The sequence below is a fragment of the Hyperolius riggenbachi genome, chromosome 4 (genome assembly GCF_040937935.1).
Source record: "Hyperolius riggenbachi isolate aHypRig1 chromosome 4, aHypRig1.pri, whole genome shotgun sequence".
NCBI lineage: Eukaryota > Metazoa > Chordata > Amphibia > Anura > Hyperoliidae > Hyperolius > Hyperolius riggenbachi.
This window is the reverse complement of record NC_090649.1, coordinates 73,337,035-73,577,080: the sequence shown is the minus strand read 5'-3', so window position 1 is coordinate 73,577,080 and position 240,046 is coordinate 73,337,035. Positions and strand designations below refer to the sequence as shown.

The 240,046-nt window shown below is 45.9% G+C and overlaps 1 protein-coding gene across 1 annotated transcript; it reads left to right on the top strand.

Annotated features, from left to right (window-relative positions):
- The first annotated feature begins 32,992 nt into the window (after nt 1–32,992).
- PUM2 (pumilio RNA binding family member 2) lies at nt 32,993–167,042 on the top strand. The gene is made up of 22 exons (XM_068280205.1): nt 32,993–33,124; nt 79,385–79,694; nt 88,020–88,088; nt 91,685–91,787; nt 102,930–103,117; nt 105,159–105,331; nt 108,020–108,290; nt 110,647–110,761; nt 114,730–114,855; nt 116,269–116,420; nt 117,982–118,111; nt 118,186–118,317; nt 120,738–121,022; nt 125,203–125,439; nt 129,535–129,802; nt 131,939–132,068; nt 137,957–138,085; nt 139,369–139,506; nt 140,342–140,467; nt 158,086–158,207; nt 159,153–159,345; nt 161,753–167,042. Exons 2-22 carry the CDS (start codon nt 79,398–79,400, stop codon nt 161,882–161,884), a joined length of 3,516 nt encoding a protein of 1,171 aa, XP_068136306.1. The 5' UTR covers nt 32,993–33,124; nt 79,385–79,397; the 3' UTR covers nt 161,885–167,042.
- The last annotated feature ends 73,004 nt before the right edge of the window (nt 167,043–240,046 follow it).

Below are 240,046 nucleotides of genomic sequence, written 5' to 3'. Positions count from 1 at the left end.
TGTGTTTACATGTATTTAAAATTTTTGCGACAGAGGTCCTTTAAACAATGCTGATTGCCTGGCTGGCCTGCTGATCCTCTGCCTCTAATACTTTTAGCCATAGACCCTGAACAAGCATGGAGAAAAGGTGCTTCTGACTGAAATCTGACTAGATTAGCTACATGCTTGTTTCAGGTGTGTGATGAAGACACTACTGCAGCCCAAGAAATCAGCTGGACTGCCAGGTAACAGGTATTGTTTAACCACTTTCCCTGTCTGCGGCAGTATATCTACGCCCCGCAGGACTTCAGTTCTCGCACAGGGGTGTAGATAGTCATATTCTAGTTATAATGCACGTGCCCGTGACCTGCCCCCACAGCAGAGTAGTGGGCAAATAGTAAAATTACACCTACATTCATAAAATTAAAGCGGAATATAACCCTGCATTTCAACTTTGCTCTAAAACATTATTTACAGCATATTATATGCAACCAGCATTTTTTTTTTACTAGACCAGCATTGGAAGGGTTACACACAGAGCTTTAAAGTTCCTGGAGAGAACTGCTCCCTGAAGCCGAAATTTAGATAGATACATTTAAGCAAAACAAAATGTAACAGCTGTGGAATGTGACTCACTCTCTCTGACTGTGCAGGAGCTGGAGGACAACCAAAGAGTGTGTAACATTCAATACTTGTTACATTTTGTTTTGCTTAAATGTATCTATCTAAACTTCGGATGCGTATGCATTTCTCTCCAGGAACTTTAAAGCACTGTGTAACCCTTCCAATGCTGATCTAGTGAAAAAAAAATTCCGGTTGCATATAATATGCTGTAAATAATGTTTTAAAGCAAAGTTGAAATGCAGGGTTATATTCCGCTTTAAGTAATAACAGATACAATCCCTCATTAATTAACCCCTTACCCCCTCCCCCCCAACAAACACACACCACACACACACGCACGCACGCACGCACGCACGCACGCACGCATGCACGCACACACGCACACACACACACAGATACCAAAATAAAATACTTGTATATACTGTATATATATATATATATATATATATATATATATATATATATATATTTACATAAATATTGCACAGCAAATGTGTGTTTGTGTCTGTCCTGGCAATATGAAAGGAAGGGAGGGGTTCTTTATATTTGTCATCATGCAGCTGAAAAAAGGCTGCTATTTATTATTATAATTTAGAAAATAAATTTTATTTCTGAAATCTTGTATTTTTAATTTGGGTCCACTTTAAAGGGAACCTTAACTGCCGCGGAAAAATAAATTCACTTACCTGGGGGCTTTCCCAAGCCTCCTGCAGCCGTCCTGTGCCCGCGCCGGTCCTTCGGTGCCCTCCGGTCTCCCTCCGCCGCTTAGTTTCGTTTTCGGACGACTGCCAGTCGTCCTCGGGCCTCTTCCGCATTCCTCGTCGTAAACTGCAGTAAAGCGCGTCCGCATGACGCCAAACGTGTCATGTGCATGACGCCAAACGCGTCATGCGGACGCGCTTTACTGCAGTTTACGACGAGGAATGCGGAAGAGGCCCGAGGACGACTGGCAGTCGTCCGAAAACGAAACTAAGCGGCGGAGGGAGACCGGAGGGCACCGAAGGACCGGCGCGGGCACAGGACGGCTGCAGGAGGCTTGGGAAAGCCCCCAGGTAAGTGAACTAATTTTTCCACGGCAGTTAAGGTTCCCTTTAAGGACCAAGGTAATTGAACTCTATGCCCTGTTTTGGTGGTTACCTGGCTGGCAGGGTGCAGATTTCAATCACCGTCGTTGCGCGCATCCGTCGCTCCCACCGATCTCGTCACTGAATCCCCGCCATGTCCCGTCGCATCTCACTTGCTCTGCCTGTCTCTATGACGGCAGCCACAGTACCCATACTACGCTGATTGTTAGAATATCATTGCTATGCATTTGGGATTCACTGGAACAAATGTGGTTTAGTAAATCCAATCGGTGGTCCCACTGCTGCAAACCAAAAAGCTTATGTGTAAACACCTCATCTGCATTCTAATTCTAGATTAGTGATTCAGAAGTTTCCAGATTTTCATTAACTAGTACTTGACTGAGGGGTTTTTCCCCTCTAGAGCAATTTTCACATTTTAGCACTTCTCCCTGTCAATTGCCAATAACTTTTTCACTACTTATCGCAACAAAATGATCTACAGTGTATCTTGTTTTTTTTCCCACCAATTAGGGTTTCTTTGTGTGGCACATTTTGCTAAGAATTCTTTTATTCTAAATGCATTTTAATGGGAATAATAAGAAAAAAATGGAAACAAAAATTATTTCTCAGTTTTCAGCCATTATAGTTTTAAAGTGGTCTGAAGCTCTGACATAACATTCAATAAAAATGTATTTTCCTACTTTTTATTACTCATACAGTTATCATATTTGCTTTTGTGCACAATATTGTCTGCTTACAAATTGCGAGTTTGCGAAGTGTAGTTTTCCTTACCCTGAAAGCTGGCATTGCATTTTATTCTTTTTCTTTTATAACTGCTTTTTATTATATATTAAAATCTTCTAATTAGCTATTCTGAACACTGTGTGTGCCTGAAGCAGAGACAGTTTCTCAGAGAGTGTTTGTTTACATTCCAGTGTTGATACATTTGTATTTAACAAGTAAAAAATATATACTGTTATCTGCAGTTTGGATGCGGATTTGAAGCCGATTAACAGGAGAATTTTTTTTCTGGTATATTTTTTTCTGGTATATATAATATATAATTTTCACTCAAGGTGCAGTTATAGCACTGCACTAGCACAACCACTATTTCCCTAACTTTTTAGCAATCCTTACTATGATTTGATATGAACCAGGCGAGGGTTATAATTGATAGCAGACCTTTTTTTTTTTTTTTTTTTAAATAAATTCCCCTGCAAGTCTGCTGGATTCTTCAGTGTTAGAAAATCACAACCTGTGTGTCATTGACCTCAATTCACTAAACTTATCTCCTGTCTTTAATAACTCTTCTAGAGTTGTTACCATGGTGATAAGGCATGTAGTATTCAGGTAACATTTTACCTCAGGCAAGCCTAAAGTTAACTCTTCTGTCTTTAAATTAACTCTCCAATCCTTAAAATAACTCCAGAGCTAAAGACAGGCTGTTAATTAACTGCGTGTGAAAATAACTACAGAGGAGGTAACTTAACTACAGAGGAGGTAAATTAACTACAGGAGAGGTAACTTAAGGAATGAAGAGGTAAGATAACTCTCTCACGTGTGGAGGTAAATTTTCTCTTGCCTTATTATCTCCAGCATGATCTTAGTGAATTGAGGCCGTTCGGCTAACATCCTCATAGTTCTGCAAAATCATTATGTAATGTCCCCACCTAGTGGTGGAAACTAGCTTAACAATAAAACCTTTTTAGGGTTAGTGTGGACACCAAGAGCGCTTCTGAGCTTGCGCTTCGAAAAGCGCTTGGCTAATGTAATTCATTGGGATTGATCACACCAGAGCAATGTGATTTTTTTCGCAAACGCGGGTCCTGCAGCATTTTGGAGCGATTACGCCTCAATGTTAAGTATAGGAAAAGTGGAAAAATGCTCTAAAAACGCTAGAAGGCCCCATTCACACTACAGCGTTTTGCTGGCGATTTTGGCAAAACGCTCAAGCGCTAGTGCTTTTCAAAGCGCTAGTGCTTTAATACCCTATGGGCCCATTGTTACTTGGGCGATTTGCATTAATTGCCGGTGATTAAAGCGGAACTGTAAATTCGCTGAAACCAAACAATTTCCTGCCCGAGGCTCCATTCTCCAGTGCGAGCTACTTTCGTCACCGCCGACTTTCAATGCGCCGATTTCTTCGCGTTCCCGCCCGCTATAGCTGCTAGGCTGCTGGAGGCTTGAGGAAGCCCCAGGTAAGTGAAACTGTTTGGTTTCAGCGAATCTACAGTTCTGCGTTAACGAAAATTGCCAAACACAAACGCCTGCACCATTTTCAGGCGATTTTCTGGTGATCGCGTCAGTGCTATAGAAGCGCTAAACTCGATCAGGGGAAAATCGCTGCAATGTCCAGTGATTTTTCCACGTGAAATCGTGGATAAATCACTCCCGCAAAACGTTTTGCGCTTTTAAGTGTGAATAGGGCCGAACAGAGCAATTTTCCTAGCGTTTTGTTTTTTTAAAAGCTGATCTCTTCCTGGTCAAAGTGTAGAAGAAGGATACAATCACTACACAAAAATGCTCCAAAAAACGCTAGGCATAAAGAGAAAATCAATTGGTTCATGCCTGAAATCACTAGAAAACCGCTTAGCATTTGCAATTACGCTAGCGATTTTTGGTGTGTACTAGCCCTTACATGTGCTTCAGAATCAACTTTATTCACCAAATACGATAATTATCCTAGTCAGAATGATTTAAGGTATACATGGCATTGGATAAAGTGCAGATAACAGACAGTGAGAAGCAAACATTAAAGGCACACATAGGCCTGGTGCACACCAAAAACCGCTAGCAGATCCGCAAAATGCTAGCAGATTTTGAAACGCTTTTTCTTCTTTTTCTGTAGCGTTTCAGCTAGCGTTTTGCGGTTTTGTGTAGCGGTTTTGGTGTAGTAGATTTCCTGTATTGTTACAGTAAAGCTGTTACTGAACAGCTACTGTAACAAAAAACGCCTGGCAAACCGCTCTGAAGTGCCGTTTTTCAGAGCGGTTTGCGTTTTTCCTATACTTAACATTGAGGCAGAAACGCATCCGCAATCCAAAATCTGCTGCAGCCCGGGAGTATGCGTTTCTGCAAAACGCCTCCCGCTCTGGTGTGCACCAGCCCATTGAAATACATTACCCTAGCGGATCCGCACCCGCAGGAGGATCGCAAACCGCAGCGGAAACGCTCTGGTGTGCACTAGGCCATAGAGATTAGAGCACAGGTTCAGTGGTTCAGAGATTCTTTCATTTTCATGGATTTTTTTTCCTCACAAAAGTCCAGTTAAATCCCTTGTATCTGTCCGTGGAAAGTTAGTGTTTCTTGGTCTCTGGGCTCCCAAAAGGGCATTTAGTTTACAAGCTAATAAGTTTGGTGCGAGTGGTATTAAAATCTATCAGTAATTTTATTTTACCAATATTATTCTATTAAAAACATTATGCTTGCGTCAAACTCCTTTCCTAATCCCTCCTCTCACACTAACACTAATCTCCCACCACCTACACCTAACACTAACCCTTCTACTATCCCTACACCTAACACTAACCTCCCCCCACCTACACCTAACGCTAACACTCCTACTACCACTACACCTAACACTTGCCTCCCACCACCTACACCTAACCCTTCTACTACAACTACATCTGACACTAACCCTCCTACTACCACTACATATAACACTAATCCTCCTCCTACTCCTATTACTGACCCTCCTACTACTGCTATACCTAACACTAACTCTCCTACTACCACTATACCTAATACTAACCCTCCTATCACAACCCATAGCACTAACCCTCCTACTACCTCTAAACCTAATACCTAACACTAACCCTTCTACTATCCCTACACCTAACACTAACCCTCCTACTACCACTACCACTACACCTAACACTAACCCTCAACTACTGCTACATCAAACACTAACCGTCCTACTACCCCTACACCTGATGCAGGGCATACACGGCACATTTATGCACCGGTATCGAACCAGCGGCTCGATGCCGGCGCGTCACCACTCGACCGCGTGTGCGCGCGGATCGGTCCCCGCGGGCTTCCCTTATCAGCCGCTCGATTCCCCGCTATTGTCCGCCCGCGGGGAAATCTATCCGGCAGGTCATCGGACCTGTCGGATATTATCAATCGAGCCATCAGCGGTTCGATTGATAAGCCTGCGGCCGAGCTGTGTATGCCTAGCATAACACTAACCCTCCTACTACCACACTAAACCTTACACTAACCCTGCTTCTGCTGCTACATCTACTATCACTGTGCGCCTATCACTAACCTCACTCCCACTACACAACACTAACTTCACTATCACTAAATCTAACACTACACTACATCTAACACTAACTCACTGCCACTACACCTAACACTAACGTTTTTCCACTACACCTAACAATGACTATAAATCATGTGTAAAAATTGTAATAATAATATTGGTTGTATATTTTAGATATTGGTCTGATTATATCTTTTGTGGTGAAGCCTGCCACCTAGTGGCTAAATATCTGTATACGCCTATACGCTTATACTGCCTGATTTATTACAGGGTACCCAGTAACCCATACAGGTCAAACTCTGGCCCATGGACCAAATTTGGCTAGCAGGCCATCAAATTTGAGAGGTTTCCCCAGTTTGCATTTTGTTTGGCACACTGTAGACCGCCAGGGAAGCTATATAGGGGGTGAAGTCCTAGATCAACAGGGAAGCCATATGGGGGAGGTAGGGGGAAAGCACTAGACAGCAGTGAACTGTATAGTATAGCAGAGGGAGGGGGATCAATAAAGACCAGGGAACTGTTTAGAAGTGTAGGGGGGGGGGGGGCACTAGACACCAGGAAACTATTTAGGGGTAGAAGGGGAACCTTTAGATACCAGGGGGAACCAGGGAACTGTATAGGGGAGGGAGGACCACTAACCAACAGGGAACTGTATGGGGAGGGAGGACCACTAGATGCCAGGGAACTGTATAGGGGAGGGAGGACCACTAGATGCCAGGGAACTGTATAGGGGAGGGAGGACCACTAGATGCCAGGGAACTGTATAGGGGAGGGAGGACCACTAGACGCCAGGGAACTGTATAGGGGAGGGAGGATCACTAGATGCCAGGGAACTGTATAGGGGAGGGAGGACCACTAGATGCCAGGGAACTGTATAGGGGAGGGAGGACCACTAGACGCCAGGGAACTGTATAGGGGAGGGAGGACCACTAGACGCCAGGGAACTGTATAGGGGAGGGAGGACCACTAGATGCCAGGGAACTGTATAGGGGAGGGAGGATCACTAGATGCCAGGGAACTGTATAGGGGAGGGAGGACCACTAGATGCCAGGGAACTGTATAGGGGAGGGAGGACCACTAGATGCCAGGGAACTGTATAGGGGAGGGAGGACCACTAGATGCCAGGGAACTGTATAGGGGAGGGAGCACCACTAGATGCCAGGGAACTGTATAGGGGAGGGAGGACCACTAGATGCCAGGGAACTGTATAGGGGAGGGAGGACCACTAGATGCCAGGGAACTGTATAGGGGAGGGAGGACCACTAACCAACAGGGAACTGTATAGGGGAGGGAGGACCACTAACCAACAGGGAACTGTATAGGGGAGGGAGCACCACTAGATGCCAGGGAACTGTATAGGGGAGGGAGGACCACTAGATGCCAGGGAACTGTATAGGGGAGGGAGGACCACTAACCAACAGGGAACTGTATAGGGGAGGGAGGACCACTAGATGCCAGGGAACTGTATAGGGGAGGGAGGACCACTAGATGCCAGGGAACTGTATAGGGGAGGAAGGACCACTAGATGCCAGGGAACTGTATAGGGGAGGGAGGACCACTAGATGCCAGGGAACTGTATAGGGGAGGGAGGACCACTAGATGCCAGGGAACTGTATAGGGGAGGGAGGACCACTAGATGCCAGGGAACTGTATAGGGGAGGGAGCACCACTAGATGCCAGGGAACTGTATAGGGGAGGGAGGACCACTAGATGCCAGGGAACTGTATAGGGGAGGGAGGACCACTAGATGCCAGGGAACTGTATAGGGGAGGGAGGACCACTAACCAACAGGGAACTGTATAGGGGAGGGAGGACCACTAACCAACAGGGAACTGTATAGGGGAGGGAGCACCACTAGATGCCAGGGAACTGTATAGGGGAGGGAGGACCACTAGATGCCAGGGAACTGTATAGGGGAGGGAGGACCACTAACCAACAGGGAACTGTATAGGGGAGGGAGGACCACTAGATGCCAGGGAACTGTATAGGGGAGGGAGGACCACTAGATGCCAGGGAACTGTAGAGGGGAGGGAGGACCACTAGATGCCAGGGAACTGTATAGGGGAGGGAGGACCACTAGATGCCAGGGAACTGTATAGGGGAGGGAGGACCACTAGATGCCAGGGAACTGTATAGGGGAGGGAGGACCACTAGATGCCAGGGAACTGTATAGGGGAGGGAGGAGGCATTAGACACCAGGGAACTGTATAGGGGAGGGAGGACCACTAGATGCCAGGGAACTGTATAGGGGAGGGAGGAGGCATTAGACACCAGGGAACTGTAGAGGGGAGGGAGACCCATTTCGGAAAACAGTATGATTTGAACTTATGGTGCATACATACATTCAGTTTTGATTTGACAATGATCGGCCAATTGTACCACTTTCATGTAGTAGGAGAGCTTACCTGTTCATAGATTTCAAAATCCGTTGCCCCAACCCTACTACAAGGATGTGTGTATACACTCTTATGCTCCCGCCGCGTCCCCGCTCGTCCGTGCGTGCACGTGGATCGATTACTGCTCGTCCCCGCCGGCGCTCCTTATCAGCTGCTCGATTCCCTCAATGGCGGGGATCGAGCGGGCGGGGGTCGAGCAGCGTGATCGGACCAGCTGAATATTATCAGCTGGCTGGATCAGCTGGTCAATACACGGTACAGAAACGTACCTTCTATCCCCAGCATTAAAATGAACCTGAGATGATACATACCTGGGGTTTCCTCCAATCCCCTTTGGCCTGATCGCTCCCTCGCTGCAGACACATGGGTTGGCTGCAAGGAGGTTGATCACGTGACCAGAACGGTTGGTGGCGGGTAGAGGAACGCCCGCTGCAAGACATCTCTGTGTATCACACGCATGCATGAAAGGCAGACTCTACAGTATAATGGGTTGCTAAAGATGTGAGCACTGCAGGAGTACATAATATGACTCGGTATGTGCAATAAGCTTAATAAGGGCCCGTTTCCACTAGTGCGAATCTGCATGCGTTTTCTACATGTAGATTTGCATAAGCAATAGAAGAGGATGGGCCTGTTTCCACTTGTCAGGTATTCTGTGCAATTTGTCATGCAGAAAAAATCTGCACGGCAGACCCATCAGAATTTGCACGCTGCACACCCACTCGCGATTTGTCGGTAATGTAATTAATAGGAAAACCGCAAACATTTTAGTCTTGCAGTTTTCCATGCGTTTTCGCGTAAAAAACCTTGTCAATGCTTACCGGCATTGACATAGTTAAAATCGCATAGCGCAAACCGTGAGCGAATCCGCGTTAAAATCTGCATACAAACGAGAACGAATCCGAAATTGCATGCGGATTTGTTGACGCGTTTTTCGCAACGAAATCGCGACGCAGTAGTGGAAACGGGCCCTTAGGCATTTTTCAGATTTATTCCTGGCTTTTTGGGATCATAAAGGAATTACCATTAACATGTTTTATGAAGACATAATGCATGTGGCATCACGTGGTCCCGCCAGCCAATCGCCGCACAGAGTGGCCGCTCCAGGAAGTAAACACTGCACGTCACTGAGTGCAGTGAATATTAATTAGCCATGTGGCTGGCCACGGAGGAGGAGGGGAGACCTCCTCCTCCAACATTACTGAGCATGTGCAAACAGTCTAATGCGGCTTAGCAGAGTATAACGCACAGCATGCAGCAGTTTATTTAAAGGGAAGGTTCAGGGAACTCTTGAAAAAAATAAAAATCCCTATCCACTTACCTGGGGCTTCCTCCAGCCCGTGGCAGGCAGGAGGTGCCCTCGCCGCCGCTCCGGAGGCTTCCGGTCGTCTTCGGTGGCCGACCCGACCTGGCCAGGCCGGCTGCCAGGTCAGGCTCTTCTGCGCTCCATGGCTGGGCTCTTCTGCGTCCCACGCGGGCGCGCTGACGTCATCGGACGTCCTCCGGGCTGTACTGCGCAGGCGCAGAACTACTGCGCCTGCGCAGTACAGCCCGGAGGACGTCCGATGACGTCAGCGCGCCGGCGTGGGACGCAAAAGAGCCCAGGCATGGAGCGCAGAAGAGCCCGACCTGGCAGCCGGCCTGGCCAGGTCGGGTCGGCCACCGAAGACGACCGGAAGCCTCCGGAGCGGCGGCGAGGGCACCTCCTGCCTGCCACGGGCTGGAGGAAGCCCCAGGTAAGTGGATAGGGATTTTTATTTTTTTCAAGAGTTCCCTGAACCTTCCCTTTAAACGTGCAGCGTTACAATGTAACGCAACGTGGGCACTGTGAACAGCCCATTGATTTTTCATTACTGTGCGGTGGGCTGCGTTACAGGCTGCACTAACGTGCGCCTTTAATGTCCCACTGTGAAAGCAGCCTAAAAAATGCAAGTGTCAAAAGTGGGTGTAGTGGATTACTCTATAAAGGACTGAGTGTTTTTGCCCTTCCCACTAAAAGGAGCTTTCTCAAATATATTTTTATACAAAATGAAAGAAGAACCCGCAGATCTTGGGGGGGGGGGGGGCTGGGGAGTGCTTAATGTTACACCCCTGATTATTGTGCAATGCTAAGGGTGGATTTGGCAGAAGCACAGGAGTGATTTATTGGCTATCATGTTCAAAATTAAATAAAAAAAAAACCTCCATAATGTTGGCTATATTAAATTTATATCCTTTCCATTATATCCTTTTTTAAATAATGCACATTACCAGGCTGTCCTGCTGATCCCCTGCCTAGTAGTGGCTGGATAGTGTACTGGTTAAGGGCTCTGCCTTTGACATGGGAGACCAGGGTTCGAATCCTGGCTAGGTCAAGTACCTATTCAGTAAAGAGTTCAAGGCAAGACTCCCTAACACCGCAGGGTGGCCTCTTGAGCGCGTCCCAGTGGCTGCAGCTCTTGAGCGCTTTGAGTCCGACAGGAGAAAAGCGATATACAAATGTTCGGATTATTATTATATAATACTTTAAGCCATGGACCCTGAACAAACATGCAGATCAGTTGTTTTTCACAAATTTGACAAAAATTTACAAGATTGTCATTTTGTCAATTCTCTGGATGTCAGTGGGCTTTGGAGTGTCACATATAGAGAAATGCAATAGTACTATCAGAATACAGTGAAATAATAATGCACAGCAGTGGTTCTGTGCCTGCAACTTCATGAGGCAACAGCAGTAGTGTGCAAACAGCTCTAGGTGTCAATGTGCTGCGGAGTGTCACACACAAAATAAAACCACATGAGACAGATGTACTAGCCCTCAAAAAGGCCTGTTTGGGGTGCTTTCACAGCAAGTGAGGAACAAGAACACTGGCCTAGCTAATGCTTTCCCTACCTATCTGCAGCAAGTCTGACCCTGCTCTCACTAATAGTCTGCAGCCAGCAGAGAATGAATCCAATATGGCCACCGCAACTGCTTTTTAACAGGGGGGGTGGGGGTCCAGGAGGGGGTGCTAGTTGATTGGCTGCTGACTGTGAGGTAAAGGGTCAAAGTTTGGCTCCATGATGATGTATAGGGGCGGGTCGAACACACCATATGTTCGCTGAGAACGCGAACAGTGGAAATTCGCCGGGAACTGTCCACTGGTAAATTGTTTGCGTCATCTCTATAAAATATCAGTAATACTTACTGATATTTTACTATTACTAAACCTAACCCTACTCTCACACAGAACCCTTCCCTGGTGGTGCCTAACCCCAAGACCCCCCTGGTGGTGCTTAACCCTAAGATCCCCCTGGTGGTGCCTAACCCCCCCCCCCCCCCCCTGCGCCAGCCCGGTGGTATCTAACCCTAAGACTCCCTTCTGCTTGTGCCTAAAGCCTAAATCCCCCTCTAAAGCGACCCCCCCCCCACACACACACACACATAAAGCTGTAATATGCAGCTATGAAGGTCAATTTTGGCACCTGATTAGCGGCAAGAGGGGGCAATTTCAAAATTTACCTTCATAGCCGCATGTAGCGGCTATTTTAAAAGCCGTAATTTGCGGCATAGAAGGTAAAATTTGGCGCCCAGAGGCTTCCACCTTGTGCCCAAATTTCCCTATCACGTTTCAAAATGCAGCTTTTATTATAGGTGCCTATGACAGTGCTGTTTTTACCGAAAGGGCTCCTGTGCCCTTTTTTCCTGCTTCGGTGACTTAGACCCCACTGACCAGAAAGATCAGCAGGACTGCCAGGCAACTGGTATTGTTTTCCAGGAAATAAATATGGCAGCCTCTATAGGTCTCGCACCTCAAGTTCCTTTTACATGTACATTTTTTCAGTGTAAACAGTGAGAACAGAAGAGAAACAGCTGACAGTGACTTCACATCCACCAACACCTCAGAAGGGAGCCCATTGTGTTCTGTTACATGCAGCAGCTGTGATTAGCATCACTGCCTCTTCCCTGTGATGTATTTTGTAACCTTTTGATTGCAGAATGATTAGGCTGTGCAATATAACAATTACCAATACACAACCCAATACTGGAAGAACCAGTTTTCCCCGTCTTTATAAGGACTGAATTGAAGGTGGCACTCCATTCATTTCCAGTAAAGGAATAATATGTTTCACCTGCTACAGTGACAAATGTGCCACCTGCAGCTCTTGATGTAACACCACTGAAAGGTGATTTCCCACAAGAGGTTCCCACCCACTTACTCCCGACCAACCAGCAGATCCAGCTGCAGCAATTATACCTCTAGCTATAATCAGCACCTTGTACAGACTGGCTGCATTCATGAGTTCCATGTACAAAGAAAAGTGTGCAATTGTTGTGCAAACACATCATGGCTTCTCATTTTGTGTAGAGCTGTCGTAATGGAAACTATTTGGGTATTTACTAGTTTTATATTCTCCCAGTTATAGTGTCATCCATTAGGGCTGGAACCCACAGGAGCGCTTTTGGCAGCGTTTTGGCAGCACTGCGATACGCTAGCAGTTTGCCAAAACGCTGGGCTAATGTTAATGGATGGGGCAACTTCCACAGGAGCGTTTGCGTTTCTCAGAAACGCAAACGCAGGACGTGCAGCATTTTGGGAGCGTTAGCGCTTCAATGTAAAGTATTGAACCGCTAGCGGAAACGCTCAGCAAAACCTAAACTGAGCGGTTTTGCTAGCGTTTTGCGGTTTAGCACACTGTAACAAAATGAAAAATAATTCACAGGACCAATCAGGATAAAAACGCAAAACGCAAAACGCTAGGCACCTGCTGGGGAAAAAAATACAATGTTGCAAAACACAACCCAAAACGTGCATGAATCCGCTTGCAAACCGCTCAGACAAAACGCTAGCGGTTGCGTTTTGCGTTTGCGGTTTTCAGTGGGTTCCAGGCCTTACAGTCCGACTGTTAGGTCTGGAACCCACTACAAATTGCAAATTGCTAGCGTTTTTTAATTAGCATTTTGTAAGCGATTTCATGAGCATTTTATGGCGATTTTGGTAGCGATTTTAAAACATGTAAGCTTTTTGTCAGCGATTGTGATAGGTGTTTGCGATTTTAATTCTGATTGGTCCTTTCAAATTATTATCATTTTTTTGCAGTTTGCAGAAATTTAAGATCACACACAATTTGCTATGTGTAGTGATTCATGAGCGATTTGCCAGCGCTACAATACTTTACATTGAAGTGCGGACGCCAAAATGCTGCATGTCCTACGATTGTAATTTTGCAAATCGCAATCGCTCCTGTGGAACTTGTTACATTTATTTACAATGGCAGAGTGTTTAGGGAAATCGCTAGCGATTTAAAGCGCTCCCTAAACGCTCAAAAAACTGATCTAGTGGGTTCCAGGCCTCATAGTGCTTTCCATTATACCTCCCTCATTATACCATCCCCACTTAAGGTGCCCATACATCACTTGACTTGGTGTCCAATTGACCATCCGATTCGATAATTGTAATCCAATCGGATGAAAATTGAGATTGGGTTCGGCTATTTCGGCTGCAGTGGAGAGCCACTTCTGCTTCCTGCACTGCCAGGCAGAAGTAAATATTCTTGGTGGCTTCTGCTCCGGGCTTCCAGGGCTGCATCGAGCTGGCGGAGGGAGATGGGCGAGGCCTCATTAGGATCCAGAGGCTTCCCCCTCCCGCGGTAAGTACCCCCCAGGAGCACTTTTTTTCCCCTTCAGGATCACTTTGGGCTCTATTCACAAAGAGCCAAATTTTCCGCAAAATTTTACCGCTATATTCCCGCCAGCGGTAAACTCCGCATTTTTTCCACATTCACTAATATTTTCCGCATGTTTTCCGCATGCGGGAAAAAAGATGCGGAAACAGCCATTATTCATGCGGGAATCATGCGGTAAAAAGGTCGCATGAAAAAGTGTTTAAAAAAAAAATTTAAAGTCCACCAAGCACAGCCCTTAAAGAGACACTGAAGCGAAAAAAAATTATGATATTATGATTTGTATGTGTAGTACAGCTAAGAAATAAAACATTAAGATCAGATACATCAGTCTAATTGTTTCCAGTACAGGAAGAGTTAAGAAACTCCAGTTGTTATCTCTATGCAAACAAGCCATTAAGCTCTCCGACTAAGTTAGTCGTGGAGAGGGCTGTTATCTGACTTTTATTATCTGTAAGCTTAACATCAGTTGTATGCAAACTATTTGAGGGGTTACTAAGAGATACTATACATGACTTCATAGTAGAAAATAATCTTATTTCTCAGCATCAACATGGGTTTACTAAAGACAGGTCCTGTTTGACTAACATGCTCAGCTTTTATGAGGTAGTGAATGCTAATATGGATATTGGGAATGCTGTAGATGTGATATACTTGGACTTTGCAAAGGCCTTCGACACTGTTCCCCACAGAAGTCTGGTGCAAAAGTTGTTGATGCAAGGACTGGGGAAGAGTTTGTGTGCATGGATAGGGAACTGGCTAATGGACAGAAAACAAAGAGTTGTGGTCAATGGATCGTACTCAAAATGGGAGACTGTTAGCAGTGGGGTCCCACAGGGGTCTGTACTGGGTCCAGTGCTCTTCAATTTATTTATTAATGACCTAGTAGATGCAGTAGTGAGCAATGTTGCTATTTTTGCAGATGATACAAAATTGTGCAGAATCATCAACTCTCAGGAAGATAGTGTCATATTGCAACAGGATCTGGATAGGATGGCTATATGGGCACATACATGGCAGATGAAATTCAATGTTGACAAATGTAAAGTCATGCATTTTGGTCGTACCAATGGTCTAGCACCATACAAAATAAATGGGATACAGTTGGGGACATCAAACTTGGAGAAGGACTTAGGAGTACTCATCGACAACAAGTTAAATAATCATACTCAATGCCAAGCCGCTGCAGCTAAAGCGAACAAAATTTTGGGATGCATTAAAAGCAAAATAAAAACTCGAGATGCTAGCATAATATTGCCCCTGTTTAACTCTCTAGTAAGGCCACATCTGGAATATGGAATTCAGTTCTGGGCACCACATTACAAAAAAGATATTGCAGTTTTAGAGCAGGTGCAGAGACGAGCTACAAAATTGATACGTGGGATGGAAGGTCTAGCTTACCAAGAAAGGTTAGATAAACTGGATAGTGTAATGGTTAAGGGCTCTGCCTCTGACACAGAAAACCTGAGTTCAAATCTCGGCTCTGCCTGTTCAGTAAGCCAGCACCTATTCAGTAAGGAGTTTCTTGGGCAAGTCTCCTTAACACTGCGACTGCCTACTGAGTGCGCTCTAGTGGCTGCCTCGCAAGCGCTTTGAGTCCGACAGGAGAAAGGCGCTATACAAATACTGCCATTATAAACTGGGTTTATTTAGTCTAGAAAGGCGCCTTAGAGGAGATCTAATTAACATGTATAAATACATCAGAGGGCAATATAATAGCTTGGCGGATGAGCTTTTTGTCCCTAGGCCTTCTCAAAGGACTAGAGGACATGATCTGCGCATGGAGGAAAAACGTTTTAGCCATTTATTTAGGAAAGGGTTATTTACAGTAAGAGTGATTAAGATGTGGAATGCATTGCCACGGGAATTACTAGGTTATGCCTAATGATGTTGATCCAGGGATTTTATCTGATTGCTATCTGGAGTCAGGAAGGAATTTTTCCCTTTTGGGGCTAATTGGACCATGCCTGGTGGGTTTTTTTTCGCCTTCCTCTGGATCAACAGGGGTATGTGGGGGACGGGCTGGAGTTGTACTTTGTACTGGTTGAACTCGATGGACGTATGTCTTTTTTCAACCAAAATAACTATGTAACTATGTAACTGTTAGTGAACAAATTACTTTTCCTCTGCTAGAGGAGAGGTCATTACTTCACAGACTGCTCTGAAAGAATCATTTTGAATGCTGAGTGTTGTGTAATCTGCACATATTATAGAATAATGCAATGTTAGAAAAAACACTATATACCTGAAAATAAAAGTATGAGAATATTTTCTTTGCTGCTAATCTTCTAGTAATTATTCATAGTACACAACCAATTCATTATATCATATTTTTTTTCGCTTCAGTGTCTCTTTAAGCCTCCAGACTTCATTAAAGTCAATGGGATGCGGAATATATCACCTACTACTTGTAGGTGATAAAAAATCGGTAATTAACGACGAAATGATGCGCCTGAACATTTTTGAGAATTGATTTTTTATTGCGGAAAATACCAACTTTTGCGGAAATTTTTCCGCATGAAACCCGCACTTTTACTGCACTTTTTCCGCATGCGGAAAAAACATGCAGAACATTTTGAGAATTTCCACTTGACGGTATTTTGGTCGCAAACTTCCCGCATGTGCTTTACCGCATGCGGGAAGTCTTTGAGAATAGAGCCCTTTAAGGAAATACTGAAAGGAAAAAAGGTCCTGATTTGGATAGTTACTTCGGGACAGTAAAAATTTGCACTGGGGCCAATGGCTCTGTACCTACCTACTCCAATGGATCTGAGTGCGGACAGCTCACAGCCCTGCACAAACATCAAACATGTGAAATACAAATTGGTCCATTGTGATTAGTGTTGGGCGAACAGTGTTCGCCACTGTTCGGGTTCTGCAGAACATCACCCTGTTCGGGTGATGTTCGAGTTCGGCCGAACACCTGACGGTGCTCGGCCAAACCGTTCGGCCATATGGCCGAACTAAGAGCGCATGGCCGAACGTTCCCCGAACGTTCGGCTAGCGCTGTGATTGGCCGAACGGGTCACGTGGTTCGGACCCGAACGCGCTCTGATTGGCCGAACTGTCACGTGGTTCGGGTAAATAAATACCCGAACCACGTCATATCTCCGCCATTTGTCTGTGGGTTTAGCTTTGGGTAGGCAGGCAGGGTAGTTCGCGCTCCAGCCACGCTAGCCAGGGTCCCCCCCAGTCATTGTGTGTCGCTGCTGGGAATAGTAGTACACCGCTCGCTCAGCATTCTGTTTACTGCCACTCTGTGTACCTCGCTCAGCCACACTATATAGCATTCTGTTTACTGCCACTCTGTGTCTGCTGGGAATAGTAGTACACCGCTTGCACAGCCACACTATATAGCATTCTGTTTACTGCCACTCTGTGTACCTCGCTCAGCCACACTATATAGCATTCTGTTTACTGCCACTCTGTGTCTGCTGGGAATAGTGGTACACCGCTCGCTCAGCCACACTATATAGCATTCTGTTCACTGTTCTGTGTCTGCTTGGAATAGTGGTACACCGCTCGTTCAGCCACACTATATAGCATTCTGTGTACTGTTCTGTGTCTGCTGGGAACAGTAGTACACCGCTCGTTCAGCCACACTATATAGCATTCTGTGTACTGTTCTGTGTCTGCTGGGAACAGTAGTACACCGCTCGCTCAGCCACACTATATAGCATTCTGTTCACTGTTCTGTGTCTGCTGGGAATAGTGGTACACCGCTCGCTCAGCCACACTATATAGCATTCTGTTCACTGTTCTGTGTCTGCTGGGAATAGTGGTACACCGCTCGCTCAGCCACACTATATAGCATTCTGTTTACTGTTCTGTGTCTGCTGGGAATAGTGGTACACCGCTCGCTCATCCACACTATATAGCATTCTGTTCACTGTTCTGTGTCTGCTGGGAATAGTGGTACACCGCTCGCTCAGCCACACTATATAGCATTCTGTTCACTGTTCTGTGTCTGCTGGGAATAGTGGTACACCGCTCGCTCAGCCACACTATATAGCATTCTGTTTACTGCCACTCTGTGTACCTCGCTCAGCCACACTATATAGCATTGCGTACTCTGCCAGTCAGTGTGTATATTGCTGGGATCAGTAATACTCCACTCACCGTCAACCACTATATGAGCTCAACATGAGTTCCCCAGAGACCTCCGCTGTGAGCAGCACTCCCAACAACAGCAACAGCCAACGCCCCACGCAAGCTATAACATCCACCCCAGCAGCCAGTGGTCAGCAGCAGCCCTCCCCGGAGGAGAACGTTGTGTCCATCAGTCCGTCGCCAGAGCGATTAATGAGGGCTGCCATTGAGGAGATGATGGGGCCTGATGTGGAGGAGGAGGTCTGGCTCAGGCCAGCATCCCAAGTTAATGTTGAGGACGATGAGGGGTCTGTGTCTGGGGATGTTGGGGTGGCAGAGGTGGTGGGTGGGTCAGACTCAGGAGAAGAGTTGTATGATGAGGATGATGATCGGGACCATCTGTATGTGCCTCAGAGTCCGACCCCGGAAAACATGTTGTATCGTGTGTTTAGGTACTAAAATCTGCGTTCCCTCCCAGTAGTGTTGGGCGAACAGTGTTTGCCACTGTTCGGGTTCTGCAGAACATCACCCTGTTCGGGGTGACTATATAGCAGACTATATAGCATTGTGTTTAATGCCACTCTGTGTACACGGCTCAGCCACACTATATAGCATTGTGTTTACTTCCACTCTGTGTCTGCTGGGAACAGTAGTACACCGCTCACCCGCCACTGTATAGCATTGTGCTCTGTGTCACTGCTGACAATAGTGGTACACCGCTCACCCACCACTGTATAGCATTTCTGTACTGCCACTGTACTGCTGCCAGTCAGCGTGTACTTTAAGGATAAGTGAAATGAGGAAGAAATCCGGTGAAAGAGGGAGGGGCAAGGGAAGAGGTGTTTCCCCTGACGGTTCACGTACAGGCCACAGGGGAGCACCCAAGAAAACCCACTCAATACTGCCCATGTTGTCCAGGACAACAACCCTCACAGATCCAAAAGAACAGGACCAGATAATTACTTGGATGACCTCTCAAGCGTCCAGCAGTGGGTTAAGCAGCACCAGCACATCACGCACGAGGTCCGAGTCCTCAGCCAGTTAAAGTCTGGGCTTTCTTTGAAGACTGCACTGAGGATGTTACCATGGCGATTTGCAAGGTGTGCAAGACCCGCCTGAGCAGGGGGAAAAGTATTAACAACCTCTCCACCACCAGCATGAGCCGCCACATTCTATCCAAACATCCCACTCTGTGGGCAAACGCGGCAGGACAGGGTACCACCAGCAACACTGCCTCCCTTGGGTTCACCAGACTCACCACCAGACCCGCCTCAGCAGCAGCAGTAGCCCAGCCATTGCGTGGTTCACAACATTCACAAACATCAGACGATGCTGACACTGTCACTTTCCGGACTAGTGCTCTTGAGGTCTCCCAGTGTTCATCAAACACAACAACCAACAGCCCTTCGGTGTGCAGCGCTACGGTTGAGTTGTCTGTTTCTGAGATGTTTGAGCACAAGAGGAAATTGCCAGCAAATGACCCCCGGGCCGTGGCAGTAACAGCCAGCCAGCATAGCCAAGCTTCTGGCCTGCGAAATGCTGCCATATCGAGTGGTGGAGACAAACAGCTTCAAGGGCATGATGTCAGTGGCCATCCCACGTTACGTGGTTCCCAGCCGCTACCACTTTGCGCGCTCTGCAGTGCCTGAGTTGCATGAGCACGTGGTCAGCTAAATAACCCGAAGCTTGAAGAATGCCGTTGCCTGCAAGGTTCACCTCACCACTGACACCTGGACGAGTGCGTTCGGCCAGGGTCGATACATCTCCCTTACCGCGCACTGGGTGAACCTTGTGGAGCCTGGCAGCGATTCCTCACCTGCTACGGCGCGGGTGTTGCCCACGCCGCAAACAGCTGGATAACAACAGCAGCACCTACCTCTCTGACTCCTTCTCCTCCAACGCATCTCAAAGCTGTACCTCATCCGGAAATGCTAACCCAGCACCAGCAGCAGTAGGATCGTGGAAGCAGTGCAGCACAGCTGTTGGCATGCGTCAGCAAGCGTTGCTGAAGCTGATCTGCCTTGGGGATAAGCAGCACACAGGGGAGGAAATTTGGAGGGGAATAAAGGAACAGACGGATTTGTGGCTGGCACCGCTGGACCTGAAACCGGGCATGAAGCTAGACACCTGGCACGAACTGGCAATGTACGCAATAGAGGTGCTGGCTTGCCCGGCAGCCAGCGTTATGTCGGAACGCTGTTTCAGTGCTGCCGGAGGCATCATCACAGATCGGCGTATCCGCCTCTCCACAGAAAATGCAGACCGTCTGACTCAAATTAAAATGAATCAATCCTGGATTGGAAACGACTACGCAACACTCCTGGACCCCAACCAAGTAACATGACCGATGAACATCTGGGATGGTTTAGCGTTTCCGGTCCCTGTTTATTGAACCTCTCATCTGTATTACATTTATGACTGCATGGCGGCAAAAAGCATTGCTGCTATATCCGCACGCTTTTTGTCCTCATGCAAGGCCTGGGTTGTTGTGTCTCACAAAGCGTGGCCTTCTCCTCCTGCGCCTCCTCCTGTTCCATCACGTGTGCTGCTGCTGCTGCTGCTGCTGGGTTAGCGTTGCCGCGTGGTCCCTGTTTATTGAACCTCTTATCTTTATTACATTTATGACTACATGGCGGTACAAAGCATGCTATCCGCACGCTTTTTGTCCTCATGCAAGGCCTGGGTTGTTGTGTCTCACAAAGCGTGGCCTTCTCCTCCTGCGCCTCCTCCTGTTCCATCACGTGTGCTGCTGCTGGGTTAGCGTTGCCGCGTGGTCCCTGTTTATTGAACCACTTATCTTTATTACATTTATGACTGCATGGTGGTACAAAGCATGCTATCCGCACGCTTCTTGTCCTCATGCAAGGCCTGGGTTGTTGTGTCTCAAAGCGTGGCCTTCTCCTCCTGCGCCACCCTCCTCCTGTTCCATCACGTGTGCTGCTGCTGGGTTAGCATTACCGGTCCCTTTTCCTGGAACCTCTTATATGTATTACATTTATGACTGCATGCCGACAAAAAGCATGTTACCTGTGCAAAGAAAACAGACATTTCCCGCATTTAAAAGACAGTTTTCCCTTTGAAACTTTAAAATCGATTTTCTCAAAAACTATAAGCTCTTTTTGCTAAATTTTTTTTTCCTCTTGTACCCACTCCCAAGGTGCACATACCCTGTAAATTTGGGGTATGTAGCATATAAGGAGGCTTTACAAAGCACAAAAGTTCGGGTCCCCATTGACTTCCATTATGTTCGGAGTTCGGGTCGAACACCCGAACATCGCGGCCATGTTCGGCCTGTTCGGCCCGAACCCGAACATCTAGATGTTCGCCCAACACTAATTGTGATTCACTCAGTCTGATGTCTGCACAGGCAGTTCTCCAGATAAAATGTTTTTCATCCAGTTGTTTGTCCTCATATAAAGTATAGATCTTTCCAATTCTCTTCTTCTCTTAACTCACTATATGATATACTGCTGGCCAAACTAAAAGAAGAACTTTAACCAAGGTTTAAAAACAAGGAACACCAAGAGCCCCAATAGTGTAATATGTACTGGTAAATGGTTACTAGATAGAGTAAATATTAATACTCACAAACCAGGGTTACCATTAGGCAACCACTGTAAAAGCAGGTGGGGAGATTTTCCTAACCCCACTCAGGAATAAGAAGTCGCTCTCTGTAGATGAGAAAAAGGGGGTTCAACCCTCCACCCAGGGTGGACTCAATATTATGCAGGAGAACAGAGGCGCCAAAAGGATAAAAGGAAGCTAAATGAGCTTAAAAACCAAATTCTTGGTAAATAGAGGAGGTAGTGGTGGACTTACCTCCTCCAAGTAGACACACAACATCTGTAGTAAAGACAGTCAATATATTTTATTTATGAACTCCAAATATGCAATGTGTTTCGCAGGTTTTATCCTGCTTCATCAGGCAATAACAACGGAGCAATAGCATATGTGGTCAGTAGAAGAGCCTTCTACCTCCTCTATTTACCAAGAATTTGTTTTTTCAAGCCCATTTAGCTTCCTTTTATCCTTTTGGCGCCTCTTTAACCAAGGTTTGTACTTCATCCAAATCAGTAGCTGATACCCCCTTTCCCACGAGAAATCTTTTCCTTTTCACAAACGGATCATCAAGGGGGTCTGTGTGGCTGATATTGTAGTGGAACTCCTCCCACAGTGTGATGTAATGACCATGGCCTTGATAGTTTGCTGTCTGTGATGCCATGACAGTTTCCTTTCTGTGAACCTTGTTGCATTGTGGGAAATAATGTCTGTTTCCAACTGCTAAGCAACCAGTATCTCTCCTGTCCATATGTATTTCTATAAAAAAAAGCCCCACTTTTTAGCTTATCGCATTGTAGGTGGGTGTGGTTATAAATAATAGCAGTTGGTGTATCAATTTTTTCCCTTGTCTGCCAGTAGTAAGGATGCTGACCTGCAGGCCTATTGTGAATCAAACAAAATGAACAAATTACATGGCGATCATCAATCATTTCTTGAGTTCTTTTCTATTTTTAACTTCTCTCTCTGCAATGTATTGATTCATTTTCCCCCCTACTTCTATTTTTCGGTTAAGTTCCTCTTTAGCATCAGACTGTTGTTACAGGGCTGCAGGAAGACTGTCAAACACAAATGCTTGTTTGGCTGACTGTGTTGTACAGGCCTTTATATCGATAGTCAGAATTGATGTGGGTGTTCTGCATGGAGAGTATGCAACCGCATGGTTCTGGAGATAATAGTAATGGTCACTTGCAAGCCACAGATGTACAAGTACTAATGCAGCCTCTCCAATCCCATATTCCATCATGGTTATTTCACACCTGAGCAGAGATATCTGAGCTTTAAAACTGAGAAGGATGAAAGTATACATATATCACGGTCGGGCCGAGGCAGAGGGACGAGAGGCTCCAGCCTCAGGGCTCGGGATGATCAATGAGATGCAAATTTTTTTGCAATTATGCACTTTTTTTATGCAAATGTATGCAGTTTGAAAACGGACCAATTAATTTAAACCCAGGTTTAAATTGATTGTTCCATTCTCAAGCTGCATATATTTGCATAAGATGTGCATCAACTCGGAAAAATTTGCATATCTGTGATCATGCCTACTCAGGGAGCAGTGTAGGAGGGGACGCACAACTCACTCAGCTATCATTTCCTTGTTGTGTTTAAAGCAGAGAGAAATAAGAAAAGGGGATGCATGACAGTGACTGCAAGCCTGATAACTAGAGATATATATATATTTATTTTCTTATTGTTTATAATATTAATTTATAGATTATATAGTCATGATTTACAGTCTGTAATTTATCAGTAGTGGTGACATCTTTAGTTCTGCCAGGTGATCTGTACGGAATGTTTGTTACTAAGGGCTTGTCTCCACTTGTGCGGCGCGCGTCTACTGGACGCGCGCCGCCACTGAGCGGGTGGGATCGCAGGCGAATCCCATCAGCCGTGCCATGCACGGCTATGGGATTCGCTGCCTCCCGAGCGAATTCTGCGGGGGGGTATCCGGCCGAATCGCTACCGCAAGTGATTCGGCCGGCGGCACCATAGTCGGAGTCCCCTATGGCAGAGTTTCCCCGCGCGATTTGCCTGCGGGGAAACTCTGCGGAATCGTGGCGGTTTCCGCATAAGTGGAAACGGGCCCTGGGAGTTCTTATCAGTGAGGGAGACACTGCTTGTCAGTTGGAAACAGCTGCTATTCCCCACAATGCAACGAGGTTCACAGACAGCAAACTGGCAGGAACATGGTCATGACATCACACAGCATCAGCCATACAGATCCCCTGATGATCTATTCAAGAAAAGGTAAAGATTTCTCATGGGAAAAGCGGTATCGGCTGCTGACTGGGATGAAGTCCAATCCTTGGTTACAGTTCCTCTGTAAAATCCACCTTTCTCTGCAGAATATCTGCCTGGGCATCTCTGGCTCAATTCTACCGTCTCCTTCCACAGAAGTAAAGGCTCCGCAGTGTACAGGTGTGAAATTCCCATCTGGGCGAGTGTTCTATTCTAAGAAATGGTTTGGTTGCCTCTTGATTATTGTCAGTGCGTTGTGTTATTATTTGAGTTGTCTGGGGGGCTGTCAAGTATTATTGAGCTTCCAAGGTGAACTCACACCCTTAAAGCGCACTGCAGCTAATTAACAAAGGAAAACATTGCTGATGCGTCATATGCTCTCTTACACTTTCTTAGGTATTAAGAGTGCTCAAATAAATGATGGTGAAGCATAACCACTAGGAGTTTGTAAGCTAAAAGCCCCCTTACTTAAAGGGACCCTGAGCAGTGGGGCAAATTTGAGTTAACAGGCAGGCACCGGCCAGCCTCTGTCTCCGCACCTCTTAAGGGGCCCATACACTTACCGACTTTCCCGCTGATACACAGCCGATTCGATCACTGTGATCGAATCGGCTGTGAAATCGTTGCGCAAACCCTGACTGAATGATCGATTTCCGTCCAAAATCGATCATTCCCGTCAATCCTGTCTATGCGGAAGATTTCACTCAATCGCCGGCGGGTCGGGAGTGCGTCGGTAGCGGCATTCGAATGCCCGACGACCGACGCAATACAGCGGCAATACATTACCTGTTCCGCCGGCGTGAGTCCCCTGGTCACCGCTGCTCCGTCTCCGTGCTGGGCTCCGAGTCCAGCAGGCTTCACTTTTTCCTGTCCCGGGAGGAAGTTTAAACAGTAGAGCGCCTTCTACTGTTTAAACTTCCCCCGGCAGGAAGTAAAGTGACGTTGGAGGAGCCCAGAGTGGAGAAGAGACAGTGGAGACCGGGGGACTCGCGCCGGCGGAAGTAATGTATACAGTAGCTGGTGGTGGTGGGGGGGGGGGGGGGGGGGCGGCGGCGGCGGCAGCTCCACAGATGGTGAATCGATTTCATGCTGAAATCGATTCACAATCTGTTTGCAGTAAAAGCAGCCATACGATCCCTCTCTGATCAGATTCGATCAGAGAGGGATCTATCTGTTGGTCGATCTGATGGCAAATCGACCAGTGTATGGCTACCTTTACTCTGTCCCTGATCTGTGTGTCCTCCCTGGCTTAACTGAAGCCTGTGTCACTTGCATTTGTTGCCGTATGGGTAACGCTCTCATACGGAAGCACATGCCGGGGACACAGGCTTCAAAAGATAACAAAACAAATGATCTGTTTGATCACTTAGGCCTCGTTCCCATTAACCTCCCTGGCGTTCTATTTCCCCAGGATTTCTGTAAAAAAAAGTGATCCAATTAATTTTCATAAACTTTTCTTTCCTGTAACTTGCCAAAATGCGTCAAGCAAGGATCTAGTATAAAGTGCAGGAGAGTATTGACGTCTATGCACATCAATACTGTTCACAGCATGTTTTATATTGACGTGCATAACCGCCAATGAGGTTAAACACGTTGCACTGCATTGTATTTCAGCAACGCATGCGGAAGGCCGACACGCACGAACATCAGAACTGCATAGACTGCACCATCTGATGTTCACACCGCATGCGTTCCGGACCAGTGCGGTGTGCGAACGCGTACTGCACGCATTTTTTACCAATACGCGCAGTGAATGGGATTAACTACGCAACGCATACAAACGCAGATGGCGTGCGATCTTACGTGTCGCGTTCCAATCGCATGGCCTTTTACGTGTTGTAATGTGAACGAGGCCTAATGTCCTTCTTTGTTCAGCTCTGGTGACCAGTAGTACATTAGGCTTTGTGAGAACCCGAGGTGAGAAACATAGAGAGGCTGCCATATTTATTTCCTTTAGGCCCCTTTACACTAGCAGGGTAAACCTGAGTTGTATTGCCCTATTTTGCTGCAAGGGGCCACAATGAGTCTATGGAGACTTTCACACTTATTGCGGTCCCTTATGGTGCGCTGGTAGTATCTGAGCCTATGCAAGGGCAGCAGGTCGTTACTACAAACACCACGCTTAATGCGCAGTACTTGGGGTAATGGAAATCTATGGGTGATGCAAGTAGTGTAAACAACTATTGGACCCAGAGCCTTTCCTCTCCTTAGGTAAATATCTGTTTTTGTTTTTTTAATCCACTTCAGACTCATTTTAAGTCATGTCGATGCCACACCCCGACAAACGTCTTATAATGCCCCCAGGCCACCCCTAGTCACGCACACCATAAAGATTTTATAAGAAAAAAATATGTTGTTTTATAATTCAAGAACGGGAGCCACCGGAGCTGCGGCGAGGTCACAGAACGGCTGCCAGGGGCTGGAGGAAGCCCCAGGTAAGTGGCTTTTTGTTTTTTTATTTGTCTGGATGTAGCCTTTAACCACTAGCTGACCGCTCCACGCCTATTGGCGTGAACGCGGCAGCTGCCCCAGGACCGCTGCACGCATTCCTATGGGGCTAGCAGGAGATTGTGCGCATCTCCGCTTGTCTCCCAGCGGCGATCGCCTCTCAGAGACTGTTGAAAAACCGCTGTCTATAAACATTGTACAGTGCTGCGGTCTACAGCAGCGCTATACTGGGGATAGCCGTGCGACACGGCTGTCCCACTGGGACACAGGAGAACAATCGCCTGTCATAGGCTGAAGCCTATGACAGCCGATCGCCATCATTGGCTGACTGGGGGGAGGAAGTTACAAAAATAAATGAGCAAATTTATTAAAAAAAATACAATAAATATTTATAAAAAATAAAAATAAACATTGGGGGAGCGATCAGACCCCACCAACAGAGAGCTCTGTTGGTGGGGAGAAAGAGGGGTGGGGGGGGGATCACTTGTGTGCTGAGTTGTGCGGACCTGCAGTGGCCTATTTGCAGAAAAATTGGCTGGTCTTAGGTGGGTTTAACACTGTGGTCCTAAAGGATAAGAATAAAGCCTAGAGTCAATTAAACAGGGGCGTCGCTAGCCCTATTTTTTTGGGGGGGGCATGTGCCCCCAATCTGTCCTGGGGTGCCACGGATCTCCGCAGGGCCGCGCCTCTGTCAGCGGCTCCCTCGGCTGCCGCCGCGTCACTCAGACCTCGATCAGGCGGCGACCTATCGTGCGGGCGCTAGGACCCAGCGCCCGCACTGACGTGACATCACTTCCGCATATAGAGCGGGTGCGTCCGGCGCCCGCTCGTACTACTGGTCGGGTCGCCGCTGATCCTGAGGTCTGCTGACTGCAAGGTAAGGGGGAAGCGGCGGCTCCCTGTCACTCACTCACTCCCTAATGGGGCTCCCTGTCACTCACTAATTACCTAATGGGGCTCCCTGTCACTCACTCACTTCCATAAGGGACTCCCTGGCACTCACTCACTACCTAAAGGGGCTCCCTGTCACTCACTCACTTCCTAAAGGGGCTCCCTGGCACTCACTCACTGCCGAAAGGGGCTCCCTGGCACTCACTCACTACCTAAAGGGGCTCCCTGGCACTCACTCACTACCTAAAAGGGCTCCCTGTCACTCACTATCGGGGTCCCTATCACTCACTACCTAACTGGAGGCGCCTGTCACTCACTAGCTAACCTGAGGGTCCCTGTCACTCACTACCTAACTTGGGGGGCTACCATATTAAGGGGGCATTCTGCCTATTTATGTGAAATGCTGTCTATTTATGTGCCTCATGACTGCTGAATTTGTCTTGTTGGGAGCCTTATGATTTGTTGGGGGCCTCAAGATTGCTGAATTTGTCTTGTTGGGGGCCTCATGATTTGTTGTTGGAGGCCTCATGATTGCTAAATTTGTCTTGTTGGGGGCCTCATGATTTGTTGGAGGCCTCATGATTGCTGAATTTGTCTTGTTGGGGGCCTCATGATTTGTATGTGCGTATACATCTTTGATCTATGCCTATACTGATTGTAAATTATCTAAATAAAGGACAGGGGTCTCCATCCAATATTTCGATGGGCAGGCCCATTATCTGTAGCTTACACCGCTGCTAAGTTCATATACATTTGGCCCCACCCATGGCCACGCCCACTCACCTCATGGCCACGCCCATTTTTTGCTCATATACCTCCCCACCTAGTGCCCACAGGTGCCCCCGATCTCCAAGGACCCTAGAAACGCCCCTGCAATTAAACACGATCAGGGCCGGATTTGTGGGAAGGCCCCAAGGCTGGTTCCTAGGGCGCCAGAATTTACCAGCAAATGTGGGGCGGCAAGTGGTGACAAGTTGACTACACTTGTCACCAGCTCCGAGAACCGCTCTGCGAAGTCCTGAGCCGTCCCTTCACTACTGCAGCTGCCAGTAGTAGGCTGCATGCAGGCTCTCTTCTGGAGACCTGGGCAGCGCCGAGCGGCTTCCTGAGGCGGGCAGCGGCTGGATCAATCAGCTCAGCCGCCGCCAACAAACCGATCCGCCCCCCTTCCTTCCCCGGAGAGCGGATGCAGAATCGCTCAGCTCTCACAAGGCTTCCAGCGCCGATGCGTCCTCTGTCCCTGCTCTGTCAGCCGCCGGTGTGCTTCACTTTCTCCTGCTGGCGTCTCCCTCACATGTGACTTGCTGGCATGTTACCAGCGAGAGTCACATGCAGGGGAGTCGCTAGCAGGAGAGAGCAATGCACGGCGGCGGCTGACAGAGGAAGCCTCAGCGCTGGAAGCCTGGTGAGAGGTGAGTGATTCTGCTTCTGAAGGGGGGTGGGCCGGGGGGGTAAATGTGAAGAGGACATCCGCGCCAGGCAGCTCCTTCCTCTGCAAGTGGTGGGTGACATGGGACAGCAACTAGCTGCCTATACTGAGGGAGGGCAAGCAGCCCAGCGATCTGACTACCTATACTTCTATACTGAGTGTGGGGGGGGGGGGGGGGAGGAGAAAGCATCTGACTTCCTATACAAAGAGATGGGGGGGGGAACTCAGCATCACCTATACTAAGGGGTAGAGGCCAAGGGGGTAAGCATCTGACTACCTATACTAATGGGGGTGACGGGACATCATCAGGCTACCTATACTATGGGGGAGGGGGCACCATCTGACTACCAAAACTAATTTGGGGGCATCAGGGAACAGCATCAGGCTACCTGTACTGGGGGAAAGGAAGGGGGTGTCAGCATCTGACTACCTACACTAAGGGGGGGGGGGGGGGGGGCACCTGTCTACCTATACTAAAAGGGTAAACAGGAACTAGCTACCTATATTGGGGTGCCAATGTCATGAACGTACTTAACCCCCATTGCTGCCCATGACCCTATTTTTTCTTGTGGCTGCACTCCTATGTACAAGTGTAACTGTACTAGGCATGCATGAGTATGGTCCTCACATTCCCATTAGCACAAAGTCACTTCTGCACAGAGGAAACAGACAAGCACGAAAGGCTTCAAGCTACTGGGCATGTGCGGACCATGCTCACGCAGACCCGGTACGGTTGTACTCAGATGGGAGTGCAGGCACAAGGAAAAAGAGGGTCCCAGACAGCTGTGTGGGTTCTGAATATGTTCAGAGGGTCTCAATGCAGTAACAGTGGGCATGGGAAGGATCTATTAAGGTAAGATTGTTTTTGTGTGTGCCAGGTTCACTTGAAGACTTTTTGATTGGTGAAAAATTGGGGAGTTGAGATGCTGTTGTGGTGGTGGTGGGGGGGCGGCTGGTGACAGTGGGCCTTGGGCGGAAGAAGGTACAAATCCGGTGTTCGGGACACTGATTCTACTTAAAAGGACTATATCACTTTAAATGTATGCCATTCTGTCGGGTATGCTAAAGTGTTGGAACACCGGCCCTGCACACGATTATCGGTAGAAAATATTTTTACAAAGATCTTTGCATCAGTCCTGTCAGAATAAGGAACAGAGGGATTGGGTTCCCAATGAGGGACTGTCCATCCAAAAGAGGGACAGCTAGAAGCTTTGCAAAAGTGTGATTCTCTATTGATCTAAATATGCAATAAGGAGCGCAGGATATAGGTTGAAAGTTTCCGTTTTTATTTTAAAAGAATTTATTATTATATATGCTCTCATAGAGCTAAGAACTAAAAAATATATATTGCATATATATCAATCAGCCATACACTCACTTAGGGCTGGTGCACACCAAAACCCGCTAGCAGATCCGCAAAATGCTAGCAGATTTTTAAACGCTTTTTTTTATTTTTCTATGGCGTTTTGCTAGCGTTTTGCGGATTGCTGCTGCGGTTTTCAGTATAGTAGATTTCATATATTGTTACAGTAAAGCTGTTACTGAACAGCTTCTGTAACAAAAACGCCTGCAAAACCGCTCTGAAGTGCCGTTTTTCAGAGCGGTTTGCGTTTTTCCTATACTTAACATTGAGGCAGAAACGCATCCGCAATCCAAAAAATGCCTCACCCAGGCATTTTTCGTTTCTGCAAAACGCCTGCCGCTCTGGTGTGCACCACCCCATTGAGATACATTGACCAAGCAGATCCGCAGCCGCAAGCGGATCTGAAAACGCCCAAAAAGCCGCTCGGTGTGCACCAGCCCATACTCACACACATGCTCACTACAAGCCTGCTGGTGACCCTTTGGGGGGAAAATTAAAAATGAAAAATATATAGATATAAAAATATATATTGTAAGAATAATAGGACTTATTTCTTCAGAAAGTGCTCAGAGGATTTCCACCTATATAGAGTCTTTTCTTCTATAGTGCCACCATTTAGATATTCAATATATGTGATAATATCACGCTGCAGTCAGAAAAAAAGATCCTCCACAAAGCAACAAACCACAACGAGGCCTCAGGTCAAGAGAGCTCTTATGTCATGCAATTTGGGGGCAATAGATCTGCTCACACGATTACTCACGTAGTCCCCAAGTTTTTGTGCATCCATACAGTCCAGACCGTCCGTAGAGGGAACTCGTGCACCGCCGTGGCGTCTCCTCACTCACTGACAGGAAGTGGAAGAAGCCGTGTGAGCAGATCTATTGCCCCCAAATTGCATGACATAAGAGCTCTCTTGACCTGAGGCCTCGTTGTGGTTTGTTGCTTTGTGGAGGATCTTTTTTTCTGACTGCAGCGTGATATTATCACATATATTGAATATCTAAATGGTGGCACTATAGAAGAAAAGACTCTATATAGGTGGAAATCCTCTGAGCACTTTCTGAAGAAATAAGTCCTATTATTCTTACAATATATATTTTTATATCTATATATTTTTTATTTTTCATTTTCCCCCCAAAGGGTCACCAGCAGGCTTGTAGTGAGCATGTGTGTGAGTGAGTGTATGGCTGATTGATATATATGCAATATATATTTTTTAGTTCTTAGCTCTATCACCTAGTGCACACCGGAGCGTTTCCGCTGCGGTTTGCGATCTGCTTGCGGGTGCGGATCCGCTAGGGTAATGTATTTCAATGGGCTGGTGCACACCAGAGCGGGAGGCGTTTTGCAGAAACGCATACTCCCGGGCTGCTGCAGATTTTGGATTGCGGATGCGTTTCTGCCTCAATGTTAAGTATAGGAAAAACGCAAACCGCTCTGAAAAACGGCACTTCAGAGCGGTTTGCGAGGCGTTTTTTGTTACAGTAGCTGTTCAGTAACAGCTTTACTGTAACAATACATGAAATCTACTACACCAAAAACTCTTCCCAAAACCGCAAAATGCTAGCTGAAACGCTACAAAAAAAGAAGAAAAAGCGTTTCAAAATCTGCTAGCATTTTGCGGATCTGCTAGCGGTTTTTGGTGTGCACCAGGCCTAGCAGATCCGCAAAATGCTAGCAGATTTTGAAACGCTTTTTCTTATTTTTCTGCAGCGTTTCAGCTAGCGTTTTGCGGTTTTGGTATAGTAGATTTCATGTATTGTTACAGTAAAGCTGTTACTGAACAGCTACTGTAATAAAAAACGCCTGGCAAACCGCTCTGAAGTGCCGTTTTTCAGAGCGGTTTGCGTTTTTCCTATACTTAACATTGAGGCAGAAAGGCATCCGCAATCCAAAATCTGCAGCAGCCCGGGAGTCTGCGTTTCTGCAAAACGCCTCCCGCTCTGGTGTGCACCAGCTCATTGAAATACATTACCCTAGCGGATCCGCACCCGCAAGCAGATCGCAAACCGCAGCGGAAACGCTCCGGTGTGCACTAGGCCTGAGGGCTGGTGCACACCAAAAACCGCAAGCAGATCCGCAAAACGCTAGCAGATTTTTAAACGCTTTTTTTTATTTTTATGAGGCGTTTTGCTAGCGTTTTGCGGATTGCTGCTGCGGTTTTCAGTATAGTAGATTTCATATATTGTTACAGTAAAGCTGTTACTGAACAGCTTCTGTAACAAAAACGCCTGCAAAACCGCTCTGAACAGGCGTTTTTCAGAGCGGTTTGCGTTTTTCCTATACTTAATATTGAGGCAGAAACGCATCCGAAATCCAAAAAATGCCTCACCCAGGCATTTTTCGTTTCTGCAAAACGCCTGCCGCTCTGGTGTGCACCACCCCATTGAGATACATTGACCAAGCAGATCCGCAGCCGCAAGCGGATCTGAAAACGCCCAAAAAGCCGCTCGGTGTGCACCAGCCCACAGAGAGCATATATAATAATAAATTATTTTAAAATAAAAACGGAAACTTTCAACCTATATCCTGCGCTCCTTATTGCATATTTAGATTAGTTTACTCTTGGTGGAGGGAGGAGTTACCCCCACAGTATAAGGTAGCAGCAGGAGAAAATCTACACTTCTCTATCCAGCTATTAGGGGATTTCTATTAGTAACTTACATATATAGCGCCCCTTAATTTGTTTATGTGATTCTCTATTGAGTTTCATTACACGTGCGGAGATGTGTGAACCCTGCCTTTAACAAGGCATTAGCGAGCACTCAGTTTTGAGCCTCACGTGCAGTCGAGCACAGCCACACATGAAGCGGCGGTAGCGCGTAGCAATGAGTGTTGAGGACAGCCCGGAAGTGGCAGCAGTGAGGCGCACAGCAGACCGGAAGTGCCAGCGGTGAGACGCACTCCCCACCGGAAGTGACCGCAGTGAGGCGCACAGAGTGAGGTGGGGCGTCAGGCAGGGCCAGCCTCTCCCGGCATGCAAAGTGCTCCGGCAGGAGGAGGGGGAGGGGCGGTTGTGGCTGGTCGGGCCGCCGTAGCTCGCCATGTTGCAGTGAGTCGGGGCCTTTAGCCTCCAGTCTCCGTCTATGCGGCCCGAGCACGACTCTGGAGCGGTCACCGATCCCGGCGGTGAGTGGGGCGGGCTGAGGGGGAGGGGGGTGCTGTGCGGGCAGAGGAGGGGGCGCCGGGCGAGAGAGGCCGCACACGGCTGTGGTGGGCAGCTGGGGTCTCCCGGCCTGCTGAGGGGGGGCTGCTGGCACAGGGCCGTCTGTTGTGTCTGCCATTGTCCTGAGCGCGGCTGCTGCACTCCACTGCTGGCGCCAACTTTGCTGTGTTTCTTTGTTCCTGATGGATTAGGCACTCCTGTGCTGTGCCCTCCTCAGCCAGGATCCCTGCCCAGTGTGCCTGCAGGAGGCTCAGCAGCGTACTGCCTAGTTCTCTCTTATAGCAAGATAAACACAAAGGTTCGGTTTATTAAACAACCAAGGTGACATGAGATGTACATGTACAGTGCCAAGCTCATAAATAGCTATCCTGTTCCTTTTCTTTCTCTGCCTGAAAGAGTTAAATATCAGGCGTACAAGTAACTGTTTCTGTCTGGGTCAGACTATAGCATCAGTGATAAGTAATCACAGCCATAAAACACCTTCCTGTCAGTAAATGGCTTTTGAAGCCCCATACACACGGCGTACATTTGAATACGGCGCTGGTAGACTTGGGTGCAGGATCCAGCTGTTGGCTGGTCTTGCTTCTGCACAAGTCCGGGGCGTTTTAATTACTATTCCCCCTCCAGGCCGACATGGATAGTGGGGGAATGAAATAATTCGGCTTCCAGCGATTGCTGGAGGCCGAATTATTGTGTTTTTTAAGCAACTTCGGCTCCGTCTTCTGACGGAGCCGACCTTCCTCACTGAGCGCCGCTATAGACTGATTCCCATTACAGTCTATGGCGGCGCTGGCTACGCCCAAAGCTAGCAGCGCTGAAAAGCACTGCTCAGTACACACGCTCAACCGCTGTCTTTTAGGCAGCACAGTTGTTGAACAACTTTTGTTGTGAAACAAGTTGAAAAAAATAAAAAAAAAAGTATTTTTGCTATTGTTCAAAAAGCTGATAAGAAGTGAATCAAACTGTTGGATTGACATCTTATCAGTCTTATGCTGGGGATACACGGTACGTTTCTGTACCGTGTATCGAGCAGCTGATCCGGCCAGCTGATAATATTCAGCTGGTCCGATCACGCTGCTCGACCCCCGCCCGCTCAATCCCCGCTGGCGGACAATGGCAAGGAATCGAGCGGCAATGGCAAAATATTTTTTTTTTATAGGTATTTCAACTTGTTTCACAACAAGTCTTTTGACAGTTGTGCTGCATAAAAGACTGCGATTGAGCATGTGTATGGGGCTTGAGAGCAGGAAAGAGATAAAAAGGGTCAATAATTCATAGATTTGAGCTCTGGCATACTTCAATGAAGGCGTCACTGAGCAGAGACAATGAAACAGTAAAGACTAGATTTAAATATAAAATAAAATTTTGAGATCTCTAAAAAAAAGTCATTTTTTTGGGGAGGATGATAGATGGAATTGTTTTTTGCATCCGTTTATTTTCAACTCGGATGTCCTTTACAGCTTACTCTGTATTTGCTAATAGGTAGGTATCACATTTATTCTTGTGTAATCTTCACTATAAAAAAAAATGTAAATAATCAGGTTTCACACAGTCTCCAATAACAGCAAAATGGCCTGACATGTTTCGCAATGAAACGCCGCTTCCTCAAGAGGTACAAACAATCGATTCTGGAATCAAGTACTCAAACATTTCTGTGATACTACAGTAGAATCTCTGTATAGTAAACAAGGGCTGTGGAGTGGGTACAAAAATCATCCAACTCCGACTCCTCCGTTTATGAAACCATGGACTCCAGTTATTTAAAATTGCCCCGACTTAAGGCCCGTACACACGCCGGACTTTAGGCAACGACGAGTCCGTCGTTGCCTCCCGCTGGGTGGGCGTGCCAGCGACAGTCCGGCGTGTGTACGCTCTGTCGTCAGACTGATACGGCTGTTTCTGAGCGATCCGCCGGGCGGATCGCTCAGAAACAGCCGTATCAGTCTGACGACAGAGCGTACACACGCCGGACTGTCGCTGGCACGCCCACCCAGCGGGAGGCAACGACGGACCCGTCGTTGCCTTAAGTCCGGCGTGTGTACGGACCTTTAGTCTAATTTTTTCCAGGTGTGGAATTGGAACTAAAATCACCCTACTCCTTTGTTTATTTAATCTACTGACTCCAGGTACCCAAAATTGCTCCGACTACTTGACTCCGATTCCACAGCCCTGTAGTAAACTCAGTCCTAAAGTCCCAGCAACTGCGTCTGTATAAAAATACAATATATGACCAATTCTGATTTAGTGACCTTCTGAAATAGTACTTTTCCCAGTCCCTTGGAGTTTAGTATAAATGGATTATGGTATATATGAGGGTGCAATCCCTGCTAAGTGCATCCTCACGTTTAGTGTAGACCAGTGGTTACCAAACTTTTTTGGGTGAAGGCACCCTTGGTGGCTTTGAAATTTTTTTCAAGGCACCCCTCGGGAAGAACAATTACCGAAATGCCATTATGACCCTTATCAGGCGACGACGCACTCCGAGTAGCTAGTGATGCTTATTAGGCACAGCAATTCCTCTCATGTTCAACTTCACCCATGGTTGCGGGGACTAAAGGTTAGCTAGCAGGTAATGCAGCTACATTGTATATCAATGTGCGGTTGCATTACTTGATGGTATTGCATAAAGGATCAGGATGCGTGCTGAGGCACCCCTGAAAGGTGCCCGAGGCGCATCGGTGCCGAGGCACCCAGTTTGAGAACCCCTGGTGTAGACCCCTGTTAGCTTTGTGCCTGTCCTGCTCCTGAAGTCCTTATAGCAGGAGGATTCCTTGCAACCCCAGGGTTACTTGAGGACGTTGCAGGGGTTTCCTGACATTTCTCCCTCCAGTGAGACTGGCCTCAGTTGGTGAGGTGAAAAAGTAGGTCTTTGTCTCCTCTACTAAAAGAAGGGTTACAATATAAGGAACATAGTAATAGAAAGACAGCTAATAGTTAATAACTAATATTAGCTAATAACAGTAATGGAAAGATAGAAATACAGCATACTAAAAGAGCCTTATTATAGGGGTGCACTATAATTGTGGGAACTATAATAAGAAGCACTAACACAGGCTATTATAGTAGAGAGAACTATAGAAGAGGAACATGGAATGGGGGCTAAAGAAGGAGGCTGTTACTGAAGTTTTAAGCCACACCTTCTATTAAAGAACATTCCACCTGCAAAACAAATCCCCACTCCAGTCCCTCCACTAATGCAGGGGCTCCCTGACATCCAAAAATTATTTGAAGGGTTCCTCTGAAGTGAATAAAAGTTAAGAAATACTGCATTATAGCAATATATCCTCCATGGCCCAGATTCCAGCCTGGTGTCAAGGCCCACAGACATGTTCCTGAAAGAGACTCTGAAGTGAGAATAATTCTCGCTTCAGAGCTCATAGTTAGCAGGGGCATTCACCCCCACACCCACCCCCGCAAGCATTGGTCGCAAACTTGGTTGTATATTATCTTTTCCTGGAGGCAGGGCTAACGGCCGCAGCCCTGCCTCCAGTCGCGTCTATCAGCGGCGCATAGCCGCCTCTCCCCCGCCCCTCTCAGTGAAGGAAGACTGAGAGGGGCGGGGGAGAGGCGGAGATATGCGCTGACAGACGCTCGTGGGGCAGGGCTGCGGCGGTTAGCCCTGCCCCAACCAGGAAGCGCTCCCCCCGCTGCACCGAGGGGTTTTGGGGGTGAAGCGACCCCCGTTAAGCCGCGGGATAGCAGCGTTTTAGCAGGGGCACACATGGCCCTGCTATCTATGAGGTCTGAAGCGAGATTTATTCTCGCTTCAGACTCTCTTGAAGTCCTTATAGCAATGTGTCCTTGGCCCAGATTGCAGCCTGCAGTGGCTCTCGGGCTGTTCCTGAAGACCATACAGTATTGTGCACTCCTAGCCCAGTCTAGTAGGGTGATATGCAGGTATGTTCTTGGAGTCCCTGTAGTAATTTGTACTTCTCAGCCCAAGTAGTCACAATGTGGGTGGCCGTCAGGCATACTGTACTTGATAATCTGCTGCCTAAGCTATCACTCAACTCTGACAAAGATCATTCTTGGCCAAATTGTTTAGGCAGAAAGTATTCTTCCCAGCATTTAGTAACTTCACCTAGTGGTCAGTTGAGTGTCACACAGTAGATTTTCTTAGCATGAGCATTTTTTTTTCATGATTGTCTCAGGTTTAAAGGAAACCCAAAGTGAAAGGAACATGGAGGCTGCCTTATTCATTTCCTTTTAACCAATACCAGTTGCCTGGCAGTCCTCCTGATCATGTGCCTGCACGGTGGGCAGCATGGTGGCGTAGTGGTTAGCTCTCTCGCCTTGCAGCGCTGGGTCCCTGGTTCATATCTCAGCCAGGGCACTATCTGCAAAGAGTTTGTATGTTCTCTCTGTGTCTGCGTGGGTTTCCTCCGGGCACTCCGGTTTCCTCCCACATTCCAAAAACATACGGATAAGTTAATTGGCTCCCCCTAAAATTGGCCCTAGACTACAGTACTTACACTACATAATATAGACATATGGCAATGGTAGGGATTAGATTGTGAGCTCCTGAGGGACAGTTAGTGACTGGATGGATGGATGGATAGAGAGATATGGATAGAGATATATAGATAGATAGATATATATTCTCTATCACACTGTACAGCGCTGCGTAATATGTCGGCGCTATATAAATACATAATAATAATATAATATTAATAATGTGCCTCTAAATCATTTAGCCACAAACCCTAAACAAGCATGAAGTAGATCAGGTCTTCTCTCAGCTGCCTCAGGTTTTGCTGAATTAGCCATATGCTTGTTCCAGGGTTTTGACTCAGAAGATTAACAGGGCTGCCAGGCTGTGCAGTTCTTGACTTAGGCCAGGAACCCCCTAAACATTGCAAAGGCACTTTGTGTAAGCAACTTGAGGTGCGGTTTGTGGTGAGTTAGGTATTGAGCCCAAACACTCACAAAATACTGCATATTCTGTGATTGCGATCAGCCCGAACCGCAATCGCTCCAGACTCAACACCATAGACTTACATTAGCAAAGCGTTTTTGAAAGTGCTGGCAATTTCCGGAGCTCAAAAAAGCGATCTAGTTGGCCCCAGGATCCCACCAATCTCCATCAACTGCAAGATGCTATCCTATCAATGTGGGCCAACGTTTCTAAAGAATGCTTTCAGCACCTTGTTGAATCAATGCCACGTAGAATCAAGGCAGTTCTGAAGGCGAAAGGGGGTCAAACACCGTATTAGTATGGTGTTCCTAATAATTCTTTAGATGAATGTGTACCGCAGCTCATGGTGGTGCTTAACCTCCCTGGCGGTACGCAGTTTATGAGGCTGCGTCCGCGAGAGTTTTTTTTTTTAAATAAAACATGTTTTAAGCTCCATATCTAGCACTAAGCTAGCTACCTGTGGCCCCCAAGTCCTCCGGCACCTATCTGCTCCCCCGATCGCCGCCAGCAACACTCACCAGTCCACGATCCCGCAAGAGCCGCAGCTTCCCAATTCGCTTCAGTCGTCGCTATGCCGACAATCGGACATGACGTCGTGCGAAGTCCTGAACCTCCCCATAGCGTAGCCTGGAGCTGATTGGAAGGCTGCGCCATCGTGGGATCCCTGGGGGGTATGTATTGCGGTGGGGATCGGGGGGGGAGAGCGGAGGCACTTGGGGGGCATAGGTAGCTAGCCAAGTGCTAGCTGAAGAATATGGAACAAATTTTATTTAAAAGAAATCCTCCCGGGCCATGTGATCACCTGTGGCGGCTTGCCCGACACTGTCTGGCATACCGCCAGGGAGGTTAAGAAATAAAGAATAGCACCATAATTGATTTTTTTTTTTTCCACCTCATCCTATTTGAAGAGATTTTACTTCCCGTCCCAGTGACTCTCCTGACCTGTTTCTTGAACAAATCTGCTCAGTAGGTACACATACAGAAATAACATTAACATTTTGCTTAAGTTACTTAAGGGCCCTTTCACACCGGAGCGGTGCGGTTCATTTTACCGCAACCCACCACCGTGCAATGAAAGTCTGTGGAGACTTGCATATTGTGACGATACGGCACGACACAACGGAAGTGATGTTATCGCCGCTTCCCTGACGGCCCGGAACTCATGTTAGTCTATGGCGACGCATGTATTTTTTTAAAAAAAAACCTATGCTGCCAGCATGCGCGGAAAAGTAGTTTAACAATACGCTTCCGCATACCCGAAGCAGGAAGTGACGACAAGCACTTCCTGCTTGGCCGCTGGCCAGGCAGGGTGGATTGTGCAATAGCACGTGTTCCTGTTTTTGGCGGTGCGTCGGGCGCGATGCATCGCAGCGCCAATGCTGGTTTATGGTCTGAAACCAGCCTCCATGTAGTTTGGAGTCCTGGGTGGCATTTGTATGGGGTTTAGCCAGGCACTCTGAATACGGTGACTGTGATTTACAGCACAAATAACTTGTTTTTTGATTGGTTTATTACATTTTTGTGGACTAAGCACTGCTATTACTGTATATGTTATTTATGACGATTATGTTTAAATTTATTAGCAGTCTGGGTCAGTGCATGTTTTTCCCCCGACTTTGATTCCAGGTACCCAAAAAATTGCTCCGACTCCACAGCCCTGGTAAAATTCCTGTGCGCTGCACACATCATAAGAACAAAGGGCCTTTCATGCATCAGGCACTTTGATTGTCCAAAGCCTCGTACACACGCCTGACCAGGGCTGTGGAGTCGGTACAAAAATCATCCGACTTCAACTCTTGGCTCCTCACTTTATAAAACCTCCAGGTACCTAAAAGTTGCTCCGACTCCTTAAGCTGGCCATACACTGGCCCGATTTGCCGCCGTTTCGACAGCTGATTCGATCACTGGGATCGAATCTGCTGCATATCGTTCCCGCAGCACGCCGAATTTCGATCCATTTCGTCCGATCGCTCCGTGCGGAAAATTACCGTCGATCGCCCGCGGGTAGGGGGTGCGTCGCTAGCGGCGTTTGCGTGCCCGACGACCGACGCAATAGAGCCCGCATACATTACCTGCTCTGCCAGCGCGACTCCAGTCCCCCGGTCACCGCTGCTCTGTCTGCGCTCTGGTCTCCAGGTCCGGCATGCCTCACTTCTTCTAGCCCGGCAGGAAGTTTAAACAGTAGAGCGCCCTCTACTGTTTAAACTTCCTGCCAGGCTAGAAGAAGTGAGGCATGCCGGACCTGGAGACCAGAGCGGAGACGGAGCAGCGGTGACCGGGGGCAGTCACGCCGGCGGAGCAGGTAATGTATGCGGGCAGGAGGGGCGGCGGCGGCAGCAGCACCACCACAACAGATTGTGAACGGTTTCAGGCTGAAATCGGTTCACAATCTGTTTGCAGTAAAGGTAGCCATACGATCCCTCTCTGATCCCCCCCATAGCAACACAGTGCATTGTATGCTACACAGCTGACACGTGTCTTTGCAACCTGCCTACACGTGTGTACGCACCTTAATACCCTAGATCTCAATCTTTTATCATCTGTGTAAAACAAGTTTGGTCCATGTAGGCCTATACTTGTAGTTTAGGGCTTCACCTAGCCAATATTTACTCGGCTAACAAGTCAATTAACATGTTCAGTTTGTTGATCAGGAATGAGTTCCTCTGCTGACCAATCAGAAATAACTGAGAAGAATTTGGTTTCTTGGCCTTCAAGTGCTGATATAGTGGTGAGTATTGGTCAGTCCTGCACATATGGATTTATAGTGTTAGTACAAATTACCAATCGGTAAAGATGTACGTTGACGGAATTTGCTGGGAAAAAGCATTATCTATTCGTGTCTGTGGCCAGTTAACGAGTCATGTTCCCCGGGGTGTTTATGGCAAGTGTTCTGTGCAAATGCCTTTGGAGGAAACCATTGTTTGTAGTGGCTGGATAGTGTAATGGTTAAGGGCTCTGCCTCTGACACAGGAGACCTGGGTTCGAATCTAGTCTCTGCCTGTTCAGTAAGCCAGCACCTATTCAGCAGAAGACCTAAAGGGCCCTTTTCCACCTGCAATCGCTAGCGTTCATGCTGAACGCTAGCGATTGCTGAATCGCAAAACCGGCGATTCCCCCGACGTTTGCGGCCGCGATTTTGCTATGCTATGCATTGCATAGCAAAATCGCGGCAATTATCGCTCCGCCGCGCGTTCGCGTTCCCGACAAAAGCGAATCGCGGTAGTGGAAATGACCTACCGCGATTCCTATGTTAAAAAGCAAACCGTAGCGATTGTAAAATCGCTAGCGGTTTGTGGTTTTGCGATTCAGCCAGCGCAAACGCGCTGGTGGAAAAGGGCCCTAAGCAAGTCTCCCTATCACTGCTACTGCCTATAGAGCGCATCCTAGTGGCTGCAGCTCTGGCGCTTTGAGTCCGCCAGGAGAAAAGCGCTATATAAGTGTTTGTCTTTGTCTTGTTTGTCTTATTGTTGGAATACCTGCTGGCAATATAAGCATATGACACAACTGGCAATTGAACAGAGCAAAGCCTTATGATGATTTGCAGCTGAGCAGTGTTTTGGAACCGCTCAAAGCCTGGTATTGTAAAATGTCTTTAGTGATCAGAATCTGTTGTGGGTATTTCATACGTGATCCAACAAACTGAGTTCATGGTTTTTAAAAATGCTCTCTTGGCGTGATTACTTTCCTCATCTCATTTATTTTATTTTAGACACACTATCTTCTGATTATTTCTAGACATAATAACCTCCTTTATTTAAGGGATATCTAAATAGAGTTCTAAAATGCAGCGCTGTGGAGTCGGAGTCGTGGAGTCGGGCAATTTTGGGTGCCTGGAGTCGGGAAAAAATGCACCGACTCCGAATTAATTTGTAACTGTAATTAAAATAGAAAATATGATAAAATGTTCTATTTCTCAGATAATAGTCATTAAAAATAATGTATATATACAGTAATAGCTGTGCTCAGTCCACAAAAATGAAATAAACCAATCAAAATTAGTTACTTGTGCTGCTTCAATAAAGCAGTCCCTGTATTTTTAAGGTCAGATATACATATCTGATTGTGACTGTATCTATGATGTGTACACAGGAATCTCTTATATATACTAAATAACCTCTATGCTGTAAGAATAAAGCCTGATGTGTAGCTGTGTCACTAATACAGATTGTCAATGAGAAGGAAATAATTCTGCATTGATGCTGATTTATGCAAATGTATGCACTCTCTTTGCTGATGAAATCAAATAATTTGATATGTTGTTAAAATTTGGTTTGGTGACTACAAATTAAAGGGTACCTGAGACGGATGAAAAGTAAAGTTTTATAAATACCTGGGGCTTCCTCCAGCCCCCTTCAGGCTAATCAGTCCCTCGCTGTCCTCCACCACCCGGATCTTCTGATATGAGTCCTGGTAATTCAGCCAGTCAGCGCTGTCCGGCCGCATGCCGCTCCCACAGCCAGGAACATTCTGCACCTGCGCAATAGTGCTGCACAGGTGTAGTATGCTCCTGGCGGCGGAGTGTGTGCATGCGCACTACGCCCGACTGGCTCAAGTACCTGGACTCATAGCAGAAGATCCAGGTGGTGGAGGAGGACAACGAGGGACTGATTATCCTGAAGGCAGCTGGAGGAAGCCCCAGGTATGTATAAAACTTTAATTTCATCTGTCTCAGGTTTACTTTGTTACACAGTAGTACTATACTCTGCATATGCACTCCCCACAGAGCTGCAGGGAATCCACTGAGAATGATGTGCACATTGAACACAGAGGTGTTGTCTGTCACCCAGAATCTCCTCATTCCACTGCAGAGTACCTGCACATCATTCTTACATGTACCCACACTTACATTGCCTAGGGCCTGATAGATGTTCTTTGTTCCGGTTTGTACCCTTTACAAGTACTCTTACCAAGGACTAGTTTTAGTCTAAAGGGAATAAATATAGTAGTCTACATATCCTTCTCACTTCAGTTGTCTTGTAAAATTCCTAAGCGTTGGCAGTTAAGAGACAGATTTCATGTTACATACTTTTAATCAACAAAATTGTAATATGCAAATTAGAGGAGTCGGTGGAATCCTAAACTGAGGAGTCGGAGTCAGTGGATTTTTGGACCGACTCCACAGCCCTGCTAAAATGTAACTTTACGTACCTGGTGCTTCTTCCAGCCCTTAGAGGGCGCGTGTCCCTCGCCACAGCTCTGGTCTTTTCCTGGGTCCCACTGGCTGCCTCTGAAATATTGCTGACCCCCGATAGGTTGGCGCCTTCTGCACTTACGGAGCGCATCACCGGAAGCAATCTGAGCCTGCACAGAAGGCGCTGACCCATCAGGGGTCGGCGATACTGCGAGGGCGGCCAGCGGGACCCGGGAGAAGACCGGAGCTGTGGTGAGGGACACAAGCGACCTCTAGGGGCTGGAATAAGATAGGGCTGTGGAGTTGGTACAAAAATCATCCGACTCCTCTGTTTATGAAACCTCCGACTCCAGGTACCCAAAATTGCTTTGACTCCGACTCTACAGCCCTGGAAGAAGCACCACGTAAGTTAAGATAGATTTTTACAACTCGCCTTCCTATCCTTTAAGCACATTCATCATATATTTTTTACAAGGTTTTCAATCCCATTGTTGTAGTAGCATCACACTCCTCACCTCTGTCTTTGGGTTGGAGGACTCGAGGTGGGGCTTCATATTAATGCTACTGTACAAATGGTTACCAGCTTTCTGCAGTCATGTGACAAGCAGTGCAGGGAGAGAAGAGATTACCATAACCAGAGGCAAGTTAGCTTACACATAATACCTTGCATGGCAGATAAAAGCAACGTTTTTTTTTTACTTTTCGGATGCTCCTAATTTTCATCTGCTCCTATAATAATCAAATGTGTTGCAGCATATGCAGATCAGGTGTTTCTGACATTATTGTGACATCTGACAAGATTAGCTACATGTTTGTCTCTGCTGTGATTCAGACACTACTGCAGCTAAATGGGTCAGCAGGGCTGCCAGGCAACTGGTACTGTTTAAAAAGAAATCAATATGGCAGCCTCCATATTCTCACTTCAGTTGTACTTTAATGCCATGCATACACGGCTCGGTTTATGCGCGGGCTCATCCCCGCTCGTCCGCGTGGATCGATTGCCGCTCGTCCCCACCGGCACTTCCTTATCACTGCTCCATTATCTGCCATTGTCCGCCGGCGGGGGTTGAGCAGCGTGCTCGGACCAGCTGAATATTATCAGCTGGCCGATACACTGTACAGAAACATACCGTGTATCCCCAGCATAAGTCTGATCCTGTGCTGCACAATGTCCATTACTGTGTATCCTCCAACAATTTCCTTCATCCTTATCAACTCTGCCTGAAATCTACTGCATGCAGATCCATTCAGGGATCATAAACCAATTAAAGAAGCCCATTTAGGTAACTATATAATAGCCCAATTATGTGGGTCAATCAATAGCTAAATGCAAAAACATCAATCCGAGTAATATGTATCTAAATATAACATTCATTTATTGAGGGACGTATCCCATTCAGGGATCAGTTGTGATGCCAAGCTTTTTGATTCCTATTCAATTGAAATTCAGTTGGATAGCGATGTACTTCTATCCTGCACCACAAACTCAATCTTCCTGGCAGGCTTCCAGGGCAAAGTATAGAGCAGCTCCTCCCATGATGCAGCCACAGACGGCACTTCCTGCTATAAAGGCTCTAGATTCTCAGCTGAGATGAACCGACTGACCATCCTGACCAAAGACGGTCTAGCACTGGCCTGGGCAGGCGGCTTGGGCCGGGCCACATTCTGCTAACATGCCTGGCCTCCTTCTCCCTTTCCCCCCTCCTTCCTTCCCTGCAGAGTCGCCAGCGGGCAATTAGCGGGGGTTAAAACTCGCCTACTCACCGCTTCCTGCTTTGCGTCTCCACGGTAACAGGCCGTCACGTGACATGTCAGCGTATCCCATGCTGGCAGCCAGCGTGTAATAAGCTGGCACATCCCGACGGCGTGTCATGTGAGGCCCTGTTGCCAAGGAGACGAGACGCAGGAAGTGGTGAGTTTTAACCCCCACTAATCACCAGCTCGTGACTCTGGAGGGAGGGGGGGGGAGAGCACTCGACCCTGCAGGGAGGGGGGAAAGAGGGGAATCTGGACACCTATCGGCGGGCCGATATACAGTGCACTACGGCGGGCCGATATACAGTGCACTACGGCGGGCCGATATACAGTGCACTACGGCGGGCCGTAGTTCGCCCAGCGCTTGTCTAGCATGTATTCAAGGTTTGAGCCTTTCTCAGTCTGTCCAAACTAGTCACAAGTTCAGCTGTGAGATCCCCCTTCTAAAGGGTAATTAAGGGTGCCCATACATGGTACAATTTTTTTCATTTTTTTTCGATTAGATAATTTAGTTCGATTATTCCGTTAGATCGAATATAAAGATTTTTCCAGCATGTCTAATCTTATTTTTCTCGAAAAAACGGGATAATCGTTCGAATTTCTTGATCGAAAAAAAAATATATTTTCAACTTTCATTCAATTCGATCATTTAGATCGAATAAACGGGATAAGCGAACGTTTTTATTGTACCATGTATGGCCACCATTAAATTGCTATAAAGTAATCACTGCTCACGTGTTTCTGTAAATTTATCTCAAAAATATCTCCATTTTCTGCCAGATAATTCCCAACACCGACAGGAAGCTCCGATTACCAGTTACGTAACCCTGGCACCAATACTCCTGAGTGCAGTCCATACATTTTCATAATTGCAGGAGTAATTGGCTTGCCAAAGCAAGAGCTCTTGTAACTCGTACTGCACTTGCACTACCCCACTAACTGGCAGCAAAATGTGACACCCCCATGCAGGCTTTAGTTAAGGTGGCCATTTACTAAAGGCAAACTCCTGTGCATTTCCTGCACACAGATTCGCATAGCAGTGTATTTCAATGAGCCTGTTTACATTGTGTGCAGAATCTGTATGCAGAACTTTGCAGAAAAAAATCAGCACAGCAGTTCAGTTTTTGCACACTGCACCATAAATCGCAGTTAATATATTTGATATTAAATTTGTGTGCGGTTTATGCCTTTTTGTGTGAAAAAGTCAGCAAGTCGGAAAGCAAATCGGACATGTTGGAAATCAAATTGACAGTAAATCAGCCAGAAATTCTCAGTGTGTACTTAGCACTAGACAGGCTAAACTCTCTAAGTACATACAGGGGGCATTTCTCTCTGTTTTCCTTCAGGTGCACTTTAAAGTCAGCTGAGGCGGCTGATAATGACCACCTCAGCCAATAATCAGGCCGTGTGCACAGTATTCCCCCGACCGCCGCCACGCAAGCAATGTGCCAGGCGGAGCAACGCGGCTGAACGATGCATGCCGCTTCCTTTGCCTGCTGCATGACTTTACGCACGCGCTGCTCTGTAGGCACTCCAGCTGACTTGGCGTCTGTACTGCCCGGCCCAGGGAAGTCGTGTTCCGATCCATCCGTCATAGTTGTGTACACACCTTTTAATAATAAAGTGGAATGGCTGTTTCATATGTGCATAAAAGGTCAACTGGCTATGGCTCAAAGTATTAGAGGCAGAGGATCAGCAGGGCTGCCAGGCAACTGGTATTGCTCAAAAGCGAAGGGCTCTTTTACATTACATAACGATTGCAGGAGCCGATTTCCTGCAAGCGTTTATGATCTGCGGCGTGTCGTCAATACGTCGAGGTGCGACGCTGATTAGCGGAGGTAGTTCTAATTCACTCTACGGAAAACCGCCAGTGCCGAACATTTAAAACTTCCCGGCTGTCGTACCGCACCGCGCTAAAACACAGCGTTTAAAATGAAAGTCTATGGACTTTCACTTTACCTTAGTTATTGCAAAGTTCAGACTTTCCGGCAAAACACCAGAAACCAGCTCTGGTGTTAAAGAGCCCTAATAAATATGGCAGCCTCTATATGTCTCTCTCATTACCATTGTCCTTTTTAAGTTAAGACTAAAGGCCCATACACACGTCAGACTTTTGCGAAAGGCGGGTCGTTTGAACGTCCCGTCGTTCAGTTATCCGCACAGCAAATCGGGCGTGTGTACAGACTGTCGTTCGGGTGATAAGACTGGTCTTGAGCGATCCGCCGAACGGCAGTCTGTACACACGCCCGATTTGGCGTGCAGACGACTGAACGACGGGACGTTCAAACGACCTGTCCGCAAAAGTCCGTGTGTATGGGCCTTAAGCTGCTGCTGAAGGAGACTGGTTTCCAGAGCTGTGTGTAACTAGGTGCAGGGAGTGTATTTGTTCTGTGCTTTTGGTGTGTTTGCTATAGATAAGTTGTGTTGGTGGTTAGCTTTTTTGGTTATTTTACATGTTTGCTGGGATTACGTGGCTCTCTCATTCTCTCAAATTTACTGCCCCTGGAAGCTCTCGAAAGGCTTTGGACGTATTCGACCAGTTGATCATATACGTGTGTGTGTGGGGGGGGAGGGGGGAGGTTGTTCGAGCCCTGGAATGAGGGGACAGGGAAAGCTCAATAGGATCCAAAGCCTTCCCTCTACTGTATATAACCTCAAAGGACTGGTTAGAGGCTGAACAAGTTGTTCAGATGGAATAAAGGTGCGTACAAACGTCCAACTTTACGCCTGATTGTTGTTTAAACTGGTCGTTGGAGTAACTTGGAGTGCAAACAAGTCGTTCAGAAGTCCTGTACACACTGTACCAACAAGTGGCTGATATGTTAATTTACATGTCGTTTAACCAACTTGATAAAGGACAATGGACTGGATAGAACAATGGCCTACATTAAACGACTGATCAAATCACTGTTTGAATGTCTATTACTTGGTCAAACGACTAGAAGTCTTTTATACACACATACAGACCTGACAGTCGTTTGAAGGACAGTTGTCCAACTAATCCGCCAAGCGCATCGGGTAAACCGGCTGTTAACAGTCGCTCGACTGCCGTACACACGTTCAAATGACAAGTTGGACGGAAAATCGGGACGTGTACATACCTTTACTGACAGGTGATCTGTAACTCTGGGTGCGTCAAGTCCTACCCCATAGAGCCCTATTAATCCATACCATGCACTGATAAAGATGTATGCATGTTGGAATAGTGTGACTCTGTAATATTGACCAGCTGACACATCCTTGCATTCCAGCGGTTCTGGAGGTGTGGCTAGCTTACAGGGACAATACAGGATGATTTGCATATTCAGCAGTGATGCATTGTGGGACACCTCAAAAAACTCACTCCAACCTAAATAATTACAAATACCTTCTGTTTTAAGAAGGCAAATGTTTTTGTTCTGCATAACATTTTAGTAAGAGGGCTTTGGTAGCTCTTAATACACTCCTAGGAGTTCTGGTTCACCATGTGCTTGCTGGGTAATTTGTAATTGTGAAGACATCAGGGATTCCATGCGACAGTCTTTTCAGATAGAACACTCGTATGTCAATATGAGGATCACAATTTCAGGATATAATGAAGGCCATTTCTAATAAGCTGTTTTCATAGAATGGCCATGTGGCAAGCAGCTCTGTCCTGCCGCTGTGACCAGCAATGAACTTGCAAAGACACATGGAATCTTTGCCCTCTGATAAGAGTGCTCTGCAGATCCGCACTCCGAGGGGCTCACCGATCAAGACAGGTGGAAGGAAAATGAGCAAATGTGGAGCAGTTGCTCGGCGCATGTATCAGTTGTCGAGTGTTACATGAATTCTGCCAGCTGCAGGCTTCATATTTTTCTTCAGCTTTTTATGCATCTGTGCTGATAAGTCATCCTTGGTGACTGGAGGACTTATAGAAGGGATAGAGGAGTTGTCCTGCTGATCTAACGGATAGGGCTGTCACTTAGGATTATTACTTAAAGCAAACCTGTGACTTAGTTAATGAAAAGAAAGATACTACAATACCTTAATCCTTGATTTCTTCTGACGCTATCCTTCCCATTTTTTGCCGCTCCTGACTGCGATCGTCGTTGTTAAAATCCAGTTTTAACATCACATCCTTCTAGCAAAGATAGCTGTGACCCCCCCCCAGAACTACTTCCAGGACCCTGCGGCATCAGCGCCCCTTTGCTCGCACACAAGCACGGCTGTACGAGGCTGGGAATGGGGTTCGTCTTTACCTACAATGGGAGTGCACTGGTGGTCCCCATGGCAGCTGAGGCCCTCCCATTCCGGTTTGGATGTCGAGAAGCGTTGAGTCAACAGGATTAACCTCCCTAATCGTATTCCTGACACAGGTTCACATGCTGCGAGCGGTAATTCCGAACCTGGGTCTGTGCAGCCGCTAGGCAGGTTGCTGTGCAGCCGCTAGGCAGGTTGCTGTGCAGCCGCTAGGCAGGTGGCTGTGCAGCCGCTAGGCAGGTGGCTGTGCAGCCGCTCGGCAGGTGGCTGTGCAGCCGCTCGGCAGGTGGCTGTGCAGCCGCTCGGCAGGTGGCTGTGCAGCCGCTCGGCAGGCGGCTGTGCAGCCGCTCGGCAGGCGGCTGTGCAGCCGCTCGGCAGGCGGCTGTGCAGCCGCTCGGCAGGCGGCTGTGCAGCCGCTCGGCAGGCGGCTGTGCAGCCGCTCGGCAGGCGGCTGTGCAGCCGCTCGGCAGGCGGCTGTGCAGCCGCTCGGCAGGCGGCTGTGCAGCCGCTCGGCAGGCGGCTGTGCAGCCGCTCGGCAGGCGGCTGTGCAGCCGCTCGGCAGGCGGCTGTGCAGCCGCTCGGCAGGCGGCTGTGCAGCCGCTCGGCAGGCGGCTGTGCAGCCGCTCGGCAGGCGGCTGTGCAGCCGCTCGGCAGGCGGCTGTGCAGCCGCTCGGCAGGCGGCTGTGCAGCCGCTCGGCAGGCGGCTGTGCAGCCGCTCGGCAGGCGGCTGTGCAGCCGCTCGGCAGGCGGCTGTGCAGCCGCTCGGCAGGCGGCTGTGCAGCCGCTCGGCAGGCGGCTGTGCAGCCGCTCGGCAGGCGGCTGTGCAGCCGCTCGGCAGGCGGCTGTGCAGCCGCCCGGCAGGCGGCTGTGCAGCCGCCCGGCAGGCGGCTGTGCAGCCGCCCGGCAGGCGGCTGTGCAGCCGCCCGGCAGGCGGCTGTGCAGCCGCCCGGCAGGCGGCTGTGCAGCCGCCCGGCAGGCGGCTGTGCAGCCGCCCGGCAGGCGGCTGTGCAGCCGCCCGGCAGGCGGCTGTGCAGCCGCCCGGCAGGCGGCTGTGCAGCCGCCCGGCAGGCGGCTGTGCAGCCGCCCGGCAGGCGGCTGTGCAGCCGCCCGGCAGGCGGCTGTGCAGCCGCCCGGCAGGCGGCTGTGCAGCCGCCCGGCAGGCGGCTGTGCAGCCGCCCGGCAGGCGGCTGTGCAGCCGCCCGGCAGGCGGCTGTGCAGCCCCCCGGCAGGCGGCTGTGCAGCCCCCCGGCAGGCGGCTGTGCAGCCCCCCGGCAGGCGGCTGTGCAGCCCCCCGGCAGGCGGCTGTGCAGCCCCCAGGCAGGTGGCTGTGCACCTACGAGCAGCAAAATCGGGGCCAACGCCATTGGCAGGCAGGAAGCTGCTAGGCACCAGCCAGAAAACAAGCCCTTAAAGGGAAGGTCCAAGCAAAAAAAAAAGTTTCGCTTACCTGGGGCTTCTACCAGCCCCATGTAGCCATCCTGTGCTCTCGTAGTCACTCACTGCTGCTCCGGTCCCCCACTGGCAGCTTTCTGACCTCGGAGGTCAGGGCCACATTGCATACATTGCATAAATTTACGCGTTGCACCACTAACGCGTAAAAATGTATGTGTTAATGTTCCTGCACTAGTGGGAATGTGTAAAAATGTACGCAATTCGGCCCTGACCTCCGAGGTCAGAAAGCTGCCAGTGGGGGACTGGAGCAGCAGTGAGTGACTACGAGGGCACAGGATGGCTGCATGGGGCTGGTAGAAGCCCCAGGTAAGTGAAACTCATTTTTTTTTTTTTTTTTGCTTGGACCTTCCCTTTAAAGTTGCTTCAGGTGCCCTTTAAAGGAAACCTGAAACCAGAGGGACACAGTCTATCTTCATTTCATCATAAACAATGCCAATTGCCTGGCTGTCATACTGAGCTTTTGGTTTTAGTTTGTTTTGAGCCACACACCTGCAACAAACATGCAGCCAGTGGAGTCATACCAAAGTCACAGCATCTGAACTGCTGTTCAAGTCACTGGGACAGCATGAAGTATTGGAGGCAGAGCATAAGCTCAGAAGTCAGACAACAGCCATTGTTTATTAGAGAATGAAGATGGCAGCTTCCTATTCTTCTCACGTCAATTATCTCTTCTCTAATTCTGAGTATGAGAAAATGCTGTATGTAAAGAACACCATGCTCCAGAGGAACCTTTTTAAATAAGATTGCAGCCTGTATACACAGCAGTTGATACTTTTTCTACATTTTTGGTGGTCAAAGTTGATTGAAAAATTGATTGGTCAAATTGAGAGGGGTGGGGGGGTATAAGATAGTTTGGCCCACTATTTCTTAGTACCCTGCTTCAGTGTAATATTTAGCTGCTCCAGAACTGTGTGTGTTCTGTTTTTCCAGTAGCTGCACGATTATTTCCATACCTCCAGTTCACATGACATGTACCGTATATACTCGCATATAAGCCGAATTTTTTAGCATAAAAAATGTGCTCAAAAGTGCCCCCCTCGGCTTATATGCGAGACACCAAAGTGTCCAGTCAAGGGCCGCCTGTTTTTGTCCCCACCCGAGTTGCTGTATGCGTTCAGACTTGCCTGCTTTTGTCCCCCCGAGTGGCCGTGTGTGCAGGCTCACCTGTTCAGGATCGGCGCCTGCAGGATCCATGGGTGATCGTCCTGGAAAGCGGGACATGAGCTCCTCCACTTGCGCATCCAGCGGGTCCCGCTTGCCCTGCACGTGAGTGGCCAGGGCGCTTGAAGAATCAGATCGAGGGAGCAGAGAGCGCAGGACGAGCACTGCCCCATTCAAATCACTGTGCGCTCGTCCATTCGTCACCGCCACACTACGTCACCGTGAGCAGTGTCCCACATATGCTTCGCCCATTGGCTGCAATTCCTCGCTCCCACACACATCATCGGGAGCTCACTGCGCAGACTCAGTACAAGAAAACCTCGTACTGCGTCTGCACAGTAAGCTCCCAGTGACGCGAGCTAGGACGCGCAGCCGCATTGCTATTCGTCTATTTAGGCGCATAGTTGGCAGGTGACCCGCGGTGAGGAACTGAATGGGCTTCCGTGACGGCGCGGGACTTGAAAGCTGCAGGGGGCCTTTAGAAACCCCAGGTAAGTGGCACTTTTTTTTTTGTTTTTTTACGGCAACAGAATTCTTTAAGCTGGCCTTGCACTGGTCGATGTTGCTAACAGATCCCTCTGATCAGATAATTATTTGAGGGGGGAGTGCTAAAAAGATGTGGGCAACAGATAGACCCCTTTGATCAGTTAATGACTTGAGGAAGTGCTGTAGAGGTGCTGGTATACCAAAGCGACGTGTACAAGATCCGTGTTCTCCCCAGAATTTTTTTCCAGCCGAGTGGCATGAAACCGTAGCCGGGTGGGGCGCAAAAGGGATAGGCAGGGTCAGTGCAACTCTGCATACAGTATAGGAGGAGAGCCAATGACCGCCAGGAGGTCACCAAAAGTAGCCGGGTGGAGCATGGAGGCCTTCATTACGCAGTGTGTGCCTTATTGTCTGAGCTGAAACTTCAGTACCCGCATCTGACAAATCTCTTTTCAGTTCCTCAGCAGTCACACGGGGACTTTTCTCCACTTTGCGCTTCAGGTAGCGCACAGCAGTCGAAGTCAGAATCTTCTTTCTGCCACGACCAGGTAGCGTTTCAACAGTGCCCTTTGCATTGAATTTGCGAATGATGCTTCCTATGGTGTCTCTTGGTATGTTTAACATCTTTGCAATCTTCTTATAGCCATTGCCCTTCCTGTGAAAATAAATCACCTCTTCTCTTGTCTTCCTGGACCATTCTCTTGACTTCACCATGTTTGTAAACACACCAGTTAGGGTACGTTTCCATTGGTGCGGTGCGATTCCAGTGCGGAAAAAGCATGTGCGATTTCGCATGCGGATGCGTTTTTCCATGCATGTTTCTATGCGATTTCGCATGCCTTTTGTGGCCAAGCGTTTTTATCCATGTCAATGCTGGTGTGCTCTTTACATTGTTTTTACACAAAAACTTATGCGAAAACACATGGCAAAAACGCATGCGTTTTTCCTATTACATTTTATGTGATTTGAATTCTGAGGGCTCTGCCGTGCAGATTTTTTCTGCACAGAAAAACGCTAAGAAATCCTGACAAGTGGAAACCGTCCCATCCACTTGTATTGGTTATGCGAACCTGCATGCAGATTCGCTCTAGTGGAAACAGGCCCTAAGGGCTGGAACCCACAAGAGCGTTTTTAGCATTTTGGCAGCGCTGCGATACGCTAGCGTTTTGCCAAAACGCTCAGCTGATGTTAATGGATGGGGCAACTTCCACAGGAGCGTTTGCGTTTCCCAGAAACGCAAACGCAGGACCTGCAGCATTTTGGGAGCGTTAGCGCTTCAATGTAAAGTATTGAAACGCTAGCAGAAACGCTCAGCAAAACCTAAACTGAGCGGTTTTGCTAGCGTTTTGCGGTTCAGCACACTAACAAAATTAAAAATAATTCACAGGACCAATCGGGATAAAAACGCAAAACGCTACACAACCGCTGAGCAAAAAAATACACTGTTGCAAAACGTGACCGAAAACGCGCATGAATCCGCTTGCAAACTGCTCAGACAAAACGCTAGCGGTTGCGTTTTGCGTTTGCGGATTTCAGTGGGTTCCAGACCTTAATGTCTAGAAGGAGCTGAGTATTAGACATTTTAAATCTGCCTAATTGGTGCTTATTATGCTTGATTGCTACTCGTTAACATCCGCAGGGGTTTTCAATCCCTGATTGAAAACGAATGAACCTCTGTTCTTAAAGTGAACCTCCAGACTAAAAATCGACTCAGCAGCACTGAAAAGGCTTCGTGTTTCTTTAACCATCTTAGCGTCCATCACCGCCGATGGCTGCCGCTCAGGCCCTGCTGGGCCGATTTTGTTCAAATAAAGAGCAGCACACGCAGCCGGCACTTTGCCAGCCGCGTGTGCTGCCCGATCGCCGCCGCTAGCGGCGAAAGAGGGTCCCCCCAGCCGCCTGAGCCCAGCGTAGCCGGAACAAAAAGTTCCGGCCAGCGCTAAGGGCTGGATCGGAGGCGGCTGACGTCAGGACGTCGGCTGACGTCCATGACGTCACTCCGCTCGTCGCTATGGCGACGATCTAAGCAAAACAAGGAAGGCCGCTCATTGCGGCCTTCCTTGTTTATTCTGGGCGCCGGAGGCGATCAGAAGAACGCCTCCGGAGCGCCCTCTAGTGGGCTTTCATGCAGCCAACTTTCAGTTGGCTGCATGAAATAGTTTTTTTTTAATTTAAAAAAAACCCTCCCGCAGCCGCCCTGGCGATCTTAATAGAACGCCAGGGTGGTTAAAGGAGAACTGTAGTGAGAGGTATATGGAGACTGCCATATTTATTTCCTTATAACCTCCCTGGCGGTAAGCCCGTGCTGAGCACGGGCTATGCCGCCGGGAGGCACCGCTCAGGCCCCGCTGGGCCGATTTGCATAATTTTTTTTTTTTGCTGCACGCAGCTAGCACTTTGCTAGCTGCGTGCAGTGTCCGATCGCCGCCGATCCGCCGCTATACGCGTCGCCGCAGCTGCCCCCCCTCCCAGACCCCGTGCACTGCCTGGCCAATCAGTGCCAGGCAGCGCCGTGGGGTGGATCGGAGTCCCCTTTGACGTCACGACGTCCCGCCCCGTCGCCATGGCGACGGGGGAAGCCCTCCAAGAGATCCCGTTCTTTGAACGGGATCTCTTGATCGCCGGCGGCGATCGGAGGGGCTGGGGGGATGCCGCCGAGCAGCGGCTATCATGTAGCGAGACCTCGTCTCTGATATCTGATAAGCACTCACAAATCGCCCCAGTGTGACTGTACCCTGAGGGATGCTCTGTTTTGGCATCGATATCCAGTCGATCACCTGGCTGATATCAATGGTGCAACATGGCCACCCGATCGTTTCAACTGATTTCCCATCAAAATCAGTCGAAAGGATCATTTGGGTATGCTGGAAATTCACCCGCTCCGCCAAAAATTTGCCTTCGGGGATTACCGTGTTAGTATGCGGTAATCCCCATCTGCCAGCCAAACAGGAAGTGATGCTTGCGCTCGCTTCCTGTTTTTGGAATGCGGAAGCGCACTGTAAACTGCCGACGCCATTATTTTTACAAATCCATCAGTCGCCATAGGCTTACATGACTTAGGACCTGCAGCAGAACGCCGCAAGCCGCCACAGAAGCCGCACAGTACCGTAAGTATTTGCTAGCGCTAAATGAGGCACTTCCAGGCAGTATGTTTTATCCCATAGACTTGCATTGCCCTGTGGTAGCAGTGCGGTAAAGCAGTCAGCTGACACAGCTAAGGCATCAAGTTACAATTTGTGATTAGTTACAAATGAGGCGGAATAAAACGGGCTAAACTCTCTAAAAACATACGGGGTGCATTTCTCTGTTTTCCTTCTGTCCTGTGCAAGACTTCAGGTCCACTTTAACACTTAGATGTTCAATTTTATTTATTTTTGTGTGTGCAGTTTTCTTTAGCATTCTGTAGACCCAAAATAGCTAACAGGGAACTGAGGTGGGGATTGTTTTTGATTTTACAGAACAGCAGACCGCTTTCTGTTCCTTGTTGCTTCCCTAGCTTGTGAAGTATTTCTGCAGTAAATAGCTTACATTTTTTGGTGGTTCACTTCTTGTCAGAGTAAATAAACCCCAGACTGGTTCCGGAATTCGTCTCAACTTTGATCTTGTTATGCAGTTTTTCATAGGAATGTCGTAATATCGCAATGATGGCAGGATAAGGGTCTTCGGTTGTTGCGTAACGTCACAGGCTTTCTCAGCAGGATGCATTGCTAGTCACTCCCCTCTTCAAGGGTAAACCTTTCAAAATGGATTACTCAGCAGTGTGTGGTCTCAGGCCTTGAAAGTTTGGAAAGGGATTATTTGGGCACATTTTACAATCCATTCGTACATAAAATGAAAAACAAAAAACCAGAATTTGAAGTGTAGCCTTGGCTGTAGCAGGATATCAGCCCATTGGCTGTACGTCTCATTTGCAGTAAGTGCTCTACCCCCCCCCCCCAGAAGTTTGTGTAGATGCCATTCAGTCGTTAGTTCTACACTTTGTTTAGCTGACTGTTAAATGATCATTTTAAAGGATACCCCAGCTGGAATGTATATTAGAAACGGGAGCAGGCCTGTATCGGAGGTAGTCCTAACCCCCACGCTCACCTCCATCTCCCTCTTTAGTGCCCCAATACTTCTGGGAAGCTCATTCCAGGTGGCTGTAGTCAGGTGGTTGTGCGCAGGCGCGTGGCTAGGAATGGTCTGCGACGACTTCAACGTGCGCATGTGCAGACTGCTACTGGACGCATGTGCCTGCGCACTACCGCCTAACTTCGGCAACCTGGAATGAGCTACCGGAAGTATTGGGGCACTAAAGACAGGGACAGAGGAGAACGGGGGGAGTGATCGATCTGAGCACTGCCTCTGATACATGCCTGCTCCTCCCATTTCTATCGTGCATTCCAGCTCTGGTATCCTTTAACCACTCGAGGACCACAGGCTCACACCCCCTAGTGACAGGCCATTTTTTACAATTCAGCACTCTGCAGCTTTAACAGCTTATTGCTTGGCCATACAACTTAGCAGCCAAATGAATCTTACCTCCTTTTCTGCCCACCAACAGAGCTTTCTGTTGGTAGGATCTAATTTCTGCTGCATTTTTTTTTTTTAATGTTTAAGTAAAATTATCTGGCGACAGAGAGACAGAGCTGTCCTCTTAACAGCTCTGCACTAGATCACAGTACAACGTAAATAGCGGCTTTTTTTTCCCCTAACAGCCTGCCAGCCACGATCGCGGCCTTGCAGGCTGATCATCTTGGCAGAGATTGATTGCGCGAATGGTCCCTGCTAACCTCCGCCCCTAGGACTTGATGCCAATCAACGTTAGGTGGTCCTGGGGGAGCTACTCTGCGGCCACCAATTGGCATGAGGTCAGTTTGCAGAGCAGTTATGGCTAGCTCACACTCGAAGCAAAAATCACATTTTTTGCAGCACAAATTTTCAGATTTTTACTGTTATTTGCGATTCCCGTTCAACAGAACTAGAATCACAATGCACTAGCCCCCAAAATGCTGCATGCAGCGAGCTTGCGAAGTCGCAAACGCTGCAGTGAGAATGATCCCATTGGGTTCAATTAGTCATAGCACTAGTGATCAGCAATACGCTGAAAAGCTTTTCCACCAGTGCGTTTTGTGCTGGCTGAATCGCAAAAACGCAAACCGCTAGCGATTTTACAATCGCTACGGTTTGCTTTTTAACATAGGAATCGCGGTAGGTCATTTCCACTACCGCGATTCGTTTTTGCCGGGAACGCGAACGCGCGGCGGAGCGATATTTGCCGCGATTTTGCTATGCAGTGCATAGCATAGCAAAATCGCGTCCGCGAACGTCGGGAAATCGCCGGTAATTGCGATTCAGCAATCGCTAGCGTTCAGCGTGAACGCTAGCGATTGCTAGTGGAAAAGGGCCCTTAGGCTACGTTCAGTGAAATCCTGCAATCACAATGCAACAAGGGGAAAAGCCACATCCTGGGTTATACCTGCAGTGTGACGCATGCAGTTCATACAGGTAATCGGATAATTGTGCTCCCTTCCTGAAGTCCTACTCCACTTACAATAAGCATTCCTTGCACTGCTGCAGTTCTAGCACCATGTCAGGGTTGTGCTTGTGCAACACACGACAGCTTCCATATCACTCGCACGTCAGGTGTGCTTTAAAGTGTAACTAAAAACAATGGTGCATGAGCCAGCCTGGGGCCCCGGGAACTCTCACTGCCCGGGGCCCCAGAACCAGAATCTAACACCATATGTGAGCGCAGCCAAAACCCTGGAGCTGCCACCTCCAAGGCCTGTCTCCTACTGCTCTAAAACTTACCAAACACACAATTGGAGAACCTCACTCCCAAACAGTTCTCTGCTGCTTTATAAAGCCTGCAGGCTGCTTATAAGCCAATGAGAAGTGCACACATAATACACCTAGCTTGCAGTGATAATCAAGCAAAAGCTGAGCAAGTCAGCCAATTAGTAGGAGAGGGCTTCAGTTGCATATAGACAATGGCTATATGACCAGCATGACTTTAAAGTGTAACTGTCGGGCATAAAATCAAAAATCTAATCTTTTATTTTCATCTGGTAAGCCAGTAATAAGGATGTTAACCAGGCAATCCAAAAGTTAAAATCACTAGTACTTTTCTTGGTAGTAAATTCTCATTCCCCAGTTTACCTGACTCTTATTTGGTACGTTACTGCACAAAGGAAGTTGCAGGGCATGCTGGGTTGTCCTTTTTTGTTTCTCTAATTCCCATCAGACTTAAAGGAGAACTGTAGTGAGAGGTGTATGGAGGCTGCCATATTGATTTCCTTTTAAGTAATACCAGTTGCCTGGCGGCCCTGCTGAGCTATTTGCCTGCAGTAGTGTGAATCACACTAGAAACATGCATGCAGATAATCTTGTCAGATCTGTCAAAAATGTCAGAAACACCTGATCTGCTGCATGCTTGTTCAGGGTCTATGGCTAAAAGTATTAGAGGCAGAGGATCAGCAGGGCTGCCAGGCAACTGGTATTGCTTAAAAGGAAATGCATATGTCAGCCTCCATATACCTCCCACTATAGTTCTCCTTTAAAGGGAAGGTTCAGGGACGCTGCAAAAAAATAAAAATCCACATCCACTTACCTGGGGCTTCCTCAGGGAGCCTGCGGAACGGCGCCGAGAGCACCTCCTGCCAGCCACGGGCTGGAGGAAGTCCCAGGTAAGTGGATGTGGAGGGTTTTTTTTTTTTTTTTTTTTTTTTTGCAGCGTCCCTAAACTTTCCCTTTAACTAATGCAGCCTGATTGGCTGAAACCTCTTTCCCTCCTGTTTTCTCTGGCCAATATTTCTCATGCTGAAACAATGCACTTTCTATAGAGGGCGGGCAATGCATACACAATCAGGCAGAGGAGAGTAAAGGAGGAAATGACTTCAGGATTGGCTTCAAAATAGCCTCACTTTAGGCCTCCCATATCAGACATTATTGGCGCCCGGATACACGGACATTCTGAGCTACAGGCACTGCTATTGACCTGATGAAGCGGCTGTGACCGTGAAACGCGTTGTCATCTAGTGCACCATTAAAATTCCTTTTTACATTCGAACTTCTGTTTGTCTCTATTCCCAAAAGGGACACCTATAAGGTAGGACAACCTATTTTTATCAATAGTTGGATACTGCCAGAGTATTATAATTCACATTTGTTTATCCTTCCCGGGCGCCTCCTACCTGTACCCTAACAGTTAACACCCCTCTCGATAGTAGGGGAGATTAGGCCGACATTAGTCGACCGATAAATCGTCTTTTTTTTGGAGCAGCGACCATCGAAGGACCCAAAGGCCGAGTGGGGACGGTACTTCCCAACCTGCGGACACAAGTGGTTGCCTTTACTGCAACCCATGCTTGAGTATAATTTATGCTATTTAATAGCTACATCCTGATCTACTAACCGTATTACACCAGATTGGGCTCCCGGATCTCTCTGTGTTTTTTTCCTTCTGCTATCCTTCACTTTAGGCCTCGATTACATCTGCTGCGCTGGGAAACGTGTGAAATCGCGTGGTAAAAAACTCGTGCGCCTGTGTGCACTTCTTTAAGGCACGTTTTGCTTAACGTACCAGTTGTCAAAGCTTTGTTTTTCTATGTAAATGTATTTTTTTTCCAAATAGGGGTAAAAAAAACGCAAGCGCTTAAAAAGCACACCCATTCACTTGAATTAATGTGCGCTTTACAGCTCAACGCACAGAAATGCCTGCAACACTACGTTTTTGTAACGCTGCTCAGCACAGCGCATAGATGAGAACCAGCTACATTTCATTACATGGGACAATCAATACCTTGCTGAACGCACAGGGCAGTGCGCTGTGAAAAGCGCACAGAAACGTCCCTGATGTGAACGAGGCCTTAAAGAGACTCCGTAACAAAAATTGCATCCTGTTTTTTATCATCCTACAAGTTCCAAAAGCTATTCTAATGTGTTCTGGCTTACTGCAGCACTTTGTACTATCACAGTCTCTGTAATAAATCAATGTATCTTTCCCTTGTCAGACTTGTCAGCCTGTGTCTGGAAGGCTGCCAAGTTCTTCAGTGTTGTGGTTCTGCTATGCACTCCCCCCTCAGGGGGGAAAGAAACACACAAATGATCTCTTGAGATTCAAAAGGAATGCTGTATACAGCCTGCTTGTGTATGGATGTATTTTCTATGTGTGGACATACTGTACATCAACCTACTTCCTGTTTTGGTGGCCATTTTGTTTGTTTATAAACAAACTTTTTAAAACTGTTTTTAACCACTTTTAATGCGGCGGGGAGCGGCGAAATTGTGATAGAGGGGAATAGGAGATGTCCCCTAACACACTGGTATGTTTACTTTTGTGCGATTTTAACAATACAGATTCTCTTTAAATGGGAAATGCTAAGGATTTTTTTTTTTTTTTTTTTTTTACACTGTAGAAAATTCACTAAAATCAAAACGTGGACAGTGCAATATATACGTAAGTAGAGCAAGTATTTATCTACTTATGTGTTGTTTTTTCTGAGATAGTATGGCTGGCAGCTCCTCTTTAAGCTGCATGCTCTAGCTAGATTTTCGTGATCATCTCAGGCGACAATCTAGAGCGAGTACAGGTATCCCTCGACATTGTTAGCCCAACCCATCAGCTCTCTGCTAAGCTGCATAATACTTATTCACAGTTTACATCAAGGATACATGTTCACAGTGGGGATTACTCCTGCTTCTTCCCCCCCCCCCCCCCCCCCTTTTCATAGACCAGGCTGATAGAGCCCAGCAGCACATCTGTACAGTGATCGTTCCTAAATACTCACCTGTGTTGCTCAGGAAGCATCACTTGGGGCCACATATATTTAGCATGTTAAAGGAAACCTGAGTTGAGTAATGTTATGATGTACCTGCTGCTTTCTCCAGCCCCTCAGGCCAATGGGTCTCCAACATCCCCCTGATCTGCCTCAGTCCTCCACTAGCCAGCCTGGTAATTCCTGTAGTCTCTGCATACAACGCATGAGAGATCTGGCCCTGCACACGCCCCCACCGCAGACGCAGATTGCTCCCGGCGTACTGCGCATGCATAAACTAAAGAATTTACTGGCTAGCAGCAGATCGAACTGTCTGGGAGAATGAGGGAGCCAGAGGCCTAAAGGGGGCTGGAGAACACTTGTTATGGTGGGGCTGTGTTGGGCCAGCGAGGCGGCAGGTGCGGTGCACAAGGCCCATTCCGGATCGGTTCCAGTATATTTATTGGTAATCGGCCTGCGGTGTATGGGCAGCCGCTAAATCTCTCTCTAATCAGTTTAGATTTAGTTTTTTATTGGTGTCTGCAGTTGTGGAGATGGCTCTAGTTCTGTTGTCAGAGACCCAGTTGCTGGACCTGGAAACGAGCCAGACCACCTCAGTGTGGGAGCATACTGTAGATGTGTATTATTACTATAGGAAGGGTGGCTGCATAGCTGGTCCGGTTGGGAGTCTCTCCAGCAGCTTGGTGACGGCAGTGCTGTGTATAGCTGTGGCATATGAGGTCTCCCTCGTTTGTCAGCTGTTCTGCTAGTGGAGTGACCGCTGAGGCTGAAGCTGCAGTCTGCAGAGTGTGCGCATCATTTCCTCTCCATCTGGCAGTGTGTGCCGGCAGACACGTCATTTCTCAGGGGTTACTCTCCCTGTGATTCACAACACACACACACACACACTACTTTCATAAACGCCTTTGTAACTGCACTAGTAAAAAGAGGATGGTAGCTTGCACTCTTTGCCTGTTCATTTATTGGCTGTTTAAAGGGAACTTGAAGTGAAAGACCTGTGGAGGCAGACATATTTATTTCATTTAAAGAGAAGCTGTCAGCCATACTATCTCTCAGAAAAAAAACACACATGTAGATAACTACTTGCTCTACATATGTATTGCACTGTCCACGTTTTGATTTGTGATTTTTTTTTTTTCCACAGTAAAAAAGAGAAAATCGTTCTTAGCATTTCCCATTTTAGCTGTGGCTATTTTGAAGCCAATCCTAATGTAATTTCCTCCCTTACTCTCCTCTGCCTGATTGTGTTTGCATTGCCTGCTATAGAAAGTGCATTGTCTCAGCATGTGAACTCTTGGCCAATCAGAGAGGAACAGAGGTGTGGGAGGGGAAAACAGGAGGGAAAGAGGCTTCAGCCAATCAGGCTGCATTAGTTAAGTCTGAGGGGAAATAGAGAATCAAAAAAGGACAACCAACCCAGCATGCCCTGCAACTTCCTTTTGGTGTACCAATCTATTGCTATCCTTTCAGCCATAGACCTGAACTAGCATTATTATTATTATTATTATTATTATTATTATTCTTATTCTTATTTAGTATTTATATAGCACCGACCTCTTCTGCAGCGCTGTACGGAGTAATCTTGTCACTCAACTGTTCCTCAGAGGGGCTCACAATCTAATCCTACCATAGTCTATGGTCAATTTAAATTGATGTCTGCTTCCATGAAAGCAGGAAGTAGACACACTGCAGATGTATTGCAGGATTTGTGTCAGCTGTAACAAAAATGTTTTTCTTTAAAGGTTTTTATGCTGTTGCTTAGAGCAGAGAGGAAGTTCTGAGTTCAGGACCGCTTTAAACGAAATAGTACTACCTTACTTCTGAGATTTCTCCATCTCTGGTTGAAATTACCTCTGTGGTTTTAGTCATTTTTTTTTAACTGTAATTGACGTCTAAAATGGAACAAAAAAACTAAACTTCTGCCAGAGCTAAATTGCGGTGTAGCTTAGAGTGGTTCTGGTGTATTGTGTGGCGATGAATCACTGTAACCTTTAGACAACCTTATTAACTACATTCACAGCACAAATCGTGCAGCTAATCATAGTATGGAACAAGATAACCTGAAGGTGTTCATAGTAGACTATAGAAGCAAGCCATGATATATAGGGTAATATGAGAATCTGATTATTCTTATTAGTGAATGCCGTTTTATGCCTTGTTCACTTTGCGTTCGGCTCGCGTCCATCCGCGGTGGGTTTTTTTTCCCGTGATTTTCTGCTCGTTCGCTCGTTTTTGTGGGCGCTTTTGTCTTTTGGTCCAGAAAAAATAAATACAATGGCCTCGATTCATAAAAGTGCCTGCGAGCGGGGAAAGTCGAGCGGGGAAACACCGCTGTCGGTATTTCCGCCTTCAGGGTGGTAATTCATAAAAATGTTGCCTGTTGTGACAGGCGTGCGGAGATACTCCGCTGTAGGCAGGCGTTAGGCTGTCGGGAGACATGCGGAAGCCGGAGAAGCAGGCGGAATCCCTCCGTGCGGTGTTCTCTCTGCAGCTGCTTGGGAGGTCTGTCCCATTCACTGCAACGGATTCCGCACGCTTCTCGCCACATCAGAGGTAGCGGTAATACCCGTCCGCATACCGCTACCTCTAATTTTTATGAATTGACCACTTGTTACTTTTGCTGTGATAATCACCGCGCAAGGCGGTGATTTATCACTTTGCTCGCGAATGTCGGCTTTTCATGCGGAAAAGCCTTTATGAATACAGATCTTGCTGTGTGGTCGGTAAAGTGTGCCGTTTTCTGCATTCCCGCATGCGGGAATGCTTTATGAATCGAGGCCAATGTGTTTTTTTTTTTTTTTTTTTTTTTTTTTTTTTTTTTACCGCTCACACGATCACTTGCCAAAGCGATTTTGTTAGCGGTTTACATTTTTCCTATACCTTCCATTGAGGCAAATCGCCTCAAAAATGGCCCAAGCACCGCTTTTCTAAGCGGATCGTAAACAAACTGCTCAGATATGAACTCTCTCATGGAGAATCATTGCACAAGCATTTTCATGGAGATTTTCAAAATTGCCTGCGCTTACATTTTTACAAAAACGTGTATAATGTGAACAAGGCCTGAGACTGTTAAAACACCTGTTTTATTGACCACTTCATATTAGAAAATGTTATATCTTACTTCCGGCTTCTGCCTTCACGACAATTAGCTAGGAGGAACTCTGCTTTGGGCCAGTAGCTGACAGGAATCTGCTGGGATTAGAAAGGTTCCCACTGCTAGTGTCCAATCCTTCCACTTCTGTGTAATATGAGGGACTACCTAAAGTATCTATTGATAGTACAACCACTCAGCTTACCCTCCTATTACATAAATTCGGTAATATTGGACAAAAAACAATTGTATCATTAGTGGGCACCTTAAAGGACAACTGAAGTGATGGGTATATGGAAGCTGCCATATTTATTTTCTTTTAATCAATACCAGTTGTCTGGCTGTCCTGCAGATCTTCTGAATCTAATAGACCATAGCCATAGCCCCTGAACAAGCATGCAGCAGATCCTGCTTTTCTGACGTTAGTGTCAGATCTGACAAGATTAGCTGCATGCTGGGTTCAGGTGTGATTTAGACACAACTGCAGCTAAATAGACCAGCAGGGCTGCCAGGCAACTGGTATTGTGTAAAAGGAAATAAATATGGCAGCCTCCATATCCCTCTCACTTCAGTTGTCATTTAAGGCTAGGTTCACAGTGGTCCATTGCATAATGCATGCGATATGAGTGCGGATTTCAATGGAGACTAGATGACTTTAATACAAAGCCTGCATGCAGAGAGATAGAGTAACGTGATCAGTTACGGGGTGGGGGTAAGGGATTCTCAGTGTTTTCTCCTCTCCTACTCCACACCATTACACCACCACCAGCCTGCACAGTGGTAACAAGGCATGATGGATCCATGTTCTCATTCTGTTTACGCCAAATTCTGACTCAACCATTTGAATGTCTCAACGGAAATACTCATCAGACCAGGCAACATTTTTCCAGTCTTCAACTGTCCAATTTTGGTGAGCTTGTGCAAATTGTAGCCTCTTTTTCCCATTTGTAGTGGAGATGAGTGGTACCTGGTGGGGTCCTCTGCTGTTGTAGCCCATCCGACTCAAGGTTGTGCGTGTTGTAGCTTCACAAATGCTTTGCTGCATACCTCGGTTCTAACGAGTGGTTATTTCAGCCAATGTTGCTCTTCTATCAGCTTGAATCAGTCGGCCCATTCTCCTCTGACCTCTAGCATCAACAAGGCATTTTCGCCCACAGGACTGCCGCATACTGGATGTTTTTCCCTTTTCACACCATTCTTTGTAAACCCTAGAAATGGTTGTGTGTGAAAATCCCAGTAACTGAGCAGATTGTGAAATACTCAGACCGGCCCGTCTGGCACCAACCGTGCCACACTAAAATTGCTGAAATCACCTTACTTTCCCATTCTGACATTCAGTTTTGAGTTCAGGAGATTGTCTTTACCAGGACTACACTCCTAAATGCATTGAAGCAACTACCATGTGATTGGTTGATTAGATAATTGCATTAATGAGAAATTGAACAGGTTTCCCTAAAAATCCTTTAGGTGAGTGTAAGCTTGTCAAGAAGAGATCTCATAATGCCTCATTTTAAGTTTACACCCTTCTTTTTACAGCAGTAAGGCCTCTTTCCCACCATGACATTGCGTTTTAGGGGACGTTATAGGTTGCATAACGTGCCCCTAACGCAACGCCTGGTGGTGTTGGAGGAGGTCGCTGCCTAGAGTTGCGTTATGCAGCTCTTGGTGCGCCTTTTTTGTGCTGTGCGATGCGGGGACCACGTGATCCGCATCACGTGGTCCCACCAGCCAATCGCTGCACAGAGCGGCCGCTCCAGGAAGTAAACACTGCAGGTCACACAGTGCAGTGAATATTAATTAGCCATGTGGCTGGAGGAAAAGTAGGGGAGACCTCCAACATTACTGAGCATGTGCAAACAATCTAACGCGGCTTAGCCGCGTTTAACGCACAGCATGCAGCACTTTCACTTGATGTCCAGCGTTAGAATGTAATGCAACGTGGGCACTGAACAGCCCATTGTGAGTATTTCCAGAGGAGGTAAATGGAAACAAATCACAGGCGGTTTCCTTTACTTCATATCAACCCAACAGCACTTTTCCCATATGTCATAATAAACACACACGCCTCTGTCCAACCCATGTGTGGAAAGCAGCTACACCAGAGACTACAAGGCTTTAAAGAGACACTGAAGCGGAAAAAAAATATATGATATAGTGAATTGGTTGTGTACTATAAATAATTACTAGAAGATTAGCAGCAAAGAAAATATTCTCATACTTTTATTTTCAGGTATACAGTGTTTTTTCTAACATTGCATCATTCTATAATATGTGCAGATTACACAACACTCAGCATTCAAAATGAGTCTTTCAGAGCAGTCTGTGAAGTAATGACCTCTCCTCTAGCAGAGGAAAAGTAAACAGTTTACTTACAGTTGAGATAATAAGTCAGATAACAGCCCTCTCCACGACTAAGGGCTGGTTCAGACGGGCGTTTTTGTGGCGTTTAACGCAGCGTTTCAGACGCAGCGTTTTTTGGGATCTACTGCCATCCCATGCAAGTGAATGGGAGCGTTTAGAGCTGGCTTTTGCAGGCTTTCATTAAAGCCTGGCAGTAGATCCCAGCGTTGCGTCTAGTCTCAAAAGCAACATGTTGCTTTCAGAGGCGGTAAACACCAGGAAACAATAGCAGAGACCAGAACTGCTAGCCTTGAACGCTTCCCAAAAGCCTTCAAAAGCTAGCTTTTAAACGCTGGCTTTTAAACGCTTGCGATTGAACGCAATGCCAAGCGAAAGTTCAGCAGACGCCCGTGTGAACCAGCCCTAACTAAAGGTAGCCATCGCCTGGTCGATTTGCCATTAGATCGACCAGCTGACAGATCCCTATCTGATCGAATCTGATCAGAGAGGGATCGTATGGCTGCCTTTACTGCAAACAGATTGTGAATCGATTTCAGCCTGAAACCGAACACAATCTGTGGAGCCGCCGCTGCCGCCTGTCAATCCCCCCCCCCCCCCGCGCCCGCGCATACATTACCTGACGCTGGCTCCCGGGCATCTTCTCCGCACCTTCTCCACGCTGCACCCGCTCCATCCCGGCGCTTCCTGTGTCACTCCGTGACCAGGAAGTTCAAATAGAGCGCCCTCTATTTGAACTTCCTGGTCACTGCAGTGACAGGAAGCGCCGGGATGGAGCGGGTGCAGCGCGGAGAAGATGCGGAGAAGACGCCCGGGAGCCAGCGTCAGGTAATGTATACCTGATCGGATCGGCCACCGCTAGCGACGCGCTCCCTACCCGCGGGCGATCGAGGGTAATTTCCCGCACGGCGCGATCGACGGACCGATCCGATTTCGGGAGGAAATCGGATCGGCGGGTGCGTTTAGCGCGAACGATTGGCAGCAGATTCAATCCCAGGATCGAATCTGCTGTCGAAACAGCCGCGAATCGGGCCAGTGTATGGCCACCTTTAGTCGGAGAGCTTAATGGCTTGTTTGCATAGAGATAACTGGAGTTTCTCAACTCTTCCTGTACTGGAAACAATTAGACTGATGTATCTGATCTTAATGTTTTATTTCTTAGCTGTACTACACATACAAATCATAATATCATATTTTTTTTTCCGCTTCAGTGTCTCTTTAAAGGATGCTTGAACTGAGAGGAATATGGAGTCAGCTATATGTATTTCCTTTTAAATGATACCAGTTGTCTGACAGCACAGCTGATCTCTTTGCTGCAGCATCTGGAACACACACCTGAAGTAAGCATGCAGGTAATCTAGTTACACTTCACTCGGAAACACCTGATCTGCTGCACGCTTGCTCAGGGTCTATGGCTACAAGCCTAAAACTATTAGAAGCAGAGGATCAGCGGGGCTGCCAGGCAACTAGTATTGTTTAAACACAGATTAGTTGCATGATGTTGCGCATTATCGTGAAAACCAGGGCTGTGGAGTCTGAGTCTGAGCAATTTTGGGAGTCTGAGGTTTCATAAACTGAAGTTGGATGATATTTGTACCGAAAATGATCATACATTGCAAAAAAGAAAAAAAGCCCCAAAATTGCCATTTAAAGCTGAATTATTGTAAATTCCATCTGTTTTAAGAAGGCAAACCAACCTAAGCATTACTTTTTAATAGGAGGTGCTTTTTGGTCTCTTTTAGTCCCTTATACTCTTCTTGTGGTTTTGGGTCCCCGAGAGCTGCTTGGTTACTGTGTTGGACCTTACTAAGAGCTATATGGAGGCTGCCATATTTATTTCCTTTTAACCTCCCTAGCGGTATTGGCGGTTATACACGTCCATACAAAACATGCTGTGAGCAGTATTGATGTGTATACACATCACTACTCTCCTGCACTGTATACTAGACCCTTGCTTGACACATTTTGCCAAGTTACAGGAAAAAGGTTATGAAAATCCAATGAAATCCCCTTTTGCACAGAAATAATGGGAAAATTGAACCAGGGCTGTGGAGTTGGTACAAAAATCTTCCAACTCCGACTCCTCAGTTTATGAAACCACAAATCCAACTCCGGCCTGACTCTCTGACTTCTCGACTCTGACTCCTTAGTCTAATATTTAACAGGGCTGTGGATTTTGTACAAAAATAATCTGACTCCGACTCCTCAGTTTATGAAATCACGACTCCGACTCCAGGTGCCCAAAATTGCCTCGACTCCGACTCCACAGCCTTGAATTGAACGCCAGGGAAGTTGACAACTGCAGATTACCTGTGACAACCGTTAGTTTTGAGCGTTGGATCGGATTACGGCATGACTGATCATTCAGATTTCATTGCCATTTAGAGAAAATTTGCGTGATTGCAAAAATGATTGCATTCCCTTTCCATCCGTTTTTTGTGGCCCACGATTTTGAACGCTTGATCGGGGAGCTATCGTTTGTTGCCACATATTCTCAGATCCATCTTTCAGCGGGTACTGAATATATCTTTCCATCCATCTTTCAGTAGGTGCTGAAGGATGGTCTGTAGCTTCAACAGCCTATTACAGTCTTTCTTTGTTTCTCAGGTGCACTATGTTTAAAATTGTCTGCTGTTGGCAGTAAAGATGGATTTTTTGACAGTCCATTCTCATACGTTTGCTTGGATTTTGTGTGCATCCGCAGCTTCTGCAGTGCCCGGGGAAAAGTAACTCCCTGAGTTACTGTCACCAGGAATCATTATGCAAAACAGAAGCTTCCCTTCCTAAAACAGGTGTTTGCGATTATTCAGGTTGAAGCAAGCTCTGAGGTGCCCCACAATGCATCACTGCTGACTATGCAGCAGGGCTGTGGAGTTGGTACAAAAATCTTCTGACTCCTCAGTTTATGAAACCACCAACTCAGACTCCTCAAAATGGCTCAGACTCCGACTCCTTAGTCTAATACTTACTAGGGCTGTGGATTTTGTACAAAATCATCCGACGCCTCAGTTTATGAAATCACTGACTCCAACTCCGGGCACCCAAAATTGCTCCAACTCCGACTCCACAGCCCTGCTATGCAGGTCGTCTCTTAGCCTTGTGGGAGACCTCATATGCCCACTCCTACCTGAATAATCACAAATACCTACTGTTTTTAGGAGGCAAACTTCTGTTTTGCACAGCATTTTCATTAGTCATTAGTGTCCTTTTTAGCCCCTTACACACTCCAAGGAGTTCTGGTTTACCATGAGCTTGCTGGGCAATCTTTAACTCCAGAAATGATTAGTGATCGTTTCAGGTGAGCATTTAGAAAATGCAAACGCTACTAAGGCATCTTGCATCCTACTTTGCTCTGTGGAGAGGCGAGGGGGAGTATGAATTATTGATTTATAACCGCCAACATATTCCATGGCTCTGAATGGGAGGCATCTTGCTTTGGGAAAATCCATAAGTTCGCAGCCAGCTGCCTGCGATCTCAAAATAGTGGATTACAAATGTGGGGGGCCCCAATACTAACTAGATTTTGACTGAGGTCACGTTTTGCCTGCGGTGCGATTGGCTGATCGTACCGCTAAAAAGATGCCTCGTAAACACCCATGTTGATGCGCGATGTCATTTTTGGCAGCAATCCAAACTATAAGTAATGCTCTCTAGCACTCCCTGTGGCCAAAATAGGAATTGCATGGAAGCGTATTGACCAAATATGCTTCTGCACATGTGCAACACGACAGTTTAACATTCCTGCGACACCATTGATTTGACTCCGGTCACCGCAAGTCACCGCGCATGTTGACCCATAAAGCACTGATGCATTTGCTTCAGATGCGATACTACTGGCGCATTGCATCATATATGAGATGTCCTATAGAATTTCGTTACTTTAGCGTCACCCTGCAGTGAAAAAGGTTAATACAACGCAATGAAAGGGGCCTTACGATGGTCGGCAAGCATCTCTGGTAGTGAAGATGTATTGTCTGTATGTAACACCAGAGCCCTGATGCAGCCGGTTAGATGCTGGCCATTGCCTCTCACTGCACAAGGAAACTGTGCATTACAAAGCTGTGCTGAGATCTCATCCTTTGTTTGTTTAGAACGCATCCCAAAAATAGCTCGTCAGTGATTGCCCTTGGGGCGCTTGTCATTTAAGCCACAGGGCCTAACATGTTGTGTGGATTAATCCTGCCTCCACGTTTGATGTATAGTGACTTGTTTTCCAGAGCAAAGACACCTGCAATGTTGCCACATTTTACGCTTCTGCAAAAAGAGAAAAAAACGCTGTAACAGTCTTATTAGCAGAGCATCCTGCATTGCCTGGACTTGTATTTTATTTGCTTCCTCTTTGTAGCATTTTCATGTACCACCTCTATACACGGAGAATATGAAATCATTTATCAGTTCTGCTTTCCGAAAGAGCTTACAGTCCAACGTCCTTATGGCCTGTGTAAACACATGCTGCATGCTCAGTCTGGGTGTGAGCTGATCAGGTGATGCAGTTTATTCGGATTGTCTGAGGAAAATCGCACGGGCAGAGCATACAAACTCCATGTTATTGCCACTTATCGGGTATCCGAGCTCAATCCCTTTGGGTGACATCGCTAGGCCGGCCTGTATAGACGCATGTCAGCTGACAATACGTTCTGTTGCTATGCGGGAGGCAGATGGGCAACCTATGTATTGTCTGTTGTGGTGAAATGAAATACATCTTGCAACAGTCAGGTGTGCTTGCCAATCCTTGCATTTGTAATCTGTGTATATGGGCACCTTTCAAGGGAACCCAAGGTGAGAGACCTATGGAAGCTGACATTTATTTCTTTTAGGCCAGGGCTGTGGAGTCAGTACAGAAATCATCCAACTCCTCAGTTTATGAAACATCCGACTCCAGGTACCCAAAATTGCTTCAACTCCTCGATTCTGACTCCTTAGTCTAATACTTACCAGGGCTATGGATTTTGTGGAAAAATCGTCCGACTCCTGACTGACTCCTCATTTTATGAAACCACCAACTCCGACTCCAAGTACCCAAAATTGCTCCGACTCTGACTTCACAGCCCTGCTTTAGGCCCTGTTTCCACTAAGCCCAATTCTGGGCCGGATCTGCAGCGTTTCTCCGCCTTGCGTGACACGCTGCCCATCTCACTCACTGCTTGCTGTCCAGATCACACTGCGGATCTGGGAAATCTGCAGCCAAATCACTACAGCCGTGCATTGCTTAGCTTAGTGATTTGGGCTAATGGGAGCTGCAGGCGAATCAGAAACGCTCGCACCTCCTATTGGAAACTGGCCCTTATACAATGCACATTCCCTGGCTGTCCTGATGATCCTCTGCCTCTAATAGTTTTAGCCACAGACCCTGAACAAGCATGCAGATCAGATGTACCTGACAAAAATGACACCTGGGGCTTCTGCCAGCCCCTTGCAAAACGCCCTGTGCCTGTGATGTTACGAAAGGATTCTCCGGTCCCCCGTCGCGGCTCACTTTCGCTTTTTTCAGTCGCTGTCCACTTCGCCTACACAGCCCTGGTCGCTTGTCCTTGTTCGCGCTCCCGTCGCTGGGAACGTACTGTGCAGCCGCAGTAATGCTTTTCTCACATTACGCCTGCTCAGGTTGCTCCCGACCGTGCAGTTACAGTGGGCGGCGACTTGCAAGTCGGCGAGAAAGAAAATGAGTTGGGGCGGGTGACCGGAGGATCCTTTGGTAACGTCATGGTCACATGACAGCTGCAGAGGGTTGGCAGAAGCCCAAGGTAACAAACTTTTATTTTTCCAATCTTCAGGTCCGCTTGTCTTTACTCTACTTCATAATTCACTGTTACTATCCTGTGCGCACCGCCGTAGGTGTGACATCCCATTTTCTTGATCCATTGCAAACATTTGTCACCTCCCTGCAGTTTGTGTAGTGAGACCTATCGCCCACAGGAAGATTGATGGCAGTATTAGGCGGTGCTCTAGAGGTGGGGGGATGTTGCTTGTCTTACTTAGATGTCGTTGTTCATGTGACCATCACAGCTTCTAGTCTTCCCCATCACTACAGTCTTATCGTTTAAATACCCTAATATTGTAGCATTAATAACTAGTTTAATACGTGTGACTGGCATATGTGATTGAGCAGGAGGCTGTATTGGCGGAGCTGCCAGAGGGTACACAGTACTTGCATTCCTCGCCACTCCTGCAGAGCTGCTGTGCTTGAATGAGGCTGTGTGAAGGAAGGCTTCCTGTGTCGGGCATTCTCCTCAGTGTTTGGCTCAGATGGACGGTATGTGGAGTGGAATTCCGGTGTGCCCATACAGAGCATGTAATGACTTATGGGAGCCGGGATCCTGGCTGATGGAGGCTGCTGGATAATTCCGTGTTCGCTTTCCCTCTGCATTGTGTGAACTTGTCCCTGCAGGACTGGAATGAGGCTTTGTCCTCCTCACTTGGGTCTGTTCCAGGCAGGCAGCGGTCAGCTTCACGTGTCACTTCCTCTTTCCTATGGAATGGATGCTGACATGATGTAGTGCCTTGCCGCTTTATGTCACTACAGCCCCACTATAAATCACAGCTATCTAGTCCAAAGTGCTCCCTGATGACACCGGTGAATTTATTTTTGTTGTTCTTGACAGTTCACTTTATAAACCATATAGCAGTTTGGATTCACTTTTTTTTCTTTCATTTTTTCAAAGCACTCTCCATGTTGGGCACTTGGAGTCAGAGCCTGGCATGACGGGTTCTGTCTTTTATACTGGAGGTACTCTTTTTAAACAAGATTAGACTTCCTTTGAACTAACCTTAAAGGACACATCTGAGCACCATAGAAATAAATAAAAAAAAAAATCCACTTACGTAGGGCTTCCTCCAGCCCCTGCCAGCCGTCCTGTGCCCTCGCCGCAGCGCCGCTCCCTGCCGGTAGCCCGGGGCCCCCTCCAATGCAAGATCCCCACTGCGCCTGCACAAGCAGCTCTCAGGGTCGCACTGACGTCATCCGGACTGTACTGCGCAGGCGACTTAGTGAGCCGCACAGTGAAGCGCATGCAGATGCCATCTGCATCTGCACCAGAGGGGACCGGGAGTCACTGGAGCTGCGACGAGGGCACAGGACGGCTTCCAGGGGCTAGAGGAAGCCCCAGGTAAGTGAATTTATTATTTTTATTGTGCCTTCCCTTTAAGGCCTCATCCACATCAGGGCCGTTTCTGTGCGCTTTTCACAGCGCTCTGCCCTGTGCGATCAGCAAGGTATTGATTTTTCTATGTAATTAAATGTAGCTGGTTCACATCTATGCGCTGCGCTGAGCAGCGTTACAAAAACGTAGGGTTGCATGCATTTGTTCGTTGAGCTGCAAAGCGCACATCAATGCAAGTGAATGGGTGCGCTTTTTAAGCGCATAGAAGCGCATGCGGTTTTTACCCCTATTTGGGAAAAAATAAATTTACGGAGAAAAACAAAGCTTTGACTACTGCTACATTAAGCAAAATGTGCCTTAAAGAAGCGCAACGCACAGAAAGCGCGCACAAGCGCATGCGTTTTTACCAGCTAAGACTGACACTACAGATGTAAACACAGCCTCACAGCACGGCTGTGATTTATGGGGGAGTGCAGGGGGACCTTAGGGGGGTTTGGGATAGCAACAGAGGCTGGGCTGTATAGGCAGATCCAGCCTCTGTATGCAGATAACATTTTTTAAACACACCTCGGGTTCTCTTTAAAACAAATTTAGCTCTGTAGTTTTGCACAGGACAGTGTTGTTGAGCTCTATTTTTCATTGATTCTTGTACAAGGTGACATGCTGTCGGTCTAACCAAGGCTGTGGAGTCGGAGCAATTTTGGATAACTGGAGTCGGAGGTTTCATAAACTGAGGAGTCGGAGTTGGAAGATTTTTGTACCGACTCCACAGCCCTGGGTCTAAGGCAGGGGTCACACTTGTTAAAAACCAAAGGCGGTTTTCCTGCAATGCAAAATCGCAAACTCAAGTAATGCTATCCTGTGGGCCTGCTGCATTTCAGTAAATCTTTGCGATTGTGTGTATTTTTTTTTTTCCACACAACGCTTGTGATTCCGTATTGAAAGTCACTGGCTTGTGCAGTGTTCTAAAATCCCACCTGTCCACCAGCACTATTCCTGGCCTTCTCCACGATAGCCTGTACCATGTGGCTCCACACGTGTCTGGTACCATGTGTTTTAGGTAATTGCAGTGATGGTCAGGAAGGGAGCTGGCAGAAAGGTGAGATTTTGGAGAGCATGGTCACCAGGGGGACATCTTTAAACTTGAGGGGCAGACATTGGCGCTAGACAGATTTCTGAGAGGATTCATGCTGAAACTTGTCAGGAATCGGCCTGAGATGTATGGGCAGGCAACAGATCCCTCTGTGATTATTCGATCAGAGAGGGATCTACCCCCAATGTCGATCTTCCCATGCATTGCTAGATGTATAGGCACCTTAAAGAGAAACTCCGACCAAGAATTGAACTTTATCCCAATCAGTAGCGGATACCCCCTTTTACATGAAAAATATATTCCTTTTCACAAACAGACAATCAGGGGGCGCTTTATGACTGATATTGTGGTGAAACCCCTCCCACGAGAAACTCTGTGGACCGTGGTACTCCCGGCAGTTTCCTGTCTGTGAACCTTGTTGCATTGTGGAAATAGCTGGTTACAGCTGTTTCCAACTGCCAAAAAAGCATGCAGCAGCTACATCACCTGCAAACAGTAAAAATGTAACAATGTAATAAATGTCAGACTGTAAATCAGAGATTTAAAAGATTTTACAATGGGCAAACACTGACTAAATCATTTATACATTATTATTGTAAAAATGAAGCACTTTTTTATTACATTATTTTCACTGGAGTTCCTCTTTAAGTCTGTCATCTGAATAAGTTACAGTAACAGACAAAAGCACATAATTACTTGCTTTCTTTCTACAGGAAGTGAGCACACAAAATTAAATTAGCTTTTCGGTCCTGTACAAAACCTTCACAAATTTGGATTTCTGCGTATTTAGTCTACTGTGTTAAACTAAACACTTTTTATTTTTGTGCAAAGTTTACTTCAACTGAAAAATTCTTAAGTACATAGGGGTTTTCACATCCATAAAGCTGTTATCTCATACATTCTGTGAAATGTGTCCACCTGGTTTGATGTGGTTTAAGTTAAAGTTCAAGGCAGGAAGTGTTCTGTGCGCCAAGAACGTTTCTCATGAGAATCTCTCTTCTCTCCCCCCTCCCCTCCCATTTTCAATTTATACAAAGACACGTTGCAATGCAAAATAGCTGTACTTAGTTGAAGTAAGGTAATATAAGGGCCCGTTCCCACTAGCGCGGATTCGCATAGGCAATACAAGTGGATGGGACTGTTTCCTCTTGTCAGTTTTCATTTGCGTTTTTCTGTGCAGGATTTTTCTGCACGGTAGACCCTGCAGAATTCGCCTGCGTGTGGAATGCAGGCGAATCGCAGGCAATGTATTTAATAGGGTAATTGCATGTGGATTTTGCATGCGTTTTTCCTGCGATTTTGCATTGAAAGTAATGTAAATTGACACAGGCATTGACATGGTTAAAATTGCATATACCCTGCCTATGCGAAATCGTGGCAAAAACCGCATGCAGAATCTCATCCGATTTCGTCAGCGGTGATATACGGCGATTCCGTACCGCAATAGTGGAAACGGGCCATTACTGTGTGTGGGTAAAGGATGTCGCTCGGCGGGCATCAGGTCCTGATCTCCTTGGGGCTACATCGCTGGGCCGGGCTGCACACACTTGTCAGCTATGACTGACGACTCAATGTGTTGCTATGCGGGGGGGGGGGGGGGGACAGAGGGATTACTAGCAGTGCGTGTGTGACATCACTCGGCGGATGGGGGAGTGGCACAGATAATTGGATCGGCATTGTTGTAATTGAGTAGATCTGCACAGCAAATCGGTTGCAGGATGTTGGCTGCCGTACACACACCTGATAGTTGGCTGAGGCGGTCATTATCGGCTGACTTGAATGGGTTTTCTTGGGGGGGGGGGGGGGGGGATGCTGTAGTGTACCACGCCATCCTCCAACGCTCCGCCATTCCCCGCTGCCGCTCCCGGTCTAATGCGGCATCTGATCCAACGCCTGCTCGCTCCCCCGCATGTCACCGGGAGCTTACTGTGCAGGCACAGTACAAGAAGACTTCGTACTGCGCCTGTGCAGTAAGCTCCAGGTGACGCGAGGGGGAGCGCGCACTATTCGTCTTGTAAGACGCGGCACCGGTCAATTAACTCTGCTGACATTGGGGGGATTTGCATCAGCAGGAGCGCCACGTCCATCTCTGGTGACTTGTGTGTTTTCATCATTAGTTCTCTGTCCCCCCCCCCCCCCCCGTATGCACCAAAGCATTGTGGTCCATAAAGATCTCTTGCGGCTATTAATAGGCTCTGTATCTATATCGTGCATAAGTGCTTTACACACCATGATGAAGAGCTACATTTGAAGTAACCTTTAAATAGTTGGGCAGCTATAAATAAGGATGGGATCAGATTTGCTGGGGTGTTGAGCTTTATGTAGGTGTATATGGATATTCCCTCATGAATACACTGCCTGTATGTAATGTATTTGTGTAGCTTTTGAATTCTGAAGTTACTTGTTGAGTATCATTCATTGCAATCGGAAGCTAGTCTCTTACTTCCCCTGTAGTCTAGCGCCCCATAGTGGGGGATAATAATGACAGGTAGTAGTGCTCATTTGACATTCAGTAATACAACTGACGGGTCACTCTAAGGACCCGTTTCCACTATCGCGAATTCGCATGCGTTTGCCGCATGCAAATTCGCATAGCCAATACAAGTGGATGGGACTGTTTCCACTTGTCAGGATTCCTTTGTGTTTTTCTGTGCAGAAAAAATCTGCACGGCAGAGCCCTCAGAATTCGCATACCGCTATGCGAATCGCATACGATGTATTTAATAGGGAATTTGCATGCGGTATTGGTATGCAAATTTTCATGCAAATTCGCATACGATTTCGCATGGAATCAATGGAAAAGCACACAGGCACCACCATGGTTAAATTCATACATCGTCATCCATGCGAAATCTTATGCGAATTTGCATGAAAATTCGCATATAACCGCATGCGAAATTCGCATTTGCATGCAAATTTTTACCGCCGCGATTCCCACCACACAATTGGAAACGGGCCCTCATGCCTGGTACACACACCATGCAATTTCCCGTCCGATAGACGGGTCAAAAAGGTTATTTGCAACAGGTCCGATCTGATTTTTGATAGTTTTTCTGAACCGTTTTGTATAGAAGTGATCGTAAAATCGATCAGAAAAATAATCGGGTATCTGTCGGAAATGATGTATTTGACCTGTCTGGCAGGACATTGTATGGTGTATACTAAAGCCTTGAACATGCATAAGAGCACTGTCTCCTGGGAGAGATGGTATCCAGTCTTTTGGGTGGCAGACTGGGGCTGTCGCTAGCCTCTAGACCAGCTAGCTTGTACTCCTAGAAGCGCGTCTATGCTGAAAATGTTATGAATGTTTATGTATAGTTTATGCTCTCTGAGCACATTATATGTCCACTGACCAAGCCCCCTAGTTGTGCGGGGGAAACATGTGGTATTTGTAGACAATCATTCATAGAGAGCGGGACATTGAGGAAGTAGCTCTGTGATACCCAATAGACCGGACGGTCATCATTGGGGCTAAACGATAGAATCTTCTGACATCGTTAACCTCTATTTCGAGTACAAAAAGCCTAGTTTTTAGGTAAAAATAAGTTAGGTTTTAATTATCCAGTCTATGCAGGGCTTTGAATTATGTGAATTTTTGTTTGAATGGGTGTCATAAGGCTAGGTACAAATGGTAGACACCACCCATAATGGTCATTTGTAAGGTGTGGGCTGAGAATCTGCTGTCTGTGCCGGCTTTCCCTAACATAGGCTTTTCCCTCTTCAGTAATTTAGCAGGCTGAACAATGCTCAGGTATTTTGTTAGTGTTGTTCCTGATGTATCAGAACCGTACAGTTATGATCCAGTTTTGTATAATGCCTTAAAGTGAACATCCAGACTAAAAATCTACTCAGCAGCACTGAAAAGGCTTGGTAGTTTCACAGCATCAGAACTTTTCTTACCCAAGCCTCATTTTTAGCTGCACAGAAAAAAACTGCCCGGGCATTTTTCCCCTGATGCTGTGCAAAGCATGATGGGATTTCTGATGTTCTCCTTCTGCTGTTTTGGGGCAATTTTTTTTTTTTTTTTTTTTTAATTTGAGATTTGTAGCCTAGCGCACGCAACTGGGAGGGGTGATCAGGACACAGGACAGTTGGAACTGTCTCATGCTCCATCACTTTCTTTCAACCAAAAAGATGGCTGCCCCATGAAATCACAAACATTTGCCTGTTCTTTTAAAACAGGGCTTGTAAGAGATTATATTTTACCTATCTATTTTAATTAACATAACTAATTCAACTTAACGACTATGTTTAGGCTGAAGTTCCCCTTTAAGAAGAAACAGTTTTGAAAGCTTGCAATAAACCATGTATAGTTAGTCAATAAAGGTATCACTGGAATCAATGTACGTTGGTTTGATGTCTGCATTTCTGCTCCTCGACTAACACCGGACCATACCACTTAAATGTAGTTTCGGGTCAGTGTTCTCCCCAGGCTCTTTTTAGCCGGGTGCTCCATCTGGCTAACTTTGATGAACACCTGGCTGTCATTGGCTCGCCTCCTCCTATGCTGTAAGCAGAGTTGCACCGGTCCTGCTTTTCCCTGTCGCGCCCCATCCGGCCACTTTTTCATGCCACCTGTCTGGAAAAAAAAGATTCTGGGGAGAACACTGGGTGATGGGACATATCTTACATAACATTGTAGCTTTTTATCCCTCACAAGTTGTCCTCCTATCTGAATGTTCCGTTGTCTTGTCTTTGCAGGTGCCTATGTGGGATGAACGTTCCATGCGTTGTAGGCATGAATGAAGTGGCTTGGCAAGAGACGAGAGGAATAATGCATGCAAGCAATGGGCAGGAGGCACTCGGGGTTGGAGTGGGGATGGTCCCCTCCGCAGGAACAAGCAATCCGCATGCCATTCCTCCCGGTGCTTCCAGCGCACAGGTACCTCTGAGCGGCCGCTCTCAGGATGACGCCACGGTGGGGTACTTCTTCCAGAGGCAAGCCGGAGAACAGGTGAACGGATACACAAACAAGCACCGCTGGCCGACAGGGGATAGCGTGGAGACTTCGGTATGTACCCCGAGCTTCTCACCTTTCTTGTAACAAGAGCCTATTCTTTCCTTTTTTTTTTTTTTTTTTGTACTGAAGCATAACAAGTAGGGATCATCAATATGATTTGACAGGAAGCTATTCTGATTGGACCAATGTCAAGCAGCATATCATTTACATAAAATTTGAATGTTAGGAGAGATTTGCATCTCATTAATAATCCCTAATGACAAGCAGACATAGCTAATCTAAAACATGGAGAGAAAAACATACTCACCTTTTCAGGAAGGGTCCCCAGTGAACCTGTTTACTTTCAGGTTTTTTCCGCCCAGTGGTTTCGAGATGTCCAACTAGTTTTCACTCTGTTTGTAGGACCATCTTCCCCAGCACGGTTTGCTGCAATCTTTATCTAGTTTACATTCCAGGCCATAGATTGTACGTTATTAGTGATGCTGTACGTTTCAGGACGTAGAATCTACGCCCTACATTAAAAATTGCCATTCGCTGCCGCATGTGCGTGCGTGATTGTGCACGATCCTCTGTTAAAAATGAATGATTGCTGCTAGCGATAGGCAGTGCGTTACTGTGATAAAATGCAGCTGGCATAGTGTGAACGGGCCCTACAGCATTCACAGCATTTTTTACTTTATCAACTTGCTTTTTATGATACGGCTCTTATGCTCCAAATATTAAACCCACCAGGGACCAATTACATGGATTTTTTTTTCTAGTTTTTCTTAGGGTCTCTAGTGGATGTTCTTCTAGATTGGTAGTGCACACATTTATACTGACTGTTTTCATCAAAACCACTTGGAACTAAACCTGTCGTTTGTGCTTTTAAGGTGTTTGTTACTAATTTTTATTAAAGTCCATGTGTTTTTCATTTTGAGTATTGCGCTCTTCTTTCTCCTTACACTTTGGGATATACTTAGATTCACATGTTTTTTTATTTTTGTTTTTTTGTTATGCACAGTATCTTTGTTCCAAGGCTCAGCTCAACAGGCTTTAGAGTGAATTCACACATTGGCCCATATGCAATTGCATTTTTCTCTTGAGTTTTCTCATAGGAGAATGTTTTTCATCTTCTGTTACTGGCTACACCTATCCCTGGCTACCTATGCTGCGGCCACCTACTACTGGCTACACCTATCCCTCTCTACCTATGCTGCTGCCACCTACTACTGGCTACACCTATCCCTGGCTACCTATGCTGCGGCCACCTACTACTGGCTACACCTATCCCGGGCTACCTATGCTGCAGCCACCTACTACTGGCTATACCTGGCCACCTACTACTGGCTACACCTATCCCTGTCTACCTATGCTGCTGCCACCTACTACTGGCTACACCTATCCCTCTCTACCTATGCTGTGGACACTTACTACTGGCTTCACCTATCCCTGGCTACCTATGCTACGGCCACCTACTACTGGCTACACCCATCCCTGGCTACCTATGCTGCAGCCACCTACTACTGGCTACACCTATCCCTGGCTACCTATGCTGCGGCCACCTATTACTGGCTACACCTATCCCTGGCTACCTATGCTGCGGCCACCTATTACTGGCTACACCTATCCCTGGCTACCTATGCTGCGGCCACCTATTACTGGCTACACCTATCCCCGGCTACCTATGCTGCGGCCACCTATTACTGGCTACACCTATCCCTGGCTACCTATGCTGCGGCCACCTACTACTGGCTACACCTATCCCCGGCTACCTATGCTGCGGCCACCTATTACTGGCTACACCCATCCCTGTCTACCTATGCTGCTGCCACCTACTACTGGCTACACCTATCCCGGGCTACCTATACTGCGGCCACCTACTACTGGCTACACCTATCCCTGTCTACCTATGCTGCTGCCACCTACTATTGGCTACACCTATCCCTGTCTACCTATGCTGCTGCCACCTACTATTGGCTACACCTATCCCTGTCTACCTATGCTGCAGCCACATACTACTGGCTACACCTATCCCTGGCGACCTATGCTGCGAGCACCTACTACTGGTACACCAATCCCTGGCTACCTATGCTGCAGCCACCTACTACTGGCTACACCCATCCCTGTCTACCTATGCTGCAGCCACCTACAACTGGCTACACCTATCCCTGGCGACCTTTGCTGCAGCTACCTATTATTGGCTACACCTAGCCCTGGCTACCTATGCTGCGGCTACCTATTATTGGCTACACCTATCCCTGATGACCTATGCTGCGGCTACCTATTATTGGCTACACCTATCCCTGGCTACCTATGCTGCGGCTACCTATTATTGGCTACACCTATCCCTGGCTACCTATGCTGCAGCCACCTATTATTGGCTACGCCTATCTCTAATGCCACCAGGACTTTTGCAGGAGCAGGGTGAGCCTTTTTACAGTTTTACCCGGTGCCCACATCTCCCAGTGACTTAATCATATGCATGTTAAGGGAGTGGGGCACCCCACCATTGGGGGGGGTAAATGTATAATACTGTATACCGTGGTATTTTTTTAGACTGGTATCATACCATGGAATTTCATACCCATCAATACTGTGAACAGGCCCATAGAATTGTGTGGGCAGTGAGTTGACATGCAGAGTTATACTGCCATGCAACTGATCACTATGCACCCTTATGCCTGGTCCACATCATGCAGTTTACGGATCAAAACTATTATTTCCGACAGGTTCAATCTGATTTCTGATTCCTGTTTCTCTGATTGATTTTGTATAGAAGTGAACAGAAAATCAGAAGTAATCGATTCAACCCGTCTATCTGATGGCAACTTGCACGGTGTGTACCAGGCATTTGTTTGAGAAGTTTATAGTTCTGAAAAGTTTACTAGTTACTGACACTTTTACAGTTAACTTAATTGGGTGCTTTCCTTGCATTGAAGGACATTCATGGCTATAATTACTAGGTAATTCCTAGTGGTGTTGATCAAAATAGTGTGCAAGTGAGTAGGGAAGCTGGCAGGTATTTTACTATTTTAGCGGTTAAACTGCCGTTCAGGAAATGCTTTTTAAAACAAAGAAAACCCTGAGAATCCCCTATGAGGAGATGGACTAGTGCAAAACCGGTCAGTTCAGTCAGATTTTAACTGGTTACTTTTTTCGCTGAAGTGGTAGTTTAATTTTTGATCCTGTAAAATCTTCATCCGTGTAAAAGAAAAGAAAAAAAATTGCGCTGAGCAAGGCTGTGGAGTCGGTACAAAAATCTACAGACTCAGACGCCTCAGTTTATGAAACTCCGACTCCAACTCCGGGTGCCCAAAATTGCTCCAACTCAGACTCCACAGCCCTGGCGCTGAGAATGGTCAGTTGAATTGGGGCAACGTTTAAGTTTATGCAAATCTATGCTGCTTGAATGTGTGTCCAATCAAATGCCTGGACCACTATCAAGCTGCAAACAATCTGCCGCAAGATTTTCATCTCCTTGACCATCCCCATTCTATACAATGTAAGAATGTGTTCATGCTGGATGTAAGGGCCCTGTTGTGTCTTGGTTGGGCTTCCCAAAATTCCCTTCCTTACTGGAAAGTCACTAAAAGCCCCATGTAATATCTGTGGTGTGACTCAGCCTCATAGTAAAAGTGAAATCTATCTGTGTACAAGCAGCAGAGACCAGTCCTCCCTGCACAGAGCTGTTCCCTCTAACACCTCCTGCCTTGCTGCTGACCACCACTGACCCCAGCAGATCCTGTACAAGCAGCAGAGACCAGTCCTCCCTGCACAGAGCTGTTCCCTCTAACACCTCCTGCCTTGCTGCTGAACACCACTGACCCCAGCAGATCCTGTACAAGCAGCAGAGACCAGTCCTCCCTGCACAGTGCTGTTCCCTCTACCACCTCCTGCCTTGCTGCTGGCCACCACTGTCCCCAGCCGATCCTGTACAAGCAGCAGAGACCAGTCCTCCCTGCACAGCGCTGTTCCCTCTACCACCTCCTGCCTTGCTGCTGGCCACCACTGTCCCCAGCAGATCCTGTACAAGCAGCAGAGACCAGTCCTCCCTGCACAGAGCTGTTCCCTCTACTACCTGAAGCCCTGCTGCCGACCACCACTGACCCCAGCAGATCCTGTACAAGCAGCAGAGACCAGTCCTCCCTGCACAGCGCTGTTCCCTCTACCACCTCCTGCCTTGCTGCCGACCACCACTGACCCCAGCAGATCCTGTACAAGCAGCAGAGACCAGTCCTCCCTGCACAGCGCTGTTCCCTCTACCACCTCCTGCCTTGCTGCCGACCACCACTGACCCCAGCAGATCCTGTACAAGCAGCAGAGACCAGTCGTCCTCCTTGCACAGCGCTGTTCCCTCTACCACCTCCTGCCTTGCTGCTGGCCACCACTGTCCCCAGCAGATCCTGTACAAGCAGCAGAGACCAGTCCTTCCTGCACAGCGCTGTTCCCTCTACTACCTGAAGCCTTGCTGCTGGCCACCACTGTCCCCAGCAGATCCTGTACAAGCAGCAGAGACCAGTCCTCCCTGCACAGCGCTGTTCCCTCTACCACCTCCTGCCTTGCTGCTGGCCACCACTGTCCCCAGCAGATCCTGTACAAGCAGCAGAGACCAGTCCTCCCTGCACAGTGCTGTTCCCTCTACCACCTCCTGCCTTGCTGCTGACCACCACTGTCCCCAGCAGATCCTGTACAAGCAGCAGAGACCAGTCCTCCCTGCACAGCGCTGTTCCCTCTACCACCTCCTGCCTTGCTGCTGGCCACCACTGTCCCCAGCAGATCCTGTACAAGCAGCAGAGACCAGTCCTTCCTGCACAGCGCTGTTCCCTCTACTACCTGAAGCCTTGCTGCTGGCCACCACTGTCCCCAGCAGATCCTGTACAAGCAGCAGAGACCAGTCCTCCCTGCACAGCGCTGTTCCCTCTACCACCTCCTGCCTTGCTGCTGGCCACCACTGTCCCCAGCAGATCCTGTACAAGCAGCAGAGACCAGTCCTCCCTGCACAGTGCTGTTCCCTCTACCACCTCCTGCCTTGCTGCTGACCACCACTGTCCCCAGCAGATCCTGTACAAGCAGCAGAGACCAGTCCTCCCTGCACAGCGCTGTTCCCTCTACCACCTCCTGCCTTGCTGCTGGCCACCACTGTCCCCAGCAGATCCTGTACAAGCAGCAGAGACCAGTCCTCCCTGCACAGAGCTGTTCCCTCTACCACCTCCTGCCTTGCTGCTGGCCACCACTGTCCCCAGCAGATCCTGTACAAGCAGCAGAGACCAGTCCTCCCTGCACAGCGCTGTTCCCTCTACCACCTCCTGCCTTGCTGCCGACCACCACTGACCCCAGCAGATCCTGTACAAGCAGCAGAGACCAGTCCTCCTCCTTGCACAGCGCTGTTCCCTCTACCACCTCCTGCCTTGCTGCTGGCCACCACTGTCCCCAGCAGATCCTGTACAAGCAGCAGAGACCAGTCCTTCCTGCACAGCGCTGTTCCCTCTACTACCTGAAGCCTTGCTGCTGGCCACCACTGTCCCCAGCAGATCCTGTACAAGCAGCAGAGACCAGTCCTCCCTGCACAGCGCTGTTCCCTCTACCACCTGAAGCCTTGCTGCTGGCCACCACTGTCCCCAGCAGATCCTGTACAAGCAGCAGAGACCAGTCCTCCCTGCACAGCGCTGTTCCCTCTACCACCTCCTGCCTTGCTGCTGGCCACCACTGTCCCCAGCAGATCCTGTACAAGCAGCAGAGACCAGTCCTCCCTGCACAGAGCTGTTCCCTCTACTACCTGAAGCCCTGCTGCCGACCACCACTGACCCCAGCAGATCCTGTACAAGCAGCAGAGACCAGTCCTCCCTGCACAGCGCTGTTCCCTCTACCACCTCCTGCCTTGCTGCCGACCACCACTGACCCCAGCAGATCCTGTACAAGCAGCAGAGACCAGTCCTCCCTGCACAGCGCTGTTCCCTCTACCACCTCCTGCCTTGCTGCCGACCACCACTGACCCCAGCAGATCCTGTACAAGCAGCAGAGGCCAGTCCTCCTCCTTGCACAGCGCTGTTCCCTCTACCACCTCCTGCCTTGCTGCTGGCCACCACTGTCCCCAGCAGATCCTGTACAAGCAGCAGAGACCAGTCCTTCCTGCACAGCGCTGTTCCCTCTACTACCTGAAGCCTTGCTGCTGGCCACCACTGTCCCCAGCAGATCCTGTACAAGCAGCAGAGACCAGTCCTCCCTGCACAGCGCTGTTCCCTCTACCACCTCCTGCCTTGCTGCTGGCCACCACTGTCCCCAGCAGATCCTGTACAAGCAGCAGAGACCAGTCCTCCCTGCACAGTGCTGTTCCCTCTACCACCTCCTGCCTTGCTGCTGACCACCACTGTCCCCAGCAGATCCTGTACAAGCAGCAGAGACCAGTCCTCCCTGCACAGCGCTGTTCCCTCTACCACCTCCTGCCTTGCTGCTGGCCACCACTGTCCCCAGCAGATCCTGTACAAGCAGCAGAGACCAGTCCTCCCTGCACAGAGCTGTTCCCTCTACCACCTCCTGCCTTGCTGCTGGCCACCACTGTCCCCAGCAGATCCTGTACAAGCAGCAGAGACCAGTCCTCCCTGCACAGCGCTGTTCCCTCTACCACCTCCTGCCTTGCTGCTGGCCACCACTGTCCCCAGCAGATCCTGTACAAGCAGCAGAGACCAGTCCTCCCTGCACAGAGCTGTTCCCTCTACTACCTGAAGCCCTGCTGCCGACCACCACTGACCCCAGCAGATCCTGTACAAGCAGCAGAGACCAGTCCTCCCTGCACAGCGCTGTTCCCTCTACCACCTCCTGCCTTGCTGCCGACCACCACTGACCCCAGCAGATCCTGTACAAGCAGCAGAGACCAGTCCTCCTCCTTGCACAGCGCTGTTCCCTCTACCACCTCCTGCCTTGCTGCTGGCCACCACTGTCCCCAGCAGATCCTGTACAAGCAGCAGAGACCAGTCCTTCCTGCACAGCGCTGTTCCCTCTACTACCTGAAGCCTTGCTGCTGGCCACCACTGTCCCCAGCAGATCCTGTACAAGCAGCAGAGACCAGTCCTCCCTGCACAGCGCTGTTCCCTCTACCACCTCCTGCCTTGCTGCTGGCCACCACTGTCCCCAGCAGATCCTGTACAAGCAGCAGAGACCAGTCCTCCCTGCACAGCGCTGTTCCCTCTACCACCTCCTGCCTTGCTGCTGGCCACCACTGTCCCCAGCAGATCCTGTACAAGCAGCAGAGACCAGTCCTCCTCCTTGCACAGCGCTGTTCCCTCTACCACCTCCTGCCTTGCTGCTGACCACCACTGTCCCCAGCAGATCCTGTACAAGCAGCAGAGACCAGTCCTCCCTGCACAGCGCTGTTCCCTCTACCACCTCCTGCCTTGCTGCTGGCCACCACTGTCCCCAGCAGATCCTGTACAAGCAGCAGAGACCAGTCCTCCCTGCACAGTGCTGTTCCCTCTACCACCTCCTGCCTTGCTGCTGGCCACCACTGTCCCCAGCAGATCCTGTACAAGCAGCAGAGACCAGTCCTCCCTGCACAGCGCTGTTCCCTCTACCACCTCCTTCCTTGCTGCTGACCACCACTGTCCCCAGCAGATCCTGTACAAGCAGCAGAGACCAGTCCTCCCTGCACAGTGCTGTTCCCTCTACCACCTCCTGCCTTGCTGCTGGCCACCACTGTCCCCAGCAGATCCTGTACAAGCAGCAGAGACCAGCCCTCCCTGCACAGCGCTGTTCCCTCTACCACCTCCTTCCTTGCTGCTGGCCACCACTGTCCCCAGCCGATCCTGTACAAGCAGCAGAGACCAGTCCTCCCTGCACAGCGCTGTTTCCTCTACCACCTCCTGCCTTGCTGCTGGCCACCACTGTCCCCAGCAGATCCTGTACAAGCAGCAGAGACCAGTCCTCCCTGCACAGTGCTGTTCCCTCTACCACCTCCTGCCTTGCTGCTGGCCACCACTGTCCCCAGCAGATCCTGTACAAGCAGCAGAGACCAGTCCTCCCTGCACAGCGCTGTTCCCTCTACCACCTCCTTCCTTGCTGCTGGCCACCACTGTCCCCAGCAGATCCTGTACAAGCAGCAGAGACCAGTCCTCCCTGCACAGCGCTGTTCCCTCTACCACCTGAAGCCTTGCTGCTGACCACCACTGTCCCCAGCAGATCCTGTACAAGCAGCAGAGACCAGTCCTCCCTGCACAGTGCTGTTCCCTCTACCACCTCCTGCCTTGCTGCTGGCCACCAATGACCCCAGCAGATCCTCCTCTGCCTCCTTTATATAACGCTGCCTGCTGGGGCTCAGTGGCGGCGTGAGGACATTGTTTATGCTGGGAGCCTGTGGAGACAGCCTGGCTAGAATTACAGCGCTGTTTCTCTCGTTTCTAGGTGAGGTCTGCAGACGACTTGAATCATGACTTTCAGGCTCTGGCGTTAGAATCTCGAGGAATGGGGGAGGTGAGTGCGTCACACGGTCACTTGTGCTATACATGCTTCATGTGTCATTTATCCTCTGTGCAGCCTCCTGCTAATAGTGCTGCCACCACTGTACATGCTGCGTTACACGCCGGGAGTGCTGCTCACACGTATTTCCCTTTGTCATCTTGTGTTTCTCTGATTTAAAGATTAGATGAATATGCAAACACGAGATTAGTAGCTGATGCTTGTTCATTGCTGTTAATAATCTACCCAAAGGGAGAAGAGGCTGTATCTGGCTTTAAACAAAACAGATTTTTTTGTTCTTTAAAGCGGACCTGAATTTTCAACTTCCTCTGTTCTAAAAGACACACAACAGCATAATAACCTTTAAAGGAACACTGTAGGGGGATTGGGGGGAAAATGAGTTGAACTTACCCGGGGCTTCTAATGGCCTCCCGCAGACATCCTGTGCCCGCGCAGCCACTCACCGATGCTCCGGCCCCGCCTCTGGTTCATTTATGGAATTTCAGGATGGAAGTCTGAAAACCACTGCGCCTGCGTTGCCATGTCCTCGCTCCTGCTGACCTCACCAGGAGTGTATAGCACAAGCCCAGTATGGTCTGTGCCTGCGCAGTACGCTCCTGGTGACATCAGCGGGAGCGAGGACACGGCAACGCAGGCGCAGTGGTTTTCAGACTTTAAAGTCGGAAGTTCCAGAATTGAACCGGAGGCGGGGCCGGAGCATCGGTGAGTGGCTGCGCAGGCACAGGATGTCTGTGGGGGACCATTAGAAGCCCCGGGTAAGTTCAACTCCTTTTCCCCCGACACCCCCCCCCCCCCCCCCTACAGTAGTCCTTTAAAGAAAGACGTTTCTTTGTTACAGCTATTACAAATTACAAGATAAATCTGCAATGTGCCTACTTCCTGCTTTCGTGGAAGCAGACATATTGTCAACATCCTGTGTTTACCAATTAGCTGCTCTGTCGTGGCAGTCAGCTGACACAGGTGAGGGATTAAATTACAACTTGTGATTAATCACAGATGAGGGGGAATTAGGCTAAACGGTGCATTTCTCTGTTTTCCTTGTGTCCTGTGCAAGAGTTCAGGTCCACTATAACCCTTTAGCAGCCAAATACAGTAAAGCTATTTGGCTGCAGGGCCGGATTTTTCCTGCTGCTGGGGAAGTGTCTTCCCCAGGCTAGCAGGGTATGCAGAGCGGGCAGCAGAGAGCTTTCATAGTTAGCTGTCCGTACGGCTGCTTCTTCCTCCACTGTAGCAGCGGTGTAATCCCGACATGTCTTTGTTCCATTCACATGATATGACATGTGATCGGGGTACAGGAGACCGTTTCAGCTTCCTTCTGCCAGAATCCACCCAGAACTGAAACACTGTCCAGTGACTTAGGAGAGCAGTGAAACCTGTCACACTGATACTAAGCTGCTGAGTCTATAAGGTGTATGCTCAGAGTCAGCATCATTCTGGTGCCCGGGGGAACAGTGGCTCAAAGCTGTGATAGATGCTGTGTGGCAGGAGACGCCCGGCAGTGCTGTGCGCTCTCATAAACCTTCCCACAGGCTGTCAGCCCAAGCTTCCTTTCACTTGCTTTGTCGGAGACTCTGACACCGGGGTAGAACCAGAATGTGTAACTTCTCTGGCAGACTAAGATATGCATAAAGTGTACTCCAGAGCAGTACTTCTGGATACATTTCAAAGCGCTGCACGCTAATTTGGGCACACCTTAACCAAAAAACACACCCGGATAAGTTAAGAAAAAGTGGGGGGAAGGCTGCGCATCCCTAGACACATGCTGCAATATAATGGTTAATCGCACAGGCATACACCGCCTCTATTAGACTGAAAAATGCATGCCCTGCATCCAAAACAATGCTAACACTTATTACACTAGGAGGAACTTTAGCTTCCAGTATGGTTTGCATGCAATGTATACCGTACTAGACACTTGCGCCACGGTGAGGCAGACCTCCGGGAAAGTGACCTAACCTAAATTTTAAAACCTTGAGCAGCTAAGCAAAAAAACATGTAACTTACATTTTGTTGGAGAGCGACGAGAACGCCAGCGCATACCACTAAGGCTGCATCTGAAATGACCGCCAGCTCAGTGTGCAGCACCTATATAGACTCTGCACACTTCGTATTCAATTCAGATGCAAATCATATGCAAATCTGCTACTACTTATTATGCAAACAGGAAACTCAGGAGGGGCTGGGAGCAGCTAACACTTATGCTAACACTTATTTGCAGCTGAATTGAATGCGAAGTGTGCAGAAAGTCTATATAGGTGATGCACACTGAGCTGGTGGTCATTTCAGATGCAGCCTTCGTGGTATGTGCTGGCGTTCTCCTCACTCTCCAACAAAATGTAAGTTGCACTTTTTTTTTGCTTAGCTGCTCCCAAGGTTTTAAATTTAGGTTAGGTCGCTTGCCCGGAGGTCTGCCTCACCGTGGCGCAAGTGTCTAGTACGGTATACTTTGCATGCAAACCATACTGGAAGCTAAAGTTCCTCCTAGTGTAATAAGTGTTAGCATTGTTTTGGATGTAGGGCATGCATTTTTCAGTCTAATAGAGGCGGTGTATGCCTGTGCGATTAACCATTCCATTGCAGCTTGTGTCTAGGGATGCGCAGCCTTCCCCCCCACTTTTTCTTAACTATGTAACTGTATAACTATCAGGTTAGCTGCTCCCAGCCCCTCCTTCTGAGTTTCCTGTTTGCATAATAAGTAGTAGCAGATTTGCATATGATTTGCATCTGAATTGAATGTGAAGTGTGCAGAGAGTCTATATAGGTGCTGCACACTGAGCTGGTGGTCATTTCAGATGCAGCCTTAGTGGTATGCGCTGGCGTTCTCCTCACACCCGGATAAGTGTGCATTTTATTGCGGTAGTAGACCATCAGTAAATGTCAGTAAATGTACCGATACTCCACAACTTCATTAACATAGTGAAATATCCCCCGGGCAACTAGTAACCCCCTACCCCATGACAGAAAATGGCCCCAGTCTGGCTATGCAAACTGCGGCTACGGCTTTTGGTGGAAATCCCACAACCTGTGAGGTAAAAGGTCCGCCGCTATGCAAACTTCAAGTACCACTTTTGGAAATAACCCCCCACCCTGCAACTTAAAAGGTCAGTCACTATGCAAACAGTGGCTACCGCTTTTAGTATTAACCCCGCGGCATAAAAGGTCTGCCGGTTTGTAAATTGTGGCTACCGCTTTTGGTAATAACCCCGCGGCATAAAAGGTCTGCCGGTTTGTAAATTGTGGCTACCGCTTTTGGTAGCTGCAGTTCACATGGCGGGTGACAATTTTTGTTGCGCTACAATTAGCTTCTTTTTTTTTAAAATAAAGCCAAGACAGATCAGATTTATTTATTTATATTTAAATAATTCTCTCTGTGGGTTGCATATGACAGTATGCATACATCCTCTTATTTACTATCCTTTTAACAACCCCATTATGTCCTGAGATGACTCCGATTAATGCAGATTCTGAAGAATCATGGACTGGTTCTCCTAAATTAGCAAATGTAACCGCAATGCTTTCTAAAATATGACATTATCTTACTTTACTAGGCTAGAGTGCAATGATTATTTTTGTTTTTATAATTTCAATAGTTGTTACCAGCTAAAAAGTTTTGGGAGCCGGACGACCCTTCTAAAGACGGCCAGAAAGGGATGTTCCTGCCGGATGAGTGGAGAGAGAACACTTGGGCTTCTCGTAAGTTTATTTTTTCTCTTTGTTTTGTGACCATTTGATGGCATTATGCAGTTGTAAGTAGTAAGTGTTCCTGTTGTGACTGCTGCGTGCATTTTTCTTCTTTCCTCCAAAGGACTTGTTTGAAATGCTGTAAATTAGGGGTTGTAACACCTGCTTTCCATGGATATTGTATGGATTTGAGGACTTAAAGGACAACAGAAGTGAGAAGCATATGGAGGCTGCCATATTTATTTCCTTGTAAACATTACTAGTAGCCTGGCAGCCCTGCTGCAGTAGTGTCTGTATAATACTAGAAACAAGCATGCCGCTAATCTTGTCAGATCGGACAATGTCCGAAACCTCTGATCTGCTGCATGCTTGTTCAGGGTCTATGGCTAAAAGTATTAGAGGCAGAGGGTCAGCAGGATAGCTAAGCAACTGGTTATTGCTTAAAAGGAAATAAATATGGCAGCCTCCATATATGTCTCGCTGCAGTTGTCCTTTAAGATCTTCTGTAAAGGGGATAGAAGCAGTACCTACTCCAACCACACTTTCACCATTGTTCTTGTCTTCCAGATGCCTGGGCGATGCATTATTCACTTTTATTGTTTAAGAAAAGTGAGGACTCTATTCAGAGATTCTGTATGTAACCCTTATGTAGAACATCCTCAGAATTTGTAGGCAAATTCCCAGCATTCATAGTTAATGACCAGTTTCATCCATGCTCAGCTGCTGGGTGCAATAGCTTCCACTTGATAGCTTCCACTTGATAGCTGCATATAATAGCAGAGCTGTAGGTAAGATTAGTGTATTCCTGTGATCTGGGTATTAATTACACCTAGAGTTACAGATTGGTGGTGTGCACCTATTGGCTGTTGCAGAGGTGTTGGCGTACTGTAAAGATGTCTGCTTTTTATTATTTCATAGATATCCTCATGGTTTCCATGCATACGGCTATATACTTTGTTTTGCAGTTTTAGCAATAAAATGAACCTGAGCTGTTTTTTTTTTTTTTTTTGAAAATGACAAGACATTTATATTGCACTTTTCTCCTGGTGGACTCAAGGTGCTTCTACAGCTGCAGCCACTTTTAGTGTACGCTCCACAGGCGAACAAGAGCAATAGGGAGCATTGGCCGAAGACTCCTTACTGTTTTCCGTACTGGCTTGAGCTGGGACTTGATTCCTGGTCAAAGCCTCAAACATATATCAAAGGCAACACCATTAAAGGGAACCTAAACTGAAATGGATATTGTTTTTTCCTTTTAAAATAATACCAGTTGCCCGACTCTCCTGCTGATCCTGTGTCTCTAATACTTTCAGCCACAGCCCCTGAACAAGCATGCAGATCAGGTGCTCTGACTGAAGTCAGACTGGATTAGCTGTATGCTTGTTTCAGGTGTGTGATTCGGCCACTACTGCAGCCAGAGATCAGCAGGGCTGCCAGGCAACTGGTATTGTTTAAAAGGAAATAAATATGGCAGCCTCATTTATTGCAGGATTTGTATCAGCTGTAGCAAAGAAGTGTTTTTCTTTAAAGGTTATTATGCTGTTGCTTATCTTTTAGAGCAGAGTGGAAGTTCTGAGTTCACGTCTGCTTTAAAGAGCAGCGCTTTTGTGGTGCCTCTGCCACATGTCCCTGTTCAGGCAGGAGGCAGGTCAGACCAACAATGATCTTGGTGAAGCTTCTCCTGGTGAAACAAGTTCAGGCATGGATCTGGCAGATGCCTTTAGCCTGTTGTGCTGGCAGACATTGTGTGTGAAGAGATGCTGAAGCTGAGTCAGATGCAGTCAGGATAACTGGGGAAATGTTTGCAGTTGTGGTTTCTGCTGAAGGCATCTGGTTGGGATCCCTGCTCCTCTTCATTCTCTATGCCATGAACTCCAGAGCCTGGGGTAACGCATGTACTCCTGTTGCAGCGGCCTCCACAATGATGCCTCCGCATCTGGCTGATCTCTTATGGGCACCTTAATCCTCTCCTCTTCAGGAACAAGTTTTTCAGGTTTCAAAACCTTTTTGTAAAAGCCGCTTTTTCTGTTATGCTTTAGTTTTCCTGATAGCCAGTCATCCTATAGCTCACTTAAAGGCAATTTGCAGAGCCGTCCTATCGTCCTGTTTTATGAAAGGGGGGGTATAGGTGATAGTCCCAGTCTTTTTGCAGAATGAGAGCTACACCATAGCTTTCCCAGTGTTGTGGCCACTGTACAGAAGCTTTGGTGCAGGATTTGGATTTTTGGTAGTTTGTTGGATCATTGTTCCCTTTAGATCTGTGCAGACATCACAGATAGCCTTTGGTACACACAACAGCCAACCATGCCAGAGCAATTTGTGCCCCTAGTACGCTCCGTTTTCTGCTGAGGGCTCTTTCACACTACAGGCAGCAGTTAAAGGCTAAAAGGCTGCGTTTTGGCTGCTGGCGTTTTCAAGGCGTTTTTAAGGCGATTTAACGCCAATACATTAGTATCAATTGTATTGAAAAACGCAGCGGTCAGCCCTAAAAAAGCTCCTGGGAGCTTCAAAACGCAGCGTTAAGTGTGAAAGGTAAAATGAAAGTCTAATGACTTTCATTTTACCTAGGAAAACGCCAACTTCGGCTGTGGCGTTAAAACGCTGAAAAAGCCCTCTGGTGTGAAAGGGCCCTGAGGGGTTCCTAGAGGTCAGGGAAAGTATACCATATGTTCAGTACAGTAGAATCTTGTTATAGTAAACCTATGGATATAGTAAACGCAGTCCTCGGGTCCCAGCAAATGCATCTGTATAAATAGACAATTCTACTTTAGATAAAAAAAATCATAAGCTATCCCTAAGGCTTGGTTCTCATCTGTTTTTTGCGGACCTAAAGTGGAATGTATACTGTACGAACGGAACGGATATGCATCCAATGTTAACCTATTGGACCGCGTCCGTTGGTACGGATCCGTTGTGTACATTCCGCTCCATAGACCGAAAAAATGCTGCAGGCCCTAATTATCCGGACTGTTCTGCCCAGCTGGTAATTGTGGGCAATGGGGAAAAAAACATTTCTTCACACTAGTGAAGAAACGGACGTTCCACGGGGGTATGTGGGTACGCGAACCTGAGTGGCGGGAGGGTGAGGGATGGTGCAGCAGCCGGGCGGGTGAGTGAGCGAGGGTAAAATTAATACCTAATGCTCTTTTAAAGCTGGCGTTAGAGACTTTCGTCTTCTTCCGCTTCATGTGACTGGTCGGCTTCAAAATAGCATTAGGTATGTATTTGCAGACAAACTGAGTGAAATACGATCGATCGGTGATCAGATCCGTTTTCACTTTCAGTTTGCCAGTGTGCACAGAGCCATCCGGATCCGTTTGGCTCACAAATAGCAGTGTGAACCGGGCCTTATGCTTGGTACGTACCATGTAATTTCCCGTCAGATTGACTGGTTGAATCAATAATTTGACAGGTCTGATCAGTTCTCCAGTCGAGTTTCTGATCACTTGTGCATAAAATTGATTGGAAACCTGATTTGATCTGTTGGAAATGATCAACTCGACCTACCAAATTGATGGGAAATTGCATGGGGTGTACCAGGCATAAGAATTGTGTAGGTTTGGGAACGTTTGCTGTGGTATCCCAGCAGACAGTCCCTTATACGTTAGTCCTGCTCAGGTCTGTGGAGTCGGAGCAATGTTTGGGTACCTGGAGTTGGTGGTTTCATAAACTGAGGAGTCGGATGATTTTTGTACTGACTCCACAGTCCTGGTCTTGCTAGGAATGAGGCCACAGGAAAGCGTGGGTCTGCTGCTCTCTGATCCGGCAGAGGACCTCCTGTGACAGACCCTGACTCAATGTAATGTAATACTAGGTGCACCGTGAGAAAGTCACTGCTACTAGTTACTTTTTAACTTCTTTGTTTAAAAGTAGACAATACTGGTGCAACACTTAACAAGCTGAGCTGGATCACAGTCATTCATTGCCCAACTGTTTGACTATCGAAAGACCTTTCTTATACCTGACATAAACATATTGCATCTTCTGCAAATAGTATGGAGCTCTGTGGTGCAGTGATGTTTGTGTATACAGTTTTTAGAACGAGCAAAACCTGGTCAGTGAGCTATGCTTCAGAACTGTACTGGCCAGTCTACAGCAGTTTTCCTTAATTCTGTATAAAAACCCTGACATATTAGTCAATAAAAACATGTTTTCCTACTTTTTATATGCCATACGGTTATCATATTTGCTTTTGTGCACAAGTATTATTCATTTAGAAATTACAAGTTCCCAAAGTACATTATTTTGCTCTTAGAGCTGACTTTGCATTTTATTCATAACTGGTTTTATCTGTCTTTTAAAGGGAATGTCCAAGCAAAATAAAAAAGAGTTTCACTTACCTGGGGCTTCTACTAGCCCCATGCAGCCATCCTGTGCCCTCGTAGTCACTCACTGCTGCTCCAGTCCCCTGCTAGCAGCATGCCGACCTCGGAGGTCGGCGGGACGCATTGCATACAATTTTACGCATTCCCGCTAGTGCAGGAACATTAACACATACATTTTTACGCATTACTGGTTCAATGCGTAAAAATTTACGCATTGAATGAGTAATGCGTAAAAATGCATGTGTTAATGTTCCTGCACTAGCAGGAATGCGTAAAAATGTACGCAATGCATCCCGCCGACCTCCGAGGGCGGCAAGCTGCTAGCGGGGGACTGGAGCAGCAGTTACTGACTACGAGGGCACAGAATGGCTGCATGGGGCTGGTAGAAGCCCCAGGTAAGTGAAACTCATTTTTTTATTTTGCTTGAACCTTCCCTTTAATTTAAGCAGAAATACTTTGAGGGTCTGTCTGTTCAGGAGAGTCTGCAGTTAGAGAATGTTGTCACATTCCTCACTTGATACAATTAAGTAAACACAAGATAACATTATCTCCAGTTCCAATGCATCCAGGTTTCTCTGCACTGAGCTTGTAAGCTCGGTGTTTAACTAGTTAAATGCTGTTCTAGTATAAAAAAAAAATTGGTGGTAGTGTATAATATGCTGTAAATAATCTTTTTGAGCAAAGAAGAAATGCTGGGTCTCATTCCGCTTTAAAGTGTACCAGAGCTGAGCCTATATAAAAGTGTTATACATACCTGGAGCCTCCTCCAGCCCCATCCGCATGGATCGCTCCCACGGCGCTGTCCTCAGCCTTCTCCTGCGCCGGTACCGAGTCCCATAACTTCTTCCAGTCGTGGCCATGCTGACGCAAGGGTACTGCGCTCTTTACATATCTCCTGCAGCTGCTGGAGAGATACGTAGAGGGCGCACTTCTCATGCGCAGACTGGCTGCCGCTGGAGGACAGGTATGTGTAACACTTATATAGGCTCAGCTCTGGTTTCCTTTAAAGGACCACTGTCCTGAAAATTGTAAAATGTGAAATACATGTAATATATAAATAAGAAGCATTTCTTCCAGAGTAAAATGAGCCATGAATTACTTCTCTTCTATGTTGCTGTCACAGTAGGTAGTAGGAATCTTACCGACAGGTTTTGGGGCCTGTCCATCTCTCCATAGGGGATTCTCAGCATGGCCTTTATTCTTTATAAAGACACTCCTTGAAAAAGATTTATAAACAGATGCTGGCCATCCTCTCTGCTCACGGCACACTATTTTGGCAATTGGGCAGAACTGCCATTCGCTAAGTGCTTTTGAAAATAAAGAAAACCCTGTGAATCCCCCATGAGGAGATGGGATAGTCCAAAACCTGTCAGGGCCCGTTTCCACTCTCGCGGAAACGGGTGCGAATCCGCAGAGTTTCCCCGCAGGCACATCGCGCAGGGAAACTCTGCCATAGGGGATAACGGCGCCGCCGGCCGAATCGCTTGCAGTAGCGATTCGGCCGGAACCCCCTACAGAATTCGCGACGGAGGCTGCGATTCCCATAGCCGTGCATGGCACGGCTCATGGGATTCGCCTGCGATCCCGCCCACCCGCTCAGTGCCGGCGTGCGTCTACGAGACGCACGCCGCACTAGTGGAAACGAGCCCTCTGTTCTGTCAGATTTCTACTAGCCTGGATCTCCTACCTCTCCAACCGCTCCTTCACAACATTTTTCAATGGCTCCTCATCCACTCCTACACCCCTCTCAGTTGGTGTTCCTCAAGGTTCCGTCCTAGGACCACTTCTGTTCTCACTCTATACTGGCTCAATTGGCAAAATCATCTCCTCCATGGGTTTCAATTATCACCTGTATGCCGATGACACCCAGATATATCTCTACACCCCAGATCTCTCCTCCTCTACCATGGACAAAGTCTCTGCCTGCCTCACATCCATTTCCTCCTGGATGGCTGCCAGGTACCTGAAGCTTAATTTGGACAAGACTGAGCTTCTAATATTCCCACCCCGCACAGCTGCACCCCTCCCAGATCTGCACGTCAATATTGAAAATACTACTATCCACCCTACCTCCCAAGCCCGCTGTCTAGGCGTTACTCTGGACTCTGAACTTTCCATTACAGCCCACATCCAAGGTATTGCCAGATCCTGCAACTTCCACCTCCGCAACATCTCCAAGATCCGCTCCTACCTGTCCCCTGACACCACTAAACTCCTTATCCATGCCCTTGTCATCTCCCGCCTAGACTAGTGCAATTCTCTTTTATCTGGCCTCCCCTCTAACCGTACTGACCCACTTAAATTGGTAATGAATGCGGCAGCCAGACTGATGCATTCTTCTCACCGCAGCGCCTCTTCAACTCCGCTCTGTAAAGCACTACACTGGCTCCCCATCAGCTTTAGGATCAATTTCAAAATCCTGTGCTTGGCCTACAAATCAGTGCACAAGACCTGCCCGACCTACATCTCTGATCTGGTCCACAGGCACATACCAGCCCGCCCCCTCCGATCCTCCAATGACCTGCGCCTAGTCGCACCACGCATAACTCAGTCACACGCACGATTGCAGGACTTCACCAGGGCTGCCCCTACTCTCTGGAACTCTCTCCCACCAGCCGTCAGACTCGCCCCCACCTTTAATACCTTCAAACAAGCTCTCAAGACTCACCTCTTCACGCTCGCATACCCCCCTACACCAGCATCATAATATGTTCTGTTAGACCCCCTCTCAAAAGACACACCTATTGTCTCCACCCCACCCTTTAGATTGTAAGCCTCTGGCAGGGCCCTCCTCCCTAATGTATCCAGCTTGATTATGCAATCTTACTCACAACCACCCTTCTTGTAGACTCGAACAGTCTCTATCTTGAACTATGACACTGTATTGTTATCAAATCAATTGCATGATCTTGTTTTGTTGTAAGTTTCCGTATGTTCTACCTGTATTTTAACACATTTATCTATTGTGCAGCGCTGCGTAATATGTTGGCGCTTTATAAATACAATTAATAATAATAATACTTACTGTAAGTGACAGCAACATAGGAGAAAAGTAATGTATGGCTCGTTTTACTCTGGAATAAACTTACTTCTCAAAACATTACTTTCTTTTTAATTAACTAAAATACTTATTCAGGCTTATCCATATATGATTTATCATTTTTTTTTTTTTTTTTTTTTTTTTTTTTTTTTGAAACCCCAAACTCCTTATGATAAACTCACTACTACTAGTTCAGGTTCCCACAGGGATTAAGTGGAGTAGCTGCTGGCACTGTGTGGTAGAGAACGCGGACTGCCGGCACTGTGTGGTAGAGAACGCGGACTGCCGGCACTGTGTGGTAGAGAACGCGGACTGCCGGCACTGTGTGGTAGAGAACGCGGACTGCCGGCACTGTGTGGTAGAGAACGCGGGCTGCCGGCACTGTGTGGTAGAGAACGCGGGCTGCCGGCACTGTGTGGTAGAGAACGCGGGCTGCCGGCACTGTGTGGTAGAGAACGCGGGCTGCCGGCACTGTGTGGTAGAGAACGCGGGCTGCCGGCACTGTGTGGTAGAGAACGCGGACTGCCGGCACTGTGTGGTAGAGAACGCGGACTGCCGGCACTGTGTGGTAGAGAACGCGGACTGCCGGCACTGTGTGGTAGAGCAGTGTTTCTCAACATTTTATTGGCATGTACCCCTTTTACAACCCTGTACTTACCAAGTACCCCCTAGCATAGTAAACATTATCACAAGTACCCCTTGAAAAAAATATATTTAATCGTTGTACATTATAATTGGTTCTAAAGCATTTCCAAGCATTTACTATTGCTTTTAATTAGCTAAAATACGAATTTGTTGTTGTTTAAATAAGATTTATAATTTTCTAAATTTCTAATTCTTGGTTAAGTATATCAAGCCCAAGTACCCCCTGGAACCTTTGGAAGTACCCCCTGGGGTACGCGTACCACACGTTGAGAATCTAGGTGGTAGAGAACGCGGGCTGCCGGCACTGTGTGGTAGAGAACGCGGGCTGCCGTCACTGTGTGGTAGAGAACGCGGGCTGCCGTCACTGTGTGGTAGAGAACGCGGGCTGCCGGCTCTGTGTGGTAGAGAACGCGGGCTTTGGATAGCAGCACAGTTAGGGGGCACGTGCGCCAGTGCTATTGTGCATAATTACGTCCAGTGTTGAGTATAGAGTAGATATACACTGTGCAAGGAGAGCTGGACAGCTTAGTTTTTTCTGTTGTGTGTGTGTGTGTGTGTGTGTGTGTGTGTGTGTGTCATTTGTACAATGCTGCAAGAGATCTTGGCACAATATTACTCAGTAATTGACATAGTGCTGACGCATTTTCTGCCGTGCTTTACAGAGAACAGTGAACAGTCAGGTCGCTCACTGTCCTTCAGCTAGGCTCACAGTGTAATCCGTTCTCACAACACAATCACTTGTTTACACCATCAATGTAGTTCTGTCTGAGGCAATAGGGCTATGGTGGCCCTTTAGATATTGCTGTACCCCATGTGTCTTATTATGCTTTTAGGTGAATCCTGTGGTTTTGCCCTCTGTCCTACCACAATCCAGACTGCACTAGTGTTTTCAAAATATTGTGTGACCATTACTGCCATCTACTGGCAAGATGTTGTCAAGTAATTTACGCTGTGCTGCAGTTGGAGAATACTGCCTATTGAGACAATAACACAGTGACATTGTATAATAAGGCTTCCACAGATGTTAGTCATTTTTTTTAAAAGGCCCTGTAGTGACATATAGTAGAATTCAGTCAAATATTCAGGATACCTATTTTTGTTAATTCTAGTTTCAGCATCAGAAACGCTTCCTGTATCTATATTGCTGAATATTGGTACATTATCATCTGGTGTTTATATAGCCCTGACATTTTCCGCAGATGGTGTACAGAGCACATTGTCTTGTCACTTAACTGTCCCTCAGAGGGGCTCACAATCTAATCCCTACCATAGACATATGTCTCTGCATGTATCGTGTAGTGTATTGAAGTCTAGGGCCAATTTTTAAGCGGAAGTTAATTGACTTATGTACGCTTTTGGGATTGAGAAGGAAACCGGAGTACCCGGAGGAAACCCACACAGACACGGGGAGAGCATACAGTCTCCATGCAGATAGTGACCTGGCTGGTATACGAACTGGGACCCAGCGCTGCAAGGCGAGAGTGCTAACTACGCCACCGTGCTGCCCAGTATACAACCCCACCCTACCAGTGAAACTTAGCCTAGGCTGTTTAGCTATGTGGAATTCTCCTCCCAGAGTTTGAAAACATGTCAAAATGTCCTGCTAGAGCCTCTTAACGGCTCTGGGCGTTTTAATGCATTACTTTCCCACGCCGCCAACTGTGCACGCGTGCTAACTAGCTTGTAGTAAAGTGTTCCAAAAAAATAAATGAACACTTCCTGTAAATGAGGCTAGTGTTTGTAGTGCCATCTAGTGGTGACAAAGTAAAATCAATTTGTTGTGATAAGTTATTGGTGAATAAAAGGGAGGAGCACTGACAGTTGAAAATTGCTCTAGTCCAATAGAGCCTTGGGGGTGAAATGGTTAATGTATATCCTAGAACATGATAAAACAGCCTATTTATAGAAGGCCTAAAGCAGTGATGTTTCCGCCATGGCTGTTGGTTCTCAAGTGGGGGGAATTGATCTTGTGATATTGAAACTGTCTTGTGGTGTGATTGACCAATGGAATTCCCTCCCACGATTGGCTGTCAGGGGGGTTGACAAAGTCAGAGCTCTGAGTTGTATCCTCTGCTGCGCTATAAACTCAAATTTCTTTTGTCACCTTTCAGGTGCCAAATCTATTCTTGCAGATAGAGGGATCTGGCTCTATTGATGAACCTCACTGCAACTTTATAAATGGATAACACTTTTGGGTAAAAAAAAAATAGATGGTTCACCTGAATACCTCTTTAGATTTACTTGGTTGCTATGGCGTTAAAGCGGATCCAAGATAAACTTTTAGGCTCGGTTCAAATTGAGCCTGAAATAGCTTATGTTCCTCTCCGATGTGCGGAACGCAGCAGCAGAAGCAATGCTTTTCCGATGGGAAAGTTCACATTGCTACATTCCGCTTCCTGTGTTCCGCTCATCGGACCTGCACGATCCTTCCGCTTCACGGAGAAGAACGCAGCGCAGGAGCGGATGCATGCAATGTGAACCTAGCCTTACTCATTGCATAATTGTGTTTCTTACATATAGTTTATAGGGCATTCCTCAAGCTAAATACTTTTTGTTTTGTTTTAATACTCTAACTCCCTATAAACTAAACAAGCCTCTCCTACAGCTCCTTTTGTGCCTTGGCACTGTAGCAAGGGCTTATGGGAGCAGGAGGAGGTTACTTGCCATTGATTTCAGAGGCAGAGGGGAGGAGGGAAAGGGAGAGAGGCAAGCTGATAGCATCTCCAGCCCTCAGCCTGTGACAATCAGAACATGGCTGCCCTCATTGTATCACAGGAATAAATGATCATAAACTTTTAAAGCTGTTTGCAACTAGATATACTGTGTAAACTATCTAAACTTTAGATAAGATATATAGACAAGTTACTTGTTATAGTTAGTTTTTCATCTCAGATCTGCAGTATTTAATTTCTCAGAGACATAAGGATTTCCATTTATTGCATCAGGCACGCTGAGCCAAATACATAGCGTCATACATGCAATTTGTTGGAATTATGATGAAAGTTGAAGAATGCACAGGAAAACCACACAGAGCACATAGAATCTTGTTCCATTGTATCCAGTGAAAAATTATTCTGAAATGAAAACTGTGTAATGGCCAAAGCGTTTACATTCAGCGCTTGTCTTTTTATTTTCTTTTATTAGACCATTCCATGTCCCAACCAATCATGGTACAGCGAAGACCGGGTCAAGGCTTTCAGGGGAACCATGACGTTAACTCTGTACTCTCCCCTCGGTCAGAAAGTGGTGGTCTCGGAGTGAGCATGGTGGAATATGTTCTGAGCTCCTCGCCTGCCGATAAACTCGACCCAAGATTTCGGAAAGGGGCTTATGTAAGTATTTGTGTTTTGTAAAGTAATAGTCATTTGGAGCTTAACTCATCAGGACTGCTACCGTGTTTCCCCGAAAGTAAAACCTACCCTTAAAGTAAGCCCTAGCAGATATTGGGCAGCATGCCTGAAATATAAGCCCTCCCTGAAAATAAGCCCTAGTGACAGCGGCAGTCCCGCCCCCCCCCCCGAGCCCCCCCTTGCGGCGCCGTATGCTGCCACTTGGAGAAATCATACAAAAACATGGCCTGACATATCATTGCTATGCTGATGACACCCAGCTATATTTGTCATTCAAACCTGATGTCACAGACCCTACTCCACAAATAAACGCATGCTTAGCTGAGCTTCAGGAGTGGATGAATAATAATTGGCTAAAACTTAATGCTGACAAAACTGAGGTTCTTGTTATCGAGGGCCAGGGCTCAACAGCAAAGCAGCTCCAGTCTCAACCAACACCGCTAAGGATAGGGAGCTCAGACCTGAACAACTCAGACTGTGTGCGCAGCCTGGGAGTACTGATTGATGGGAAATTAAGCTTCAGGAATCAAATCTCAGCTGTTGTGAAACATTCCTTCTTTCACCTAAGGAATATTGCAAGGATTAAACACGTAATTCCTTCAGAGGATCTTCCAACCCTAGTTCATGCCTTCGTCACATCAAGGTTAGACTACTGCAACGTCCTCTACACAGGCCTGCATAAGAAAGACTTACGCCGCCTGCAATTAGTACAGAATGCCGCCGCAAGGCTGTTAACGAGCCAACCCCGCCATTGCCACATAACACCAACCCTGAGCTCACTCCACTGGCTACCGATAAAATGGAGAATTCTGTTCAAGATTGGCTTACTGACATTCAAATCCTTGCACAATCTGGGCCCTGGATACCTGAAGGACTTGTTGCAACTACATCACCCCCCCACAATCTTAGATCAAAAGGACGTAACACCTTGGTCACCCCCAGAGTCCACCTCAAAACCTTTGGAGACAGAGCCTTTTGTCATGCTGCCCCTACACTTTGGAACTCCCTGCCACACCCAATCAGGACAGCCCCATCCCTGGAAGCATTTAAGTCTAAACTGAAAACCTACCTTTTCAGTCTGGCATTCATGAACATCTGACTATCTCCTCTGTAACACAACCCAGCCTGAAACCCTGTATTAATCTGAGACACAGCTATGCGCTTTGAGTCCTATGGGAGAAAAGCGCTTTACAAATGGTATTGTATTGTATTGTATTGTATTACCTCCTGCCGGCCCCGCTTTCAGAAAGTCGCATCCCCGTGCTCAGTCAGACGGCAATTATTCAAACCGCAGATCAGCTGGGATCTGCGGTGAAGGCAGCTGCAGATTCAGCGTAACAGCGCCTCCGTATACAGGAAGTGGCATCTCTGTTTACTTCCTGCATTCGGAAGTACTGTTACACTGAAGCTCTGACTTCCCCGCTGATCTGTGGTTTGAATTATGCTGCCGGGGGTCTGTCTATGAGCATGCAGATCCGACTTTCTGAAGAAGGGGGCTGGCATGGGGGAAGCGGTGGTGGGAGGGGGACTTATGGGATCTGGCTATGTGGGGAGGGGGGTTATCTGGCTATTAAGGGGGGGGGGTGTCTGGCCATAAACGGAGGGGGGGTTACCTATACATTGGGGAATCTAGTTATACACTAAGGGGATGGGTATCTGGCAATAAACAAGGGGGGGGGGGGGGGGGAGTCTGGATGTACATTAGGTGGGTCTGGTCTGGCTATAGTTAAGGGGGAATCTGGCCATAGACTAGGGGGATCTGGCTATACACAAGGGTTTTTTTTTTCGCTACCCCCACAAAATATAAGACCTCCCCGAAAATAAGCCCTAGCACATATTTTGAGGGGAAAAAATAATATAAGACCGTGTCTTATTTTCGGGGAAACACGGTATTTTCATGTTTGTCTTCAAAAAGCCTACTTTTGTTGTAGTTTTTGATTTTAGTTGCTGTGAGTCTGGAAGAATTGTGAATCAGATAAGTGTAACCGTAATATCTAACAGCATCTCATTGCTTTGTTGGTAGGGTGCTAGAGATTGTGACTTGGATGGACCAGATAAGGTTGAGCAGAAAGGAAAGGCATCTCCATTTGAAGAGGAAAAGAAACGGGACTTGATATCTGCTGACGGTGATGAGATTCCAAAGCTGAACGGCAGAGGGCTTCCGAACGGGATTGATGCCGACTGTAAAGACTTCAAGTAAGTGTGTTACAGAAAAGCGCGGTCATAAAACCTCGCGTATTGACCCTGTTCTTTGTTTCTTGTGAGCTGCTCCAAGCTTTATGAGAAGCTTAAGTGTTCGGATGGACTGTGCTATATGAGAGCTGTGTAAAAACCTCAAATGTGCACAGCTCAGATCACAACAGTATCTATCCACCAATGCACTGACATGTCCAATCTATAATCAAATATGCCACAGTTTTCCATTAGATGGGAATCTATGGCATGAGCTCTGTACTAGAAACTGCACTGTCATATCTAGCTTGCTTTGTAAACACATGAGCACAGCATTGCTCAGGCCTGGGCAATGTTTACTCGGCCCGGGCCGCAATGTGCGGACCATGGACTGCATTCTTAAAATTCCACCCATCCCTCCCTGTGAAGTTACGTGCGGGCAGCGGGGAATTTGAAACTCGCCTTGCTCACGGAAGTCTTGCATCTCCTGGCTCCAAGTGTAATATGCTGGTGCTTGTTGACGTCATGTCATGTGACGTCCTGTTGCCATGGAGACGCAGGACTTCCGTGAGCGAGGAGAGTTTCAAATTCCGCGCTGCCCGAGTGCAGTTTTACAGGGAGGAAGGAGGGGAATCCGGCCGCCTCTCGGCGGGCCAGTGTAACAGCGCACAAATCCGGCCTGCACGCCGTAGTTTGCCCCGTGCTGGCTTAGCTCGTATTTCAGCAGCTTCTGCAGAGTGGTGAGGTGCATTTCTCTTCTCAGCCTGGCATCACACTGAACTACCCTCAGCCAATCAGTGATGAGTAGGGATGTGGGAGGGTAGATGACAAGCTTCCCTCTCCCCAGCAATGTACCAGAATAGAGCCATGCTGACTGAGATAAGATTCATTACAGCAGACACATATAGGATTATTTTGGAATGCTTGCAATGCTGGGTCATGATGTAGACTAGTAAACACAGAGCAGTGGGTAATTGGAATTAGATTTTATGGCTGACGGCGGCAGCACAAGGACACTGAGGCATGTGATTGTGCACAGAACAGGCCTCTGTGTCCTATTAAGATTTAAAAATGCCGCCTCGGGTTCTCTTTAAAAACCAGAGCAATTTTCACCTTTCAAATGGTAACATTTAAAAATACGTAGAGTAAAGTACATCTCTCCCAGAGTAAAATGCACTGTGAATTACTTTTCTTCCTATGTTTCTTTCACGGTAGTAAAAAAAAACTGTCAGATCTGACCGGTTTTGAAGTAGTCCATCTCCCCATGGGAAATTCTCAGCTATTTATTTACAAAACTACTTACTGAACTGCAATTGCTCAGTCCGGCTGCCAAAATAGTGTGCAAATTTGTAGGAAAGCCAGCTGGCATCATTGTATAGATCCTTTCCAGGGAGTGCTTTTGTACAGAATGAAGGTAATACTGAGAAGCTTCTATAAGTAGATGGGCTAGTCCAAAAGTCCGTTAGAGAACCCAAGGTGGGGTTCTAAGAATGAAATCTGCAGGCAGAGGCTGGGTTTGCTTATATTGCCCAGCCTCCGTTGCTATCGGAATCCTCCCTAAGTTCCCCCTGCGCTCTGCTATCCCCCATAAATCACAGCTGCGCTGTCGACATGCAGCGAGCTGTATTTACCTAGTTAGTGTCACTCTCGCTGCTCCCCCCGCCTCCTGCATAGCTCCGGTCCCCGCCTGCGTCCCTTCCCTCCAATGAGCGGGGAGGGAAGGGACGCGGGCAGGGACCGGAGCTATGCAGGAGGCAGGAGCGGCGAGAGTGACACTAACTAGGTAAACGCAGCCCGCTGTGACATGCTGCGTGTCAACAGCGCGGCTGTGATTTATGGGGGACAGGAGAGCTTAGGGGGGATTCAGATAGCAACAAAGGCTGGCCAATATAAGCAGACCCAGCCGCTGTCTGCAGATTTCATTCTTAGAACCCCACCTCGGTTTCTCTTTAAATCTGTCAGCTCTTTACTACCTACTTTACAACACAGCAACATAGGAAAAGGGTAACTTGTACTTTTGTTCAGAAAGAAAAATGCACTAATATATATATATATATATATATATATATATATATATATATATATATATATATATATATATATATATATATATATATATATATATATATATATATATATATATATTATACACACATACATACGTGTACTTTAAATGTTACTGTTTTTCACAATAGTGGTCCTTGAGACTGGTTTCATATGGTCGGGTGCGATGATCCCTATGGTCTCAGTCATTTCCACTGCGCTTCTATCCACCTTTCAGCAACATGTGGGATCACAGACTGCACAACTCTGCAGTTCATGACCCTGTGGCAGAGTGCGCTGGCATTCATATGCATAGGCCCACCCCCATTCGGGGATGTACCCCCTGCTGGATGGGAATAAAATCACCGAGATTCCTTTTGGTCCGCCATTTACATTCACTGCATTACCATCGGCTTGCAGTACTGCATAATCTGTGTGGTAGGCACGGATCGTGTGATAATGCACAGATGACTTTGCAACAGGGTTGCAGCGATTTGACTACTTCTGGCGCAATGCACTGCACGAATATGAAAGTCTCCTTCATTGCCCGTGCCACCGGAGAGTGTACCGCATGGAGACGTAATGCGGTATATGTGAAAGGGGCCTTACTGCAGAATGTGACCTTGTACATAAAGTAGTGTCATTTTTGCTCCTCTTCTTCCTCCATAGCCGTACTCCAGGCAGCCGACAGGCTTCTCCCACCGAGATCGCAGAGAGAATTGGCCCAAACCAGAATGTGAATGAGGGACTCGGACAGCTTTCAAACCCCATGGTCAACAAGCCCCTGACAGACGAGTTCTCCACGCCTGAAAGTCAGAACCTGGATGGGATGGAGCAAGTTGGTCTGGATTCATTGCAGTTCGACTACCCCGGGAATCCGCTTCAGATGGACTCTTCCGGAGCTGGAGTTGGGCTGTTCGATTATAACACCCAGCAGCAGGTGAGCAAGTTTATCTATACGGGTCTGCTTTATTCCCTCACAGCGTGTTGGGGACACAGTAGATGTTGGGGTTTAGGTCTCACTGTTGTAAAAGGATGCTGAATTAGCTTAAAGGAAAGGAAAACATATTGGCCCATATGCAATTCAATTTTTCTCCTAGGAGATAATTTTTCAGCACTTTGCAAATCAAAAAGTATCAAATTTGGTGAAAAAATACTATCAACATTGAGTGTTGTCTTACTTGTTTATAACGTAGTTTTTGTTGTTTATAACGTAGTTTTTGACAAGTTGTGAAAATATTACCTAGGAGAAAACTCAGGTGAAAAAGTTAATTGCATATGGGCCATTGTTTCTCCCCTGTCTGTAGCACCCTGCTTGTGTTCTATAGTCTCCATTCTACACCAATCACTACTAAAGCCTGGTACACTCCTTCAATTATGATTGGCCAATCACTGACCAATTTTCCCACCTCCATGTAGTATGAGGGTTTACCTCAGGGGTGAGCTCCGGATAAAATTCAGATGAAATTAGAATGAGTTTCATTTTGATTTCATCCTCTAATTACTGCACCTGAGTGAGTGTGTTTGGGGGGTTAAATTTACCCAGCAGTGTTCTTCTTTAACCTGTCCCATGTTACGTTCTAAGCTGCGTCACGGCACTTCCTCCTTCCGGGTTGAAGCAGGAAGCGTAGTAGTCACGTGACCGCGGCTTGGAACGCAGCATGGGACGCGTTAAAGAAAACTGCTGGGTACGTTTAATTCTCCCCCCCCCCCCCCCCCCCCCCCCCGCACACACCCGCTCAGGTGCAGTAATTAGAGGATGAACCTGAATTTCATCCAGCGCTCATCCCTGGTTTACCTACACAATCTGCTCACAGCATTTAATATCAGTTGACCCTCCTATCACATGGAGGTGGTAAAATTAGTCAGTGATTGGCCAATCACAATTGAATGTGTGTTTAGGCTTAAGGATAAGCAAGGTGTCAAAAGAAATTTATCTTTACTGACCTGGAGCTTTTTCCAGCCCTTAGAAGTCATTTGTGTCCCTTGCCGCAGCTCGTCTTCTCTCGGGTCCCTCTGGCAGCCTCTAAGGATTGGCGACCCACGATGGGCTGGCCTCTCCTGCGTGGGAGCGTGCTCACATCACCGGGAGCGTACTGCGCCCGCGCAGTGTGCTCCCGGTGACTTGTCCCGTGCAATGCACGTGTGGTGATCGCGGATGAAGTGGATGGAGCAGATTGCAGCAAGCAGATGCAAAATGGACGGTGTGCATCTGCTTAGCGAATGTACTAATCATGCCCGTTTTGCATCTGCTTAAGTGGTGAACCAGCTCTAACTTCAAGAGTTGAGGGACCTGCAGCTCTTGCACGCTTGTCCAGCTGGAGAAAAGCACTATAGGCGTGTAAACATTTGTGATCGTATGATGAGAGCCGCTGCACCAAGCTCACTGGGAGATCCCTGCAGAGTTCATATCAGCTGGCTGGCGGCAAAATTACCCACCTGGTGCTGCCATAACCGGCACTTTTAGACCAGCGCCGGCCAAACTACGGCCTCAGGGCTGTATCAGACCCACATGCGCTGTGTATCTGGCCCGCTGCTGGGCAGATTAATTTCTTTTCTTCCTCCCTGGAGAGTTGCGAGAGGGCTTAAAGGACAACTAAAGCGAGAGGGATATGGAGGCTGCCATATTTTTTTTCTTTTTATGCAATACCAGTTGCCTGGCTGTCCTGCTGACCTTGACTACTTTTAGCCATAGACCCTGAACAAGCATATTAGATCAGGTGTTTAGGACATTGTCAGTTCTGACAAGATTAGCTGCATGCTTGTTTCTGGTGTGATTCAGACCCTGCTGCAGCCAAATAGACCATCAGGCTGCCAGGCAACTAGCATCGTTTAAAAAGAAAGACATATGGCAGCCTCCATATTCTACTCACTTAAGTTGTCCTTTAAGGGAGAAGTTTAACTCGCCTAATTGCGGCTTCCACCATCAAGTCTCCATGGCCACAGTGGCGTCATGTGACACCCAGTCAGTACATACCAGCTTGTTACAGCCTGCGGCCCATGCTGCGTGGAGTTTGCTCAGCCTTGTAGACTGTCTGCGCCCATTTTAACCGCTTCGCTTTACAGAGGTTGAGTCTTACCCATGTGCTTCTGTTAGTTTCCCATAGCCTAAAAATGTGCTGGTCAGTTACCTGGCTCCTGAAGAAGGTGGACAGGAAGTGTGTATGTGGTGCTGGCATTAGACACTAGACAGATGTGAATGCTTATGTGTTATGCAAGACACTATTTAATTATGCCAGTGCAGTCTAAGCATATGATTTAATAAGCACGTGTGTTTTTTTTTTTTCCTTCCATAGCTCTTCCAGAGATCTAATGCTTTAACTTTGCAGCAATTAAATGCAGCCCAGCAGCAACAACAGCAGCAACAGCAGCAGCAGTACGCCCTGGCCGCAGCCCAGCAGCCTCACATTGGTAAGACTTCCCTATTCTTTAAAGTACACCTGACCTGAAGAGGATATGGAGCCTGTCATATTTTTCTTTTTTTAACGTTACCAGTTGCCTGGATACCTGAAACAAGCATGCAGCTAATCCAGTCAGACTAAATTTAGAGCATCTGATCTGCATGCTTGTTCAGGGTCTATGGCTAAAAGTATTAGGGGCAGAGGATCAGCTGGACAGCCAGGCAATGTGTATTGTTTTATAGGAAATAAATATGGCAGCCTCCATAGTCCTCTCACGTCAGTTGCACGTAATGTACAGTATCTATTGCTTGCCTTATGACATTGCCTTGCTTCTGTTCTTTGGAATGTATTTAAGGTAATAAACTAGGTGTCCTGACGTCGGGTGTCACTAGTTACTGACGCAGAAATGTAGGGCTTGTTCTGTGACTACAAATAAAATGTGTCCAGTTAATGTTCGGAATCTCAATGCGACTCCCATGGTGGTTTTCCCTTCATACTGTTAGGATTCAGAATATGGTCTATTGGGATGTCGGTACCTATTTCTTCAAATAGAGGGATGAATGACAAGAAAGGCATCCTAACTAATTTATGCACAGAAAGAAAGCTCATTTAAAGGAGTACTGTACTTTTGAGCTTGCTTAAAATGGGGACCTGATCTGTATTGCAATACACCTGTGTTATTGATTTTTCTTATTTAAGATACCAGAACTAATTTCCTGTGTTTATGGTGTAACCTCTTAAAATAAATGTTAACCTAGATTAAAAAAAAACAAAAAAGATGCTCAACTATGGAGAGGGAAGGCTCTGGGTCCTATAGAGCCTTCCTGCTCCTTTCCTGGTCCCAGAGTCCCAGCACTGTCCCCCGGGAAGCAGTATCGAATATTGCTCCTCTGCCACCATGAGAGGCTTCAGAAGTCTTCCGGAGCCCAAGTGCTCCCAAACACGGGCCGCTCAATACATGGCTGTGGAGTCAGTCGAGGAGTCGGAGCAATTTTGGGTACCTGGAGTCGGTCGGTGGTTTCATAAACTGAGGAGTCGGATGATTTTTGTACCAACTCCACAGCCCAGGCTTCGTACTGCATATGTGCGAGCTACCGGTCTCGTGCGTTCACGCGTGCACAGTACACGGGAGGCATGTGCAAGACTTGCGGAGGTTTTAAACTGGGGTGACAGCGCTGAAATGCGGGGACCGTGAGAGGAGCGCAAAGGATCTATAGGACCCAGAGCCTTCCCTCGCCATAGGTATCGGTTTTGTTTAGTTTTATTTCAGGCTTTACATTAGCTTTAAGCCTTAAAGGGAACCTTAACTGAACGGGGGGTAAAGTTTCACTTACCTGGGGCTATTACCAGCCCCCCTGCAGCAGTCCTGTGCCCTCGGAGCCGCTCTGGAATCCTCCAGTCCCCCGCTATTACTTAGTTTAGTCTTTGACGACTCACCAGTCGGCCGGCCGCCATGCGTATTATTGGACGCATTCCCTACTGCAATTAGCGCTGTTGCGGACCGCAACACGTACAAAAATACGCGTTGCCACATTCCGCACGCGTAGATATGCGGCATCGCGTATTTTTGTACGCGTTGCGGTCCGCAACAGCGCTAATTGCAGTAGGGAATGCGTCCAATAATATGCATGGCGGCCGGCCGACTGGTGAGTCGTCAAAAACGAAACTATGTGACAGCGGGGGACTGGATGATTCCAGAGCGGCTCCGAGGGCACAGGACTGCTGCAGGGGGCTGGTAATAGCCCCAGGTAATTGAAACTCTTTACCCCCCGTTCAGTTAAGGTTCCCTTTAAAGGCGACTCGGCACAAAGGCTCGGTCCACACTAGTGCGGTTGCAGAATGCCATCCGCGGCCTGGGCTCCGGTTTTCTAAAACCAGAACATAATTGAATCAAAAACTGATCTGTGCTGCCCTTTTTTGCAGCATGTTTACAGTCCCTTCTGTGCTCCCCTCCAGCTAGTTTCCTCAAGCGAGCGGGGAACTCACTCACTTCCTAGTTCCACCGTTCACCACATGATTTCCTGCAATGCCGCCCACTGAAGTACAGAGGGCGGCATTGCAGGAAGTGATGCGATTAGCAGTGCAACGCAAGGAAGTGAGTGAGTTCGCCGCTCGCTTGATTTTAACAAAACTAGCTGGAGGGGGAGCATGGAAGGGGGGCAGCTTTTCTGGCTGCTTCCCCCTCCAGCCTCCCTGGGGGCACCTATGACATTGAGGGGAGGAGCAGGCAGTAGGCAATCCGGATCTCCCTCCGTTTTCTGTCTGCAACGTTCTCTGTACAGAGGGAGATTCGTTTTTGCATTGCCTTTCACTACCCCTCCGTATAGCCGGGGTCCGTGAAGTCCCGACAAATCCGGACACTCCGTTCAGTTTTTCAAAACTGATCCCCATGGGTCCGTTTTTGAAGTGTGTGAAGACTGCTGCTATTTTTAACATTTGTATCCGTGGCTCCGGTTTTGGTTTGGGCCAAAACAACGGAGCCACAGATACATTTTTAAAACGAATGTGAACCGAGCCTAAATCACAAAACTATATAAGACAAACTTTTCCACTAAGGAAAGTCTGTGAATATTGAGGGCCACTAGGGGATTATAGGCATTATTCAGGAGCAGAGCCGGGACAAGGTCCTCCGGCACCCGAGGCCCTGAGACACCAAAGTGCGCCCCTAAATCCCTCCCACCCCAGCTGTCACACACTGATTGCTATTAGACTAAGAGGCACCCCAGAGCCCCCAACACCCTAATCTCTAGTTATCTGGCTTGAAGTCACTGCCATGTATCATATTCTCTCTGCTTCATACCCAATAGGGGAATGATGGCTGAGTGAGTTGTGTGCCTCCTCCTACACTGTGCCCTGAGGCTGGGGCCTCTCTCGCCTCTGCCTCAGCCCGGCTCTACTCAGGAGGCATTACCCATCAGTATGGGCTCCACCATCCTCTTCAGCCAGACCCACAGGTGTCACAGTATGTAGTTCCTGCGGCGGTGTCGCCTGGCCTACATGCAGTTCATGTTACCTCTATTTGCCTCTGCAGTAAGGCCTAGTGCACACCAGAGCGGTTCTGCTGCGGTTTGCGATCCGCTTGCGGGTGCGGTTCCGCTAGGGTAATGTATTTCAATGGGCTGGTGCACACCAGAGCGAGAGGCGTTTTGCAGAAACGCATACTCCCGGGCTGCTGCAGATTTTGGATTGCGGATGCGTTTCTGCCTCAATGTTAAGTATAGGAAAAACGCAAACCGCTCTGAAAAACGGCGTTTTTTGTTACAGTAGCTGTTCAGTAACAGCTTTACTGTAACAATACATGAAATCTACTACACCAAAAACGCTTCACAAAACCGCAAAATGCTAGCTGAAACGCTACAGAAAAAAGAAAGTGTTTCAAAATCTGCTAGCATTTTGCGCATCTGCTAGCGGTTTTTGGTGTGCACCAGGCCTTAGTGCCCCATTCATGCATGCGTGTCAGCGGGCTCACAGCTGCAGGGAATTCATTCATTGGGCATATAGATTTCCACCCAATGTTTCAAAACTATTTATTCTGATTCCCCCTCCCCGGTGCCCCTTCATTAATACTTGTCTGGGGGAGGGGGGTACATGTACATATGGGGGAACAAGGCCGGAGGTTTACGAAGTGTTCGTCAACTATTATCGCATGCCGTTACTGCCTGATTGAGCAGGTCGGCCTCGGATTTTCCAGCATGTCTGATCGATGTTGGCCATAAATTGGTTGCATCCCCAATCGGTCATGCTTTTGGCGGCACCAGTTTTTGATGGAATCGGATGGCCGATCAGCTGCTAAATCGGCAGGTGTACGGCCACCTGTAGACTTGGGTGTTTGAACAAAAGCAAGATGTTCCACACAGCTCATTTTTTCAGAGTGACACTTTTCTTGGATAGAGCACTTGGGTCCTGCAGAGCTCTGTAACAATGGTCTGTCAGTGTGAATGACCTGTCTTATTTCATAATGCTCTCTTTGTGTTGCAGCCGGTGTATTTTCAGCAGGTCTGGCTCCAGCTGCGTTTATGCCAAACCCTTATATCATCAGCACAGCTCATCCTGGCACCGATCCATACACCGCTGCCGGCCTGGCTGCAGCGGCAACACTGGCAGGTAATGTCCATCCTCAGCGGCTTCTGCTTCAATCTCAGGATATTTGTCTAGGAAAGGGAGGTGCAAAGTATATAAAGCATAAGATTTCTTGACATTGATAGAACTGCTATTAATTCACACTGAATCACATTCCGTTTGTACATACACTTTTCCCCTCCTCCCGACCATGCCGGAGGATGCTTATAGCAGAATGGAGAAGGCTCAGTGCATCATGGGAATTTTTTTTTTCTTTAAAGGACAACTGAAGCAAGAGGAATATATGGAGGCTGCAATATTTTTCCTTTTTAAAGTGGACCCAAATTAAAAATACAAGATTTCAGTAATAAAATCTATTTTCTAAATTAATAGCAGCCTTTTTTCAGCTGCATGATGACAAATATAAAATATTTTACATTTATTGGAGGAACCCCTCCCTTCCTTTCATATTGCCGGGACAGAATCCGGCAGACTGGTGGAGGAGATAAAAAAACAAAACACAGGCTGCTACTGATGATGTCACAGGGGAGGTGATCTCAGCTTTTGTGAGATTTCACATAGACGATGCCCCTGTGAGGGAGGGTAGCTGATAACAAACACGCATGATCTAAAAACCTCCTACTAAGCGCAGAAGAAATGGCTGACACCTGTATAACCCTAGTTATGAAAAGAGAAGGGTGAAAAGCATGCACTGAAATGCTCAAAGGCTTGGAGTGTTTGTTTATCTTTATATGAGTCAGAGTGGTGCAACTAAATATTTTGAATTAAAGTTTGGTTTGGGTGCACTTTAAGTAATACCAGTTGCCTGACAATTCTTCTGATGCTCTGCCTCTAATACTTTGATATACTTTTGGGGGGGGGGGGGGGGGTGCAGTGCAGTTCTGCATGATAAGACTATTCCTACATCCTACTGAACAGTGGCTGTTTGGAATGAATTTCTAGAACTGCACTACAATTAAGAACAGTGCAAATCAATCCCTAAACTGCCACAGATTAAGAAGTGCTTAATAACACTTCTACACAGCTTGTGCAGTGCAGGCTATGCATGATTTGTGAAGTGCTCCTCCCCCCTGTTGCCAGGTGTCTTGTGAAGCTGTTCTGTGCTTAACTCTTCCAGTGATGGGCATTGATGCAATACAGCAGGGATGTATTGGTTACCTCAGCAACAGCAATTTCCCTCAGACTGCACTTCCTGAGACTTTCCTAACTCCTCCTATATTACAACAGTTTAAGAAGGAAACTGCACTATCTACTGTAGTGGTTTCTTAAGATGCCTGAGACAGGTGTGCACGGATTTGTAAAAACCTACCAATATTTTGTCCCAGACACTCTTGATAAATACTCCCCTCAGTGCTTTTTTTTTTTTTTTTTTTAATCGAAGTAAAGTTTTTTAGGATTCATGCAATAACTACAATTATTCATGTCTTCTCTTTCTAGGACCTGCAGTTGTCCCTCCTCAATATTATGGGGTGCCCTGGGGAGTTTATCCAGCTGGGTTATTTCAGCAACAAGCTGCAGCTGCTGCCGCGTCCGCTGCGAACAACTCCAACCAGCAGGCGGCATCACAGCAGTCCCAGGGACAGCAGCAGGTAAGTGGCAGCACTGCACATGAAGGTGAAGGTTACAGCGTTAAAATACAAAAAGGCACAATAGTATCTTTATACAAGGCATTGATCACTCCTTTTCTTTAAACACCAGCAGCATCCCTTTTCTTCTTCACTATTTGCATAGACAATAGATGCCTGCATGGCAGTACATTAACCTTTCATATAGTTGATCGCTGTGTATGGATAAGCGAACACCGTTTCATTAGAAGCAAAACTGTACCCGCTGGTGTCCAGGAAGGCAGCCACGGCAGAGGGGGATTAATGTACCTCAATGTTCGCCTCATGCTGCAGCAATCCACCCTCCCGATACTTCCTGCTTCACAGCCAGAACTTCTGCTGTGAAACAGGAAGTGTTGGGAGGAGTTTGTGTTGCTGCACCACAGCGTGAGTTGGGCACCTGATGCTGCTGCTAGTAAAATTATTGGCAATTTTAATTACTGATATAACAGACTAGAGACCTCGGAGCAGCATTGGCCGTTTTTCCACTGGCTAGTCTGTTCGAATAGATCGACGGCCACTGTGACAGGGCAACATTCTCCCTGGCAACAAAACTAGTAAATGCAGGGGGATTGGTCACAATGAGATGGATACAGTATAATGGAAGCACGGCAATGATATAGTAGCTTTAAAGTGTTCCAGAGCTAAGATATAAAAAGATTTATACATACCTGGGGCTTCCTCCAGCCCCATCCATTCGGATTGCTCCCACGCCACCATCCTCCGCTGCCTGCAGCTCCGATACCGGCTTCCACTGGAGAGATACGCAAACGGCGCACTTCTCGTGTGTAGACTGGAGCCAACTGATGGCAGTGACGGGACCTGGCTCCCAAAGCTGCAGAGACTGCGGAGGAGGACGGCGGCGTGGGAGCGATCCGATGGGCCAGGTATGTATAAATTTTTTCATATCTCAGCTCTGCGTACCTTTAAAAAGCGCTTTGGTTGATTTTTGTAATGGATCATGTTAAGATACGGCTTACTGGTTTTGTTCGTTATTTGCATATTCATGAGGGGGTGGATCTACAAAATGTTATTCGTAATACATTAAGCCTTTGGGGTGAGGGTCATTACTTACCTACGGGGTAAGTAGGTAAGTACTGGGGCATCAGAGGAGGCTGCTCCTCTGATGCCCCAGTCCGTATTGGAGCCACCATCTTCCCCAGGGAACACTGCAGCTGTGCTGCATTTTAAAGTTCCCAGCAAAGACGCATGCCGGGAGATGCAATCCATGGATGTGAGTGCATCGGGATGTGTGTCTCCTCCAAATTTGCCTTTCCCTATTCAGCACATAAGCAGTTTAGCATAGGCAGGTACAAGCCTACCGCAGATGTCCAAGGGCAATTAGATGTACTGGCAGTGTGTGTGTGTGTGTGTGTGTGTGTGTGTGTGTGTGTGTGTGTGTGTGTGTGTGTGTGTGTGTGTGTGTGTGTGTGTGTGTGTGTGTGTGTGTGTGTGTGTGTGTGTGTGTGTGTGTGTGTGTGTGTGTTGTTTAATAACCCAGCCCTGTATATGTTCATAAGTATTCAAGTCTTGTCTGTCATTGTAGGTTCTACGCTCTGCTGGCAACCAGCGACCGCTAACACCAAACCAAGGCCAGCAAGGACAACAAAATGACACGCTAGCTGCTGCAAATTCCGCCCTGGCCTTCGGACAGGGTCTGGCCACCAGTATGTCAGGTAGTGTGAATCAGTGCAGCTGGTGTATTGAGCTTGTTTTGCATAGTGCAGCACTGACATTCTTCATGTTGTAGGCTATCAAGTCCTGGCCCCCACTGCCTATTATGATCAGAGTGGGGCCTTGGTGGTTGGCCCAGGAGCGAGAGCTGGGCTGCGTCTGGTGGCATCTACTCCAGTCCTCATCAGCCCTGCTGCGGCACAAGCTGGTATGTAACAAAACATTCTGCTGATACGCTGTGTACACAACTTGTGGTTGTATTTTTTTAGACTTATTTGCATGAAATGTAGCTTTTTTGTGTCATGAAAATTATCCGTTTTTTAATATATTTTCATAGCAGAAACCAGTCTAAACAGAAACTAGATATAATTTCTAGTGACTGAGCTTGAATTTTTTTAAATGTAAAAATGGCCATAGATGACATTGATTTATTAATGGGAATGTTAATAGACAAGTAACTTGACTGGTTACTTATCCGGGGCCTCTTCCAGCTTATGGTCGCTTGTCATTCCACGCTGCTCCGTTCTTCCACTGTCACCCTTCGAAAGCTGGGCCAGTCGCAGCTACTGCGCATGCGTGGCCGTGCGCCACCTGGATTGTGCTCTCGTAGACTGGAGCGTTCTGTGCAGTGGTAATTTTCACTTGCTGTGCAAAGGCAGAACACTCCTGGCCATGGTAGTGCGATTGAGGAGGCGCACGGTATGGGGATTGCGCATGCAGATTCTGTGGGGGGACGGTGGTGGAATGGAGCAGCGCAGAATGACGGCGAGGCACAAAGAGGACTTCAGGGTGCTGGAAGAAGCCCCAGGTAAGTAACTGGCCACATCACTATTCACTTAATATTTTCCTTAAAACGGATCCGAGATGAAAAACTAACTATAACAAGTAACTTGTCTATATATCTTATCTAAAGTTTAGATCGTTTACACAGCAAATCTAGCTGCATACAGCTTCAATAGAATAAGATTATTTCTTCCCGTGATACAGTGACAGCAGCCATGTTGTTTGTAAACATTACACCGAGGCAGGCTTATCTGCATCTTGAGCAAAAAAACCTAACCTCCTCCCCTCTGCCTCTGAAATCTCTGGCTAGTATTACCTCCCCCTCCTCCTGCCCAGACTGAGCTCCCATTAGCCTTTGCTACTGTCTGTGGGCGTGGCTTGTTTAGTTTATAGGGAATTAGGCCTCGTTCACATCTGCTGCGCTGAAAAACGTGTGAAAGCGCGTGGTAAAAAACGCATGCGCTTCTGCTCGCTTTAGTGCGCGTTTCTGTGCGTTGCGCTGCGCTTCTTTAAAGCACGTTTTGCTTGTTGTACCAGCAGCAGTTGTCAATAAAACTTTGTTTTTGTATGTAAATGTTTTTTTTTCTCCAATTAGGGGTAAAAAACGCATGCGCTTCTATGCGCTTGTACGCGCTTCTATGCGCTAAAAAAGCGCACCCATTCACTTGCATTGATGTGCGCTTTCCAGCTCAACGCACAGAAATGCATGCAACCCTACATTTCTGTAACGCTGCTCAGCGCAGCGGATAGATGTGAACCAGCTACATTTAGTTACATAGGAAAGTAAATACCTTGCTGATCGCACAGGGCAGTGCGCTGTAAAAAGCGCACAGAAACGGCCCTGATGTGAACGAGGCCTTAGAGTATTAAAACAAAAGCAACAAAGTATTTGGCTTGAGGAATGCCCTATAAACAATAGGAAAGGAACACAATTATGCAATGGGTAAAAGTTCATCTCGGATCCACTTTAAGGACGTACTGTAGTTAAAGGAAGGTCAATATATGTTTAATAAAGGACCTGCTGCCCTAATGTTTTACAGATTGTCCATGGGGGGGGGGGGGGCTGGGGGGGTTGTAGCTTACATTGTTGTTGGGTTTCTTTTTGTATGCCTTGACTGACATTCTGGGCGGAGCTAATGGTTGGAGAAACTTTATCCTGTGTCTGCTTACCTAAGACTTACAGCGGGTTTTAATAAGATACAGTACATTGAAACTGGGTTTCTGTGTGTTCTGAGCTCCTTCACATTACACTGTGAGTTTGTATTTTCCTCCACTCTTCACATTGCTCCTCGCCTGTCCCTCCCACAGCTTGCTCTGTGGATGGAAGTGTGTGTGCCGCTGGCTTAGAACTGGGAGTGTGTGTACACGCTCAGTGTCGCCCATAGCAGTTGAGGCAAAATTGTTAGAATTACATGGAGGGGGGACCCGCCCTATAAGACACATTGCTTAGGTACAGCCAAGCAGCATGTACTGTTAAAGGAAGACTGAGATGGTGTAAAAAAAAGTTGTATTTTACTTACTAGAGGCTTCTTCCAGCCCTCTGCAGTCTTTTAGGTACCTTATTGTCGTCCCAGTGCACTCTGTTGACCGGTAACTACGGCAACTGCGGCTTGTGTGCAGCAGCATGCCTCCTTGATCGCGCTTCTGTGCCCGGGAGCATTGCGCGCAGTTCACCAAGACTCGTAACTGCGCATGCACAGAATGCTCCCGGATATGGGAGGGTTTCCGAGGGGGTGCCTCCCTGGATCAGCGGGCTTTACTGGGTCTGGGCATGTATAGCTAATGGTAATCTAGTTTAGTATATATTTTTTGTAACTTGATTTACTTGATTTGTGTCTTCACCAGCGGCAGCCGCGTCGGCCTCCGGCGCCAACAACCTCACCGCAGCCGCCAACGGCATTTTCCGCCAGCTGGCCCCTCAGCAGCAGCAGCCACAGCAGCAGTCTCAGCCAAACGCCAGCCTTCATTCCAATTCATTCTATGGGAATAACTCTCTGACCAACAATTCCCAGAGCAGCTCCTTATTCTCCCACGGCCCAGGACAGCCCGGAAATACCTCGCTGGGGTTCGGCAGCAGCAACTCTCTGGGCTCCGCTATTGGCTCAGCCTTCGGTGGATTTGGATCATCAGGTAGGTTGGGGTCACTCTTTGTTGCTGACTCACAACGTGTATGTATATATATATTCACATAAGCTATCCAGGCGGATTTTATCTTTTCCGGCGACTTACTCTGGCTAACTGGGCTTGTTGTTGCTCCTATTTTTTATCACTCAGTCCCTTTATTGCATTAAACGTGTGGCCATAGATGGACTTACTCATACTGGACATTCCTAGGCACCATCTATACTTGTAGGCAAATGTCAGAAGCATCTATAATGCAACACAGGAGTGTTTTTCTATGTTGTGGTATCCATGTACAGCAAGATGTACAGTATTACAGTATTCAGCACAGGTAACGTTTGCCAGATACATGTGCTTGTGAGTTGCTTGAGCAATCATCTGAAAATAATTCCTCCCCCCCCCCTTTACAAATCTCTGCAAATTAGAAAAGTACTGCCCCATTCCCCCCAACCCCCCCTCCCTCAGGTTAGTTGAGACTTCCGGAGTTATGGATAACGGGTGGTTTACTCTATTTGGAATGCTTTCCGTGTACTGTTCTGTAACATTTACGCAGATTGTGGAAGATCTTGGCTGAACTGTTTCCCTGTTCCAGACGAGTAACTCATAATTTTAGCCAGCATCCTTCACAAATCACAAACGGGAACCTCTAAGCTTCTTTTTAAAGGGAACCTGAAGTGAAAGGGATATGGAGGCTGTCATATTATTCCCTTTTATTCCCTTTTAAACAATACCAGTTGCCCGGCAGTCCTGCTGATCTATTTGGCTACAATCCCGATGGGATTTAAACTTTGTATACAACACGAATCTTTAAACTTGAATTCAGTCTTTACAATAGTAAAGTTGTTCTGTTGCAACATTTTGCACTTGCAGTATATATTTGGACCATTTTCTAGTCCTCTACCTATACGGAGGGAATTTTATTGTTTTTGTACTTAAAGCGGATCCGAGATGAAAAACTAACTATAACAAGTAACTTGTCTATATATGTTACCTAAAGTTTAGATAGTTTACACAGCAAATCTAGCTGTAAACAGCTTTAATAGAATATGCTTGATTATTCCTGTGATACAATGACAGCAGCCATGTTGTTTGTAAACATTACACAGAGGCAGGCTTACCTGTATCTTGAGCAAAAAACCTAATCCCCCTCCCTCCTCCCCTCTGCCTCTGAAATCTCTGGCTAGTAATAACTCCCCCTTTTCCTGCCCAGACTGAGCTCCCATGAGCCCTTGCTACTGTCTGAAAGTGGCACTCTGAAAACCTGTGGGCGTGGCTTCTTTAGTTTATAGGGAATTAGAGTATTAAAACAAAAACAAAGTATTTGGCTTGAGAAATGCCCTATAAACAATAGGAAAGGAACACCATTACGCAATGAGTAAAAGTTCCACTTAAAGTCTCTGTATGGAGAGATTTTATCTACATTTGTAATGACTTTTGTCTTTTTATTTTTTTACTTATATGTGATTCTCTTTTAAGACAGGTACAATACCTATTGTGGGCGGGTTTCACCTGCCTATTTAGCCTGTCTGCAGTCATTTGTACGTTAGCTATGACTAAGGACCCAAGCCTGCTCCGATTCACGTGAGCTGTTTTGCGGTGTCCATAGATGCTGCAATTAACATTGGACTTTTATCGAATCATTTGTGTAGCGGGATACCTCTTTCTGACTAAAATTGATAGGGGGCTTTTCTTTTCCTGATTGAATGATCGTATGAATGGTGTTTGCAGCTGGCTGCAGTAGTGTCTGAATCCAGGGCTATGGAGTCGGTACAAAAATAATCTGACTCAAAACTCCTCCGTTTATGAAACCTCCGACTCCAGGTAGCCATGATTGCTTCGACTCCATAGCCCTGTCTGAATCACACACCTGATGCATGTAGTGAATCTTGTCAGAAACATCTAATCTCCATTCTTGTTTAGGGCTTATGGCTACAAGCCAGGCAACTGGTATTGTTTAAAAAGAAATATGGCATCCTCCATATCCCATTTCACTTCAGGTTCCCTTTAAGCTCCCCCTCTTTCAGGAAGCCATGAGCATGTAGAAGCATCATTAATGATAAAGCATTAAAACAGGATTCCACTCAAAAGCATTGTGTTTAGTTTAAATAGAACGGTGGGGCTGGAAACTCATGGTTTCTTTTTTTGAGTGTGCGTGAGAAGATTCCTGTCCAGTGGGAGACGCAAGCCACAATGGAAGCTTGGTAGACTCTTGCCTGTGTTCCCCCCCCCCCCCCCCCAAGACATTTTGTTGGAGGTTTATTTAAAGGGGGCTGTATACCCTGTGAGGTAAAGCATACCTGTGAAGACCTTATACAGGTTTCCATCTTACAATTGCTTTGTCTGGCTTCAGTGTTATATTTCTTTGCTCTGAAATTGCCTTTTATCTTGTTTGTATGGAGAGTCATATTTCTTGTTTTAGATTTAAATCGGCCCTGTCAAATGACAATTGAAAGCAGGGCAAATATTTCAGGGGGAACCAACAATTTCCTCACTAAGGCATAGTGCACACCAGAGCGGTTCTGCTGCAGTTTGCGATCCGCTTGCGGGTGCGGATCTGCTAGGGTAATGTATTTCAATGGGCTGGTGCACACCAGAGCGGGAGGCGTTTTGCAGAAACGCATACTCCCGGGCTGCTGCAGATTTTGGATTGCGGATGCGTTTCTGCCTCAATGTTAAGTATAGGAAAAACGCAAACCGCTCTGAAAAACGGCACTTCAGAGCGGTTTGCCAGGCGTTTTTTGTTACAGTAGCTGTTCAGTAACAGCTTTACTGTAACAATACATGAAATCTACTACACCAAAAACGATTCACAAAACCGCAAAACGCTAGCTGAAACGCTACAGAAAAAGAAGAAAAAGCGTTTCAAAATCTGCTAGCATTTTGCGGATCTGCTAGCGTTTTTTGGTGTGCACCAGGCCATTCTCTGAGGAAGACAAATGCAGGACACAGGGCCACAGATTGTAAAGCGGAAATTATAAAGACCACAAACAAGAAAATAGTCAGTGAGCAAGTCCTTTATTACCCATTATATGGAAGAATAGTGCCCTTATTAAATTAAACATTGAGGCGATGAAAAAGGTTGGCTTTTACTTACCTGGGTTTCTTTCAGCCTTACGTAGTCTGTTAGGTCCCTCTGTGTCCTCCTGGTCCCCTCCATTGTTCCGCTTTCAGTCTCGTTAAAGTCTGTGACCCGACTGGGACACAGGCTACTGCACATGCGCTCTCCTGGCTGTGTGCCTGGATTGCATTGCCAAGGCTGGGAGCGTTCTCTGCGCATGCATAGTTACAAGAGTTAGCTAAATGTGCATGCGCAGAATGCTCCCGACTAAGAGCTGGCGCATGGCATTGGCCACGGACTTATACGAGGCTGGCAGTGGAACAACAAAGGACACCGAGTGACCTAACAGAATACGTAGGGCTGAAATGAGCTCTAGGTAAGTAAAAACCAACTTTTATCCTTTGTCTTGAGTTTACTTTAAAGTGAACCTCCAGACTAAAAATATACTCAGCAGCACTGAAAAGGCTTGGTGTTTCTTTAACAGTTTCACAGCATCAGAACTTTGTTTTTCTTACCCAATCCTCATTTTTAGCTGCACAGAAGAAAACTGAAAATTTTTCTCTAATGCTATGCAAAGGATGATGGGATTTCTGATGATGATCTCGTTCTGCTGTTCTGGCGCAAATATGTTTTTTCACATTTTCAATTTGAGATTTGAAGCCTAGCGTGCGCAGTTGGGAGGGGGGGGATCAGGACACAGGACAGTTGGAACTGTGTCTCATGCTTCCAGTCACCTCCTTCCAGCCAAAAAGATGGCTGCCCCATGAAATCACAAACATTTGCCTATTCTTTTAAAACAGGGTGGGTAAGAGATTATATTGCCTATCTATTTTAATTAACATAACTAATGTAACTTAATGACAATGTTTGTTTAGGCTGAAGTTCTTCTTTAAGCTATTTTTTACACAGAATTGCTCTAAGTCAAATCAAAATCCACTGCAAATCTTTCTACATTAATAGCAACTGGTTTGCCATGCAAGTACGACTTTTAATGAATGCAGACATATTGATAAATGTCCACCAGGGAATCATTGTTTCGTTTTTATTCCATTTATTTATTTTTGAGTTGAGTGTGACATGTTCTGGTTGTTTGCTATGTTTTTAATTAGTTTCTGTCTTGTTTTTATTCAGTTGGCAATTCCGCAGGTAGTAGTGGTTCGAGGAGAGATTCCTTGTCTGCCAGTTCAGACTTGTACAAAAGGTCTGGCAGTAGCTTGGCACCCATAGGGCAGCCTTATTACAACAGCCTGGGTTTCTCCTCCTCTCCGAGTCCGCTAGGCATGCCCCTACCAAGCCAAACGCCAGGACACTCACTAACGCCACCGCCATCCCTCCCATCACACGGATCTTCATCCAGCTTGCATCTAGGTAAATCCAACACGTCATGTGTCTGTCTGTGTTCATAGTTGTGTTTGTGCTCATGTGACCGTGTATTGTTTGTTGTCAGTTGTGCATTTGTCATGTTAAGCCACTTTGGAAAGAATCCCATAAGTTGTTGCTGTAGTGTGCTATTAGTTGTAGCTTTTTTTGTTCTTCCTTGTTTTGTTTGTCTCTTAATGAATTGGATGCATCTTGTGGACCCTGCACTATGTGTTTGGGCCCAATGATGGCTTCCACAGCAATTGTACAATGTTTACAGAACTACGCGAGGAATACTGGCCCTCTAATCTTAGTGTAAGGTGGAGGAGATTGTGGTGGATCAAGCTTCATACACTTTAAATTTCTGTTGCCTGCATGGATCTGGGCTCGGGTTACAATGTTGTGCAGACACATTGCTAGTCTCCTGGCTAGCGAAGTGTTCTGTTGCTATGGAGGGTGGAGGAGGGCAGGCAGAGTGTGCATGCGATTATACACTCCACCAAGATGACTTGTCGGTGGTAAAACGACTGGAATCAGGGCTATTGTACACATGCTGAATTCTCAGCTGAGACAAGTCGGCCTTAGCCTGTGTACAAGGCTTTAGATATACATATTCATTTTTTACACCGATCAGTCACAACATTAAAAACTGCTTATGGGTGAATAACAATGATTATCTCGTTGCAGCAGCACTTGTCAAGGGGTGCGATATATAAGGCAGCAAACGAACTTTCACTCCTTGAAGGTAATGTGTTGCAAGCAGTAATTGTCAAGGGCCAAATTGTAATAGCTGGATAACTGTTAAAGGGCATCTCCAAAGGGTGTTCCCAGGATGCGGTTGGTTGTATTTACTTAAAGTGCTCAAAGAAGAGACAAACTGTAAGCTCGTCCTGTATCCCAGAGAAGTGCTACTGTAGCACCGATGACTGAAAAGCTGAAAGAAGGGGTTTCGGAAGGACTCAGTTATGAGGCTAATAGTACCTTGTTCCTCAAAAAAAAAAGTTTAGTGTCCATAAATAATTTTCTATTTATAATCCAAAAGAGAATGTGTAAGGAAAAAAAAAGTACCGCTATGGGGTACTTTGGGAGGGGGGAAGCCTTTGGATCTTAAGGACCTTCCCCATCCTCTTTCATCCTTCCGTTCCAGCGCTGTCATTGCTAAAAATCAGCTGGGGCTCCAGGATCCTAACTATTCTGTGTGAACTTTGCACAGGCACAGTAGCGGTTTTCCTTGGGCTCAGCCAGAAGTAGCCGAGCTGGATCGGATCCGCTCTACTGCGCAGGTGCAGACATCTAGCACCAGCGCACTAAAGCGGATCTGAGCTCGGCTATCTCCGCCTGAGCCCAACGGAAAACCGCTGCTGCGTCTGCGCGAGGCTCACACAGGATTGTCCTGGACCCCAGCACCGCCGACTAGCTTGTTAGCAGATTTTCGGCGGCTGACGGTGCTGGAACGGAGGAGGACATCCTAATTAGGAACCAGAGGCTTCCTGCTCCTGAGGTAAGTACCCCATAGGGGCACTTTTCTTCCTTACAGATTGCCTTTAAAATTGCATAACTTGTTTAAAGTAAACCCGTTGGAAAAAGAAATGCTAAAGTTATTTACCTAGAAGAAAGCCTCTGAATGATCCAGTTGTTCCTCAGGTTGTCCTCTTGCCCACTGCTTCCCAGCAGGACCACCACCTTCTTCTTGTCCCTGCTCCCATCCATTTAAGAGCGCAGACGCATGAATGGCCTACACAGTAGCACGGAGCTGCTTGTGCGTGGAGGAAAAAGCAGAGCACGAGCGGCTTTGTGCTTCTGCATGGACCATCTCTGCACTCCTGCATGGATGAGAGGGCGGCCGCGTGAACATATTCGATAAGCCCTGTCAAATAAGTTCAGAGTCCCAGTGCTGAAAGGTGAGCTTGAGAGGGAAAGAGGAGAAGCCTCAGGATTTTACTCTACTAAGGTAAGGATCTATCTTTTGACATTTTTTAAACTCACAGGTACATGTTGAGGCTATTGAAGTGGAGAACTGGTTGAGGGTAGCCTCTTTGTTGACAGAAGGCATCTTTGGTTATGAAACGTGCGTCAGGCCCGTAACACTGAGCTGTTCTGGTGGCACAAGGGGGACCATATTAGGCAGGTGGTTAAATGTTTTGGCTGATCAGTGTGTGTACTGGCTTATTAAGCAGGGCTGTAAAATAGATGTTTTAAATCAAGCTTGCACGGATGCCAAGTAGAAGCCATGGCTTGGAGCTCAGTGGCGCATGCATTGCGGGTTAGCTGTGCATAAAGCATGTACCTGCGCTTGAGGCTCCTGTAGCGCAAAAAGAGGACATTCAAAAGAACAAGCACTATGTATTTTTATCTTGTGATGCCTGTTAGAGACACTGAAGCAAAAAAATTATGATTCAATGAATTGGTTGTGTAGTACAGATAATTACTAGAACATTCATCAAAAATCATATTTTTATTTTCAGTTATATAGTGTTTTTATAACATTGCATCATTTGCTAATATTTGCAGTTCACTCACTACTCAGCATTCTAAATGATTTTACGGAGCAGGCTAGTGAACTTTTGAACTGTCCTCTGCAGAGAAAAAGAAAATACAGTGACAGTTGAGATAACATGCTTCAGAAGTTCTCTGGGACTTTGAATGTCGTAGAGATCAGTGGCTCTTTTGCATAGATAACTGGAGTTTCTGAACTCTTTCTGTACTGGAAACAATATTAGACTCTGTCTCTGCTCCTAATGTTTTATTTCTTAGCTTTACTACACATACAAATCATTATATCATAAGTTTGTTTTCACTTCAGTTTCCTTTCAAGAGAGTTCTAATAACATTTATGCTGCAGTCAGCTGATACTTAGTGACCCTGAAATAAAGCGATAGTGTAAATTAATCACATGCTAAAAAAACTTTTACATCTACGTTTTTTTTCGTGGTTCTAGAGACTGGAGTAGATGTAACCGAGCAATGTGATAAGGAGTTAAGTGAGCTGATATTGCGACGGACCTTTTACCATTTCCCTTTCCTAGTATTACATGTTTGCCCAGATGCCCATGCTCTCCACTGGTGCAATGCCCGGCCATGTCTGCTGTCTCCCCTATATCCGCCATTACCGCTAGTGCCTGTATCCCGTGGTACATGAAGCAGGCCGGGAGTCAGCAAGGGGGACATTTAAAGCGGATCAGAGATGAAAAACTAACAACTAACTTGTGTATGTATCTTATCAAAAGTTTAGATAGTTTACACAGCAAATCTAGCTGCAAACAGCTTCAACAGTTTATGATTATTTATTCCTGTGATACGAGGGCAGCCATATTCTGTTTGTCACATTGTCACATGCTGAGGGCTGAAGATACTATCAGCTTGCCTGTGTGTAAATTCAGTCCCCTCTCCTCCCCTCTGCCTCTGAAATCAGTGGCTAGTAACCTCCTCCTTCTCCTGCCCAGACTGAGCTCCCATAAGCCCTTGCTACAGTGCCAAGGCACAAAAGGAGCTTTGGGGGTCGGCTTGTGTAGTTTATAGGGAATTAGAATATTAAAACAAAAAAAAAAAGTATTTGGCTTGAGGAATGCCCTATAAACCATATGCAAGGAACACAATTATGCAATGAGTAAAAGTTTATCTCGGATCCACTTTAACACATGAGGGGCGTCGGGCAGGTGGTGGAGGCGTCATTGCTAGGCCAATTCCTGATGGAGTTCATGCTGAAATCTATTGGAAAGTGGTCTGCGATGTATGGGCAGGCAACAGATCTTTCTCTGTTTAGATTACATCAGAGAGAGATCTCTCCTGATCGATCTGCTATACATTGCCTGATGTATGGACACCTTTACACTCTTAATAGCAGTTGATTTTTTTTCCCTTGGGTTTGTTTTAAAAAAATGTTTTGTCAAATTCCACTGAAGGTGGCCCTAATCGGGCATCTTATCCTCCCTTACACAGTTCGTTTTACTTCAGGGTCACTCCCACAAATCGATTCCTGCCTGGCATTACCCGCTGCTTATTACCAAATAATCTCAGACTTTCAGGAGGACGCTCGTTAGTGGGATACTTTCAGAAATGCATTTTACCTTTTTAACAAACAGTCCTGAATTGCTTATTCTTCCAGGCGGGCTAACAAGTGGCAATGGGCGCTTTATTTCTGCTGCCCCTGGAGCCGAGGCCAAGTATCGCAGCGCCGCTAGCACCTCCAGCTTCTTTAGTTCCAGCAGTCAGCTTTTCCCGCCCTCCCGTCTGAGATACAGCCGGTCAGATATTATGCCCTCTGGACGCAGCAGACTGCTCGAGGACTTCCGCAACAACCGCTTCCCCAACCTACAGCTCAGGGATCTGATCGGGCACATTGTGGAGTTCTCTCAAGACCAGCATGGGTCCAGGTAGGTGTGCCTCTGATTTACAGCAAAGAGGAGAGTATAATGCTATTGAGGAGATAAAAGGGTTAGGGAGGAGATCTGTGTCCGACTTACCAACAACCCACCGATACAACGACCCAAAGATGTGAAATTTATTCACGTGGGATCAAGGCAAAAAAATTAAGAAATAAAAATCCAAAAAGCAAAAAGACAGTCCAAAGAGAGGCCGGCACCCAAAGGGCTGCTGCACAGTACCTGGATTCCCGAAGCTGTCTTGGTGCTCACAGCATAGACATCAACACTGGTAGTTAGGAGAAAAAACAGCGCTGGGCACTCAGGCTGATGCTTAAGGTTTATTAACCACAAATACAAACAGACATTGCAGGCATAGGGAGAAAAAAGAAGTCTTCTTTTTTCTCCCTATGCCTACAATGTCTGTTTGTACTTGTGGTTAATAAACCTTAAGCATCAGCTTGAGTGCCCAGCACTGTTTTTTCTCCTAACTACCACAAATCCAAAAAGACCTTGTTTTTGAGAAAATAGATCTAAAAAAAAATTCTAAGAAATGTTTTTTTAAACTGGTAAAATTACATTTTGCTGTGGTACACAGGGGGACAGAGGTGACACATGGGGACACTGAAGGAGTACAAAGGTAACAAATGAAATTATAGGGGACAGAGATGGTACAATGTTTCAACTTATGTACAAATTAAGGCTGCTTACACACCAAGACGTTACAGGCGCACGTTAGTGCGCCTGTAACGCTCCCCCAACGCACAGCAATGTAACACAAGTGGGTTGTTCACACAGCCCATGTTGCGTTACATGTAACGCTGCACGTTCTGTGCAAAGTGCAGCATGCTACGGCGTTGGAGAGGCTATAGCCGCGTTAGACTGTTTGCACATGCGCAGTGGCGGGCAGAGAGGAGGCGGGGAGAGCCAGCTACAGTAGCCGCACACATGGCTACTTAATATTCACTGCACTGGCGGGCGCTGATTGGCCGGCGGGACCACGTGATGCGGAGTGTCTCGCTCCGCATCACGTGGTCCCGCTGGCCAATCAGCGCCACTCTGGGAGACATTATAGGAATCGAGCTGCCTAACGCGGCTCACTCTACTGTCGGCTCTTGCAGCACCATACGTTGTGTTAGGTGCACGTTATGCGACCTTAACCACCCTGGCGTTCTGATTAAATCGCCAGGGTGGCTGCGGGAGGGTTTTTTTTAGATAAAAAAAAACTATTTCATGCAGCCAACTGAAAGTTGGCTGCATGAAAGCCCACTAGAGGGCGCTCCGGAGGCGATCTTCCGATGAGCGGCCCTCCGTGTTTCGCTTCCCTCGTCGCCATGGCGACGAGCGGAGTGACGTCATTGACGCCTCCGATCCAGCCCTTAGCGCTGGCCGGAACTGTTTGTTCCGGCTACGCTGGGCTCGGGCGGCTGGGGGGACCCTCTTTCGCCGCTGCACGCGGCGGATCGCCGCGCTGCAGCGGCGATCAGGCAGCACACGCGGCTGGCAAAGTGCCGGCTGCGTGTGCTGCTTTTTATTTGGTGCAAATCGGCCCAGCAGGGCCTGAGCTGCAGCCTCTGGCGGTGTTGGACGAGCTGAGCTCGTCCAGACCGCTCAGCAGGTTAACGTGCCACCTAATGCAACGTCTTGGTGTGCAATAAGCCTTAAGGTAAGAATGAACTTGCAGTCCCAATCTCATTAGTTAACTGGGTATTACCTGTATTCATATCAAGATCATTAGTACCTTCTACCATGTTCTCCAATTTGCTGAAGGCGTTTTGATGGCTTTTTTTTTTCTTCTTCCTGGGCTTGGTAGCACCACAGCAAGCAAGTGTACCTCACCAACAGGGTCTCAGAACGTTGGTCATTCTTTTTATTGCCGTGTTAACTTTTCTTCACAATACCATATGGTTTTCTTATTGTGGTTTGCGTTCCAGCGGATTCCCTCCGGTTAGTGGTGACACCACAGGGGAATTGTGTATTTTGTTCATCAGTGGAGACTCTGTGGAGATGGGTCCACCTTTCCCTGCCATTTCCCCAATTCTTTTTGTGCCTGTAGCTCTACTTTTAAGGCATTACATTGAAGTGTGACTATGCAAGTCTGGAAATGAGGACCTTTACCCTTATCCTTTTTGTTTCTTTGCCTTCTAGATTCATCCAACAGAAGCTGGAACGCGCCACTCCAGCCGAGCGCCAGGTGGTGTTCAGTGAGATCCTGCAGGCCGCCTATCAGCTGATGACCGATGTCTTTGGGAATTATGTTATTCAGAAGTTTTTCGAAGTAAGCCATTTGCCAGTTTTATGTGCTTGTATATCGTATGTATCCCATGTTTTTGAGTATTTTGTACCACCAGAACAGTTTCTTTCCCAGCATTGCCATAGTTTTGCACTCTTCATTTTCACTCTTGCGCACAGAATGGCTAGAGGGCAGGCCAGAATGCAGAATGCACACCTTACTTTGACCCAGTAATCTCTTTCTATGGACAAAGTCTAACATTCCTGAAACCCTTTGGAAACAACAGATCCAAAAATATAAAGTTTACCTGTAGGGGAAAAAAGTGCCCCAAATGTGAACTCCACTTGGGGCTGGATTCTCCAGAAGCTTCCTCCACTAGAGCCAATCCAGCATGGTCCCCTCTGCACAACGACATACCTGCGCACTAGCACAGACCTGCTCGGGCTTTGCCAGGAAAAGCAGAGTCTGGTCGTGTTTGTACTACTCCACATGTGCAAGCTATTTGTGCAGAAGCACAGACCCGATCAGGCTCGGCTATTTCTGCCAAAGCCCGAGCAGGACCGAGCTATTGTGGCTGAGCTTCAGGGTGTCCTGCTCTTGGAATGGCTTGGTGGTGGAGGTTGTAAGAAAACTCTCGAGGTATCTTATTTCTTTCCTTGATCGAAAAGGTTTGTTTTAAAAGGACATCTGTAATGAGGGAAACAGAGGCGGCCATATTTATTTCCTTTTAAACAATACCAGTTGCCTGGCTGTCATACTGATCCTGTCTCTAATACTTTTTGCCATAGACCCTGAACAAGCATGCAGCCTTTCGGGTGTTTCTGCCATTGTCCGATCTGGTTAGATTAGCTGCATACTTCTTTCAGGTGTTATTCAGACACTACTGCAGCCAAATAGATCAGCAGACAGAAAGAGACGGCACTCCACTGGCTGCAATTTCAAATTGCTGTATTCAGGAACAAGACATTACATGTTTCGGATAAACTCCTTCATCAGATGGAGTTTATCCGTAACATGTAATGTCTTGTTCCTGAATACAGCAATTTGAAATTGCAGCCAGTGGAGTGCAGTCTCTTTCTTTCTGTTTGGAGATTACCCTAAACCGTGTGAGCAGTCCGGTTTGAGACCTGGCATCGGCAAATAGTCAGGTTGAGTACACCTGAACTAGCTGCATCTGTGGCAACCACAAAAAGGACTGCAAATAGACCAGCAGGGCTGCCAGGCAACTGGTAGTGTTTAAAAGAAAATAAATATGGCACCCTCCACATTCTTCTCATTACATTTGTCCTTTAACTACTTAAGGACCACGGTGATTGAAATCTACGCCCTGTTTCGGTGGGCTCCTGGCTGGCAGGGTGTAGATTTCAATCACCGCCCGCAGCGCACATCCGTCGTTTCCGTTGCTCCCCGCCGATCGCGCCGCTCAAATTCAACGTCTCTCACTGCAGCTCACTGGCTCTGCCTGTCTCTATGACGGCAGAGCCCTGTGAGCGGGTCAGGAGCTGACTTCATTGGCTCCTGGCCGTGTCGATCAATGTATGCTGCTCCCATTGATAGACATGGTCGAGAGCCAATGAAACCGGCTCCTGACCCGCTCACAGGGCTCTGCCGTCATAGAGACTGCAGAGTCTGTCAGGAGGATCTCGGCATATGTCGGTTGCGGCGGGTATGCGCGGTGATTCGTCAGGATTCCATCGGTATTGTACCAGTGGTCTCTGGTCCTTAAAGGGAAACTTAAGCCTTAACAAATATACTGTCATCAAGTTACATTAGTTATGTTAATTAGAATAGATAGGTAATATAATCTCTTACTCCCCTGTTTTAAAAGAACAGGCAAATGTTTGTGATTCATGGGGGCTGCCATCTTTGTCATGGGGGCAGCCATCTTTTTGATTGAAAGTAGGTGGCAAGGAGCAGGAGACACAGTTCCAACTGCCCTGTGTACTGATTACCCCTCCCAGCTGCACACGCTAGGCTTTAAATGTCAAATTCAAGATGTAAAAAAAAAAAAATTGCACCAAACAGCAGAACGAGAACATCATAAATCCCATCATGCTTTGCACAGCATCAGGGGAAAAAAGCCCGGGCAGTTTTCTTCTGTGCAGCTAAAAATGAGGCTTGTATAAGAGGAAACAAAGTTCTGGTGCTGTGAAACTGTTAAAGAAACACCAGGCCTTTTCAGTGCTGCTGAGTCGATTTTTAGTCCGGAGGTTTACTTTAAGGGAGCAGAGACCACTGGTACTTAAGGCTAATTTTACACCAGGACGTTGCGTTAGAGGGGGCGTTAAGGTTGCATAACGTCCCCCTAACGGAACGCCTGGTGGTGCTGTGCAGCTCACTCTGGCGTCAGTGATGCCGTGATGCGCACTCTTGTGCGCATGCGGCATCACGTGGTCCCGTCGGCCAATCGCCGCACAGAGCGGCTGCTCCAGGAAGTAAACACTGCACGTCATAACGTGCAGTGCATAATAATTAGCCATGTGCCTGGCCGCTCTCCGCTCCTCCCCCACATTACTGAGCATGTGCAAGCAGTCTAACGCGGCTCAGCCGCGTCCAAAGTACTGCATGCAGTACGTTGTCTTGTGACGCAGCGTTACAATGTAACGCAACGTCCGCACTGTGAACAGCCCCATTGATTTTTCATTACTGTGCGGTGGGCTGCGTTACAGGCTGCTCTAACGTGCGCCTGTAACGTCTCACTGTGAAACCAGCCTAAGTGGTTAAGTTCATTTAGGTGAACCCATACCTGGGAGCTTTCATACCAGTCGCAGGAGGAAGTAGTTGTCCAGCTTTTATCGTCTCTTTCCTCACCTTTTATGTAAAATGTACATAGGAGGGGATTCCAACAAGAGTCCATGCACTCTCCTGTAGTGATTTATTATGGATATTCCTTTTTTATTTTATTTATCTTTTGTAAAATGATTAGTTGGGATTGTGAAAGCAATACAATACAGTAGTGATGAGGAATATAATGTAAGGGTCCTTACACCCTGAAAATTGCAGTCTCTGTACCATCGTGATTATCAATTATTAAACACGTGTTTCACACGATTGCGTGATCGGCAGGTGCAATTACAATTCCTGACTGAAAAAAGATGTGTGAAATGACTGCTCTATTTGCTTGCACTTCCAGAATTCATTTAACCCAATCGCAAAATGGAAAAGGACAAATGCAGTAGGCACTACATTTGTGATTGGGTTAAATAGGGCTCGCAGCACTCTGTACAAGGCACTGTCATTACTATATGAATCATGGTGCCCTTGAGATCAGCAGAACGCATTCTCTTAGAAAATCTGATCAAAGCGCATGCAGTGTGGTCGAGTTCTTAAAGGTACATTCTGTGTTATTTATCCAGCACAAATACAGCAGGAGCTGAGAACTAAATGTGATAAGACATCGCTCCCACATATTGCAATACATGTTGCAGGGATTCAGGGTCCAGGTAGTCTCTTATCCCCACCCTGGCCCTTTCCAGAGTTACCCAATACTATGGCAACAAGTATGCTAAGTGGAAGCAAAAGGGCAAGTGCTTGGACAAAGCAGCACCTGGATTATATGTGACTACAGGAAAAGCTTCTTAGTAAGGCCTCATTTAGCTATTTCACCAGCTTTTTTTAATTGCCACCAATCGCTAGCATTTTGAAAAGCGCTACTGCTATCTAATGTATATGGCATTCCCACTTAGCGATTGCCAGCGTTTTGCCAAAATGACAAAAGCCCTGCATGCAGCATTTTTTTTTCTTTGCGAATTTGGAGCGATAAAGTTTCTTTGGCATAGCAAACAGCAACCGCTCCAAAATCGCTTTCCTGTACAGCGACAAATCGCTGGAATATCACTTCACAAAATGCTAGTGATTTTGCTAGCGATTTGTGATTCAAGTCACACATACTGTGCCATTACTTGTCCTGCACATGGCATCCTTGCTATCCATAGTTGACTTACTATAACTGAGCTATCCTATATACCTACTTCTTGTATACCTTCTTCTGCTGAAAATCAGCATTTCTACTTTGCTTTAAAAGATTCCTTACAGCTTTAAAGCTACTATACCAGAAAAAAATTGTGGCAGAACATCATTGAAATGGTTACACGAAACTCTCCAATACACTACAGTCTACTTGACATATAAATTTTATTCCAATATTGTTGTAACAAAATACCCAATACCCATTAAAATGAGCAGTACTGCGATGTCTTGCCTACGCTATTCACAGCCGGCTGTGTCACACACCACGGACACCAATGCATACCCACACACCTGGTCCAGGCAAGGTGGAATAAAGCGCAGGAGGTGGTGAGAGCCCGCAGCGGCACCCCTTGCCAGTGATGTGTGTCTGATGCATTTGCCACTAACCATTTGCGCTGCATGCTGGCTTTATAAGGCAACTAACCTGATCTGCTTTGATGGGATATTGATAACAGCACAAGTGTATCTTATGAACTGCCTCTGCATGTGAGACAAGTCCTTTTCCTGGAGTACCTTGAGCATTGTAGGCTGGCTGCAGACAGCTTATTGAAACTCCCGGGAGTATAATGACTGTCCAATATGCATGTGTGTGGGTATGCATTGGTGTCCGTGGTGTGTGGCACAGCCGGCTGTGATTAGCGTAGGCAAGACATCGCAGTACTGCTCATTTTAATGGGTATTGGGTATTTTGTTACAACAATATTGGAATAAAATTTATATGTCAAGTAGACTGTAGTGTATTGGAGAGTTTCGTGTTGATCATAGTGTCACTACTGGCTCCCCTTACAGGGTAGACATCATTATTAATTAACAGTTCAGGCGCAGGGTATTGTTGTGTAGTAATTATGAAATGGTTACACAGCACTTTGTCCTGCTATGCAAAGGCTATTCAGCTTCAAATCCGCATCCAGACTGGATTGTTTACATTCCAGTGTTACATTTGTTAAAACACTCTCTGCTTCAGGCATAATTGAGAACTGCTCATTAGAAGATTTTAATATATAATAAAAAGCAGTTAGAATAAAATACAATGGCAGCTTTCAGGGCAAGATAAACTACACTTTGGAAACTTGTAATTTGTGGATAGACAATATTGTGCACAAAAGCAAATATGATAATGGTATGAGTAATAAAAAGTAGGAAAACACATTTTTATTGAATGTTATGTCAGAGTTTTAGACTACTTTAAGACAAAATAATGAACCTTTCCGGTTTTCACTAGTATTATAAAGGGCTGGAAGCTGAATTCCCCACCATCCATGGCAGCCTGGAGGGGGAATGGTATCTAACACGGCCGGGACTTGTGCAGCAGCAGGATCAGCCATATAGCGGCTCTATCCTGCGCCCAAGTCTACCAGTGCCGATTCCTCTCATACGCATCCTAAGCAGCTGCTTTATACATTGACAGAAAGTAAACATTAATGAGAATCTAAGGCTGGGAGGGGTGGTTCAGTTTAACTTACCTGGGGCTTCTTGCACCCCCTGGAGTCATCCTGTGCTTGCACCCCCTGGAGTCATCCTGTGCTTGCACCACGCTTCCGAGACCCTCCAGCCATCAGCAGCGACCCCCTCAAAGCTGGCCGGCCACGCCCTTCCTTACTGCCTCACCGTGCATAACGGGAAAATCATTACTGTACAGAACGCCTCCTCCACAAGGAGCACGATCAGTAGCCTCCGACTAGCTGCGACCGGCCAGCTTTGAGGGGGTTGCTGCTTGGAGGGGGGGGGGGGGTGCTTTAGTAACCCTTTCTGTCAACTTGGAATTATTATTGTATCTTGTTGCTATGTTTGCATTTGTATTAGATATTAGAATGGCTGGATATATGTGATTATGCTCTTTAGGTATACATTCCTAGAGCTTCTCCAGCAGTGGTGGCTTCTTCATGTGCTGCTCCAGCTCTGGTGTTTCATAGTGTAGTGTGTAGGAATCCGATGTAGTTACGTCATTACTACTTATTTTTCAGTTTGGCAGTATGGATCAGAAATTAGCGTTGGCAACCCGTATCCGTGGACATGTACTTCCTCTGGCTTTACAGATGTATGGCTGCCGTGTCATTCAGAAGGCTTTGGAATCCATATCTCCGGATCAGCAGGTAATTACATGCCTGTAGCATCCATTGCACTATGTTGTATCAAATTCTAATGGCACGAAGATCATAAAGTGTGTGACCAGTAGGTGGCATTACAGTGCAGGAAACAGCCTTACTGTGACCTACAGGTTTTTGATTTTTTTTCCCCTTACTATCTAATCTTTAAAGGGACTGTAAGCAGTAAGAAAAAAAGAAGGGAATCCAGCAAATCCGGCTTAAGTGGCACGTGTGCGCCCTCGGCTGGTCGCTTTAGGAGTTCTGTGCATGCGCGGTCCAGTCTTTAGAGAACTTCACAGGACTGTTACAACGACCAGCATGATCGTGTGCAGCTGCAGCCAAAGTTGCCAGATTACCAGGCACCCAAAGCATGCTGGGAGACCTCGTGGGCTACAGGAGGGCTGGAGGAAGGCCTTGGTAACTCTAGATTTTAATTATAGCTGTCTGCTCAGGTCCCTTTAAAGTGGATCCGACATAAACTTTTACTCTTTGTATAGTTGGGTTCCTTTCATATAGTTTATAGGGCATTCCTCAAGCCAAATGCTTTTTTTTTGTTTCCTCTTAATATTCCCCTATAGACTAAACAAGCCTCGCCCACAGCTTTTTAGAGTGCCTGGCACTGTAGCAAGGGCTTATGGGAGCTCAGTCTGGGCAGGAGGAGGAGGAGATTACTAGCCAGAGATTTCAGAGGCAGAGGGGAGGAGGAGAGGGGACTGAATTTGTCACATTACACACAGGCAAGCTGATAGCATCTCCAGCCCTCAGCCTGTGACAAACAGAACATGCCTTTTTTTTTTTTGTAACTCAATTTTTATTGAAATTTTTTTTCCAAAATATCAACAATACAATAACATCGGATGAGATTTGTAAACATAATAGTGGTTATCATCATGGTTCATCAATACAGCATAACAGTAACCGTAAGTAGTTTAATAACAGAACATGCCTTGAATGCCTTGGCTGACCGAATTTTCTTAAAAGCTGTATGTAGCATCCACTGTAAGCTGTGTTCATGGTTCCATGTCGCCGTAGGGGTTTAAGACTTAATGACAGAAACCGAGGTTGTTTTCGCTAAACTAGCCACCACCAGCCATCCATCTGAACCAGCCCAAAATCTATTTAATTAATGATCTTTCATAATCTCGTTATATAGACGCATTTTAAAGTGTAAAGACTTGCACCTGCTAGATGGTTTGCTGCTGAGGCAGCCGGATGGGGCCTCCTCTGCCGGCAATCTGGCGTATGTATGGTTATTCTGAAGCCAATGATATCATTATCTTGTCCTGCAGAGTGAGATGGTGAGGGAGCTGGACGGGCATGTCCTGAAGTGTGTGAAGGACCAGAATGGAAACCATGTTGTGCAGAAGTGCATTGAATGTGTTCAGCCTCAATCCCTCCAATTCATTATCGATGCCTTCAAAGGACAGGTGGGTACAGTGTGTCCTCATCCTGCACAGGTAGCCATTCTATACAAGCTGTCATGGACAGGGTTTTTTCAATGCACCACACATAAACTCGGTCTACTTTTCTCCTGAGTTTCCTCACAGATGCTTTCTCATGTTGTAAACAAAAATTATCTGCACCCAGCAGAGTACAAAGAATGTGTACGGAAATAAATTTCAAAGGAAATTTTAGTTTTTTTATTGTAATGTTTTGTTTTTTTATTAAACATTTTATGTGTTTTTTTTTGGGAGGGTGGGATGTAAATAGTATTTGTTTGGGGTAAATATATGTTTATTTTTTTTATTTTTACATTTAGATGTAGTTTTACTTTTTGGCCACAAGATGGCAACCTTGAGTTTGAGTGACCATGTAAGCTACATAGTCAAATATAAATCCTTTGTAACACTTCGTTATATATTCTTTGTACATTGATATATCTTTGACCAGTGTAAAAAATTGTTATTAATTGTAAACACCTGTTTTTACACTAAGAAATGTATAAAGTTGTTGACCACTAAGCTATTTTGCCTATGTTGTACTAAAAAAAAAAAAAAAAAAAAAAAAAAAAAAATATTGTAACATACTCTAATGCAAAACTGAATAGAGAAGAATAGAGCTCTGTGACTGTATACAGGCTTCTGAAGGGTGTTTTACGCACACAGGTGAGAAGGTTTTCCGTTTCAGGTCGTATCTGTGGTCATGTTCTTTGCTCCACTTAATCTGCTTAGTTCATTGTGTAATTCTGTATGACTGTGGCATAGGAGACTCTGTGACTGTACCTGCATTCTGCTCACATGTTGTATGTTGTCCTGTCCTCAGGTGTATGTGCTCTCCACTCACCCCTATGGCTGCAGGGTGATCCAGCGCATTCTCGAGCATTGCACGGTGGAGCAGACTATGCCTATTCTGGAGGAGTTACACCAAAGCACAGAGCAACTGGTGCAGGTAAGGCTTCATCTGAAGAGGCCACAGCAAGATCAGGCCTTCCTTTCTGTGCATCTGGCAGGCTTAAATCCCCACCAGCTTCTGCAACTCCCTACAGGACTTTCACCCCTTAAAAACCTCCACAAAAGGAACAAAGGATCGGCATACACATGTAAATATTTCTGTAACCAACTTCTGTCTCCTTCCCCTTTGTCCTATCAGGAATGTAATTCCCCAACCCAATATATTCATAAATGTAGTACATGGCAGTTGCTTACAGCTACCTTTTACATCACACGAGTGTACCTGGGCCTCGTGCCTTCCTTTTCCATGTATCTGGTTCTCATGCTTGTCCTTCCATATTTGTATCCAGACCCAGTGTTTACCCTTCCCATCGCATGAGATCTGGCATTGTCCTACCTATCACATAAGATGATCTGGATCTGATGCCAGCCATAATCACACATGTAAGGGTAGAAGACCGAGAGCCCAATATGGTGTAGTATGTTTAAGAGGGGAGGGAAAGTAATATGAAAAGTAAGTATAATACTCACAAACCAGGGTTACCTCCAAGGCAACCACTGTAAAGGCAGGTGGGGAGAACAAGCCTGTCCCCACTCAGGAATAAAACGTCGCTCTCTGTAGATAGGAGGAAATAGCAGGGTATGTCACCCTTCCACCAAGGGTGGACTTCTAGATGCGCTGAGGTGTACAGAGGCGCCGGTAGGGTAAAAGTCGATAAAAAGTTTAAAAGATATTTCGGCTGTGGTGGTGGACCAACCAACCAAAAATAGACACATGTACTTGTAATCGTACAAATAACATACAATTTATTCGTTTTGCTCCCAATAACAGTCGCAACGCGTTTCACGGGCGAAAACCCGCTTCTTCAGGCAATAAAAAGACAGGAGCAATACACTGCAAAAATGACAGAGATAATTGACAATCATCAGAATACTAGATGTGTTGTAGTTGTAAAACATGTGCTTAACGGCTATTGATCTGTGCCTATTCCATATCAAAATCAGTATATTATGTTGTACAATGCCATAACGGTATTAATTTCCAATAGGACCTAGTGTCCCTGTGGAAATCTGTACTTCAGGGAATTACTCTATGTAAACAATACCACCAATATAATTTCGCATAAGGGAATATATAGCAGTGTCATAGAGGAAAAAAACGGCAGGACAGTGGTGCCTAGAAAAACTTAATGGGAGTGTGGGCGAAATGAGAGGCCGTGAAGGTGAAGAAAGGGGCACAGAATGCGGAGGAATTTCTTACCAGCATGTACTCGATGAGTGGCTTGGCACCTCTGTATCGGCCATGCTGGAGTGAGGGGTATATGAACGAACGAGCGGAGGAGGTGAGTGACGTCAGCGAGGGGCGCTGATAGGACGGTTGGAGATGTGTGTCCAATGGGGATGGAGTGGGCGGGAGCCGGTGTGAGAGACTAGCGTCATGTGATGTATGGTGAAAGTCGGGGCCGGGGTGACGTGGCTTATAGTGTGTGCGCAGATGCGGACGGAGGGGGGGAAAGAGAATGCGGAATGGGGTGGTGCTACGTTAACTTCCGTATCTCGAAAGGACATTTTGGTTATGGGAAGAACGGGTGGAATCATTAGAGGGGGCTTGCCCATACTGATAGTGTGTGGAAAACTATGAGAATAATAGGGGAAGATGGAAAATGATAACAAGGAATAAATATAGACTATAACTTGAGACTCATTGTACAGTTTCTTGGAAAGTCAAAAACTATGAGATCAATTGTACTATATGCAGGACCATGCTGCCCCCTGCTGGAATAAACCTAGAGTTATATACACATATATAAGAGCTAGTTTCTTTGAACTGTAGTTGTTACAACCGTTGTAGTAAAGTTCCAATCAGGATTATACATAGACTGTCCGTGTTTAAAACACTATATGCATCATTAAAGGCACAATAATATTGCACATCCATCAACTGTACAGGTAAAAATATTTACATAGATAAGATAAAAACAATGTTCAGGCTGTCTAGGTTGTAGTGGGAATATCCAAAACATAGACAAGATATGAAGTCACCATAAGAACAGGGGGTAGAGATAAATATATCAAAAATTGCTAAACAAAGCTCGAGTAATTGAAATTAAAATTTAAAACATTTTTTTTAAAAACATTTTTAAAAAACAATTTTTCAAAAATTTATGGTAGGAATTTTCACAGTTTACCCAGAGGGGGATAAAACCTTTTCTTCATGCATGGGCGCTTGATGGTAATAAGTTCCTACCATATTCTAAAAGTAGAAGATGAGAGACGACCAGTTAAAAATAATAGGTACATATCTGTGGGGGTGATTAATTAATAGATTTTCTCCAGCTGCTCGTTGAGACCCTCTGGAGTAAGGGATTTCAAGATTTGGATCCAGTACATCTCACGTGATTTTAAAAGCTCAAACGAGTTGGACCGGTTGTGTGGGATGGCGTCGATGAGTGTGATCTGAAAGAATTCTGGGTTGCTGTCGTGATGGGAAGTGAAGTGACGTGACACGCTATGGAGGGGATATTTGTTTAGAATGTTTCTTTTGTGTTGTCCTATTCTGGATCTTGCGGGTTGAGTTGTTCTGCCCACATACTGGAGCCGGCAAGGGCATGAGATGATGTATATTACGTATTTTGATTCACAGTTAATATGGTATTTGATCTGGTAGTCTATTTTAGTGGCTTGGGATTGGAAAGTGGTAGTCTGGTGGATAAATTTACAGGCTAGACATTTCTTGTGTTTACATGAATAGGAGCCTGGAAGTGAGCCTATAGGGGTAGGGATGGGGTCCTGTACGGGTGTGCGCAGCTTGCTGGGAGCTAGTATGCCTCGCAGGTTGGGGGCACGTCTGTAGGTTACTGCCGGTGCGGGGGTGAGTATGGATCGTAGGTGGGGGTCCTGTAATAGGATTTCCCACCTTTTGTGTAGGATATTGCGAATGGACGAATGTTGAGCACTGTATTTTGTAATGAAACGGGGTGTGTCGTTGGTCTGGGGTTTGGGAGTCGGGCCTGGAGGGTTTTGCATTTTGGCTTTCTGTTGTGCATCTTTAAGTAGTTTTTTCGGATATTTACGGTCTGTGAATTTTTTGGTCAAAACTTTGGACTGGGTGTTGTATACTTGTGTCTCTGTACAGTTACGGTATATTCTTTTGTATTGACTATATGGGGTGTTTCTTGTCCAGGGGCGGTGATGGAAACTGTGGTAGTGTATGTAATTGTTGGCGTCTACTGGTTTGAAAAAGGTTCTAGTTAATATGCGTGATGAGTATGTGTATAGGATGAGGTCTAGAAACTCTATGGAACTGGGGTCATGGTGGGATGTAAACTGTAAGCCTGCTGGGTTAGTGTTGAGATATTCGATAAAAGGCGGAATTGAGTTAATGGGACCTTTCCATATGAAGACCAGGTCGTCGATGTAACGTTTGTAAAAAAATGATATTGTTGGTGAACGGGTTGTTATTATGTATTTTCATCTGTTCCAAATAGCCCATTGTTAGATTTGCATAAGATGGGGAGAAAGAACTTCCCATTGAAACCCCGCTTACCTGTTGGTATACATTATCACGGAATGTAAAGACGTTATTTTGGAGAATAAATTCGGTACAGTGTAACAAAAAGGATTGTTGTGTTTTGGGCATGTCTGTATTGGATTGTAGATAATATTGTAAAGCGGTGAGTCCGAATTCATGTGGTATGTTAGTATAGAGGGAAGTCACGTCACAAGTCAACCAGATATAGTCATCTTGCCATGGTGTGGATTGTAAAAAACTGATCAGATGTTGTGAGTCTTTGATGTATGAGGGGAGTGATTGGACGTGAATCTGTAAATGTGTGTCTATGAATTTGGATAAGTTGCTAGTGATAGAGTCTATTCCTGAGATGATGGGCCTTCCTGGGGGTTTAACGATATTTTTGTGGATCTTGGGCAAGTAATAAAAAAAGGGGGTCTTGGGGTGATGATTGATGAAATTTCTTTCGTTTTTGGTAATTACGTTATTTAGTAAGGCCTGGTTGATAAAATTCTTTAGGGCTTTGTTGAGTTCTGCTGTCGGGTCGGTGTCCAGTAAGGTGTAGTGTCTAGAGTCGCTTAATAGTCTTGTAGATTCTTCTAAATAATCAGTTCTATTGAGGATGACAATCCCCCCTCCTTTATCAGCTGGTTTGATTATAATGTTGGCGTTGTTACGTAAAGTTTTGAGGGCAGTCTTTTCTAGGGGTGTGAGGTTTGAATGGGGAAGGGCATCAGGAATAAGTAAATCTTGTAGGTCATTGAGGACTAGGGAGTAAAATGTGTCGATGAAGTTACCCTTGGATGCTGTGGGGTAAAACCTTGAGCGACCTTTGAGGTTGGTGCTAATGTATTTTTCTGTTTTTATTTCTGCGGGCGACATGGTGACTATAGGAAGGGAATCGTTGTTTGTGATGACCAAATTGAGGGGGTCTATGTGAGGAGTGGTATGGAGTTTTTTTAGGGCGAAGTGTCTTTTCAACGTTAGTTTCCGAATGAAGGTGTTTAGATCCCCGAACAATTCGAAAAGGTCTGAGTTGTTGGTGGGACAGAATGATAAGCCTTTTTCTAGAAGGTTAGACTCTTGTTTTGTTAGAATATGGTTGGATAGGTTGAAAACACTTCTTTTATTGCTGGGGTGGGTTGGACAGGGATTGTGAGGATGGGGATCTAACGTTTGTTTCTTTTTTCTTTTCCCTCGGCATCCTCGTTTTCTGTGTCTGATAATTGGCGTTTCAGTTTCCTGAGTGGCTGCATTATGGTGCGGGTTTGGATGGGACTTGGTAGCTGGGTGGACAAGAGGTTCTGTGACAGAGAGGCTGGCAGTTCTAAAAAAGAGGACGACATAGTTAGGTTTCGGGCCCCTTCTGCTGGGGCTGTATTCTTGGGTTCGGGACTGTTCTCATTCCTGATCATTTGTTTAGAATTGGTAGTCAGGGGGTCAGATTCTGAGGAACTGGGTGGTGTGGTGGGTGGACTGGGGGATGCTGTAAGGTTGAGGTCGGAGGTGTAGGTGCTAATTTGAGATAACCTTAGGTCGTTGTGGGGGGGGTGAATGTCCGGGTTTGTGGAAGGGGGGGAGGGGGGATTTCCATCCGAGGGGGGTGCTTCGCGGGGGGTCTCACAAATGACCCATTTGCTGAAGCTGAAACTGGATGTGGATGGAAGAACCAAGTTATTGGATTTGTTCATGCCTGCTCCAGTAGGTGGGTTGTTAGAGAGGGAGGCCGGAATGAGGATTTTGGCCTGGTGTGAACGGGACCTAAGGGGTGCTTGGCGTTGTGTTTTGGGTGCATCCTTTTCAGTGAAGGACTTAGTGTAATTGAAACTGTGGGGTGGTGGTACTGTTAAGGGTGGTTTTACAATGTTCACTTTGGGTGTCGGTGGTGGCGGTGGTGGTGGGTGGACCAATGGGGCAGGGAAGGTGAGGGGGGGAGGGGGAAATGGTGGATATTGGGCCAAAGGAGGTCTTGGTATGGAAAGACTCATTAGTGGGGGTGGGGGTATATTAGGAAACTTGCTAGGAACTGATGGGGCCGCTGGGGAGGGTGTGAATCGTGGTTTCCGTTCCCGTTCCCTGTGCTCTGCATATGCTAGTCTGTCGCGGTTTAATTTCTTTATTTTTGTGTCAGTGGTATCCTGTTCAAATCGTTTGAGTCTGGAAGTGAGGTTGGATAATAGGGGATAGTATTGGGGTTTTTTCTTATGTTGGGCTATAAAATCTTTGCATTCAATAATTGTTGGTTGTAGTTGTAAAATTAGGGATTTCCTCTTTTTAATAATCCTTTCCATAATGCCTTGGGTACAGGTTTCTAAATAGTTATAAAATTCAGTGGTAAAATCTGTATCTTTTGGAAATGCGGAAATTATTTTGATTCGTATGCCGTCTGGGGAGATTTTTTCGTAAATATATGTTTCTTGCATGGTGACATCAGCTAGATTAAAAAATTCATCTTTCAGGGCAGACTCTAGTTTTTGGAAGGTGGGTTTTAAATCTATATTGTGTGTGGTGTCACAATCAATCAAGTTATTTGTAGGTTCCACCGTGTGTGGGACGTTCTTTTTAAACTGTGCCAGAAGGACGTTTCTGTGTCGGGTGTGTTCTTCCAAAAAATCCATGTTCTCGTGGGCTGCGATCGAGTCTGGGTTGCCGTGTAGTCGTCAGACGACGTGGCCAAGCAAGCTTGTGGAGATATAAGGGTAGAAGACCGAGAGCCCAATATGGTGTAGTATGTTTAAGAGGGGAGGGAAAGTAATATGAAAAGTAAGTATAATACTCACAAACCAGGGTTACCTCCAAGGCAACCACTGTAAAGGCAGGTGGGGAGAACAAGCCTGTCCCCACTCAGGAATAAAACGTCGCTCTCTGTAGATAGGAGGAAATAGCAGGGTATGTCACCCTTCCACTCATTTCGCCCACACTCCCATTAAGTTTTTCTAGGCACCACTGTCCTGCCGTTTTTTTCCTCTATGACACTGCTATATATTCCCTTATGCGAAATTATATTGGTGGTATTGTTTACATAGAGTAATTCCCTGAAGTACAGATTTCCACAGGGACACTAGGTCCTATTGGAAATTAATACCGTTATGGCATTGTACAACATAATATACTGATTTTGATATGGAATAGGCACAGATCAATAGCCGTTAAGCACATGTTTTACAACTACAACACATCTAGTATTCTGATGATTGTCAATTATCTCTGTCATTTTTGCAGTGTATTGCTCCTGTCTTTTTATTGCCTGAAGAAGCGGGTTTTCGCCCGTGAAACGCGTTGCGACTGTTATTGGGAGCAAAACGAATAAATTGTATGTTATTTGTACGATTACAAGTACATGTGTCTATTTTTGGTTGGTTGGTCCACCACCACAGCCGAAATATCTTTTAAACTTTTTATCGACTTTTACCCTACCGGCGCCTCTGTACACCTCAGCGCATCTAGAAGTCCACCCTTGGTGGAAGGGTGACATACCCTGCTATTTCCTCCTATCTACAGAGAGCGACGTTTTATTCCTGAGTGGGGACAGGCTTGTTCTCCCCACCTGCCTTTACAGTGGTTGCCTTGGAGGTAACCCTGGTTTGTGAGTATTATACTTACTTTTCATATTACTTTCCCTCCCCTCTTAAACATACTACACCATATTGGGCTCTCGGTCTTCTACCCTTATATCTCCACAAGCTTGCTTGGCCACGTCGTCTGACGACTACACGGCAACCCAGACTCGATCGCAGCCCACGAGAACATGGATTTTTTGGAAGAACACACCCGACACAGAAACGTCCTTCTGGCACAGTTTAAAAAGAACGTCCCACACACGGTGGAACCTACAAATAACTTGATTGATTGTGACACCACACACAATATAGATTTAAAACCCACCTTCCAAAAACTAGAGTCTGCCCTGAAAGATTAATTTTTTAATCTAGCTGATGTCACCATGCAAGAAACATATATTTACGAAAAAATCTCCCCAGACGGCATACGAATCAAAATAATTTCCGCATTTCCAAAAGATACAGATTTTACCACTGAATTTTATAACTATTTAGAAACCTGTACCCAAGGCATTATGGAAAGGATTATTAAAAAGAGGAAATCCCTAATTTTACAACTACAACCAACAATTATTGAATGCAAAGATTTTATAGCCCAACATAAGAAAAACCCCCAATACTATCCCCTATTATCCAACCTCACTTCCAGACTCAAACGATTTGAACAGGATACCACTGACACAAAAATAAAGAAATTAAACCGCGACAGACTAGCATATGCAGAGCACAGGGAACGGGAACGGAAACCACGATTCACACCCTCCCCAGCGGCCCCATCAGTTCCTAGCAAGTTTCCTAATATACCCCCACCCCCACTAATGAGTCTTTCCATACCAAGACCTCCTTTGGCCCAATATCCACCATTTCCCCCTCCCCCCCTCACCTTCCCTGCCCCATTGGTCCACCCACCACCACCGCCACCACCGATACCCAAAGTGAACATTGTAAAACCACCCTTAACAGTACCACCACCCCACAGTTTCAATTACACTAAGTCCTTCACTGAAAAGGATGCACCCAAAACACAACGCCAAGCACCCCTTAGGTCCCGTTCACACCAGGCCAAAATCCTCATTCCGGCCTCCCTCTCTAACAACCCACCTACTGGAGCAGGCATGAACAAATCCAATAACTTGGTTCTTCCATCCACATCCAGTTTCAGCTTCAGCAAATGGGTCATTTGTGAGACCCCCCGCGAAGCACCCCCCTCGGATGGAAATCCCCCCTCCCCCCCTTCCACAAACCCGGACATTCACCCCCCCCACAACGACCTAAGGTTATCTCAAATTAGCACCTACACCTCCGACCTCAACCTTACAGCATCCCCCAGTCCACCCACCACACCACCCAGTTCCTCAGAATCTGACCCCCTGACTACCAATTCTAAACAAATGATCAGGAATAAGAACAGTCCCGAACCCAAGAATACAGCCCCAGCAGAAGGGGCCCGAAACCTAACTATGTCGTCCTCTTTTTTAGAACTGCCAGCCTCTCTGTCACAGAACCTCTTGTCCACCCAGCTACCAAGTCCCATCCAAACCCGCACCATAATGCAGCCACTCAGGAAACTGAAACGCCAATTATCAGACACAGAAAACGAGGATGCCGAGGGAAAAGAAAAAAGAAACAAACGTTAGATCCCCATCCTCACAATCCCTGTCCAACCCACCCCAGCAATAAAAGAAGTGTTTTCAACCTATCCAACCATATTCTAACAAAACAAGAGTCTAACCTTCTAGAAAAAGGCTTATCATTCTGTCCCACCAACAACTCAGACCTTTTCGAATTGTTCGGGGATCTAAACACCTTCATTCGGAAACTAACGTTGAAAAGACACTTCGCCCTAAAAAAACTCCATACCACTCCTCACATAGACCCCCTCAATTTGGTCATCACAAACAACGATTCCCTTCCTATAGTCACCATGTCGCCCGCAGAAATAAAAACAGAAAAATACATTAGCACCAACCTCAAAGGTCGCTCAAGGTTTTACCCCACAGCATCCAAGGGTAACTTCATCGACACATTTTACTCCCTAGTCCTCAATGACCTACAAGATTTACTTATTCCTGATGCCCTTCCCCATTCAAACCTCACACCCCTAGAAAAGACTGCCCTCAAAACTTTACGTAACAACGCCAACATTATAATCAAACCAGCTGATAAAGGAGGGGGGATTGTCATCCTCAATAGAACTGATTATTTAGAAGAATCTACAAGACTATTAAGCGACTCTAGACACTACACCTTACTGGACACCGACCCGACAGCAGAACTCAACAAAGCCCTAAAGAATTTTATCAACCAGGCCTTACTAAATAACGTAATTACCAAAAACGAAAGAAATTTCATCATCAATCATCACCCCAAGACCCCCTTTTTTTATTACTTGCCCAAGATCCACAAAAATATCGTTAAACCCCCAGGAAGGCCCATCATCTCAGGAATAGACTCTATCACTAGCAACTTATCCAAATTCATAGACACACATTTACAGATTCACGTCCAATCACTCCCCTCATACATCAAAGACTCACAACATCTGATCAGTTTTTTACAATCCACACCATGGCAAGATGACTATATCTGGTTGACTTGTGACGTGACTTCCCTCTATACTAACATACCACATGAATTCGGACTCACCGCTTTACAATATTATCTACAATCCAATACAGACATGCCCAAAACACAACAATCCTTTTTGTTACACTGTACCGAATTTATTCTCCAAAATAACGTCTTTACATTCCGTGATAATGTATACCAACAGGTAAGCGGGGTTTCAATGGGAAGTTCTTTCTCCCCATCTTATGCAAATCTAACAATGGGCTATTTGGAACAGATGAAAATACATAATAACAACCCGTTCACCAACAATATCATTTTTTACAAACGTTACATCGACGACCTGGTCTTCATATGGAAAGGTCCCATTAACTCAATTCCGCCTTTTATCGAATATCTCAACACTAACCCAGCAGGCTTACAGTTTACATCCCACCATGACCCCAGTTCCATAGAGTTTCTAGACCTCATCCTATACACATACTCATCACGCATATTAACTAGAACCTTTTTCAAACCAGTAGACGCCAACAATTACATACACTACCACAGTTTCCATCACCGCCCCTGGACAAGAAACACCCCATATAGTCAATACAAAAGAATATACCGTAACTGTACAGAGACACAAGTATACAACACCCAGTCCAAAGTTTTGACCAAAAAATTCACAGACCGTAAATATCCGAAAAAACTACTTAAAGATGCACAACAGAAAGCCAAAATGCAAAACCCTCCAGGCCCGACTCCCAAACACCAGACCAACGACACACCCCGTTTCATTACAAAATACAGTGCTCAACATTCGTCCATTCGCAATATCCTACACAAAAGGTGGGAAATCCTATTACAGGACCCCCACCTACGATCCATACTCACCCCCGCACCGGCAGTAACCTACAGACGTGCCCCCAACCTGCGAGGCATACTAGCTCCCAGCAAGCTGCGCACACCCGTACAGGACCCCATCCCTACCCCTATAGGCTCACTTCCAGGCTCCTATTCATGTAAACACAAGAAATGTCTAGCCTGTAAATTTATCCACCAGACTACCACTTTCCAATCCCAAGCCACTAAAATAGACTACCAGATCAAATACCATATTAACTGTGAATCAAAATACGTAATATACATCATCTCATGCCCTTGCCGGCTCCAGTATGTGGGCAGAACAACTCAACCCGCAAGATCCAGAATAGGACAACACAAAAGAAACATTCTAAACAAATATCCCCTCCATAGCGTGTCACGTCACTTCACTTCCCATCACGACAGCAACCCAGAATTCTTTCAGATCACACTCATCGACGCCATCCCACACAACCGGTCCAACTCGTTTGAGCTTTTAAAATCACGTGAGATGTACTGGATCCAAATCTTGAAATCCCTTACTCCAGAGGGTCTCAACGAGCAGCTGGAGAAAATCTATTAATTAATCACCCCCACAGATATGTACCTATTATTTTTAACTGGTCGTCTCTCATCTTCTACTTTTAGAATATGGTAGGAACTTATTACCATCAAGCGCCCATGCATGAAGAAAAGGTTTTATCCCCCTCTGGGTAAACTGTGAAAATTCCTACCATAAATTTTTGAAAAATTGTTTTTTAAAAATGTTTTTAAAAAAAATGTTTTAAATTTTAATTTCAATTACTCGAGCTTTGTTTAGCAATTTTTGATATATTTATCTCTACCCCCTGTTCTTATGGTGACTTCATATCTTGTCTATGTTTTGGATATTCCCACTACAACCTAGACAGCCTGAACATTGTTTTTATCTTATCTATGTAAATATTTTTACCTGTACAGTTGATGGATGTGCAATATTATTGTGCCTTTAATGATGCATATAGTGTTTTAAACACGGACAGTCTATGTATAATCCTGATTGGAACTTTACTACAACGGTTGTAACAACTACAGTTCAAAGAAACTAGCTCTTATATATGTGTATATAACTCTAGGTTTATTCCAGCAGGGGGCAGCATGGTCCTGCATATAGTACAATTGATCTCATAGTTTTTGACTTTCCAAGAAACTGTACAGTGAGTCTCAAGTTATAGTCTATATCTATTCCTTGTTATCATTTTCCATCTTCCCCTATTATTCTCATAGTTTTCCACACACTATCAGTATGGGCAAGCCCCCTCTAATGATTCCACCCGTTCTTCCCATAACCAAAATGTCCTTTCGAGATACGGAAGTTAACGTAGCACCACCCCATTCCGCATTCTCTTTCCCCCCCTCCGTCCGCATCTGCGCACACACTATAAGCCACGTCACCCCGGCCCCGACTTTCACCATACATCACATGACGCTAGTCTCTCACACCGGCTCCCGCCCACTCCATCCCCATTGGACACACATCTCCAACCGTCCTATCAGCGCCCCTCGCTGACGTCACTCACCTCCTCCGCTCGTTCGTTCATATACCCCTCACTCCAGCATGGCCGATACAGAGGTGCCAAGCCACTCATCGAGTACATGCTGGTAAGAAATTCCTCCGCATTCTGTGCCCCTTTCTTCACCTTCACGGCCTCTCATTTCGCCCACACTCCCATTAAGTTTTTCTAGGCACCACTGTCCTGCCGTTTTTTTCCTCTATGACACTGCTATATATTCCCTTATGCGAAATTATATTGGTGGTATTGTTTACATAGAGTAATTCCCTGAAGTACAGATTTCCACAGGGACACTAGGTCCTATTGGAAATTAATACCGTTATGGCATTGTACAACAGAATATACTGATTTTGATATGGAATAGGCACAGATCAATAGCCGTTAAGCACATGTTTTACAACTACAACACATCTAGTATTCTGATGATTGTCAATTATCTCTGTCATTTTTGCAGTGTATTGCTCCTGTCTTTTTATTGCCTGAAGAAGCGGGTTTTCGCCCGTGAAACGCGTTGCGACTGTTATTGGGAGCAAAACGAATAAATTGTATGTTATTTGTACGATTACAAGTACATGTGTCTATTTTTGGTTGGTTGGTCCACCACCACAGCCGAAATATCTTTTAAACTTTTTATCGACTTTTACCCTACCGGCGCCTCTGTACACCTCAGCGCATAATCACACATGTGTTTGGGCCTCATGGTTGCTTCTCCCATAGTGTGATTGGGCCTCATGCTGGGTACACACGTTCCTTTTTTTTTTTTTTTTTTTTTTTTTTTTTTGTGTGCGATTTTGCGACCCGATTGTTTTTTCGGCACGATTCCACACTCTATTTTGCGCTAGATTCTCTTATCTGCATTCCTTTTTATTATCTTTTTCCATTCACCAATATGAGAAATCGAGCCTGGAAACGATCGGGAGCAATATCGGGCATGTTGGATTTTATCTATCGCATGGAAAATCGTACCGTGTGTTCCCAGCATTAACCCAATACCTAGTGCGCTGTGAGCCTCTGTCGGCATATTGCGTTTGGCGGTCTGGTGCAGCCAAGCAAGTGCGTTGCTGTAAGAAGTTCTATTTATCTGCTACGGATGGCGTCTTCTCTTCCTCCACCGGTGACTGAACTCTCAGCAGGTCTTCTGGGTCCCGATCACATCCAGTCACATGATATGTGATTGTTATCCAGGAGACGGTGTCAGTGTTACTTTGACTGCTAAAGGGTTAAAGAGAGTATCTGCCAAAGTCAATCAGGTGACCCTGGTATCTCTTCAGAAAACAGGCAGCATTTGCCTCACCACTGAATATATCATTTGGCTGATAATGATGAGATAGTTTTGACATAAAAGCTGTACTGTCAGCCAAGCAGCATCTATCTTTGGTACAGCACTTTAGCCTTAGCCTGAGGTATAGAGTCCGGATCTCTGCAGGTGACAGCACTTGTGCCTGTGTACGAGGGTATCCCTCAGTGAGCTCTTATCAGATGTGAATAGTAAAGGCCATGTGCTCAATCAATGCAGCCTGACGAGGATCCGATCCCTTGGGTGACATTGCAAGCCAGAAACTGTGCAGACATGTCGCTCGCTTGAAAGTGAGCTACCTGTTCTATGCAGGGGGTGGAGTGACATGGGAGTGACGTTACATGGCAGGTGGGATGATTACGTGGGGGGGGGGGGGGAGGGGGGGACAAAGCTATTGGCTGAAGTGATTGAATCTCTAGCTGAGCGGTCAGGGGTGTCGCAGGCTGCCATACACACACTGGATTCTTGGCAGAGGCTCTCATTATCGGCCACCTTGACAGTTTCATCTGGTGTGTACGGATCTTATGTTCATGGAAAAACAATTTTATTATGTACTATTGCCGCGCGATGACAACTCCCAGCAGTGCTGTTCTATGAGCGGGGAGAATTGCTTTTTAGCCACAAATGTCACTTGTGTTAAATGGGAAGATCTGCATTAATTGCCTTCAGGGCAGAGGCGCTTAGCGTGATAATGACACTACACTGTTGTATACTCCTCCTTATTGCCTGAGGAAGCGGGAATCTACCTGCAAAACGCGTTGCTTTGTATTTTGGAGTATGTGAATAAATGTATCTGTTTTGAAAATCGACTGTTTCATGTCTACTTCGGGGAGGTAAGTCCACCACTTCCTCCACTGAAATTTTAAAGATTTGAGCATATTTTACCGGATGAAGGGTCAGAGTACCCGTAACATGTAGTGTGTGCTGTTGCTCAATAAACAAGACAAACGCAAGTTTGGAGCCTGTGGAGTGCCGCCTTCTATAGATTGGATTTTAGCATATTGTATCCTGTTGGCGCCTCTGTTCCCCTTCTACGATTGCCTTCAGGGGGTCTGTAGCCCCTGTCTATGGGATTCTCCATCTTCCCTAGGGAGGGACCGCAGTGTGACATTCCCGCGGTGGTGTCACAAGCCTCTGACCACTGTAATGTGTGCCGGGAGATGTAGTCTGTCAATGTGAGTACCTCTCCCAGCCTGGAGATTGTCGCATGGACTGACTACATCTCCAGGCATGCATTGCGGTGGTTGGTAGCGCACAACACTGCAGGAAGCTTGTGGATGATTCGCTCCCTGGAAAAACTGGCAAATCAACCTACAGACAGGAAGCTAGAGGGGCAGCCCCTCTATAGGGAAATAATGCCCACCACTCATGTGCGTCTGTTAAAGTGGACCTGAACGCTTGCACAGGACACGAGGAAAACCTAGAGAAATGCACCCTGTATGTATTTAGAGAGTTGAGCTTGTCTAATTCCCCCTGATCTGTGACTAATTACAAGTTGTAATTTGATCTCTCCTGTGTCACCCGGCAGCCACAGCAGATAAGCTAGTTTGAAAGCACAGGATGTTAACAATATGTCTTCCTGAAAGCAGGAAGTAGAAATAGTGCAGATTTGCCAGCTCCTATACTTTATATAGGATTACTAACAGATAAGAAGTGCAACTCATAATTTAGTGTTACAGCCTCCAACTGTTAATATCAATGGGTGTTAAGCCACTGAAAGCTTGCATATAGATTTTTTTTCAGTATATCCCAGATTAAAATAATTAGAACACGCAGACAAGAGAATTATCACTAAATATAATGTATTCTTGTGATAATATACAGAGAATATACAAAAATTACATATAAAAAGGATATGATTAAGATGCCTATTGCTAAGATATCTGCTAACATATTATAATGTCCACCAAAAAATATATTGCATGAGATGCATACCACCAGTCCCTAAGAGCGTATAACATAGCAGATAGTGATGGGTCGTTCGCGAACGAGCCGGCTCTTTGCTGCGAACGACAAGAGCCGGCTCTCAGTTTTGGAAGAGCCGATGCCTCAGCCGCCCCACACAGCTCTGCTTTGCTGTGTAATAAAGGGCGCTGAGGCATGCTGGGAGATGTAGTCCTCCTCGTGCAGCTTGTAGGAGTGTATGGGGCAGAGCAGAGCAGTAGCAGGAGGGATTGTCATAGCCAGAGAAGCAGTCTGGAGTTGTCAGGGAGACGGGGGCGGGGCTTTTCCTCCAATTCTGAGTGGTGTCTAGTGATATTTAATGAAGAGCCGATTGAGAGCCGTAAGAGCCGGCTCTTTAATGGGAGCCGATTCAGAAGAGCCGATTCTCCAAGAAGAGCCGGAATTCCCATCACTAATAGCAGAGCAACAGCATGTTACCTCTAGCTTTATAGTGTTAAACAGAAAATGAAACTAACTCCTCTTGCTAATTAACATACGCGTATGTCATAGCAAATTACATCATCAGAAATCATTTCTGGAATGCAATCTGCTTTCACTTTCTAACCTAGGAGTCATACTAGGAGATCTCTGCCAAGTATTAGCTAATGTGCTTGCTAAAATATTTCAGCTATTGGTTAGTTCATTCTCAGTGTGGGAATAATTTCACATCATTACACTTTAAAGCAAGATACAAAAACTGATTATTAATCATTTCAACAGTAATTTTGAGTCTGACCTAAAAGAAAATCAAAAGATGATAAAAATTAATGAACTAAGGAAAGAATGCAATGTTATATATTTGACAGCTTTATTGCAGGATTTGTATCAGCTGAAACAAAGAAATGTTTTTTCTTGAAAGGTTATGCTGCTGCTTATCGTTTAGAACTGAGATGAAATTCTGAGTTCGGGTCCACTTTAAAGGACAACTGTAGTGAGAGGTATATGGAGGCTGTCATATGTATTCCCTTTTAAGCAATACCAGTTACCTGGCTATCATGCTGATCCTCTGACTCTAATACTTTTAACCATAGACACTAAACAAGCATGCAGCAGGTCAGGGGTTTCTGGCATTATTGCATGATTATCTGCATGCTTGTTTCTGGTGTAATTCAGACACTGCTGCAGCCAAATAGATCAGCAGGGCTGCCAAGCAATTGGTATTGTTGAAAAGGAAATAAATATGGTAGCCTCCATATTCCTCACACTGCAGTTGCCCTTTAAGAATATAGCTTATGTACATCTGCCCCATAAGGTTTTCAACCTTTCAAGGCAGATCATTAAACAAGCGGCTTATAGCTAAACCACATATCTGTACAGTGCTTGTTACCATAAATGTTGCCCTAATAATCAATCCATAATTGTTTTTACCTGTCATTTATGTTGAGGAATATGAGCAGTGCTAAAACGCCGCATCTCCGCGGCCGTATGAGGGCTTTACACCCCCCAAATCCCAGGGCAAAATTCCACGACTTTCCAGGTGGTGGATTTTTCTGCCTAGGGGGAGGCAGAGCTTTGTGCTGTAGCTGTGCCTCTGCTGGAGTCTATCTCCGCCTCTTCCCGCCCCTCTCAGTGAAAGAAGATTGAGAGGGGTGGGGAGAGGTAGAGATTGACTCCAGTAGAGGCAGAGCTACAGCTCAAAGCTCTGTCTCTACCAGGAAGCGCTCCCTGATTGTTTTGCCCCAGAGATTTGGGGCATTTAAGCACTGCTCATATTCCTTAAAGGGAAGGTCCAAGCAAAAAAAAATAAAAATGAGTTTCACTTACCTGGGGCTTCTACCAGCCCTATGCAGCCATCCTGTGCCCTCGTAGTCACTCACTGCTGCTCCAGTCCCCCGCTGGCAGCTTTCTGACCTCGGAGGTCAGGGCCGAATTGCGTACATTTTTACGCATTCCCGCTAGTGCAAGAACATTAACACATACATTTTTACGAGTTAGTGGTGCAACGCGTACATTTTTGTTCCTGCACTAGCTAGAATGCGTAAAAATGTATGCAATGTGGCCCTGACCTCCGAGGTCAGAAAGCTGCCAGCGGGGGACTGGAGCAGCAGTGAGTGACTACGAGGGCACAGGATGGCTGCATGGGGCTGGTAGAAGCCCCAAGTAAGTGAAACTCATTTTTTTTTTTTTTTTTTTGCTTGGACCTTCCCTTTAACAAAATAACAGGTTAAAACGAGAATTTAAATTGACTTCAGAGGGACATGGAGTGTGTATACAAGGCGTTAGGAATGGGAAAGCAATTGAGTGCAGACAAAGGAGGTAAGAGATGAATAAACATTGGAAAATGCAGAGAAGCAACTTATTTGACCATATTAATGTAAGCATTCTCTTTTTCAGGATCAGTATGGTAATTACGTCATCCAGCATGTCTTGGAACATGGCCGTGTAGAAGACAAGAGCAAGATTGTGGCAGAGATCAGGGGAAAGGTGCTTGCACTCAGTCAGCACAAGTTTGCAAGGTAAAAAAGACGTCTTCTGATTATAAATAGTCTGTTTTAATAAGGGCTCTGTCCTGTTTACACACGGAGCAGTAACTTGATTACTTAACAGGAAAGAGTAAATCTGTTTTATTTGATTATTGAATTTTCAATTATGAGAAGCCACCTGTGATCTATATCCAGCAGCAAGGTCAGATTTTTATACTGCAAAGATCGGGCAATTTTGCCACACAAATTTTTTAATGCATAATATGAGCATGAACTAGACTTTTAAAGAGACTCTAACAAAATTTTCAGCCTTATTTCTTCTATCCTATAAGTTCCTATACCTGTTCTGAAGTTCTCTGGCTTACTGCAGCCTTTCCTAGTTGCACAGTGGCTGTATTATCTCTGTTATATAATCTAATCTTTTTGGCTCTGTTGGGCTGAGGCACTCAGGCTGGAATGTGCTGCTCTGCTGTGATGGGAAGAAAGCTATACACACCCCCTTCAGGCTCTGTGTGAGTCACAGACTGAGCTACTCTCAGCCTATCTCATGCTGTTAGCAGCCATGTCTTTTGTTTGTAAACACTGCCTAAAACGGGCAATTACAAGCCAGGATTGCAGCAGGGAGTGGCAGAGACAGCACAGAGGGGTCCAGGAGAACATAATGAATAGAATGGTATGCTTTTTTATTGTAAGAATTTTAGAGTACAGATTCTCTTTAAACCTCAACCTGTCATAGACCACAGTGGGTAGCAGGTTTAAATCTTGGCTAGGACACACTCTGCATGGAGTTTGTATGTGTTCTCCGTATTTGTGTGTCCTCCGCATACTCTGGTTTCCTCCCACATCCCAAAACCATACAGATAAGTTGATTTACTTTCTCAAACTTGCATGGGCAGAGGGTACGTGGATGTGTGGTGTCTTTTTGAGGTTTTCAGTGGGAAGTGATGCCAGTTTAATCTTATATTCTCTCCTTCCCAGCAACGTGGTGGAAAAGTGCGTCACTCACTCCTCCCGTACAGAGAGGGCTCTGCTCATCGATGAGGTCTGTTGCCAGAACGATGGTCCTCACAGTGCCTTATACACCATGATGAAGGACCAGTATGCAAACTACGTGGTGCAGAAGATGATTGACATGGCTGAGCCTGCACAGCGCAAGATCATCATGCATAAGGTAGGCGCCTGCGTACATTCAGGACATTTCTACATGTGGCAAACATGCTTAGCAATGTGCATACAGATAAAATCCAACTGACATCCTAAGCATGGTCAAAAACGTAGCGCACATTACAGTAGAATCCCTTTATAGTAATCTCCAAGGGACCAGGAAAAGTAGTTTACTAGATTAGAATTGGTAATACATTGTATATTTATACAGCTGGGACTTGAGAACTGCGTTTATTACAGTCTCCGATATCTGGCATGTGGTTGCCGGTTGCTTGAGCAACCAACCAAAAACAAGCACACACCTCCCCCATAAATACTGAACGACCGTCTAGTGATGTCTTGTAGTCTCCCTGCAGCTCCTAGCGGGTGAGTTCCTGGTAGCTAGTGATGGTCAAGTAGATGCAAATAACTTCGAGTTGATGCAAAATTATGCATCTTGAAAATGAACCATTCGAGCTTTACCTCAGCAGGATTTGATTGGTTCATTTTCAAGCTGCATACATTTGCATCAGTTCGAAGGTATTTGCATCTGGTTGACCATCACCACTGGTAGCTTTCCGGTAGCTTCCGTGCACGACGCCGTATTCATCTGAGCTCCTTCTTTGTATCAACTTTGTGTTCTCTCCCCAAACCTGATAGTGCCGAGCCCTAGGCCTGAAAGATAAATCTAATTTAAACCGAAATCGCGATCACCAAGGTCACAATTTCGGAATCGTCAAAGTGGCGATTATCGCGATCATGTCATTTCCACATGGGGGAAGTTTGAAGAGGCGGCTTAAAACTTCCCCAAAGTCCCGGCGAGTTTGGCACGCAGCGTTGGACATACCTTCCTCACGAGTCCAACGCTTTCCTCTATCGCCGTCTGCTGACTCTTGTGCTTGGCACAACTCTGGGTTCTTGTAAGTCACGTGACATACAGGAAGTATTCCGTGCACTAGAGCCTGCAGGAGGTGAAGTGGATAGACGGGCATCGCTGGACTCTTGCTGGAAAGTATGTCCAGCACTACTGCAGCTTGGAGGACAGAGGAGGCACAGAGCGACTGTGTGGGCACAGAGATAGAAGACACAGAGGGGGTACAAAGAGAGGAACAGAGAAACAAAGGGAGCAAGAGAAAGACCCAGAGGAGGCAAAGGGGGCACCAAGAGGGACAGGGGGGGAGATAAACAGGCACAGAGGGGGAACAATGCTTAATTTGAAGGAAATCGTGAATCAAATCGAAATCGCAATTTTGGACAGAAATCGCTCAAATAAATTTTTTCCTAAAATCGTTCAAGCCTACCGAGCCCCCTGAATCGCAATTTTGTAGTCTATTGTGCTGCTATAAACTGCCCCATGAACTGTCACAGGTAATAGAAACCAGAGTTGCAAGTTCTGAATCTTTTTCACAAGGCCAGTACTGGGCCCAGAGTCTTCCGATGCTATTAACTTCCTTGGCGGTATGGATGAGCCTGACCAGGGGAAAAATAGCTGAAACGGTATAGAAGAGTCAGGGCTGGTTCACACTGGGCGCTTTTGCAGCACTTTGCTGATCACCAGCGATCAGCAAAGCATCCCTATGGATACGTTCTCACTGTGGCGTTTGTGATTGCGATTAATTGCAAACGTGCTGCATGCGGGATGAACACGTTGTGATTTTTGTTCTATTGAACATGAATCACAGCCGCAAATCGCTCAGGGTCGTTCAGCATGTCTAAGTCAGGTCTGTTTTTTTTCCACTTATTTTTTTGCATTAAATTTTGCATGCATTTTTGAATTTTGTTACCAAAATTTTGCATGCAAATCCAACTTTTTTGCATGCACTGAATACCTGAATGCAAAAAGTTCTCTCAAATGAAGAGGACCCAAGCTACCCTGAAAAAAAAAAGCTGCACCTAGCAGGCTTTGTGAGGTGATTAAGCCCTCTGCCATATCCAGCTTGTTCAAATCTTTGCCAGTCTGCAGTCTTCGATAATTATCTCGGAACGCCTTTCGCAAACATGTAAAAAGGGTGCCTGGAAATTTGGGTGCAGTGTGATGCTGAAAAACTGCTCATCCTGCTGTGGCAAATTTCCCAGCGGCGTTAAATTATTATTCCCGCTCCAAGACGCTGTAAGGTGAGAGTAAAATTCTCTGATGGCAGCCGAATTACGCTGTTTATCGTAGGTTGGGCTCAGTCTTTTGCCAGCGCCCAAATTACTCACTGAGCGCCGCTATTGCTTTAATTCACGTTAGTCTATGGAGGTGCCCAAATGCCCTCGGCCGCGCCCTTTTTCACTAACTCACACCTTTCACCTCAGTTTGAAAAGCAGGCCATACACCATGCAAAACTTTATTAAAACACAAAATGGGCCATGGCACGTACTTGGGGAGAAGGCTCTGATTTGCTTTATTGCAACAATGCATCATGAGTAACAAATCTTTTCCTTTCTGTCAGATTCGACCACACATCACAACATTGCGTAAATACACCTATGGCAAACACATACTGGCCAAGCTGGAGAAGTATTACATGAAGACTAGCACTGACCTGGGGCCGATGGTCGGACCCGCCAACGGAATGCTCTAGGAGAATTGGAGGAAGGAAGAACAGTGTCGACATTCATTACAACTCTCAACCCAACTATGAGGAGCTATCCAACCCTCCCTCTTCACTTCCTGTTCAAATAGCTGATGCGTATCATACTATTTATTATTTCCCCACTTGGAATCTCTGTGGCTCAGGTGTATATATTGGGCCTCCCTTCAGCTGCTGGTGGAAGACTTACCCAACTGTCTGTTAGTTAAAAAAAAATAACCAGAGCCTGTAAATGATGTAATTGTATCAAGCTGTCACATATTTTGTAAATTTTTACCTTGTAAAGTTCCTGTAAAAAGTGGTAGTTTTTAAAAAGGGAAAAGTACAGTATTTTAATATGCTGGTTTGCCAGTTGGGTTCGTCTCCCACAAGCGAAGCATGGAGGGTCTAATTGTAAATAGTTTCTTATTTTGATGCATCTTAACCTGTTTTACTTTTCTTTTTTTTAATTAAATTATCTTTCCATAAACGAGTGACATATATGGGCACATTCTATAGATTAGACTGCGTGCTAGTTTACCAGAGACCGCCGTGTTTTGTTTAACGAATAACGCCTTTCCATTTAGCGGCAGCTGTTCATGGCTGTGAGGCACTGGGGCAGCAGTCATGTTATTGGGATAGGCATGGCGAAACGTGATGCTGGAGTGTTAGCAGTAGCCATGTCATGTTGACCTACATGTGAGTTGAAGCCTTGACTATCCAGCAGAAATGATCTGAGGTGGCCATTTTGTAAGGTGTCGTAGTATCTGAAAAGGCAACATTTTAGTCAAACTCCAGCTGATCAATCTGCTTTCTCATTGGCTAGTTTTTGCGTGAGGAAGAATACAGCCTCTTGCCATTCCAGTTGTTGCTGTCCTACACCTCAGTTGAGTATTACGGGGATTAAAGCAAGACATCGCCAGATTAAATAGTTTCTCACTCCTATTATGAAGGCTTGTGTTCCAGGGGACTTGTGTATGACTCCCTCATCAGATTTTTTTTTTTTTTTACATAACCAGTTAATTTATTTTCTTTGGGATCTCAATAGAACTTAGGATCTGCTTCGGTTTTAGGTTTGTGCACAGACCTCAGATAATGGCTACCCAAGTCAGACACCTACATTTGGACTGGACGGCTATATGACATCTGACTGGGCTTCACTCAAGCCTTCTTTATACTTATAAAAGTTTAAGCCAGGCTGAATTTTTACTTTTTTACTGGCCTCCATAGTGCTCTCAGCCTCTAAAGTAGATTCCGAAGCGTACTGACTTTCATAAGGAACAAACCTATCTGAAACAGGCAGATTTTCTGATGCAGGTTTTGCAGTGTGTTAATCAGTGCTTTTGTATTGATGACAGTTGGCTCCAGCTAACACTGAAGCATGCTCCTTTACCTTTGACCACATCAGCCCCACCTTCCGATGAACACGACTTAAGGGTCTTGTAACATCTGTGGTGTTGTCAGCTCCCTATTGCTGGCAGTATCTCAGCTGGTCCAGAACTCTGCACTAACACTGCATACATAGCAATACATTGGATGAACTGCCCCTTGTAACAGCTGGGAGGAAAGATACGGTGTTTTAGAACCTAGACTATGAATAACTAATCACAATACATCTGCCATAAATTGAGAAGGAAGGTCCTGTAGAATATAGCAAGTACATCCACAGCAGACATTCACATAAGGGGTAGTAGCTTGGTGAAATCAAATTAATTTCTACTATGACCAGGCGAGGTAGAATAGGCCCATCTAACACATGATAGAAAATTTGTCAGACGTCTCACCAGTCATTCTGGAACTCAAAGCCTTCTCATTTGTTTAATTTATTGACAAATAGCGATGGCCCTGCTTGGAAGCATGTGATCAGTTTGATCAGCTGATAGATGTGCAAGCTTCTGATTTGCTGGTCATGATCATGCGTTAAACCAGCAAATCGGAACCTTACAAATCTATCAGCTGATCACATGCTCCTCTGTGAGTTTTCCTACACAGGGCCATCCCTATTGCCCAATATAATTCCAGAAACAAACAAGTCAAGTTCTAACCACAATTATTCTTCTAAACAGTATAGAAGCAAAATGAATACTACCCCTTCTATGGGCTGGATAGGCTTCAGTACCGCTCGCTAGCTTAACGTTTTGACTTCATGTAATCGTTGCTTCTGTATTCAGGCAGGTATGTGCCTTATTGGTCCAGTACGGCACATGTAATGAATGTTTTGTTTTTTCTCTCCTGGTTATAAAACTGAGACTAAAATGAATGCTAAATGAAAACCACAATGAGTTTGCTTTTATTATAATTTTATTTTTTCTTTCCCCTGGCCTGTAATGTATATTACTGCGTGCCCAGAGCCCCAGCTATTGCTGGCATTGGTTATTAAGGATAAGACTTTTGAATTCTTGCGATCACCTGATGAGTAAACCCACAATTCAGTGGACCGATCATGCTGGTATTTTCGTTTCCCCTTCTTATGATGCCACAGAGGCTTTGTCGAATTCTACTTGCAGATCCCGCTGCATTGATGACTGAATAGCCTCAAATGATGGGCTATATAAAATACAGACCGAGCTCCTACACACAGCGTCTCATACTGTTTCTCTAGCACATACTGAAGCACTGATGACGACGATAAGAAATGATGCTTTTTGCGCTGCGCTGGTAGTAAAGTTGGTGTATCTTTTTGTATCATTATTTTTCCTTGCATATAATAGGTGTGACTTTTTTTTTTTATTAATGGCTTAGATTTGTTTTTTTCTTTTTTTAAATCTGCTGTCATTAGCCAAAGCAAGTAGGTTTTTAGTTAGAACGTTTAAAGCCGTACGGTAGCTTGACATGTAAGCATGTTAAACGGAAAACGCTGAAAACAAGGATATATAAATATCTATAAATATATACATACCTATAAATATATTCGAAGCGCTTTAAGTTTGTAATTTTTCTCTGTTTATATTAAGTATATATGCTTTGTATTGTATAAGTGTAACTAATGAGTAGTTGACCGTTTACAATTTCAATGTTTACTACAAGCCTTGCTCATTTTGTAGTTGATTGTACAGGTGTACATTTGTAAACCTTTTTTGGCTGTACATGTCACTGTTTCCCCCTCTCCGCCGACCGGGGAGGGGGAGGAGGAAAAAAATATTTCAGTGTACATTTTGGGTCTCTTCTATATTGCCTTGGCAAATAGTGTTGTATAATGTAAATTTTTTTTCTCTGAATCAAGTTTCTTTTTTTTTTTTTAAACGGTCTTTATACAGCTTCGTAAAAATATAAATATATATAAATACCAGCTATTTATCTACCGCTGGAATACATGTTCTTGTTTATATATTCATCACGGCGCTAACGTGTTATTAGGATGCAGTACGTTGTGCATAGTAAAAATGATTGACTGGGGGTGTATATGTGCTGCAGCATGGTTGTCATTTCAATGACAGCATCAAGCGATGTCGATGAAAAACTGTATAGACTGGTCTCTGTGAATCTAGATAGGTTCTTTTAAAAACAGTAGAACGGTGAATTACAGAATAAACCAAAACCCTACTACTCCTCCATCCATGGGCAATGTTCTCCCCAGGCTCTTTTAGCCGGATGCGCCTCCCGGCTGTCATCAGCTCACCTCCTGCTATGCTGTAAGCAGTTGCTCACAGAAGCATCGGCCCTGCATTCTCTCATCTCGCCACAGCCGGCTACTATTTCATGCCCACCCGGCTGGAGAAAAAAAACTGGGGAGAACACTGCATGGGGGGATAAAGGTCAATCTGGTCTTCATTCCTCTTCTTACCTCATCAAATCCCTTCTTCTCTCGGTGCTACATGACAGCAATAAACATCCTGCAGATTCTAAGATGCCTCTTCCGTCCCACTCCTTCCTGTAACTGGCATTATGGTAGTAAGGTTACAGTTGTGATAGATCAGGCTTCTACTCAACACTGCAGTAACTGGAATTTGTGGGACAGGCTGACCTAAGACGGAGCTGAACCACCATGCTGGGAGAGAGGGCGTTTGAAATCTGAGGAGTTGAGGGAACCTTCCTTGGAGGCGAGTAGTTTCCGCCCTCCAGGTGAGATTTATAAATGAAGCCTAGAAGCTGGGTTCAAAATTGTATTAATTTTGTGTAAAACCAACTGACAATTTCCTGTTTTATCCTTCACAAAAAGGACAACCCCTCAAAAGAAACCCTTACTCAACCACACCTCACCATTGTCTGCCATATATGAAGGGAGAGAATGGTGAGAATTCCATGCCTTCTCTAAATGCGGTTTTCCTTCCCACAATTTCACCTTGGCCCACTCAGGATAGTGTTTTCATGGAGCTTGTACAGGGAAATCTACTGATTGATTTGTAATGGCTTTTGTAGACCTTATCAAGGGCAAATCATCTTAACAATCTCAAATCCTTTTTTGTTGTTTGAAGACCAGAGTTAGCACGTCTGTGAAAGGCTCCTTGGGCACCCAGTTGTCTCTGCCAGTAGGAGAAGGACAAGATGGGTCAAAATCAATTTTGATTTTGGAATGGAAGCAGTTTTGGCTACTAATCACAGAAACCCCCGTACTGAGACTAGCCTTCCTGTGCCCTATTCCTAACTGGTTACTGCAGCATTAGAACAGGAAAATTACTTGTTCAACCACGTCGCATACAGGCTAAAAATGTCAACTAAACTTTTCTTCAAGTTGTAGAAGATATACTTTTATCTCATTTGAGTTGAGAAAGTCTCTTAAATTAAACATTTAGAAAATAGTCTAGTTAAACCTGTTTTTAATTTGATCTTTAGATATACAATGGTTTAATGATTATAGAGTAATTTCTTCAGATTCTAGTTCTACTATCCACATTCTACTGGGATCATTGTTTTAAATCTTCTGCATTGCCTGCAATGCTGTCAGTGCAGTTATCACCTTGTATGCCTATACATCCCCAAGGTAGTGTCTTGCAAGTGAACAAGCCAGTGATTTGCGTTGTATAGGAAAGTACTGTATTTTTTTGATTCTCCTGCTCGAAAAACAAACCGAGAATGTGTAAATTATTGTCAATTTTGGTGAACATACAGCATTGTAACAATAACCTATAGATGATGTACATTTACAAGCGGCCTTATGTACATTTCCCAATGATCTTTTTAAAGGCAAAATTGTGACCACGTGTATAATTAAAACACTTTTTAATCCTTTCGTCTTTGCAAGTTTTTTTTCTTCTTCTTGGACTGTTCTCTATTTTAATGCTTTGCATTTTTAGTATTCTGTTCTAGTAGCGCAAGGAGCCTTATCCCATGACTGCACTGACAGAAAATGTGCCACACTCAGCTTTGTCTGTTCAAGGGATTTGTCTTTGGTCTACAGAGCGGAGTATACAACAGCTTCTAACTGATAAGTAATTAGAAGTTAAAAAACTCCTGTGTGTCTGGAAAAAAAAAATCTGAATGCAGGGAACATACAAAAACAAACCAAAAAAGTTTAATAAAAGTAAATTAATAGAAGTACCTAGATGATCCTGTTCTTATAGCCTGAAAAGCGGTAGTTAGCAGGCAGAAACTCTGCATGGCCTCTTCCCATTAGTGACTGATCACCATGACAACAGCTAAGTCACTGCTTAACGCATCAAACTGCTTAGATTTCACTGGTCCAAAGGGCAGGGCTGTGATATCGGTACGAAAATCATCTGACTCCTATGTTTATGAAACCTCTGACTCCAGGTACCCAAAATTACTCAGACTCTAATTTTTCCATAGGCTATGGATATGGTTCTCTAAAATTATCCGTCTCAGTTTATTAAAACTACCAACCTCGACTCAGACTCCACTTCCCTGCCAATGGGTGTCAATCACTGCCTCTTCACAAGTGACTTCCTCTTTCTTTGCAATCAAAGCAGGATCAACTAGGTACTTGGATTTATATGAAAAACAAAAGCCACTGCTGAAAGGCTAACAATTTTACTGTACCAAGCAATGTGCGCAAGGAATTCTAATACTCCCTTGCCACTTATAGTCTGGCAACTTTATTTTTATCATTTTAAAGGACTAGGAAAATGTAAGATACATATTTATGCACACACATGAAGTGTACATTTTCCCCAAAGTAAAATAGTACAGTAGAATGTTTATAGTAAACTCCAAGGAGCCAGAAAAAGTTGTTTACTGTATCAGAATTGGTCATACATTCTACATTTCTACAGATGCATTTGCAGGGACCTGAGGACAGTTTACTATAACAAGATATTACTGTATCTTAGTTTTTCATCATAGTGGTCCTTTAAAATGATTTACTCCTATGTTGCTGTCAATTACGGTAGGGAGTAAAAATCTGACCAGTTTTGAACCAGTCCATCTCCTCATGGGAGTCTCTGTATTTACTTTATTCTTTATAAAAGCACTTTGTAAAGGCTCTACACACAGATGCCGGCCACCCCTCCTCACTTGCACACTATTTTGGCTGTTGGACTGAGCAACTGCTTTTCAGTAGGTACCATTTTAAAAATCTGACAGGTTTTGGACTCAGTGCATCTCATGGGCGATTCTCAGGGGTTTTTTCTTTTCAAATAGTACCTACTGAAAAGTCTAAAAAAAAAAAAAAAAAAACTTTATATTCCAGATTGCTCTTAAAACCTCCTTAGAGGTAATCCAGAGTCTGGCTCGAGGCGGAAAGCCACAGAACAGGGTGGTAATCCCGTGCCTGAATGAGTTTCACGCAGGAGCTGCTGCAGACCTCTCTGAGGTATGTTTTTCTTGTTTTTACAGTCTAAAAGCTTATGAAAAAATTGCATGGCTTTTAGACCCTAAATCTGGGAATAATCCTAACGCCAGGAAGGATAAGTATTATTGTGCCACCTAAAACGCCGCATAACCGTGGCTGAATACTCACTATAACCCCCCGAAATCCCTGGGCAAAAATCCACAACTTTTTTGGTCTTGGATTTTGCTGCCCTGAGGAGGCAGAGCTTTGGGCTGTTGCTCTGCCTCCATTCGCGTCCATCAGTGCTGACCGCCGCCTCTCCCCGGCCCTCGTTGAAAGAAGACTGAGGGGTGGGAAGAAGCGGTGATCAGCGCAGATGGACGCGAGTAGAGGCAGAGTAACAGCCCAAAGCTCTGCCTCTACTAGGAAGCGTCGCACGAATCTTCCCCCGGGGGGGGGGGTGTTATAGTGAGTATTAAACTGCAGGTATGCAGCGTTTTAGGTGGCACATTAATACTATAGACTAGAGCAATCTGTAGTCTCACAAAGACCAAGTTTTTATTTCAGTCTCTTTAACTGAAACAGTAACTTAGCACAATAGAAAAAATTATTTTATTTCCATTTCAGGACCCTTACCTGAGTCCCTATGCAGGTTGGTGTAAAATAAGTGCATGTGCAGAAAAAAAATTAAAGCGGGAGTGTCGCCATAAAAATCAAATTTTCCACAGCAACTGGTCTGAGTGTATTAAAGTGGACCCAAACCAAAACATTTAATTGCGCCACTCTGATACATACAAAAACGAACACTCCTTCAAACCTATGAGCATTTCAGTGCATGCTTTTCATCCTTCTCTTTCCATAACTAGGGTTATACAGGCGGCAGCCATTAGCAGTTCCTCCTTTGCCGGACACCTCCTACCAGTTTGCCATATTCTGTCCAGCAATATGAAAGGAAGGGAGGAGTAAATGTAAAATATATTATATTTGTCATCATGCGGCTGAAAAAAGGCTGCTATTTATTATTATAATTTAGAAAATAGATTTTATTTCTGAAATCTTGTATTTTTAATTTGGGTCCACTTGAAAGTGAACCAGAGACGAAGCACCCTCATGTATTTTTACCATATATATCAGTGGGAACATTAGAGAAAATGCCTACCCTGCTCTCTGTTTCGTTTTTAACTGTTCAGCTTGCTTCTTACCAGCCATGATAAGAATCCCTGACTGAGCATTCAGTCTGGCTTTGCTCAGGAATTATTATAGCTGAGTCTGTGTTCTCTGGTGTCTTTTCAAGCCCAAGCCTGCCCCCTTGTGGCTCTGCTCAGGAATCATAGCTGAGTCATTATAGCAAAGCCAGACTGAATGCTCAGTCGGGGATTTTATCAGGGCTGATAAGAAGAAAGCTGAACAGTGAAGAATGAAACAGAGCAGGGTAGGTGTTTTTTCTAATGTTCCCACTGATTTATATGGTAAAATACATGAGGGTGCTTCGTCTCTGGTTCACTTTAAGTGATAAAGATGCAAATCCTGCACTCAAAACTTTCAAAACATTTTCTGCTGTTATGATTTGGAGTTATCACATACTTAAGGAGCACTGGCCCTTCAGTAGTCAGTGCCAAACAGTTGCTGGGGGTTCTTTTTATCTATAATACAGTGGTTTGCAAAAGTATTTGCCCCCTTGAAGTTTTCCACATTTTGTCATATTACTGCCACAAACATGAATCCATTTTAGTGGAATTCCACGTGAAAGACCAATACAAAGTGGTGTACACGTGAGAAGTGGAACGAAAATCCTACACGATTCCAAACATTTAAAAAAAAAAAACTGCAAAGTGGGGTGTGTGAGTGAATACTTTGTAGAACCACCTTTTGCTGCAATTACAGCTGCCAGTCTTTTAGGGTATGTCTCTACCAGCTTTGCACATCTAGAAACTGAAATCCTTGCCCATTCTTTGCAAAACAGCTCCAGCTCAGTCAGATTAGATGGACAGCGTTTGCGAACAGCAGTTTTCAGATCTTGCCACAGATTCTCGATTGGATTTAGATCTGGACTTTGACTGGGCCATTCTAACACATGGAAATGTTTTGTTTTAACCTCTTGAGCAGGGATGCTTGGATACTACTTTTTAAAATCCGGATCCGGTTCGGATATCCGAATCAGACCTTTTAGATATCCGCGTGAATGCGGATATCTGGCTGCATTATCTGCGGATATCTGAATAAACAAACCGGAAGTGCCTTTTTAGAATGCTTTAAAAACATTTTTGACCTTCAAAAACACCTTGTATCCTCCTACCCCCCTCTTTCCCCTCTTTTTGTTTTGTTGTTGCAGTGCAGCTAGAAAAATTAGGCAGGCATGTACACGCACCAGAAAAATTAGTATAGCAAATTCAGGAATCCGCCTGGACCCTGTTGGTGGTGGCGGAGGAGGCAGTCAAGCGGCCTGCAGGCAGAGATGCTGTGTGGTGAGCGACTTAGTCTTGGGGTAGGCAGTCACACAGCGTGCAGGCATAGGTGCTGTGTGTGGGGACTGACTTAGTCTTCGGGCAGGCCTGACCGTGCTTTGCAGACCACGTGGTCAGATGGACTCTTGACCCAACGCTGTGTACCAGAGATAACATCACGGTACAGTTTTGGTATCACCTTTTTTGATAAATAATTGCATATCTGCCACTGCGGTGTGTGGATTTGCAGTTCCCTCAGGTGGTCATCCCATTGCAGTTTGTGCTTTGTAATCATGTGCCTTCGTAAGGTAGTTGTCTCTACGCGGGTCTTGGTCTTTCTACGGCTCAATTTTTGGTGGAAGAGAGTACAGATGGCATTGCTCTCATCTGAGGCAGACACACACAAAAATTTCCACACCGCTGAACCCTGGGGTGCTGGCGGCTGAATGAGTGTTAAGTGGGTTGCCAGAATCAGAGCAGGAGGAGGAAGATATGTCACGCTTCCATGCAGAAGCTGAGAAAGATGAGGTGTTCTGTGTTAAATAGTCAACTATGTCCTGACGATATTGGGGGTTGATGGCACGTGTCTTCTTCTGAACACTGCTTTGGTCGTGGGCCGCACAAAATCATGTCAGTGCGACCTCGCACAGACCTGCCAGATGGCCTGCCTTTTGTTTTGTCCATATTGGGGCGGGATGAAGTGAAAGGTATGCACTGACTTGACTAATACAATGTGCAGTCAGTCACACAGGTGCAGTTAACAGGTATGCACAGAGTGGTATATCACACTGCGTGCGCTCACGTAGGTAGGTGGGTGCACTGTGAACAACAGGTAGTAGGTATATGCAGTACTGGGTATTACAATGTGCACCTGGAACATACACACAGGTAGTCACTGAATGTGCTGGGCCTGGTAGTGGCACGCACACAGTATGGATTATCAAGGCTGTCTATGCAACACAAGTGTCAGTGGGACACAGAAAAAAAAATGGATCACAAGAACAGCTCTCAAAAGAGCTGTTGAGGGGTGCTATTTTAGCTATAAGAATCAGCAAGGAGCAAGCTAACAAGCCTACAAGAGCCTAACTAATCTTTCCCTAGAAGAGAGTTTGCACTGCAGCAGCTGTCCCTTCTCTATTTACTGCAGGCACACAATTGAGTATAATGGCCGGCGGGGCCTGCCTTTTATAAGGGGGGGGGAGTGGCTCCAGGAGGGAGTGTAGCCTGATTGGCTACAATGTGCCTGCTGACTGATGTAGAGGGTCAAAGTTAACCCTAATGGTGCACTATGGGGGCGAACCGAACTTCCGGAAAAGTTCCCGATTCGCCGCGATCGTGAACCACGGAAGTTTGTCGGCGAACCGTTCGGGCCATCTCTACTCAGCGATTGGAGAAGAAAAGAAAAGCCAGCGATGTCCACTTCAGCGAGATATCAACACCAACACCACACCCCAAGCAGTGGGCACTCACCATTAACAATTGAGCCTCAGCTCGATGGGTCCTCAGGGCTTATGGGGTCATCAGGCCGCCCCCTGCCACTCAAGGAATCCTGTCCACTGTATTCAACTTGATGCATATTCAATTACACCTCAAAAACAATCAGTTCTCCCACAGCGTGATACTGTAAAACCAATTTATTTTTAAAAAGAGTGCAAACTTACAAGCGTAGCCTTGGTGATGGGCACAGAGTTTAAATGGGCTCTACCCCAATCGTAGGCCGCAGGGTCGGCTTAGCTGCGCTGACTCGTTCACCTCCCGTGGCTGCTCCACCTGACCCAGTCCGTATAATCTGCTAAAATCCTGTCGCGTGTGCTCTAGTATTTGTACATGTTTGAGTACAATACATGTGCTATGTAAGTAGATCAAGTATTTATCTACTTGTATATGTGTTTGTTTTTTCCCTAGCATAGTATGGCTGATCCTACTGCTTTAAGCCTCTACACTTGTACAGATGGCAGCATGTTGGTGCACTGGCAATAAATACAGTGGATCCAGAAAGTATTCACAGCTCATCACTTTCTAAATATATTAACCTGCTGGGCGGTCTGGACGAGCTCAGCTCGTCCAGTACCGCCGGAGCCTGCCGCTCAGGCCCTGCTGGGCCGATTTGGCTCAAATAAAAAGCAGCACACGCAGCCGGCACTTTGCCAGCCGCGTGTGCTGCCTGATCGCCGCCGCTCTGCGGCGATCCGCCGCGAGCAGCGGCGAAAGAGGGTCCCCCCAGCCGCCTGAGCCCAGCGTAGCCGGAACAAAAAGTTCCGGCCAGCGCTAAGGGCTGGATCGGAGGCGGCTGACGTCGATGACGTCACTCCGCTCGTCGCTATGGCGACGATGTAAGCAAAACAAGGAAGGCTGCTCATTGCGGCCTTCCTTGTTTATTCTGGGCGCTGGAGACGATCGGAAGAACGCCTCCGGAGCGCCCTCTAGTGGGCTTTCATGCAGCCAACTTTTAGTTGGCTGCATGAAATAGTTTTTTTTTTATTTAAAAAAAAACCCTCCCGCAGCCTGCCTGGCTACCTTAATAGAACGCCAGGCAGGTTAAAAGTAAAAAAAAAATGAGAAATCACATGTACACAAGTACAGCTTTTCCTCCATACATTGTCTGCACCTTCAGCAGCAATTGAAGCCTCATGTCTTTTTGAATTTGGTGCCACAAGCTTGGCACACCTATCCTTGGCCAGTGTTGCCCATTCCTCTTTGCAGTACCTCTCAAGCTCAATCCAGTTGGAGGGGAAGTGTTGGTGCTCAGCCATTTCAACCACTTGCCGACCGCCCACAGCTGATGGGCGGCGGCAAGGGCTGGGCCCAAACAACCGCAATACGCCCATCGGCGGCGGGCATGGTTATGCGGCGATCGCATTATGTGTGACTCAATCAGCCGCCGTTGACAGTCTCCACCTCCCCTTGCGCAGTATCCCGCCAGCCGTTAGGAAGCGCCGGCGGGTTACTAGCTGCCCGATCGCCGTATACAAAGCGTATTATACAGGCTGCCTCCGGCCCTGGTGGTCCCAGTGATCGAGGAACCACCAGGGCAGGCTGCAGCCACCAAGGTAAGCAACCCAAGCACACTGATATCCCCCCCCCCCTTCCCTCTGATCGCCCACAGCACCCCTCAGACCCCTGTTTACACCCAATCACCCATCAATCACTCCCTGTCACTATCTGTCAACACTATTTTTTTGATTAGGTCCTAAACTCCTAATCACCCTCCCCCCCCACACTCCCAGACCCCCCCCCCCCGTACTTTATACATCTATCCCCCCCTGTAATCACCTGTCAATCACCCCCTGTCACTGCCACCCATCAGATCAGACCCTAACCTGCCTCTTACGGGCATCTGATCACCCGCCCACACCCTCAGATCGCCTGCAGACCCACCTTCAGATCACCGCCAAAGTGCATTATTTACATCTGTTCTGCCATCTAATCACCCACTGATCACCCATCACCCCGTCACTGCTACCCATCAGATCAGACCCTTATGTGCCCCTATGGCACACAATCACCCACCCACACACTCAGAACACCCTTAGACCCCCCCCGAGACCTACCCCCCCCCCCCCCGTGTACTGTATACATCTGTCCTCCCCTGTAATCGCCCCCTGTCACTGCCACCCATCAGATCAGACCCTAACCTGCCTCTTATGGGCATCTGATCACCCACCCACACCATCAGATAACCTCCAAAGTGCATTGTTTACATCTGTTCTGCCATCTACTCACCCACTGATCACCCCCTGTCACTGCTACCCATCAGATCAGACCCCTATCTGCCCCTAGGGCACCCAATCAACCGCCCACACCCTCAGAATGTCCTCAGACCCCAGCCCTGATCACCTCGCCAGTGCATTGCTTGCATCTATTCCCCCCTCTAATCACACCTTGAGACACCCCATCAATCACCTACTGTCACCCCCTAGCACACCTACCCATCAGATCAGGCCCTAATTTGCCCCGTGTGGGCTCCTGATCACTCGGCCAAACCCTCAGACCCCCTTCCGATCACCTCCCCAGTGCATTGATTGCATCTATTTTCCCCTCTAATTACCCCCTGAGACACCCATCAATCACCTCCTGTCACCCCCCCCCCCCCCCCCCAGCACTCCTATCCATCAGATCAGGCCCAATACAACCTGTCATCTAAGAGGCCACCCTGCTTATGACCGGTTCCACAAAATTCGCCCCCTCATAGACCACCTGTCATCAAAATTTGCAGATGCTTATACCCTTGAACCAGAGCCATCTCACCCACCAGGCAGCTATAAATTACTGCCTGGAGCGGCAGGAGGAGCCAGGAGCGCTGTTGAGAGTTGAGAGAATAAATGCCTCTCAGCCCACTTAGGTTTCAGTTTACACAGCAGCAGCTAACAGCAGCGCCTGACTGGACCCATAACTGGATTCACTGACTGATTAATTCAGTTCCTTCAGCTCAATGATTCAAAGAACCACAGTACTGAGTCAGTGAGAGAAGGCTCGGAGTACAGCATAAGCTTCTGAGTCCTGACTCTTCACTCTGATTCACTGATTCATTCAGTTCCTCTCTCTCTGCTACTAGTAACTGAGTGGATGTAGAGACTGAGCATAGCAGGATTAGCAGCCAGGCATGGACTGCCCCCCAGGCTTTTATTCAGTGATTTAGGGATGGTCTGGTGTATTCAGGTTTGTTGTTGTACAGCAATGTGAAATACTAGGCTAGCTAATAAAAGTGCAATTAGAGGACAGACAAGCTGGTAAATATACACCGCATGATGCAGAGCATGCCTGGAGGGTCCCTGGGAAAACATCTGTCTTGTCTCTCCCCATTGTTATAATGACTGCATGTGCAGATATGGTGTTAAACAGGTTGAAAAGTTTTGACAGTCCCTAGACTCCAGGAGGACTCCTTTTTGACTTGTATGAGAGACTGGCAGTGACAGGAATCCTATTACCAGCAACTAGTCTCTGTGTAATTTGGGACTGCAATACAGATTAGCTCTCTGCTCCAACTCCTGCTATCCTTTAGACTGTAAGCTCGCAAGGGCAGGGCTCTCTCCCCCTTTTGTGTCTTGGAAATCATTATACATTTTATTTATCATGTTATTTTTATCACTGTCATTACCACTTCTGTATTTTGTATTCTGTATGCTGTATCATTTTTTTGTATTTTGTCACTAATTATGTATCTTGTATATTAGTGTACACCATTGTCTGTATTATGTACCCCATGTTTGTTTCTCACTTTGTACAGCGCCACGGAATATGTTGGCGCTTTATAAATCAATAATAATAATAATAATTCTCAGTCTCACTCCACTCCTCCTCTCTCTGGGCTAGTGCACAACAAAATCGCAATAGCAATCGCTAGCAATTTGGGCTGAGGCTGCCATGATAATGGGCCTCAAGTCTATGTTTACCCACAGGCCAAAAGGTCCCAGTCCTCCCCTGGTAGCAGCAGTGTGTGTGTGTGTGTGTGTGCGCGTGCGTGCGGTGTATTTTGTGTGTATAGAGTGTGTGTGTGTAGTGTGTGTTGTGTAGCAATAAGTATATTTTATGGTGAAACACTCTGCTGCATTACAACTATTTTGTGGTGAACCCATGCCGCAATAAGTGTAATTTCTGGTGAAACGCAGCTGTATTATGATTTTCGGGGGTCTTGGGGGGGGGGGGGGGGGTTCACCACAGGAGTGGGGGGGGGGGCACACCACAGGATTTCTCGCCTGGAGTGACAAAATGGCTAGAGAAGCCCCTGCCCTGAACAGTCATTTTGAGGCATTTGGCTTCTAGACTACTCCTCACGGTTTTAGGCCCCTAAAATGCCAGGGCAGTATAGGAACCCTAATTTAGAAAAAATACATTCCCAAGGTATTCCGTTAGGTGTATGACGAGTTCATAGAAGATTTTATTTTTTGTCAAGAGTTAGCGGAAATTGATTTTTATTGTTTTTTCACAAAGTGTCATTTTCCACTAACTTGTGACAAAAAATAAATTCTATGACCTAACCATACATCTAACGGAATACCTTGGGGTGTCTTCTTTCTAAAATGGGGTCACTTGTGGGGTTCCTATACTGCCCTGGCATTTTAGGGGCCCTAAACCGTGAGGAGTAGTCTAGAACCCAAATGCCTCAAAATGACCTGTGAATAGGACTTTGGGCCCCTTAGCACACCTAGGCTGCAAAAAAGTGTCACATATGTGGTATCGCCGTACTCAGGAGAAGTAGTATAATGTGTTTTGGGGTGTATTTTTACACATACCCATGCTAGGTGGGAGAAATCTCTGTAAATGGACAATTGTGTGTAAAAAAAATAAAAGCATTGTCATTTACAGACATATTTCTCCCACCCAGCATGGGTATGTGTAAAAATACATTATACTACTTCTCCTGAGTACGGCAATACCACGTGTGGCACTTTTTTGCAGCCTAACTGCGCTAAGGGGCCCAAAGTCCAATGAGCACCTTTAGGCTTTACAGGGGTGCTTACAATTTAGCACCCCCAAAATGCCAGGACAGTAAACACCCCACAAATGACCCCATTTTGGAAAGTAGACACTTCAAGGTATTCAGAGAGGGGCATGGTAAGTCCATGGCAGATTTCATTTTTTTTTTTTGGTCACAAGCTAGCAGAAATGGAAACTTTTTTTTTTTGTCTCAAAGTGTCATTTTCCGCTAACTTGTGACAAAAAATAAAGTCTTCTATGAACTCACCATGCCTCTCAGTGAATACTTTGGGATGTCTTCTTTCCAAAATGGGGTCATTTGGGGGGTATTTATACTATCCTGGAATTTTAGCACCTCATGAAACATGACAGGTGCTCAGAAAAGTCAGAGATGCGTCAAAATGGGAAAATTCACTTTTTGCACCATAGTTTGTAAACATTATAACTTTTACCCAAACCAATAAATATACACTGAATTTTTTTTTTATCAAAGACATGTAGCACAATAAAGTTGGACAAAAATGTTTACAGAAGTTTTGCTTTGACAGATTTTATCACAGAAAGTTAAAAAAAATCTTTTTTTTCATTTATTTTTTTTACAAAATTCATGTTTTTTTGATGAATATAATAAAAACTAAAAATCGCAGCAGCAATCAAATAGCACCAAAAGAAAGCTGTATTAGTGACAAGAAAAGGAGGGAAAATTCATTTAGATAGTAGGTTATATGACCGAGCAATAAACCGTTAAAGCTGCAGTGGTCTGAATGGTAAAAAAAAAAAGGCTCTGGTCCTTAAGGGGCGAAAAGACTGTGGTCCTCAAGTGGTTAAGATCTCTCCAGAGATGTTCCTTTGGATTCAAGTCTGGGCCACTCAAGGACATTCACAGAGTTGTCCTGAAGCCACTCGTTTGATATCTTGGCTGTGTGCTTAGGATTGTTGTCCTGCTGAAAGATGAGAAGTCCCAGTCTTAGTTAAAGAGCACTCTGGCTCAGGTTTTCATCTGGGATGTCTCTACGATTGCTGCAGTCATCTTTCCCTTTATCCTGACCAGTTTCTGCTGTTGAAAAACATCTCCACAGCAAGATGCTGCCACCACCATGCATTACTGTAGGGATGGTATTGGCCTGGTTTCCTCCAAACATGACGCCTGGCATTCACACCAAAGAGTTTAATCTTTACCTCATCAGACTAGAGAATTTTCTTATGGTCTAGGAGTCCTTTAAAGAGAACCCGAGGTGGGTTTGATAAATCCTATTAGGACACAGAGTCACATTCTGTATACAATGCCCAGCCTCTGTGTCCTTACAGCGTTCCAACCGGTCCTTTTTTGGGCTCTACTGTCCCCATTAAAAAAAATTGCCAGGCTAGCGACACACAGATTGTTGCTAGTCTGTTATTTACTTCTGTCCTGTCATTCGGCGCTGCTCCCCCCCTCCAATTGAAGGAAGCTTACAGTCAGGGGCGGGGAGGGAAAGGACACTGATGGGGAGCCGCGCTATGCAGGAGGCGGGGGAGCGGCGGTGAATGACAGGGCAGAAGTAAATAACAGACTAGCGACAATCCGCGTGTCACTAGCCTGTCGATTTTTCTAATGGGCAGCTGGAGGAACGCTGTAAGGACACAGAGGCTGCTCATTGTATACAGAACGTGCCTCTGTGTCCTAATAAGATTTATCAAACCCATCTCGGGTTCTCTATGTGCCTTTTGGCAAACTTCGGGTGGGCTGCCATGTGCCTTTTACTAAGAAGTGGCTTCCAACTAGCCACTACCATACAGGCCCGATTGGTGGATTGCTGCAGAGACTGTTGTCCTTCTGGAAGGGTTTCCTCTCTCCACAGAAGATCTCTGGAGCTCTGACTGTGACAATCTATTTCTTGGTCACCTCTCCGACTAAAGCCCTTCTACCCGATCGCTTATTTAGATGACCAGTCAGTTCTAGGAAGAGTTCTGGTGATTTTGAACTTACAGATGATGGCAACCATTGGGCTCTTAAAAGCAGCAGAATTTTTTCTGTAACCCTCCCCAGATTTGTGCCTCAAGATAATCCCGTCTCTGAGGTCTTCAGACAGTTCCTTTGACTTCATGCTTGGTTTGTGCCCTGATATGAGTTGTCAACTAAAGGACCTTATATAGACAGGTGTGTATTAATTTACCACAGGTGAACACCAATTAAAGTGGATCTGAACTCATGCACAGGACACAAGGAAAACAACAGAAATGCACCCTGTATGCATTTAGAGAGTTTAGCCTGTCTAATGCCCCCTCGTTTGTGTCTAATCACTAGTTGTAATTTGATCCTTGCCTTGCATCACATGACTGCCTATGGCAGATAAGCACATCTGAAAGCACAGGCTGTAAGCCTGTAAACAATATGTCTACTTCCATGAATCAGGAAGTAGAAACTGCAGATTTATTTTAGGATTTGTATCAACTGTAACAAAGAAATGTTTTTTGTTTAAAGGTTATTCTACAGTTGAGTATCTTTTAACACAGAGGAGTTCTGAGTTCAGGTCCGCTTTAAAGAGAAACTCCGACCAAGAATTGAACTTTATCCCAATCAGTAGCTGATACCCCCTTTTACATGAGAAATCTATTCCTTTTCACAAACAGACCATCAGGGGGCGCTGAGTACTCTTGAGTACGTACTCCTGGCAGTTTCCTGTCTGGGAACCTTGCTGCATTGTGGGAAATAGCTGTTTACAGCTGTTTCCAACTACCAAAAAACATGTAGCAGCTACATCACTTGCCAACAGTAAAAATGTCACCATGTAATGTCAGAATGTAATGTCGGAATGTAAATCAGGGATTTAAAAGATTTTACAATAGGCAAACACTGACTAAATCATTTATACATAACTATTGTAAAAATTAAGCACTTTACTACATTATTTTCACTGGAGTTCCTCTTTAAGCTGCAAAAACATCTCAAGGAGGATCAGGGGAAACAGAATGCACCTGAGCTTCATAGCAAAGGCTGTAAATACTTAGCTACATGTGATTTTTCTTTTGATTTTTAATACATTTGCAAAAAAAATCTCAAGCATACTTTTCATGTTGTCATATAGGGCTGAACGATTTTAGGAAAAAATTGAATTGAGCGATTTCTGCCTGTAATTGCGATTTCAATTCGATTAACGATTTCCTTCAAATCAAGCTTTGTTCCCCCTCTGTCCCCCTGTTTCTCTTTGTGCCCCCTTTGCCTCTTTATGCCTCCTCTGGGTCTCTCTCTTGCCCCCTTTGTGTCTGTTCCCGCTCTGTTTCTCTGTGTCTCTCTTTGTCTCCTCTGTCCCCCAAGCTGCATCAGTTCTGGACATAGCTTCCAGCATAAGTCCAGCAATGCCTGTCTATCCACTTTACCTCCTGCAGGCTCTAATGCACGGAATACTTCCTGTATGTCATGTGACCTACAGGAACCCAGAGTTTTGCCAAGAACAAGAGTCGGCAGACGGCGATAGACGACGGACAGTGTTGCACTCATGCGGAGGGTATGTCCAACACTGCCGATCAGTGGCGGCTCCAGCTTCAGATTTTTTGGGGGGCTCAAAGGGGGCACAAGGGCTGGCAGGCGGGGCTTACACTGGGGGGTGTTTAATGTGCGGCACACGAAGCGCGCCGCGGCAACAAAATGGGCGTGGTCATGGCATCATGTGGGCGGGGCTAACTAATGTAGTTGTACCATCTAATGCAGTTACATAAAAAAAATATGACGTAAATGTACATAATGACAGACAGCCTTTCACCAGTAAATGCACATAAGAGACAGCCTTTCACCAGTAAATGCACGTAATGACAGAGCTTCACCAGTAAATGCACATAAGAGACAGCCTTTCACCAGTAAATGCACATAATGACAGACAGCTTTTCACCAGTAAATGCACATAATGAGACAACGTTTCACCAGTAAATGCACGTAATGACAGACAGCGTTTCCCCATTGAATGCACATAAGAGACAGCTTTTCACCAGTTAATGCACATAATGACAGACTGCCAGTGTCCCCTGTATATGTAGCCAGGTGTATAGCTGTCCCCAGTATATGTAGTCAGGCTAGTGATGGTGGGCTGGGGGCCCCAGGGCACCTCAGGCCTGGCTGGTGGTGGGCTGTAGGCCTCAGGCCTGGCTGGTGGTGGTGGGCTGGGGGCCCCAGGGCAGCTCAGGCCTGGCTGGTGGTGGTGGGCTGAAGCACCTCAGGGCAGCTCAGGCCTGGCTAGTGGTGGTGGGCTGGGGGACCCAGGGCAGTTCAGGCCTGGGTGGTGGTGGGAAGGCCTCAGGCTTGGCTGGTCGGCGGACTGGGGCAGCTCAGGCCTGGGTGGTGGTGGTGGGCTGGGGCACCTCAGGCCTGGCTGGTGGTGGGAAGCCCTCAGGCCTGGCTGGTGGTGGTGGGTTGGAGAACCTCAGGGCAGCTCAGGCCTGTCTGGTGGTGGTGGACTGGAGCACCTCTGGGCAGCTCAGGCCTGGCTGGTGGTGGGAAGGCCTCAGGCCTGGCTGGTGGTGGTGGGCTGGGGCACCTCATGCCTGGCTGGTGGTGATGGGCTGGGGCACCTCAGGCCTGGCTGGTGGTGATGGGCTGGGGCACCTCAGCCCTGGCTGGTGGTGGTGGGCTGGGGCACCTCAGGCTTAGATTGTGGTGGGAAGGCCGGGGCACCTCAGGCCTGGCTGGTGGTGGTGGGCTGGGGCACCTCAGGCCTGGCTGGTGGTGGGTGGGAAGGCCACAAGCCTGGCTGGTGTGGTGGGCTAGGGCCCCCAAGGGCAGCTGAGCTCAGGCCTGTGCAAAAAAAAAATTGGCAGTTGGCTGGCTGGACACAGGACAGGAGGACACCCACCTTGAGCTGCCTTGACTGAGCCTTCATTCCTCACTCAGAGTAACGAGTTCCTCCTGCTGCTGCCTCAGCTCTGGCTGGCTCGGCTCCAGTCCGATGCCGCTCGGACGTTTCCTGTGCTGTCCGTGGATGCCTGGGCTGGGTGGGTGTGAGTGCTGGATTGCTGCAGACACGCAGTCTCTTTTCTTCGCCACTTCGGTGGCAACTTGCTGAAGCTGCCTGGGCGGGCCAGGCGAGGGAAGCGCGCTGCAAATGTCACAGGACACCGGACGTGGCTGCCAGTGTACCAGCATCATGTATATGTCCCGGGCCGGGGTGGTGACTGATAGCTGGTGGTGACAGTCAGCGCCAGGCCCTCCTCCCGTGTCCAGACAATCCTCCTCCTGAAGGAACTTGCGGCGGGGGGGGCTTTAGGGGGGCTGATAAGTCGCCAGCTGGGGCTGAAGCCTGGGTAAGGACCAGTGTGCCGCTGCCACTGCTGCCGATGCTGCGAGACAATGGGAAAGTTCGAAGCCACTTCTTCAAACTTCCCCCATGTGGGAATGACGTGATCGAGATAATCGCCGCTTTGACGATTCTAAAATTGTGATCTTGGTGATCGCAATTTTGGTTTAAATTCGATTTATCTTTCAGGCCTATTGTCATGGGTGTGTAGAATTCTGAGGAAACAATGAATTTAATCCATTTTGGTATAAGGCTGTAACACAACAAAATATGGAAAAAGTAATGCACTGTATGGTGGAAGGGTGGGAGGAAAGATGGTGGTGATCCTGCAAAAGGTGCATACTGATTTCTAGGAAACCAGCACATGCATAGATGAGCATTTTAGCTGTAGAGGATGCACAGATGACTGGACATAATGGCCCATATGCAATTCACTTTTTCTCCCGACTTTTCTCCTAGGTGATATTTTTAAACTTGTCAAAATGCCTTTTAATCCACCAGAAAGCAAGAAAATACTAAAAATTTTGATATTAGTTTTTTCACCTCCCTTTTGTTACTATTTTAGTTGAAAAGTTCTGGAAAGTTATTTTAAAACAAAGAAGAAAAATGATCTCCCGGGAGAAAACTCAGGTGACAAAGTGAATTGCATATGGCCCAATGTGTGCACCAGCAGTGGACAGGGTGGAACTTGAGATGGGTTTTTAGTACCATACTTACCTGGGGCTTCCGCTTGGTCCCTCAACGTCTCCCTGTGTGGCTCCTGTCCCCCGCTGGCCAAGTTACGCTTCATCGCGTGGATCCCCATTGTGCAAAGTACTGCGTAGGTGCGAAAGGCGTAACTAGAAGTCCCCGGGCCCCTCTGCAAGAATTTGAGCCCCCCCCCGGGGCCCGCTTATGGCCATTATGGGGGGGCAGGATGGGTCGCAGCATGGAGGGAGAGCTTTGCACATCAGCGGGGAAGGGGGAAAGTCTCCCCCCCTTCACCTCAGGCTCTCCCCTCTGCGCTCCCCTCCTGCATCTAAGTGGCAGCAGCGGCGGCAGCAGCAGCTATAATTACCTCCATTCACCACGGAGGTCTCCGATCTGCAAGGGCTTCACATGACTTCCTGTTTTGACAGGAAGTCATGTGAAGCCCTTTCAGATCGGCAACCTCCGTGGTGAATGGAGGCAATTATAGCTGCTGCTGCTGCCACTTAGATAGATGCAGAGGGGAGAGCCCGAGGTGAGGGGGGACTGTCCCCCCTACCTGCAGATGTGCAAAGATCTCCCCTCATGCTGGGACCCCTCCTGCCCCCCCCAAAAAGCCATGAGCGGGTCCCCCGCGGGGCAGGGGCTGCTTCCCCTATTGGTACGCCAGTGGTAGGTGCATTACGCTTCCGACGATGTGTGCGCATCTGGGTCGCACATACACAACAAAAAGCCTGACTGTTGGGTTGACTAGCAGGGGACCAAGCAACCTTAAAGGGAACCTAAACTGAGAAGGATTTTAATTTTTCCTTTTAAAAAATACCAGTTGCCTGACTCTCCTGTTGATCCTGTGTCTCTAATACTTTTAGCCACAGCCCCTGAACAAGCATGCAGATCAGGTGCTCTGACTGAAGTCAGACTGGATTAGCTGCATGCTTGTTTCAGGTGTGTGACTTCACCACTACTGCAATCAAAGAGATCAGCAGGACTACCATGCAAATGGTATTGTTTAAAAGGAAACATCCATATCCCTCTCAGTTTAGGTTCCCTTTAAAGGAAAACGGAGAGGATCAATTATAAGATATATACATACCTGGGGCGTCCTCCAACCCCTCCACATAAATTGCTCCCGCCTTCTTGGTGTCCGGGTAGAAGCTCCATAAGTTTAGCCAGTCGGGGGCGCATGCATGGCCCAACCGCACTCTCGTAGTGAGGAACGCTCTCTGCGCCTTTGCAGTTCTACGGTACATTAAAATTAAGCCTCGCTGCCAACAGGAGAGGGTTTAAATGGCATGTTGGCATAAACACCTGATCTGTTGCATGCTTTTTCAGGGTCTATGGCTAAATGTATTGGAGGCAGATGATCAGCAGGATAGCCAGGCAATTGGTATTTCTTAAAGGGAACCTAAACCCATGTAAAGAAAAAAAAAGTTTCACTTACCTGGGGCATCCTGTGCCCTCGCAGTCACTCACTGCTGCTCCAGTACCCGCCGCCAGCTAGTTTTGTTTTTGCTAACTGCGTCGGCGGGCCGCCACGGGTATCTTTGCACGCATTCCCGCAGGTACAGGATGCTATTGCGGATGTCAATACGTATTTTTGTACATGTTGCTGGTGCAAGGGCACAGGATGGCTGCAGAGGGCTAGTGGAATCCTCAGGTAAGAAACTTTTTTCACATGGGTTTAGGTTCCCTTTAAAAGGAAATAAATATGGCAGCCTCCCTATTCATTTCACTTCAGTTGTTCTTTAAACCATATCTATCCTATAATCCAAGGCAGGACTTCTTCTCTTTAATCATTATTATTATGTATTTATATAGCACTGATATCTTATATCCATGTCCAGCACATCATGTGGATCTAGTAGTAGTGACAAGTGAAGATTAATTGCTTAAAGTGAACCAGAGACGAAGCACCCTCATGTATTTTACCATATATAAGTGGGAACATTAGAGAAAACACCTACCCTGCTCTCTGTTTCATTTTTAACTGTTCAGCTTGCTTCTCATCAGCCATGATAAGAATCCCCGACTGAGTATTCAGTCTGGCTTTGCTCAGGAATTATAGCTGAGTCTGTGTTCTCTGGTGTCTTTTCAAGCCCAAGCCTGCCCCCTTGTGGCTCAGCTCAGGAATCATAGCTGAGTAATTATAGCAAAGCCAGACTGAATGCTCAGTCAGGGATTTTATCGGAGCTGATTAGAAGCAAGCTGATGTTAAAAATGAAACAGACAGCAGGGTAGGTGTTTTCTCTAATGTTCCCACTGATATATATGGTAAAATACATGAAGGTGCTTCGTCTCTGGTTCACTTTAAAGGGAACCTGAACTGAGAGAAATTATTTAAAGCGGATCAGAGATGAAAAACTAACTAAAACAAGTAACTTGTCTATATATCTTATCTAAAGTTTAGATAGTTTACACAGCAAATCTATCTGCAAACAGCTTCAACAGTGTATGATTATTGATTCCTGTGATACAATGAGAGCATCCATGTTCTGTTTGTCTCATTACACAGGCAAGCTGATAGCATCTCAGCCCTCAGCCTCCTCTCCTCCCCTCTGCCTCTGAAATCTATGGCTAGTAACCTCCTCCTCCTCCTGCCCAGACTGAGCTCCCATAAGCCCTTGTTACGAGTCTGAAAATGCCAAGGCTCTCTGAAGCTGTGGGCGAGGCTTGTTTAGTTTATAGGGAATTAGAGTATTAAAACAAAACAAAAAAAGTATTTCGCTTGAGGAATGCCCTATAAACTATATGAAAGGAACGCAATTATGCAATGAGTAAAAGTTTATCTCGAATCCACTTTAAAATAAACACATGAGGTAACTTGAAATGAACATTACCTTCCCATCAGTTAGAGTGACCAGATTTTTGTGGGTCCAACCTGGGACGGGGATGGGGAGGACTGAGGAGCGCGCAGCGACGAAGACTGCGCGCGCCGCGTTGAAAAATGGGCATGGCCATGACATTGTATGGGCGGAGCTAACGTAATGATGTAACAGCGAGGCATAAGAAAGCAGTGTTTACGCCATGATGTGGACAAACGAGACTTTGCATCATGGGTGTGCAGAAACTGTGTGATGCTAATAGTATACCGTAACCACAAAGCAGCAAACATAGCCATCTATGACCATTAAATAATAAATGCAGTAACAGTTACCCCGGACACCAGAAAATAAACGCAATAGGCAACATGTCAGCACAAAATAACCGCAAGATGGCGCCCGAAGCCCTGTACTGGAGACACAAATAGTCTCCAGTACAGGGCTTCGGCAGCCATCTTGCCGTAGCCCTGCTCGCCTGCCGGTGTCCGGTGTCTGTTCCGACACGGTGTCGGAACAGACACCGGAAGAAGGAGGCTGGAGCGGGGCTGCAGGCAATGAACTGGCACGGTGTCTATAGAGGAGAGAGTGGCCAGAGTCCCGAGGCCGGGACGTCCTGCTGCTGAAAGCGGGACGTTTCCCGGGACCTCATTAAAGGGGAACTTCAGCCTAAACAAACATACTGTCACCAAGTTACATTAGTTATGTTAATTAGAATAGATGGGTAATATAATCTCGTACCCACCCTGTTTTAAAAGAACATGCAAATGTTTGTGATTCATGGGGGCTGCCATCTTTGTCATGGGGGCAGCCATCTTTTTGGTTGAAAGGAGGTGACAAGGAGCAGGAGACACAGTTCTAACTGTCCTGTGTCCTGATTACCCCTCCCAGCTGCACACGCTAGGCTTCAAATGTCAAATTCAATATGTAAAAGAAAACAATTTGCACCAAAACAGCAGAAAGAGAACAACAACATCCGAAATCCCATCATGCTTTGCACAGCATCAGGGGAAAAAAGCCCGGGCAGTTTTCTTCTGTGCAGCTAAAAATGAGGCTTGTATAAGAGAAACCAAGTTCTGATGCTGTGAAACTGTTAAAGAAACACCAAGCCTTTTCAGTGCTGCTGAGTCGATTTTTAGTACGGAGGTTCACTTTAAGCCTGGGACAGCGGACCCCGAATCCGGGACGCGTCCCGGGCAATCCGGGATGTCTGGTCACTCTACATCAGTTCCTCTCAGAAGCTCACCATTTTCTTTTGACAATGATCCCTTCCAGTTCTGACAACATTTTGTCAGAATTGAAATATATCAGTTGCTGTCAGTGATAGCAGAGAGGACAAATGATGTGTCATGTATCCCTATTGCTCAAGTGGGCAATGTTATAGTTTAACAGTGTGCTAACCAGAAAGCTGTTATGGTATAATGGCCATTTTCAAAATGGAAGACGGAGAATTCCATTGACCGCAGTGAACAAACAGGATGCAGGAGAGGTGAAAGAAATTGAGGAGTAGACTATTTGGGAGGTAAGTATGACTTGTGTATGTTTATTTTTACTTTATATTTTCAGTTTAGGTTTTCTTTAACCTCCCTGGCGGTAGCCGTCAGGAGCTCAATGCAGAGCAATTGAGTGCAGCGGTTTTTTTTTTTACTAAACTCCCAGGGGATCCAGATGCCGTCAGCTTCCCTTCCTGTCCTCGGACACTCTGAATCACTCTGGTGAGATCGCGCTTGGTGATCTTACTACAGGGTTTCAGCACCACCTGGAGGATGGAGGGAAAATTGCAGCGCTGAATCCCAGGGAGGTAAGTGGTGGGGCTGATGCAGGCATTCTGGCAGCATGATTTTTTCCCCTGATTTTAAAGTCTGAAACATGCCGAAAAGACCCTAAAATCCAGAAGCAAATCATACTGCCAGGAAGATTTAAAGGCAACAGATACGGACTGTGTGCTGTCTTCAATTAACAGATTTTTCAGTTGTCACTAGTAGCTGCACGTGATGTGGTGGAATATACAGCAAACTCCCTGTTTTCCAGAATTCAGGCAACCAGAAGTCTCAACTAATGGGGACCATATTTGGGGGGCTTTCTGTGGGTGCTGGCAGGCAGGAAAATACTTACGGAGGCTTCAGTGATGCGTAGCAGTCTCCCTCTATCTCCCGATGCAGGTCAGCTGACACTCCAGCTTCCATGCACTGTGCCAAGTTTGAGGATCCTGCCATTAACCGTCTAAGAGCGGCAGCAGTTTTAAATGTTCCCATTTAATCAAATGGCTGAAATTGGAATGGCTGTTGTAGACTCCGCCCACTTTTTGTAAATTTTAGCCGCAGTCACTCAGTGACCAGTGTGCCAAGTCTGGGAACTCTGGCTTTAACCACTTGCCGACCGCGCACTCATAACGTGCGTCGGCAAAGTGGCAGCTGCAGGACCAGCGACGCACATCTGCGTCACCGGCTGCAGGCTAATTAATCAGGAAACAGCCGCTCGCGCGAGCGGCTGCTTCCTGTCAATTCACAGCGGGGGGCTCCGTGAATAGCCTGCGAGCCGCCGATTGCGGCTCTCAGGCTAAATGTAAACACAAGCGGAAATAATCCGCTTTGTTTACATTTCTACAACGCTGCTAACAGTAGCAGCGTTGTACTAGATCAGCGATCCCCGGCCAATCAGCTGTCACATGACAAGCAGGAGCCTGTTAGAGGCTGCACAGGACAGATCCGTTCCTGTGCAGCCTCCGATCTCCGGGGAAGGGAGGGAGGAGAGGGAGAGGGGGGAATCCTGCGGTGGAGGGCGCTTTGAGGTGCCGCCGCCGCCCCCCCCCCCCAGCCACACGCAGGCAGGAGCGATCTGCCCCCCCCCCCCCCCCCCAGCACATCATCCCCCTAGTGGGGAAAAAAGGGGGCGATCTGGTCGCTCTGCCTGGTGTTTGATTTGTGCTGGGGGCTGTAGAGCCCACCCAGCACAGATCAGTGAAATCAGCGCTGGTCCTTAAGGGGGGGGGTAAAGGCTGGGTCATCAAGTGGTTAATACTGAGAATTTCAGCTGTTTACATTTTCTCATTGAAGTCAATAGGGAAAATCTGATTGGTTTGTGGCTCCACCCACTTTTTTGGGTCCCCAAAATGTGACGAAAAGTTTCAGCTTCACCACATGACTAAGTGACCCAAGTTTGGTTAGTCTTACCACAAGTTACAAGATACTGCGCTCCACAGAAAAGTATTAATCACAGGGGATCGCAGCTTAATCAAGAGTCACCTCTCCTTCAGCAAATATTCACTAAAAAAAACTACGGTACGCTTCTTTCACGTCCTTGTCTCAATGCAGGAAGTACCCTAAAACAACAAATAAAATGCACATATAGTGCAAAGTACTGCTTTCTTAAAAACACAATCAACACCCAGTGTTGCACTCCAGCGGGATGTGCCACCACCTTAGGGGTTCCCCCTCTCGTGAATCCACTCACCAGATAGCAACTTGCTTCATGCGTATCAAATAAAAGAACCTCGAGCGGCTCCACGATAAAAGTTGTCTTTATTGTTCCAGTTTCCCACAGGCTTCCGGCATGCGACCACTCTATGCCCCGGCCGCAAAACTCGGGGCAGTGCGTCCAACCGGGCGGCCTGTGCAACGTAACGTCAGCGTGCAGCATGGCTCCGCCCTACGCGTTGTCAAAGCGACTCATTCAGGGGCTGGCTGCACGCTAAACCTGACGCTACTAAATACCGCCGCATTGCCGTCCAAGGCGCCGTCCACGCACCCACCCTCACTCGTCGCTAGGCGACCCCTTGGACGCACCTTACATCATACGCATATACATAGTGTTAAAACTAAACTAAAATCATTATAAACATAATAAAACATAATAAAATAATAAAACGTCCCCTGTATAAAACTTATGATAGGACGGTTCTTCTATCCAACATTAGATACATTATAATAGTACTGTCCTATCTGTAAATAGATACATCCCTGCCTAATATGCCACACTCCCTAATCCTTACCCTTATCCTTACCCTTATCCTTATCCACTTCTTCACACTTGTATACACCATGTGCTATCCAAATGTGTATTAACCCCCAAGCTTAATTAAATTTCATCCATAAAGTGAATTTATCCAGTGAATATAATTTGACCCCTTAAGTCAAACCCCCCATACTTTTATAGTAATAGTCACAATTTATAGTCCCATAATACATGTGTACCCCTTTAACCTAACTTACAACCCCCACCCCAATTTATGTCACCTCAATTTTGTGACCCATGCTGGTAACTCCATCTATATAGTGTGATCCCATACCTCCTAGTGTCTAGCCATATATTGCCACAATCACGTGACATACATCACCCAGCTTGTGACATACTCATGCATTAGACCTCATGCATCACCTCAGTGCATATAATCCATGCATCATATTTTACGACCACCTATGTGATGTGATCCCAACACAAAGGTACACCTCTATTGTGAAACCATTCATACTCCCGTATTAAATACGTGCTACCCCACTGGTGCGATCCCTCACTTTAATAAGTGTCATGCCCACCACATAGTGTAAGCTGACCCAGGGTTACGCTGCCACAATGTACGTGGAGCTCCGCTCACAACCTCCGTCTGCCGACAGTGCAGGAAAGCAGGCTGCCAAAACCTCAAATCCAAGACTGTGCAAAAGTGGAGTCCGCACAATGTCGGTAGAATCTGTATATCTTTATTCAAATATTACACACGAAAGGCTAAAACCAGCACCACATGCTGACATGTTTCGGGCGTTACACGCCCTTAATCATAGCATAGGCGCAAGTGAGAAAGGGTGACTCATATATAGAGTGAGGTTACACCCGATACCACATGCTCAAATGACCCCACCCACAAAGAAAAGTGCATATAGAAACACAAGGACAAAAAGTCCCCCAATTAGTGTAGTCTGGTACATAAAAACAAAGTATAGGAATAAAAATTCCTATGATGCCTAAATGCCTATGATTACACTCTCTATGACATTACACAGCAATGAATATGATTGTTGAGAGAGAGCTTCTAGAATTAGCCTCTGCCAGGACCTCAGGCCTCCGCGGTAACCTCTCTCCTGTTGAAAAGCAGGCCCTCTCCTCCCTTAAGGCAAATGCCCGCATCATCATTAGGAATGCGGATAAGGGGGGAGCAGTGGTTGTGCTGGACACTGAGGTCTATCGCATGGAGGCAACTCCGGGATTTAGTCACTTATTCTCCTCTGAGATGTGATCCTACCGCGGAGTTCAGTAGGCAGTTGCTTGTGCTTCTGTCCTTAGGTGAAAGTCTGGGGGTGATCTCCGGGCGACTGGCAGAGTATCTCGCCGTTTCTTCGCCTGTTGTCCCGGTGTTTCATCATCTGCCCAAGATCCATAAACAGGGTTTTCCCCCAGAGGGCAGGCCAATTGTGGCCGGGATCGGCTCTCTGGGGGAACGCCTGGGAAATTGGGTAGATGAACATCTACAGCCCCTAGTGCGACGTCTCCCTGGTTATATACGAGACACCAAGCATGTGCTCAGCAGTTTACAGCATTTTCAATGGCACGACAGCTACAGTTGGATTGCCATTGATGTCAAATCATTATACTCCTATCGGGTGGTATCGGGTGTAACCTCACTCTATATAGGAGTCACCCTTTCTCACTTGCGCCTATGCTATGATTAAGGGCATGTAACGCCCGAAACATGTCAGCATGTGGTGCTGGTTTTAGCCTTTCGTGTCAGGGTTACGCTGCCCAAGTATCCAACATAATGATTCCCTATTCCATCTAAACCAATGTGTGATGCTACATGCACCAATTCCACTAACGTGTTTGTTACACCCTTGGTGACACCACATGAACAACATATAAAAAACATATCCCAACTTAATACAATAATTTCCAAAATCCTATGTGAACCACTCCAGTGCATTAAATGTCCCCACAACTGAAAACCCCCCTCGCCTATATACCACTGAACTAGGGATCATCCACACCATCTAATTATTAGCAATAAAGCAATTGATGTCAATTTCAATATTCAGCCACCTCGGCTCCATGGTACCCAACCTGTGAATCCACTCTGTCTCTTTTCTGCAAAGCTGCTGTAAACTGTTGTAACCTATTAGAACCCCTCCAGTGTGCATGAACTTGTTCAATGCCCATAACTTTAAGTGTGCTAGGGTCGTTATTGTGCACCTCTGCAAAATGAGCTGATACACTGTGCCACCTGTACCCCCTTCTTGATTTTATAAATATGTTGGTATATACGCTTCTTAAACTGTCTCGTCGTGCGACCAACATACTTAGAACCACAGGCACAGGTAAGCACATACACCACATACACTGTAAAAAAAGTGGCGTTGGCGCTCCTTAAATGTTCAGTCTCTGGGTCATATACCAACCCAATATGAGTCCCAATAGGTGGATCGCTGTACTGAGTGGGGGTAGCTGTTCCCCTATATTCAAATGTAATCAAGATGTCTGTACAGCGCTCACTCCCTCCGCAATATACCAGAATTGGTCTCAAACTCAGAACTGTCTCTAGTCTCTGGTACAATTAAACACTCTCACCAATGTTCAAAGGCTGACTTTTCACAGATCAGCTGCATACACATTAGGGATGAACCAGTTCCTTTGTTCTTCTTACCGATGTTCACCTCCGACGTTCCACTTGTAACTCAGAAAAACATAACTTGACATAGCGTAAACCTGTATGTACATTACACTTGTGCCACACATGCAACTGTCAGTGCACCCTCACACTTGTGAGTGCTCCCCTCAGTGTTCGCACTACACCTTCCCAGGCCAAAATGAGCAAAATTCCTGCTCACCAGAAATGTTGGCTGACCAATCAGACCAGCATCACAGCATATAGATATCACAACTTTAGGTCTTCCTAGGTGCGCTAAGGGGCCCAACGTCCTATTCACAGGTCATTTTGAGGCATTTGGTTTCTAGACTACTCCTCACGGTTTAGGGCCCCTAAAATGCCAGGGCAGTATAGGAACCCCACAAGTGACCCCATTTTAGAAAGAAGACACCCCAAGGTATTCTGTTAGGTGTATGGTGAGTTCATAGAAGATTTTATTTTTTGTCACAAGTTAGCGGAAATTGATTTTTAGTGGATTTTTTTCCACAAAGTGTCATTTTCCACTAACTTGTGACAAAAAATAAAATCTTCTATGAACTCATCATACACCTAACGGAATACCTTGGGGTGTCTGCTTTCTAAAATGGTGAAACTTGGTGGGATTCCTATACTGCCCTGGCATTTTAGGGGCCCAAAACCGTGAGGAGTAGTCTGGAAACCAAATGCCTCAAAATGTCTGTTCAGGGGTATAAGCATCTGCAAATTTTGATGGCAGGTGGTTTATGAGGGGTCAAATTTTGTGGAACCGGTCATAAGCAGGGTGGCCTCTTAGATGACAGGTTGTATTGGCACTGAAGACCCATGTTAAGGAGGAGGCCCCAAAAAATATTACGTTCGGAAACTTGGGAGTGGTTTCCACCAAAAAGGCTGGGCATGGTAGCATCTTGGATTGGTGGTTGCGTATTGTGTGGCATAACGGTTGGTCTCAGCGACAATTAAGTCGTAGAGACCAGCAGTGATCAGAAAAAAAAAAATTCTGTCACTGCGGTGGGGCGGGTGAGGGTTTGGCTGGGTGATCAGAAGCGTGCAGGGGGCTGATTAGAGCCTGATCTGATGGATAGGAGTGCTAGGGGGTGACAGGAGGTGATTGATGGGTGTCTCAGGGGGTGATTAGAGGGGAGAATAGATGCAAGCAATGCACTGGGGAGGTGATCGGGGGGTCTGTGGGCAGGTGTTTGGGTGCCCGCAGGGGGCAGTTTAGGGTCTGATCTGATGGGTAGCAGCGACAGGTGGTAACAGGGGGTGACGGGGTGATTGATAGGTGATCAGGGTGTGATTAGAGGGGAGAATAGATGCAAGAAATGCACTGGCGAGGTGATCAGGGCTGGGGTCTGAGGGCGTTCTGAGGGTGTGGGCGGGTGATTGCGTGCCCGCAAGGGGCAGATGAGGGTCTGATCTGATGGGTAGCAGTGACAGGTGGTGACAGGGGGTGACGGGGTGATTGATAGGTGAATACAGCAGAGAATATATGCAAACAATGCACTGGCAAATTGATAAGGGGGGGGGGGTCTGAGGGCAATCTGAGGGTGTGGGCGGGTGATTGGGTGCCCGCAAGGGGCAGATTAGGGCCTGATCTGATGGGTAACAGTGACAAGGTGGTGACGGGGTGATTGATGGGTGATTAGTGGGCGATTAGAGGAAAGAACAGATGTAAACAATGCACTTCGGAGGCGAGCTGAGGGCGATCTGAGGGTGTCCGGGCGGGTGATCGGGTGCCCGCAAGGGTCAGGTTAGGGTCTGATCTGATGGGCGTTAGTGACAGGTGGTGACAGGGGGTGATTGACAGGTGATCAGTAGGCGATTACAGGGAAGAATAGATGTATACAGTACACGGGGGGGGGGGGATCTGGGGAGGATCTGAGGGTGTGGAGGGTGAGCAGGAGTCCCCAGCGGGCAGTTTAGGACCTAACCTAAAAAATAGCGTTGACAGATAGTGACAGGGAGTGATTGATGGGTGATTAGGGGGGAGAACAGATCAGACGCGTATCTGGAGGGATGCAGACATGACACGTGCCCCAGGTGACCTCCCTCTTCAATCATCAGGGGGGGGGCGCAGAGCTGCTGACAGCATTCCTGAGTCTAAGGGAGTAACAATCATCCAGCAGCCTGCCCGTCTCAGCCTTTGTCATGTATCTACATTACAAGCTATTGAGAGGTGAGCTCTAAAGTTTTCCCTCACTCCCTAAAATAGAGATCATGTCTCAGTCCCCGAAGATAGCAGCAGAAGCTCCTGGTCTGGAGGTTACAGGATCTCACATCCATTCAGCTCTGTCATTCACACATTCCTCAGCCTTATCTCAGTGTGCTGTTTACTTACTTTTATTTATGACACTCTCTGCACTTTCACCATTATCCTGCTGGCATCTCTGAGGCCAGATTTAACAACCTCTCTCTTGTACAGTGTAACTCAGTTGTTAAAATGCATTATATTTCTAGCTCAGTACCTATCTACTGATATTTAATAAGTTGTCAGGCTTTTATTATGTTATAACCATCAATGTAAATGTGTCATTCCTTTCATTAATATGAGAGTGGTGGCTGCCAAATGTATTTCCTTTTAAACACTACCTATTGCATGGAAATCCTGCTGATCCTTCTGGTCACCAGGGTCTAAATCACACACCTGAAACATGCATGCAGCTAATCTTTTCAGATGTGTCATAGACATTTGATCTGCATACTTGTTCAGGGTCTATGACTATGGCAGGGATCACACTTGTTTTTCAGTTTTCAACTCGGCTTTTTCTGCGCACATTTTCTGCACACTAAGTGTGTTTCTATGCAGAAAAACGTGTGCTTTTTTCACAACAGCTAATGTAATTGATACAGAAAACTGACAAAATGTACACAATTATCATGCAGGATGTCGGGTTTTTTTCTGTGCAAGAAAAACACATTAAGTGTGAACTAGCCTTTGATTAACATGAGTTTTCAGTTTTTCTGTGCAGAAAACGCGTATGAAAACAGTCAAGTATGTTCCCTGTCTTAAAGTATTAGAGGCAGTGGATCAGAAGGATAGCCTCATTTATTTCATAGTGACTGTTACATTCTGGTAATTGTGTGTGCGTGTGTGTTCTAAATGCATGAAGGGGTTACCCTGTCCAAAAAGGTTAGACAGGATGCTGTTGATTGTAGGTGTAGGTGTGTGTGTGTGTGTGTGTGTGTGTGTGTGTGTGTGTGCGTGCGTGCGTGCGTGCGTGCGTGCGTGCGTGCGTGCGTGCGTGTGTGTAGTGGGGGTGGGGGCTGGGGAGGCGCAATTTTAGTATTTGCCATGGGCGCTGTCTTGCCTAGATACGCCACTGGAACAGATGTAAACAATGCACTTCGAAGGCGATCTGAGGGTGGTCTGCGGGCGATCTGAGGGTGCGGGCGGGTGATCAGGTGCCCGCAACGGGCAGGTTAGGGTCTGATCTGATGGGTGTTAGTGACAGGTGGTGATTGATCGGTGATTGACAGGTGATCAGTGGGTGATTACAGGGAAGACTAGATGTATACAGTACACAGGGGGGGGTTGGAGGTCTGGGGAGGATCTGAGGGTGTGTGTGTGTGTGGGGGGGGGGGGGTGATCAGTAGCCCCCAGGGGGCAGATTAGGACCTAACCTAAAATATAGCGTTGAGATAGTGACAGGGAGTGATTGATGGGTGATTAGGGGAGTGATTGGGTGCAAACATTGGTCTGGGAGGTGGGCGGGGGGGGGTATGAGGAGTGCTGTGGGCGATCAGAGGGCAGGGGGGGCAGATCAGTGTGTGTGTGTGCAGACAGAGAGGGCTGCAGCCTGCCCTGGTGATCCCTCGATTACTGGAACCACCAGGGCAGGAGGCAGCCTGTGTAATACGCTTTGTATACATTACAAAGCGTATTATACGCTTACTGTGCGGCGATCTGTGGGTTAACAACCCACCGGCGCTTCCGGCCGGCGGGTTGACGTCGCAGGTGGGCGGAGCCTATGGCCGGCGGATCCCCGGCCAGACAGCGCAGAATGAGCCGCCTGCTGTGGCCGGTCGGCAAGTGGTTAAAGAAATGTCTAACTTTTGTTTCTAAAGAGAATATAAAGGCCCTCCCCCCCCCCTTCCTAAAAAAATATAAATATTAAAAGATACTTACCTAGGGAAAGGAAAGACTCCATTCTCCAGAGCCTTTCCATTCCTCTCGTCATCCTCTTGTTCCCCCACAGGCTCCACTATTACTAAACTGAGGAGGCTGCAAGGAAACGAGGGGATGAGAGGAGCGGGAAGGTTCTGTACAACACAGCCTTCCATAATTATGGAATTATTCCTTAATTTTTTTTCCGGGTTCACATTCTCCAACAATGGTCTTTGCTACAGGAAGACTATTTTATTCAGGATAAGAAATGTTTACTTATCTGCAAAAAGTCATAAAGTAGTCCAAACTGTGCTAGTTTTCCATTTCCATGGAATGCACAAGAAAGTACAGGAAGGAACGTCAAAAAAATGTAACCTAACATTTCAAGAAAAATTACATACGTTACACCATTGTATCATGTGATGGTAAAGATGAAGTTAGTTGTATGGCGTTTAAATTTTTTTTTTTAGTGGTTACAATTCAGTGTTGCAGAATACTGCTGGTCTGTATGAATACTCCCGAATATGCTGGTCTGTGTCAAACCTATAAATGTATTTTTTTTGTAATATTCTGTTAAAAAAATTCAACGAATTTATAAACAGTAATGTGTGATGTACTTTGTTTCCCTAGAAAATTACAGAAAAAACAGAAGAGATTACCTTCTTCACGAATGTTAATAAAATCCTTCAAACTTTCAAATTGCATCTTTAATTTTTGGGTTACTGTTTAAAGCTGCCACATACGTTGGTGTAGCTGGCAAATAAGAGAACAATTACCTTCTACATTGGACTTAAGGGGGCCACTAATGATCCAATTTCAGAGTTTCTGATCGTTCAAATGATTTTTCACTAGAAATTGGACCGTTAGTGGCCACCTTAAGTTGCAGTGGTAGTGCTTTGGTTGACAATTTTTATTTTGGGTACTCCAACAACTGCAGTGTTTCTTTCAATAAGATGCAAATTCTTCTGAGTTGATGTAAAATTTATGGGAATGTATGCAGTTTGAAAATGGACCAATTTAAACCCAGGTTTAAATTGACTGGTCCTTTTTCAAACTGCATATATTTGCATAAAAATTTGCATAAACTAAGAAGATTTTGCATTTTTTTGATCATCCCTATTGGGCACACGCAAGATATTGCCTGTACGAATAGCATCAAGTCTCATTAGATCATGTTGACGCTTCCTGTGTGCATCATGCAATTTTTCAGACTGTTCTATGTCAAATAGAAACTGCTCTGTCCATATTTCTTGTCCTGCATATGGTTCTTGCACTCCTGGAAATTGTCCCTGCAGACCTAGGTTGGTCATACTTTGTGTTACTGGGTCCAATCACTCCTTCCTGTGTCTGCCCTTCAATCAGAATCAATTTATTTTCGCCAAGTAAGTTTGCACCTACAAGGAATTTGTCTTGGCAGTTGCTTAACAAACACAAACAAAAACAAAAACAATACAAGGACAGACAGTGTGAATATTACAAGTTAAGGACATTATAAGTATAGTGGCAGTAAGCAATGTGAGAATTGTTCATGTTTAGTTCTGTGCTGATTACTTTCAGTCCTAGCAGCTCTAACGTGGTTCAGCATTAAGTATGGCTACCGCTTGAGGAAAAAAACTGTTCCTGTGTCTAGAGGTTTTGGTAGCGATTGACCGGATTCTTACTCCTGAAGGCATGCGCTGGAAGATGGAGTGAGCTGGGTGAGAGGGGTCAGAGGCAATTTTGGTTGCTCTCTTTCTGCACCTGCTAGCATAAAGATCCTGCAGGGAAGGTAAGCTACAGCCAATTATCCTTTCCGCTGATCGGATGATGCGCTGCAGCCTCCCCTTTTCTAATGCTGAGCAGGAGCCTAACCATACAGTCATAGATGATGTTATGGTGGATTCGATGATTGCAGTGTAGAACTGCACCATTAGATTTTGAGGTAGGCCAAACTTTTTCAGCTGCCGCAGATGGTACATTCTCTGTTGTGCTTTCTTGACAATAGTGGCAGTGTTGTTGTCCCATTTTAAGTCGTTTGAGATCGTGGACCCAAGAAACTTGAATGACTCTACTTGGGTTATTGTGGATCCATTTATGGTTAAGGGGAGGTGCTGGGGGGGAGATCTCCTGAAAGTCTATTATCTCCATGGTTTTGAGAGCATTTAGTTCCAAGTTGTTGCTGCTGGACCAGGAGGAAAGCTGTCCCACCACATGCCTGTATGCAGACTCGTCCCCGTTTCAATACTTACATCTAACTGTACATCTACCACCTCACCAGCGTTAACCTATGTAACTTCTATTCCTGTTTCATCTGGTTGCGGTGCAGTTTTCTCTTTAGCTTCTGCAAAAATAGAACATTTTTGTAAAGTACAAAAAGAACATTAAAATATATTTTTGTAAATCAAAGTTATGGATAAATAGTTGAAAATTAAAAAAAAAAAGATACCAATTTTTTTAAAATTTATTTAAGGGAACTTAAACTAATGCAGGAAAAAAAAATAATGCAACTTACCTGAAGCTTGTACCGGTCCGCTGCAGTCCTGTGCCCGTGCCGGTACTCAACAATCCTTGCCGTTTAGGTTCCCTTTAAAAATCCACTGAGGCCTCTTTCACAGTGGGACGTTGCGTTTGATGCGACGTTAACGTCGCACAATGTGCCCCTAATGCAGCGAAATTGGATGTTATTTTGCACAGTGTTGTGTCTCTTGGTGCGCCATTTTCGCGCATACTGATGGAATGAAAACGGCGCATGCGTTACATTTAAAAACAAACATTACTGAGCATGTGCAACACACAACGCAGCAAACTGATTGCTAAACGCACAGCATGCAGCACCCTCTAAATATTACTACACGTTACACACAATGCAACGTGTGCAGTGTGAATGTCGCACAGACTTTGTATTGCTGTGCGTTAGTCTGCATTATAATTTTTTATAATGTGCGACTAATGTCGCACTGTGAAAGAGGCCTTAAAGAAAATAGAAAGCCAGTTACTATTTAAAATTATATTTCAAATGGTCATGGAAAGATAAATAATGCCTTTGAAAGCAAACCGGTTTTCAATTAAACATAATTTAATTGATTAATGGTCAAAAACAAATTGCGTTCTTTACAGTTTACGCTTTACTTTTCCTTAGTGGACTTTTTAAAATGAATTTAAACACTTTTTTTTAGCATCTATTAGCTACTTGATGCTTTGTTCCCGGCATCACATTTTTCAGCGATCCTCACTATGAAGTCTTGGTCAATGACACTACGGAGCTTCTACTCAAACCTTGAAATACACTTGTGTTCCAAGCCCAACTTTTTTTTACTTTGTGGAGGAAAAACAAAATAGACCATTCCTAAAATAAATGCTACAACACAGCTATTTTTACCTGTTTTGTTGTTTGAAATTCTTACGTTTGATATCTTGATATTGTTTAACATTGACAGTACGTCTATGGACACTAATGGCCCATACTCACGGGCTACAATTGTCGCCGCAACACGCGGCACGCGCGTGTAGCGGCGACAGGTCGCCCGTGAGTATGAGGCTCAACACGGGCGCGCACCCCGAACCGTCGCTCCTGTCCCTGGGCGATTGGCGCGGTCAATTGCCTGGCGACAGTTGCCGCTGCAACTTCGCCGCAATTGACGCTAGTCCGTGTGAGTATGCGGACTAGCGACAGCAACCTCTCTCCAGAACACGGAGCTTCCGGCAGCGGGGGAGGAACGTCGGCGACAGCTGATCCCTCTTGCGCGTGCGTACGCGGAGGGACCTGTCGCCGGCCTCTCGCACACACGCTCACGTGTGCTGGCGACAGGCCACAAATGTAGCCCGTGAGTATGCGCCATTACACTATTGACCGACTTATACTTTCCCATGGTGCGGTCCTCCATTGAGAATCTGTACTTATCTTGCAGCCTAATCATTTTTCAAACACTGGGATTATTTTTTCAACCGACACGGTAGGGTCAGGAGGAGAACAAAAAAAAAAAAAGAGGACAAGATGAGAACATAAAAAGGGAACAAGATGTGCATGTGCAAGATGTGCATTCAAAGAGATTACTCTGGCCTTAATGCATCTATCAGTGCAACAATAATTTGCCTTTACAGGAAAAGCAACGCAGCTCCCACTGAACGTTGCCTTCAGGTGGCTACACAAGATTTGATTTTACAGCAATGCTATAAAAAAAAGTGTTGACTGGGAGTGGTTTGTTTAAACATTTTTTTGAAACTTGAGGCTAGGTTCACAGTAGGACGTTGCGTTGCGAAATAAAACGCAACAAAAAAGTGGTAACGCAGAACTAACGCCACATTACCGTTGCATACAGTAGGTACAGTAAAGCATACAGGCAATGAAAAGTATGCTTTCCTGTACCTGGTAATGTGTGCGTTTAGAGGTAATGCACAGCAAGCAGTGCGTTACCATTACGCTACACGTTACAATGCAACGCTAACGTCACACTGAATGTCGCATACACTTAATTGCATTGCAGTAAACTGCATTATAAGACTTTATTTCAATTAAGTTTTTATAAGAGAATTACAGCTTACAAATACAGTAGAATGGTAGAAATACAAGGACCAATCGCAGGACGCAGAAAATGAACTGCAAAAGATCCTAGAGGTTACATACTTTGTACACCGCTATAAACCATATACTTTATCAGACCGGAGAGGTGTGGGTATAAATTCCCAACCAACACCTCTCCACAGAGCATTATAAGACTTTATAACGCAGCTCTGCAATGTCCTACTGTGAACCTAACCTGAAGGGTGTAGGATAGATTGGTTGTAGACAACTTTCACAGTTTTCAATCATTTCATGATTGGGGAAACAATTTAAATGCATGTTATACATTGTAACATTTGAAACATCTGACCGGAAAGATTGTAATTTTCAAAATAAAAATCAAAAAAACTGTGCACTGTGTGGCCACTTTTAGGGTGCACCGTGCATACACATCCAATGACTTACCATTTTATAGGAAACCAGAGACATTGGGCTCTATTCACAATAACGTGCGGTAACACTTTTATGGTCGGAAAATTACCTCCAGTGATAATTACCGTCTTTTCTGAGTATTCACTAAAAATTTACAGAGTGTGATAAATGTTCGATAAAAGTGTGGAAAACCGGTCAATAACCATTCAGTAATGTTGCGGTGTGTTAAGTGGTCAGTAACTTTGCGGTAATTGGCCGGTAATATGTGAGGAAATAAAGCTTTTTTTGACCACTGTAGGGCAGCCCATATGCTTGCCACCCATTACACAGACGACCCAGGATAGCCTGTCCCATTTAGGCCTCTTTTCCATGGACTGTAGAGCTGTGTGCTCAGCAAGCAGTTGCCAGGCAGCAGTGAGCAGTTACTAGGCAGCAGCAAGCAGTTACTAGGCAGCAGCAAGCAGTTACTAGGCAGCAGCAAGCAGTTACTAGGCAGCAGCAAGCAGTTGTGAGAGTTTGAGAGGCATTTCACTGCCTGTAAACAGTGCCTTAAAGTGGGACTACAACTCAAGGACAGAAGGAAAACAGAAATGCGCCCTGTATGTATATAGAGAGCTTAGCCTGTCTAATTCCCCCTCATCTGTGACTAATCACAACTGTAATTTTAAGTCAACTGTGCCAGCTGGCTGCCTCAGCAGAGAAGCTAATTTGTAAACACAAGATGTTCATCCTAGGTCTGCTCTCATTAAAGCAGGAAGTACACACACTGGAGATTTATTGCAGGATTTGTATCAGCTGTAATAAATCTTTCTCTTTAAAGGTTATTATGCTGTTGCTTGTATTTTAGAGCAGGTAGGAATTTCCTCCTCGGCACCTATAAAATTATCTAAAAGACTGTATGAGGTCTGAAAGTGCGCCTTGACATTAGGCACACCCGTTTTCTGTCTCCTACGTACAACTGACTAACTCAAACAAACCTCGAAAGGCTCCATGTTAAGCCTCTTTTCCACAGACTGTTGATAGGCAGTGAAATGCCTCTCAAACACTCACAACTGCTCACTGCTGCCTGATAACTGCTTGCTGAGCACACAGCTCAACAGTCCGTTGCAAAGAGGCCTTATGTTGGGCATACACGAGTCGACCCGGCGGCTCAATTAGCCACCGGATCGATTCTCGCTCGTCCCCGCATGCATTTCTTATCTTCCTTTCGTTTGTCTTCTATTGTCCTCCCGTGGGGATCGAGCACGGAATCGATCCGCCGCGTGATCGGACACGTCGAAAATCATCAATTGAGCCATCAGCGGCTCAATTGATAAGGGCCCGTCGACCCGTGTATGCCCAGCATTAGGCCACATACAGACATCAGACCATAGTCTTTGGAAAATGAAAGATCACAGACCAATCTTACCACCCTTCCTGTATTATAAGAGCCATACTCTACACAGTCTTTTCTATGGAGCTGAACTCCCCATCAGACAGAAATCTTTGCAAGATGCTGCACACAAAGATGCTGTACAGACACAAAAGATCAGTATCTGCAAAAGATCTGTTCCTGCCAAAAATCCATTCCTGCAAATTGCAATGATAGTCTATGAGATCTGCAGATCATCATACACACATGATTTAACTGACATTCATCTGCAGATCAGATCCACCAGGATGGATTTTCAGATCTGCAGATCTGCAGATGAATGTCAGTTAAATCATGTGTGTATGATGATCTGCAGATCTCATAGACTATCATTGCAATTTGCAGGAATGGATTTTTGGCAGGAACAGATCTTTTGCAGCTACAGATCTTTTGTGTCTGTACAGCATCTGTGTGTGCAGCATCTTGCAAAGATTTCTGTCTGATGGGGAGTTCAGCTCCATAGAAAAGACTGTGTAGAGTATGGCTCTTATATTACAGGAAGGGTGGTAAGATTGGTCTGTGATCTTTCATTTTCCAAAGACTATGGTCTGATGTCTGTATGTGGCCTTAGGGTGCATACACACATCAGACTATAGTCTTTGGAAACTGAAAGATCACAGACCAATCTTACCACCCTTCATGTAGTATGAGAGCCATACCTTCACCGTCTTTTCTATGGAGCTGAACTCCCCATCAGAAAAAAATCTTTGCAAGATGCTGCACACAGATGCTGTACAGACACAAAAGATCAGTATCTGCAAAAGATCTGTTCCTACCAAAAATCCATCCCTGCAAATTGCAATGATAGTCTATGAGATCTGCAGATCATCGTACACACATGATTTAACTGACATTCATCTGCAGATCAAGCAATCATCCGCAGATCTGAAAATCCATCCTAGTGGATCTGATCTGCAGATGAATGTCAGTTAAATCATGTGTGTACGATGATCTGCAGATCTCATAGACTATCATTGCAATTTGCAGGGATGGATTTTTGGTAGGAACAGATCTTTTGCAGATACTGATCTTTTGTGTCTGTACAGTATCTGTGTGTGCAGCATCTTGCAAAGATTTTTTTCTGATGGGGAGTTCAGCTTCATTGAATAGACTGTGTAGGTATGGCTCTCATGCTACATGGAATGGGGTAAGATTGGTCTGTGATCTTTCACTTTCCAAAGACTATGGTCTGATGTGTGTATGCACCCTTAGGCCACATACAGACATCAGACCATAGTCTTTGGAAAATGAAAGATCACAGACCAATCTTACCACCCTTCCTGTAGTATAAGAGCCATACTCTACACAGTCTTTTCTATGGAGCTGAACTCCACATCAGAAAAAAATCATTGCAAGATGCTGCACACACAGATGCTGTACAGACACAAAAGATCAGTATCTGCAAAAGATCTGTTCCTGCCAAAAATCCATTCCTGCAAATTGCAATGATAGTCTATGAGATCTGCAGATCATCATACACACATGATTTAACTGACATTCATCTGCAGATCTGCAGATCTTAAAATCCATCCTGGTGGATCTGATCTGCAGATGAATGTCAGTTAAATCATGTGTGTATGATGATCTGCAGATCTCATAGACTATCATTGCAATTTGCAGGAATGGATTTTTGGCAGGAACAGATCTTTTGCAGATACTGATCTTTTGTGTCTGTACAGCATCTTTGTGTGCAGCATCTTGCAATGATTTTTTTCTGATGTGGAGTTCAGCTCCATAGAAAAGACTGTGCAGGTATGGCTCTCATACTACATGAAGGGTGGTAAGATTGGTCTGTGATCTTTCATTTTCCAAAGACTATGGTCTGATGTCTGTATGTGGCCTTAGACTGCAACAGCAGATATGTGAAAATTAGCACCTGCCCTTTATGGCCTCAATTCACTAAGCTTTATCAAACACTTTTTCAAACGTTTGATAATTTACTTCATGGGTAAAATCTAATTTTGAATTCACTAAGGTGTTATATATTTATCGAATGTTTCATCGATAAAAGATTCAATCAACCTATAACACCTAAGTGAATTCAAAACGAGATTTTACCCATGAGGTAAATTATCAAACGTTTGATAAAGTGTTTGATAAAGCTTAGTCAATTGAGGCCTATAGGTGATAAAAAAAATCCTTATTTATCACCACTTATCTGCACAGTTTTTCAATTAGGAATTTCAAAGTGGAAACAATGTAGTCACCTTTTACAGCAGATTTACAGCATGCTGAAAATTAGGGAGATAAATCTTTGAGAATTACACAATGGTGATCTTTTGGGTGATAATTTTCACATACTATTTTACCGCATGCGTTAAGGCATTGTGAATAGAGCCCAATATCAACTACAAAAAGTTTTATACATACCTGGGGCTTCCTCCTGCCCCACCTGCACGGATCACTCCCACACCGCTGTCAGTCTTCTGTATCGCCGATACCGGGTCGAAGTGCCCAGAAAGATACTAGAGGGCGCACTTTTCTTTTAACTAATCTATTAGTATATTTATGTGTATTATTTGCATGTTTATGCAGGATGATCTCTATCAGGTGGCTGGTATAGTTTGCGGATCAGTAGAAGTTTGATCCTTTTCATGTGATCTGACCCACCTTGTAGACACAAATACATTAAACAGAAGTGGATGAACAATGAGGTCAGTGGCCTAACAATTCATGGGACCACCAGTGAAGCTTTGATGGCCCTCCAATGGTCACACTCTTATCTAACCTTGGTGCCCTTCACGGCCTTGGAGCCCATCTCACAAGGGTCATAAAACAAGTGTGGCCATCCTGATCTTCATACCCATAACAAGGGTAGCCATAGAGACACCTGTGAAGTATCGTCCCCTGTATTGCTGTATCGGAGGAAGGGAAGGTTAGTAGTTGGGGGGCCCAGTGATCACAGGTGCTGCTCCCATCTAGTTACACCCCTGAATGAGGTGTACTGTATTTAAAATCACATTAACTACATCTAATTGCCCTTAAATGGGAATTTGGAAATCCTCACACTTCGCTACCAATTATATAAAAACACCATAATATTTCCTGCATGCAACTCCATTAACTTAACCACTTGCCGACCAGTGGATTTTGGTCTGATCTGTGCTGCGTAGGCTCTACAGCCCGCAGCACAGATCAGGTTTTAGCCAGGGCGATCAGACTTACCCCCTTTTTTCCCCACTAGGGGGATGTCCTGCTGGGGGGGGTCTGATCGCCGCCGGCTCTCTGCGCTTTGCGGGGGGCTCTTCAAAGCCCCCCTCCGCAGCGTTTTCGGCGCTCCGTCCCCCTCCCTCCCTCTCTGAGCTGCGCAGGACGGATTTCCGTCCTGCGCATTGTAGGATAGGCTTCAGCCTTTCAAATGACGGCGATCACCGGCCAATCAGAGGCCGGGGATCGCCGATCTGCCTTACGGCGCTGCTGCGCAGCAGCGCCGTATGATGTAAACAGCGGGGATTTCTTCCCCGCGTGTTTATTTCCTTCCATGTCATGTCAGCATACTATGGGGTTAATCCCGCCCCTTAACCCCTCCAGGACTTGTTAGTATAAATTTTAGACCCTCCCCCTTCAGAGTGCTTTTTTTTCTCGTCCTCCTCCAGGACTGTTAGGTAGAGCTATAGGTTTATTGTTTTAATCTTTTTGCGGCTCATTTTTATTTTTTATTTTTGCCCTACCTGCTGCCTTCCTGGTAGCCTGGCCATGCAGTACCTCGCTGCGTGAAGCCCCGCCGTTTCGCCTTAAATAGGCGTAGGTTAGGGGTCCCCATCTTTCTGCTGGTCTTTCTGGGGGAACTGTGTTCGTGTCCAGGGCTTACGGCGCTGTAAACCAGCGTCTCGGTGAGTGGGCAGTTGCGACAGCGGAGCGTTCCAGCCTGGTTGGCAGGGCTTCCGGGAGGAGATGACGTCACTGGACTTCCGGTCGGCGCGTGGATACAATTAAAAGGAGTGCGGCGTCCTCTCGCCGCGCTGACATTTCCTGAGCGGTGGTAGAGGTGGCAGCCGGTATCGTCCTCTGTGCGGCTAGGACCCTCTGCAACACAAATCGGCGCGCTGTACGCCTGAGGTGGGTGCTAGTGCTTGCTAGCATGGAAGAGGTAGGTGAAGCTTCATACTCTGCATATGTAACTGATGAGAGCATGTTTTGTCTGCCATAGATTTGCACAGCAACAACAGGAAAAGTAGCTACAGGATTCAAGGTTGATTACTTCGCTGGAAGGTGTGTGTATATAATGCAACCATAGAACTATTTAGTTCTGTTATGAAATATACTCATTATACATATATTTCTATGTTTAGACTGGAGTCATGGATAATGCCCTAACTGCCCACGAAACAGACCAGCCAGATCTTGATAGGTAGGGCACGGTTAGCTATCTTTTTGAATTATACTGCAAATATTTTTAGAGGTGAAGAGTTCTTACAGAAATAAATATTTCTGTTTTCTCTATCCCCCTGCAGTCTATCCCAACCTGAAGAAGGTGCTTCCACCTCCAAAAGGAGATCCTCTTCAGGATCAAGTAAAGCCCCCTCTAGCAAGACAAAGCAGAAGGAGGACAGATCACAGAGTGGGAGAAAAAAGTGCTGGGCTTGTGGTCATAGTTGTATGCCAGGCAAACTTGTATGCTCTGATTGCTTTTATACCATGCCCACGGATGAAGAACCTGGAGAGGGCCTAGAATTAGAGTTGGGCCGAACCTCCGATTTTCGGTTCGCGAACCCTGTTCGCGAACCTCCGCGAAAGGTTCGGTTCGCGAAAAAGTTCGCGAACCGCAATAGACTTCAATGGGGAGGCGAACTTTCAAAGTTTTAAAAAATTCTATACACTGCAAAAATGATAGAAAACATGTTTCAAAAGCTCTAATGCCTGGAGTCACACCTAATTGAGTGAAATACACTTCACTGCTCGAGGACCCACCCTCCCTCCCTCCTCCAAGCAAGGTCCTTTATACCATTTGCCTACCTACACTAATTAGTTATGGAACAGCTGCTACACACTCTGCTAGGGAGTTTTTACTCTCCCTCCTCCCTCCTCCCTCCTCCCTCCTCCCTCCTCCCTCCTCCCTCCTCCCTCCTCCCTCCTCCCTCCTCCCTCCTCCCTCCTCCCACCTCCCTCCTCCCACCTCCCTCCTCCCACCTCCCTCCTCCCACCTCCCACCTCCCTCCTCCCACCTCCCACCTCCCTCCTCCCTCCTCCCACCTCCCTCCTCCCTCCTCCCACCTCCCACCTCCCACCTCCCACCTCCCACCTCCCTCCTCCCACCTCCCTCCTCCCTCCTCCCTTCAACCCTTCAACCTATTCCCTCCTCCCTCCGGGAGGAGGGTGTCTTCTGGCAGGGAATTATACTTTTTTAAAAGCCAGTATATATCATACCATAGCTGGGAATCGAACCCAGATCACACTGCATGGTGGACACGTCAGTGCATCACCCTAAGCACTGTACCACTACAGTAGTAAGTGAAGCTACCGTAAAATGTACCATTAATGCTCAATGCAATAGAACCATTAGGTTGCTTAAAGGAGAACTGTAGTGAGAGGTATATGGAGGCTGCCATATTGATTTCCTTTTAAGCTATACCAGTTGCCTGGCAGCCCTGCTGATCTATTTGGCTGCAGTAATAATAATAATTATAATCCAAACATTTGTATAGCGCTTTTCTCCTGTCAGACTCAAAGCGCTCAAGAGCTGCAGCCACAGGGACGCACTCAAGAGGCCACCCTGCAGTGTTAGGGAGTCTTGCTTTGAACTCCTTACTGAATAGGTACTTGACCTAGCCAGGATTCGAACCCTGGTCTCCCATGTCAAAGGCAGAACCCTTAACCAGTACACTATCCAGCCACTGTCGTGTGAATCCCACCAGAAACAAGCATGCAGCTAATCTTGTCAGATCTTACAAAAATGTCAAACACCAGATCTGCTGCATGCTTGTTCAGGGTCTAGGGCTAAAAGTATTGGAGGCAGAGGATCTGCAGGATAGCCAGGTAACTGGTATTGCTTAAAAGGAAATCAATATGGTAGCCTCCATATACCTTTCACTACAGTTCTCCTTTAAAGGGAACCTTAACTGAGAGTGATATGGCTGTTTCCTGTAAACAATACCAGTTGCCTGGCAGTCCAGCTGATCTTTGTGACTGCAATAGTGGCTGAATCACACCCTGAAACAAGCATGCAGCTAATCCAGTCTGACTTCAGTCAGAGCACCTGATCTGCATGCTTGTTCAGGGGCTGTGGCTAAAAGTATTAGAGACACAGGATCAGCAGGCGATTCAGGCAACTGGTATTATTTTAAAAGGAAAAATCCATATCCTTCTCCGTTTAGGTTCCCTTTAAGGATTTGTAGCATAAAAGCCAACTCACATTGGCTGGGATTCGAACCTGGGTCTCTCTGTATGGTGGACAAGCACACTATCCACTATACCAACTGAAGCTGGCCTGAAAATGCTGGCCTGAAAATGCTGGCCTGAAAATGCTGGCCTGAAAATGCTGGCCTGAAATTGCTGGCCTGAAAACAAGCTGCATGCTTGTTTCAGGGTGTGATGCAGCTTGTTTTCAGGCCAGCAATTTCAGGCCAGCAATTTCAGGCCAGCAATTTCAGGCCAGCTTCAGTTGGTATAGTGGATAGTGTGCTTGTCCACCATACAGTGAGACCCAGGTTCGAATCCCAGCCAATGTGAGTTGGCTTTTATGCTACAAATCCTTAAAGGGAACCTAAACGGAGAAGGATATGGATTTTTCCTTTTAAAATAATACCAGTTGCCTGAATCGCCTGCTGATCCTGTGTCTCTAATACTTTTAGCCACAGCCCCTGAACAAGCATGCAGATCAGGTGCTCTGACTGAAGTCAGACTGGATTAGCTGCATGCTTGTTTCAGGGTGTGATTCAGCCACTATTGCAGTCACAAAGATCAGCTGGACTGCCAGGCAACTGGTATTGTTTACAGGAAACAGCCATATCACTCTCAGTTAAGATTCCCTTTAAAGGAGAACTGTAGTGAAAGGTATATGGAGGCTACCATATTGATTTCCTTTTAAGCAATACCAGTTACCTGGCTATCCTGCAGATCCTCTGCCTCCAATACTTTTAGCCCTAGACCCTGAACAAGCATGCAGCAGATCTGGTGTTTGACATTTTTGTAAGATCTGACAAGATTAGCTGCATGCTTGTTTCTGGTGGGATTCACACAACAGTGGCTGGATAGTGTACTGGTTAAGGGTTCTGCCTTTGACATGGGAGACCAGGGTTCGAATCCTGGCTAGGTCAAGTACCTATTCAGTAAGGAGTTCAAAGCAAGACTCCCTAACACTGCAGGGTGGCCTCTTGAGTGCGTCCCTGTGGCTGCAGCTCTTGAGCGCTTTGAGTCTGACAGGAGAAAAGCGCTATACAAATGTTTGGATTATAATTATTATTATTACTGCAGCCAAATAGATCAGCAGGGCTGCCAGGCAACTGGTATAGCTTAAAAGGAAATCAATATGGCAGCCTCCATATACCTCTCACTACAGTTCTCCTTTAAGCAACCTAATGGTTCTATTGCATTGAGCATTAATGGTACATTTTACGGTAGCTTCACTTACTACTGTAGTGGTACAGTGCTTAGGGTGATGCACTGACGTGTCCACCATGCAGTGTGATCTGGGTTCGATTCCCAGCTATGGTATGATATATACTGGCTTTTAAAAAAGTATAATTCCCTGCCAGAAGACACCCTCCTCCCGGAGGGAGGAGGGAATAGGTTGAAGGGTTGAAGGGTTGGAGGGTTGAAGGGTTGAAGGGTTGGAGGTGGGAGGAGGGAGGAGGGAGGAGGGAGGAGGGAGGAGGGAGGAGGGAGGAGGGAGGAGGGAGGTGGGAGGTGGGAGGTGGGAGGTGGGAGGTGGGAGGAGGGAGGTGGGAGGTGGGAGGTGGGAGGTGGGAGGTGGGAGGAGGGAGGTGGGAGGAGGGAGGTGGGAGGAGGGAGGTGGGAGGAGGGAGGAGGGAGGTGGGAGGAGGGAGGTGGGAGGTGGGAGGAGGGAGGAGGGAGGTGGGAGGTGGGAGGTGGGAGGTGGGAGGCCAATTAAAATCTCACTAGCAGAGAGTGTAGCAGCTGTCCCATAACTAATTAGTGTAGGCAGACAACTGAGTCAAATGGTATAAAGGACCTAGCTTGAAGGGAGGGTGGGCGGGTCCTCAAGTAGTGTGTTTGACCATAACATGTCTGCTGACAGTGAAATGGAGGGTAAAAATTTTGTTTTTTGATGCGAACTGGGCGAAGCGAACTTCCGCAAACGTTCGCCTGCGGGAGGCGAACGCGAACCACCGAAGTTCGCCAGGAACCGTTCGCCGGCGAACCGTTCGGCCCAACTCTACCTAGAATCTATGGTCAGAGAAATGGTTCAACAATCATTGGCAAAACATAATATATCCCATACAGCACCACTGACGGGGGAGGTAGATACAGCGGCTTTTGAGCAGCCTGAGGGCGAAGACTCAATAGCCGTGGGCTTTGACTTTGCTCTAGTTACCCCATTTGTTAGAGCTGTCAGACAAGCGTTAGATTGGGAGGATGAAGAAGAGCCCCCTGAGAAGAGAAGATTCTTCCCTCATTTAAAGAAAAAGCCCCTCACCTTTCCTTTGATGGAGGAGATTTCGGAGCTCATTCAGGAGGAGTGGTCAAAGCCGGAGAGGAAGGTTTCATTAACCAATCGCTTCTCTAAGCTATATCCGTTGGAAGGTGAAATTGTAAAACAGTTAGAGAACCCCCCGGTGGTGGATGCGTCTGTTATAAGACTGGCCAAACATGTGACGTTACCACTCGAAGATGTAGTGTCATTCCGTGAGCCGTTAGAAAGGAAAGTTGATACGGATCTGAAGAGGGCATATACCTCGATAGGGGCAGTCTGTAAACCGGCTATTGCCCTTACATCTATCTCTAGGGCCTTACGGGCATGGACAGACAACTTAGAGGGTGCCATTCAGGCGAACGTGGATCGCAAAACTCTGATTAAGTCTCTGGAAGACTTTAAATTAGCATCAGACTACATAAGCGAAGCAGCGATCGATATAATTAGATGTGCTACACGTGCTACTATCCATATTGTCACAGCCAAACGAGCCATGTGGCTCAGACCTTGGGCAGCGGATATCAACTCCAAGACCGCATGGTGCAGAATTCCATATGACGGGAAGAACCTGTTTGGTCAAAAGATGGACACGGCCATATCTCGAGTGACAGGTGGGAAGTCGGGGTTGTTACCCCAGGACAGGAAACGAAGAGGTACAGTGTCTAGCGAGCGAAAACCTTTCCAAAGCAGAGGTAGAGACTACAGACAGACCAGAGGACGTCAGTCCTTTCGGAGAAACTGGCAGAGTAACCAAGCCAACCTGTCAAGATACGGCAAACAGAAGACCGCTAACTCTAACGCTCAGCCCGCCAAGTCCTTCTGAAGGTACGTTCGCCCACCTGGGGCCGGTAGGGGGACGGCTTCAGGAATTTGCACAGCAATGGGTGATGGAAATAAAGGACGATTGGGTCACGAATACTCTGAGAATCGGGCATTCTTGGGGCTTCAAGGAGAGACCTCCAATACCACACTTCAAGGCCACATCCATACCAGCATCAGCACAAAAGATGGACATCTTGCATCAGTACGTTCAGGAGCTACTCCAGAAGAGAGCCATTATAGAGGTGACTCCAACAGAAAGATTTACAGGCCTGTACTCCCCCCTGTTTTTTGTGGCAAAAAAGTCAGGCCAGCTCAGGCCAGTACTGGATCTACGCTTCCTAAACCTGCATATACAACAAGAAAGGTTCAAGATGGAGTCCTTACAAACCATCCTCCCGACAATCCAACTGAACGATTGGATGCTTTCTATCGACCTGGCCGACGCCTATCTTCATGTTCCGATAAGACCATCATTTCAGAGATACCTCAGATTCTCTGTGGGAGATGCGCATTACCAATTCAGGGTATTACCATTTGGCATATGCACTGCCCCAAGAACTTTTTCAAAGATACTGATCACAGTTATTGCATTACTCAGAACGCAGGGTCTTCATGTCCACCATTATCTGGACGACATTCTGCTAGTAGCACCGTCCAGACCTCTCTTGTTACAGCACAGAGGAGTACTAATACAGACATTACAGAGGTTCGGATGGCTCATAAATTGGGAAAAAAGCAAGATAGAACCTACGCAGAGAATAGTGTTCCTCGGTGCAGAGGTGGACACGAGACAGAATTCAGTAGGGTTACCATTAGCCAAGTTGGACACAGTCAAGGAAAGAGTCAGAACAGCACGGAGGAGCGCCTCCCTGACGGCAAGAGAGTGTCTGAGACTACTGGGAACCCTTACAGCCACTATTCCTATGGTCAAGTGGGCAAGATGGAACTTACGAGCCTTCCAGAAGGGGTTCTTAGACCAGTGGGAAGGTCAGAATTACAATCAAGCCATCAGGATCCTTCCCAGAATGAAAGAGGAACTGACATGGTGGATGGAAGACGAAAATCTCCTCAAGCATCACAGTCTGGTTTCTTCCCAACCCATCGTCATAACAACAGACGCAAGTCAGTGGGGTTGGGGTGCGCACCTGGAACGCAACTATGCTCAGGGCAGATGGGAGACGGAGTCAGTGGACACCCCAGCAAACATACTGGAGATAAGAGCAGTACTCAAAGCGTTGCAACAGTTTGCCCCTCTCATCAAAGACAAGGAGGTGTTACTAAAGGTGGACAATACTACAACAGTAGCTTATCTAAACAATCAGGGAGGCACGCGGAGTCGAACCTTATTAACGGAGGTGGAACCAATCATGTCTTGGGCGCAGGACAATCTGCTCAGCCTCCATGCAACTCATATTCCAGGCGTAAGGAATTATGTGGCGGACTCTCTCAGCAGACAGTGGTTGAATCACAACGAGTGGAGTCTCAAGACGGAAGTTTTCAAGACGATTTGCGAAAGGTGGGGAGAACCCCAGATAGACCTCATGGCGACACCTATGAATTCGAAATGCAATCAATTCTTTTCGAGGTACAAGTACCAGCAAGCGGCGGGCTGGGATGCCCTGTCAATCCAATGGGATTTCAGCCTAGCATATATCTACCCACCCACGCCAATGATTTACAGGGTGCTGAAGAAGATACAGCAAGAAGGGAAGACAGTATTAGTAGTGCTACCATATTGGCCTCGCAGGCCATGGTTTCCACTTTTGCAGACACTAGCCTCGGATCCGCCCATGATTCTGCCGAAGCTCCCAGACCTCCTCTCACAGAACAGGGTGTTGCATCCACATCCGGAACTTCTCAACCTAACGGCATGGAGACTGAGAGGAGCAGGCTGGAGGAACTAAGTTGTTCTAAGGAGGTCGTGGATACCTTACTCAAAGCAAGAAAAAAAGACAACAAATATATCTTACCATAGGACATGGGGAAAGTTCATCGACTTCCTGAAGACCAAATCTATACAGCTGGATACAGTACAAGTCACTGCAATACTGGAGTTTCTGCAAAAGGGGGTCAATTTAGGACTAAGCCTCAGTACAATAAAGACCCAAATTTCAGCAATCTCAGCACTTACGCACAAGAGATGGGCAATGGAACCACTGATAGTCCAATTCATCCAGGCGGTTTCGAAGATAAACCCTCCAAGAAGGAACTGGTACCCACAGTGGGATCTACCCACTGTCCTTAAAGGTATATCGAGACAACCATTCCTGCCTCTTGAGGAATGCACCATAACTAACCTCACCCTAAAGACTGTCTTTTTAACAGCCATTACGTCGGCAAGAAGAGTCTCAGAGTTACAGGCACTCAGCTGCGATCCTCCACACACGCAATTTTTTCAGGACAGAGTGGCATTAAGACCAATAGACCAATTTGTGCCTAAGGTGGCGAAGGCTTACCACTTCAATCAGGAGTGGAGTTTACCAAGTTTCCAAGATCCCACATTGGAGGTAGCTGATTCTCTGAGTTTGCCGGAGATACTAAGGCGATACATAGATTCAACACAATCATTTCGGAAAACAAGAAGATTGTTTGTAATCCCAGAAGGATACAGGAGAGGGGAGGCAGCTACATCCAAGACACTAGCTACATGGTTGGTGAAGACAATCAAACTGGCTTATACTATAATGGGCAGTACGCCACCAGAGGAGATAACCGCTCACTCCACGAGATCAGTCTCAGCGTCGTGGGCGGCATTAGTTAAAGTTTCACCAGAGATCATCTGTAGGGCCGCGAACTGGTCCTCGCTCAACACATTTGTAAATCATTATAAAGTCGACCCGGGTGCACTGTCCATGGTGCAGTTCGGGAGGGAAGTGTTGTCTGCTGTTAAGATAGACACGCAATAATCTGTACCTATGTTACGGCTTCCGTTTTTTGTTTTGTTCTCTATGCTGGTGTGTATCACCAATAAAATTCATTATTAAGCATTAAGATCTCCCTCCCTTTGTGCAATTATACTTAGATCCCCATAGTATGCTGACATGACATGGAAGGAAAACGGAAAATTGTATACTCACCGTCGGTAATTTTCCTTTCAGGTCCATGTCAGCATACGGGGCACCCACCCGGTAGTACAGCCTATTGTCGGAACTAGTAAAAAAAGCACTCTGAAGGGGGAGGGTCTAAAATTTATACTAACAAGTCCTGGAGGGGTTAAGGGGCGGGATTAACCCCATAGTATGCTGACATGGACCTGAAAGGAAAGGAAAATTACCGAAGGTGAGTATACAATTTTCCGTTATTTTGCCGGCGAGCCGCGATCGGTGGCTCTCCGGCTGTTCACGGAGACAGCCTCCGTGAACGGACATGGAAAGGCCGCTCGAACGAGCGGCCGTTTCCATGGAAACCCACAGACGACCAGTTTACGCCAATCGGCGTTAGCTGGTCGTCAAGAGGTTAAAGGGAACCTGAAGTGAGTAAAATTATATAAAATAAACGACGTAGCTGCAAATTAATATTACATCCTAACCTCACCGTCAGATCCTCTCAGAAGCTCATCATTTTCTTCTTATGCTAGATCCACACGGTGCGTTCGCGCACTCGATTTCCAGCTCGATTCCCGTCGATTTGTTTATTTCCAACATGTCCAATTTGGATTTCGATGGATCGTTAGGTCGATTCGCATGCAAAGTATGCCGAATCGACCTAACCCATCGAAATCCAAATCGGACATGTTGGAAATAAACGAATCAACGGGAATCAAGCGGGAAAGCAAGTGCGTGAACGCACCGTGTGGATCCAGCATCTCAGTGATCCCTTCCAGTTCTGACAAGATTTTGTCAGAACTGAAATATACCAGTTGCTGTCAGTTATATATCAGCGGCTGTCAGTTACAACTGAATGTGCAAGGTAATGTCCATGTTTCCCTATGGCTCAAGTGGGTGATATTAGTTTAACAGTGTGCTGACCAGGAAGCTGTTATGGGGTCATGGCCATTTTTAAAACGGAGGACGGAGAATTCCATTGATCACAGTGGACAAATGGGACGCAGGAGAGGAGAAAGATTGAGGAGTTGATTACACAGGAGGTAAGTATGACCTGTTTATGGTTATTTTGACTTTTTATTTTCAGTTCAGGTTCCGTTTTAAGGGCCAGTTTCCACTAGTGCAGTGTGATTCCGTTGCAGAAATTGCAAAAACGAATTTGCATGCGGATGCAAATTCATACGAGTTTGTATGCAAGTGAATGCAAAAACTAGTTAATATTTGCATCTGTAAGTATGCGAATTTAACCATGTCAATGCCTGTGTGCTTTTACATTGATTTTAAGCAAAACGTATGCGAATTTGCATGGAAAATTTGCATAGCAAAACGCAGGCGAATATCCTATTACAGGCGAATCGCACACTAGCCTTGCAGTGTGCGAATTCTGATGGCTCTGCTGTGCAGACCTTGTTTGCACAGTCCACCACACAATTTCTGACAAGTGTAAACAGGCTGATTGATTTATATTGGCTATGCAACTCTGCATGCAGAAAACGCATGCAGATTCGCTCTAGTGGAAACGGGCCCTAAAACACCACCCTTTTCCAAACTAATGGTGTGTACACACTTGAAAGATAAATGAAAGATATCAGACCAATTTTACCCCCTTCCATGTAGTATGAGAGCCATACTCTACGCAGTCTATTCTATTGAGCTGCACTCCCCATCAGATAAAATCTTTGCAAGATGCTGCACACAAAGATGCCCGTACACACTCAAAAGATCATTATCTGCAAAAGATCTGTTCCAGCAAAAGATCCATTCCTGCAAAATGCATTCATAGTCTGAGATCTGCAGATCCTCATACACACTTGGTTTAACAGACAATCTGCAGATCAGATCCACCAGGATGGATTTTCAGATCTGCAGATGATTGCCAGATATGCAGATGAAGTCTGTTAAACCAAGTGTGTATGAGGATCTGCAGATCTCATAGACTATGAATGCATTTTGCAGGAATGGATTTTTTGCAGGAACAGATCTTTTGCAGATAATGATCTTTTGAGTGTGTACGGGCATCTTTGTGTGCAGCATCTTGCAAAGATTTTATCTGATGGGGAGTGCAGCTCCATAGAATAGACTGTGCAGAGTATGGCTCTCATACTACATGGAACGGGGTAAAATTGGTCTGTGATCTTGCATTTTCCAAAGACTTTTATCTCAAGTGTGTATGAAGCATTAGTCCCTGATTCAGTGAACTCATCACCTGGCTGCCATAGGAGAGTTTTTCACACCTCCATATACTCAGCCCCATTAAAGAGTAAGTTATTAAACAAGCTATCCCAAATTAATTCAAGTTTGATATTTCTCAGCTACTCTACATCAGTGTTTCTCAACATTTTATTGGTATGTACCCCTTTTAAAACCCTGTACCCACCGAGTACCCTGTAGCATAGTAAACGTTATCACAAGTACCCCTTGACAAATATATATTTAATCGTAGTACATGATAATTGGTTTGAAACAATTTCCAAGCACTTACTATTGCTTTTAATTAACTAAAAAACTTATTTGGTGTTTAAATAAGATTTATCATTTTCTAAAACTCTAAATTGGTTATTCTTGGTTAAGTATATCAAGCCTGAGTACCCCCTGGAACCTTCAGAAGTACCCCCTGGGGCACGCGTACCACACGTTGAGAAACTCTGCTCTACATCATTTCCTGCCTTGCTAGTCAATGGGCTCTTTTCACAAAGGGCAGTTCGGTAAAATACCTCATTCTGTATTTTACACTTTTCCAAATTCATTTAAGTTTTTCTGCATAAGGCAGAAGTTCTGTAATTTACCAACCATTCCTCAAAGCCCTGCTCAGCAAGTGTCACTTACCAACGTGGAGCAGGTCAGCAGTGGGGTAGGGAGCTTCGTGTATAAGGGCTGGTTTCCACTATTGCGAATCCGCATGCGCCCAACGCATGCAGATTCGCACATGTAATGCAAGTGGATGGGCCTGTTTCCACTGTAGCGTTGTTGAGGTGCGTTTTTTCAGCGGTGAAAAAACGCACAAAAGAGCCACAGAATTTGCCTGCGAGTGGAATGCATGCAATTCGCATGCAATGTATTTAATAGGGAAATCGCATGCAGTTTCCCCATGCGTTTGCCGCGAATTCGCATAGGTACCAATGTAAATTCACACAGGCAGTGACATGGTTAAATCACATATACCCTCACCTATGCGAATTCACATGCGAATTCGAGGCAAAAACGCATGGGGAATCGCATCCGCATGCGATTTCATCAGCGGTGGAATCCAGGCAATTCCGCACCACAATAGTGGAAACGAGCCCTAACAGAGGTTTTCTCTACAGAGTATCCTGTCATGCCTTTAGATGTGCTGCAGCCACCAGGGGGAGCTCTTCTGCATGCCAGAAGAAAGATTTTCACATTTATAGGGATGCTGGAAAACCCTCAAAATTGTAACTGAAAGACCCGCCTGAAAGACCCACCTGATACCCACCCATCACATCAAATCAGACTGAGAAGCAGGCTGTGTGGCTCTCCCCAAAGGCTGTCTGTCAAATCTAACGCACAGAGACAGCATGGAGAGAGCCAGTTATCGGCTGCTGTGAACTGGGGAAAAATAATGAACACTTGCTTGGTAAATCAAATGCATAAATCTTTGTGAATTGCAATTTGACCTTTCCTCCTGAGGCAATTACCGCACAAGTCAGTAATTTACCTCACTAGTGACATTCATTTTCTGTGCAGTGATCAGTTTAGTAAATTGTAACTTGGGATGATCAGTAAAATCAGCGGTTTTCAGCATTACCGAATGCGGTAATGCTTTGTGAATAAAGCACATTGTGTTTCATAGATAAGCTGGTCTTACATTTCAGGAATTCTATTTAAAGTGCACTTTGGTTTGCATTAAATTGTAGACAAAGCCAAATTTATTCAACCAAAACTATGAAAGCAAACACAAGAAGTGGAACAAATGTGAAGATCAAGGATTTGGACTAGCAGTTACCTCACTTATTAAAAAAATAAATCTAAATTCAAATAATTTTTAGCTTTCTAACTATTGAGCAAAAGCAGAGAACATAGAGACAGCCTGTTCAGTCACTACCTAGCACAAAAAAACATACTAAACAGAGCCAGTGTCTGCACACCCTTTATATAGACATAGCTCCTCCCTCATGCAGCTCGTGGTTCAGCCTCTTAAAGAGGAACTGTACTAAAAGAAGGCGTAATAAATAAAAATAGTTGTTTTTTTACAATATTCATTTATAATGTAGTCAGTGTTTGCCCATTGCAAATTCTTTCCTCTGCCAGATTTACATTCTGAAATTTTCCACAGGTGGCGACATCCTTAGTCTGGTAGGTGCAGCTCTCGATATGGTTGTTTCTGAGAATTCCAAAGCCAGTGAAAAGAATGCCTGGTCTCCCACAATGCTCTGGGAGGAGATGTCCACATTTATAGTTGCAGTGAAGCATACCTCGCATCACACTCATAATGCTCAATGAGACTTTTCAACACAATCATGTTGGGATCATATTTTGCGCATACGTATGAATTGGCCGCCGGGAGACTTGGGTGCAGGATACAGCCGGTTCTGAACATGGGGTCCATGAAAAATGTATCCATGCGCAAGTATTTACTTATTTCAGCTGATTTCGTTTTTTTTCCAATTGATTTGGTAAAAGAAAACAGTCAGACAATAAAGTAAAGTTTGGTCTCAATTTGTATTATAGTTCAAGGAAAAAACTAATATTTAAACAAATAGCTGCAACTGCTTTTTTTCTTCACGGTTGTTATTACATTTCTGTTATCCGACTGAATGGAAATCATTAGGCAGGGGTCACACTTTTCTGCCAGTTTTCTGCGCATGTTTTCCCACTTGTATTTTCTGCACACTATGCGTGATTGCAGAATAATGTAATTGATCGAGAAAATGCACACAGTGCTGCATGGCTGTCAGTTTTTTAATGCATGTGAAAAAACATTTAAAGAGAGTCTGAAGCGAGAATAAATCTCGCTTCAGACCTCATAGATAGCAGGGGCACATGTGCCCCTGCTAAACCACCTCTATCCCGCGGCTTAACGGGGGTCCCTGATCCCCCAAATCCCCTCGTTTCAGCGGGGGAGCGCTTCCTGGTTGGGGCAGGGCTAACCGCCGCAGCCCTGCCCCACACACGTATGTCAGCGCGTATCTCCGCCTCTCCCCCGCCCCTCTCAGTCTTCCTTCACTGAGAGGGGCAGGGGAGAGGCGGCGATGCGCCGCTGATAGACGCGACTGGAGGCAGGGCTGCAGCCGTTAGCCCTGCCTCCAGGAGCGACCAAGTCTGCGACCAAGTGTCGCAGTGGGGGGTTTGGGGGTGAAGGGACCCCCGTTTAGCGGCGCTATAGCGGCGGTTTAGCAGGGGCACACGTGCTCCTGCTAACTATGAGCTCTGAAGCGAGATTTATTCTCGCTTCAGAGTCTCTTTAAGTAGCCCATTGATTGAGGCTGGGTTCACGTATGACATAGCATAAAAAAGTAGTGTTTTAGGATGGTGCGTTTGCCATTTTCTATTGCATTTTTACTGCGTTTTTGGTGCGTTTTGTGCTTTTTTTTACGCAGATGCATTTTTCATGCGTTTTGCGTGCATTTTAATGCGTTTGCGGCTCACTAATGTGAAACACATATACATTTTGTATGCGTTTTTTAATATAACATTTATGCAAATCACTAGGAAGACAACAGGAAGCGGAAACAATAAAAAAATGCATTAAAAAACGAATGCAATACGCTGTGCATATGCGTTACCATAGACTTTCATTATGTGCATTTTGGCAGCTATCCTGCACAATATGCAACAAAACCAGCATTTGCGAAATGCATACTGTAAAAAGGCAGTGCAACGCAGTTTCTTTTGCGTTCCATAGACTAACATTGCTGCATAAAATGCAGAGTTTTACGCTACGCTAGCGTTTCTATGTGTGCAACCAGCCTAACTTTGCTTCACAGATAAGGCCTCTTTCACAGCGGGACGTTGCGTTTGATGCGACGTTAAAGTCGCACAACGTGCCCCTAACGCAACGCATGTAGGTTATGAAATTGGACGTTATTTTGCACTGTGTTGTGTCTCTTGGTGCGCTGTTTTCGTCGCATACTGATGGAACGAAAACGGCGCATGCATTACATTTAAAAAAAAAACATTACTGAGCATGTGCAACGCACATAACGCAGCAGATGTATTACTAAACGCACAGCATGCAGCACTTTGTAAATATTGCTACATGTTACACACAACGCAACGTGTGCACTGTGAATGTGCACTGTCAATTTTTTTATGCAGAAAACACCCATGAAAACAGCCACGGGACATACTTGCAGGATTGCAAAGCCATGCATATTCCTGTTACTGTGTTTGTGCATTTTTAGGCTTGGGGTACACTGGAGTGCTTTTTTGAGCGATTTTGGAATTTTAAGAATCGCAGGTGCTTTTAGAAAAGCTTTGCTAATAAGTGTATGGAGGTGAGCCCATTAGAGGGATTGTGATTTTGAAAATCACACTCGCAGGACATGCAGCATTTTGTAAGCACTTTGGCTTCAATGCAAAGTATAAGAGCCCCAGCAAAGCGCACATAAATCGTAAATGTAAGCAAATTTGCATGCGATTTTAAAGTAATGGAACTACCCAGAAGCACAGTGCCTTTGAATCCACTAATCAAAATGAGAATAGCTAATCGCAAACAATATTAAATCGCTGATGAATCGACAACACTCTTTAAAAATCACTACCTTCATCGCTGAAAATCGCAGTTTCAATCGCCTGCAAAGCACTTACATAAAATTCTAGCGATTGCGATAGCGTTGTGCGATTTCTAGTGTGTCCCAGCTCTGAAATGTGTTTGCATTTTTTTTATGTGATTTTAATGTCTTCTGTGCCACATTAACACATATTCACAAATGCAAGCAGAAAAATATTGCGTGTAGTCAATTGTTTACACGCATTGGGCTCTATTCTCAAAGAGCCAAAAGTACCGCAAAATTTTACCGCTAAATTCCCGCCAGCGGTAAACTCCGCATTTTTTCAGCATTCACTAACATTTTCCGCATGTTTGCCGCATGCGGGAAAAAAGATGCGGAAACAGCCATTATTCATGCGGGAATCATGCGGTAAAAAGGTTGCATGAAAAAGTGTTTAAAAAAAAAATTAAAAGTCCAGCAAGCACAGCCCTTAAGCCTCCACACTTCATTAAAGTCAATGGGATTCGGAATATATCACCTACTACTTGTAGGTGATAAAAAACCGGTAATTAACGACGAAATGATGCGCCTGAACATTTTTGAGAATTGATCTTTTATTGCGGAAAATACCGACTTTTTCGGAAAGTTTTCCGCATGAATCCCGCACTTTTACCACACTTTTTCCGCATGCGGGAAAAACATGCGGAAAATTTAGAGAATGCAAACTTGACGGTATTTTGGGTGCAAACTTCCCGCATGTACTTTACCGCATGCGGGAAGTCTTTGAGAATAGAGCCCAATGACATTGCAATACAAAAAACGCAGACATGCAGTTGGCACATAGAGATACATTGGGCTCTATTCACAATAAGCAGTTTGGTAAGTTTTTTGGGGAGGTAAAATACCTAATACTGTATTTTACACTTTTCTTTTTCCAAATTCATAAAAGTTTTCTCCCATGAGGCAGAAGTTCGGTAATTTGCCGAACAAACTGCCTCAATTCACTAAGCCCTGGTCGGTAAGTGTCACTTATCAGCCTTCTAGTAGGGCAGCAGGCAGGGAGCTGTGTGTGTGACTCACAGGTTTTCTGTCCTGTGCATACTGTCATCCATTTAGATGTGCTGCAGCCACCAGGGGGAGCTCTTCTATGTGACACAAGACAAGACAAATGACATTTATATTGCGCTTTTCTCCTTGCGGACTCAAAGCGCCAGAGCAGAGCTGCAGCCACTAGGGCGCGCTCTATTGGCAGTAGCAGTGTAAGGGAGACTTGCCAAAGGTCTCCTACTGAATTAGTGCTGGCTTACTGAACAGGCAGAGCCGAGATTCGAACCCTGGTCTCCTGTGTCAGAGGCAGAGCCCTTAACCATTACACCATCAGCCAATGTGCTACAATATAAATATGCACATCTAAAGGGATGCCTGCAGAGTTGTAGCTCGTCTCTGCTTTGATACACTGAAATACCCACCGGCATCCCTATTGCATCCAATCACAGGGAGAAGCAGGCTGTGTGGCTCTCCCTATTGGCTGCCTGGCTCTCCCGAGAGGCTGTCTGTCAAGTTACCGCACAGAGACAGCATGGGGAGAGTAGTTTATCGGCTGCTGTGAGCAGGTGAAAAATACCGAACAGTTTTGGCCGGTAAATAAGATGGAAATCTTTGTGATTTGACATTTCTTAACGTTTCCTGAGGTAATTAACGCACAAGTGAGTAATTTACCTCACTAGTCGGGAACTCTGATTTTCTGTGCGGTAACAGGTTTAGTGAATTGTGACTTGGGAAGGTGATCGGTAAAATTAGCTGTTGTAATGCTTCGTGAATAGAGCCCATTCTTTGCTTTTTTATGTAGGTTTTTGTATTGTGGGAAAACAAATTTGATTTTCCCAAGTGTGACACCTACCCTAAACATGAGAACTGGTCTAAATAAAGTCCAATGGAAAAAAAAGTCTGCATAAGGGCTGGTGCACACCAAAAACCACTATTGGATCTGAAAACGCTAGCGGTTTTTGAAGCTGTTTTTCAGAGCGAGTCTAGGCATGTTTCGAGAGACTTTCTGATCCGTTTTTGTGTAGCAGATTTGATATTTTGTTATAGTAAAGCTGTAACCGAACAGCTTCTGTAACAAAAACGCTTGGAAAATCGCTCTGATCTAGCGTTTTTCAGAGCAGCTTTCCACTTTCCTATACTTAACATTGAGGCAGAAACGCCTTTCGAAATCTTAAAAATGCTGCAGCCCCTGAGTTTGCGTTTGGGGGAAAAACGAGCCGCTCTGGTGTGCACCATCCCATTCACCTTCATTAGCCAAGCGGGTTTTCCTGGTTAAAAAATGCTCAGAACCGCTCTTGGTGTGCACCAGCCCTTGTTGTGTTGATTAACTGTGATCAGGTGGCACAAGATACAAGGATGTGAATACAATGGCCATTCATGATGAGTTACCACATTCAGTACCGAAATGTCGGAAAGTGACCGATTGAAATATGACCATGGTCACATTCACAATGTGTTCCACCTGACATTACCACGAAAAAGTGTGGAAAAAAGTGATGAAATCGTTATTTTAGACTTATGTTCCCGCAAAAATTCAAATTCATAATGAAAAAAAGAGCGCACTGTTTCATTGTTAATTACTGTTTTTTATCATCTGTATGTACCTGGCGCTATATTTCACTTCATATCCAATTTGCGCAGTGTTTGCTGGACTGGATTTTTTCACTGAAAATTATATTTTACGCACTTTTAATTTGTATTAAACTTTTTATTTTTAACAAACGTTTAATGACTTTTTTTTACTATTACCACTATGTTAGCACACTGTTTTTACCTTTATTCACACTCGGTAAGATTTTGGTAAATGTGGAAAAAAGAGTAATTACAGTTGTCAGTAATCTTTTGTTACAAATGTATTTACTGCACATTGTATTGTGAATGCAAGCCATTGGGTATCATTCATAAACAGGCTGTCGGTAGTGCGGGAAAACACCGTTCTTCTCCGCAACCGGTAATTAAGACTTCTGGGTGGCCATTCATAAAGAAGTCTGCCTGTTGCGGAAGAAGTGCGGAGGTTTTCTGGAGGAAGCTGGCGGCAGCGTGGCGGAAGACATGCGGAAACTTAAAAGCTGCCCGATTCCCTCCCTGCGCTGCTCTGTCTGATGCTGCTTGGGAGGTCCCTCCCATTCATTTATATGTATTCCGCCCGCCTATCGCTACTGTCGAGCAAGCGGTATTTTCCTTCCGGATACCGCTTGCTCTAATCTTTATGAATGGATGTGTTTGTTACTTTTTCTAGATTAATCTAGAAAAACTCCGCACAAGGCGGAAATGTATCGCTCTGTCACCTTTTCATGCGGAAAGAGCCTTTATGAATGGGGCTTATGCTGAGTGGTCGGGAAAGTCACCGGTGTTAAGCATTTCCGCATGCGGAAATGCTTTATGAATGATACCCAATGACTTTAGTTGTGGCACCTCCCACATGCATTCCAATTGGTTTGCTGCCAGAAGGGTGGGGAGGGATGTTGCTAAGCAGCTGAACCAATGATTTTTTACAAGGGAGGAGTTATATCTATATAAAGGTTGTGTGTCTAAACTTCCATTTGTTTTACTGAGTTGAGTAAAGGCTAAGCAGGCTAGAAAACTGAGTGGTAGTAATCTGTATGAAAGTTTATTTTCTGTTTGTTTTTAATAGTTTTATTTTTCTTTTCAAAGCAGTTAGGAAAGTGAGTTAATCAGATTTTTTTTTTTTAAGGCATACCAATTTTATTACATGTGCTTTAATTGCAAGTTGCTTTTGCTAATCCTATCCAGAAATGTAATTAGACTATTTAATAAACTGTGCTATTAGAAAAGTCACTCACAAACCTATGCTGCTGCTCCTGCCAGATTAGTTTTTATTTTATTCTTCATAAACAAGATTTTTTTTTTCTGTATACAATGTGCAGCTAGTTTAAGTTCTAGCAGGCCAAGTAATAGGGAAAGGGAAGAGTAATTTGTCATGTACACTTTCTAAACTTAAGACATAAATGCATATTCAAGTAGGCAATGGCTATCATTCATAAAGAATTTCTGCATGCGGAAAAGCTGAAAACAGCTAAATTTACCGAGCACTTAGCAAACTGTCTATTCATAAAAGCTGTTTCCGCACGAAAAGCTACAATTACCGAGCAGGGAGATAAATTACCGCCTTGTGCGGTGATTATGTTAACACATGTCACCATATGTCAATTCATAAAGATTAGAGCAAGTGGTGTCAGCACGGAGATTACCGCTTCCTTCGCAGAGCCGATAAGCATGCAGAGAACAGTTAAGCTAATGAGACAGACCTCCCAGGTGGCAGCAGTGAGCAGAGCAAAAAAGGCATTCTGGAATACCAAGGCTGTGTTTTTAACCCCTTGGGTTTTCAGATTTATTTCACATCACAAAGCCTGCATGTGTAACTTTTTTTGAAGTTCTTCTAAGCTGTGGCAATTAAATACATTGTTTAGAAAGACTAATAGACTGATTCAGGGCAAACAGAGGCAGTTAAAAAAAAAATGCACATGTAAAGGGATGCTGGGGCTGCCTCTTCTATAGTAACGCTGTCTCTGGAGGAGAAAATGTATCAACTCGGCAGCGTCTAGTGTTTCCACAAGCCTACCGCCTGCCTAGAGCCAGCCTAGTTCAGGAAAATACTGCAGTGCTATCGCAACTGTAAACATTTTTATGAATGAGCACACAGAAGTCCAAAATACCGAATGCGGTATTTTCCCACTGTTTTTTTTTTTTTTTTTTTTTTTTTTTACCGCACTGCTTTTATGAATGATACCCAATGTCTGTTATCAGATGGTCAATGATATGCAAATGCTGGCTTTTTAGGTCAGTTTTAGGCCTCTTTTCTGCGGACTGTTGATAGGCAGTGAAATGCCTCAAGCTCTCACAACTGCTTGTTGCTGCCTGGTAACTGCTTGCTGAGCACAGAGTTCAACAGTCTGTGGAAAGGAGGCCTAATGCAGGTTCTATGCAGTTTGAAATGAAGCCATATCTCCCAACTTTTTGAGATGAGAAAAAGGGACACTTAAGCCATGCCCCTGCCACACCCCTGGCCATGCCCTCACCACGACTCTAGCCACGCATACTATAAAGATTTCATAAGAAACATATGTTGTTTTATAATTCAAACACTGGTCCTTTCTATCCTGGTTCATTTTCTTTCATACGAACATTTTAAAATTAGTAATATATCAATTTAAAGGTTGGGAATAAAGCTACTTAAACACATTTTTAGTATAGAAATATATATATTTACATAGAAAGAGGGGCAAAGTCCTGAAAGAGGGACAAATGAGGGTGAAAGAAGGACAGAGGGACAGGGCTCCCAAAGAGGGACTGTCCCTCCGAAAAAGGGACAGTTGGGAGCTATGATGAAGCCAATCAGTAGTGTGTTAAGCCCAAAAGCATTTGTATGCAAACTGGAATCAGTACCTCATTGAATAGTGCTAGTCTAGTTTAAGGTGGCCACACGCCATGCAAGTGTTTTTTTTTTTTATAAATGTATTTTCAACTCAAGGATTACAGTCAATTTTTCTAATTGTAAAATTAAAAAAAAAAATCTAACCCATGTACCAGGTGTTTAATTTTTTACCCCCAATTATGAAAAAAATTGCTTGGGTAGTATTCCTGATCAACTTGATTAAAAAAAGTGGAAAATATTATTGCATTTCTTACTTGAATAAAAAGCTTCCTTTTTTTTTTGGGGGGGGGGGGGGGGGGGGAATCTGAATAAAATCAAATTTCTGTATAGCTATCATGTGAAAGGCTACTTTTAGGCTACTTTCACAGTGGGAAGTTGCGTTTTGATGCGATGTTAAAGTTGCAACGCAAACAATGCAACGTCCCAAAAATGTCAACGCAACTCTATGCCCTGTTATTGTTGCATACAGTAGAGCATACAGGCAATGAAGTGTGCTTCCAGGTCATTACTGAGCATGTGCAAACAGTCTGTACCGCTAGTTTAGTGCGGGAATTCCCCGACCTATTATCGCAAGTGTAAACATTTTTATGAATTGGCACACAAGACTAAAATACCGAATGCGGTATTTTCCCTCCAAGATTTTTTTTCCCCCGCAAATATTTTATGAATAGAGCCCAACGTGTGCACTGTGAATGTTGCACAGACTTAGTATTGCTGTGCGTTTGTCCACGTTTAAAACATTTTCTAACGTGGGACTTTTAACGTCGCACTGTGAAAGAGGCCTAAAGGTGCCCATTAACGGTACCTTTTTTTTTGTTTTTGTTTTTTTATTCAGATTCATTCTTTTGATTCAATTTGAACGATCAAAACTAATTGGAAGTCATTTATCGGTTGTTCCCATTAATGAAATGAATTAAGGTTTTACATTACAATTCAATCATAAAATTAACCTTTTCCAATTGACCAAAGAATTGTTTCACATCGATCTGTGCTGCACAGTGCAGTTCTCTATACAATTTGATCATAAAAATTGTGGTAAGATTGAATCTGAAGGAAAAACTTAATCTTTGCAAAATTAAGTGTTGTGATTGGCTGAATAGGGTGGGCATAGTTTACTACAACCTATCTGAAACCTTGGAGGTCAAGAGGGTGCTGGCCACCTACTTGAATTTTCCTTGTTTCCTGCTGGGTCCCCTGAATGAGACTAGCGCCCAGCCTCCTGGCTGGCGTCTACAAGCATTTGGCTGCAATTCCTGTTTGGCACATGGTGGCGTTATCTGGCAGCAAGAACCTCATGTCAGGTTTGAGCACTGCATGCACCCTTAGGCTGGATCGACACTATGGCTATCATAAAGTGTTTCCGCATGCGGTAATGCACAAAAAAGCTGACTTTACCGAGCACTTAGCAAAAATTAAATTCATAAAAGCAGCTACCACATGAAAAGTGAGTTAACTTACCGACTTGTGCTGTAATTACCTCAACACATGTCAATAAATGTCAATTCATAAAGATTAGAGCAGGCAGTAATGGCATGAAGAATACCGCCTGCTTTGAAGAGGTGATAAGAGCAAAGTTAATGGAGACTCTCAAACAGTCATCTCCCCAGGCAGCAGCAGCGAGAGTGGAACAAACAAGGCTTCCCTTTAATACCTTAGGCTGTGTTTAACCTCCTTGGGTTCCTGCTTCTAAGATATTGATGGTGTATTTTACATCAGAAGCCTGGCATGTGTAAAGTTTTGAAGTTCTTCTACACTGTGGCAATTAAAGGGACTCCGAGCACCTCCCATAGGTATGCCTTTAAGACTCCGACCAGTACTGCAAAGTACTTAAAGATGCATACCTTTCTGTAGCTTGTGCTCTCCTCCTTTAATTTGGTGCCTGAATCGCCATACTACACCAATTAGTTTTCCTTTTAGATTTCAATTTTAAAAAGCGTGGCTGCCATCTTGGCTATGTTATAACTTCTGGGTCACCCCTGTCTTCTGTTAAAGTGCATCACTAATGAAGCAGGAAGAGGAAGTGACACACATGGCCATTGCAAGAGGCTCCTCCAGAGTGGTCATAGCACGACTTTGTTGAAGTTGTCTGGCTTAAAGGCATACCCATGAGAAGTGCTCGGAGTCCCTTTAGGCTACTTTCACAGTGGGACGTTGCATTTTGATGCAATGTTAAAGTCGCAATGCAAACAACGCGACGTCCCAAAAATGTCACCAACTCTATGCCCTATTATCGGCGCATACAGTAGGGCATACAGGCAATGAAAAGTGTGCTTCCTGGTCATTACTGAGCATTTGCAAACAGTCCAAAGCAGTTAACGTGTATAACGCACACCATGCAGCACTTTCTAATGCTACACGTTACACACAAACACAACGTGTACTGTGAATGTTGCACAGACTTTAGTATTGCTGTGCGTTAGTCCATGTTAAAACATTTTCTAACGTGCGACTAACGTTGCACTGCGAAAGAGGCCTTAAGTAGATTGTTAAAGACTAATAGACAGATACAGAGAAGATTCAGGGCAAGCCAAGGCAGAATAACAAAGATGCCCATCTAAAGGGAAGTTGGGATGCCTCTTTTATTGTAATGCTGTCTCAGCACGAAGAACAGGAATGTAGCAATGTTGTAACAATGTTACCGACAGTTGGGTTTCGGTAAAACACCGTACTTCTATCACAGCTGTGTTTTTTTTTTTTCTATGAATTGGCACACAAGTCTAAAATACTGAATGCAGTATTTTCCCAACCAGATTTTGTTGCGTATAGCGCTTGCTAAGCGCTTGATAAAATATCGCTCCTATTCACTTTAATTAAAATAGCGGTAAAAATGGCATTTTACGGAAATACTTTTTTCTTTTTTAAATAAAAAAACCCCTTTAAATTTAACAAATGTCACAGCAGCAATCAGATGCCACCAACAAAAAGCTCTGTTGGTGGCAAGAAAAGGAGGGCAGATTCATTTTGCTGCTAAGTTGTATGCTGTGCAGCAAGCTGTTAAAGCTGCAGTGTGTTCAATTGTAAAAAATTGCCTGGTCACTAGGGGCTGGCCCGGACTGGCCAGGGGGGAAGGGGGCATTCTCCCCAGGCCTCCTTTCATTCAGTGATTTAGGGCTGGTCCATTGTCTGGTGTATTCAGGTTTGTTGTAAGGCAATGTGAAACACTAGACTAGCTGATAAAAGTGCAATTAGAGGGCAGGCAAGCTGGTAAATATGCAGAGCTTGCCTGGAGGGCCTGTGGGCAAACATCTGTCTAGTCTCTCCCAATTGTGATGACTGCATGTGCAGATAAGGTGTTAAACAAGTTGAAAAGTTTTTGACAGTCCCTAGACTCCAGGCTGCTTTCTGACTCATGTGAGAGACTGGCAGGGACAGGAGTCCTATTACAGGTAAGTAGCCTCTGTGATGTGGGACTCCAATACAGATGAGCCCTCTGCTCCATCTCAGGCTATTCTCAATTTTCTTTCCACTCCTCTCTGGGCTAGTGCAACGCCAAAATCGCAATGGCAATTGCTAGCAATTTGTGAGTGCGATTTTCTGAATCGATTTTTATTTCAGAGCGAATTTTTTTTTTTTTCTATGAATCGCTCAAAAAAGCTACATGCGGAGTGTTTGTAATCACAACGCTGCTGTGAGAACACTGTCATAGGGTAACATTAGCCGAGCGCTTTTTAAATCGCTGTTTTGAAAAACACTCAGAAGCCCTCTTGGTGTGCACCAGCCTCCCTCATTCACCTTTGTTTCCCTCTTCCCCTAGTGCTGGCTGGCTGTGTCTTCTTGTCATACAGGAAAGCTAAATAAAAGTGCAATCCTGGTGAAGCAAATTATTATTATTTAGTATTTATATAGTGCCGCCATCTCCGGCAGTGAGGGATTAGTAGAGATGGTGGCGAAGGGGAGGACATAAGTGTAGGGGGAGGAATGAGTTTTGGGGAATTAAAGTGGCCATACATCAATCTCGGTTGTCAGGTGTGGTTATCACGGCATGCGATAACCACGAATGATAGACACGATGTAAACCCCGGCCGTTGTCCCTTCAAAATGTATTGTACCCCCCCAGTGCCTGTACTTTACCTGTCACACTGTCCCTAGAGTGTTCTTTCTGTATTTCCGCATTGGTGCTCCACCTGACCACTGGCGTGTGTGTGTGTGTGTGTGTGTGTGTGTGTGTGTGTGTGTGTGTGTGTGTGTGTGTGTGTGTGTGTGTGTGTGTGTCATCATTTGGGCTGAGGCTGCCATGATAACGGGCCTCAAGTTTGTAGTATCTACATCAGCATCCACAAATACTAATATCCAAACTGGGGTTAGTGGAACTGTAGTGACACAAAGGAATGTAGTAAATTCAGGAATCCCAATTTGTATTAAGGAGACCTTAGCTTATCCTGGTTTAACATCAGATACATTACTATATCTTTATCATTGGGGAACAGCCAACAGTGGGCACCTGTGCAGAATAAATGGAAGATACCCCATGTGAGTGGCCGTGGTCATAACAGATCAGTTGGATCCAAATAATGTCAATTAAGTGTATGAACCTAGGCAGGGACGGATCTAGGGGGGGCAAGCGGGTCTCTTGCCCCAGGCGCAGTTTGTTGAATTCTTAAAAAGGCGGCAAAATGTGGGTGGGAAATGGCATTTTAGGCGCCAAAACCTGACCTTGCCCCAGGTGCAACATGGGGCAACTTGGTCTAGATCCGTCCCTGAACCTAGGTCACATTCTGCAGGCTGAAAGGGCTCAGCCACACTAGAAGGGCTGGAACCCACAAGAGCGTTTTTTTGAGCATTTTGGCAGCGCTGCGATACGCTAGCGTTTTGCCAAAACGCTCAGCTGATAATGGATGGGACAACTTCCACAGGAGCGTTTGCGTTTCTGGGAAACGCAGGACCTGCAGCATTTTGGGAGCGTTAGCGCTTCAATGTAAAGTATTGAAACGCTCAGCAAAACCTAAACTGAGCGGTTTTGCTAGCGTTTTGCGGTTCAGCACACTTTGTAACAAAATTAAAAATAATTCACAGGACCAATCAGGATAAAAACGCGAAACGCAAAATGCTACACAACCGCTGAGCAAAAAAATACACTGTTGCAAAATGCGACCGAAAACGCGCATGAATCCGCTTGCAAACCGCTCAGACAAAACGCTAGCGGTTGCGTTTTGCGGATTTCAGTGGGTTCCAGGCCGAAGTGCTTTTCTGAGCCCTCGTTAAAAATCACTCCCATTCACTTTCCTTAAAATCGCTGTAAAATTGCTGCGATTTGTATGCTTTTTTTTTTTTTTTTTTTTTTTACCTCCTAATAGTGAATGGGAGCACTTTTTTTTGTTTGTTTTTTTTTTTTTTTGTTTAAGCACTCCAAGTACTAATCACAAGCGTTAAGAGCGCTTTATACTGTGGTTGACCACATTTTTTTTAATATTGAATGAGCCACAGGCAATTATTGCTGTTCCCCAAGGGTTACAGAAAGATTGATCCTAGAGGATGATTGGTCCTTAACCCATTCGCGTTCCGTCGTTTTCACTTGAGAAATGTTCACCTCCCATTCATTAGCCTATAACTTTATCACTAATCACAATGAACTGATCTATATATCTTGCTTTTTTGGGGGGGTACATTTTGCTAAGAGCCACTTTACTGTAAATGCATTTTAACAGGAAGAATAAGAAAAAAACGGAAAAAATCATCATTTCTCAGTTTTCAGCCATTATAGTTTTAAAATACATGCCTCCATAATTAAAACTCACGTATTGTATTTGCCCATATGTCCCGGTTATTACACCGTTAAAATTATGTCCCTATCACAATGTATGGCGACAATATTTTATTTGGAAATAAAGGTGCATTTTTTCCGTTTTGCATCTATCACTATTTACAAGTTTAAAATAAAAAAAATATAGAAATATTTCATCTTTACTTTGATATTTAAAAAGTTTAGACCCTTAGGTAAATATTTACATGATTTTTTTTTTTTTATATTAAACATTTTATTTGGGTATTTTTGGGAGGGTGGGATGTAAACTATAGTTTTATAATGTAATTGTGTGTGTTTATTTTTTTTTACTTTTTAGTTGTAGTTTTACTTTTTGGCCACAAGATGGCGGCCATGAGTTTGTTTACATGACACCACTCTAAGCGTAACACACGCTTACAGTGACGCAGGGGGGAGGCAACGGCTAGAAAAAGCACAGCTTCCGAGAGAAGCTGTCGCTTTTTCAGCGGGGGAGAGGAATCAGTGATCGGGCACCATAGCCCGATACATTGATTCCGTGGCTACCGAATCCGCGGCCGGGAGTGTGCGTGCACGCGCGCGATCTCGCATGGTTCCTGGACGTAGTTTCTACGTCCAGGAACCAAAATAGGTTAACTGTAGTGCAGCTGCTTGTGCCGTAGAGCAGTGTTTCTCAACATTTTATTGGTATGTACCACTTTTCAATCCCTGTACTCACCAAGTACCCCCTGGCATAGTAAACAAGTACCCCTTGACAAATATATTTAATGGTAGTACATAATTGGTTCTAAACAATTTCCAAGCCTTTAAGGTGCGTACAGACATTAGACTATAGTCGTTGGAAGCGATCGTTACCGACAAGTTTGTAAAACAAACAAAAAACCTGTACCAATGCCCATTAATATGACCGAACGAGCTATGGCGTTGGTAAAGAACGATCCATTCTGCTCGATTGTTTCAAATGACCATCGTTACTAAATTGGTGGCTTTATAACGATTGGTCGTTGATCGTTCGTTTTCCAAGGTTTGCACATGCACAGTTCTTTTCCACACTACACACACACACACATACACACACGAAAAATTGCCACCCGAGCCATCAAACACTGATTGCTATTAGACTAAGAGGTGCCACAGGGCCCACAACCCCCCAACACCTTAATCTCTAGTTATCTGGCTTGCAGTCACTGCCATGTATTCCCTTTTCTTATTTCTCTCTGCTTCAATCACAATAGGGAAATAATAGCTGAGTGAGTTGTGTGCCCCTCCAACACTGCACCCTGAGGCTGGAGCCTCTCTTGCCTCTGCCTCGGCCCGGCCCTGGTTGTAACTACAAAATTTAACAATAAAAGGTACAATGCTTTTTCAGCAAATTAAAGGTTAAAACGTTCTAAAAGTAAATTTTTATTTTGCTGTGCGCTTTCTCAGCTCCTCTTGAAATGTGGACATGGCTGTCCACATATTTGCCTTGATGGCTTCAAATGTATTGACGGCATCCAGGGCCTGCTGTCTCATTAGTATGACTTCTTCGTCTGTAAAAAGTATTAAAAAAATGTACATTCAGTGACTACTTTAATCATGCTCTTAAACTGTATGAAATATTTTTTTTTTACATGATATTGAAAGTGTTAAATACTGTTCCCCTTTTCCTGTAAGGATAATATTTTATGGACGGGTGTTGAAGGCAAAGTCTTGTTGCAGCTGATGCACGAGGCATATGTTGCACAAATAGTGTATGCTATATAGGAAGGAGCATGTAGACATAATGGCTATCATTCATAAAAGTGTGTTCGGTAAAGAAAATCAGTGCGGGAAAACGCCGCATTCTGTATTAGACTTCTGTGTGCTAATTCATAAATGTTTACAGTTGCTATAGCAGTGCGGTGATTTCCCGCACTAGGCTGGCTCTAGGCTGTCGGTAGGCTGGCGTAACAATCTGCCTGAGTCCCTCTGTGCAATGCTCTCACTGCTGCTGCTTGGGAGGTCTGTCTCCCCTGACTTAGCTGTAATCCGCATGCTTTATCGCTACTTCCAGGGAGCGGTATTCCCCGTCATACCGCTTGCTCTAATCTTTATGAATTGCCATTTAGTAACATTTAAGATAATCACTGCACAAGGCGGTAATTTATTGCTCTGCTCGGGAATGTCAGCTTTTCGTGCGGAAACAGCTTTTATGAATAGACATTTTGCTATGTGCTCGGTAAAGTCAGCTGTTTTCAGCATTTCCATGTGCGGGAATGCTTTATGAATGATAGCCAATGTATGTAAAATCTTTCAGAAGTAATGTATTGTTGAAGGGAGCTATTTATAACAGCAAGGCAAGGTCTGAATTTATTATAAGCACTGTAGGCACAATGGCACATGCCCTCCCCATGTGCTTTCCTCCTCCCTTAGCTACTGCACAGTGTTTTTTTAAATTAGAGGTTACAGCTTTTAGCATTTAAAGTAATTTCTGCTTGGCAGGTGTTTGTATGTGCATGGAGGGAGAGGTGTAGGGTAGCTGGACAATGTGTGCATATGTTATTTGTGGGGCAAAATGCATTGTCCTTTATATTTACCAATGGTGATGGGAGTCCCTTGTTTGCGGTCGACCACTTGTTCCTGGTATCTCCTCATCCACATTTTGCTGTTGCTCCATGTTGATATCTGAAACATTTGTGAATGAATCTATTTTTTAGAAGGAGTTGTCATGTAGTACTTGTGGTATAATGTTATAACTCTTTTTTTTTAATTGTTAGGTACATGCCACATTACTGAGTAACAAACAACCCACTAAAAAGTGCTACTAACACACACAGACATGAAGTTTGCACTAAACATGCTTTGACCACACACCAAGGTCCCCTTTTCCTTATATAGAAGTGATGATTTGTTGTTAGTTTATGAAGGCCTTAAACCGCGCTCCAGTTTAGTGGTTGTTTTTTTGTATTGGATTCTACTTGCTTTTGTTTTCCGTGTCCTTGTGTGCTCAACTGATATATTTGTCATGTTTTTTTTGTAAGGACAAACATTAGATGTTATGCCTCTAATATTAAAAGTACTACTGTAGAATCTTACAAGGAAAACTGTGTACACTCACCATCATTGGCCTCTGTGGGTGCATGGTTAATTCGGTGCATTCTGTAAGTGGTGGTGGTGGTAGTAGTGGTAGATGTTTGCCATCACGTTCATTTCCTCATGTTTAGTGTGTATTGGTGGTCTTTCATCAATGGCTTCCATAAAGCAAAGTAAGGTAGCCCCCAGCATTATATGTAAATTTTATACATGGTTGACCATGTATGCAACCACAGAAAAGTATTCCTGCCCCAATCCGTACTTGGAAGAATGTTGGAACTTATCCCAGAAATCCACCCTTATCCAAGTTAGCACGCCTTATCAGAGTAGCATAGCGAGTGCTACAAATCCGCAGTGTCAAACACAAGGACTACGGCTATTGCCTATGGCCAGGCTTACAGGGCCGGATTTAGGCCTAGACCACCACAGGAGGAAAGGCACTAAAGCAGCAGGCTAAACTGATGCAGCATTTGCAAGCTTGCAAATGCTGCAATGCAGGGAGATCAGGCGAGCGCCTGACCGCGGTACTCTGCTGCTAGCTGCCTGTGCAGCAGCCACATTGCTCCCTGTGCACATTTGCATTGTGACCGGCGGCTATGGACTTGGGCAGCATTGGAGACAGAGGGGAAGAGGAAGCTTCTGCACTGGAGGTGAGCGGAGAAATAAGTGACACTGATGGCTGCTGTGGTGTGAAGGTGAGCTGGCTACCCATACTGAAAGGAGGGTGGGAAAAGGAGGGATTAAGGGAGTCATCTGGCTATCTATACTGGAGGGAAAGGGGGAGGAGTCACCTGGCTACGTATACTAGAGGGAAGGGGTCATCTGGCAACCTATACTGGAGAGAAGGGGGGAGGGGACATCTCGCTACCGATACTAAAGGGGTCGGCTAGCGACAGTGGCCTAGGACGGTAAAGAGTACAAATCCAGCCCTGCAGGCGTAAGGTACTTGCTATGTGACTCTGATATGGCGTGTTAAGTTTGGTAATGGTTATTTGTTCCATCACAATGTCCTCATTAAACCACCCCCCCCCCCCCCCCAAAGATGTTTTGGTATCAATACAAGGTTGGATGTGTGTTGGGTAGTGTTAGAAGACATTAATTGTACTACAGATAACCACATCCATATGCTCACCAGAATCATGCTGATCAATCCCTTCCGGGTGATGTTCCTGGCTCACATCGGCATCGCCATCTGTGAAAACACAAATGTTCATTGTTTCTACTAATGGTTATTGTGAAAAAATACATCAAAGGTATGTATACTAACCTTCTCCAAATATCTTTGGCTCTGGCTCATCTGCCTCAACAGCTGTGGTGTTCTCATTGTCGGCATGCTGATTTTCACCAGTGTCTTCATCCTCCGGATTATCAGCTCGCTCCTCTTGCTGCCTCTTTCTCGTCTCCTTCTTCTTTGCCGATTTTTTTTTATTTTTTTTTTATTTTTTTTTTTTTTTCTGTGATGTGAGAATAGAAGCACATGATGATTGAGCAAACCAATCAAATGCTAAATATATAAACATTTCTCAAGGTATTGATTGTAAAGACGCCACGACAGGCACCTTCCTACAGATGCATCTCAGTACAAAGGCTACTTAATCCTCTCCTACACCACTTCTCTTCCTTCTTTCCTATGCTGAGCACTGAGTACATGAGTTAACTTACCCCAGTGTTGTCATTCCACTTATATCTTTTTGTTCTGCATAGTTTCCAACTTTTTGAGATGAGAAAGAGGGACTCTTAAGCCATGCTCTTGCCACACCTCTGATATATTTATTATTATTATTATTATTATTATACATAAAAAAGAACAAAGTGCTGAAAGAGGGGCAAATGAGGGAGAAAGAGGGACAGAGGGAAAGGGCTCCCAAAGAGGGACTGTCCCTCCAAAAGAGGGACAGTTGGGAGCTATGTGTCCTGGTATGGTTACTTAATAATTTCACCTATGTACACTGAATAGTAAGGGGCACCTGAAAGTACTATTGTCAAAGGAAGTAAGGAAGAAGTGTCAGCTGACTCATTATTTACACTTGTGGTACAGTTTGGTATTCATTATTTGAGGTCTGAATGTGGTTTGAGGCATTTGTAGTACAGAACTGTTTCTCACACTTTGAGGCCTCTTTCACAGTGGGACGTTGCGTTTGATGCGACATTAAGGTCGCATAACGTGCCTCTAATGCAATGCATTGAAAGACTATAACTTGGACGTTATAGTACATTCTTTAGCCCTGCGTTTGGTGCGAAAACGGCGCATGCGTTACATTAAAAAAAAAACATTACTGAGCATGTGCAACACACACAACGCAGCAGATTTATTGCTAAACATACAGCATGCAGCACCTTCTAAATATTGCTACACGTTACACACAACGCAACATGTGCACTGTGAATGTTGCAGACTTAGTATTGCTGTGCGTTTAGTCCACGTTAAAACACTTTAATGTCGCACTGTAAAAGAGGCCTTAGGGCTCTTTAACACTTGGATGTTGCGTTACATGCAACGTTAAGGTCGCATAACGTGCCCCTAACGCAACGCATGTTAGCTTTGAAGTTGGACGTTATATAGAGCCGCGTTATGCATCTCTTCATGCTTCCGTGATGCATACTTTTTGACGCATACTATCGAACGAAAACGGCACTTGCGTCAAATTAAAAAAAAAAAAACAGTACTGAGCATGTGCCACCATTCGAACGCAGCCACATCCGACTATAACACACAGCATGCTGCACTTTCATTTACCGTGCTGCGTTATACTCCAACGCAACGCGGGCACTGTGAACAGCCCATTGATTTTTTTCCCATTGCCCATTGTGAGTTGGGCTGCGTTACAGGCTGCTCTAACGTGTGCCTGTAGCGGCCCACTGTGAAAGCAGCCTAAAAGTTACTAACATTTGGAGCTGCATATGTCTATCTACTTATGTGTATTTCATTATGTGTAATAATGCAATTAAGCTCACATAACATTTTGGCACAGAATGCACCTTGCATTTTTTAAGGCGATGTAAACTTTCAATGACGCTCCTGTTTACTTTACAAATAACCACACCTGGCTGGCAAATGGTGATGGACGCAAAACGGAAAAAAATGCACCTTTTATTTCCAAATAAAATATTGGACGCCATGCATTGTGATAGGGACAAAATTTAAATGGTGTCATAACCGAGACAAAGGGGCAAATAAAATACATAGGTTTTATTTATGGTAGCATGGATTATTTTAAAGCTACAATGGACAAACTGAGAAATGAATTTTTTTCAATTTTTTTCTTATTAATCCTGTTAAAATGTATTTATAAAAAAATTAATTCTTAGCAAGATGTACCATCTAAAGAACCTAATTAGTGGCGGAAAAAAACAAGACATAGATCAATAACTTGTGATAAGTAATGACGTTATTGGCGAATGAATGGGAGGTGAAAATTGCTCTGATGCATAAGGTGAAAAATCTCGCAGGCTAAAATGGTTAAAGTGGACCTGAACTCTTGCACAGGATACAAA

Excerpts from the sequence above, each read along its gene's own strand:
- PUM2 (XM_068280205.1), top strand. The coding sequence starts at position 79,398 with ATGAACGTTCCATGCGTTGTAGGCATGAATGAAGTGGCTTGGCAAGAG. Across the intron at positions 79,695-88,019 it reads GGGATAGCGTGGAGACTTCG|GTGAGGTCTGCAGACGACTT; the intron begins GTATGTACCCCG and ends TCTCGTTTCTAG. Across the intron at positions 129,803-131,938 it reads CAAGACCAGCATGGGTCCAG|ATTCATCCAACAGAAGCTGG; the intron begins GTAGGTGTGCCT and ends TTTGCCTTCTAG.